Below are 288358 nucleotides of genomic sequence, written 5' to 3' on the forward strand. Positions count from 1 at the left end.
GCAACCCACAGGAGGCTGCAGGTTATCCGAAGTTATAAACCTGCCCTGGGACTGACACATGGTGGCTTCCATAAAACAATTGAACTTACTTCATGCATATCAAAATACCAGAGGAAATCCATCTGCTGAACTTCCCTGATTTATTGGTCAGCAATGTCTCCCCATTGCTGGCTTTTTTTAAACCACATTTTGCCATAGATCAAGGAGATTCAAAAAATTGGCAATTATAAAAATATATCACATATTTTCATACATTATATCATAATTAGTGACACATATATTGATTAGAAATGTTTATTGTATACAAAAATTGTATCTAAACACTTCAATACATTTTACAATATTTATTCTTCATCGGATACATCGAGTGAATATCAAATTTTCAAAAAACACAACCATTAAAAACTACCATTCATACACACATCCATACAATTTTAAAAAATCTGACAATTTTGCACTCCCTTTTTTTATAACACCATTTCCCCACAAATTTATGCTTCTTTTTACACTCCCTTTATACTCCCAACATGTTTCGCCACTCAATAGGCTTCTTCAGGGGAGCCTAATGTGAATCCTTGCTAATACCAATCTTCAACGATCTTCTCCAACAATTCACCCAAATGTATCCTCTCTATAAAAATAATATTCCAATAACGATTATTAATCATAATTGTACAACATTTATCAGAAGATTACTCCTTCAATCCAAAAAAATGCATCAAATATTCTATCAGTACTGCTATACAAACCTCTCTCTTCAATTCCTCTTAATTCTTCCACTCTGAGGATAAGCAAAGGTTCTACACAATTTCACCTTTGTTTTCTAAAAAACAATCACAAAAAAACATAGAAATGCCCCTACTTCTTCAGAATTCAATTCCACCCGTCCTCACAATAAACTTTAAAGGACTGAAAACAAAACTGAAAAAAACCTACTGCCAAAGTGCTGCACTCCCAATCTTTCAACGGGTCCAAGCTTGATGTCGGGTGATACTTTGGATCAAGCTGTTGGTGGTCATAGCCCATGTAATAAATGTGGGGTATGTAGGTTTTCCTTGACAATCAAGGATTTTGTGTGTCAGGCTACGGGACGGAAATTTGTTTAGAGATCAGTGACCACCTGTGAATCGGCATCCGTGGTTTATGCCAGAAAGTGTCCATGTGGTTTATTTTATGTAGGAAAGATAACCAGAAAGGTGAAAACCAGGATAATGGAACATTGCAGCCGGATTTGAAATAATGTTGAGACAGCCCCTTTGGTTGCCCATTGGCGTGAGCAAGAACACTTGACTGAGGATCTGATGTTTTTTGTACTCCAAACTATTACAAGTAGAAGGGGTGGGGATGTGAACAAAATGTTATTAAGGGCAGAACAAAGATGGATTTTTTTCTTTAAAAACTTTAATACCTATGGGTTTGAATGATCGGGTGAATTGGGCAGCTTGTCTCTGAATTGTAGCCTTTTTGATGGGCTGTAGCTTTATTTATAAGGTAGAGGGCCGGATTTTAAAAGGGTTACGCGGATAAGGTACGCGCGTAACCCTTTTAAAACCCCCCTGCGCATGCCGAGCCTATTTTGCATAGGCTCGGCGGCGCGCGCAAGCCCCGGGACACACGTAAGTCCCGGGGCTTGCCTGAGGGGGCGTGTCGGGGGCATGTCGAGAGTGACGTGTCGTTTTCGGGTGTGTCCTGGAGCATGTTTCTCGGCTCGGGGGCGTTTTCGGGGCGTGGCCGAGTGCCCCGACACAACGGCCTGTGTCGGGGCCTGCCGCGCCGGCGCGCGTAATCCAGCGTACTTTTTGTTCGCGCGCGCTTAGAATTATAAAATCTACCCCATAGTGAAGAGCCTTTTAAAGAACTTTGTTTTTTGAGAAACAGCTGAGAGAAGAGCCCTTTAAATGACTCTTCCTTTTAGAAACAGCTGAGTGAACGTAAGTATGTTCAGAAAATGCAGCTTTTTGATTGGCTGTGGCCAGATTTATGAAATAGGGAGCCCTTTAAACAATATTTCCTCTTAGAAACAGCTATGAGATGGGATGTAAGAAGGCTGAGAAGTTGGGAGTGTCTTTGTGCTCTTTTTGTCGGTAGTTTTCCTTGAATGGTGTTCTTTTTGGATAGGAGTTAAAATTAAAATTAGAATTGGCTGTAATGTCGCTTGTGGTCTTTTAGAAAGGGAGTAAGAAACGAAAGTAAAATTGTGGTGTGGACCCGTTGAAAGATTGGGAGTGCAGCACTTTGGCAGTAGGTTTTTTCAGTTTTTTTTCAGTCCTTTAAGGTTTATGTGAGGACGGGTGGAATTGAATTCTGAAGAAGTAGGGGCATTTTCTATGTTTTTTTGTGATTGCTTTTTAGAAAACAAAGTGAAATTGTGTAGAACTTTTGCTTATCCTCAGAGTGGAAGAATTAAGAGGAATTGAAGAGAGAGGGTTTGTATAGCAGTACTGATAGAATATTTGATGCATTTTTTTGGATTGAAGGAGTAATCTTCTGATAAATGTTGTACAATTATGATTAATAATCGTATTGGAATATTATTTTTATAGAGAAGATACATATGGGTGAACTGTTGGAGAAGATCGTTGAAGATTGGTATTAGCAAGGATTCACATTAGGCTCCCCTGAAGAAGCCTATTGAGTGGCGAAACATGTTGGGAGTATAAAGGGAGTGGAAAAAGAAGCATTAATTTGTGGGGAAATGGGTGCTATAAAAAAAAGGAGTGCAAAATTGTCAGATTTTCTTAAATTGTATGGATGTGTGTATGAATGGAAGTTTTTAATGATTGTGTTTTTTGAAAATTTGATATTCACTCGATGTATCCAATGAAGAATAAATATTGTAAAATGTATTGAAGTGTTAGATAAAGTTTTTGTATACAATAAAAATTTCAAATCAATATATATGCACTAATTATGATATATTAGATCAAGGAGAGGCAGTTAGACCATTTCACTGGAGGAATATTTCAAAGAGGAATATTTTTTGCTAGTCGCTGATATTTTGTTTACATTAGAAATTGTAGTAATTACTTTATAGTAAAAGGCTCCAACATACTTATCTATATGTTTCATTAAAGGTCGTAGTGCATAAAAATTTAGGCTGACAGAATTGCTTTTCAAACTTGCACCAGTAACATTTAAACAACAAGACAGCTAGAGGTCCTGTGTCAAAAACAAGGCTATTGTAAAAGAGATATACATAATTTCACATTTTCGACAACTTGAAGATGTTATTCAGTGAGAACAAAAACCTACTGCCGTGAAGGATGCTGTTAAAGTCAGTAGGTTTTAAACGATGGTTGTCCACTTTTCAGATGGACTTCATCCGGAATTTATTTTGAATTATTTATAGATAGGAAAAGTTGATATCAAATCTCTATTATAATAAAAAGGGAAAACTGAAAAAAAACCTTGATAGTCCAGGTAAGAGGACTATCAAGGCTAATGCAGAACCAAAGAGTGAAAAAGTGCAGTTCAGTCTGTCATACTGGCCGCAGCCTTAAGTCACCCATGCTGACCATGGGTTGAGTGGGAGAAGGGAGGACAGGGATGCAGAGAATCAGAGAGTGATCACGTGACTTTGTAAAAAGAATCAATAAAATGCATGCTTGTTTCCCGGTCTATAACCATGGGCTATCCTTCCTGAGTGTCTACTCCTGTCCACTGCATGCATGTTCAAGCTGTAGTATCACCAGTGAAACTGGCATGAGGTCTTCGTTGTATTTTTAGACATAAAATCTCATGTCTACTTATTCTTCTATGTAGTGTCTCTTCTTGCAGTCAAAACAGAGCCCATGAACAGCAGTGAAACAACAACAACAACTGGAGATGGATCGCTTGACACATTTACTGGGTCAGGTAAAACCATAACCTCACATATTATTACATACCCCACTATTACCATAGTACATTTTTATCAGGTTGCCTCGGGTGTTTCTAACTTTTTGCAACAGTTGTGGCTGAAATTGAGGTCAAAGATTTTTTACTCTATTTTTTTTTTTTTTTACTGGCTCTTTAAATAGAAAGGGTAGATTTTATAAATTTCCGCGCGCGCGTAACTTTTTGTTCGTGCACCAGGCGGAACAAAAGTACGCTGGATTTTATAAGATACACTCGTAGCCGCGCGTATCTTATAAAAATCCGGGGGTTGGCGCGCGCAAGGGGAGCGGCCTCGGAGGGAACTTTTTTTCCACTCCCCCCGCACCCTTCCCCTCCCTTCCCCTACCTAACCCCACCCCCCAGCCCTATCTAAAACCCCCCCCACACACACCTTTCTTGGCAGATTTACGCCTGCGGGAAAGCAGGCGTAAATCTGCGCGCGCCAGCAGGCTGCTGGCGTGCCATCGCCCGACCCGGGGGCTGGTCCAGAGGCCTCGGCCACGCCCCGGGCCGGCGCCACGCCCCCGGGCCCGCCCTCGAAAACGCCGCGTCACTCTCGGCACGCCCCCCCCCCCGACACGCCCCTCCATGCAAGCCCCGGGACTTACGCGCATCCTGGGGCTTGCGCGCGCCGCCGAGCCTATACAAAATAGGCTCGGCGCGTGCAGGGGGGGGGGGGTTTGGGGTAGGTTTTCGGGGGGTACGCGCGCACGATACGCGCGTACCCCTTTGAAAATCTACCCCAAAGTGTCTTCCTAGACAAAATGTTATCTTGTGAAGAAATAGTGTCTTCATTTGGGCCCTGGGTAGAGTGCAGCTCTATGTTTTTTAAACATTGAATTTTCCTTGCTATTTTCATTTAAGGGGTCCGTAAATAAGAGAGAGAATTATCCAGCCCTGGCTGGTGTATTAGCAGGCAAAGGCACTTTTATTTATTCAATAGTAGCTGGGACTCAAAGGGATAGGGGCATGCAATCCTATGACTTAGCCCTTGAGTGCCTGCCACCTCGGGGTAATCAAGCTTTGTTGCAAAGTGCTTGCATTACTTAATCTTTATTAACAAAGATTATGCACTATGGTGGATGTTTCTTCTAGCAGCGAGCTTGTGTTCAAGAGATGTGATGGAGTGAAAAGATGCTTTTTACAAGAAGTGTTCTTGGAATTAGGGGATTCTAACAAAGGGAATCCAGGATATTCCAGCCGTGCCAGTGCAAGAGCTGTGTGAGTGAAAGAAGATACAATAGTCCAGTTATTTTGATTGTTATTATTGTCACTTCCCTCTCAAACGCTGATAATCTGAATTATCAGCTGTATGTAACTTTTTTTCACCCGGGTGCTCAAGCTGTTTCAGACAGCCTTAGATTGCTTATTGGCGGGGCAACCTCCGTGCTTCTTGCTGCTGAGGTCAGTTAGGAGCCCTGAGTTTCTTAGCAGGCCTCTCCTCGCACCACAGAGCCATAGGTACAATCACCGCGATGCGCCGACGCCCGTGTGCCGGCTCTGTTATTGCGCAGGCTGACTTTGGAGGGGGACTCTGAATTCTGCCGCGCTGACTGCAGGAACTTGGAATCTGTAAGAGGTTGATTTGGAAGTAGAGGAAGCCAAGGGAGTAAAGGTCAGCAGTTGCACATGAAGTTTGTTTGTATAAACCCTCAAGTGCTCCTGACAGTTGTCGAGGGACTGGGAGAAGTTCTCTTTAGACCTGGATAAAGAAGCAGCTTTTTATGAACATGGGATAGAAAATACACAGTTACCCATGCTATTTCATTTATTGTAACTATAGTAATGTTAGCATCCTTTCTAATGTGCATAATATTGCACATAATATTTTCAATAATGTGCATAATATTGCATATTATTTTCACATTATTATGCACATTATTTTCAATAATGTGCATAATATTGCACATAATATTGCACACCTGCATGAGCAGGTGTGCCTAAAGTTACGCCCGTATTTTTATCAACTGTTCAGTGAGAGCCACACAGCATAAAAATCCATGTCACATGAAAGCACATCTGCATGTTTCTGTAGATGCACATTTTTTAATGTAGAGATCCACATAGTTTGTACAGACATAATATTAAAGTATGCACATATATTTTTATTTATTTATTTATTTTAAAATCTTTTCTATACCGTCATTAAGCGGTTGCCATCACAACGGTTCACAATAGGGCACATAACTATATGTTTTAAATAGTGTCTAGAATTCTAACAATTAAACAGGTGCCATCAAAATACTGTGACATAGTTTCTCACAGGACAAGCAGGATGGTAGTCCTCACATATGGGTGACATCATCAGGATGGAGCCCAATCACGGAAAACTTTTGTCAAAGTTTCTAGAACTTTGACTGGCCCCTACTGAGCATGCCCAGCATGGCACCAACCCTGCAGCCAGCAGGGGTCCCCCTTCAGTCTTCTTTTTCTGCGCAGCAGTAGCCTCGCGGATTAGGAGCTCTGAAGAGATTCCTGACAGGAATTTTCCTCACGGAATTTTCTAAAGTTAAATTGCCCCACAGGGGTCCCTCCTCTAACTTTTCTCAGGCCGGTAAGTTTTTTGACCGTCTGCCGTCGATTACCATCGAGTTTGGCCCTCGCGGCCTACTGGCCGTCGACCGTACCGCGGCTCGATTTTTTTCTATGGCCATGGCGTCGGGGTTCCGTCGGTGCCCGGACTGTACTCGCACGATGTCTATAACAGACCTCCATGGAGTCTGTGTAATGTGTTTAGGCCGTGAGCATGATGTCCTGACTTGCACCAAATGTGCCCTCATGACACCAAAAGGTCGCAAAGCCAGAATGGAGAAGATGGAACTCCTCTTCTGTGCTCAGACCCCGACGCCGTCCATCGCATCGACGTCATCGGAACCGGCACCGTCGACATCGTGCCAGCATCATCCACCGTCCGATGACCGTCCGCCATCGACGTCTTCATGGCCATCGACGCCCGCTACTCCCCATCAGGATCGAGGGGATCGCAGGGAAAAACATCGACATCGTAAGACTCGGACCGTCGAGGGAGCGAAATCATCAACCGCCACTGTCCGAGCCACCGTCGAAGAAGCCCCGTCCAGGAAAGGCACCGACCATTCCTGCGACCGGGTCACCGAGGCCACCCTCACCCGATCAGGGTTTGGGAGTCGCGATTCCGCCTGTAAAGGTGGTCCCTCTGACTGTGCCTCTGCCTCCCTCTTCTGTTCCGGAGCCGGGGCTGCTTGCTCCAGGTCTCCGAGAAGAACTGGACTGGCTGGTTCAGGAGGCCCTCGTCAAGGCGATGCAACGGCTCCAGGTTCCTCCGGCACCGACTGTGGAACCGGTCACCGAGCCGGTGGCAACAGCGTTGGTACCGCTGCTGTTCCGGATGGAGGCGCTCCTGACCGCCCTTCCACTAGTGGTTCCTGGGTCTCCGATGGCTCCGGTGCCCGCCCCGTTGACAACTTCATCGGGAGGAGAAACACCGTTCTGCATTCCTCCATTGGGAGTTCTGCCTCAGCCATCGATGCCGATTCATCCCTCGCCACCGATTCATCCATTGGTGCCGATACGTCCATCGGCACCATCGATGCCGGCACCGAGGCCCTGGGGGATTCCTCCGATTTTCTCGGAGCCTCAACCAGGACCTTCGGGTATCCAACCCCCTTCCCATCCTACAGGTCAGTCTGCTGATCCTTATGACACCTGGGACGATGATACTTCCACAGACACCGATGATTTACCTTCACCTCCTTCTCCTACTGAAAGTAGAAAGCGTTCTCCTCCAGAGGACCTTTCTTTCATTAATTTTGTGAAGGAAATGTCTGAGTTGGTCCCTTTTCAACTTCAGAAGGCACAGGATGATAGGCACCAGATGATGGAGTTGCTCCAGTTCCTGGATGCCCCTAAGGTGTTCACTTCTATTCCCATTCATCAAGTTCTTCTGGACCTCCTCAAAAAGAACTGGGAGTACCCTGGCTCCATTGCTCCAGTCCATAGGAAAGCTGACACTACCTATTTAGTGCAGTCAGCCCCTGGCTTTCAAAAATCTCAGCTCGACCACCACTCAGTTGTGGTAGAATCGGCTCAAAAGAAAGCAAAAAGGATGAAACCTCACTCATCTACTCCTCCTGTTAAGGAACAGAAGTTCCTGGACAATATTGGTTGATGAGTGTTCCAAGGAGCCATGCTCATCTCCAGAATTGCTGCTTATCAGATGTATATGACCCAATACAATAGGGTCATCTTCAAACAGATTCAGGACTTCTCTGAAACCCTGCCTGACCAATTCCAAGACCAGCTTCAAACCCTTGTAAACAAAGGATGTGAGGCAGGAAAGCATGAGATAAGGACAGCTTATGATATCTTCGACACCTCTACTAGAGTGTCTGCAGCTGCCATTTTGGCAAGACGATGGGCCTGGCTCAAATCTTCTGACCTTCGCCCAGAAGTACAAGACAGGCTATCTGACCTACCATGTGTAGGAGACAATCTGTTCAGTGAACAGATCCAGCAGATGTTGGCTGAATTAAAGGACCATCATGAGACCCTTAAACAGCTCTCATCGATACATTCTGACAAGACAGCCCTTCAGGAAGGACTCTAAGAAGTTTTTCTTCCGTCCAAGGAAGTCCTATCCTCCACCTGCAAGGTCCCAAACTATGAGACCTTATCAAAAGCCTCAGCCTCGCAGGCCCGAAAGCAAAGCCACAAGCAGCTCCCCAGCCGGGGCCTGCTTCAGGTTTTTGACTTTCACTTGGAGAGCAGCAGCCTGATTCCTCTGCCAAGCATACCAGTGGGAGGTCGATTGTGCCGCTTTCACAACATGTGGCACTCAATCACAACCAACCAATGGGTGCTAGCAATCATTGCTCAGGGTTACCACCTAAACTTTCTCGCTCTGCCACCAGACTCACCACCCCTGCAAGCGTGGAGACTATCCGACCACTCCGTCCTTCTGGAGCAGGAGGTTTCCCTCCTTCTCCAGTTAAGAGCAATAGAACCGGTCCCACTCTCTCAGCAAGGCCTAGGGTTCTAATCCCGGTACTTTCTGATCCCCAAAAAATCCGGGGGAGTTCGTCCAATTCTGGACCTACGTGCTCTCAACAAGTACCTCCAGCGGGAAAAGTTCAAGATGGTAACCTTGGGCTCGCTTCTACCGCTTCTGCAAAGAGGAGACTGGCTCTGCTCTCTGGACCTCCAGGACGCATACACACACATTGTGATCACTCCAGCTTATCGCAAGTACCTCATGTTTTTAATAGGCCCCAAGCACTATCAATACTGAGTGCTTCCATTCGGCCTAGCGTCTGCACCACGAGTCTTCACCAAATGCCTCGTAGTTGTCGCAGCTTTCCTCAGGAAAGAAGGTGTTCACATCTACCCCTATCTGGACGACTGGTTAATCAGGGCACCAACCCAGCAAGCTACTCGGTCGTCCCTCGATTTGACCCTACACACTCTAATTTCTTTAGGATTTCTCGTCAATTACGGAAAATCCTATTTAGTCCCATCTCAAAACTTGTCATTCATTGGGGCAGACTTGGACACTTTGCAGGCAAAAGCCTTTCTACCTCGACAACGAGCGCTAACACTCGTGGCCCTCGCTCACCAGTTGCAATCTCAACATACAGCAACAGATCGCCAATTCCTCATCCTGCTGGGACACATGGCATCCTCCATCCATGTTACACCAATGGCCCACCTGGCCATGAAACTCATGCATTGGACTCTGAGGTCACAATGGATTCAAGCTGTTCAGCCTCTGTCGACCATTGTCCACGTCACCAACTCTTTCCGTCTGTCTCTCGCCTGGTGGAAAGATCAGATCAATTTCCTCCAGGGACTGCCTTTTCAACTGCCAGATCCTTAACTCAATCTCACCACCGACGCCTCCAACCTCGGCTGGGGAGCTCACGTGGACAGTCTACAGACACAAAGATCTTGGTCTCCAGAGGAAGCCAAACATCAGATAAACTTCCTAGAACTTCGAGCAATGAGATATGCTCTCAGGGCTTTTCATGAACGCCTATCAAATCACGTCATCCTGATTCAGACGGACAACCAGGTGGCCATGTGGTACATCAACAAGCAGGGAGGCACAGGCTCCTTACTTCTGTGTCAGGAAGCTGCGCAGATTTGGGCGGAAGCACTCTCCCACTTGATGTACCTCAGAGCCACCTACTTGCTGGGAGTGGACAATGTCTTGGCAGACAAACTGAGTCACATCTTCCAGCAACACGAGTGGTCTCTCAACCCCTTGGTAGCGACCTCAATCTTTTGACAATGGGGATACCCCCAGACAGACCTCTTTGCGTCCCCTCAGAACCACAAAGTGGACAATTACTGCTCCCTCATTCGGAGCGAGCGCTCTCAGCCCAGAGATGCATTCTCCCTCTCGTGGGCAACTGGTCTGCTCTATGCATTCCCTCCACTTCCTCTTCTCTCGAAGACTCTCATGAAGCTACGTCAGGACAAGGGAACCATGATCCTGATAGCACCTCACTAGCCACACCAAGTGTGGTTTCCCATACTCCAGGATTTCTCCATCCGCAAGCACATTCCCTTGGGAATGGACCCGCATCTGATCACTCAAAACAATGGATGCCTACGCCATCCCAATCTTCAGGCCTTGTCTCTGACGGCATGGATGTTGAAAGGTTAATCCTTCAACCACTTAACCTTTCAGATTCGGTTTCTCGTGTCCTGATTGCTTCACGGAAGCCTTCCACAAGAAAATCTTATTCCTATAAATGGAAAAGGTACACATTATGGTGCACTTTGCAGTCCCTTGATCCCTTTTCCTGTCCAATACCAAGGTTTCTGGACTATTTCTGGCATTTGTCAGATTCAGGTCTAAAGACCTCTTCCATCAGAATGCATGTTGGTGCGGTAGCCGCCTTCCATAAAGGTGTCGGGGATGTCCCTATATCAGTACAACCCCTCATAACACGCTTTTTGAAGGGCTTGCTCCATATCAAGCCACCTTTACGTCCTCCGGCCCCTTCTTGGGACCTTAATCTGGTTCTCGGTCAGCTCATGAAACCACCATTTGAACCTCTTCACTCCTGTGACCTAAAATATCTCACATGGAAAGTGATTTTCCTTTTGGCTATCACTTCAGCTCGCAGGGTTAGTGAGTTACAGGCCCTAGTTACCTATCCGCCTTACACTAAACTGCAGGACCGGGCGGTACTCCGCACTCACCCTATATTCTTACCTAAGGTAGTCTCGGAGTTTCACATTAATCAATCCATCATACTGCCTACCTTCTTTCCCAGGCCCCATTCCAATCCAGGGGAACAGGCTCTGCATACCCTTGACTGTAAACTGGCTCTAGCTTTCTATCTAGACCGTACAGTTGCCCACAAGAAGAGCACTCAGTTATTCGTCTCTTTCCATCCCAACAAATTAGGGCAACCTGTGGGTAAGCAGACTCTCTCCTCCTGGTTGGCGGACAGCATATCTCTTTGCTACCAGCAAGCAGGCATTCCTTTTCAAGACCGTGTTAAAGCACACTCTGTGAGGGCCATGGCGACTTCAATAGCACACCTACGATTGGTGCCACTTCCTGACATTTGCAGGGCTGCTACCTGGAGCTGTCTCCATACTTTCGCAGCCCACTATTGCTTGGACAAAGCCGGATGACAAGATTCCATCTTCGGCCAGTCTGTCCTGTGTAATTTATTTCCAACGTGACGTACCCACACCCTTCTGCCTGCCCAGTGGGGTTCAGGATGCCCTCTACCAAATTTCACCCCAGTTGTTGTGCCTGTTGCACGCCATTGGGTGCATTTGGTGCATGTTCGGGCATCCTCAGCTCGGTACTCACCCATATGTGAGGACTACCATCCTGCTTGTCCTGTGGGAAAGCAAATGTTGCTTACCTGTAACAGGTGTTCTCACAGGACAGCAGGATGTTAGTCCTCATGAAACCCACCCGCTGCCCCGCGGTGTTGGATTCGTAATGTTTTATTGTTTTATTTTTTCGGCACTGCCTGTAGCTATCAAATAAGACTGAAGGGGGACCCCTGCTGGCTGCAGGGTTGGTGCCATGCTGGGCGTGCTCAGTAGGGGCCAGTCAAAGTTCTAGAAACTTTGACAAAAGTTTTCCGTGATTGGGCTCCATCCTGATGATGTCACCCATATGTGAGGACTAACATCCTGCTGTCCTGTGAGAACACCTGTTACAGGTAAGCAACAATTGCTTTCATTATAAATATTATTTGGTGGGTGTTATAAGTCGTGTCCAGTTTTCTCTGTCTCAGCTATAAGATAAAGTACTACTTAAAAATTACAAGAAAGAATTAGAATATATAAAAATGAGAAACACACGCATTAAGACGAACAAGTGTGTGTGGGGGGATTTAGCTGACCGCAACCAACACTTCCCTGGTTTCTCCTCTCAATTCTCTTTGTTGTATGCTTGCTTAAATAGCCATGTTTTTAGACTTTTTCTGAAGGTTTTGATGTTTCTTTGCAATCTGATTTCTAAAGGCAGATTATTCCATACTGGGGGTCAGGCTAGGGATAGGGCCCTAAAGCTTACTTGAGTTAGTCTGGCCGTCTTAACTGAGTGAATAGTTAGCAGTGCTTTTTTTGCTGATCTTGGGTTTCTGTGGGGGGGTATGTACGCGTAGGGCTGTGTTCATAATATTCCCCAGTTTATGCGCCGAAGCATTTCATAAGGTTAGCTGATGTAAGCGCTTATCTTGGTTGTAAAAATAATTACTTGTGTACTTAATTCTAAGCACCAGTTCGCCAAGACTTTCACCAGTTCACCCAAAATGAGCAATTCACCCACCCAGGTTTTTCTATGCTCTCCTGTGATTGGTTTTTCTCTCTAATTGATGGTTAGGGATGTTTTGATGCTCTGTGAAGAGAACAGTGTTGCATTTCTCATTTACAATTTTAGCATTCTGCCGGTCTAAACCAGGAGTGCAGTTATACTATTTTATTTCCCATGTTCAATTTATTACCTCCCTAGTCTTCATATGTACTGTAGTTTGCTTTTTTCTACCTTTTGTTTCGGGATATACAAGGAAAGTATTTGAAGTCAATACTTCTGTAGTGCAAGTCCTGTTTTTATGAAGATCATGCTGTTTGAAATACATCCCCACATAACATGTATGCATGAAGACTACGCTATTTGAGATATATAATATGTACTTTTGATAGTCTTGATTTCTTTTTGTGATCGGTTCAATTTTCTGTTTTTCCGATTGGTGGTTTGGGGTCATGTGACTGGTTTGATGCATTTTGAAACAGTATGTATACTTCTTACAGCATTGATTCTGTTTACATTGAAGCTGTATACGGTTATATATATGTTGACAAAAGCAGGTATATTTACTTATTTATCTATTCTCCTGGTGAATGTAGAGCTCATTTGTTTGAAAGGAGTCTTTGTTTCTTATACAATTTTTATGTTTTTTCGATTCCAGTGATTTGTCCCTTCCGATGCAGCATGTCCGCGAAACATGTATATGTCGGGGATCTCAGCTATTTCAACCACATTTGTGATAATTGATGGTCTAAAGTCTAAATAAACCATGTTTGGATATTTAAAATAGTATCTGCTACTTCATATATGATTATTATCACAACATTTACATTTGATGGATTCTTAATGTAAAATGTTAGGCCATTACCATATAAATGTAACAGACTTTAAAACATTGATGTCACCAGGTTGATGGCCAACATTAGTTTCAATCTATAGAATAACAAGAGATACATACAAATTGAAGCTACTCAGTTGTGGTTCATTGGGATCCAACTCTGCATCTCATCTCCAGCTCCTATCATTATAGTCCCTTCATTGATGGCTCAGCTGTCCTTCTCATGAGTTCTGATAAAGTCTGGATTATTCTAGCCTCCACATCTTAGATTCCCCCTATTCGATGGCTAGTTCTGTGTACCTGAGTGGCTGCCTTTTATTGGGAGGGTGAAAGCCTTTCTTCTGGTATTGCAATATGGATCTTGTTCCTTCAGTCCTGGAGGGGAAGTTGACATCTGATCCTCTATCCATCATCCTGCTTCCCCCCTCTTCTGTTCCTGCAGTTCTGTCCCATTTTAAGTCCCCTGGATTTCCAGCCCTCCTTGCTCAGAACGTTTCCCTAAAGTCCCTTCATGCCTCTGGAGTGAGGACTCTCTTCCTCCTCCTGTATCCTTCCATGTGGCTGCAATTAAACATTCTCTACATAATCTACATAATCCCTATATTCCACTCGTTATGCTTGTTCAACTACAGTTCTACTCTAGTACAATTTTGTTAATTATGTTCTTATTGTTTGCTGTACAAGGTTTAGTTAAATTATGTTTTTATTGTTTGATGTAATTTCCAACTGTTGGTTCACTGTAAACCGAACCGATATGTACTTGTACATGATCTTCGGTATAGAAAAGTATTTAAATAAATAAATAAATAATCTGCTCTTCTTTCTCATGCAAGGAACATATATTCTATCACAATGCACCAGTGCTGTTTCCTTTGCATATCTTTGCACCAGAGATAGAAAAGAAAGTAAAACAGAAGAGTCACTCATTGATGTAAAACAGCAGCTTTTTCATTCGGGATACGCACTCACATTTCATAAGGTTTGTAGAGAAATGTAATCATAATTGTTTGGCAAAGTTTCTACAACAAATGGATCTTTTTTTGTAAGCTGTTGTACGTTAATCTTTTGTGGTATATCAGCAAAGATATATAAACTGAAGCAATGTAGTTGATAATTATATATTTTAAAGTTACATTAATACTCTAAAACTTTAAGCAAATATTGACTGCTACAGTGTGGCACCAAGGGCAGTAATATTCAAAGCAGTGCGAAGGCGCACATTGACGCTTGTGCGTCAACCTACTCCCAGGGACATGGTGATTTAATAAATTGTGCACACATGTTATAAAATAGCCTTATCACGTTCACACGTGCAACCAACTTTAAGTAGATGCACCCAAGCACTTATATCCCGTTTCTGCCGTGTAAATCAGTGTATTTTAAAACTGGCACACATGACCAATTTTACCAGTTCATTCACCAGTTTGACCAGTGTTGAGCTAGGTCTACTAGTTTAATAGCCTGCATTCCCCAGTTACCCGAGACCCTTTAAACCCCTCCAAAACAGCTATTTTTTTTTTTTTTTACAACTTATACCTCCTCCAAGGCGGAATTAAAATTACGCAGAAGTTGACCTGGGTATGCACCATGGTGCATAAGTATTTGCACGCACATCTCTTGGCCATGCCCCAGAATGCCCACACCCCACCCAGATCAAGTTGCACTGGGTGTGGACCCTTGGCCTGGTGTAGGATTGGTACGGCCCTCCAGTCGGACCCGGAGAGCGCCTGCCACCAGGAGGCGGAGCACAGGAGGAGACAGAGGCTGGCTGGAGCTTCACCACTAGCAACCCGGGGTTCCCTCAGGTTGAACCCTTGGTTACCCAGGCCGCCTGGTCTTAGGTGGGCCTCGCATGGTCTCCTAGAGAGAAAGTTCAAGGGAGTGCCCACCACGGACAAGGGTGCGCGGTCGGGGTTCAGACAAGGAAGTCCAGAGGTCGCAGGAAGCCAAAATAGAGTGTCCGAGTGTATAGCAAGAATCAAGGCCAGAGTCTTGGTGAAGGATGGTCAGCCAGGCAGATTCGGTAGCAGAGGTCAGTTCAGACGTAGTCAGGTCAAGCAGGAGGTCGGATTCCAGGTGGCAGATGAGAGTAGTCGGAGTTCCAGGCAGGGGTCAGGGCAGGCAGCAATCAAGGAGTAGTGAAGAACAAGCAAAGGTCTGTACCATGTGATCAGTCCGAAGGGTACTACCAGGGATGGAGAGACGAAGGAGCAGGAGATGCTGGGACTGGAGACACAGGAGACACTGGAACGGGAGACACAGGAGATGCTGGAGCAGAGAGACTGGAACAGGAGACACAGGAAATGCAGGAAAGCAAACTTGCTATCAATAAGTGATTGACCCGATTGCCAAGGCAAGTAAGTGGTGTCTGACCACTTCCTTAAGTATATGCATCAATCAGGGCGCGCCGCGGAGCTGGGACCCGCCCTAGGCCCTACAAGAAGTTGGGCAGTCCACGCGTGCGCGCGCCTAGGGGCGGGGCCGATGCCACGGAGGACACCGAGCCCCGCCATGAGGCCTGGCTGGGGCTGGGAGGTGAAGCGACGGGCAACGCCGTGGCCAAGTGGAGCTGGCGGCAGACGCGAGGGAGGCTGACCCAAGACTGGCTGGTGTGGAAGAAGGGTAAGCAGACCCGGGAGCAGGACGCGCAACAGATCACACCCCGTTTTTAAATCAAGTGAGATGTGCATGTAGCAAGAGATAGGCACACATCTGGGCAGCTTTTAAAATTTGGTGGGCTCACCGAGCCCGACTTGTGCGCACATATCTTGATTTTAGTGTGCATTGGGCTTTTAAAATTCACCTTAAAGGCTATAATTCCTGAAAATTAATTTAATAACTAATGAAAAAAGCATAATTAGGTTATATTATGATTGTTCATTTGAAGACAGTTTTATTCTCACGATTTGTTCATGATGGAAGGAATATTTATAATTAATCTGTCGTTATGCTACTTGTTAATTATGGAATCGCTTCTCCCAGGTGCTCACGCATCCTCATGCCATCATGATATATTAGTCCAGTCCTTACTTTTTAACGCCCATCCTAATATATTCTGCAGGGAAAAAAAGACCTGACCTGCATTGGGATGTGAAACTGAAAACCAAGACTGGGTTCCTAACTCATAACACGTGTTTCTAGCTTAACTCCGTATTGGTTGGGATTTTAGCCCAGTCCTGATTTTTAATTTGACATCCAAATGCAGTCCAGGCCTTACTTTTCCTGCAAAATGTGAAAGTTGGTTGCCCTATGAACAAGCAGCCAAATGTCTGGAGAGAAATGCAAATAGATGATGCCATCTTCCACCTGTACCAGCCAACTTCCCCTTGGGTTGAGCCCTCGGGTGCTGAAAGCTGGTTAGGCATAGATTACGGGGGTAGCCCCCAATCCGAGGCACGGAGCTAGAAGCCAGGATCAGAGCAAGAGGCTGGAGCACACCAGGAACAAGAAAGGGGTCAAGCAGGGATATTGAAGGCGAGGCAGGAAGCAGCAAAGTTTTCTGAGGGCAGGTAGCTGGAGCAGAGCCGGAGTATGAGGACCACAAGGTAGGATCAAGTGCTGGCATTTTTACTGACAAAGAGCCTGAGTATAAATACACAATCAGGCTGGGGGGGGGGAGTGTTGGGTAGATAGTCCAATACCCCTACATGCAGGAGGCAAATTCAGCAATGGATCCTCATACAGATTTCATTAGGATGGGAGTTATAACGTAAGGGCTGTACTGTTGTCTCATGTTGGCATGTAGGTGGGTCAGCAACTCTGTTCTCTTCATATGTTAATTTCATAAATTAACTAATGATATAGGTTATCAGAAAACCAAAGATCTCATACTCAGATATTAAATAGTGTTAGCACCAGTTTTAATTTTTTATTCATTTTATAAGAAATATCTTTTAAAAAATCCTTTTTAATGTTCTTTTATAGATAAAACATATCTCACAATTGTTACTAAATCTCCAGAGATGTACAAAACTTTATTTAAAAATATCCTGTTGCTAAATTTTATGAAGCCAATATTTAGAAATACATCTAAAGGATGACTTGTCTGATTAGTTAGCCAGATGAGTTATCTTGGATATTTAGTGGGATAAACGCGCCACTGAAAAGCCCCAAATAAAGTTATCTGGCTATATTCATAGGAATGTAGCTGGTTAAATGGCAAACTGAGCTTAAAAAGAAAACAAAAAAAAATTAGCTGCCCCATCACCCACTCCCACTCATGTGTTGTAAATATAGGAGCTGCCTGCCTGATCCTTCATCCCCTCTCCCCCAAGGTCCCCAAGCACGGCATCACCGCAGCTCCCTGCCCCTTCCTCTCCCTAAAACAACCATGGCCAGCTTCTCTCCCCACCTCCCTGTCCTCCTCTGGCACCCCCTATCCCTAACCCATTCCACCCAGCGGCCTCGGAAACCTTCAGCCTACCTGGGATCACAACAAATCCCTCTTGTGGTCCCGGACACGTCGCTTTGCCAGCAGCACTGGGCAGTGTAAGCCTCCAGCATTTCCTATGGGAATAAACACGGACCACAATGCTGGCAGCGTCCAGAATCACATCAGGCATCTACCGTGATCCTGGATGGCCTGAGAGTTTTCAACGGTGCCAGCTAGGGTGGGAGGGAGGGGAAGGGGAAGGGGGTGGCTGGCCAGAAGTAAATATCTATTGCAGAAACAGGATGGGGAGTGGGATCTGCGGTGACCTGGCTTAAAAAAAAAAAAACTTTTGCCATTTTCATCAATTTCAGTTTCATCCAAACAACAACAATTGTCTGACCAGCTTACCGGGTAGCATACCACATGTGTGGTATGCTACCCGGTGGTATGCTACATGTGGTATGCTACATGTGGTATGCTACATGTGTGGTATGCTACCCGGTGGTATGCTACATGTGGTATGCTACATGTGTTGTATGCTACCCGGTAAGCTGGTCAGACAATTGTTGTTGTTTGGATGAAACTGAAATTGATGAGTTTCATCTTTGAATTTGCAGTGTTCCAGCTCCTGAGGCAGCGGCTGTTAAGCTGCGAAACTCGGCCTGAGTCGGGCGTTACGCGAACACGTCTCTGTTTTAATAAATATTGGAAAAAGATTGAGGCATCTATTCTTTTTTTTGTTATCCTGCCAATTAAAGTTATCCAGCTACCCTGCTCTAAGCCACAACATGAGTTAGCGGAATAATTTATCCACCTAACTCCAAATACTGGAGTTAATCAGATGAGTTATTTGGCTAATTTAACCCAGTCCTGGGAGTCCCCCAAAACGTCTCTTACTTATTCGGCTAAATTTTAGCCTAATAATGACTTATCTGACTAACTTTTAGCTGAATAAGTGCCATAGATATTCCAATCTAATAGCTAGATTCATCAAAGTATAGTAATTTTCATATGAATAATGCCCTCATTAAGGAAAATGGGCAATGCTATACTAATTTTAGGGGGAAGAGAGAGAGAGAGAAAGCAAGAGAGACTATTTATAAGGCTTTCATAGTAGTCAACTATTTATCAGTATAGGAGGGCCAGCTAGTAACTCGAGGTGAGGATTTGATGGTTGTCTAAGGTTTTGAGGCCAGTTCTACATGCACAGTGAGATGTACGAACAGCTCAGTACACATCAGTGAAGATTTGGAGTGAGGAAAGTCACACAAAGCTGAGATTTCTACAGTGTTCTCTCACCCTACCTTGATGGACTCTCCTCACTCCAAATCATGTCAAATGCCCCTCATTTTCACTGTTCCCACCCCAACCTCTTCCCAATCCCACCCCTTTGAATAAATTTGAAACATTTGCATTTGTGCCGCGCGATGTGATATATATCGCGTGCGTAATGCCATTATTGTGGGCATTAGGGCCCTAAAGCCCAGTAATAACGCCATAATGCATTTTGATGAAAGCAGTTAGCTGATAACTTATACATTATCAAGTTAAATGCCTTTAGAAAATTAGAGATACTTATCACAAACAATATCCAAAATGAACAGTTCTGTGCAAATATTTTGATATGCTGTTCTCACAAGCAGTATTTCATCTGTACAGTTCTCTTCCTCTTGTTAAACTCATGGACCCTTGGACCGAGGTGTTGGCACACCCTGCAGGGAAGAGCCCTGCAGGTACCCATCTTTGGCAGGAGGAGTTGGACGAGGCAGAGGCCCAACTTGAGCTTCACCTTTATCTGCTCATGTGCCCCTCAGGTTGAGCCTTTGGGTGTTGGGGCTGGCAGATGTTAGGTGGGGGCCTTTGCTGATGGTTGGAAGGTCCATTGAGGTCGCTGGGCCAGAGTAGATGTAGTACAGGTGAATCCAGAAGCAGGCTGGGTTCAGTAGCAGGTGGCATTCAGGAACGTCCAGAAGGCAGGCTAAGGTCAATACCTGGTATACATCCGAAGGGAAAGGTGGGGATAGATAGGCAGGGCAGGAAGGCAAGGAGCAAAACAGGTGAGAAGACAAGGAGACAAGGAGACATGGAGATCTGAAGACTGAGGGACTGAAGAACTAACCACAGGAGTTGGAGACAAAGACAAGTACCACTGAAGACAAAGGCAAGGACTGCTGGAACTGAAGATGAGGATAAGGAACTGGAACTGAAGACTAAAAATGCTGAAGCAATTTGCCCAACAAGTTAAATGTAAGACATTAATAAGACAGGCTAAGAGAGAATTTGAAAATAAGTTGGCTGTAGAGGCAAAAACTCACAGTAAAAACTGTTTTAAATATATCCGAAGCAGAAAGCCTGTGAGGGAGTCAGTTGGACCGTTAGATGATCGAGGGGTTAAAGGGGCACTTAGAGAAGATAAGGCCATCGCGGAGAGATTAAATGAATTCTTTGCTTCGGTGTTTTCTGAAGAGGATGTTGGAGAGGTACCCATAATGGAGAGGGTTTTCATGGGTAATGATTCAGATGGACTGAATCAAATCACGGTGAACCTAGAAGATGTGGTAGGCCTGATTGACAAACTGAAGAGTAGTAAATCACCCGGCCGGATGGTATACACCCCAGAGTTCTGAAGGAACTAAAAAATGAAATTTCAGACCTATTAGTAAAAATGTATAACTTATCATTAAAATCATCTATTGTACCTGATGACTGGAGGATAGCAAATGTAACCCCAACATTTAAAAAGGGCTCCAGGGGCGATCCAGGAAACTACAGATTGGATAGCCTGACTTCAGTGCCAGGAAAAATAGTGGAAAGTGTTCTAAACATCAAAATCACAGAACATATAGAAAGACATGGTTTAATGGAACAAAGTCAGCATGGCTTTACCCAGTGCAAGTCTTGCCTCACGCAGCGACTCGAGTCTCCGGGCTGATCGCCGGGATCAGAGCCGTCCCTGCTCCTCCCTCGCGGCCGCCACTGCTCTCCTCCGCGGCCCGGATCCAAGATGGCCACCGCCATCCTTAGGCCCGAGGCCACGCCTCTTCATTAGACTTAAAGGGACCTCGTCCCTCTAATTGGATACAGCTGATTTCTATCCACAGGGTCAGAGGAAATATAAAAGGAGACTTCCTCTGACCATTCCTTGACTTGGCATCGTATCCTGTGAGCATTGTCTGAGTCTGCTTGCTTCGGTGAGTTCCAGTGTCTTGATTCCTTGTTCCAGTTCGTCTTGGTTTCCTGGTTCCTGACTTCGGATCGGGACCGCGGACCTCCAGCGGTGAAGACACACCTCCATCCTCGACGCCACGACTCTTCTCCGCTCCCACCGTCATGCCTGTCTACAGTGTCGAGGGTCCACCGGTCACATCTTCGGTTCCTGCCTCGCCACCCGACGGGAGAACCTTCGGGCCTTCCCCCAAGGTATTCCATCCTCCAGTTGGCCCAAGGGTCCACAAGCCTGAGCATAACAGTTTATTTGAAATCCACTTTCTTTATTTCTTTGTTTTTCTTACAAATTATGTGGTATATAAATAAATATTTAATAATATGCCAGTTAAGTTGATACATTGAGAAAACCAAGTGTGTGCATTGAAAACAAGAACTGTTGAATATAAATATTATGTTTGTAATAGTAAAATGGAAGTAACCATGGTTGAATGTTGGATAAGAAAAATGGGATGCTATTGTTCTCACTGAGAGATTGGATTTCGGAATCTACATTATATAATTCCCATTCATTTACTCCTGTATTATATTTATTTATTTATTTATTTTTAATTTTTATATACCGAAGTTCTTGTGGGAATTACAAATCACTCCGGTTTACATAAAACGATGAACTGCCCAACAGCGGAAGGGAGCTTTACATAGAACTGTAGAACATAAGGAACAATAAACCGGATGTCAATTTAACATAGTAATAATAAATATAATATAATATGTACATACAATTTAACTATTTAACGTAGTAGTGATGACCTGTCATCACTACTATATTATATAAACTGTGTTTATATTATATAAACAGTTTATATTATATAAACTGTGGAGTTGGGAATTCATATTGTGAGAAACAGAGGCAATAAGACGTAAAGAGACGAAGAGACTTTGTCTGTGATAAGCATACTCTGTTTTGTTTTATTTTTAATTTAAGAATAATCAAGATAATTTTGCAGATGAGATAATGCTTGTGAGATAACAGCATACAAGTTCTATGCAGAGAACTGCATTTGGGCCATTGTTTTTGAAAGTATACTCTGATTTTCCCATACTGCATGAGAGAGATTCATAGAATTGTGCAGTTGTTACACATGTAGAGAACACCATATTATGAGATATGCAAAGGACTATACAATTGGAACTTTTTCAGTGATAAGCATACTCTGATTTTTTTTATATATAGTGAACTTAATGTGAGTTTGCATTATTTTGAAGTATACTCAGAAGTCGTCATATCAAGAAATATATAGGTTGGGACACCATCTATGATAAATTTGATTTTTTATATACTGAAGTTTAATGAAAGTTTAGTGCTATTACGTTTTCATAATGTTTTTGCACATACAAATCTGTGTAAAATGATTTCTTAAAGAAATGTTGTGCACATCTCTGGAGACTATTAATATCTGAGATAAAGTTTGTCCAAAAACAACAACAAAAAGTTTTGTATTTTTTTTCAAGGATTTTTCAGATAAAGTAGAGAGGTTAATGATTAAAATTGGTATCAGCACTATTTGAAATCTGAGTGTATGAGACTTGGTTTTATGATACTCTATATCATTAATTTATGAAACATTTGCTAGAGGCTTTTTACTGTGCCACTGCATGGTATGGTTTTGTGATCCTCCTGTGTGCTTTTATTTTGTTTTCCCACTAATGCTTGATTAATTAGAATAAGACAAATACTATATATCCATTTACTTCATCTTTTATCATTTAACAATAAGAATAACAAGCAAGAAATAGTACAGGGATAATAAGCTTAGAAGAGAGAAACAGATGTAATTTAATGGTTGGAATATGTATGGTGAAAAACGTACAATTTTCATTTTGATTATAAGTCCAAAAGTAGGTCATGTCTTTGTCATCAAGGTTAAGGTTGCTTCAGAAAGAAGTTTTTGATAATGGGAACTTCTATGCTGTGGGCATGCGAACAAGAGCATGTGAGTTTGGGAACTGGGAAACACAATGACTTATAACAATGGAGGGGAGAAGAAAGATATAGGAAAGCATAATCATGAATACATTTAAATGGGATGGAAAGAAATACATTCATGAAATTTGACTGAGAGCCAGTGGACAGAATTAATTGGAAGAGTAGCGTGGAATTTTAGGAGCTGCAGTACTTGAGATGCAGAATAAGATCAATTTGAAAAAAAATATTTAAGCAGGAAAAAAGGTAGTGTTAAGCAAAATGTGGCACATGGTGGAAGATCAGATTTTATTAATGCTGGTGTGGATGTGTGGCTGGAGAGAGAGGTGGAGAGCTGGACTGAGAGTTATTTCCAGGCCTTTGGAGGACAGCCATTATGTCTTCCTTATTGAGACAGTATGTGCTCAGAAACATATAAGACACTTTTTAGATGCGTTTCACAAAACGATAGAGCACCTATATGGGAGGCTATGTCTTTCTGCCCACCCATGCATACATAGAAACATAGAATACAACAGCAGATGAAGACCGTACAGCCCATCCAGTCTGCCCACAAGCATCTCCTGCTCAGCTTTATAGTCCCTTCCTCTTCCTCAGCAACCTTCTGTGCATCTTAAATTCTTGTATCTACAACTTCCACAGGAAGGCTATTCTATGCATGCACCACCTTTTCTGTAAAGAAATACTTCCTTAGATTAATCTAAATCTGAATCTACCTCCATTTTTCTTCATCTCATGACCCCTTGTTCCAGAGCCTTCTTTCTGATGAAAAAGTTCACCTCGTGCATTTATTCCTTGAATGTATATAAATGTCCCTGTCATATTTTCCCTTTCCCTGAGGACAATCCTCACACATCAAATAGATCATGGCACAAAATTTTGACTTCAGACATTCTAAAACCTTTGGGCATACCCTATTGAACATTAGTCACATGCAGCCTGTGTCCAAGTGTCCCACTGACCCTCTTATCCTCAAAGATATATATATATATTTACATCTTTAAATCTGTCTCCCTGTTCTGTATAATAAAGACCATTGACCATTTTAGTAGCTGTCCTCTGGACTGTCTCGGATCTGCTTTCTTACTTACTTACTTACTTCTAAGTAAGTACTGTCTTACTTCTAAGTAAGAAAGTCATTATTACATAGAAACAGAGAAATGACGGCAGAATAAGACCAACAGGCATATCCAGTTTGCCCAGCAAGCTCTCACACTTATTTTCCCATACCTTTCTGTTACCCTGACTGATGAGTTCAGGGCACTTATTGGTAACTTTTTTATTCCAATTTCCTTCCACCCCCGCCATTGATGCAGAGAGCAGTGTTGGAGCTGCATCAAAGTGAAGTATAAGGCTTAATGTTTGAGGGTAGGAACCTTCATAACGAGAAGTTACCCTGATGTTTGTATACTCATACTGCTCAGATCAATGCCTTGTTAAATGTTGTCTGGATGTAAATCCTCTTTTCCTCATTCCCCTCCTGCCGCTGAATCAGAGAGCCACGCTGGATATGCATTCAAGGTGAAGTATCAGGCTTGATTGGTTTAAGGTAGTAACCGCCTCAGCAAGCAAGCTACTCCCACATTTATTTGTTTAACCAGGCTGTTCAATTCAGACCGTGTTGGTTGTTGTCTGAATGTAAATCCTATTTCTTCATTCCCCCCTGCCGTTGAAACAGTGAGCTGTGCTGGATATGCATTCAAAGTGAAGTATCTGGTTTAATTGGTTAGGGGTAATAATCATTGCAATAAGCAAGCTACTCCCATGCTTATTTGTTTACCTAGACTGCAATTCAGTCCTTGTTGGTTGATGTCCTGATTTGAATCCTCTTTTCTTCATTTCCCCCTGCCGTTGAAACAGTGAGCTGCTCTGGATATGCATTCCAAGTGAAGTATCAGGCTTAATTGGTTTGGGGTAGTAACCGCCACAACAAGCAAACTACTCCCATGCTTATTTGTTTACCCAGACTGTGCAATTCAGTCCTTGTTGGTTGTTGTCTGAATGTAAATCCTCTTATCTTCATTCCCCCCTGCCGTTGAAGCAGAGATCAATGCTGGATATGCATTGAAGTGAAGTATCAGGCTTAATTGGTTTGGGGTAGTAACTGCTGCAACAAGCAAGCTACTTCCACACTTATTTGTTTACCCAGACTGTGCAGCCTTGTTGGCTGTTGCCTGAATGCAAGTCCTCTTTTACACATTTATTCTTGCTGTTGAAGTATAGAGCAAAGTTGGAGTCGCATTAACCATGTGAACGTTTATTGAATAAAGGTATTAATCACCAGGTTCTAGCCGTCATTCCCGCAAGCCACCCCCATGCTTCTTCTCTTCATTCCCATCCTCTAGACTTTATGATCCTCTAGGCTTTATGGATCTAAAGTGTTTATCCCTCGCCCCATTGAAATCCTTCTCAGTTTTGGTCTTCACCACTTCCTCCAGAAGGGCGTTCCAGGCATTCACCACCCTCTCCATGAAGAAATACTTTCTGTCATTGGTTTTTAGTCTTCCTCCCTGGAGTTTTAAATCGTAACCCCTGGTTCTGCTGATTTTTTTCCAACGGAAAAGGTTTGTCGTTGACTTTGGATCATTAAAACCTTTCAAATATCTGAACGGATTACGATTATGGATTTCCTTTAAAGCTTACTCTCTTTATCTTAGAATTCCATGTCACATAAAGTTAACATATCAGTGCTCCTTAGAGTTGATACATCATGTTGAGCTCGGTTAATTATTTATGAGATCACACCAGTCAATAACTCAGTAGAGATACATTCTTAAAAAAGAGTATGATTTTTATTTTACATGTGGAAAGTATTTAATTGATCAAGTCATATCATAGATACAGGAAAAAATCAAAATGGTTTCTTACCAAATACGAGTTAAGTCTGCCAGCGTCTTGGGCATGCCATACTCGGGAGAGCACAGCAGCCCTGAGCATCTGGATTTCACGGTATATATATACCCTTTCTCTTGCAGACCTTTATGGCTTATACTAATTCTATTTCAATATTAATTAAGTTAAACTATCTCAGAGACGTCTGGCCTCATGTGTACTGATTATTAAACAATTACATATATGTCAGGTTACATGTCCAGAAAAGTTTAGCTATAAAAATCCTTTAATCTTTACATCAGATGTGCTTTGTTGAACTACCTGTGTGCCTTGATCTTGCTTCATCAATCTATCTAATTGACAGAAGAGCACCTGATTACAGATTTCTAACTTTAATGCATAAGTAAAGAAATTTCAAAATAACATAGGCAAAAAGCATCTAAAGCTCCTAATGACTAAAATACTATTTGCAATAGGCATATGTCTATACTAATTGTAAAGGTCAAAAGACATCATCATTTTTCTAGACTTTGGTGTTATTTAAGACACAAACTCTAGAAACTTTGACAAGATAAAATACATCAGTTATGAAGGTCACTTTCTGTTTCTTATCTTAACAAAGTGCTAGTTTTTTCCCATTTCTAACAACTGCAGGTGTTCTGAGAAAGAAGAGAGAAAAAAGTATTCTTTTTAAGAATATAAAAAAAATTAAACAAGAAGCGACATCACACTAGAAACGGCAGTACAGCACTAGTCATTTCAATGGTCCAAAATGGTTCAGAGGTTACTGATTTTCACACTTCTGTGTTTTAGATGTACAGGGGACCTAGGGGACCATGTCATGACCAACTCTATTTGTTTTATATCCTTTTGAAGATGCAGGCTACAGAAATGTACATGCTACTCCAAATGAGGTCTTACCAGAGACTTAAATGGACAATATCACCTCCTTTTTCTTGCACCCAAATATCCTTCTGGCTATTACCATCACCTTTATCTCCCTTTTTGGCCACCTTAAAATCATAAGGTATGGTTTTCCCCAGATTCTGCTCCTGTTTTGCACATTTACTATTTATTTAAAAATTATTTGTATACCACTTTTACAATTAAAGTTGGTCAAAACAGTTCACAGGTAAAGTATACATAATAAAAACATAAAAATATAAAAGCATAACAATCAGTCATAAAGAACTTTATCCCATCAGGAGTGGGCAATTCTGGTCCTCGAGTGCCACAAACCAGTCGAGTTTTCAGGATATCCCTAATTTATTTATTTATTTAAAATGTTTGTATTGTGTAACTTCCAAATATAAACACTTGTCCATGGTGGATCCCTAATGAATATGCATGAAATAGATTTGTATACAACAGTAGCAGAAGGCATGTAAATCTCTTTCATGCATAATCATTAGATTTGTATACAGCACTAGCAGAATGCATGCAAATCTCTTTCATGCATATTCATTAGGGATATCATGAAAACCCAACTGGTTTGCGGTCCTTGAGGATTGGAATTGCCTACCTTTGCCCTATATTGTACTGCTCCCTTGGGTATTTACAACCTAAATGCATGACCCTGCATTTTTTAGCTTTAAATCTTAGCTTCCAGACCAATCCTCAAACTTTAATATTATTATTATTATTATTATTTAAGACTTTTATATACCGACATTAGTATGCAAACATCATACCGGTTTACATTGCAACTAAAAGACTGAAATTACAATCAACAGGGAGGGGAAGGGGGAGAGAGTAACTACAAAGTGCAGAAGGTATTGAATTAAAAAACATTAACTTTAAACGGTAACAGGCTAATTACAAAAGACTATATACAATTTAAGTACCACTTATATGAGGACTGTTCATGAAGTTAAAGGTGAGGCGGTAGATGGAGACAATTATTCTGGGTAGGCCTGTCGGAAGAGCCAAGTCTTTAGTTTCTTTAGTTTCTTTCTGAACTTAGAGTAGCATGGCTCAAGTCGGGAGGGAGTTCCATTGTTTGGGGCCTGCAATGGAGAGTGCGCGATCCCTTGTGGCGGAGAGGTGGGCTTTTTTGATAGGAGGTATTGATAGGGTACCTTTGTTGACAGACCGAATGGGTCGGTCAGAGCGTATGGGGCAAAAGGGTTCATCAAGCCAGTTCGAGTTGTAGGAGTAGATGGATTTGTGAATTATGGTTAAAATTTTAAAGAGAATGCGGGATGCTATCGACACCTTCCAGTTTATTTACCCTGTTACAGATTTTAGTATCATTCGCAAAAAGGCAATCCTGATGGCCCTTTCTCAAAGCACTTACAAAAATGTTAAACAGAATCAGACCAAGGACTGATCCCTGTGGCATACCAATGGTTACCCCCTTTCCTCAGAGTGAATTCTATTTATCACTATCCTTTGTTGCCGACCACTCACCCAATTTTTACTCCAGTCAAGTACTTTATGAGCTATACCTAGGATGCTCAGTTTGTTTTTAAGTCACCTATGCAGAGCCGTGTCATAGACCCTGCTGACATCTAAGTATATTGCATCTCGCACTCTCCTCTGATCTATCTCTCTGGGCAACAGACAAAGTAATTGATTTGATTCATCTGACAAGACCTACCTCTGATATAAACATAATGTCTCGGATCCTGTAATCCATTGATTCCAGAAACTGCACTGTCCTCTGTTTTAGCACCAATTCCTTTAATTTACTCACCATGGAGGTCAGGTTATTCTGCTTGTAGTTTTCAGACTCTTCCTTAATTCCACTTTTGTGAAGAAGAACCACCTCTGCCTGCCTCCAGGCCTTTGGAACCACTCATGACTCTAAAGTAGCATTGAAAAGGTCAGATGGTAGAGCTATGAGAACTTGCCTAAGTTCCCTTAATACCCTCAAATGTATCCCACCTGGCCCTATTACATCTATTTTTAGTTTTGCTAGCTGCCTGCTAGGCAGCCTCCCCACCAGCAGAGATCCTCATGGAGCCATGTTCTCACATGCGCTTTAGCCACCTTCTTGATGGTCCCATGACTCAGCAAAGCCAGTCTTATTAAGCAAAGCTGCTCCCAGAACTCAGTACATCTTCATTGAGTCACTTTGGCTCCTTGCATTGGCCATACTTGCTACTGAATTGCTTCTGTGACCTTCTTGATCCTGCCTTGCCTTGTGGCCTCCTCATCCTTCCAGCCCTGCCTTGTGTCCTCGGCCTTCCAGCCTTGCCTTGTGGCCTCCTCGGCCTTCCAACTCTGCCTTGTGGCCTCCTTGGCCTTTCAGCCCAGTTCTGCAGCCTTCTTGGCCTTCTGGCTCTGCCCTCTGGCATCCTCAGCCTTCTAGCCCTGTCCTCAGACCTTCTCAGCCTGCTAGCCCTGCCTTGCAACCTTTGGGCCTTCTAGACTTCTTTCCCTGCCTTGTGATCTGCTTAGGTCCTTTTCTGTTCTATCGTGTTTGTGTTAGGATACTTGCTGTACTTAGTTCCTTGTTACATGTGTATGTGTTCTTTGCTCTTGTTACATGTGTATGTGTTCTATGGTCCACTCCTAGTCATGTCTTTACAGTCCAGTCCTAGTCCTATCCTGTTTTGTCCTGCCCTTGTCGGCCTCCGACTTATTTCTAATCACAGCCCTGTCTTCAGATCCAGTCCTTGCATCCACTTCCGACCCTGGCCTGCAGTTCTGCCTTTCAAGACCCACCATGTCTCTAGCTCCAGGCCGTGCCTCCAGTACCAGCTGTGTTTCCTGTTCCAGCTAAGTCCTATTGACCACCAGAACCGGAGGGCTTAATCCAAGGGGGAGGTGGCTGGTTCAGGCATAAGATCCGGTCTGGCCTTGCCCCAGAGTGGCCCTGCTTGGGAAAATCTCAGACCCAGTCTACCTGACCGTAATACCTTGCAAAAACATTCTTCTGAAATTGTTTGTGATCTAACTCACTTCCATGTGTTTGCACATGCTAAGCTGGACAAACAGAGCAGGCAGACAAGAGCCAGAAGCCACTGTGGTAGCCAAGGCCCTACCACCTGAAGAAGAGGAAGACGTGGTGGCTGCCGCCACAGCCCTCTTTCTTGAATTTTGATGCTGTAACAAACTCACTCACCAAAGAAAAACATTGTGAATGGTGCATGGAATAGTAAAGTCGTGTATTCTAAAGAACAAGTTAGTTTTTTTTATATTCCAAACATTATACATAGCAGTGGTATTCACTTCTAGTCCACGAGGGCTGCAAATGGGTCAGATTTTCAGGATATCCCCAATGAACATGCATGAGATAGCTCTGCATACAATTAAGGAACTGTGCATGCAGATCTTCTTGATGCACATTCATTAGGTTTATCCTGAAAACCTGACCCATTTGCGGCCTTTGAAGACTGGAAGTGAACACCACTTGTATAGAATGTTATGAGTTATCACCCTATGCTTGTCACATTAATACCTTGGTATCATTGTCTGTAATCACCACTGCATCACTTTTTTGACTAGAAATTTCCTTTGCAAGGTTATGAAATCCAGGTCGTGTTGAGAAGAATGGTAGGTCTGCCAATGGGACATTGTGGATGTCCCCAAAAGGCCTGTTTTTTTTGTGCACTCTGAATGTATGTAAGAACTCATTGATCCCTCGTTGTTAGAGAAGATCTTAAATAGCTCCTGTACCTTAGTGTAAGAGCACCAGGTGCGGGAGGGTAAGGCTGTTCTTACTAGATTTTTCATTTAACCATCTGAAACATCCATCGGCTTGCTTGAATGGATGTTCCCATGCATTTCTGCATCTATTGCTGGGAACCTGAATTGAGATCATTTTGTCCAGATCAGTGCATCAGCAATGTTATGCAAACCTGAAATACGTTGAACCCTGTTCCGTTTCACGCTGTCAAAATAACACCATCTCCTTTAACAGACTGACCAACTGACACTTTTAGGTGTCAGTTAATGACCTCAATCACTCCCATGTTGTTCAATTGAAACATTACAATCCTGAAGCTGAAATCTCTACCCCTGATAACTAGTGACTCTAAAACTGGCAGTAATTCATGGAATGTGGTATTACTCATTACATGCTTCAGATGCTAATTTAAAGATAGTACTTCTGCGTACCAGAGAAGTTCCTGAAATGTAAACCCTGAAGCCATTACCTCCTAATGCATAAGTACATATGTGAAGACTGTAAGTGCTTGCCATAAGGCTATCCCAATGAAGCACTATAGAAATTTAGACCAAATCTCAAGTCCTGTTTTGTAATCTATTGAAATTGTGATGCTTGAGCCTGATGTTGTGGCCAACCTCCTGAGAAAGGCTCACCTCATTGGCATGATTTGAAAGGCAAAGTTTAGCTATCCTGTTAATGACTGTAGTTGCCTGAGGATTACATTTTTTGTCTGCCATGCCCTAGTGAGGTTGTCTGTTAACTTGGCTGTCTTATTTTCTGGGATGCGTAATAACATTTGGATGATCTGGCAGGGGCCTTGGGATTTCTCTTCAGCTAGTGAGCTTCTAAAATTGTGTGCCGCTCTTGTGAAGGTGCTAACTTATGTCCAAGCATACATGAGACCTGACAGAGCTAACAGATAAAAAGGCATCCAGGTAGTGCACTTTACTATTGTTTCTGGCCACTTGGGCCCTATTGAACCAAACAATTGAAGGTTTCAAAGTATTCATAGGCAATAATAAAGATCATGACATACATTTGCAAAATAATAGCCACCTAGGAATTTGAGTGAATAAAAAGAATCTGGTTGCATGGGCAGATGACAGAATGCCAACCCTATATCTGTCTTTGCCATCAGAACCCAGGTCCACATACTCTAATCGAACTGAAAGGTTGATTGAAGACTATGTCCTGTATAGAATACAGAGATGCATCAAAGAACTTGTTCTCACCATGCAACTGAATAGGATAAGTCAGGTCAGATGTAATTTACCTTCTTCTTTCTTAGAAACCCAGTGCAGGTAGTTTGAAAATATCCCCCATAATTAAACCTTATAGGAACTAAGCAAGAAATAGCATCAGGGAGTGACCATAGGCGTTAAACAAAGGCAGGTCAACATTAAAAATGCTCAGTGACATAATGACTTGATTCATAAAGCTTTTTTCTCATTCTTGGTCTATGGCATGACCAACCTGCTCTAAGCTCCTTTTGAGTATGTCATGGCGGGAACCTCGGGGACATCCCCACCACATGATGTCACTACCTCTGGGTATTTAGCTTCCGCTCTCCATTCCAGCTCGAGTTAGCAAGGAATCTCCCTCCTGATCTCTGCCTGTTACCAGATGCCTTCGCTCTGAGTAATTTTGCTCCGGAATGACTTAGCTACCCACTCCTCGGGGGCCTTGCCTCACTCCTTCCTAACCTCCGGGGATACCAACTTCTGAAGGACGCTTAAGGTACCCACTCCTCAGGGACCTTGCTCTGTCCTGGACCTCCATCCTCAAGGGTTCCTCTCTACAGCAGCTACCAGTCTCAGAGTGAACACCTCAGCTCTTGGTCTATCTCTGCCTTGTCTCACCTCTGCTATTGTAGATTCTCGGCCTACCCCGCATCGCGGACCACCTCCCCTGATGGCGTCGGCGTTTCTCCCTGACGCTGGCATCTCTTGCAGCGTTGTTCCGCGCGAATCGGGGCTTGGCCACGACCCCCTATGACGTCAGATGCCGACGGGATTTGGATTGTGCGGGAGATTTGCCTTTTTATTGAGAGTCTTCTCTCTTGTTTCCTGCTTCGGCCACAAGTGCGTTTAGGAGTCTCTCTGTTGGTTTATTTCCCTGCCGCTTGCTGCCTGCTTGACCTGGACTGTCTCTGGATTACTCTGCCTGCCGCCTGCCTTTGGATTATCGCTTTGGTTCCTGTTGTCTGCTGCCTGCCCTGACCTGGACTGTCTCTGGATTACCCTGCCTGCTGCCTGCCTTTGGATTATCGCTTTGGTTCCTGTTGTCTGCTGCCTGCCCTGACCTGGACTGTCTCTGGATTACCTGTCTGCCGCCTGCCTCCGTCACTGCTACGGGTTTTCTGGATAACCTGGCGTATCCTACCTGACGACCCGTTGTGAGTTTTCAGTTCCTTGTGCCTCATCTACTCAAGGTAAGCGGTCACCGACCTTGGTTCCACTCACCTAGTATAACACTACCTTCTCTGGCATATCATCTGTACCCAGGTTCTCGGCCTACCCCGCTCTGCAGACCACTACCGGACTCATCATCCTCTCAAGACCTGGTGAGACTCTTTATCTGCACTGCAGAGTACAGACTGGACTACGCCATCAGAGATTCTTCTCTTCTGGCTGGGCTCACAACCCGTTCCCCAGGCCACCAACTACATTGCTGTATAATAAAGCCTCTTGTTCCGCTGTGTGTATTACTGCTAAGAACCAGCCTATCACTACAAGTCCCCACAGGGTTCTGCCCTGTGGGAGGAGTCATCTCTTGTAGTGACCAGGGGTTCACAACTCAATGTCTCGAACAGATTGCTAACTTCATGGACCCAGCTCAGCTCTCAGTCTTACAAGCCATTCGTGGCCTGGCCCAGGGGACCACCGAGCAGCAAAAATCTTTGGAAAAACTATCTATCACCTTCAACCAGTTGAACGCCCGACTGAACGCACCAACGGCTCTGGAGAGAGAACTCTGTCCACAAGTGGTTTCTGTTCATACCACTATATCACTACCAGCTCCTACATGCTTCTCTGATGCCCTGGGGTGTAGGGGCTTTATTAATCAATGCTATATGCATTTCTTGTTGCAACTGAATTACTTTCCCACTGCTGTTTCCAAGACTACTTATATCCTATCGCTACTCAATGGAAGAGCCCTGGCCTGGACTTCATCTCTCTGGGAACGCAACGACCCTGTTTTAAATGACCTGCCTAGTTTCCTCAACTTATTCAAGTCTGTGTTTGATGACCCCGCTCATCAGACCATAGCAGGGTCTACTCTTCTCCAGCTTCAACAAGGAAGCAAGCCTTTACTGGATTATGTTATTAAATTTAAAACATTGTCATCTGAACTTCACTGGGACTTGGGATGTCTATGTTCTATATTCCTATAGGGCCTCAACTCCCGTATCAAAGAAAGATTCCAGGGTGTCTGGTAATTCACGAGAACTAGCGGCTCGTGAATTATCAGACACCCTGGAATCTCTCTTTGATTTAGCTGGGAGAGTAGATCACTGGATACATGACCAGACCCAGGAGACCAAGAGCCCCAAGAAGCACACCTCAGGAGGTAACCACCTCAGGATCATGCATACGGCCTCTACCCAACCTGCTGCACCCAGTGAAGAGGATGAACCCATGCAGTTAAGCCGCAGCCATTTAACCTCTAAGAAGAGACAGTTTCACAAATGCATGGGCCTCTGTATGTACTGCAGTCAATCCGGCCATGCTGTCCAGACTTGCCCTATCTGTCCGGAAAACTAGCAGACCTAGGATCCACTGGAGGACTCTTCCTTGGTCTGATTACACCCTCTCCTCCATTATCTCTCCCTGTCTCTCTCATCTCCAGAAGTCTTGAGTTTCAGACATTTGCACTTGTAGATTCAGACACCGGAGGAAATTTCATCTTCAAAAGGCTAGTAGAACATCTGTGAATTCCCACTACTCCGATGGCTACTCCACTTCTGCTGTCATCCAGTGCAAAGGCCCATATGCCTTCTCCTTCTTAGTCATCAAGAAAGCCATTCACCCCATGGTACTTGGTCTGCCTTGGCTGCAGGAACACACACCCCAGTTCAATTGGACTACTATGGAGCTTTCACAGTGGGGATCTGGCTGCCACGACAGATGTCTGTCAAGAGTTACACCTTTACAATGTATGTCAACTACTCCATTACTACCTGGCCTACCACCGCAGTATGCGTCTTTTCAGGACGTCTTCTTCAAGCAAGCAGCAGACATTTTACCTCCACATAGAACCTTTGATTGTGCGATAAATCTTAAGCCTTAATCTGAACCGCCCAAGGGAAGGGTTTACCTCCTCATTATCTGAGACTGAGGCCATGTCGGCCTATATCCAAGAAAATTTGCAAAAAGGCTTTATCGGGCCCTCTAAGTCCCCAGCAGGGTTTTTTTTTTTTGTTGGAAAGAAGGATGGTTCCCTTCGCCCTTGTATTGATTACAGAGCTCTCAATGAAATTACCATCAAGGTAATTTCTCTACCGCTGATAACCAAGTTGTTTGACAGACTTCAGGGCGTTAAAATCTTTACCAAACTGGATTTGACAATGGCCTACAACTTGGTCCGAATCCATCATGGGGATGAGTGGAAAACAGCCTTTAACACCCGTGACGGACACTTTGAGTACTTAGTCATGCCCTTCGACTTACACAATGCACCAGCGGTGTTTCAGAATATGATGAATGAAATCCTGCGAGACTTACTGTACCAGTGCATGGTGGTATACTTAGATGACATCCTGGTCTTCTCTCAAGACCTTCATACGCATCAGGCAGATGTGGTAAAAGTACTTCAAAGACAAACACAAAGCTTGAGAAATGTGCTTTTCATCAGGAATCTGTGCCCTTTTTAGGGTACATCATGTCCAAAGATGGTTTTCAGATGGATCCCCAAAAGATGAGAAGCATCCAAGAGTGGTCACAGCCTACAGGGTTAAAAGCCTTATGCCATTTTCTCGGCTTCACGAACTACTACCGTACATTCATCAAAAATTATTCCACCTTGACTGTACCACTCACGGCCATGACCAAAAAAGGGGCCAATCCATCCCGATAGTCCAAAGAAGCCAAAGCAGCCTTTCAAACTTTCAAAGAGGCCTTTCAAAGGAAGCCTTGTCTTCGCCACTTGGTCAGAGTCGCACTCTAGCCATGCTCCAATGTTTTTACTGGTGGCCTACTATGAAAACTGATGTTTAAGCCTACATGACCACTTGTGCCACCTGCGCAAGACAGAAGCCCCCTGCCAGACATTCCTGGGGTCTCCTTCAAACTCTGCCTGTATCAGAGGAACCATGGACACACATTGCAACTGACTTCGTGGTAGATTTAACTCATTCCCATGGGAACAACACAATATGAGTGACTGTTGATCGTTTCTCGAAAATGGCACATTTTGTGGCACTGCCAGGCCTACCATCCATGGCTGAACTAGCCAAGTTGTTTGTGAAGCACATCTTCTGCTTCCACGGCATGCCCAAACACATTTTGTCAGACAGAGGCATTCAGTTTACCACAAACCTTTGAAGAGCATTGTGTCGGAAGTTCGACATTTCGTTGAACCTATCCTCAGCCTATCACCTGCAATCCAACGGACAAACAGAGAGAAAGAATCGGATGCTTAAACAAATCTTGCGCTCATACGTGAACTCTAGACAAAGCAACTGGGCTGAACTACTCCCCTGGGCTGAGTTCGCTCTAAACTCGCATCCTGCTTGTGCTACAGGGTCAACACCATTTCAAGTGGTATATGGTCATCAACCATTACCTCCATTGCCTCTGCCACTATCCGTGACTTCCCCAGCAGCTCAAGCCACTGCAACTGAATTATAAAAACTGTGGAGACAAACCAAGGATTTGATTCTCAAGGCGGGCCAAAGGGCCAAGAAGTCGTATGGCGCTCATCACAGGAAGGCACCCCAGTTCCAACCAGGGGACAAGGTATGGCTCAGTACAAAGTTCCTTCACCTTAAACTACCTTCTGCACGCTTTGCACCACAATACATTGCACCCTTCTCCATCCTCCGATGTCTTGGGAATCTGACTTATAGTTTAAAACTACCTCCATCCATGAAGATTCACAATGCCTTTCATATGGCACTACTAAAACCACTCATCCTTTCCAAGCTCTCCATCAAGAATCCGGAGCCCACTCCGCTTGATGCTGAGGAGGATATCGCATATACAGTCGATGACATCCTGGATGTCCGCAAAAGAGATAAACGATGGGAGTATCTTATCTCCTGGAAAGGATACGGACCGGAGGAGAACTCTTGGGAGCCCGCTGTCAATATCTTCGACAAAGACATGATCCGAAGCTTCCATCAGTCGCATCCTCGGAAACCCCCTGCAAGGGGGCCTAGGAGGGACCCTAAGAAGGGGGGTACTGTTGCGTCTGTCAGTCACAGATGGCTGCGCCCTCTCTGCCTCACCTCTCTTTCTTCTTTTTCTGCTTCATTGGGCAAGATGGCTGCCTCCGCCACTCCTTGCCGACCTCTCCGGCATTCCCCAGTCCAGCATTGGCGATTGCGTTCACCATTTTTCCTCTGAGGTCACCTAGGCACGCGCGCATCGGCCTTCCTTTTGAGTATGCCATGGCGGGAACCTCGGGGGCATTCCCACCGCATGACATCACTATCTCCAGGTATTTAGCCTTCTGGACATTCCGTCAGTTTGTTTGGCCAGGTCCATCTCTCTAGAATTCCATACCTAACTTTCTTTGCCAAATATCCAATAGACTACAATTTAAGAAATCTCTGAAAACATATCTTTTTCAGATTGTTTCAAAATTCCGATAACTGAACACTCATAAATACTCATTTTTTCCTTTACAAAAATTCCCTCCCTGCCCTTTTTCACCCCCCCATCCCCCCTCTCTCCACCCTCCCCTGATACAACAATACTTCATACGGTCTCTCTGGCACTTGATCATGTTGTGGGTTTTTTTTTTTTATTTATATTAGCATACCTCTGTTTCTATTATTATTTTAAGCCTATTTTATTGAATTAATTTTTGTAATTTTTCTAGTCCTTATTTTATTTTATTACTGTTTTTTAATTTATTATTGTAAACCGTTTTGATTAAACCAAATTTGTAAAAGTGGTATATAAACACTTTTAAATAAATAAAATAAATAAATAAGTGAGGGGATAGATTGAAGACATAACTATCAAGAGGTGGAGCCTTCCTTGAGCAGCCATGAGTGAGATATGGATACAAGTGATATTCTGGTACCTACCATTATGCTATTATATTGAATATTTATACTAATGAATGATTAACAGAAAATGTGAATTAATTGTCCAATATATCAATCCCCTGATCTGAAAATCTGTAGCTCTTTTTTTCTGACAGCTAACTCAATGCTTATGTAGGGAGAAAAAATCTTTACCTCTGGCTCTTATCACCTACCCAGTTGGCCTACAGATTGATTAACAGGTAAAAAAGACAAAGCAGCAAATCTGAATTCTGAAAACCTGTCCTATCAAGAAATAAGCAAGCAATATTGAACTCCCAATTTTTCTAAGCATGGGGAAGGCCGTTTTCAAAGCCTTTCGCATGGCTAAAAGATGTTTTACCCATGCAGATCAGCCATCTGAAAACTGCCCTCCCTTAATGCACTTAAAGGTGCACATAATCTTCCACACTGTTTGTACTTTTAGTCCCATTAAAATAAAGCATTGCTGGGGGACATATCTTGGTTGAGGGAGTCACGTCAATTTCCCCTCAAAAGGCACCCACACAAAAGCAGGTGCTAGTGTCCATGGCATGTTTCAACACAAAAGTGCATGTGCATTTTCTGTATGAAACTTGGGGCAACGTCCATGGGTTAACAAGCGCCAGTGGCCTTTATCCCAAAATGTATAGTTTGAAAATTCCACACACACACACAGCCCCCTTCCAAAAAATGTTTTCCTTCTTGTACAACAAGCACGAACATTATCTGTTGAACAGCATATCTGGGCAAGAGGCAGATATCTATTTTTTTTTTCTTACAGCCTTTTCACATCTGAGAAACATGTTTGTGTTGAATGGCTGGAGGGTGACTCAGCCGTGGGTCAGTGCAAAAACATTTTTTGAATGCCTGGGAAGCTTTCAAAAATGATGTGCAAAATGGCTACGCTGTCTCTAGATGCATTTTCATACTGTGTTTGTCCATTTAGTGCTAAAGAGAAAGAAAGCTTTCTTACTGATAAAAAACCAAACCAAACCAAACAGGGCAGTGTGGTCAGTTGGGGAAGCAGAAGATATTTGGGATTTAAAGAGCTTTGCTGATTTGTCTGGTCTGCTTTTCAGTCAGGGCACAGAATGGGGTGGGATTAGTTTGTTTGCAGGATGAGAAATGTGGCAAAGTTCTTATAAATGCTATTGTAACCTTTGCACTGTAGGCGTAAATGTTTGAATTTTGCACTGTTGCTATTAATGCATAGTTGACCTTTGCATGGTTGGTATAAATATGGAGTCCACATTAATACCAACAGGAGAGCAGCCGGCAGAGTGTGTAATGAGATCATCTGTGTAAATGTATGTCCACGCCTTATATTATATAAAGAAATGTTTAGGATTTTTTTTAGCTAGGACCCTTGCTTTCAGTCCTTGATCACTACAGAATAAATATAATTGAATTACTCCAAAATAAATATACATCTCAGAAATGGCCATTCATACTGACTGAGCTAAGATGTCCACATCTCCTTGCTACGATGCCGTTTCTTGAGTGGGTTCCCTGCATAGGTGAGAGGATTTGTACACAGGCCTGTATTAAATAGCTTGAGGAAATAGTTTGATGGCTATACAGAGCTTGATAGGATAGATTGGATTTCTTTTATCATGAATTTATGACATTACTTAAATTTACATATTGTAAAATATTCGGATTCTGTGAAGTCCCCTGAACTTTTCCAGCAACAAATCACAGTCCCGACTTCTGGTTAAGTTATTTTAGATCTAATTTGGCAAATTATTACAGAGCTTAAACCAGTTTTACATCCTAAAGTCATTTCTTTGGAAGGGGCTGCTATGGATTTGAATAACCAGATGAGTTTCAGAACAGCACAAAGAATTTATTATTTTTTTTTAAAAAGAGACTGGATCTGTTAAGAAGACTAATGTTAAACTGGGTTAAACTAATGGAAGTTAATCTAGGTATAAAAAGAAGACTGGAGGAGAATTCTTTTAATTATCGCAATATTAATTTTCTGTGCATTAAGAATGCTTTATTTGTTGAGTTATCTAAAACATATTTGGATGAATGTCTACAAATTCCTATGGAAGCATTTCCTCCTATATTGAAGGCTTACAGCCTTCCAGTCAGGCAGACACAATGAATGATTTGATTATCTCGACTCTTACATGCTTTTTCACAGCACTGTGTAAGCTGATTAATGCCATAGAAGTGATAGGTGTAGGTAGTAGTAGTAGTAGTAGCAGCAGTAATATCACTTGACTCTGAATCGGTTTTAGATTTCAGCCAAGAATTAGTAGTAAATAACTCTATCAGCTACATTCCTTGTCCACTCAAGGACTGTATTTTGGAAGCCCTTTTTTTTTTTTTTTTTTTTTTTTTTTTTTTTTTAAAGGAATTGAGTTATTTGTGTTTTTGGCTCTAAGGTCATCTTGCATGAGGATATTTGTCAAGAAGGAAAAAGATCCTGTGAAGCATGAAGTTATATCTTTGGGGAATAATTATTCTGATAGATGTAAAATTAAAATCCAGAGGTTTCATGTGTATATTCTGGAACTCTAACCTGTTGACTGCTTTTACCTTAGGAAGAAAAGAAAAATAAGCTCTAATGTTCATGTAGTGATACTGTTTCTTGGCTCTTCTTTACTCTTCAGTGGCTTCCTTGTTTCAGAGTCTACTAGTGGAAGTAATATTACATTTTTTTTATTTATTTATAAGCATTGGATAATCTGCCTTTTTCCAAGAATGGGCTTTAAGGTAGATTACAACACATTTAGATCACCAGACACATTCGAACAGCTTTCAGTCAGAATCAGAATTTGCAGTCCAGTTTGAGCGTTCAGGAAATTAGGTTGGGTGCTGGAGGATCTCTGGTTGAAGAGCCATGCCTTGGCTTTTTTTTTTTCCCTGAACTTAAGGTAGCGTGGTATTTTGTTCCAAATTTTCGGAGTGGAACAGGTGAGAGCTCTTCATGTGTAACTTAGAAGTACCAGAAATGTGACTATATTAACAGCAGAGGAAACCTATTTCAATAGGAATTGGAGGGGGATAGGGTGTCCTGCTGGCACGGGGCCTGGCTGCTTCCTGCTGTAAGGGAAACAGGTGTGCCGACGAAGCGTCCATCAGATTGTTTATTTGCCTTTTCATTTCTGTAAAACTTAAGGTCCTGCTTCATTAAGGTGCTGCTTTCACTCTGTTGTTTATGGGGAAAGAACTTGAATCAGGCCATGAGTTAAAGCTCTGAAAGCCTAGGGAACTCTTTATTTCCTCCACTGACTTTAAGGGTGCAGCTTTCAGGGACACAAAAAAAACATGCGTACTTTGTACTTACGGATTTGCGCCAATGCTCAAAGCGAGAGTGCCCGTATGCTTTCGTTCAGAAGCTGGCCAAGGGGGTAAAGCATGCGCGAAGACCTGCGCCTGCTTTTTCTGCGGTAAAAATGTGGCTGGAAAATGGTGGGCTGGGGTTGACAATGTCATCCGCCGGCGTTCATTTCCTCCCCTACCTTAAGCCTGACTCCAAGCACGCCTCATCTCATTGCAGCCGAAAGCACGCGTGTTGCAGGCTCTGAGCTGCATTAACGGCCTCATTTTAAAAGGCCTACGTGCGCCAGTACCTGGAGATACGCAAGTGGCCGGGCCGCACATAGTTTCAAAGGGCCGCGGCAGCTCGCATATCTCCCGGTGCGCGTGGGAAAAAACCCGGATGAGAAAAAAAGGGGCAGGCTGGGCGAGGCCGAGGTCTGGGCGTGGGCAGGCCGGGACAGTGCCCTTAAGCCACTGTCCCATTGCCATGCGTGCCAGGGACGCCGGACCCACACAACTCGCTCCTGCCCTGGACCCGCGGGTAAGTTGTAAAACAAAAAAAAAAGAATGATTGATATCCGGGGTTTAGGGGTCGAAGCGGATAGGGGAAAAGGGAGGCAGGTTAGCTAGGGGGTTAAGGGAGTTCCCTCCCAGTCCGCACCCTTATTGGAGCAGACTGGGAGGGGAGTGGGGAAAGGCCCTATCGCGTCGGCGTGCGCGTCTTAGAATCTTCACACCCCCCCCCCCCCATACACGTGCAAGTCACCACTGGGGCATGCATGTGCGAGCAGGAAGCGGATTTTTTAATGCACGCATGTTATAAAAAATCGGCGCATCCATGTGCACGTGCCGGGAACTGCGCACGCATGGACGCCTGTGCGTGGGTTTAAAAATGTACCTTTCAGGGAGGGCAGCTTTCAGGCAGTCGAGTCACACGGGCAAACATTTTTACCCACATAAATTGCTTTCAGAATTGCTTTCATCATCATCATCATCATCATTTATTTTTTATGTGCTTTTCCAATACCAGAGCACTGCTTCGTCAGCTTTATATGAATTAATTTGCTGATTTATGTCTGTTATTTATTTGTAGTGGTAGTAGGGAAAGATGGTTCACTCATATATTACGTGTTATTTAAACAGGAAACTAAGAAAACTGGAGTAGTATTGCTGCCAAAAATGGCAGTGCCTCAATGAATTATTTATTCTAGTGGGCTGAATTTTCAAAAGTAATTTACACGCATAAAACCGCAATTGCATTTATACCGGCTTCGGAGCAGGAGTAAATATATGCATGTACGTTTGCGCACATGCTTCTGAAATTTGAAAATACATGAGTAAACGATTTCCTGCCTGCAAGCAAATTATGCACATACTCTATACGCAGAACAATCTCCCCCGGGCAGTTTTCAAAACTCCATTTACATGTGTAAAACCTCAGGAAAATCTGGCCCTGTACTCATAAAAGGCAGTTTGAAAGTAGCCCGGGGCTCGCTGAACATAAAAATGCTCACGTAGCTCGGTTTGGAAGAGTCGGAACTTGCGCAATGAACCCTACGATTTACAGAAGTACATACGAAGGTGAATCAGCACAAGTTACACTCTCCTCTAAGGCGGCGTGACTTTGTGTGAGTTATTCTGTGCGTATACCAGGCCAATTACCCATGAATTTTCAAAGCCAGCTTAATGCCCATGTTAGCTTTGAAAATTTGGGGTAACGCCTGGAATGTGAAAGATATGCACGGATTTTACCTGTGTGCACAGAGTTATGAAATTATCCCCTATAAGGGAAATGATCAAATGGAACTATAACCATCTGAAGGAGGAGGTAGAAATTGTCCCCCTAGAGTGATTAGATATAGTCACCCAGTTTCAATCCATAGGTATAATTCAAAAAAATGGGCAGTCTGGGAGAGGGGGAATGTGCACATATAGGAATGGTAACTTTGAAACAGCCACGCGGGCACTCATGTATGCTCATTCACTGGCTCGCGTCCAGAGGCGCATATACACACGTATATGTGTGCATGTTATAAAATAGGCCGAACGCGCATACATGTGCACACAATTTTACATGGACATGCGCGCAACTGCCTTGTCTACCATGTAAGTGGGGGAATTTTATAAGGGACGTGCCCTGACGCCATACATAGTTTTCTCAGCTCATTCCTAGTTCACCCAGTTTAGGGATAGGACTTTCAAATAGAGGTGTGAATTGTGTGATCGATTGTCTTAACAATCGATTTTGGCTGGGGGGGAGGGAAATCTTATCGTCGTGGTTTGTTTTTTTTTTAAAATCGTTAAAAATCGTAAATCGGGGGAGGGCAGGAAAACCGGCACACCAAAAAAACCCTAAAACCCACCCCGAACCTTTAAAACAAATCCCCCACCCTCCCGAACCCCCCCAAAATGTTTTACATTACCTGGGGTCCAGTGGGGGGGTCCCGACGCGATCTCCCTCTCTCTCTAGCCACGGCTGCGTTAAGAGAAATGGCGCCAGTGGCCCTTTGCCCTTATCATGTGACAGGGCAAAGGTAGCACCGGCGCCATTTTGGTTCCTGGCTCCCGACGTCACGCGTGCAGGAGATCGCCCCCGGACCCCCGCTGGACCCCCAGGGACTTTTGGCCAGCTTGGGGGGGGGGGCCTCCTGACCCACCACAAGACTTGCCAAAAGTCCAGCAGGGGTCCGGGAGCGACCTCCTGCACGCGGGCCGTATTGCCAGTATTCAAAATGGCGCCGGCGCTACCTTTGCCCTCACTTTGTCATACGGGCGACGGTCACCCATATGACGACCCTGCTGACCGGCTCAGATTTGTTTTTTTGAAAGTTACATGGCAGGGGACCCCCAGCGCGTGCCTGTGCCCGTAAATATTTCCACGCGCATTTCTTGGCCTTCTCCCGACACACCCGTGCCCCTTTTTCTGAATTTTTGATTTATGCATGTAGCGGGAAATGCGATTGTACACGGCAGCTTTTAAAATCCACGTGGCGAGCGCCAGGCCAACGTGTGCGCAGATCTCCCGGCTTGGGCACCCGTGGATGCTTTTACATTTTGACTGCAGATTTTTAAATGCAGGTACCCCCTCAGTTTTGATCTAATTAAGAGGTCCTTTTCTATTGTATTTGCTATTTTTTTTTCTTCCTAGTATTATTATCTGTTAACATAATGAAACCTTCCTTATTGTCAGGTATTCTTGATTTAATTTACTAAATAAAGAAAATATTAATTCTAAACAAAAAAAAAAAGTAAACCAACAAAGTAAACAAAAAGTAAAAAAAGACTGAGAGGTACTTCTTGTACCTGTGTAACGTTTAGTGAATTTTCAAAGATAAACTACCCAAGTAGTTACAGTATACAGGTAGAAAAGTATCCAAGTGTATCGCCACTAAGTGACTTCATGAAACCTGCCCCCAGTAAAATAAAATAAAACTGTTACCAAAGGTCTGCGCAGTGTATCAGCATTTGCAAGTTTAGTTAATTAACCTGTTAGTCACTTTTAAACACATTCAATATTATAAGTGCTTGGTTTGGTGCTTTACAACAAATCCTCCCGTGGCCAGCTCTGCATTCCAGTTCTAAAGATGGCAAATCTGCCTATCCCCTGTAGAATGGCAGCTCGCCTCTTCTGCAACGTAGGAGTCAAATTCAGTAAATGGTGATTTCATTGATTCATAGATAATAATGAACAGTCGTGTATTAGAAAGTCCTGATTCCCTTGTAAATAGCTGCTGCTGCGTGATTCCTAAAGTTAGATTTGTGTACTTATTTTGATTATGCTGTATGTAGTTAGCTATTACTCATCAGTGTACTACTATTTATGGGATTTTGTAGTGACACTATTGTAATTTTATGATCCTGTGTGATTAGTGTATGGGGCGCATATTCAAAAGCCATTTAGATGGATAATGGAAACGTTATCTATCTGAATGGCTTAGCCACATTTTTTTAAATGCTTATCCGGCTAAATGAATTACCGTATTTCCACGCACATAACCCGCGGGTAATGTGCGTTTTTACCTACCCCGCATGCCCCCCGCGGGGTATAAACGTGGGCGGGTTATCCAGAAAAAATTTTACAGCAGCGGAGTCCGTCCTATCCCTGCGCCGGAGGCGTCGCAACTTTTGAAGCCGGTGGGGGAGTCGCTGAGGGCTGCTGGGAGCTTTCGCCGGGTTGGTCAGCACGGCAGCGGGAGGCGGAGCGCTGCGGCGAGGAGGCGGCGGCGTCGGGATCGCTGCGGAGGGAGCCTCGTGGTCGGCTGAGTGGACCCGCTGGGGTGAGTGTAAAAGTTTTGGGCCTTACCCCGGTGGGTTCCTCGCGCCGATCGCGCAGGCCTGCACCCTTTCGTGGTCAGCGGTCGAAGAGGAAGCGGAGCCGGAGGCGTCGCAACTTTTGAAGCCGGTGGGGGAGTCGCTGAGGGCTGCTGGGAGCTTTCGCCGGGTTGGTCAGCACGGCAGCGGGAGGCGGAGCGCTGCGGCGAGGAGGCGGCGGCGTTGGGATCGCTGCGGAGGGAGCCTCGTGGTCGGCTGAGTGGACCCGCGGGTTATATGAGGAGGCGGGGTATATTAAAACTTTTTTTCATAAATCTTGAAAACCTGCGGGTTATGTGTGTGGGCGGGTTATATACGTGGGCGGGTTATTGTCGTGGAAATACGGTAACTGTCTAGAATTAGCCGGGTAAGTCAGGGGCATTCCTGAGGCGGGAGGTAGGCGTTCTGGGGAGGAGCTGAGTTAGCTAACTCTAGATGTGCCATAGGCCATTGTCCCAAGAGAGATATTAGTATTATGTATGGATTTCATTAAAATAGATCACTAGTATATTTAAGATCAACCACAGGTGTGATTAAGCAGGCTTTACGCACTAATGTTGAACCTCGGTGCATACAGCTATTTTGGAAGAAACATATAGGAGTGAATTGTTACGTTTGTCTTCGGTGCTCCTTGCCTCTTGTCCTTCTCCTTGCCTAACCTCCCTGCCTATCCATCACCTTCTTCCCTTCAGATGGATATCTGAATGGACCATGGCCTATTCTTGAATCCCCTTTATCCCACTACCTGCCACTGACCTCTGTCCGCTTTATGACATGCCTGGCCACCGCCTGCCTTCGACCTCTGCCTGCTTCCCAACACATCAATCACCATCTGCCTATGACCCAGCCTTCTAAGGGCCTCCTGTCCATCTCACGCCAGAGACCCTACCTAAGACTGCCAGCCCCAGCACCCAAAGGCTCAACCCGAGAGGAACAAGGATTGGTATACGTGAGGTTCCATCTGGGTCTCTGATTTGCCCAGGTCTTCCTGCTGATGGTGAGATCCTACAGGGCTTCTCCCCGCAGGTAGTGCCAGTCCTGCCTCAGCCTAAGGGTCCACGAACGCAACCTGAATTTTCAGTTATGCACATAAAAATGTGCATATCTGCGCATAAGTGGCATCTACTCATGCACATGCCATTTTATAAATATCAAACATACACATGTATTTTTGGTTTAGCGTGCACATGTCCATGTGTAATAAGGAGCAGTTTAGGGGTGTTCTGGGATGGGGCCAACATTTGCACGCACATAGATCTGCCACCTGACTTGCACAAGTATTCACCTGCTAATTATCTTGCATAAAGGATATACAACATGTTTATTGTATATTATTGGCCGGTGGCGGGTCTGGGTGAACTGTAGGGAGTTGAGGCTAAAGAACCAGGAGGTTCTCAATGACCTGCAGAAGGAATGGGCGAACTGGTGGAGTGATTGCTGAAACTGGCAATTTCAATTGCGCGCGTATGTTTCCAAATATACCTACCTATGTGCATAAATCGTTTTACCCGAATAAGGCCTACTTTATTTGCATGCATAAAATAGACGTGTGCTCATGTTTACAACGGGTAGGAAAAGTCAGGGCATTAAATGAACTGAAATGCTGACTTCTAATGCATTGCATGTATTTGCGCGTAAGCATGGGTATGTTGCTGGGTAGAGATGTGCATATTTTATAATACGCACATATGTGATGTGCACGGGTTATAAAACACTATCATAAATCTCCACCGGCCATATACGCGCATCTATGCTACTGCACGTAGTCGTTTGAAAGTTATTCTTGCGGTGTTGTAGAATCAAGTAATAATAAAACAAGAAAAGAAATCAAGTCATGCAATCTGCTGATCATCAAGCTGATTCACTTCCAAGCCATCGAGGAAATCTTGAGTTTCTGAAGTTTTAGCTTCCCAAAAGAGGGGTAGAGTAGCCCAGAACTCTGACAACAAAGGCAAGGCTAGCCGTGCAGAGAATTTCCCTTTCAACTTGTAGCCTAAAAGAAATGAATGAAATTGCCCTTTTTTTTTTTGTCTAGGCTTTATGAGTTCCATCCCCAAGCATTCTGAATTATGTGGCTTTCTTGTATCATTGGCAAAAGCCGGATTACAAACCCCAAAATGCTATAGGATAAAAGCAGGAAGAGTTCAAAGCATTCTGGGATTCGTCTGGTGTGCTCCTGTAACCTTTGATGTTGTGGGCTTTTGTATGAACAGACATAGTACAGGCTGCTTGTCAGATACTGATAGGTTTAGAGCCTGGGTTTTTCTTCCAGCTCTCTATATGTGAAGTTCTTTAGTATCTAGAGGAGAAAAGTACATTTCAGCACTTCTGTAAGCTGAATGTGTCCAGAGTGCACTTAGTGATTCTAGCACATAAACAGTATCATCCTAAAAAAAAAAAAAGGATGTATATAGGCTTAAATCTGTTTGCCTCGTTTAAAAAAATAATCTGTTAATCTCTGCAGCACTGTGGATGTATTGCAGGAACTGTACTTTTAAGTGCAATTATGATTGATTAGCCTAAAATAATCCCAGTACTGTGCAGTACTACTTTAATCTTTTTCAAAAGTGAATGAGGAGCAGATGGCCTAATAAAGATGCTCGCTCTGTGTTTGCCTGGTATAAAGTTGCTCTGAAGAGATTGGTTCAGCACTAGAGAAACATATATTTGGAGTACATCTGTCTTAGTCAAGACAGATGGTTAGAGGAAAGGGAAACTTCCATCCTCTTGGAATAAGTCCAGTTAGGGCAGTGCACCGAGGTAAAATGTAATTAGGTGAGCACTGCCCAACTCTAAGCTTTTCTTATAGACCCAATAGCACAGGGAGCGGTAGAGAACTGTTGCCATCATGCTGAATTTATCTGCCTCATGACTGGAGTAACGTTTGGTTAATCAGATTTTTAACAGTGAAACAAGCATGTTTCTGACATTGAGGCTTGTGATCTGTGTGTATGTTCTTTTTAAAATATTTCAAATTGACCTTCTGTTGGTCGTTCGACATCCAAGGTTGCTTTAATTGCAGCACGATGCTGAAGTGTGGCATGTGTGTGCAACTTTCTGTGAGAGTTTTTTGCCTGTGCATTCAAGATAATTACAGCAGTAAAGTACCTGCGCATTTAATCCTTTTAAGCAAAATCTTATATCCGTCCTTCCTTTGCATATTTTACATCTGTACTAAGCATGCATCATTATGCATGATGAGCCAGTGGCACTACAGTAGGATTTATAATGTATTCATCTATATTATATGTATGTATTTTTGTTTATATATGCAGAGGCTTTGCTCACCAACCCCATTGCAGGAAAGGACTGCTCTGTTTTCTATTTGTGCTTACTGGGAAAATGCAAGACATGTCTGAGTGGGGCAGTTAACGAGTTAGGTTGCATGGCAGGGTTGTGTGTATATAGGGTGTGTGATTCTGTGCTGTGTGTATATAGGGTGTGTGATTCTGTGCTGTGAGTGGCTGTGGGTTATAGGGTGGAGGTGCTAAGGAGGTTGTGTGTGTGTGTGTGTGTGTGTGAGTCTGTGTTTTTCCTCTTGCATTCTGCTCTTTGTCTTCCTTCCCACTCCTCCCCCTGTACTGCTGTTCCCCCCTCCTTTGTCATCCCAGCTTTCTCACCCTCTCTACGCCTTTATTTCTCCCTCCCTCTTTCTCCCACTCCTCTGGCTTCTCCCACTGTGTAGGTGGAGGGGTAGTGGGGTATATGGGTGGGGGTGGTGGTGGTGTACGCGGCATATTTGTGTGAATGTTATGTGGGAGGAGTGGTTGTAAGGGCACTGTTTGGAGGAGAGGGCAGTATGAGTTATTGGGTATGTGGGGGATGTAGATGGTATCAGGAGAGTGTGAGGGGAGAGATAGACTGTGTGTAGGGGGGTAGGGGTACTCATTTTCCTTTTCACCCAGTACTTTCTCACTCTCCCTGTTTTCCCTCTATGTTCTCACCCTCCCAATCTTTCCTTCCATCCCCCACTCTTCTCTTCTTCCCCTCCCCTCCCCCCCCCTAACCCCTTGGCCATGCTTACTCGGCTGGCATTTCATTTATTCAGGTTCTGGGTCATCTTCATCCACCGAGACCTATTTTCCCCCCATGTCCTTTACTTCTGTGTCAAATTTTCTTCAGCTTCTGGGGCTTGATCTCCCCGATGCCTACATGGCTCCTTATCAGGGGCGCCGAATCTTCTTCGGTTGCTCGGGCATGGCTTGTTCAGGAGCCTGGTCCCTTTCTGGTGATGTTGCCATGGGCTCAAAAAACGTACCCGGAGCATTAACATTTTTACGATACATATATATACCCACACACAAAAAGAGAGAAAGAAATATAGATGCATATAGTATATAGATAGATATGTTAATATTAATTATACTATCAATTTAATGCATGTATATATTTTCCATTAAATATCCTGTATTATTATATGAGTCCCTATGAAAATGGTTCTACTTCAGTGGAAAATGAGGCTATGCAGTGATACATTTTGATTTTTGTAAATAGTTGCAAGCTTGTCAAAGTCATATATTTAGAGTACTCAGTTTTGTAAATGTGCTTTATGTTTTTTAGTAATAACAAGCAGCGGCTACAGTCCAAGATCAGCACATCAATACTCACCCCAGCTTTATCCCTCCAAGTAAGTGGCTTAACTTTGAGCGAGTTACCAGAAATGTAAAAACCCCAAGGAGTTTTATTCTTTTATGTTGCTTTTTAGTTTTGTTCTACAATAATGACCATATGGAAAATTTACATAAATAGATGTCTGTAAAATAAACTCCTCCAAGGTCTTATTTTTCTCTGTCTGGGTAAACAATGCTGACCACGGTCCACAGGCCCCAGGTTACTTTTTTTTAATAGCAAAAGCAGAAGATCTCAAGAATGGTTTCGCACACATCATTGTCTCTTTTTGAAAACTGCCTCATAACACACCAGCACAACCCTTTTCCGACTCGCAATATGGCAGTGAGATATATCCCAAGCTAACACATAGGGTCTGATTTTAAAAAGCATTTACATGGGTAAATCTGGGTTTTACGCATGTAAATGCACTTTACTCGAATAAGTGGGCTTTTGAAAATTGCTACAATATATGCCATTGAATCGTCCATAGGATTTATTCGCATAAGTGCACTTTTCGTGAGTAAATGGCTTTTGAAAATTGCTACAATAGTAGTTACATTTATGCGCGTAACTCCTTTGAAAATTACCCCCTTAGAATATAGGGAAGCTTTGAAAAAGCTGAGTAAATTCAATTTAAAAAAAATTCATAGCCTCCTTCAGACCTTTTTTCCCTTTTCTTTTAACGTAAAAGGGATCTGAGCAGAGAAGTGTGACATAGTGCCCCTATTTTCCCCCTTAAACCTGTGCAGGACCAGGCTAGACTCCTGGTCCACCTTAATTCCCTTTGAAAGAGAGCGAGATCTCTGTGGCAGGGCCCCCAGCAAGGAAGGAATAAGATCTGGGACCAAGGTGGGGACAGTCAGACCAGGCCCAGGTCTCCAGGAGGAAGGCAACTCCCGTAGAATATTGCTGTCCAAACACTGAACTGTGTCGCAGCTATGAATATTGTGTGAAGCTGCAAGAAGTTGTAAGTATGAAGAATGCACTCTACTGAAATCTAGCAGTCTACCATTGTTTTGTTGTAAAATAAAGATAGAAGTGGGTTTAACAGGCTGGAGTCAGACTTGATTTGTGTCTCCAGGCCTGAATGATCACCGCTCGGTCTCACAAGAAGGGCATGCTTTAAAATAAGATAACATTTCTCAAGTAATGCAGTAACATTGAGGGTTTGAATGAGATATTCAGTCACCTTTTTTTTTTTCCAGTTTTACTAAATTAGATACTGTCAGCAAAACTGTATAATTACGTATTTAGTACAAGTTAAATAAATCACAGGATCGGTAATTACCCATTCAACCGCAGTGGTACACTGGTGCTTTCTTTTTAAGCAGCAGTTCAACCTAGCCTGAAACATTTCAGCTATAATATGTGCTGGGGCTATAATAATATATTGTAATTACCGAATGGCAGAGCTTTGAATCCTTCACAGAATAATATTATTGAACATTTGGATATGTGCTGGGTATGTGATCACTGGTTTTCTCCCCACCTTAGCTCTAAAACTTCTGTAAGCCCATTCCCTGACAGTACTGTGTTTTCAGACGACAGTTCGGTGCTAAGGGGAAATGTATTCGTAGCATATGATTCTTCTTGAAATGAGATGTTGCACTAACTAAAGGAAAACTTGTGCATTATTAGAAGAGGCCAAGCTTTCTGATTGAAGCGTGACTGCATCTTCCGCCCAAGGCTTTTTTGTTTTCTGTGCATTTGGTAGTGGATGTTATCATTATTTACCCCTTTATTTTTTGCACATAATAGGAATCAGTAATGGCAAAATAAAGGCAAATAACCTTTAGCCTTTAGGTTATTTTTTATTTATATTCATCCCTCAAGAGGTGTATAACTCTGCTTAATATCTCTGTACACATCATGAGTTCATTAACAGCATGACTGTAGATGAAAGGCCAGATATGTAGAGAGGTCAATAGTCAAAAGGTTTGTTTGGGCAACTTTTCCAGTTACCCAGATAAAATCCCAAATGAAATATTCCCTCTCTCTCCAGGTTCTCTGGCTAAATTGTTGTCCAGGTAACTCGTTACAAGATTTAGCAGTTACAAAGAAGCAGTACTGGGGTGTTCTGGAGGTGAGCTAAACTTAGCCAGTGGGCACGGATATTTAGCACTACCAGCCAGGTAAAGTTAGCTGGATAAGCGTTGCCTGTAGTTACCTGGCTAACTTTAGCTCAGTATATTCAGTGGAACACTCATCCAGGTACGTTCCGCTCAATATCTGGGTAAAGTTCCCGGCTCATTTTCCTGCTCACCAGCCCATTGAATATCTATTTCTTACTTAGCCAGTGGGCACTGATATTTAGCACTACTAGCCAGGTAAAGGTAGCTGGATAAGCGTTGCCTGTAGTTACCTGGCTAACTTTAGCTCAGTATATTCAACAGAACACTCATCCAGGTACGTTCCGCTGAATATCTGGGTAAAGTTCCCGGCTCATTTTCCTGTTCACCAGCCCATTGAATATCTATTACTAAGTGTCTTCTCCCCATCAGGTGACTAGGGGGGAGGGAATATTCAGTACATATGGCCCTGAGTGTATGCTATCTTTCTTTAGTATAATACGGAATACAATTATGGTAGTGGTTCAGTCTTCACCTTTTGTCTATGTGACTATACAACCTGAGGTCTTAGATCCATTTTAGATTTGGTTAAAGAGATTCAAAGACTATGTCCACTATTACGTCAGCACAGAAGGATCCTATTCTCCAAAAACATAAAATAGGAGAAATTCTTTTCAAAACCTGAACTATTTATTTATTTATTTATTTAGAATTCTTATATACCGACATTCTTGTACAATTGACAAATCATATCGGTTTACAATCTAACAGAACAATCGTGGTTAAGGCGTTACATTAAAACAAAGCTTCTAATAGAGTAAATAGAACAACATAACAGTGGCAGCTAAGGCGTTACATTAAAACATAGGGTCTAGTATAAATATGAGAATAAATATGAGAGTAAAAATGAGAACAAGTATAAATATGAGAACGTGAACAAATCAAATGGAGCGTAAAGGGGACCCTGAGGGACAATTATATTCTGTTATGTCCTTTGACCTGTGTCAAAATGGTCTTGGGAATCCGGGAAGGCTTGTCTGAAAAGCCATGTTTTGAGGTGTTTCTTAAATGTTTGATGACAAGGTTCTTGACGAAGCTCTGGAGGCAGAGAGTTCCAAAGGGTGGGTCCAGCTGTCGAGATTGCACGCTTTCTTAGTGAGGTTTTGACCGGTGGAGCATATAATGAACCTTTATATACATTTCTGATTGGTCTGTCTGATGTATGCAGACGGAGTTGAGAGCTTAGATTGAGATGGGCGATGTCGTGAATGTCCTTGTGGATCATCATCAACGCTTTGAAGGTAATCTTAGATTTTATGGGAAGCCAGTGAAGGAAATGAAGGATGGGTGTGATATGGGCTCTTTTATTAGAGTTTGTGAGTAACCTTGCCGCGGCATTCTGGACCATCTGAAGGGGTTTGGTAGTTGTCGCTGGGAGACCTAGCAGTAGAGAATTGCAGTAGTCTAGCTTTGTGAGGATAATTGACTGAACTACTAAACGGAAGTCATTGAAATGCAGGAGAGGTTTCAGATTTTTGAGTACTTGTAGTTTAAAGAAACATTCTTTGGTTGTGTTGAGGACGAAAGATTTTAAGTTGAAGTGGTTATCGAACCGAACCCCTAGGTCTCTGACGGAAGGGGAGTGGTTGATGAATGCTTTGGCGAATTGGGATGTGCTTTGAGAGTTGAGGAGAACGTGGTTTTCGTCTGGTGAAATGATGAGGATCTCAGTCTTGTTAGAGTTGAGGATAAGGTTAAGGCTGGTAAGCAGACTATTGATGGATTGTAGACAACTGTTCCAGTGTGCCCACGTTTTTTGCAGGGATTCTGTGATTGGTAGGAGGATCTGTACGTCGTCGGTGAATATGTAATGCTTTAGTTTGAGGTTGGAAAGTAATTGGCAAAGTGGCAGCAGATAAATATTAAAGAGTGTGGGGGAGAGGGATGATCCTTGTGGGACTCCCCAGTTCGATTTGATTGGGTGTGATTCCTTGTTATTAATCCTGACTTTGTAGAATCTGTTCTCAAGGAATGATTTGAACCAACTAAATGCCTCTCCTTGGATACCGATATCTGATAAGCGCTCCAGTAGGATGGAGTGATTAACCTTATCGAAAGCGGCCGATAAGTCGAGAAGTGCGAGAAGGTAGGGTTGTTTTCCAGATTAAGAAGGATGGTGTCAGATAGTGAGGATAAAAGGGCTTCAGTATTTTGCGATTTTCTGAATCCGAACTGGAATGGAGAGAGAATGTTGTTTTCCTCGAGGTAGTCAGACAGCTGTTTGTTTACAATTCTTTCCATGACTCTGGAGATCAAGGGTAGGTTTGCTATTGGTCGGAAATTAGCAGGGTCAGACGTCGGAAGGTTAGGTTTTTTTAGTAAAGGTTTTAGAATGGCTAGTTTTAGATGGTCTGGAACCTTTCCTTGTGAGAAGGAGCAGTTAACGATGTCTGCTAACGATTTTGAGATGGTGTTTGGGATGGAGAGAAGATTAGAAGGTATTGCGTCCAATGGGTGAGAAGAAGGTTTTAGCTTCTTGAGGATGGTTTCGATTTCCAGTGAGGATGGCGTCTCGAAGGATAATAATTTGATGTTCCGAGTAGTTGTTGAAGTGCTGGAGAGGAGGGTGGTCTGTTGGAAGGTGGAGAGAGGCTTGAGGAGGTTGGTTATCTTCGTATCAAAGTAGATAGCTAGTTCTGTGGCTTTCATAGATGCTTGCTCATCGGGAATGATGGGGGGTGAGGGTTTTGTGAGCGATGCAACGAAAGAGAATAAGGCTTTAGGGTCGAAAGAGAAGTTATGGATTTTAATTTAAACTGATAAGGCTCTAACAGTGCCAGACTGCCACAGGTATCATAACTGTAGCTTTCCTTTGGACTCCTGATGAAGGCAGCAGGAAGTAATCTAAACTCATTACTGTAAAAGTATTGTGTTATGTACGAGGTACATTAAGCAAGGTGGCCCATCAAATGGAACAGTAAAATGTGGGATGAGGGACGGGTGTGTCTTTTGTGACCTGGTTTGCATCCCACCAGGCTGTTGCTAACCTGGCCCCTGTAACCTTAGACGATAACTTTGAAACAGCCGCATAGGCGCACCGCTACGCGCGTTTGCTAGCTGTCGTCCAGAGTCGCGTCCGTTTTATAATGTATGCGCGTATATGCGCGCATGGTATAAAATAGGCTGAGCGCGTGCACATGTACGCGCGATTTTAAGTGGGCACGCCCATGTACACACAAATCCTGCTTCCATCTCATAGGTGGGGGGGGGGGGGGGATTTTAAAAGGGGCGCGCGTCCATGCCATTGCCAGTTTCCCCAGTTCATTCCCAGTTCATTCAGGCATAGGACTTCCCAACCCCTCTGATTTATTAGCTTCCCTTTCTCACTGTTCTCCCCAACCCTTAAAACCCCACTGACTAGCCTAGGCTTTGTTTTTCTACTCACGTGCCATCCATAGGAGTAGTAAAGATGAGTGGCAGGAGAGTCCGGTGCCCGCCTGCGCGCGTAGCTGTTCACGCACACGTCTCTTGGCCTTCTCCAGATCACTCACGCCCCGCCCCTTTTACAAAACCTTAGCCTTGTGCACAGAGTGGGAGGTGCACACGTTTATGGGCGGCTTATAAAATCTGCAGGGCGTGCATCGGCCCGACTCGTGCGCGTATCTACCGCCTTTTAAAATTGGGGTATAAAGTAAAGTGAATCTAATAGTTTTAGTTGGGAAAAGAGAGGCCGTCCGTCCATTGCTCCTACCATGTGACAGGGGCCAGCCAATGGCACGGGTACCCTGTCACATGCTAAGGGCAAAGGGCCATCGGCGCCATTTTGTTTACGGGCAGCCAACGGCCCAAGAGCGGGAGAATGCTCCAGGGACCCTCACTGGACCACCAGGTACTTAGAAAGTTTTGGGGGGGTGTTGGAGGGGTCCGGAGGGTGGGGGGATACTAAAGAACTAATTTTAAAGGGTTGGGCTGTGTTTTTTTTATCGGCTCAGTGCAGCCGATAAAAAAAAACAAACGATTGGACCGTGGGAAAAATAATTTCCCGATGGTCCACGAATCCGAAACCAGAACCAATTCCGGTTCTGATTCACATCTCTAGACTAGACGCCCAAAATTTAATTCAATAATTACATTAAAAACTTTCAACAGAGTTTCTAATAAATAGGCATATACAAATATATAAAATGTAATACGAATCAAAAGCGTAAATCACAATTACAGTGAAAACCCAGTAACAATCTAGACACATCACACTTCATAAAATTAAAGGTAGTGATAATATGTGGCAAAAGATCTAAAAACAAAATCCTTAAAAAGGGAAAGTGGTTGGAAAATAGACTTATGGCCAATACAAGGGGATGACAAGGAGAAATGTATGTAGTTTAGGGAAAATGTAAATGATAGGGATAAATGGATGTTTAGCTTCCAAAAAATCTCTCTGCTTCTCAGAAATCCACCAGTATCTTTAACTTTTAGGAATTCTTTAATCTCATCCCTAATGTCTGGGTTGGAATTCTCTTTTAAAGGTAGATAGCAAGAATACTTCTTATGTATAATCTGACCTATTCAAAATCACAGTCACCCCATCCTTGTCTGCTGATTTTATGCTATATCCTGTTTATCTTTTAATATTTCTAAAGGCAACATTATCAATATTAGTCAGTTTAGAATGGATCCTATTCTTTTTCTTCTGTTCAAGTTTTTCAATATCTTCCAGAACAAAGTATTGAAAGCTAGGAATTAAAGGATCCAGTTGGCACAGATATCTCACCATGTCTGTAGGAAAGAAATGTTGTACATGTAACTTTATAACAAATTTGAATATCAACTCTTGTCTGAAAAGCATTGTATTTTATTGTAGGGACATGTAAGAAGATTCTTCTCTGATAGTACCGTATTGGAAAGATGAATAATCCTGTTAACAGTGGTCTCCATCATCCCCTCCCTCCTAGGAGTCTGCGTAGATTGCCCAAGCACATTTATCTATCTAGATCTCAGGGTCGTAGCCAGAACTGAATTTTACGGGAGTCCAAGGTTAACATGGGTGGACGGTGTGGCCAGTTCTGTCACAACCAGTTCACCCATCCCTAGTGTAAAACAAGATATTTGTTTTTTTAATATGTTTTCAAAGTCATTTCCCTGGGTAAAACAGTGCTTTACTTGCACAAACGGACATTTAATAAACCTGCCAGCAGCTCTCCCCCTCCTGGTGCCACTGTACCTGAAGGATGGGGGGGGGGGGGGCTTTCCAGAGGCATGCCGGGAAGGGGCTTGCACTTATGCATAGGCAGTTTTTCCAGGTGAAGGCACACGCACACTTTCACTTTGAAAAGTGGCACCAAATCTTCAGGTAAATTGGATTTGAAGCAATACGGGCAGTTGCCAAATTATCCTTAATTTGTTTTGCTACCAAATCTGAGATATTGTAGCAGCTTGCTGGAAATTTTTTACATACAATGGATAAGTGAGATAGTGAATAATTTACAGAATTGTAGTGAACTAACGACAGAAACATATTTCATACATTGCAAATGCATTAGCCTTCTTAATTGGACCAGAGGCTGCAATGAGGGTCCCATGCTCCTTATCCATGCATTACAAATGTTATGTGCCTCAAATGAAGCTGTGATTTTTTTGAGGGGTGGGGGTGAGTCATTTCATTTCATTTCATTTTTCATTTATTTCATTTCATTTATTAAAATTTATTGATCGCCTACCACAGAGAGGCCCAGGCGATTTACAACATTAACATACATAATGAAAACATAAAAATAATAAATACAATATCACACAAATTACATGTATTTCACAAAAACAAAAATAACCAATCTCATATAAACAACATAAATAATCAATCATCCAAAATATGTAACAGAATCCTCACATCTGTAAGAGTATTTATTCTGCTGGCAGCACTCTAGAATATGTTGTATGCATGATGAAGAAGGTGCTCTCTCTCAATAACTGAACTTTTTTGCATCATCCAAAGACCTGAGCTCAAATGGAATAAGATTCCATTGTGTTGGCGCAGCAATGGAAAAAGAGGTCTCACGAGTACTACCGTGTTTCCCCAAAAATAAGACCTACCGTGTTTCCCCGATAGTAAGACACCCCTGATAGTAAGACGTAGTGGGAATTTTAGGGGGGTCGGCTAATGTAAGACATCCCCCGAAAGTAAGACGTAGTGTTCAAAAAAAAATTATTTTTAAATACCTGTCGGAGGGCCGCGTGGGTCCAGGCGGCTGGCGGCGGGAGCCGGGTGGTCGCGTGTTAAATCTAGGCCGCGGGCGGATGGGCGCTTGTTCCCGGGGGGGGGGGGGGGCGGGTGGACGCGCGTTAGTTCGAGACGGCCGGCGGGCGGCGAGCGGCCGCGTGTTACATCTAGGCCGGGTCGCACAGGCGCGCATTCATTCACTGCCGGTGGGGGCTGCTTTCGGCGCTCAAGGCAGTCACATGCTGTGACGTCACGGCATGTGACTGCCTTGAGCGCCGAAAGCAGCCCCCACCGGCAGCCCCCAGCGCCGAATCGCAGGGGTCGCACAGGCGCTGTGGGCCTGTGCACGCATTCATTCACTGCCGGTGGGGGCTGCCGAGGCAGCCCCCACCGGCAGTGAATGAATGCGCGCCTGTGCGACCCGGCCTAGATGTAACACGAGGCCGCCCGCCGGCCGTCTCGAACTAACGCGCGCCCACCCGCCCGCGGCCTAGATTAACACGCGACCACCCGGCTCCCGCCGGCCGCCTGGACCCACGCGGCCCTCCGACAGGTATTTAAAAAAAATTATTTTTTTTTGAACACTACGTCTTACTTTCGGGGGATGTCTTACAGGTTTTTTCCAATATAAGACATACCCTGAAAGTAAGACATAGTGGGACTTTTTGGGGTAAAAAGAAAGTAAGACGCTGTCTTACTTTCGGGGAAACACGGTAGTAGAGATTTTGCCAAATTCTTAAATATAAGACCTCCCCCGAAAGTAAGCCATCCCTTGTAAACAGGGGCGGATTGTCCTATCGGGGGATCGGGCTTCCCCCGGTGGGCCGGTCAATCCTGTGACGTCATTTTTTTATTTTTTTTTTTAATAAAGTTTCCAAAGTATTAGGGGCAGACGCGAGCAGTGGTATCCCGAGGGGAGCCAATGCCCCCGGGCGCAAGGAGGCTCATGCGGCTGCTGAGCCTCCTTGCCCGAAGAAAAAGATCGCGTTCAAACGCGCTGATGCTCTTCCTCCTTCCTGCCTGTGCGGCCCCGGAAGTAAACGTTGCCGGAGCCGCGTGGGCAGGAAGGAGAAAGAGCATCAGCGCGTGCAAAGGAGGAGCCGCCGTGGGAAATAAGAAGTAATTCTGTACTGAAACCACGACGAAAGCCGAATTGATGCGGACTCAAAATCTCATTAGTGTCCATAAAGTCAGTCAGTTGTTTAAGAACAATACCTTCAATCACTTTCGCTAATATAGGAAGAGAAGAGATAGGCCTATAATTAATCAAATTGCCACTATCTAAATTTGCCTTTTTTAATAAAGGTTTCACCACTGCCGATTTTAAAGCCTTAGGTAAAGTACCCACTGACAATGAAGCATTCACAATATGTGTGATAGAAACTTTCAAAAGAACAAAGATTTCTCTGAAAGTAACTGTAGAGATATTCAACATAGGACAAGTGGTATTATTCAATTGTGAAATTATATTCAGAATTTCTATAGAGGAAACTAAATCAGACTCTGTCCAAGTAGCAGCATTACCACTCATAGTGACTAAAAGAAATATTCACATCTTTAAAATTTAGTAAAAGATTTTCTAGCTTAACTGCAAAATATTTTGCAAACATATCAGCTGAGAGAGAAGCAGAGTCAAAGCTAACTGGTTTTGGTACATCTGATAACTTACGAACTAAATTAAATAAAGCTTTCGGGGAATTACCTAATTCATGTATTTTTTTGGAATAATATTCCTTTTTAGCAGTTAAGGTATCCAATTGATATTTGGCTAAAGCCTCACGAAAAGCTAACACAGTATCATGAGAAGGGTGATTAGACCATTTATGTTCCAATTTCCGTAAATATTGACGAGATGACATTAAGACCGAATTGTACCACGGCCTAGACCTATTACTCTTTTGATTGGAGAGTGAACAAACTTTCAACGGAGCAATCAAATTCAAAGCGGTCATTAAAAAAGCAACCCAATCATCAAAAAAAGCATTGAGATCACTGGCTTCAGAAACGTCAGGAACTGAAACACAATGATCTTTTAATTTGTTAGTGTCAACAAAAGATCTTTTCAAAAAATTACTAGATGAAGACACAACATTCTCATCACTAATTATACCATTTACTGAAAAACTAATCAAAGAATGGTCGGACCATGGGACCACTATAACTTCAGGATCCTTCAATAAATGAAAAGTAGCACCATTATTAATAAACACCAAATCAAGCATATTTCCGTGACAATGAGTGGGTGCTAAAACAACTTGAGACCAACCTAACGATCGTAAAATATCATTAAACAATGAAATCTGAGAGTCCTCTGACATACGATTAAAAGGTAAATTAAAATCTCCTAGTAAAATCAAGTTGTTTAAATTTATTGAAGCAGACAATTTTGCTAACCTTTCCGAGGTTTTTCATGTACATTCTGTTTTTTTTCTGCAATTTGCTGTCAGTTCAAACTGAAAATTACAGGAAATAGTATAGCAGATAAGGAGAAAGATGGTTCAGGAATATATACATATAGATATATAGACAGAGAGAGAGACACAGATACACACACAATATAATATACCGTTATATATAATAATAACAAAGGGAAAGATGGTTCAGGGATATAGACATATATTTACATATAATAGAAAGAGAGAGATAGATACACACAATATAATATATATATATATATTTAATAATGAGAAACATGGTTCAGGGATATACATATATAGATATATAGACAGAGTGAGACACAGATACACATACAATATAATATTTATAATAATAAAGGGAAAGATGGATCAGGGATATAGACATATAGTTACATATAGATAGAGAGATACACACCTTATAATATATATAATAATGAGAAAAATGGTTCAGGGATATAGACATATAGTTACATATAGATAGAAAGAGAGAGATACACACACAATATAATATATATAATAATGAGAAAGATGGTTCAGGGATATAGACATATAGTTATATATATTTATTTATTTTATTTGTATTTTTCTATACCGGCATTCACGGAGTTCGTATCATGTCGGTTTACATAAAACAAGGGGTGAGAAATACATTATAACGTAAATAACTAATAACATAAGAGTATACATTAAAAGGTAAAACAAGTGCATGGAAGAAAAAAGTTACAATAAAACGGGGTCATTCTAACTGGGATTAGAGTTAGAGGAAAGATAAACAGTTTAACGAGAAGTAAAACATTGTAATGATTGGTAGATAGAGACTGTTTCAGTTTAATAGGAAATGATCAGTAATGCTGCATTTGATGGTAGAGAATCTTTAAGGGTCCGGAAATGCTTTCATGAACAGCCATGTTTTCAGTCTTTTCCTGAAGGTTTGAAGACATGGTTCCTGTCTTAGTTCTAGGGGGATGGAGTTCCACAGTGGGGGACCTGCTGTGGAGAAGGCCCGATCTCTCAATGTTATATGTTGGGTGGTATTGTTGTGTGGTACCTGTAGATATTCTCTATATGCTTCCCTGATGGGTCTGTTGGAGGAGTGTTTTTTAAGAGCTATTTGTAAATGGAGTGGAGCCAGTCCATGAATATTCTTGTAGATTGTGGTGAGGGATTTATGAATTATTCTGTAGTGGATTGGTAACCAGTGTAGGTCTTTAAGGACTGGTGTAATGTGATCTCTTCTTCTTTTGTTTGTTAGAATTCTTGCTGCGGTGTTCTGTATCATTTGGAGCGGTTTAGTATGAGATGATGGGATGCCTAGTAGGATGGAGTTGCAGTAATCAATTTTCGCAAATATTATTGCTTGGAGCACTGTTCTATAATCATGGAAGTGAAATAGGGGTTTTATTCTTTTTAATACGTGCAGTTTGTGGAAGCAGTCTTTGGTTGTTTGGTTGATAAACGATTTCAAATTTAGTCTGTTGTCTATGGAGACTCCTAAATCTCTTACTTTTGAGGTTTGCAAGTTGGCTGGCGGATTTGTAGTGATTTTGCAGTTATCTGGAGAGATTAGAATGAATTCACTTTTTGATTGGTTTAGGATTAGATTTAAGCTGGATAAGAGCTCGTTAATTTCTTGAAAGCAATTTTCCCAAAGTTCTAGCGCTTTAGTGATGGATTCTTTGATAGGGATCACAATCTGGACGTCGTCGGCAAATATGAAGTGTTTTAGGTTCAATTTGTTTAGCAGTTGGCAAAGCGGGAGAAGGTATAAGTTGAAAAGTGTTGGTGAGAGAGAGGAACCCTGAGGAACTCCTTGTGATGATGGGTATCTGGGGGATTCTTTGTTGTGAATTTTAACTTTGAAACCTCTGTTTTCTAGGAATGTTTTGAACCATGTTAGTGCTGATCCTGCAATACCGATGTTCGCTAGTTGATTTAGTAATATGGCATGGTTCACAGTATCGAACGCTGCCGATAGATCCAATAAGATCAGTAGGAAGGCCTGTCCTTTATCGAGGCCCAAAATAATGTAGTCAGTCAGTGAGATGAGAAGGGATTCGGTGCTTGAGGCTTTTCTAAAACCGAATTGAGTGGGGAAGAGAATTTTGTGTTCTTCTATGTAATCTGCTAGTTGTGTGTTAACTAGTTTCTCCATCACCTTGGCAATGAAAGGCAGATTTGAGATTGGACGGAAGTTGTTAGGATCTTTGGGGTCCAAGTTAGGCTTCTTAAGTAGCGGTTTGATGGATGCTATTTTGAGGTCGTCTGGGTAGAAACCCTGGATGAATGAGCAGTTTATAATGTCTGCTAGGGTTTTGGTTATGGTGTCCGGGATTAGCAGTAGTAATTTAGACGGAATCTGGTCTAGTGGATGCGATGAGGGTTTCATTTTCTTAAGAAGTGTTTGGATCTCTGAGGAAGAGGTGAGTTCAAGAGATTGGAGGGAGATGTCAAGAGATTGGAGGGAGATGTCTTTATTATGCAGAATGTAATTGCTGGTTGGTGTGCCGGTATTATGCTTTATTTGTGTTAGTAGGTTGGTGATTTTATTACTGAAGAAGAGTGCCAGCTCATCAGCTTTTGTTTGAGCTTGGTTAGGTGGTATGTCAGGAGGGTTTGCCTGAGTTAGATTGGAGACAAATGTGAATAGCGCTTTGGAGACAAATGTGAATAGCACTATATAGATAGAAAGAGAGAGATACACACACACAATATAATATATATAATAATGAGAAAGATGGTTCAGGGATATAGACATATAGTTATTATAATCATAGAGAGAGACACAAATACACACACAATATAATATTTATTAGAGATGTGCTTCGGATAAAAATTTCATGTTGGGCTTTGTTTTCGGGGGGGCCCCCGCGGGAATTTCATTTTTCCCATAGTTCGGGGCTTTGTTTTTTCGGGAGCCCCGATTTTCGGGTTAGTGCGCACTATCGGGAGTTAGTGCACACTATCGGGAGTTAATGCGCACTAACTCCCGTTAGCATGCACTAACTCAAAAATGAATTTTTTTCTGAAATTTTGGAAAAAATTAAATACTTTTTCGGTTCTCCCGAACCATTCCGAATTAGGCAATGTCATTGACATTGCCTAATTCAGGAAAAATGATTTCACATCCCTAATATTTATAATAATAATAATAAAGGGAAAGATGGTTCCAGGGATATATACATATAGTTACATATAGATAGAGAGAGATAGATACACACAATATAGTAATATATATACATTTCATAATGAGAAAGATGACTCAGGGATGTATATACATATAGTTACATATAGATAGAGAGAGAGATACACAGAATATAATATATATAATAATGAGAAAGATGGTTCAGGGATATAGGCATATAGTAGATCGAGAGAGTTATATATACACACAATATAATATATATAGTATTAATAACAATAAGAAGAAAGATTGTTCAGGGATATATACACATAGTTATGTACATATATATAGAGAGAGAATGGCCCACACACACTGTTTCCTTTAGATTCCCAGCAGATAATGTTTATTTCTTAATTGTCTAAAAATGATAGATGTGAAAGGTCTTTAAGCGATTAATGTTTGTTTTTCCTACTATTTAGGCCCTATCCACACATTCTTTCCACACCGGCAGCTCAGTCCATGTCTGCCTATGCCGGACAGACCCAGTATTCGGGAATGCAGCAGCCGGCCGTGTACACCGCCTACTCTCAGACAGGACAGCCTTACAGTTTACCCACTTACGGTATTGCATCTTCTGATTGCTCGCTTTTTTTTTACATAAAAGTAAAATGCAGTGATTCATTGTTGTGTGATGCAGTTACTTTAGTTTAGGTATCTAATGTAATCTCTCTAAAAAAAAAAAAAAAAAAAAACAAAATCAGTTGAAAATTAATTTCTTACACAGACTTGGGTGTAATGTTGCCAGGCATCAAAACAGAAAGTGGACTCTCCCAAGCACAATCTCCACTGCAAAGCGGATGTCTCAGTTACAGCCCAGGGTTTTCCACGCCACAACCAGGCCAAGCACCTTATTCCTACCAAATGCCAGGTTAGTAACCCATGTCAGCGAGCGTTGGTGGCTCGGATGGTAAGTGCTGTGTTCCGGCAGGCAGAAAGTCCCCGGTTTGATCGCTGGGTCAGGTCTTCTGTGTCCCATGGGATTCTGGGAACACAAAGTTCAGAGCTCCTGGTGGCCAGACCCCGGGCTTCTGATTCCTGAGCTCCGGGAGCCTCACGGCTCCCAGGCCAGGACTGGACTGAATGTAAGCAGGGAGAGGATATGAACAGCGGGGAATCTCCTCCCCCTTCCACCCCACCCCAAGCAGTTGCAAATGAAGGCTCATGGCGCCAGGTCCCATCCCTGTTTTTCACCTGAACTGAAGGTACAAATGAGCAGGAGGAAACTGCCGGCTGGAGAAAATAAAATACGTACAGGGAAGCAATCGCGGTGCCTGAGTAAGCAGAATGCCGGAATTCAGTTCTGGGTAGGGTCCACTGGATCTGAGGTGACCTCCGCATAACTCCGCTGGTGTCGCAGACTGGCGAGTCTGAAAACGTGGTGGTTCCACCCAAAGTTGCTGAAAGTATATTTTAGCAGGTGTTTTATATGTTACTGATGTTTCAATCTCAGAATAGGATCTTCATTAACGCAAACAGTCACCAGGATGAGTCCAGTAGAAATATACACACACAGTATATAGGGCTTCAACATATAGGGGGCAATTTTCCAACCACAGGCCCGTTTAGCCTCGGACTCTGTACCACTTTCCTTTTGAAACTTTCCGCAGTACAAAGCACCTGTGGCCTTTTGCACCAGGTCCCTGTGCGGGTGAATTTCCTATGGGAAATAATGTAGGTAGACTTGAAAATACGATCTACCCGTTTTATTTTCCACCCTCGGCCCTGGAACCCTTCCACAGCGCGCATCATTTTATCATCATTGTCAGTCTGCCAGTGTGTGCTTACAAATTGCTATTCAGCCACAGGAATGGCTTTGAACCTTGTCCCTTTTGGAGTTTTGACTGACGTTCTCCTGCCAAAGTTCTGCATTCCAGAGCTGACCGTCAGGCATAGTCACTGCTGGAAACCCTGCGTTATTTGCACAATTATTTAAAATGTATAAATCAACTGTGAATTAAACTTTTATATAGAAACATAATGGCAGAAAAAGATGATTTGGCCCATCCAGTCTGCCCATCTGCCCAATTAATTTAGCTTTATAATTTCCCTCACTCCCTTTGAGATCGTCTGTATTTATCCCATGCTTTCTTGAATTCAGATACTGGTTTTGTTTCTACCACCTTCACTGGGAGGCCATTCCATGCATCTACTAATCTCTCTTTAAATAAATATTTACTAAGATTACTCCTGAGTCTACCCCCTTTCACCCTCATCCCTAGACCCCTCATTCTAGAGCCTTCCTTGCATTGAAAGAGACTCATCTCCTGAGAATGGAAACCTTCGAGGTATTTAAATATCTCTATCATATCTCCCCTATCTCACCTTTCTTCTAGGGTGTAAATGTTTACATCTTTTAAGTCTGTCTTCATATGCTTTGTAACAAAGATTGCTGACCATTTTAGTAGCCATTTCTGGATTGACTCCAACCTGTTTATGTCCGTTTGACGGTGCAGTCTCCAGCATTGTACTCAGTATTCCAAGTGAGGTCTCAGCAGGGACCTGTACAGGGGCAATATCAGCACCTTTTTCTGCTATCCATTCCCCCCCCCCCCCCCCCATGTAGGCAAGCCTATTTCTGGGTTTTGCCATCAATTTCTCCACCTGTTTGGCCACCTTAAGATCATCAGATACAATCACACCCAGATCCCGGTCTTCCTTCGTGCTTAGAAGAATTTCACCTCCAATATTGTACCTCTCCCTTGGGTGTTTGCATACTAAATTCATTGCTTTGCATTTTTACCATTAGATCTTAACTACCAGACCCTAGACCATTCTTTGAGCTTTGCTAGATCCCTCCTCATGTTTTCCACACCTTCCTGGCTGTCCATCCTGTTACGGATTTTGGTATCATCATCAAAAAGACAAACTTTTCCCAACAATTCTTCCATTATGTTGTTCACAAAAATGTTGAAAAGAACCAACCCAAGGACGATCCCTGAGGCACATCACTAGTAACACCTCCCCCCCCCCTCAGAGAAAACACGTTGACCACTACACTTTGTCACTTCCCACTCAGCCAGTTTCTAACCCAGTCAGTCACTCTGGGTCCTATATCAACGGCATTCAATTTATTTATAAGTCTCCTATGTGGAACCATGTCAAAGGCCTTACTGAAATCCAAGTGATCAAGCACTCTCCCTTGATCCAACTCTAGTCATACAATCAAAGAAATGATCAGATTCATCTAACAAGATTTACCTCTGGTAAAACCATGCTGCCTCGGATCTTGCAACCCGTTGGATTCCAGAAACTGCCCTATCCTCTGTTTTAGTGTCACTTCCATTAATTTGCTCACTATAGAGGTCCGACTAACTGGTCTGTAGTTCCCAGCCTCCTTCTTACTTCCGCTTTTGTGAATAAGAATCACATTCATCCTTTCTCAGTCCTCTGGAACTACTCCCACCTCTAAAGAAGCATTGAGAAGGTCAACCAGTGGAGCTGCTGGGACATTTCTGAGTTCCCTTACTACCCTCGGATGTATCCCATCTGGCCCATCACCTTATCTCCTTTAAGTTCAATTAGCACCTCACAAACACAGTGCTCTGAAAATCGATTGAGGTTTACCTCACTTCCAGTCTTATTTGCATTTGTTTTATGTGGCCCTGCTCCAGGCCCTTCCATAATAAGCAGTGAAAGCAGTTTTCCTCCTCAGTCTCTGCATATTCCGCTCCTCCCCTCTGACTCTCACAATGCCACTTTTGAACTTCCTTTTATCATTGACATGTCTTTCAAGAAGTCTTGTGCATCGTATTACTGTATTTGCTATTTTTCTTCTATTTGAATTTTTGCACCTCTGACTTCACTCCCATCTTCTCTTAATTTTCCAGCTATTGTTGCCCATCTTCCTCTTTCTGCAGTCTATTGTAGTTTTCAACCTGATTCATGATGAAAAGAAAATTCAGCTTTGTCACACCCACCATCTGTCAGGTGCAACACCACAGCCTTCCATAATGATTTATTTAAAAAAAAACAAAGTATAGCATGTGCTGTTTGTGTAAAGACTTGCAATGTTGTCATGGGTGGGAAGGAAAAGGGAACACATGCCCGGGCCTGGGACCAATCACGTTTTGTGGAATTCTCACAGCTAATGAATAATTATTGAGTAACTTGGCAGTGAAATTTCCGACAAGGGGCTCGCTTGACAGACAAATGAATATGTTTCCTCGGAATGATTCATATGCAATAAGCTAAAAAAAAAACCCATCTGCAGATGACAAGTTTCCATTTCCTGGTTTTGCATATACATTGTAAATAATATGGCAACCTGGGCCCCTCGTTTTCTTTCTTTCCGGTATTTTGGCAGGTTGTGCAAGTTACGAATACTGCAATCCCCATTCATTAAAAAAAAAAAATCACATTTCATTAGATATTTTGTCAGGTTTACATCCTCCCTCCTACCATTCCGCACCCCCTTCTCTTCTCATCCACAATTACTGCATTGTTGCAGTTTCGTACGTGGTCTTCCTTCAGGTTTGAAAGGGGTAGTGCTCTCAAACCGATTTCTCCTCCTCCTCTTTTCCTATCTGCTGTCCCTTCTCCCTCTTGTCGTTGTCTCTAAAATTCAGAATTTTTTACAAGGCTCTCAGAACTTATTTATTTATGCAACAGTTTGTATAATCTGCTTCTTACAAAATACGTCCGGTGAAGAGTACAATAAAACTTGTAAAATTCTGTTCCAGGTATGTAATTTTGCCACCATTTGAGTGAACCCCATGTCCTTTCTAGAACATTCTAATGAACTCTGTGCTTCCTGCTGCTGTACAGGTGGAGCTGGGAAATTCAAAAAGCTTCTGATTTAAAGGTGGCTTGGAAGTGAGCATCGCTTTTTCTGAAGTGAACAGCTTTTGAATTATTCTAGCACTCTGTATTTCCTGTCAAACGTGTGTAGCCTTAGGTAGTTCCGAGTACAACGAAACATCGCAGATACTGCACAGGTCGCAAGTCGCAAATGCACTTTTTATAGCAGGAAATACAAAGAGTTCTAGGAAAAGTAAAAAGTCATGGGATAGGTGGCGATGTCCTTTCGTAGATTGCAAACTGGCTAAAAGACAGGAAACAGAGAGAAGGATTACATGGACAATTTTCTCAGTGGAAGGGAGTGGACAGTGGAGTGCCTCAGGGATCTGTATTGGGACCCTTACTTTTCAATATATTTATAAATGATCTGGAAAGCAATACGACGAGTGAGATAATCAAATTTGCAGATGACACAAAATTGTTCAGAGTAGTTAAATCACAAGCAGATTGTGATAAATTGCAGGAAGACCTTGTGAGACTGGAAAATTGGGCATCCAAATGGCAGATGAAATTTAATGTGGATAAGTGCAAGGTGATGCATATAGGGAAAAATAACCCATGCTATAATTACACAATGTTGGGTTCCATATTAGGTGCTACAACCCAAGAAAGAGATCTAGGTGTCATAGTGGATAACACATTGAAATCGTCGGTTCAGTGGGCTGCGGCAGTCAAAAAAGAAAACAGAATGTTGGGAATTATTAGAAAGGGAATGGTGAATAAAACGGAAAATGTCATAATGCCTCTGTATCGCTCCATGGTGAGGCCGCAACTTGAATACTGTGTACAATTCTGGTCGCCGCATCTCAAAAAAGATATAATTGCGATGGAGAAGGTACAGAGAAGGGCTACCAAAATGATAAGGGGAATGGAACAGCTCCCCTATGAGGAAAGACTAAAGAGGTTAGGACTTTTCAGCTTGGAGAAGAGACGACTGAGGGGGGATATGATAGAGATGTTTAAAATCATGAGAGGTCTAGAACGAGTAGATGTGAATCGGTTATTTACTCTTTCGGATAATAGAAAGACTAGGGGGCACTCCATGAAGTTAGCATGGGGCACATTTAAAACTAATCAGAGAAAGTTCTTTTTCACTCAAGGCACAATTAAACTCTGGAATTTGTTACCAGGGGATGTGGTTAGTGCAGTTAGTATAGCTGTGTTTAAAAAAGGATTGGATAAGTTCTTGGAGGAGAAGTCCATTACCTGCTATTAAGTTCACTTAGAGAATAGCCACTGCCATTAGCAATGGTTACATGGAATAGACTTAGTTTTTGGGTACTTGCCAGGTTCTTATGGCCTGGATTGGCCACTGTTGGAAACAGGATGCTGGGCTTGATGGACCCTTGGTCTGACCCAGTATGGCATGTTCTTATGTTCTTATGTTAATTCAGTAACTAAGATCAAAATCCACACCAACTAACACCTCCCACTCTCAAATCATCATCTGTGTTTGTCTCATGCCTTCTTGTATGCAGATACTGTCCTCGTCTCCACCACCAACAGGGGGAGGCTGTTCCAAGTATTGGCTACCCTCCCTGTAAAGAAATATTGCCTTAGATTGCTCCTGAGTCTGTCCCCTTCCACCCTCATCCCATGACCTCCTTGATTTACAGCCTCCTTTCTGTTGAAAGAGTTTTGCCTCCTATGCATGAAAACCGTGGAGGTATTTAAATGTCTCTATCATATCTCCCCTATCCTTCCTTTCCTCATACGCAGATCTTTAAGTCTTTCCCCCATGTGCTCTAGAATGAAGCTCACTGACCATTTTAGCACCCACCCTCTGGACCAGCTCCAGCCGAATGTGCAGTCTCCAGAATTGTACAGAGTATTCCAAGTGAGGTCTCGTCAGGAACCTATACAGGGACAATTTCACCTCTTCTGCTGACCATTCCTCTCCTTATGCAGCCCAAGCATCTTTCTGGCTTTTGTCATCATCTTATCCACTTCTTTGACTACCTTAAAATCATCAGATTCGATCGCCCCCAAATTCCGCTCATCTATCATCCTTAGGGGAATTTGTCCCCCATACTGTACGTCTCGCGTAGTCTTTTGCATCCTAAATGCAAAATGATGCCTTTATTAGCATTAAATCTTTGCTGCTAGACCCTAGAGCATTCCTCAAGCTTTGCTAGATCTATTTATTTATTTATTTGTTTGTTTGTTTGTTTATTTATAAACGTTTAATATTTTGCCTTAACCAAGCTGGTGTCAAGGCAGATTACAATTTATAGACGAATTCTTTACACATTAGCAGTTATACTAAGCACAGGGAAATTCCAGGAGAGAGGTAGAGATTTATAGAGGTTTGGAGAGGTTAAAGTCGACACAAGGTGAAGTTGTAGGTGGGACTACTGGGTGCCCTGGAAGCAGGAAGATGGACCTAGAAAGGGTGCAAGCAGAGAAGGGAAGCACCTGGTGCAGGGGAAGGAGCGTTAGAAAGGGGGCGGAGGCCACAGCGAGAGGACCAGTTCAGTATACAAGGCACTGCCATAGTCACAGGTTTTCTTTGCAAGGTAGGACGTCTCAAGATGGAGAGTTACCAGTATCTTATTCCCGAATCTGCAGAAACCGAGGGGAGGGCAGGAAAAGAGAGCTAATTGTGAACAATGCAGTTCTCTTGAGGAGGTGTAAGGATACAGGAGTTGGGTGAAGCAGTCTAGGGCTGTATAGTTTACACATCTGCAGGCAAATCTTCCTGGCTGTCTGCCTTATTGCCAGAATTTCTCTCTTAATAGTCTTGGAATATATATCTCACCTTGTCCTATTGCCGCCTTCACTTTTTCGGTTAGCTCCTCACAAGCACACTTTTCAGAAAATCGATAGAGGTTTTCCTCCCTTCCAGTCCTAGTTGCGTTCACTTTATGTGGTTCTGCTCCTGGCCCCTCCCACAGTGAATACGGATCAGAATTAATGGTTAAGTAATTTTGCTTTTCCCTCATCCGTTTCTACTTATTCATTCCCTTCACCTCAGAGTCTCAAAATGCCACTTTTGCACTTCCTCTTATCAGTCACATATCTAAAAGAAGTCTTGTTCCCTTCCCCCATTTTATCATACTTGCTATTTTTCCTTCTGTTTAGATTGTTGATATTGTCGCCTGTCTTTCTCGTTCCCTGATCTCTTGTACTTATGAACACCATCCTATTTTTCCTTACCTTTTCAGCCACTTCTTTAGAAAACCATAGCATCCTCTTTTTTCCTTTATTTACTTTCCTCACAAAAAGCTTAGTTTTTCTTCTAATATCCCTTTTAGCTATGTCCCACTGCTCTTCTGCCTCCCTCCATCCTTCCATCCAGCTAACGACTCCTTGAGGTACTTCCCCATTTTAACCAAGTTTCCCTGAAGTCTAGGGCCCTCGTCTTTGAATGAACATTGTTTTCCTTGGCTTTAATACTGAAGCACGCCATCCGGTTATTACTGGATCCCCAGATGATCGCCCGCTACAAAACCCGAACTACCGTTCCCAGTATCGCGTCCTCCCATTTGGGTTCGGTTTCCCTTTGCTGGAGCAGTGCTCCCTGCAGTGAATCCAGCATCTCCTTGCTTCTAGAAGACACTGTAGACAGAATGTCCTAATCAACATCTGGCAGATTGAAATCCCCCTTTCATGGTACTTTTGTTAATATCCTCCATTAAATCTCTATCCATTTCTTCTGTCTGTGATGGAGGTCTGTATATTATACCAGTTTAAATAAATGTTCCATTCTCTCTTTACAGATTAAATCATAGTGCTTCTTCCTTACCTCAAAGGCCCTGAAATTATGTTGCTTTAATATTATTTTTTATATATAGTGCTACACCTCCTCCTTTTCTTCCTACCCAGTCCTTCCTGAATAGATTGCAGCCTGGTATAACTATATCCTAGTCATGGTTTTCTGTGTACCACGTCTCCATGACAGACACTACATCCAAGTCAGCCTCTTCCATGGCTGCTTCTAGACCCAGGACTTTATTTCCCATAGTATGAAACACGAGTGCACATAGTTTTCCAGATGTGGCCCTTTTCCCTCCGGTTCACCTATCCCTGATGATCCCAGTTTAAAACCCTGCTCGGCAGGTTGGCTATTCTCTTCTGGAGATAAGGGATTTTTAAATTGCAGAACAGAATAGTGGACTAAGGGCAAGGTGGTTCACAGCACGCATCGAAAAAAACCCCCCAGCAAAACAGAGTAATGCAGATTCTGTAGCACAGATCTGGAAGCAGTTCTGTTTTTTGGGTGTGACGTGCTGATGTCAGAAGCCCTGTTTACAGAAAGGCATAATAAGGTGCACAGCTGATCCACTGGAAACTGTGTAAGCACTATAAACATAACTGTACCTTAGAAATATTGGGATAACAGCCCTGCAGAGCATGAGGAGGTTTGTGATCATCTGAAACATTCCCACTCCAGCCAATAAAAAGCTTGACGAAAGAAAATCAGGCATTGTGGTAAAGGAGAAAAGCACAAGAATGGATTTGCTAATAGAAGTGCTGAGCTGAGTGACCATTCTGTACCCTGGTATGCAGAAACAGAAGATCATAAAGTATCAGAAGATACAATCAGAGACCAAGTAAATGTAACAGAAAGAAAGAAAATAAAATCCCAAATTGTATTGGGCACCAGTGGCTTGATGAAAGAGAACTTCCAAGCACACCTTGTCTGTAATATATAATATTACTCCAATTAAGACCAGAAGGAATCTCTTTGACATAGTGCAAGATTTACATACAGCAGCACTAGCAGTACATTTGAGAGATTGATATTGTACCTAACCTACCCTGGCTTACGTGTGAGGTTCATGCCTTTCATGGTGTGCACCAAACAAACCTATTGCAAGACATTACCCGGGTCTCTCCTGGGACTCTGCTGGCCTGTCTACGTTTTCAGAAACAACACTTGAATCAGAAGCAAAGTTAACTGCAAAAGAACCACAGGAAGATGTTAAAATGTGAACAGAAAGGCAAGTGGGCTAAGTATATGTGGAGTGGGAGAATAATCATAAGATTTGCCATACTGGGTCAGACCAAAGGACCATCAGGCACAGTACCCTGTTTCCAGCAGTGGCCAATCCAAGTCACATGTATCTGGCCAGCTCCAAAAGGGTTAATAGATTCCATGCCGCTTATCCCAGGGATAATGGTTTATGGACTTTTTTTCCCAGGAACATGTCCAAACCTTGTTTTAAGCTCAGCTACACTAACAGCTTTCACCACATCCTCCAGCAACAAACTCCAGAGTTTGATTATGGGTTGATTAAAAAAATATTTTCTCCAATTTATCTTAAATGAGGGTACCTTCCCCTTTCATGGTGTAAGAACTGCAGCTTCAATGTGTGGTTCTTGCATCCAGACAGCTAATGAGCCAATGTCTCCTACAACCTCACTAGCTCAACACTGCGTTGTTTTTTTTAATCCGTATTATCAGGTGATCTCTCTCCATTTATGTAATGACAAATTGTAATTATCTTTTCCCATGTGTTCAAAAGCTTCATCCCACCATGGTTTTTTTTTTTCTTTAAATGTAGGTTCCAGTTTTACCCCGTCATCCAGTATTTATGCAAATAATTCAGTCTCCAATTCAACAAACTTCAGTAGTTCTCAGCAGGTATGATACACATATTGCTCTTTGTATCCAGAAAAGCAGAAATTCTTCTGATGATAATTATTATCTCATCGTACAGATATGGATGTCCGTAAAAATGTATTTAGCCCGGTTATCATGAAATATGTGTGAGGACCAGCCTGGGGGTGCAGAGGGTGCATTCACAGCTCATGGGGGGAGGGGGGGAGGGGCGGTTAGGAGTCCCAGTCGCCGTGCAGCAGTGGTATCCACCGTCCCGATTTAGTAACATAGTAAATGACGGCAGATACAGACCAAACAGGTCCATCCATTCTGCCAGCAGCGATTTTATGCACATTTACCTAAAGAAGATCAAATTCCCACATGGAACCCAGACCCCGGTTCTGTTGTGTCCCCTTTAGGGTTGCAACCGCTATCCCATGCTAGTTTTCCCCCCATGCCTTCCAGGAAGCAGACTTGGGATCAGCGATCGCAGGGATCCAGAAGGAGCCTATGGTGCGGGGCCCTCGTTCAAGGACTGTCCCTGGCATGACCGGGCTGAACTTTGAAAGTACAGCCGATTTATATTTCTTCTACAGTCCATGCAGGCCATGGCTAGTCAAGCCAGGACAGAGTGCATGTATCTTTCATCCATTTTTAAATTCCACCCTACGACTCAGTCCCTCAAATATCAAAACTTCAGAAACATTTTTAAAGACAGGTCACAGAATCTGTCTCATCACCATAACAAAATCTGGAAACTTCCCTGATCAGGTAAATTCTGGTTTTCTTCTTTGGATTTTGGGCTTTTTTTCTCATTTTGTTTTTTAAATATTTCCTCCCTGCTCCCCAGAACAAGTGCCTGGGTGAGTTGGTTGAAGACTGTGAGGTAAATCTCCAAAACTGAATCCCGCTGTACCACTGTCATACCAGCAAGGGTCATCATTCAAGGGGCAGACAATCTCCAGCATAACCTCATCACCTCTGTGATATGCCCTGGTTCTGCTGTTAAAGGCACTGATCTGGTGCAGGTCAAATCCTTCCTGAGCTGAATTTTCCACCTGGCAAGGTTCAGCAGGCCGAGGCAGCCGGGAATTGAGAGAGACCCAAGGTAGGATCTGAGCCAGATCACAACTAACCTGGCCATTTCTAATGAAGGCTTTTGTCTGCACCGTTTCTGCACTCAAATTACTGACGGTGGCAGTTAACATAGTCAGAGAGAGCCTGCACACGCCTTTTCAAGCAGTATGTGCGACTCCTTCAGCTTTTTATATGTCCCTCAAATAAAGTTGGCAAGTATATACTTGCATGCTTACATTACCTGTAAGATCAAACCGTATCAATAGTATTGCTTTCTGTCCATAAGGCATTTTGGTTTCACTTGTCATAACCAGGCAGACTTTGAACGCTGTGTGATGGAGGCCGTACAGTACGTGCCAAGCCCCCCGGTCTATGGTTAAGGTGGAATCCCCTACCCCTGCGAAGTGAGGGAGAAGGGGAGATGGGATAGACTTGTACACAGTTGTTCACAACAGCTAGCAGGTTATCTTTTTCAGTAGGGTTTTGAGTTAATGGAATAGTGAACCACAAAATAAGTACGTATACAAAACCTGCAGTTATACATTTATGGGACTTTTCAGGAAAGGCACTCTACAAAAAATATATGCCAACTGAACTATGCCATTTCTTTCATTTTTTTTTGTATTTGTAGGTTGGCTTTAAAGGATTTACTTTTTTTTTGGTTCAGTTGCCTTGTTTACTTCGACAGTAACTGGATACCGAATCCTACAGTAACCTGATATTAGCCTCTTTTCAGTGCCCAGTAGTGCCTAATCCTTTTGTAAACCAGAACTTAAGAAAGGACTCCTTTTTCTACCCTGACTTCATAAATTGTTCTCACTGTTCCAGGATTATCCTTCTTACACAGCTTTTGGCCAAAACCAGTATGCACAGTATTACTCAACATCAACATATGGCGCGTACATGAACTCCAATAACACGGTGGATGGAACCTCCTCCTCATCAACTTATCAGTTACAGGAATCTCTCCCGGGCCTAACCAGTCAACCAGGTACAGATCTTCATCCAGGTAAAGCAAATTCTACATCTCCTGGAGCTGCTAATATTTGCACTAATAGTTTTATTTTCACTTTTTCTCTCCATGTTTCTGGTCACTAGAGAGAAAGTGTTGTGCACTAGGGTATTATCCAATTTGATTGCTGCCCTGTGAGTCATGCTGTAAGTTATACTTAAGCTTAAAACTATTTTGGTTTCGCAGTCCTTAAACAAACAGAGAGCTGATAACTGACTAACCGCACAAATGTTTTGAAAGCAGGCAAAAATAGAAAAGTACTGCATTACTAAAACCACACATCAGCTCTATGTAAAACACATTAGCATGTGGCAAACAAACGGACTTCTCCCAGTCCTAGTTCCAAGGTGCCTGGCAGGAAACCCTGGCTCCCAGCAGCAAGAGACTGCATTGTATAAATACTGACCTGCCCTTGGCCACGTTCATCATCCAAGATATGTTTCCTGTTATCACAAGAGATAATGAAACCAGGGGATAGCTTGTAGCATCTACGGAACCTTTGATTTCCTGGGTTCAAAATTCGATTCACTAGATCCATTAGTGGGAAAATATTTTTACTATCACTCAGAGGTTAATATTTGAAATCATTTAGACAGATAACTCACAAGTTAATAAAAGTCAGGACCAGTGCCAGTCTCGGCCCCTCCTCCCTATCCCAAACCTTATCCTCATACCTTCCCAATACCGTAATTTTAGCAGAATCTTCAGGAGGATAGTGTAAGCTTGACCACGCAGGGCCAAACCTTTGGAACTAAGGAGGGAGGAAGGAGGGGCTGTGTTCGAGCATGTAGGTTGGAAATCTCTTTTTTTTTTTTTTTTTTTTTTAAATACCTAGCACTTTGCCACATAACCAGCTATATTTTTTTTTAATATTGACAGTTAATTCTAAAGTAATGAAAGACAAGTATCTTTACATCTAAAATATAATGTCTGGTTATATTTAAATGTATCCAGCTATGGTTAGCTGGATAAGTTTAATCGGGGATATTCAGTGGGACACTTATCCCACTGAATATGCAGGACATATTATCTGGCAAATTGTAGCTGGATAACTTACCTGCTTGTTGGCTTACTGAATATTATGCTCTTCATGAACAAGTATATACAGCTGTTTCTTAGAACAATCTATAAGTTACTGCAGATTTTATAATGTCAGCCTTTACTGCATGCACTTAGGTAGTTTTTTCTTGAAAAACTAACAATGTAGTTTTTAGCATGCATATTTTATGCTAATTATCAGGGTTTTTTCTTGGAAAATTAGTGCAAAATATGTATGCTAAAAACACCACTTTACAGATACATGGATTATTTGAAAATAGCCTCCTATTTGATTCGCATCTGATGCATTGGGATTGCCTGTAGAGTAGGTGAAGCAGGTTCATCAGGATCTAGCCTACATTTTTAGAACTCATTTCAAAACAAAGTGGGCATTTTGTAATGACAATTACTGTAAACTGATCAGAGTTGCAGTGCTAACTCATTAAGAGTCAACAGTTAGACGTAATGTCATGGACATTTATCATTATGATTTGTTTATTTATATTTTGCTTTATCCCTTTCCAGGGGTCAAAGTGGATTGCAGCCATAAAAATATGCATACAATGAAACATATTAATCCAGAACAATAAAATGACATAATTACAGCAAAAAATACAATCTGCACAAATCTGCACAAATCACAAATAAGTAGACTAGAAACTAGCAAACATATAATCCAGTTATTAACATCCAGCAGACAATACACAAACAACAAAATAAAATCCATAAAAGCAGACTGAAAAGCTCCAAAGGTCATGTACTCTGTAAAAAACCTCACATCCAACCATCATATTTATGGCCATAACAAACAAGCATTTAACAGAAAGGCACCACCCAGCATCAGCTCAATCAGGCAAATGTCAGCTGAAAAAGCAAAGTCTCCGCATCTTTCCTAAAAGGCAAAAGGGGAGTATGTAAATGTATAACATTAGAGATCTGGTTCCAAAGGCTTGGGGAAATGACTTAGAAAGCCTTTTTTATTTTGTCTTGTGATGACCAACTTGAAAATCTTGAGAGAAGAGACCTCTAACAAAAAAAAAGTCATAAAAGGAGCAAAGATAGCACGTAGGAATGTAGTGAATAAGACATGTTCTCAAATAATGTGGTCCCGTATGATGTAGAATTTTCAAAGTTAAGACCAGAAATTTAAACATGCAATGATATTCCACAGGAAGCCAATGTAGACTCTTTGAAACCAGGCCGATCCTTTGAAATGGGGAGGTATTAATCAACAACCACACTGCTGCGTTTTTCAGCTAATTGCAACTTAAACAAGGTTTTCCTTGGTAAACCCACATAAAAGGAGGTACAGTAATCTATTTAGAGAAAACTTAGCAATACATCACAGACACAAACGCATCATTGTCTAAAAAAAATGGCTCGGTTGCTTCAGCTAATATTAAGTTGAAAAAGGCAGACTTAGTAACATCCTGCACCTGGAATTTCATGGATAGCTTGGAATTTAAAAGCAGGCCCAAGCCATGAGCCTGGGAGCAGAATATACAAGGAATCCCATCAAGACTTTTCATCCTTCATGTCCTCCACCTTTTTGTGTCCCACCCACAGTATTTCTGTGTAGGCAGCATTTAGTTTAAGTCTATGGAACTTCAGCTGTGCCACAATTTTCTCCAAACAGGTATTAAGCTGCCTAAAATTTGCCAGTGGATCAGGTTCCATCTTCATGTAAAGTTGCAGACCATGGGTGTACATAAAATAGGAAACGCCACAGTGTGAGATGAGTTTCCTCAGGGGTCTCGTGTAGACGTAAAAAGCAACGGAGACAGTATAGATCAGGGGTGGGCCGTTCCGGTCCTCGAGGGCCACAAACCAGTCTGGTTTTCAGGATCTCCCTAATGAATATGCATGAGAGAGATTTGCATGCACTCTGCCTCAGTTGTATGCAAATCTATGTCATGCATATTCATTAGGATATCCTAAAACCTCGACAGGTTTGTGGCCCTCGAGGACTGGAATTGCCCACCCCTGGTATAGATGCTGGGAAACTGCATAATCCAAACGCTGAGGATTGGAGCAAAAGTCTTTTAGGTTATGTTGGAAAGATAAGACTGGAGCCACTTAAGAGCTAGGCTTCTGACACACTGAACACGTAGCTGCTGCTGCTGCTGCAAGATTCCACGATCCAGGGTGTCAAAGGCTACAGTCAAATCACGCAGGACTAGCATGGTGAGGAATTCATCAAATGTCTGCCTAAATTGTCAAGAAGAGCCAGCAAGCTCGCCTTGGAAATCATGTGAATCAAATAAGCCGATTAGCTAGTTGGCAACAACCTTCTCAATAATCTCCCCAATAAAGTGAAGATTTTAATCTGGTCTAAAGTTGCCAGCTTTTTAAAGACAAAATGAATGATTGCATACTTAGAATTTTTTTTTTTTTTTTTATAAATGGTAATTTTTATTGACTCACAATGTTAAACACCAAAGACTTTACAAGCATTCAGATTTCAAAGTAAAGCCAAGCACTGTAGAAAGTTTTCCAATAAAGATGGTTATAACTTTACCAGATATTCTCATGTTGTGCATCGTTATCAAATATTCCCTTTTCTTCCTCCCCACTTAACCCTCCCCTCCCCTCGTACCATCTTGTTCCACATCAGTAATAATAAGTCACTCACTTTGGTGACCACATTGGTCGTTCATCTGACAAGATACATAAAGTATACCACAAGATATAAACTGATTAACACGTTATGCTTCTAAACAACTGTTATATTATAATGGGCCTAAGGCTAATTTTTTATCCTTAATCCAGGGTGTCCAAATATTACAATACTTTGTTAAGGTTTTATTCTTTATGGCAGTCAATTTGGCTAAAAGGCAAATCTTATTTAGCCTCTATTTCACCTCGTCAATCGTAGGAGTTCTCGCAGACATCCAGCTATACGCAAGGGCACAACATGTTGCCAGCGTTAATTGTTGGAGCAGAGAATTCTCTGAATCAGGCCTATCAAGTGGGACCCTTAATAACACTTGCTCTGAATTGGGATCTACCGTCAACCCAACTAAGTCTGAGGCCAATGTAAATATACTTTTCCACAGGTCGCCACCACATATGTAAATAACTCCCACACCCTTTCCAGCATCTGTTTGAATGCGATGGCACAAACCTAGCAATACTTTCTGGGGTAATATACCATCTCATCATGGTCTTGTAACTATTTTCTTGTGCGAGAGCTGAAATAAAGCACCTTCTGACTATTAAATATTTAAGCCCCGCCCCCTGGGAACACTCACACCCCAGGGACGCTAACCTGGCTTTCTTATGTAAGGGGTGTTTGTTAGCAGTGGGGCTAAAGGTTTATAAGAATAGAAACCAAAAGTTGAAATTTATCATTAGGTAAAATGCATACTGTCTTAATGTACTTAGGGAGAAAACACTCAGACTCGAACTGGTAGATTTAGAGCAAATAACTTTTTTATCCTTTTTTCTTTTTTTTAGTTTGTTACATAACATTCTGAAAATATCCCAAGTCCAACAGAGTCAACAGCATATGTCAGATAAATATAAATACAAAATTTGCTTTCTCTGTCCTTTAACTTATGTATCCTTCCTTTTTATTATAATTTTATTTCTAAAAATAGGATCTTTAAATTCCTTGTACATTCAGTGAAAACATCAGGTAAGTAAACTTTTTCTTGTTCAGACTCTATTTTTTTTTTATCTCTCTTTCTTCCCTTTCATAAATTTCTCAGTCTTTATACATAGGGCCAGATTTTATAACAAGCCGGCGCGCACAAATCTGCGCCCAATTTTATAACATGCGCGCGCAGCCGCGCATGTTATAAAATCGGGGGTCGGCGCGTGAAAGGGGGTACACACTGGTGCACCTTGCGCGCGCCGAGCCCTAGGGGAGCCCCGATGGCTTTCTCCATTCCCTCCGAGGCCACTCTTCCTTCCGCCCTCCCCCACCTTCCTGTCCCTTCCCCTAGCTAACCCATCCCCCATCCCTACCTAAATTCCCCCCTACCTTTATTTTATGATTTACGCCTGCCTCTGAGCAGGCGTAGGTTGCACGCGCCGGCCGAGACCTGGAGGCCTCGGTCCCGCCCCAGCCATTTTTTCAAGCCCTGGGACATACGCACGTCCAGGGGTTTGCGCGCGTTGCCGAGCCTATGCAAAATAGGCTTGGCACGTGCAGGGGCACTTTCTTGGGGTTATGCGCGCAACCCTTTGAAAATCTGCCCCATAACCTCTAACACTTTCAGGTCTGTTCTCCTTTTCCTTTTCCTACAAAAAATTCTTTTATTGTCTTTGTTTTAGTGAGCTCACAATTGAACACCGGTGGGGCCCTTTCTTTCAGATTTCGCTTCTTCTTTTCAAAGACTCCAGTTTTCTCCACTGCAGGTCTTCCTCAGACGCCTACTTCCTACCTAAAAAAAACAAATTAAATGAAACTATCTATGCTATTTTTATTTTTACTTAAACCCTACCCAACTAATACAAATAAATAAATAATTGTAAGCCCTCTAACTAAACCCTTAACCAGACAGTCTCTAAAAACTGTAAATAGATTATAGGGGGTCTTTATGCATCAGCATAGTTCACTTGTGCACATGTACTGAACCTCTTTAGAAGGTAATAATTCAAAGCTTTAGTTATAGGCACTTAGGCAATAAATATGGCCCTCGGTCTACAGCTCAGAACTGGCCAATTTTTAACCTGTGCCTCAGCTTTTACAATATTTCTTAAAGCTTAAGAAATTCCCTTGAAATCAGTATAGGATCCTCAGACTCCTAAATGGTTCCTCTAAATTCAGGCGGTAACAGCAGCTTAACAGTGGCTCTGTCTTCCTATCAGCCAGGTTTAAGTTCAACCATCTCAGATTCCAGCCACGCCCATTGCTTCTCAGTCTTTATTTTGTACCAGTCTACAGTGGCTCTAATCTGCGCTGCTGCACAGTACCAGGAGATATTCGGCACATTCAGTCCCCTTTGTAGTTTATGTTTATATAAGATAGATCTCGTGATCCTCGGGGGTTTGCACTTCCAAATAAAAGCAAAGATTCTACTCTGAAGGCTTTTCAACTTATCTGTGGATAAGTATATCGGAAGAGATTGGAAGAGGTAGTTAAGCCGTGGGATTAAGTTCATTTTAACCGAAGCTAGTATGCCAAACCAAGAAAGGGTATAACCTGACCATGTATCTATGTCCTGGGAAATAGATTTTATAAGGGGTAAGAAATTTAAGTCATACATCTCATCTAATGAATTCTTTATTCGAATACCTAAATATTTAATAGATTTAGATGCCCATTTAAAGGAGAACCTTTGCTTCAATGAAAGGATTTGTTCTTTGGGGACAGAGATGTTGAGGATTTCTGACTTTTCTAGATTTAACCTAAATCCTGAGACCGCACTGAAGTCACCTAACTCTGCAATTACTTTCTCTAAAGATCTTTTGGGGTCTTTGGAGGGTAAATAATACGTCGTCAGCGAACAGCGAGAGCTTAAACTCACGCTCGCCCACCCGTACACCTGAAATTTGCTCCGCTTGCCTGATGCGAATCGCCAGGGGTTCCAAGAACAGCGCAAACAACAAGGGCGACACAGGACAGCCCTGTCTTGTCCCCCGTTGTATCGGGAAGGTAGATGAATAAGACCCATTAACTTTTAACCGAGCCTCTGGGTTAGAATATAATTGGCGCAACCAGTTTAGAAAATATGACTCAAATTTCATTTTTTCCAGCACTTTAAATAGAAATGGCCAATGGACCAAGTCGAATGCCTTCTTTATTTATTTATTTTTATTTAACTTTTTTATATACCAACATTCAAGACGGTGGTCCCATCATGCTGGTTCACAAGAAACAGGGGTGTAATTATAATAATAATAGATGCCTTCTTGGCATCTATCGCGAGAAGAACGGTTGGGAGTTGTTCACACACCCACCAGATTAGATCTAAAATTTTCCTCACATTGTCTGATGTCATTCGCCCTGGGATAAACCCAGATTGGTCCGGATGTTATCACCCTCGCAATGAATCGAGACATGCGATTGGCCAGGATCTTTGCTAAAATTTTAAGATCAGTATTTTTTAGGGATATGGGGTGGTATGATCCGCACTGAGTGGGATCTCTCCCAGGTTTTGCAATTACTGTAATACCCAATGTGTTAGATCCTGGGAATAAATGATGGTCCAATCATAAGTAGTTAAACCATTTCAGGAGTAAGGGCATTAAATCAGAAGAAAGCCTTTTGTAAAAGGCCACTGTATACCCATCTAAACCTGGCGATTTGTTTACCTTAAGGTCCTTAATTACCATTTCAATCTCTAACCCCATGATTTCACATCAATAAATTGCTGCTCATCATCCTAGGGTTGGTAGCTCAACATCCTGTAGATATTTGGTAATACTTTCTTCCGTGATTGTCTTATTTGCCTTATAAAGTGTACCATAAAACTCTATGAATTGGTCAGTCCACATATAGCACAACTACACATGTGCAATTGTCATCTCCTCATAAACTTTTGTTTTGCTTTTGGGCCAAACCAAACTTTAATGATATGTCAGTGGATCAAGGAAGATTATAAAGGGGTATTTTTGGAAGATCCATATATTCTTTGAATATGTATGCATAATTACACCATCTAATAATTTTTTGGCAATTATAGCTATTGACTTTGGTTTTGCATTTGATGCTCCTCAAATGTTTTGGACCTCAGGGGGTCTATTAGAATTATGAGCAGAAGGTTTTGGGGGGAATCCATGAATTTCACAGATATGCACATGCAGTTTTCACCTCTAACTTTTTAGTTTTGCATTCGATCCACCAAGTTTTCAGGAGATTTTAAGGGGGAGGCAAGAAGCATCAATTAAAATTTTCCCATGCCTATGTAAACATGCACATTCTGGAAAGTAGAATGGTCTGTGTGGAACTTCTAGTTTAATATTGTAACCTGGAATAATAATAATAATAAGTCCTTCAATTGTAATTAGGGATGTGAAATCTTCAACATTTTCCTAAATATCTATTTTTTTTTTAATGTTGACCTTTGGGAAAATTGAGGGGAAGAGATGGGAGACTAGACATTCACATCACAAATTACAATCAAGTAAATTATCCCAATCATTAGCAGTCTGACACAGATCTCACTTGACCAAGATGTCAAAAAACCCACTAATACAGTATGTCAATTGACTGTTTACTATGGCAGCCATATGTATTGCACCATTCTTACTGGTATAAGATGTTTTAGGATTAGGAAATGTAGTTAAGAATGTTACTTATCCATGCTATTCATCATTATCATATTGTAGATTCGTCATCACAAATAAATATCGTTAAATGATAGGAATCAGAGTGTAAGACTAAATGGTCATTTTTCTCAGGGGAGAAAGATAAACAGTGAAGTGTCTCAGGGACCTGTACTGGGACCGGAGCTTTAAAATATATTTATAAATGGTTTGGAAAGGAGAATAACGAGTGAGGTGATCAAATATGCAGATGATACAAAATTATTCCGAGTTGTTAAATCACAAGCAGGTTGTGAAAATCTGCAGGAAGGCCTTGTGAGCCTGGGAGATTGGGCATCCAAATGGCAGATGAAATTTTATGTGGACAAGTGATACACATAGAGAAAAGTAATCTGCAGTGAAGTTATGATTATTTCAAAAGATTTTAAACGCTTAAAATGGGCTTTTGAAAATTGATGCAATATATGCTGCTTACGCATATAGGGCCGGATTTTAAAAGGGTTACGCGCATAAGTTATGTGCGTAACCCTTAAAAAAGCCCCTTGCGCGCGCCCTGGGACGCGCGTAAGTCCCGGGGCTTTGCAAAGGGGGCGTGTCGGGTGGGCGGCGCGAATGTCAGGGCGGGGCGGGAGGTGTGTCGGGGGCGTGACACCAGCCTGGGGGGCATGGTCGAGGCCTCCGGACCAGCCCCCGGGTTGGGTGATGGCGCGCCAGCAGTCCGCTGGCGCACGCAGATTTACGCCTGCCTCTGGCAGGTGTAAATAAGAGGCAGGCGTAAATCTGCTGACAATGGTAGGGGGGGGTTTAGATAGAGCCAGGGGGGTGGGTTAGGTAGGGGAAGGTGAGGGGAGGTGGAAAGAAAGTTCCCTCCGAGGCCGCTCCGAAATCGGAGGGAATAGGCAGCGTGCGCCGAGGTTGCACAAATGTGCACCCCCTTCCGCGCGCCGACCCCGGATTTTATAAGATACGCGCGGCTAAGCGCGTATCTTATAAAATCCAGCGTACTTTTGTTTGCGCGTGCGCTGTTTTTTAAAATGTACCCCCATATTGCATATATTTCCTATGAAAATTGACTCCTTAGTGTGCATACTAGTTTGGCATAGAGTATAGAAAGGTAAATGCAGTTCATAAAAAAATCAAGATGTTGAACTTACAGTTGTTCAGAGACCATGTAGTGCTGACTTGAATATTTCTAAAATAGAAACATACGTTACATTCAGCAAGACAGCTGCTCATTCCAGTTTAGAGATTAATTTAAGGAAATAGACTTGGAGCTAACTATCCACAACATACAAGATGCATTTAGCAGTACACTAAAAAACTGATTCATCCTTGAAGGCAATTAGCAGTCAATTATTTGAGTTTGTTGAATGTATAGAATCATAAATGGGGATATTTATCCAGTATCCGGTGTTTTGAACAACTCCAAAAATGGTTTGCAAAGACTTGATAAAGATATTCAGAATATGCAGGTAGGGCTACCTCCCAGTGGTATTTGGCTGGCCTGGTTGGTTTTTTTTTTTAAATGAGACTGGCATATCAGAAAACCGGCCTATTTAAGCGCGAGATTTCTGTCCATAGCCATCCCCAAGATCGGCCAGGACTCCCATTTTTTAAATATTTTAATCTGGAGCCCATTTGGCCCTAAGAGGAGGAAGACGGTGGCAGCATTAGTCAGCGCAATGGTGCAAGTGCAATAGGAGGAAGATAGTGGCCTGGAGCCTTCAAGGCCAGAAGGAGAAAGTGGCATCAGGGCCTGGCAGGTTCAAGAAGAGGAAGGCAGTGGCATGGGCCCCTTGTAGCTGGAAAAGGAGGGAGGCAGTGGCATCAGGCCATGCAAGGGAAGGGAGGCAGTGACGTCAGACCAGTGAGACTGGAGGCATCAGTGTCAGCCCAAACGTGAGCTGCTGTTGCCTTGTACCATGAGAATGGTAGGGGTTGAGCCTGGGAGAATGATGTAGAGACAGCAGTAGGGGGAGTCTAAGGAAAGAGAGAGAGAACTGGGAAGAAAGAGGTAGCAGAGGGGGGTCCTTTCCCCTAACCAGACCTGCTCCCAAGGAAGCTCATGTAGAAGATGGAGGCAGAGCTGCTGAAGGTCCTGGAAAGTGCAGAGATTTGCAGGCCCTACGCCTACTTTCTGTTTTGTTGCTGCTGCTACCACTATAGAGCCAGCATCATGGATCTGCCAGATGATGGAGGAGGACCTAGGCTAGGAAGGGATACTGGGCAGGAGGATGTGGAGGAGAGAAATGGTCAGAAATGCTGGGAGGGGGAGAGAAAGGAGAGCGATGCTGAAAAGTGGGAGTGGAGGAGACTGAGGAGAGAAATGTTCTGAAGTGAGGGAGAGAGAGAGGGGAATATGCAACAGGGGAGTTGCTGAGAGGAGAGAGGCTAGGGATAGGAGGGTGAAGATGTTAGAAGGAAAGAGAGGAGAAGAGACTGAGAGGGGAAGATGCAGGAGGAAAGATTTGGCAGGGAGGAGAGAAAGGGGTGATATGCTGGGGAAAGTGAGGGGGAGACATACTGAGAGGGGAGAGAGGGGAAATATGCTGGATGAGGGGAGAGAAAGGAGATGCTGGACAGGGATTGGTGGTGTTGGGAAAAAGAGAGGGGAGATTGATGGGTGAACAACCCAATGGGGGGTGTGTGTGCAAATGGAGGGATGAGAAGGGCAATGGAGGGAAGAAATGGAGATTGAAAGAGAGGGAAGAGGGGTTAAATCTATGAGTGGATAGAGAAGAAAAGACAGAGGCAGAGAAGAGAAGAATGGAACAAAATGAGATAAAAAGTGAAAGATCAATGTCAGAGACAGGTGTAGGAAAGTAATTGATGAAGACAGGACGATAGAAGAATCAGAAACTGGACAGAAGACCCTGGAAAAGGAGTAAGAATAAGATCATAAAAAGGAATGCAGAAAAGGAGATCAGGACCAATGTGCTAAAAATAATTTTATTTTAAGGCATATATTATGCAAGATTAAATATTACTTTTTGATTGTATTTCTCTCCAGCTTTTATTTATTTATTATTTTTAGGCTAATTAGTTAGTTACTTATGTAAATCTTACAATTATGATTATGATTTTGTTGCTTTATTTTATTTTTATTATCAATTGTAAACCGTTTTGGTTAATCTATATTGTTATGACGGTATATAAATACTTTAAAATAAATAAATTAAATAAATAAATAAAATAAAATGACCATACAACATTCGGGCCGATTCAGTAAAATGCGCAGGAGAGCCGGTGCTCCAAGGCGAGCACCCGCTCTCCCGACGCGTGCCTAGGCCGCTCTCCTGGGCGTGCGATTCTGTATGCAAATGAGGGCCTGTGGTAAAAAGGAGGCGCTAGGGACACTAGCGCGTCCCTAGCGCCTCCTTATTGGCAGAAGGGGTAACAGCACATGGAAAACGCTTGGCCTGAGCGCACCGTACTGAATCAGCCGGATAGGTAGAAGAAAGCATTTTATTTTTCCTTTAGTGACTGGAATAAGTCAGCTTTGGATATGTTTTCTTTTGACCTTCCGTTGCCTCTGACACAAACTAAAAGCTGGATGCATCAGGCCACAATGTTTTTTTCACAGGAGGGGGGTCCCACTATCGCGGCGGGGGTGGGGGTGTCGCTGTGATAGTCTGCCCCTCCCTGAAATGACATCGTGGCCGTATCATCGCTTTATTTTGTATTGCAGCAAAACACCATGGGGCAAAGCAAAGCAGCATCAGTCCTTTACGTGCGATGGCGGTCCCAGCCTCATGCGGATGCCATCGCCTTAACAGGTCAAAATAAACAGAAAAATGGTGTGTGTGTGGGGGGGGGGGGGTATCCCCTTCTCACCCTGGGGCCGCCACTCAAGGCAGCTGTGAAATCCCAAGTTGAAAACAGAGCTCATCTCTTCACGTGAGAACCTCAAAAGTCATCATAGGATCCATCAGTGGGGCAGAGGGAGCCATTTTCCAAACGGCACTGACCTGACCATACCCCAGTCACATGTGGGTCGAGGGGTGTCCTCCACTAGAACCCAATATGGTTTTCCAGGACTTGGGGGATCCCGGAGACGGAGGCGGACCCTATACCCCAACGATTAATTTTTATGGTTGGGGGGAGGAAGGGGGAGGAAACCTGCCAGAGCAGAATAGTATTGAAAGGGGGACACTTGTCTTCTGCTTTGACATGGTTGGGGGGTGGGGTGCGTTGTCGCACAAACAGATAAGCTCTATTTTCAACCTGAAATACAAGGGCCGCCTCGAGTGGCGGCCCCGGGGTGAGAAAGGGATCAGGTTTGACCCACAGAACATTTTTTTCTGTTTTTTGCCGGGTTTTTATTTTTCACACGGCCCCTTTAAATCTAACGCGGGACTGCTAATTGGGGAAAACGGGGTTGTCCCTCGTGCGGACATGTTTTAAAATCCGTCTATAAATGCGCGTTAAAGCTGACCAAGTCCTCTGGAAGCCACGGGTGCTAACCTCTAAAGATTAGGAGCGCGCTTACATAGTTTGTGCATGGGCACATGTGCCTTCATTTTAAAATGAGCCTGTCTGAGTTTTGATGAAATCTTGTATGAGCTCAAGCCAGGCCATTAGGCACCTATGGCCAAATAAAAAAAAAAAAGTGCGCCCTTATCCTGAGCGCAGCAAACAACACCATGAGCCGGGAGACTCTGTTGCATGCAGGGGGCTTTAATTTTCACATTTATTTTGACCAACTAGTTTCTTCCTGCTCCTTCCAGTGTGGATAGGAATAACAGGAGTAAACAGTTACGTGGCAGCCAGTATCTGAATCCTTCGGTGTGGACCTCAGGCCTGTAAGGGGCGGCCCGATGATGTCAGAGTGGGTGGGGGTTTTAAGCTTCCTCGGAGCAGAGAGTAAGTTAGTGCACAAAGCACAGCTCACAGCAAACAGATGACAGCTGTATATTATTAAATACTCGATTTTATGTTTACGTATTCTATTTTTTTATGCACCTAAAATATATGCGCCAGTGTTTATAAAATAGGTAGGAAACGTACGCGCTTTCATTAAAGTGGAAATAATATGCGCGTTCTGAAACATAGATGAGTACTTTGGGAGCATAAGTACCAGCATTTTGTAAACCACTTAGTTCCCGCTGTGCAGTTTATGAAATTACCAGTGTAACTCTCTATGTGTACACATACGCATACACATGCAATGGCGCGAATAGAACATAAGAACATAAGAAAGTGCCATGCTGGGTCAGACCAAGGGTCCATCAAGCCCAGCATCCTGTTTCCAACAGAGACCAAACCAGGTCACAACAATTACCCAAACACCAAGAAGATCCCATGTCACTGATGCAATTAATAGTAGTAGCTATTCCCTAAGTAAACTTGATTAATAGCCGTTAATGGACTTCTCCTCCAAGAACTTATCCAAACCTTTTTTGAACCCAGCTACACTAACTGCACTAACCACATCCTCTGGCAACAAATTCCAGAGCTTTATTGTGCATTGAGTGACAAAGAATTTTCTCCGATTAGTCTTAAGTGTGCTATTTGCTAACTTCATGGAGTGCCCCCTGGTCCTTCTATTATCTGAAAGTGTAAATAAGTTATCCTCTATCTATATATGTAGAGCTGAAAATGTCATCTATCTGCATATTTTTTCTCCCCTGACCTAGATATGCCCCTGGGCACATCTTCTCTCAATGTGGCTAAAATTACACAAGGACTTTTATCCATAGCAAGGGAAGGCAATTCTCAAGACAGCTGATTAACACAGGTAAATGCTTTTTACCTGTCTAAATCACTTGGAAAATAGTTCTTCCGCATCATCTTTAAGACATAAATTTATTTTTAAATACTATTTTGATTTATTAGCTTTCCTATCTTTTCTTGGCATTAGTTCCCAAGATTTCATCCGGTTAGGAGATTCATAGCCTCTGCCCACTTATCATGCTGGTAGGTCTTCCTTGCATCTTCAGTGTATAGAGATTCTTTCACTTTATGATGCACGCTGTTGTAATAAGGTATTAGTCTATAACGGGGGAGCAATCTACGTGCTAAATTATGTAGTTCCTGCTTGTCTGGTTATTTGTGTTTCAGTTCTGATGAGATTTCATTATGCATTTCTGCCCTATATTATGGAAGCGCATGTGATGACTCTGTCTTATTATATCGATTGACTTTTTACCATCACTTCTCATTCTTTTATCCATATGATAATGTCCAATTTTCTCTTCATTTGGGAAATAAGTGTCATGACCATATTTCTTCAAAAGGTCAACTTCATTTTCTAGCATTTCAGCTCCTTTTCTTCACGCAAGAAACACTGGCTCTCTGTTTTTCAGAACGGTTTTTTTTCAGAAGCAGTGCTACTTACTGTTTTAGCCCAGAGCTTGACTGATAGCCCAGATCTTTTCGGCATTGGTCTTGCTGATCCTAACAGTATTCGCTTAGAACATTGCATAATTCCATTTTGGGATGGCAGCCGTCTTCTCGTGATGAATGCCATACTTTCAGGAAATTCTCAGTTTTACCTGGGATAAACTCACTTCCATTGTTGGTTCAGACTCGCTTCGGCTTCTTTCCTGTTTAGCATTCTGAGTTCTATACATAGTCAATGAAAATACTTTAAACGTTGTCATTGTGCTTAAGGAGAAATTCATTCATCTTCCAGCTGCAGTCGTTTATGATGACATAAATCCATCTGTATTAGCTCCAATGGGATTTTGCTTGTTTTCATAAAAATTGCCTTAAATGTTTAGCTTTGATACAGTCTTCACAAATATCTAGAACTGCTATCTTCAAGTAAATACCTTTTGATTTTCCTACTTTTGTGCTTAGCTTTTAGAGTGTCATAGTTCAAATGTGCTTGTTTGTTATTTGCATGATCACTCATTGGCTGTTATGACCGTCGGTCGCAGATGGCTGCGACCGATTCAATGCACGTCATGTGCTACCCCGCTCTCCTCTTCAGGCCTACTCGCGGCCTACGCTGCCGCCGTATTCCTCCGGGTTCTCAGGACTCTCCATGGCGGCTGGGATGCCATCACCACCCACGCCGACTCCGGGCCTTCCTAGGCACGCACACGCGCCACCGGCCCTGCCTTTGAAGGCCCAATGGCGGGAACCTCAGGGGTGTCCCCGACTGATGACATCACAAGGTTGGAATTCTTAAGCACTGCCTTCACCTCTTGCTAGCTGACTTGGAAACGAGTTCCTTCACTTCTGGTTTTTGTTCCTTTCTCCTCGGACCCGTGGTTCCTGTACCGGATCTTTCTGCTACTCTGGACTCTGGCTCGGGTACCCGCTCCTTGAGGGCCTGCTTGCGCTCCTGTTGGAGACTTTGTCTCTGGGCTTTCCCCGCTCCTCGGGCTAGCCCTGCACCTTCCAGAGCTCCTGCTTGCCGGCCTCCCTGCTCCTCAGGGTTGTCCCTCGGAACTGCCTTTACTGCTTTGGAGACCTGACTCCGCGCTCCCTGCTCCTCGGGGCAGCGCCTACGTTCTACACCAGGTGACTGCACTCTGCACCTCCCCGTTCCTCGGGGTAGTGCTTTCGTTTCTCTACCAGAGATTCCATCGTGCGCAGCCCCACTCCTCAGGGTTGCTTATGTCACCACTTCAGAGATTCGACTTGGGCTTCCCCGCTGTGTGGGACAGCCTACATCATCACACCAGAACCTCTCTTGCTATGCAGCCCCGCCCCTCGGGAACGTCTCTGCTGCGGACCTCCAGGAGTTTCTGTCTCATGCTCCACACTCCTCAGGGTCTGCCCAGTGCTTCTCTCTCTCGGAAGTTCCTGCTCTGGTGCCTGCATCTCCAGTGCTGCCTGTATACTGTGGGTTCTCTCTCTGAACTGTGTCTCTTACCCCGCTCCTCGGGATCTCCCACAGTACCCTCTCTACCTGCTCCTGTGATCACGTGGCAGTGACGCGGGACGCTCTGTTCCTCTACACACTACTGTATTTCCTGCTGCAGCTGATCTCGCCTCCCGACGGTGAGGACCTGTGGGCCAAGGGTCCACGAAACCCACAAATCCTAACACTGGCACAGCCTTGGTATTCATCTGTTAAATGCCAAAGTGAACAAAAGTTCTTCCAAATGTTTGACTTTCTGAAAAATCACTTTCAGTTCAGCATCTGCTCAAGATGAGATTGTCAGATAACTTGGGTACTTACTGCACATCTTCAGTTATCAGACTTTCACAGTTATTGTCTCCATCAAGCTTGACCTGATTACTTCTTTCTTCCACAGTTTTCCATGAAACTTGCCATATGTGATTGTTACAAATCAGTCCTGTACTGTAGTGTAGTTCTCTAGTAATTAACGGTGTTAATTAAATTACTTGAGGCACCAGGATCTACTGAAAATGGCTCTTTGTAGTCAGTCGTGTCTTGAACCATGAGGTTTGGTTTTATATGGAATACATATTGCTCTGTAGTGGATCCGGTGATTTTCTTGTCATGACTCTGTAGCTGTTTTCGCTGTCTGATTATTTTTCCTTTGGGTAATTTTCATTGCTTGAAAAATATTTAGTCTTCTTTGCATTTTGAAGATTTGTATTTTCCCCTGGGTGCAAAATAGCAGTTCCTTGCAAAATGTCCACATTTCTTGCAGTGATTGCATTTTATGGTCTGTCTGAACTTTCTCTGAAGTTTCTCCAAACTCTGCCTGCACAAGATGCTGATTCAGTAGCTGGAGAATCATTTTCTGGCATTTTTTTCTCGTGCATGATGAACTTTTTCTGAAGTCATTTCAGACATGCTGCACACATGGAAACTCTGCTCCGCGCTATGCTCGAGGGAGGCCTTGACTCACGAGCGATGCAACTTCTGCCTTCTCAGTTGGATTTCCTAGGGTTTGAACTTGTTCCACTAATGATTGCAAACCTTGCTTTTATATAGTAGCAGATTCTTCTTTCTCCCACTCAATCTCATGCCTACGTTTCAGGTTTATTCAAGAAGCTTTCTCTATTTGTCTGTTCCAAATCTTGCCAGATGTCTTTTGTCATAGTCTAGTTAATAACATAACTTGTTTGTAAAGTTCGGACAGGTGGATTTTAAAAGCGTTGTTCGCGCAAAAACCAGCCCCATGCACGTGTACGTGGGCCGCGCACATACATGTGCTCGCATCAAGAACAAGGAGGAAGAAAAGGGGCGGGGAATGGGGGTTCCAGGGCGGGGCCAAGACCTACGCGCGTAACCCCCGAATTTTGCGAGGCTGACCACGGCAACGCACGCCATGTTACCTGAGTAACTTTACTTCTGGTCCTGATGAGGCACAAGTCTGGAGAACCAGGCGGATCCCAAACACGAGATAGAGTAAAAAAGGGACAATCTGACTTTCTATATATCTCCCACGGTGGTCTGCCTAGGGTGCAAGGGTCTGTAGACCCTTATAACATCCCCCCAAAAATAAACCCCACCCTGAGTAAAAGTGCCCCTCTTACAGTGGGGGAGATATAGAGTCTCTCTCTCCCTCTCCCTCTCCCTCTCTTCGCCAGTCTCTTGTGAGTATGTGTGTAAGGGCTCCACACACATGCGCAGTATGGATACTTTAAATGATAACGCACGGTACTTCTACGCACGATATAAAATTAAGCATATTTTTGCTCGCGTCCCTTAGTTTTTAGAAGAATCATCATCTTCAATCTCCAGGTTGGATAGTTGCTGGAATTCAGCATTTCAATATGATGTGTAGCATTTTCAGATATTGCTTAGTTACTTTCACTTTCCGTTTGTTCATAGAAAATCTTCTGTGCAGGCTATGGGCCAGATTCATTCTGTGTCTATGGGAAAAACCCGTAGTGAATCAGGTCCTGTCTTTGCAGTTTGCTTATTTGGCCTCGTTTACGTTTTGTTTCCTTGCTTATCTCACTCCGCTTCAGCTGTGGAACATCTTTCTCTGTTCCTGCTTTCTCTTTATATTCATTGCATTGCACCTTTCCCAGCTATTTAAAATTCACATAGCTCCGATGCAGCCCACTTACACACACATATTTGGCCATTTTTGCACACGCAAGCCTCTTAAAATCTGCCTCTTAGCCCGTCCAAAACACGCTTCCAAACTCATGCCTAGCTAATAGCACTCATCACATGTAAATGCCATGTAGATGAGGATAATATGCAAAAAATTGCCATGCGTCCGACTCACACTTTTTAACACAACAAATTTAATGCAGGCCCCGGAGATTGCATTAAGTCTTGCCAGGTGTCAAGGGCTCGCTAATAAAAAAAGAAATCCTGTGGTTCCTCCTACTTTTAGTATTGCCGTGATACTAAACAGGAGAAACCAGAGAAAGCAGCAGCATGAAAAAAAAAAAAGTCTTGACGGGAGCCAGCTTAGGAAAACAGACGCTCAATTTACCAGCGTCCATTTTCTTAACCTATGGTTGTGCGCACAGCCATGTTTCCTGGGTGTCCGATGCAAAGGACGCACTACTGCTGCACAATTGATCCCTAGCGCATCCTTTTTAGCGCGACACCTCGTTTCCATATTGCATTGGGCGCCCAGGAGACTTGGCTGTGCGTACATTAAAAAAAATGGACGCCCAGTTTGCAAATACGTTTTTAGACGTGGCTTATTGCATGGACCCCAAAGAGTATGACTAAATGCTCAGTATTCCCACTTGAGAGAGCTGTATAGTGGAGGGCGCAGGGACCTGTACAGCAGCCAGCGTTGTTTAACATAGTGTTCCAGAAAAAGGAACAATGACTGAAGTGATCAAACTTACAGATGACAAAATTATTCAAAGTAGTTAAAAACATGAGCTGATTATATGGAATTGCGGGAGGACATTGAAAGACTGGGGAGCTGGGCACTCAAATGGCAGATGAAATATAATGTAGGCAAGTGCAAAGTGATGTACATAGAAAAAAAAATAATCCCAGCTATGTTTATACAATACCAGTCTATATATTTATATAATACCAGTCTCCCTATTAGGAGTTATAACTTAGGAAAAGGATTTTGGAGACATTCTGGACAATACACCGAAATCCTCATCTCAGTGTGCAGCTGCAGCAGCTTAAAAAAGCAAAAAAAAAAAAAAAAGTTAGGGATTATTTGGAAAGGAATAGAAAACAAAATTGGGAATATACTACCCCCTCTGTATCAGTCCATAGTGTGACCACATCTTCAGTATTGTATATAGCGCTGGTCACCACATCTCAGAAAATCTAGAGGAGAAATAGAAAAGGTAAGCGAAGGGAAGCAAAAAGGATAAACGAGATGGAATGACTCCCTTATGAATAAAGGTTAAACAGATTAGAGCTCGTCATCTTGGGGAAGAGATGACGTGAATGAGGGATGTGGATCAAGATAATAGAGAACAGTTGTTTATTCTTTCAAACAGCACTAAGACTAACTGGTAGCAGATTTAAAACGGAAGAAAATAGTCTTTCAGTCAATGCAAAATTAAGTTATGGAATGTGTTGTGAAAGAATGTGCTCAAGTCTAGTAATATGGCTGCATTTAAAAAAAAAAAAATAAAGGTTTGAACAAGTTTCTGGAGAGGAGGTTTACTGACAATTATTACTAGCCTGCTCGACTTAAGGATCATAACAGGGAAATGATCCCCCCCCTTTTGGACCTGCCGGATATTTCCAAGGGACCCAGATTAGCCACTCTCAGATCCAGCTCGGAACTTCTTATGTTCCCATGCTGTGGGATGCCAGACCCCTGAAAATGGATCATTCTGAATGAGGGAGCAGATAGCCGTCTTGTTATCAGTACCAGCTCGATGCTTCGCCTAGGTCATGATCTTAAACTGCAAACGAGTTGGAAACCAAAAGATGTGGTGTGCAGGGGGGTAAAAAATGTTTTGTTTTTTGTTTCATTTTGGGGGGGGGGGGTTCACCCACAAATTTTGTTTTGTTTAATGTTTAATTTGTTTCTTTCACTTTAAAAAAAAATCAAATATTTTAAAAAAAATGGAAAAAAAAAGAGCCTCCTAAGACCTCCTGACCCCAGCCTCATCCCTCTCACCCAGAAAAATGCCAGGGCCAAGATCTCCCCAGCCTCCACTTAACACATTGTGCTGTACTGGCTCCCTCTGCTGAGGAAGATACCAGGAGTTAATTTACTTCAGGGCATCCCCAGTGCACGGGGTCATTTGAAGAAGAAAGAAGATTCCAGAGGCTTGGGCTCTGGCCTTCAGGCCTGGACCAAGGCCCTGACGTCAGGTCCCAGCCTCTGGACTCAGGCCCAGGCATCAGAACCCAGCCTTCAGACTGGGCCCCAGGCATCGGGACCAGGACATGCCCTCTGGACAAGGCCCTGGTCTTTGGCCTGAGTTTGGGTAAAGGCCCAGGTATCAGGAGCCAGTCTCCAGACCTGGCTTTGCTGTCAGGCTTGGGTTCTGGCCTATGCCGAGGCCCATGTTTTGGGACCAGGGCCTTCCAACCAGGCCCAGGTGTCTGGATCAGGTTAAGTGGGGATCGGAAAGTTTCCTGACCTTGGCAAAATGTTTCAGGAGGTCCTGAGCCTTTGCTCGAGTTTCAGCCGAGGCCTCAGCATTGGACCCAGGCCAAGACTGAGACCCCGTAATCGTGCTAGGGCAGAGGCCACATCCCAGTGTGCTCACAGCCTATGCTTAGGCAAGGCCCCAGCCTAAGCCTGGGCCGAGGCACCGGTGTCAAGTCTGTGCATAGGCCGCAGCCCCTGCTTTGGGCCTTGGCCTATTCCTTAGGTGAGGCCCAGGCCTTGGGCTTATATGTAGGCCCAATGGGAGATTTTGTAACCAAATTAAACAAATAGAATTTTTAATTTAGGGGGGGCCCTCAATTCATTTCGGGGTCTTATGATTGAAACAAATTGACCCTTATTCGTGGTGTTTTTCAGATTAAGTTAAAATAAATGCACATCCCTAGTAAGAGGATGCCATGCTGAGTCAGATCAAGATCTACTGAGCCCAGTATCCTATTTCTGACTGTGATCAGTTTAGGTAACAAATACCTTAGCATATCCCAAAAAGAAGATCTATTTGTCATTGCTCATTCCCAGGGATAAGTGATGGCTAATAAATTTCAGAGGACTTTTCCTCCAGGAACCGGTCCAAACCTCTTTTAAATCCAGCTATGTTAGTCCCCTTGACTGCATCCCCTGGTAACAGATTCCACAGTTTGATTGTGTACTGAGTAAACAAAAAAATACTTTCTCTGGTTTTTTGTAAATCTTCTGGTTTTTAGGTTCATGGAGTGTTTCCTTGTTTTAGTAGTACTTGAAAGAGTAAATAATCAGGTTTATATACCTGTTCCACCCCACTCATGATTTTATAAACTTCTACCATATCCTTTCTCAGTTGCCTCTTTTTCAAGCTGAAAGGCCCTAACCTGTTTAGCCTTCCTTAATAAGGCAGCGATTCCATCGCCTTTATCATTTTGATTTCACTTCTCTGTACCTTTTCTAGTTCTATTATGTCATATTTTGAGATGGGGTAACCAGAATTGCACACAATAATCAAGGCATGGTTGCACCATGGATCAATATAAATGCATTATGATATTCTCCTTTTTATTCTCTATTCCTTTCTAAATAATTTCTAACGTTTTATTTGCTTTTTTTGACGGCGATCTATACACTGTGCTGAGGATTTTAACGTATTATCCACAAGCACTCTGAGCACCCCTTTGACCCCTCAGTCATCTAGCAATCCAAGACTCCCTTACGAATGTACTTAAGAAATGTATTATTATATGTTTTTACCTCTATGGTAAGTTTCTTTTCAAATTCTTTCTCAGCCTGCTTTATTTTTGTTTACATGTGACTTACCAGTGCTTATGTTGTTCCCTGTTTTCCTCAGCGGGATCTGCCTTCCCTTTTTTGAATGATGCCCTTTTGGCTATAATTGCGTCTTCCACTTTTTCGTTAAATCATGCCGGCAGTTGTTAGTCATTTGGTCAGGCTGCATGGACTGTTCCCGTTCCTTGTCATCTCCCTCCCTGCTGCATACTGCCTGCTGATCCTTTCGCCTCTTCTCCCGTGGATCTGTGGGGGTGCTCTCCCCCCCCTGCCTGCCTGGTCTCATCACTACCACCACCCCATCCAGCGACTGCTGTGATGGTGCCTCTCCCCTTCCTGCCGTAACTCACCGTGGTGAGACTCCTGCCTCAGTCCCACCGCTGTGGCTCTGCAAAGTCACACCGTTACTGCCACTGGCTCCCTCCCGCGACCTTCACACCACCATGGGCCGGTGATACTGCCGTTTCCTATGGTCCTGCTGGTTGCTGCAGCCCGGAGCCAGGTACGAAGCCTTGTACAAAAGACAAACAGCAATGGCAAATATTTGGTGATGGTTTTTGATATGGTAGGTTCAATTGATTTGAGGGTTGTTATTGGGATATTGTCTAATGGATGGCTGGCGGGGTTCATTTTATTTATTATAGATTGAATTTCAATGGTGGAGGCAGTGTCAAAGTTTGACCATGATGAGCTTATCTTGTTGTTAAGTTTAGTGTTCTGGTTGTTGTTGGTTATGTTGGATTGGATTAGATGAGATATTTTGTTGTTGAAGAAATCAGCAAAGTCATCACTTCCATGTTTGGTGCATGAAGACTCTTGGGTGGTTTTGGGAAGTTTCTGAACTATTGTGAATAGCATTCTGGGGTTATGATGAAATTTGGAGATTTTGTTGGAGAAGAATTCCTTTTTCGCATTGTTGATGATATTTTTATATTGAGCTAAGTTGTTCTGATAATTATTTAGTGTGATAGTATTTTTGTTTTTTCTCCATTCTCTTTCTTTTTTTCGGAGTATGCGTTTGGCAGTTCTGATATTTTCGTTATACCATTGGTTGTTGTGTTTGGGTTGTTGTTTAGTCTTTGTAATAATGGGATTGATGTTGTCTGCAACTTGTTTTGTGATGTTTAGACATGATGAGGTAGCGTTCTCGGAGCTAGATAGATTGATGTTGTTTAATTCAGATTGAAGAGCTTTTTGTAAAAGTTCTAAGTTGAATGGTGGATGGTAGGATATTTTGTTTGGGGTGATTTGAGGAGGTTTAAGGTTGATGTTGGTATGTAAGTTAGCTTGGATTAGATGGTGGTCAGACCAGAGTATCTCTGTGGTGTGGGTAGAGAATGATTTCCAGATTTCAGTGTTGACAAAAATGAGGTCAATTGTGTGGCCTGCTTTATGAGTTGGAGATTGGATTATTTGTTCTAGATATAGAGTTGATAGTGCATCAATGATAGTTTGGCAGGTTTTTGAGTGAGTTGGTAAGTTGAAATGTATGTTGAAGACAACAAGTATGATTATGGGTTTGTTTAGGGAGATGTTGTTCATAATATATTCAATTAGAGGTGAGCAGTTTTTATTGAGTGCTCCTGGAGGACAGTAAATGAGGCATATTTGCAGTTTTGGTGAGTCATATAAAGCAATTTCCAATGGTGGAGAAATGTTAGATGGGCGAAGTGTTAGTTGCAGGTTTTTTTTAGATATAAGCATTAAGCCACCTCCTTTTTTATTTTTTCTGGGGATTGAAGAGGTGTTGTAATCTTGGTTGGATAGTTGGTTTATTAGAATGGAATCCGTGTTTTTGAGCCGGGTTTCTGTAATTGCAATGAAATATGGTTTGTGCTCACTGAGTAGGTCATTGACTAGAGGGATTTTTTTTTTATTATAGAACGAGCATTGATGAGTATGAATGAGAGAAGCATATGTGAACTTTTAAGGTGCTCTGTATCATCCACAAAATTCTATATGGAGATACAACTGACTGGTTTAATACGTCAATAAGATTGCATGTCCCGCAACGAGATTTGAGATCATCCAACAAGGGTCTCCTTACAATTCCTAATATTAAATCGGCCCACTTATGTGAAGTCAGGGAACGAACCATATCAATTGCGGGTCCAAAGTTTTGGAACAAATTACCACCAGATTTGAGAGTGCAACATGATGAAAAACAATTTCGGAAGGATTTAAAGACCTGGTTAATCCGGCAAGCATATACAGAATAGAGGACACAAAAGCATATACACAGTAGAGGACACAAAATAGCATATACAGAATAGAGGACACAAAAGAATCCATAGGCAATGAGAGATTTTGAGAGACTGTAAATATTTCTACTTTTATTTCCTCACAGTTTTTAAGCTTTTTAAAGGTAGCATTTTATTCCTATTGATGGTAATTCTATATTTTTAGATTATAGTTTTATTTATTTATAATATTATAATATGTATTGTTTCTTTCTTTTAACTATTCTTTTGTTATTATTAAATTTGAATTTTGTGAACCGTTGAGACGGATTTCTCCATTCAACGGTATATAAAACTGCTTAAATAAATAAATGTTTCTTAGAGGATGTAGGTTGATTATTTGGAGATGAGATCTTGTTTTGTTTTTTTTAGTGTTTGGGAGGAGCGGGTTGAGAAGGCAAGGTTTAGGAAGGGGGTGTCTTTGGGGGCTGCGATGAATGGGCTACGCGATAGCTTTGGCTATCACCTCAGCTCGCATGGTTAGTGAGTTAAGAACATAAGAAAATAAGAACATGCCATTCTGGGTCAGACCAAGGGTCCATCAAGCCCAGCATCCTGTTTCCAACAGTGGCCAATCCAGGCCATAAGAACCTGGCAAGGTTACAGGCCCTAGTTACCTATCCGCCTTACACTAAACTCCTGCAGGACCGGGCGTACTCCGCAATCACCCTAAATTTTTACCTAAGGTAGTTTCAGAATTTCACATTAATCGATCCATCATACTACCTATCTTCTTTCCCAGGCCCCATTCCAATCCAGAGGACAGGCTCTGCATACCCTTGACTGTAAACGGGCTCTAGCTTTTTATCTAGACCATACACTTGTCCACAGGAAGAGCACTCAGTTATTCGTCTCTTTCCACCCCAACAAATTAGGGCAACCTGTGGGTAAGCAGACTCTCTCCTCCTGGTTGGCGGACTACATATCTTTTTGCTATCAGCAAGCAGGCATTCCTTTTCAAGACCGTGTTAAAGCACACTCTGTGAGGGCCATGGCGACTTCAGTAGCACATCTACGATCGGTGCCACTTCCTGACATTTGCAGGGCTGCTACCTGGAGTTCTCTCCATACTTTCGCAGCCCATTATTGCTTAGACAAAGCCGGAAGACAAGATTCCATCTTCGGCCAGTCTGTCTTGCGTAACCTATTTCAAACGTGACGTACCAACAGCCTTCCGCCTGCCCGGTGGGGTTCAGGATGCCCTCTACCAAATTCCACCCCAGTTGTTGTGCTTGTTGCACGCCTTTGGGTACATTTGGTGCCTGTTCGGACATCCTCAGCTTGGTACTCACCCATATGTGAGGACTACCATCCTGCTTGTCCTGTGAGAAAGCAAATGTTGCTTACCTGTAACAGGTGTTCTCACAGGACAGCAGGATGTTAGTCCTCATGAAACCCGCCTGCCACCCCGCGGTGTTGGGTTCATAACGTTTTGTTATTTTATTTTTTCGGCACTGCCTGTAGCTTTCAAATAAGACTGAAGGGGGACCCCTGCTGGCTGCAGGGTTGGTGCCTTGCTGGGCATGCCCAGTAGGGGCAGTCAAAGTTCTGGAAACTTTGACAGAAGTTTTACTTTATTGGGCTCCATCCTGATGATGTCATCCATATGTGAGGACTAACATCCTGCTGTCCTGTGAGAACACCTGTTACAGGTAAGCAACATTTGCTATCTACTATGATGCCTAGATCTCTTTCCTGGGTGGTAACTCCTAAGACAGAGGTAACGGTGGTGGGGCCGCTTGGCAATAGTGATCATAATATGATCAAATTTGATTTAATGACTGGAAGAGGAACAGTGTGCAAATCCAAGGCTCTCGTGCTAAACTTTCAAAAGGGAAACTTTGATAAAATGAGAAAAATTGTTTGAAAAAAACTGAAAGGAGCAGCTACAAAAGTAAAAAATGTCCAAGAGGCATGGTCATTGTTAAAAAATACCATTCTAGAAGCACAGTCCAGGTTTATTCCACACATTGAGAAAGGTAGAAAGAAGGCAAAACGATTACCGGCATGGTTAAAAGGGGAGGTGAAAGAAGCTATTTTAGCCAAAAGATCTTCATTCAAAAATTGGAAGAAGGATCCAACAGAAGAAAATAGGATAAAGCATAAACATTGGCAAGTTAAATGTAAGACACTGATAAGACAGGCTAAGAGGGAATTTGAAAAGAAGTTGGCTGTAGAGGCAAAAACTCACAGTAAAAACGTTTTTAAATATATCCGAAGCAGAAAGCCTGTGAGGGAGTCAGTTGGACCGTTAGATGATCGAGGGGTTAAAGGGGCACTTAGAGAAGACAAGGCCATCGCGGAAAGATTAAATGATTTCTTTGCTTCGGTGTTTACTGAAGAGGATGTTGGGGAGGTACATGTAATGGAGAAGGTTTTTATAGGTAATGATTCAGATGGACTGAATCAAATCACAGTGAACCTAGAAGATGTGGTAGGCCTGATTGACAAACTGAAGAGTAGTAAATCACCTGGACCGGATGGTATACACCCCAGAGTTCTGAAGGAACTAAAAAATGAAATTTCAGACCTATTAGTAAAAATTTGTAACCTATCATTAAAATCATCCATTTCCTGTCGTGTAGCCAGATGGACTCAGAACAAGTGGGTATAGTGTGCTCGTGCTAGCAGTTGGAGACAGATCTGACGTCAGCACGGGTACATATACCCCCACAGGAAGTGAAGTTCTTCAGTAATTTCCGTCTCCAAAGCAGTTTGGAGAGCCTGCACTCTCGCTGAGCGTGTTTCCAATCTACTTTCTATTTTCTACTTACTTAACTTCTACAGAACATCGAGCCCCACACTCCTGCGGTGATACCATTCGGTCCCTCCCCCAGTTGAGTTTCCCGAGGTGATTTCCGTGGTCCCTCGGAGGTTTAGGCCTCGGTCCGGTGGCCGAATCGCGGCAGGGACCAAGCCCCCGAGCAGGAAAGGCTTGGGTTGAGCTAAGAGGCGCCTCGGTCCCGGCGTGGACTTGGGAGGCAGCGGGTGCATTCCTCAAGCGCGGCGGTGAAGGTATTTGCCCTCTCCCCTCGCAGCCGGAGACCGCCTGGGTTCCAGCCGGGAAGCGCCGAGGATCAGGTAAGGCGCACAACTTTTACTTTGGTCTCCGAAGTTCGAGGATCGGCAGCGTTGCCTGTAGGCGGCACGCCGCGGAGGTCGCCATTTTGTTGGCCCTGTTCAGGTATTGAGCGCCCATGATAGGCGCCTGTGTTGAGCGCATATTGTGTTTAGCGAATATTGCTGACCGCATATTATTGAGCGCATATTGTGTTTCGCGTTTGTTGCTGACCGCATATTATTGAGCGCTTATTGTATTTAGCGTATATAGCTGCTGCTTATTATTGAGCGCATATTGTATTAAGCGTATATAGCTGCCGCTTATTATTGAGCGCATATTGTTGAGCGCATATTATATTGAGCGCATATTATATTAAGCACTTGTTGAATTAAGCGCATATTGCTGCCGCATATTATTCAGCGCATATTCTTCAGAGCGCAATGGAACAATCAAATGCCCCAGTGTCCCCGGCGGCGGCGCCTCCTGATTCCGGCGTGAAAGCTCTCGGCCTCTGCTCAGCATGCCAGCGAGGAGCCACTCACAGCGAGGAGCCACACTCCCTTTGTGCCCAATGTGAGGAGGCAGTGGGAGCCTCGGGCCAGGACCAGTCTCAACCGAGGTTTGTTGACAGTTTCCCAGGGGCCACTCCGGATCTCGCAGGCAGTCTCGAACAACCTGGAATCCCGGGGGACCTGGTACCCCGTCGGCTTGAGACCGCCTCCATTTCCTGGGTGGATCTCTTTAAGGGGATCCATGCCTTTGTGCAGATGCAATCAGCTTCCCGTCCAGACCCTACTGTTACTGTGGCTGCTGCTCCTGTTGCTGCTCCAGAGGACCCTGCCCCTGGACCTTCGCGCCCTTATCGTGGGCGAGCGCACCCGCCTCCAGGCAGTCCGGTTCAGGCAGACCCTGATGTCTCAGAGACTGAATCAGAACCCTCCGAGGAGGGGGAACTTCCCTCGGGGATGGAGCCATATCGAACCATGAGGCGGTTCTTTCCCAAGGAAGATATCTCCGACCTAATATCTCAGTGCCTGGCGGAGTTGGATATTACAGGCCCCAGCACTACGGTGCCATCTACACAGAACCCTCTGCTCGAAGGTCTTCGTCCTACAGCCCGCCATTTTCCCTTCTTGCAAGCCGCACAGCAACTGATAGATCTGGAATGGGCTGCACCAGCTGCCTCATTCAAAGGGGGTCGGGGCCTGATAGGCATGTACCCCCTGGATACAGCAATCAAGGAGATGTTGGCGTGCCCTCAGGTGGACGCCTTGGTTAGCGCTGTGGTCAAGCGCACTACCATTCCAGTTGAGGGGGGGGGGGCGGCCCTCAAGGAACCTCATGACCTGCGACTGGACGCCATCCTGAAACAGACATTTGAGGTGGCAGCTCTGTCTTTGGGAATTGCAACCTGCTGCACAGTGGTGACGCGTTCCTGTCTGTCACAGGTCAGGAACAATGCTCCGGCGGCAGACATGGAGTCTGCTCTCTCGTTCCTCACGGATGCTGCATCCGACCTCATCCGTACAACAGCCAAGGGGATCTCATCTTCTTTAGCTGCCAGGAGTCAGCTCTGGATACTGAATTGGTCAGCGGATGCTCCTTCAAAGACACGCCTCACCAGAATGCCCTTTAGGGGGTCTTTTCTGTTCGGCAGCGACCTTGATAAATTGGTCAGCACATGGGGTGCCTCTCCTATACCTCGACTGCCGGAAGACAGGTTCAAAAGGAACCAGCGCGCCTTTCCAAGGCCTTCCAGAGGCAGAAGCTCCCAACGCTTCCTTCCCTATAGAGGTCACTACCAGGCACCTCGTCCTCACGCCAGGAACCAGTCCTTTCGGCCCAAGCAGCAGAAGAGGGGAGCCGGCTCGGGGTCAGGCCACGGCCGTGCCTCCCAATGAGAATCAGCCGATCCATCTGGGGGATGGGGCCATAGGGGGCAGGTTAACCCTCTTCTACCCCAGATGGGTCGAGATTACATCGGACCAGTGGGTCCTCGCCATCATAAGAACATAAGAAGAACATAAGAAAATGCCATACTGGGTCAGACCAAGGGTCCATCAAGCCCAGCATCCTGTTTCCAACAGTGGCCAATCCAGGCCATAAGAACCTGGCAAGTACCCAAAAACTAAGTCTATTCCATGTAACCATTGCTAATGGCAGTGGCTATTCTCTAAGTGAACCTAATAGCAGGTAATGGACTTCTCCTCCAAGAACTTATCCAATCCTTTTTTAAACACAGCTATACTACCTGCACGAACCACATTCTCTGGCAACAAATTCCAGAGTTTAATTGTGCGTTGAGTAAAAAAGAACTTTCTCCGATTAGTTTTAAATGTGCCCCATGCTAACTTCATGGAGTGTCCCCTAGTCCTTCTACTATCTGAAAGAGTAAATAACCGATTCACATCTACCCGTTCTAGACCTCTCATGATTTTAAACACCTCTATCATATCCCCCCTCAGTCGTCTCTTCTCCAAGCTGAAAAGTCCTAATCTCTTTAGTCTTTCCTCATAGGGGAGTTGTTCCATTCCCCTTATCATTTTGGTAGCCCTTCTCTGTACCTTCTCCATCGCAATTATATCTTTTTTGAGATGCGGCGACCAGAATTGTACACAGTATTCAAGGTGCGGTCTCACCATGGAGCGATACAGAGGCATTATGACATTTTCCGTTTTATTCATCATTCCTTTCTAATAATTCCCAACATTCTGTTTGCTTTTTTGACTGCCGCAGCACACTGAACCGACGATTTCAATGTGTTATCCACTATGACACCTAGATCTCTTTCTTGGGTTGTAGCACCTAATATGGAACCCAACATCGTGTAATTATAGCATGGGTTATTTTTCCCTATATGCATCACCTTGCACTTTTCCACATTAAAGAGGGTTACTTTTTGGACTTCCATCATCTTCCTCCAGACAGGTTTGTGGAATCTCCGTGTCCAATCCACAAGAAGGCAGCATTGGAAGCTACCTTGGCGAGGCTCCTGTCCTTGAGAGCCATAATCCCGGTACCTGCACGGGAAATGAATTCTGGGCATTATTCCATTTATTTCATGGTACCCAAGAAAGAGGGCACTTTCTGGCCCGTATTGGACCTCAAGTCAGTCAGTCGATACTTACGGGTCCCGAGGTTTCGCATGGAAACTCTGCGCTCAGTCAAGAACGCAGTACAGCCAGGAGAATTCCTCACAGCCTTGGATTTATCAGAAGCCTACCTGCATATCCCGATTCACCAGGATCATCAGCGCTACCTACGCTTCAAGGTGCTGGGATACCACTTCCAGTTCCGGGCGTTGCCCTTCGGGCTGGCCACGTCGCCACGGACCTTCACCAAGGTGATCGTAGTGGTAGCAGCGGCGCTCAGACGGAAAGGAATCCTTGTCCATCCCTACCTAGACGATTGGCTGATCAGGGCGAAATCGCGAGAGGAGAGCCATTGGGCAACCAACAGAGTGATCGCCCTACTGGAAAGCCTGGGATGGGTAGTCAACCTAAACAAGAGTTGCCTACAGCCTTCCCAATCTCTGGAATATCTGGGAGTCCAGTTCGACACGCAGACACAGTCAGTCTCACCACCAAGAGAAGATTAAAACTTCAGACGCGTCTTCCGTCCTTGATGGGAACCAGTCGGCCCATGGCTTGGGATTACCTGCAGGTTCTCGGTCTCATGGCATCCACCCTGGAAGTGGTACCCTAGGCAAGGGCCCATATGAGACCACTACAACGCTCCCTGCTCTCTCGATGGAGCCCCCGCTTCCGGCATTACTCCATGCGTCTACCTCTACCGGCCAGAGTGCAGACTCAGCTACGGTGGTGATTGCAGTCCAACCACACGAGCAGGGGGTCAAGGATGTCCTCCCCCACGTGGACTCTGCTCACCACAGATGCCAGCCTGAGCGGATGGGGAGCGCATTGCGAAGAACTCACCGCCCAAGGACGGTGGAGCATGGAAGAGTCAGGGTGGAACATCAACCGACTAGAGGCACGGGCAGTCCGGTTAGCCTGCCTGCGATTTGCTCACAGACTAAGGAACAGAGCTGTCAGAGTGATGTCAGACAATGCCACCACGGTGGCATACATCCACCGACAGGGCGGAACCAGAAGCCAACAGGTGTCCCTCGAGATAGCCCCGCTGATGGCTTGGGCAGAGGCGAATCTTCAGGACATCTCCGCCGTCCACATTGCCGGAAGGGACAACACCATGGCAGACTTCCTCAGCAGAGAAAGCCTAAGTCCGGGGGAATGGCAGCTGTCCCCCAAAGCCTTCCAGATGATTGTGGATCACTGGGGGATTCCGGACATGGACTTGCTAGCGGACAGGTCCAATGCTCAAGTTCCCAGATACTTCAGCCGCAAGCGAGATCCGTTCTCTCAAGGGATCGACGCCCTGGTTCAGCCATGGCCTCCAGGGGCCCTACTATACGCCTTTCCTCCGTGGCCCCTGCTGGGAACCCTTATCCACAAGATTCAGAGGCACAGGGGCCTAGTTCTTCTAGTGGCACCAGACTGGCCAAGAAGACCATGGTACGTGGACATGCGAAGACTACTGACAGGGGAGCCCCTTCCCCTGCCTCCTCTCAGGGACCAGCTACGTCAGGGTCCCATCGTCCACGAGGATCCGGCTCGGTTCTCTCTTACGGTCTGGCCATTGAGAGGGCTGGGCTGAAGAAAAGAGGTTACTCGGAGCCAGTGATAGATACACTCCTCTGAGCTCGCAAGTTTTCCACATCCCTCACCTACGTAAGGATCTGGAGAATGTTTGAAGCCTGGTGTGACACTCATGGCACCAATCCACATGCGACTACTATCCCTATTGTTCTGGATTTCCTGCAGGATGGACTTCAGAAGGGTCTCTCCCTCAGCTCCATCAAGGTTCAGGTGGCTGCGCTGTCTTGCTATGGTCCCAGGAGGGATCGCAAGGCCATTGCCACGCATCCAGATGTTTCTCGCTTCCTGAAAGGAGTCAAGCACATTCGTCCGCCACTGAAGTGGCCAGTGCCTTTGTGGAACCTCAACATAGTTTTGGATTTCCTCGCGGGATCCACCTTCAGACCCCTTCGGGGCCTGTCTCTCCGTTCTCTCACTTTGAAGATGGTGTTCTTGCTGGCTGTATGTTCAGCACGCCGCATCTCGGAGCTACAAGCACTGTCTTGCCGTGATCCTTTTCTCAGAATCACTCCTGAGGCTATCCATCTTCGCACGGTTCCATCCTTCTTGCCTAAGGTAGTCTCACAATTTCACCTCAACCAGACCATATCCTTGCCAACTACGGCAGGTCTGAAGAAATTAGAAGAAGGGCGTTTGCTACGCCATCTCGACACTGGCAGATTGCTGCCCAGATATCTGGAAATGACAGAAACAGTACGAAAGACTGACCATCTGTTCGTCCTTCACAACAGGAAGAAACAAGGTGAAGCGGCCTCTCGGCCCACCATCACCCGCTGGATTAAAGAAGTCATCAGAGCGGCCTACGTAGAGGCTGGGAAGTCACCGCCTCTACAAGTCAAGGCCCATTCTACCAGAGCCCAAGCGACATCTTGGGCGGAATCTAGGATGCTGTCGCCTGCAGAAATATGTAAAGCGGAGACATGGTCCTCCCTCCATACCTTCTCCAGGTTTTACCGTCTGGATGTCCAGGCCAGGGAGGATACAGCATTTGCGAGGGCGGTCTTACACGGTCCTCAGGCAGCCTCCCGCCCAGTCCGGGAGTAAAGCTTTTGTACATCCCACTTGTTCTGAGTCCATCTGGCTACACGACAGGAAATGTGGAGATTACTTACCTGATAATCTCGTTTTCCTTAGTGTAGACAGATGGACTCAGCATCCCGCCCAGCTGCCTGTAGTCATTGGTTTCATCGATTCAAGGTAAGCCTTCTCACTTCTTACATGAGTGCGTCCACTCTGCCAGGTGTCGACGCCTTCCGGTTGGGAATGCTGGCGGTCTCCAGCTACTATCAATCGGTCAGGGGAATCCTGTTTTCACTATTTTTCTTGATCGTCAGTACACATATATCCATAACAGCTTTTGCAAGGAAGATTACTGAAGAGCTTCACTTCCTGTGGGGGTATATGTACCTGTGCTGACGTCAGATCCATCTCCAACTGCTAGCACGAGCACACTATACCCACTTGTTCTGAGTCCATCTGTCTACACTAAGGAAAACGAGATTATCAGGTAAGTAATCTCCACATTGTACCTGAAGACTGGAGGATAGCAAATGTAACCCCAATATTTAAAAAGGGCTCCAGGGGCGATCCGGGAAACTACAGACCGGTTAGCCTGACTTCAGTGCCAGGAAAAATAGTGGAAAGTGTTCTAAATATCAAAATCACAGAACATATAGAAAGACAAGGTTTAATGGAACAAAGTCAGCATGGCTTTACCCAGGGCAAGTCTTGCCTCACAAATCTGCTTCACTTTTTTGAAGGAGTTAATAAACATGTGGATAAAGGTGAACCAGTAGATATAGTATACTTGGATTTTCAGAAGGCGTTTGACAAAGTCCCTCATGAGAGGCTTCTAGGAAAAATAAAAAGTCATGGGATAGGTGGCGATGTCCTTTCGTGGATTGCAAACTGGCTAAAAGATAGGAAACAGAGAGTAAGATTAAATGGACAATTTTCTCAGTGGAAGGGAGTGGGCAGTGGAGTGCCTCAGGGATCTGTATTGGGACCCTTACTTTTCAATATATTTATAAATGATCTGGAAAGAAATACGACGAGTGAGATAATCAAATTTGCAGATGACACAAAATTGTTCAGAGTAGTTAAATACCTAACAGCCAGTAATCTATTATATGAACACCAGAAACTCTCTCTCTCACCCCCTCCTCTGTCATCTATACTTCCCCTTTTTATTTTTCCCACATTCAACCCTCTCTATACCTTGTAATATTGTTTCCGGTATTTTGTATCTTGTATTGCAAGTACTCTATCTTGATACCTCTGTAATTTATAATTCCTCATTTTAACATTTAGTTTTTTCTACTTGTACTGCCCTAAGATACCCAGTTTTATATTGCTCCTCTTATTCGCCTTATAGATGGTTTGTTTATTATTCACACAATTGCTATTGTTCCATGTAAGGGCCTCGCCCAAATGTTCTTAGTTGTATGTAAACCGATACGATGTGCAAATTGCTATCGGTATAGAAGAAATTCGAAATAAATAAAATAAATAAAATAAGCAGATTGTGATAAATTGCAGGAAGACCTTGTGAGACTGGAAAATTGGGCATCCAAATGGAAGATGAAATTTAATGTGGATAAGTGCAAGGTGATGCATATAGGGAAAAATAACCCATGCTATAATTACACAATGTTGGGTTCCATATTAGGTGCTACAACCCAAGAAAGAGATCTAGGTGTCATAGTGGATAACACATTGAAATCGTCGGTACAGTGTGCTGCGGCAGTCAAAAAAGCAAACAGAATGGGGCGGATTTTCAGAGCCCTGTTCGCCTAAATCCGCCCAAATCCGGGCGGATTTAGGCGAGCAGGGCCCTGCGCGCCGGTGAGCCTATTTTACATAGGCTCACCGGCGCGCGCAGAGCCCCGGGACTCACGTAAGTCCCGGGGTTCTCCGAGGGGGGCGTGTCGGGGGCGTGTCGGGGGCGGGCCCGGTCGTCGAGGCGTTTAGGGGGCGTGTCGGCAGCGTTTTGGGGGCGGGTACGGGGACATGGTTACGGCCCGGGGCGGTCCGGGGGAGTGGCCGCGCCCTCCGTACCCGCCCCCAGGTCGCGTCCCGGCGCGCTAGCGGCCCGCTGGTGCGCGGGGATTTACTTCTCCCTCCGGGAGGCGTAAATCCCCCGACAAAGGTAAGGATGGGGTTTAGACAGGGCGGGGCGGGTGGGTTAGGTAGAGGAAGGGAGGGGAAGGTGAGGGGAGGGCGTTAGAGGATTCCCTCCGAGGCCGCTCCGATTTCGGAGCGGCCTCGGAGAGAACAGGGGTAGGCTGCGCTGCTCGGCGCGCGCCGGCTATACAGAATTGATAGCCTTGCGCGCGCCGATCCCGGATTTTAGCGGATACGCGCGGCTACGCGCGTATCCGCTAAAATCCCGCGTACTTTTGCTTGCGCCTGATGCGCCAGCAAAAGTACGCCTATTCGCGCTGTTTGTAAATGTACCCCAATGTTGGGAATTATTAGAAAGGGAATGGTGAATAAAACGGAAAATGTCATAATGCCTCTGTATCGCTCCATGGTGAGACCACACCTTGAATACTGTGTACAGTTCTGGTCGCCGCATCTCAAAAAAGATATAATTGTGATGGAGAAGGTACAGAGAAGGGCTACCAAAATGATAAGGGGAATGGAGCAGCTCCCCTATGAGGAGGTTAGGACTTTTCAGCTTGGAGAAGAGACGACTGAGGGGGGGATATGATAGAGATGTTTAAAATCATGAGAGGTCTAGAACGGGTAGAGGTGAATCGGTTATTTACTCTTTCGGATAGTAGAAAGACTAAGGGGCACTCCATGAAGTTAGCATGGGGCACATTTAAAACTAATCGGAGAAAGTTCTTTTTTACTCAATGCACAATTAAACTTTGGAATTTGTTGCCAGAGGATGTGGTTAGTGCAGTTAGTATAGCTGGGTTTAAAAAAGGATTGGATAAGTTCTTGGAGGAGAAATCTATTACCTGCTATTAAGTTCACTTAGAGAATAGCCACTGCCATTAGCAATGGTAACATGGAATAGACTTAGTTTTTGGGTACTTGCCAGGTTCTTATGGCCTGGATTGGCCACTGTTGGAAACAGGATGCTGGGCTTGATGGACCCTTGGTCTGACCCAGTATGGCATTTTCTTATGTTCTTAACTACAGCAAGGGTTATTTTTCCCTATATGCATCACTTTCCACTTGTCCTCGTTAAATTTCATCTGCCATTTGGAAGCCCAATCTTCCAGTCTCACCAGGTCTTCCTGCAATTTATCACAATCCGCTTGAGATTTAACTAGTTTGCATAATTTTGTGTCATCCGCAAATCTGATCACCTCATTTGTCATACCCCTTTCCAGATCATTTATAAATATACTAAAAAGCTCTGGTCCAAGTAAAGATCCCTGAGGCACTCCACTGTTTACCCTTTTCCACTGTATAAACAGACCATTTAATTCTACTCTTTTTCCTGTCTTTTAACCAGTTTGCAATTCACAAAAGGACATCTCCTCCTATCCCATACCTTTTTAAGTTATCTTAGAAACCTCTCATGTGGGACTTTGTCAGACGCCTTCTGAAAATCCAAATACACTACATCTACCGGTTCACCTTTATCCACATGTTTATTAACCCCTTCAAAAAAATGTAGGAGATTTGTGAGGCAGGACTTCTCTTGGGGAAATCCATGCTCGTTTGTCCCATTAACCCATGACTATCTATAAATGTTTTGCGATTTTATTCTTTATAACATTTTCCATGGTTTTTCTCGGCACCGAAGTCAGGCCTACCGGTCTATAGTTTCCCGGATTACCATTGAAGCCCTTTTTAAATATCAGGGTTGCATTGGCCCAAAGAAGCCTTGACATTTTATTTTTTATGCACTAATATCACGATTGTAAATGAATGCACCTTTTCCATTGAAAATATCTTTGTATCAGAGGGTTCCTTTCCTGTCAGCCTGCTGGTGATGTATCTCATGCCATTCTTCATTGCTCAGATCATGTGCCGCCTCATCTTCATCCAGATGAAGATGGAAGAGGCAGGCATCGGGTTTTGGCCAGGTTACGTAGCATGCAGGAGGCTCAAAACATCTCACAGACCTTAGTGGAGTTGTAGAGAAGGCACCCCCCAGATCTGCCCAGGCAGTGGAAATGTGTTTTGAGTAGATCCAGGCTGTCTCAGTGACTGCCCTGTTCTGCCGGTGGGCTCCGTTGCTGCAAGCTTCTGCTGCAGTTTGTGGGTCAGCTAGCAGGATCTTGAGCCAGGTTTTGAGTGGTTGTCCTCGGTTACCTTAAGGGGAAATGGCAAAGCGGAGCAGAGTAAGATATCCCTTAGTGTTAGGCAGCCGGGCAGTTCCCTGGTTAAGGTAGGGGCAGGCCTCTGGGCCAGTTCTGTAATTCTACCTAGATGTGAGGGAACGGAACGAGAAGAGGTTGGTTGCTCTGTGGTGATAGTGAGAACTGCATTCCTATCTAGAAAGCAGCCCCTAGAGCTGTGCCCTTCCTGAAACTAATCATGAATTCCTAACAATGAGAGGGGGAGGCATCGTGACAGGATGTCAGAAACCTGGACTCAAAAGTCCATGATGATCTCTTTGGCATCTCTTAACACCGGCATGTTTAGGGAGTGGAAGCCCTTGTGGTTGCAGTAGGTGACCTAATTGGCCCCCGGTACCCTTATAGGGATGAGAGTGCAAGCAATAGTCCCCAAGGCAGAGGGGAAACCTGCAGTTTGGTAGAAATCAGGCATATGTTTTTGTTATTGCTCTCTACTCCAAGGATAAAATATGTAGTGATGTGCTTTCCTGAGAAACACAGCCAGGAACTGATCAATACATACAGAGGTGGCAGACTGGCTTATTCCAGCTTGATCCCTAGAGGCGTATGGAAGGTGCCGGTGGCCAAAAACGCCAGGGTGGTAATGACTTGCAGTGCGTGGACCCTGCAGGTGGAAGGGCACAGGTCCTGCTCTAACTGATGGCACAGGTACACTATGGTTTCCTTGTTGGACCTGAACCTGCACAAGACTTGCTCCTCTGACAGATCACAAAACTGTGCCCTGGTCCTGTGTACTCTCTGTAAGGGGTATCTCCTTCTCCTCTGTTCTCTCTTCCTCCTCAACCATTGTACCATGAGCATCATAAGTTTATTGGAGTTATTTTGATTCTTCACCACTCACTCCCCTCCCAGTGTGGCCCAGTCTGTCCCGTTGACACTCACTCTTCCTTTCCCAGAATGGCCCAGTCTGTCCCAGTGACACTCCCCTTCCCTCCCAGTATGGCCCAATCTGTCCCAGTGACACTCCCCTCCCTCCCAGTCTGTCCCACTCACACCACTCTCAGAAATGCTGTGCCATGCAAAGAAAGGTTCCCCCAAAGCTCTGCATGAAACTCCTGGACACATTTTTCATTATAACATACACTGTTCTGGGCAAGGGTTTGCCACTTAGCCCCTCCCCATCCCCTCTGCCTCTCTTCCTAGCCTGCTGCCATATCTATTCTTTCTAAGAAGCCAGCCTGCCAAACATCTGGTCGAAAAAGACTATTCAAGTTTGAACCTGGCGCGTAACATAGATGCACTAAATTTATTTGCATGCCGCCGATTATGTTCGTGTTTACGTGGTTTCTGAAATAGTAACATACGTGCACAGCTGCAAACACATCCCAAACACGCTCACCTTTCTCGCTCATGCATTTGCTGGCGAAGGCTTCACCTACACATTGTATATGCCATTTCCGTGCACGTAACTCTTAGAAAAATGCACACCTTAGTTTTTAGCCCGTACCCAGGCTATATGGAAAACTGGTCCATAAATTAAATTCAACTGCACATTAAGGGGTAGATTTTCAAAGGGGTACGTGCGTACCCCCCGAAAACCTACCCCAAACCCCCCCTGCGCGCGCTGAGCCTATTTTGCATAGGCTCGGCAGCACACGCAAGCCCCAGGATGCGTCGGGGGGCGTGACGCGAGTGACGCGGTGTTTCGAGGGCAGGCCCGGGGGCGTGGCACCGGCCCGGGGGCGTGGTCGAGGCCTCCGGACCAGCCCCCGGGTCGGGTGATGGCGCACCAGCAGCCCGCTGGCGCGCGCAGATTTACACCTGCTTTCCGCAGGTGTAAATCTGCCAACAAAGGTAGGGGGGGTTTAGATAGGGCCGGGGGGTGGGTTAGGTAGGGGAAGGGAGGGGAAGGTGAGGGGAGGGAACAGGCAGCGCGCACTGGGCTCGGCGCGCGCAGGTTGCACAAATGTGCACCCCCTTGCGCCCGCCAACCCCGGATTTTATAAGATACGCGCGTATCTTATAAAATCCAGCGTACTTTTGTTCGCGCCTGGTGCACGAACAAAAGTACGCCCGCGCGTACATTTATAAAATCTACCCCTAAATTAAATTCAACTGCACATTATCAGGCCTATCCTGTAAAGTGCGGCCGCGTTTACCCTGCTCCTAAGCCACTTTTTACTCACGTTCCGGCCGCGTTAGCCCTTCCTGCGATCCCGAATCCCCTTTAACCTACTCCTACCGCATCCTAAATTCCCCGGGCAACCCCTTCCGCCCGCGGCATGTATATTGCATGCAAACGAGCGAATTAGCTCGATATTGCATGCAAACGAGCGAATTAGCTATTCCCTAGCATCCCGTAACCCGCGCCCCGACTATCGCTAGCTTTCCCTGCCGTTTTGTCACGCGTTTAACCTGCAAACTTACCGCCTACCCTGACCCAGGCGGTAGAGGCAGGGGTAAGGGTAGATGGCAAGCTTTCCCCCAGCCCCCGCTCACCTGCCCCGGCCGCGATCATGGGTGCCGGTCTCCGTGGCAGCCCCAGTCCTCTCCCCTGCTCCCGAAGCCAAAAAAAAAAGCGAAAAAAACGTTGCAGCCCCCCTCCGATGTCCGGAGGGGGGCTGCAACGTTTTTTCGCTTTTTTTTTTGGCTTCGGGAGGAGGGGAGAGGACTGGGGCTGCCACGGAGACCGCTTTCCCCCGTGCAAGTAAGTTGCTTCGCCGCTTCAGTTCTTCCCTCCTCCCGGAGCTGCTTTTTCAGCCTTGCTCCGGGAGGAGGGGGGACACTGACAGCGGCGAAGCGAAAAAAAAACCAAAAGCAATTTTGGTTTTTTTTCAAAAAGCTAAAAGTAAGTTGCTTCGCTGTCCGTGTCTCTTCTTCCCTCCTCCCGGAGCAAGGCTGCTTTTCGCGCCCTGCTCCGGGAGGAGGGAAGAGTGAAGCGGTGAAGCGACTTACTTTTTGCTTTTTTCGCTTCCTGGTATCTGTCATTTCAAATGACATTTGAAATGACAGATACCAGCGTGGCGTGAAGCCTTAGGCCCGCGCACCCAGGATACTGTATATGCTCTCTATCCAGTAAAATGGGTTGCGCGGGCCTAAGGCTTTTCGGACGCGGTTTACATTTAAATAAAATTAGTGTTCAGGATCGAGCGGTAGGTGAGCTGCACTGTGCGGGCGGTAACCGCGGGTGCCGTAGGCACTAACGCAGCTCTTCTTACCGCTCGATACTGGATAGACCTGTATGTTCTTATGTTCTTATTTTAAAGGAATTTTTCTGGAATCTAGCACAAATACTGGAACTTTAAGAATCAAATTATTCTCATGTTCTGTTATTGTAAATGCTAAGAAAAATTAAGAGAAAACCTATTGAGTAGCCAAGAATAGTTTGGGATACCCCAAATGTGTTTATAGCCTCACATTTTTTATATTCATTTAAACAAATGTTTTTTCCTGAGTATTTCTGAATGTTCCTCACCTCAAGCACTGGTTTGTTATGGTCCATTGTACATTTTACAGATACATAATAAATGTTACCACTTCAGCGGTTAGAAAACCAAAAGAAAAGTTGTAATTATTATTACTGTTCTTCTCCATAATTTCATCCTGCATCTTTGTATATTTTTGTCAAAAACATGTATTTCTTGCTCCATGCTCATTTAATCTTTTTAGATGGATAACTGAAACGTTATCCGTGCAAATGGCTAATACGGCAATTCCAGCCAGTTATCCAGCTAAATTATAGCGGGATATAAAAGGGGCGTTCTAGGCAGGAGTTCCAGGGATATCCAGGTAAGTAGCACACGTTTATTTAAAAAAAAAAAAAGAAGAGCACCGAGTCACGGGCCTCCTAACCCGAGCCCCACATTTCTACCCCCACCCTATCCCCCGCTGACAAAACAATCTGCTGCAATGTCCAAAAGCCAATGTAAATTGAAAAAAGCCAAGCGCTGCCGGCGTGGGCCTCCAGCCCCGCCCCCTCCCCGTGAAAATATGTGTACTTTACCTCTTCTGCCCCCCCCCCACCCCACACACAATCAGCCACACACCCCCCACACACACTTGCAGGCAGACTCCCTTCCACCCACTCGTTACCTTCTACATCTGCCCCCTCATCCTACCGGGATCGCTCTGCAATGCGATCCCAGCCGCTTCCAGCGTTACTTAGGGAATAATGCTGGAAACGGACAGTACGTTACGTTACTTAGGGAAAAACGTCGGAAGCAGACAGTATGCTACGTTACTTAGGTAATACTGCTGGAGGCGTACAGTAGAGTATGTTAGGGAATAACGCTGGAAGTGTACAGTACATTACGTTAGGTAATACTGCTGAAGCGTACAGTAGAGTATGTTAGGGAATAACGCTGGAAGTGTACAGTACATTACGTTAGGTAATACTGCTGGAAGCGTACAGTAGAGTATGTTAGGGAATAACGCTGGAAGTGCACAGTACATTACGTTAGGTAATACTGCTGAAGCGTACAGTAGAGTATGTTAGGGAATAACGCTGGAAGTGTACAGTACATTACGTTAGGTAATACTGCTGAAGCGTACAGTAGAGTATGTTAGGGAATAACGCTGGAAGTGTACAGTACATTACGTTAGGTAATACTGCTGGAAGCGTACAGTAGAGTATGTTAGGGAATAACGCTGGAAGTGTACAGTACATTACGTTAGGTAATACTGCTGGAGGCGTACAGTAGAGTATGTTAGGGAATAACGCTGGAAGTGTACAGTACATTACGTTAGGTAATACTGCTGAAGCGTACAGTAGAGTATGTTAGGGAATAACGCTGGAAGTGTACAGTACATTACGTTAGGTAATACTGCTGAAGCGTACAGTAGAGTATGTTAGGGAATAACGCTGGAAGTGTACAGTACATTACGTTAGGTAATACTGCTGGAAGCGTACAGTAGAGTATGTTAGGGAATAACGCTGGAAGCGTACAGTACATTACGTTAGGTAATACTGCTGGAAGCACATAGTACGTTACTTAGGGAATAACGCTGGAAGCGTACAGTACATTACGTTAGGTAATACTGCGGAAGCGTACAGTAGAGTATGTTAGGGAATAACGCTGGAAGTGTACAGTACATTACGTTAGGTAATACTGCTGGAAGCGTACAGTAGAGTATGTTAGGGAATAACGCTGGAAGTGTACAGTACATTACGTTAGGTAATACTGCTGGAAGCGTACAGTAGAGTATGTTAGGGAATAACGCTGGAAGTGTACAGTACATTACGTTAGGTAATACTGCTGGAAGCGTACAGTAGAGTATGTTAGGGAATAACGCTGGAAGTGTACAGTACATTACGTTAGGTAATACTGCTGAAGCGTACAGTAGAGTATGTTAGGGATTAACGCTGGAAGTGTACAGTACATTACGTTAGGTAATACTGCTGAAGCGTACAGTAGAGTATGTTAGGGAATAACGCTGGAAGTGTACAGTACATTACGTTAGGTAATACTGCTGAAGCGTACAGTAGAGTATGTTAGGGAATAACGCTGGAAGTGTACAGTACATTACGTTAGGTAATACTGCTGGAAGCGTACAGTAGAGTATGTTAGGGAATAACGCTGGAAGTGTACAGTACATTACGTTAGGTAATACTGCTGGAAGCGTACAGTAGAGTATGTTAGGGAATAACGCTGGAAGTGTACAGTACATTACGTTAGGTAATACTGCTGAAGCGTACAGTAGAGTATGTTAGGGAATAACGCTGGAAGTGTACAGTACATTACGTTAGGTAATACTGCTGAAGCGTACAGTAGAGTATGTTAGGGAATAACGCTGGAAGTGTACAGTACATTACGTTAGGTAATACTGCTGGAAGCGTACAGTAGAGTATGTTAGGGAATAACGCTGGAAGTGTACAGTACATTACGTTAGGTAATACTGCTGGAAGCGTACAGTAGAGTATGTTAGGGAATAACGCTGGAAGTGTACAGTACATTACGTTAGGTAATACTGCTGGAAGCGTACAGTAGAGTATGTTAGGGAATAACGCTGGAAGCATACAGTACATTACGTTAGGTAATACTGCTGGAAGCACATAGTACGTTACTTAGGGAATAATGCTGGAAGTGTACAGTACATTACGTTAGGTAATACTGCTGGAAGCACATAGTACGTTACTTAGGGAATAACGCTGGAAGCGTACAGTATGTTACGTTCAGCCTTATTCCCTAGGTAAAGCTGGAAGCGGCCGGACGAGGGGGCAGATGTAGAAGGTATCGGGTGGGTGGAAGGGTTTCTGCTTGGGAAGGGGGGTTGTGGCTGATTGTAAAGGGGGGGCAGAAGGGTAAAGTACCCATTTTTTGTTGGGGGGCGGAGCTGAAGGCCCAGGACAGCGGCGCTCGTATTTTTTCACTTTACATTGGACTTTTGGACATTGCGGCACATTTCTTTTGGCAGCGGGGAAGAGGATGGGGGTAGAAATATGTGGTGGGGGGGGATCAGGCCACGAGCCCATGACTTGGTGCTTTTTTTTTTTTTTTTTTTAAATAAAGGTGTGCTACGTACTCGGATATCTCTGAAGATATCTCTGAAGATATCCAGGTAAGTAGCTAGTTATCTTGCCACATGAGGTTGCATAACTTTAAGCCTAACCGGTCATATTCAACCAATGGCCATTTAGGGTCGAAGTTATCCATCTATTAGCCGGATAACTTTAAATAAGTATATATGTTTATCCCGCTGAATATACTGGACAAGTTATCCGGCAATTTTTAGCCAGATAACTAATCCACTAAATGACCAACTGAATATGGGCCCCCATATAATCTGGCCTGAGTAAATGATAGGACAAAAATATTTCACCATACATGAGACCCCCTTCTATTATAGATCCTCCATTTGACTGGGTCGTAGCAGAACAACCCACTCATTTTCCTTAAGAAGAAAGGAAATAGCTGTCAGTTAGGGAGGATTAAGGAAGTCCTTCTGAAAATGGATAAAAGATAAGAAAGAATGTGTTTTTCAGTTATGCCCTTGGTAAATGAATAAACTTTCTTTTTTAATAGAATTCCATGACAAGGAAGATATTTTTCAAATGAGCGTCACTAAGCAGTTACTCTGACAAAATGGGGGCCTGAAACTTCCCCTCCCTCTGGATGGTGGAGCCCACCAGTAATGCACCAGGGTTTTCATTTTAAAATCCCCACGCATCCTTTAAGCGTCACAACTTTGTCCTGGCTGCAAAGCAGGTGCAAAGTGCACAGATCCGTTAGTACCGCGGCCCGGCCAGCCCCCTCTATTTTCAAAGGGAAACTTTGCCGGGCATTTCCCATTGAAAATGTGCTTGCAGGCCCTCGGGGACGATATCCCCACGAGCCTGCAAGCCCCTCTCAGGGTTTCAAAATTACCCCCACCGGATACTTATTACATTTGCAGTGTTATTTGCATGTCCTGTCTTTTGCTGTCTGTACAATGCAATCAGACTGTTCCATTTTTAAAGAGCACTTTGTGCCTCTGATTTTATTTGCAGGAGAATTTGAGACAGTGCAGAGCCCCTCAACACCAATTAAGGACCTTGATGAGAGGACGTGTAGGAGTTCTGGGTCTAAGACCCGGGGAAGGGGTAGGAAGAATAATCCATCACCCCCGCCTGACAGTGACTTGGAGGTATGCCCTGCTTTAATTAATGATTATTGCACTGTACTTCTTGCTCTGATGAAAAGTGGTTTCCTGTAGCCACAACTAAGGAAATAATTAAAAGGTGCCCAGGATTTTTTTAAAGCCATTAATCAGTTTGCGTATAGCGTGTGTAGCATTCCCCTAGTACTTCAGATAGCGGTGTATTTCAAAATTAAGCGATGTTCCCTTTATCTCAGATTGTAGTTCAGTCCATTTCATGCTGTGGTTCTCCCATGTTTGCCGCTTCCCATTTAATCTATCAAGACTATTGAAAACACTAAATTTAAAGTGAATTTAAGGTTCTCTTTGCTTTTTCCTGAGTATTTGTCTGTTTACATTGAATCTGGTTTACCAACGTAAATTGCCATGTTTTACTTTTTTTGGTGCCATCCTATGCCGGCTAGGGATGTGCTCTCGTTTCTTTCAGTTACTGTGCCCCCAATTTTTTTGGACTGTGCACTAAACCAAATATGTGCATATTGATTTTATTTTATTTATTTAACCTTTTTATATACCGACATTCGTTGGGAACATCACATCGGTTTCCAGAGAACAAATAATGCAGCGTAACAGAGCAGCGCATTAAAACTAAAACTAAATGGAGAGAACTATAACAGGCAAACGTCAAGTCTGTGGAATGAGCGTATGCCGTTGAATATGTGCCTGCTAAACTAATGTGCGAATACTTAATCTAGTGCGCACTAAAAAATGTAATGAGAAATTTTTTGTTGCCTCCATTATTTTTCTCTGTCTCTCTTTGTCAGTGTTGCTGGGGAGGAGAAGGGGATGGGGAGAGAAGGCTTTTGAAAAGGATCATTATTCAACTTTCCACAGCTCGAACGGTTTCCCATAGAAAGCAATGGGGATTTTTTTTTGGGAGGCTCAGTTCTTTGACCATACTGATCCAGTGTTTCTGGTTTTCAAATTCCTCGAAAGTATTCACATTTTCTTCCTGCATGCCAAATTTGATTCATTTCTCTCCCATTTTTGGAGACTTATTGTGCCTATGAATAGTCGGCTGGACATCGATTTTTTTATATAATTTTTTTCCAATATTACATATGTCGGAAAGCTTAAAAGTGTGACTTTTATATGGTTAAGAAAGTCATTTTTAAGGCAAACGTTTTACCCAGACCAAGAGACTTCTCCAACTAGCACCAAAATAACAAAATCACAGAGGGAATCAGAAAATCCAGAAAATTTGCAAAATTCATGGTGTCAGAGAAAATGTTAAGATTCACGGCTCACGAGTCGGCTCCGTGAGCTGCTGCACCTACCCCAGACACTGCCATATCTGTGCCAGCCCCAGTCCTCCATACAACTCTGATGCTGCTCCTTCGTGGCTAGGATGCTGCCCCGGAGACAAGACGGTACAGGAATACCACCATTACCCCAGCCTCATTAGGCGCTGCACAGCTTCCTAGGTGAATTCACATGTCCTTCCTTTAAAGGCCCCACGGTGGGAATTGGCCTTTGGCACCTCTCAGTGATGTCAGGACTTTCTCAATATATAAGCCGGTCAAGCCTATACATCCTTACCTCCTGCCTTATAGTTCGTGTTGCCTAGAGTTCGGTTCCTGGGTTCCGGATTGCCTTCCAGCCTTGTAATCTAGCCTTGCCGCATACAGAATTGCCTTTCATCCTTCCCTCATCCAGTCTTGCTTTGTCCAGTCTTCTCTATCCAGCCTTGCCTTGCCCTTTCCGTCTTGTCCAGTGTCTTCATCTACCCTTGGCCTGACTCTCTGGATCTTTACCTCTTGCTTGGACCTGACCACAATTGCTTGCTGCCCCCTGGACCTGACCCCTTGCCTGGACCTGAGCACTCTTGCTAGCTGCCTGCCCAGACCATGGCCTGTCTCTGACTCCATTAGTCTGCTACCTGCCCTAACCCCAGTGTGCCTTTGGACTCTAGTTCTCTTCACAGCCCTAGGGAACTGCCTAAATCCTGTCAGCTGCCAAAACCCAAGGGCTCAATCTGTGGGGGAGACGGCTGATATAGGTGAAGCTCCAGACTGTCCCACTACAGGGCATATTCACCATATTCACTTATGGGTTCGTACTCGAGACTGCATCAACTAGACTGCAGCACAAAGGGCTCACACCACCACCACTGCCCTTCACAGTTTGCTGAGGCCATGAGGTCAGAGGACTTACCTGAAGACTCCTCTATCATCAGTTTAGCACACCAGCTCAGCAACAGCAGGATCAGCTTAACACTATGGCCAGATATCTTTAGTGCATTATTGCCCGGCCTGCTCTGGCTTTGGCTCCCGCACCCATCACGTGACCTGCTACTCCCACGCTCCACCTGCCTCTGCCTCTCAAGTTACGATGGAGATCCACTAAAATGTAGAGGCTTTCTCAACCAATGTCGGATGCAGTTCAAATTGTAGGCACTCTTGTTTCTGTCAGACCGAGTTAAGATGACTTGTATTCTTTCCTTCTTGAGCGGCACTGCTGTGGTTTCGGCCTTACCCATTTTGGAAAGGGATAATCTGCTCTTGGGGGACCTGATGTGCTTCGATGAGCCCGGTTGCACCGCTTCCAAGGAGTTGAAATCCTACAGATTAGGCAAGGCTCCTGGTCTGTGGGAAAGTACACAGTGCACTTACGCACTCTGGCCTCTGAACTTCAGTGGGGCAGTGACAGCCTGATTGTGATTTTCAGACAAGGACTCAGAGCGCATTAAAGATGAGCTGGCTATCTGGAAGTTGCCAGATACCTTGGAAGGCCTGATTAGCCTAGCCGTATGTTTCAGGAATGGACCAGAGAAAGAGGCTCAGCTCGCCACCCCAAATTTACAGCATTTTATAATCTCCTGCTCTCCCCCAGAGCTGAGACTTACACCAGTAGAAGCTATGCAGGTGGATCACTTCAAGCTATCAGCAGAGGAGAAGCAGAAGCACCGTAACCATAACCTGTGCTTATACTATTCTGCATCTGGGCATTTTGCAAGTCGCTGCCCGAAAACGCCGAGAAATTCAAGGACCTAGGCCTGGTGGGAGAGGTCACCCAGGTCATCCATGCACAACTGCTAGTACCAATATGCCTATTGGAAGCATGTTTGTTGACACTCTTGCCTTTCTAAATACTGGTGCTGGAGACAGCTTTATCCATGATGCTCTAGTTCAATACTACTGCATTTCAACTGTTCCCTTGGACACCCTGCTCTCGATTTCCTCCATTTCTGGAGAACCCTTGCCCAGACATGTTACAAAAGCCACAGTAACCCTGACCATGCAAACAGGGATCCTGCATGGAGATCAAATCAATCTCTACGTATTGCCCAAGGCAGTCAATGTACCTACCGTGGTTCATGCTACATTAGTCTCACTTCGGTTAGACCTTGTTGCAAATCACCAGATTGGGTCCTAGCTGCCATGAGCAATGCCTTGCTAAAGTGTCATCTCTGGTGCCTTGGCTCGGACAGTAATCTCAGAGCTCTCGGGTGTGCTCCTACAATATACCAAATTTACAAATGTTTTCAGAAACAGCAGGCGGAGGTCCTGCTGCTTCATTGCTCTTACGATTGTGCCATAGACTTGGTCCCTGGCAAGGTTCGACCAGAGGCAAAGTATGCCCTCTCTCTACCCCTGAAACAGAGGCTATGACCAAATATATTAAAGAGAACTTGGACAGAGACTTCATTCACTCCACTTCCTCACCTGCAGGGGCTGGGTTCTTTTTCGTAGGGAAGAAAGACAGATTGTTACATTCCTGCATTTATTATCGTGATCTTAACTCTATTACTAAGAAGAATTGCTATCCTCTTCCCATCTCTGAGCTCTTTGACTGCCTTTGGGTCATGCAAATATTTACCAAGCTGGATTTTCGGAGGGGCGTACAACATGATCAGAATTTGAGAGGACGACAAGTGGAAGACTGCCTTTAACACCCGTGATGCCCTTCGGGTTGTTCAACATTCTCGCAGTCTTCCAATTTATGGTAAATTAGATCTTCCAGGACTTTCTCTTCTCCCATGTGATAGTTTATCTAAATGATATTCTAGTATTCTCAAAGTCGTTGGAGCATCAATATTATGTGAAACAGGTCCTCCAGAGACTCCATGGTATCGGAAATGGAAATTAAGTCTATGCTAAGAAAACTAAACCCTGCCCCCATCCATGCGACTCAATACCAACCACTGAAATAAAAAAAATAGCCAATACAGTATCCCCTACAGTAACAAAGATAGTGAATCTCTCGTTAGAGGAAGGAATCATCCCAGATAATCTAAAAGGGGCAATCGTTAAACCAATTTTAAAGAAAAAGAACAGCGACCCGCTTAATCTGAGCAATTACAGACCTGTATCAAACCTTCCCCTAATTGCCAAATTAATCGAAAAAACTATACAAAAGCAACTAGTGGAGCACTTAGAGAATAATAACATCTTTTATCCATCACAACATGGCTTTAGAAAACACTATAGTACAGAAACACTACTGATTGCACTAACAGACAACATCATGAGAGGTTTTGACAATGGCAAACACTACATTTTAGTGATGCTGGACCTATCAGCAGCATTCGACACCTTAAATCATGACATACTTTTAAATAGACTAGAGGAAATAGGATTGAGTAACATAACCATCAAATGGTTCAGATCATATCTAAGTAACAGATATTTCCAAGTTCAAATCAAAGATGTAATGTCAGAAAAAATTCACTTACAAACAGGAGTACCACAAGGGTCAGCTCTATCTGCTACACTCTTTAACATTACCTGTTACCTTTATGCCACCTACTAGCCGGACTGGGCATAACACACTATATATACCAACTGAATCTTAAAAGCTTTATTAGCAACACAGTGAAAGAATGCTTCTTCAAGCTCCAAGTCCTAAAAAGACTCAGACCATTACTCCACCCCCAGGATTTCAGATCAGTTTTGCAAGCAATCATATTCTCACCTTCTCTAACTTTTAAGGATATATGTTGTTTTAAGCTTAGTTCGGAGTCAATTATAATTCCTAGGTTCCGTACTTTCTCCGCTAGTTCAATCTTTTGGTTGTTTTTGAGTGTGATAGTGTTTTGAATGATCTCTGTCTTTTTGCGTTCTAGATGTAGGAATTCTGTTTTCTCTGTGTTGATTACTAGCTCCATTTGGTTTAGTAATTGCTTTATGATGTCGAGGTACATGTTAGCGATATTTAATGTTTTTTCAATGGTTTCATCTATGGGAAGAATTAGCTGTATATCATTTAACATTTTTTATATACCGAGGTTCTGGTAACAAAGTTACCAATCACTCCGGTTTACATATAACTTTGGGATGACATAACACATGTGTCTTACATATAACAAGGAAATGAAGAACTGGGTGAATAATTAAATAAATTAAATTAAATTAAATTGCTTAAAACATTAAGAGAAACAACATTTTAACTTAATGAAATCTAACATACTAGCATACTAGCGATTCGGATCGGTAAAGTTAACAAGTAGTCTGTCAGTCTTAGGCAGGAGGAGATTGAATTTGTTTCTGGGGATATTAAGTGTTGGGGCACATGATGTATTGCCCAAGACGGGAGAGTGATAGTGCAGTCGAAATCAATCGTATGCTTGGGTGAAAAACCAAGTCTTAAGTCTTTTTTTGAAGTTTATTGGGCATTGTTCGAGCCTAAGGTCTGAAGGGAGAGAGTTCCATTGTTTGGGGCCTGCTGTGGAGAAGGCTCTATTGTTTGAGCATATTTTGATTGAAGGGGCTTTTAGCGAGCCTTTTTGTGCCGATCTCAATGGGCGGGATGATGAGTGTAGCTGCAGTGGGATCCTGAGATCGAGGTGTGAGTTTTTGTAGATAGATTTGTGTATAGTTGAAAGAGAATTGTAGAGTATTCTGTGTTTTATAGGAAGCCAATGGAGATTCTTTAAGATTGGAGTGATGTGGACCCTTTTTTTTGCTTTAGTTAGGATCCTAGCAGTGGCATTTTGTAGCATTTGTAGAGGTCTTAGGGATATTGCTGGGAGACCAAGTAAGAGAGAATTGCAGTAATCAATTCTTACGCTAAACTCATGGTACTCAGAAGACTCAAACCACTGCTAACACCAAAGAACTTTCGTTCAGTCCTACAATCATTGATTTTTGCAAGCACCGACTACTGTAGTGCGCTATTACTAGGCTTACCATACACCTCACTCAGACCACTACAAATCTTACAAAACACTGCTGCAAGAATTTTGACCGGTAAAAGTAAAAGAGACCACATCACCGAAACCCTAGCAGAGTTACACTGGTTACCTGTGGAACAGAGAATACAATACAAAACATTTTGCATCTTACACAAATTAATACATAATGAAAAAGCGGAATGGCTTAACACAGCCCTCCGTGTACACGTACCAAACAGAAACCTAAGGTCAGTGAATAAAGCACTCCTTACTATCCCATCAATTAAGACAGCAAGACTAACTCAAGTAAGAGAGAGAGCACTATCCTTGGCAGGACCCACACTCTGGCACACCATGCCACTAGAGTTAAGGTTGCAAAAAGACAACAAAATCTTCAGAAAAGGCTTAAAAACTTGGCTATTCAAGCTAGCCTACCAAATAGAGAAGGAGAAACAGTGAGGCAGGCAAAGTATGAGATATGAACAAATAAAGTGTGTAGCTGTATTTTGATTTGTTTTTTACTCTACCTTCTCGTTCTTCACAAGATGAGAAGTTGACACTTATAAAAATAGATTTGTTTTTAAACTGATAGTTCCTGGACAGTATTGTATCACACCCCAATTATATCATTGAGAAAACTATGTACCGAATCATTATGGCACGCGTGTAAATTAATATATCTCAGCATCCTTATTTTATGTGCCTTATTGTAAACTGTTGTGACGGATCCTTCCTAACGACGGTATAGAAAAGATTTAAATACATAAATAAATAAATAAATACCTCTATATCAAGTTAGAGAAGTGTACCTTCAAACAGGAAGAGCTTCCCTTCTTGGGATATATTATCTCTTGCCAAGTCCTCCGTATGGACCCAGATAAATAAAAAGCCTTACTGGATTGGCCCTGACCCATGGGCCTAAAAACACTTCAGTGCTTTCTGGGATTCGCAAATTACTATAGCCAATTTATCCATGAATACTCCTCCCTGGGAGCCCCACTCACAGCTCTAACTAAAAACTGGAATAGAAATGCTATCCAAGCTTTTGAGCTTCTCAAAGAGGAGTTCACCCTTGATCCATACCTATACCACCCAGATCCGTCTAAGCAATGCATCCTAAGGTAGATGTGTCTATCCTCAGGGTAGGCGCTAGCCTCCTACAGTATAACCATAATGGTTCACTCATGAACTGCTTCTACTTTTCAAAGAAATTCTCAACAGCAGAGAAGAATTATATCATTGGAGATAATGAGTTACTAGCAATCAAGCGAGCCTTGGAAGAATGGTGACACCTGCTGGAAGGAGCCAAGCACCCAGTAACTATCTATATGAATCACAAAAACCTAGAGCATCTAGCACATGTTCAGCAAATGAACCCCGGCAAGCACACTGGTCATTGATTCTTAATCTGTTTGACTTTGAGTTGCGGCACAATCCCGCTGAGAAGAACCAACAAACTGATGTCTTCTCACATTCCTTTGATACTGAGAGCTTTCTGGAATCCCCATGGCATATCATTGACCATGTGAAGATTGTGGTTGATGCCACATTTACTGTTCCTCCTGGGAAAGCTCTGGTGTCTTGGCACCTACAACAGAAGATTCTTCAATGGGCTCATGATTCCTGCTTGGCAGGGAACCTTGGAATTAATCATCTGACACTATTGGTGGCCTCAGATGAAGACCGACAAGAAACATTATGTAGAGCCTTGCCCCACGTGTGCCATGAAAAAGTGTGCGAGCATGATCCTGGGGGTTGTTGCAGCCACTGCCAACTACTTGGCCACTGACTTCGTCACTGACCTTCCCCTCTCTGGCAGCAACAGCACCATTTGGGTAGAGGTGGATAGATTTTCTGAGATGGCTCATTTCACACCCCTTCTGGGCCTCCCATCTGCACCTGAACTAGCTAAAGATTTTGTCTAACATATCTTCCATCTGCAAGGGCTCCCCCTTCACATTCTCTCAGAAAGGGGAGTTCCATTCACAACCTCCTACTAGAAAGGCTTGTGCAGGAATTACGTTGGATTTCACCTCCATTTAACATCCACAGAGCAATGGACAAACCGAGCGAGTAAATCAGAGTCTCAAGGCTTTTCTACGAGCCTACATGAACCAATGGCAGGAAAATTGGGACTCTTTCCTCCCATGGGCTGAATTTTCCATGATAACCAGATGAATAGTTCCACAGGGTCATCATCCTTCTACATCATGTTCGGTTGCCATTCCCATACACCCAGACTTGTTCCGATCTCTGATCCTTGCCCAGCAGCTAACCTGATGGGACAGGAACTCCAGGAACTGTGACAAAAGACACACCATCTCCTAGGGAAAGAGTGGAGCATTTAAAACATACACAGACAAGAAACATTGCCCAGCACCTCAACTTCGCCCAGGATGCTTAGTTTGGCTCAGCACTAAAAATCTACATTTGAAGATGCCATCTCTTAAATTTGCACCACAATTTATGAATCCATTCCTCATTGAACGACAACTGAGCCCTGTGACTTACAAACTCAAACTACTGGCATCTTTACAAATTTATGTTGTTTTTCATGTCTCATTATTGAAGCCTGCAATTCTCTCCTGGCCGGGCATACCACCCCTCCAGAGCTCAGAAGTCTTTACAGAGGAAAAGACTCAATTTGAGGTCCAGGAGATTTTAGATTCCCAAAGAATCTGGAACAAGTTGCAGTATCTTATCTGCTGGGAAAACTATGGAATCAAAGAGAATTCTTGGGAGCCATCTTCCATCCTGCAAGCCAACACATATCGGAGTTCACAGGAGATTCCCCGAGAAGCCCAAGTCCTGAAAACTGGGACACAGAGTGGGGGGAGTACTGTTAAGATTTGTGGCTTGGCCATGCAAGCTGCTGCACTCACCCCGATGCTGCCATGTCCATACCGGCCCCAGTCCTCCTAATGACTCCGATACTGCTCCTTCATGGCTAGGATGCCACCAACCTGCCCCGATGTCGCCTGGAGACACAGTGGTATAGGAACGCCGCCATTACCTCAGACTCCGTAGGCACCATGCTGCTTCCTCGCATGCACGCATACCCTTTCTTTCAAGGCCTCATGGCAGGAATCAGCCTTTGGCACCTCTCAATGACATCAGGACTCTCAGTATATAAGCCACTCAAGCCTCTGCATCCTCGCCTCAGCAACGGGTCTCCTGCCTTGCAATGTGTGTTGCCTAGCGTTCTGGTTCCTGTTTGCCTTCCAGCCTTACCTCGTCCAGCCTTGCTCGTCCAGCCATGCCTCTTCCAACCTTGTCTTCTTCAGTCTTCTTTGTCAAGCCTTGCCATGTTCTTTCAGCCTTGTCCAGTGTCTTCAGTGTGTCTTTGTACAGCCTTGGCTTGACTCTCCAGATCTTGACCTCTTGCATGCACCTTAACACGATTGCCTGCTGCCTGGAGCTGCCCCCTTGCCTGGACCTGACCACTCTTTACTGACTGCCTTCCCCAACCTTGCCCTGTCTCTGACTCCGTTAGTCTGCTGCCTGCCCTGGCCTTGGTGTGTCTTTGGACTCTATTTCTATTTACCGCCCTAGGGAACAGCCCAAGTCCTGCCAGCTGCCAGAACTCAAAGGTAGGAGAGGCAGCTGGTATAATTGATGCTCCAGACTGTTCCACTACTGGGCGCATTCACCAGCTGCTGGGGTAGGCTTTGTGGGTTCACCCTCGAGTCTGCATCAACTATGCCGCAACACAACGGGCTCACACCCCTGTTACCCTGCACAAAATGGCTCAAATGCATGATTGTAACATTATCCAAAAAATGAGTCCTAATAATTATGACATGCACCAATGTACAAATTAACCAAATAGCATTCACCATTCTTATTATTGTTTTAATATTAATCATATTATTTATTCATAAATATTGAGCCATCTTAACTTATTAATGCAAGAGCCTCCATACCACCCGTGTACCTGCATTGACTTAGTAATACTATGGCTCACATATAATCATAGGCCTTGCTGGTCCATGTTGTTTTTTATACTTTTTCAGTTTTTGACTTGCACGTAAAACTAAACATCTTGAAGAAAGAAAAAGGGAAGAGTACTTCCCTTTAATTCTTGTTTCCTGCAGATGAAGAACACTTGATTAAATGAATTGTTTGACGTCTCCTCTCTGTGTTATTAGCAGGAAGTATTACACTGTGAACCGATGTGATATCCTGGATGAACGTCGGTATATAAAAAATTTTAAATAAATAAATAAATAAATGTATTCATAGCATGATATCCTGTTTCTTCGGTTGCAACTTCAGATGTGTTTGGCTCAAACTGCCACGGTTATTCAAGTACAATTTACTTAAAATAAAAAAGAACAAATTAGCAGATGGGAGAAAAAGACACTAGTTATTGCTCTTATAAATGACATTCTCCACAATTTCCAAAAGGATTTGCTTGTTTGTTTGTAAAAAAAAAAAATACAATGAGGCTCATGAGCTGTATTCTTTGACATGAACGCCATCAAGTATTTAAGTCTACATGGCCTCTTTAAATGATTCCAATTTTAAATACATACCTGACAAGCAAAATAAAAAAAATCATTATATACCATGACAAGTGGAATGAACAAACATATCAAAATATATGACACTGAGTTTCTGAATTTAACGCTCCAGGGTGTGTTGAGTGTAATCGATAAATCCACTGTTTTCTTTGACTCAACATTTTCACCCTGTTCCCGTCCCGCCAAGCTCTTGCATTAATAAGTTACGATGGCTCAATATAGCCAAATCCATGATTTCCAAAGTAACTGCAAGCTGGTGATAATGCTTGAGTTCAGTTTAAATATTTTAATTATTCAGCTTAAAGGTAATTTTAAAATGAGTTCTACATGTAAATGTAACAAACTATCTTAGCAATTTTAATAAGCCATTTACGTGCATAAAGAGTACTTGCACGTGCATATCCTATGGACAATTTAATGGCATATTCTGTAGCAATTTTCAAAAGCCCACTTACATGGGTAAAGTGTATTTACACGTGTAAAACTCAATTTTAAGCATGTAAATGCTTTTTAAAATTACCCTCTTAAGGCCTGATTTTAAAAAGCATTTACATGCTTAAAATTGGGTTTTACATGTAATTCGGCTTTTGAAAATTGTGTCAATATATACCATTGAATTGTCCATAGGTTATATGTATAGGTGCACTTTACATGCGTAAATGGCTTTTTAAAATTGGTATGATATTATGTAACATTTATGCTTGTAAATCCTTTTAAAATTACCTCCTTAGTGTGAATGTGCACATACTGATAATTACATAAATCGAGGCTTTCTGAAGAACTGTAATTAATAACTCGAACAGTGAGGAACAATATTTGATCCAGTGTATTTAATGAAATCATTCAGAAGTCATCTTAATAAATTCTGTGTGACCTATTGAAAAATGTGAGCAAATACTGCATAATGTTGACTTGAAAAGACTAGAAAAGTGTAGTGCTCTACTATCCTGGAAAACAAATCATTGCTTTATTTGTTGTATAGTTCAGTAACAGATAGCAAAATCAAGGTTCAAGGACAAAGTATGAAAATGTTCCTTGCCAATCCAATTAAATAAAATTCTTTTGGATAAAATTATTGACATTTTAAAGGACTGCTTTCAGCACAGACTACATTCATGTGGCCTGGGGAAGGCAGTAATAACATAACTAACCACTGACATTAAAAAAGTTTATCATTTTCAAGGTTTTAATTACCGTAATACTTCAACAAATAATCCAGCCACAACATGAAAGCCATTTTACATGCTTGTGATTTCAACAAAGATATCTGTTACGTCTCACTTTGATGGCAATCACGGGAATACAAAAAAATAAAGCCTGAACACTCGTATTTGTAAAAGGCTTATTGTCTAATTACATGCCAAAAAAGCAACATTCTGGTCCACACCTCAGACTGTTATTGGGGTCACTTTAATAATGCTTTCCATTCTTACTTATATTGCTCCCTTTGAATTGTAAATATACATTAGTTACTAAGGTAATGGGCCCAATATTCATAATTAAACATTTATTTAAAATAATCGGATAAGACTTGAATGGGATATTCAGCAGCATGGTTATACTGCTGGATATCCGTGCTTAAGTCTCTGCTTAGCCGGATAAATTAGACCTGCTCTATATCAGGTCTAACTTAACTGGATAAGTCTGAATATCGGCAGCTCTTCAGTTAGGTTAATCGGATAAGTAGTGCCACCCCGCTCCCCCTCCACCATTACCCATCCCCTGACTTCTCCAGCTAAGTGGTAGCTGCTGAACGTAGCCGGATATTCAGTGGCCACCAAGTAGCTGGATAACTCTTTCTTATCCAGCTAAGTGGCATTTCAGTATTGGCCTCAATGTTTTGTTCTTTTAGGCAGCTTGCATTGGACTGATGATGTCATTGGTGACATCATTACTAAACAAAATGGCTTTCTCCATATAATTTTACCTGTTAAAGTATTACAGAAATTATTGGAAACTGAAAAAGAATTATAATAATGTTTATTTGATTTCCTAGTTATGTTGCTATTGCTGACTACAGAGTTCTCAGTCTGTCCTTTAAAGTCGGTTCAAGGTTGTCTGATTATTGCTAATTGCACTTAGAAATGCTGTATTATTTATTTTAAGAATGATTTTCATGCACTGATTTCTTAATGACTTTCGTTTTCAGCGGGTATTTGTTTGGGATTTAGACGAAACAATCATAGTTTTTCATTCGCTGCTCACAGGATCTTATGCACAGAAATATGGCAAGGTAGGAAAAGAATTACCTTGAACTGAATTACATTGAGAATGTGAATTGTGCTTTTTGCGAGAATTGGTAGCATTTTCCTGATGTTCAATCAAAAGACTTTATGGTCCTTTTTGCTGTCAGTTTAGTGTTTTTCCTGGTAAAACATCTGCTTTTCTACTGCACAAAACCACTGGATACAGAGACAAGGCTCACAATTTCAACCATTAAGAATTTGCACAAAGTATGTCCAATACAATGGTATTTGTTAGTGGAAGCTATTACTGGGTTAAACTCTTCTGGCCTCCTTTTACCTTGGTCTCATGGGGATCAATTTTCAGCTAGGTTGCAGACGGCAAGTTACCTACTGTAAATCCAGCTGCCTTAGACCAGCTGTGCCTGTGCTCAGAGATGAATGACTAAAGTTAGGGCTAGATTCATTAAACTACCGCATGCGATAGGAAGAGGGGCATGTTTTATGGTAATAGCTTTTCGCACTTTGCAGTAAGTGCCACAATTGTTGTAATTCTTACCTATAACGAGAGAGAGAGAGAGACTCTACCCATCAGGCCCTTGTAAGGGTTAGGTATGGAGGCCCACCAGGTTACTCAAGGTGAGGGTATCATCAAGCTAGGTTAAAATTCTGCGGAACCAGCCTACTTTGCCAGAAACCCCGCCACAAACTCCATCCCCTTTCTAAATTAGCATCGCATCACGTGTCATGGTGCTTTTCGCATGCGAAAAATGGCTTACCGCATGCGAAAAGCCCATAACGCAGCTTGGAAAATAACACCCTTAGACGGCTAGCGATAAAAATAAAAATTCATTCTAGCCAGCTAAGTTTCAGCCCCACTCAAACCATACTTTTCAAATGACAAACCTAGCAGGCTAGTGAAAGAGGAAGCTATAGATAGCTGCTCTGCAGCAGAAAATGTTCCAAATGTTGGCTCTAGCTGCTTAACTCTTCTAGAAGCAAGAAACTTAGATTCTTTGGAAAATCAACCCGATAGTCTAGATTTTATGCATGCAATGTACGTGTTCTTGTCATTAAGTTACTATACCCAGAAAGTTATCTCAAAGGCGAATACTTCCTCTTGAGAGGAGTTTTTTAATGTTATGTTTTACTCTAGTATCATTATTTTGTTTTTACAAATAATGAATGTAATGTTGTGTACTCACTGCATATATTTATATGGCTAGAATTTATAATCAGTTACACCGTTATGTTTGGCAATGTTTAAAAAGTGTCCACCCGTTAAATGCCGCCCATCTTTCATTGGTTTCCCGGGATGCTTTCTGCGATGCATCGCTATCACTTGTACTCCATAAAGGTAGAGAAACTTTAACAGCACAGCAGAAGAGCTCATAGGCCAGGATTTTTGGTGCAGTTTAGATGAAAGGAGTTTAGAATCCATGAAGTTAATTTTCAAAACTTTTAGGTGCTTAACTTTGGGAGATAAGTCCCTAAATTGGCCCTTTTCAAAATTCACTAGAGCCAAGATCCTCTATTTAAGACCCTAAAAAGTGGGTGATGTCTACAGGGATGGAGTGAGGGCAGGAGAAAAAAGTTAAGTCCTTAGCACTGATTTTCAGCACAAGACAACTAACTGAGGCTTAGATGCATCAAACCACAATTTTTTTATCATGGGAGGGTGTTGCTGTGATACTGGGACTCTTCCTTCGAAAAAATATCCCGGCTCCAGGGCGCGTCCTTTTGTCTCGCAGCCGAACACCGCGGGATAAAAGAATGCAGTGAGTGGCCCTTTAACGCAGTGGCGACCCCCAACCTCAAGGTACAGCCATCGCTTTAATGGGTCTCTCGCTGAAAAATAGACCACCCAAAAAACGTACGTTGATGGGGAGTCAGGGCGGACCCCCAGCTCAACCCGGGGCTGCCACTCAGAGTGGCCCCAACTGCCCAAAGCTAAAAATATAGACAAATGTAGCCGCGGGGCAATGGCCCTGGCCCACCCACCCCTCATCACCCAAAGGTACAATAAAAATCAAAGCCCCCCTCTCCCTCCCTTTGGGGAAAGGGGGAGAGTGGTTTGGAGGCCACTGAACCCCAAAATGGTGTCTAACCTTTAGGGGGGAGGGGGAGGGGGACTTTGTTTTTAATTGTACCTTGATTGGGAAGCGGGGTGGAGGGGCCTGGGTTGTCACTGCACGACTACATTTGTCGGGTTTTTTTTTTTACTTTTGGGCAGTGGGGCCACTTCAAGTAGCAGCCCCAGGTTGAGCCAGGGGTCAGCCCTCACCCCCGTATAACCTTTTCTCACTCCATTTGATTTTTTTGGGGTGGGGTAGCACTTTATACATGAGTAGTGAGCCTCAGGACCTGTCTTAGGAGCTTGAGGCTCCCGCCTCACATTTCTTGCATTTCAAAGAGGTGGTATTATTTCATCGTGGCCGACTACTTTCTCGGTCAGCTGCGATAGCATATTTGCCTCAGATTGCCTAGTAATGACCTTCTTTACATGCATTTGCATTATTCGTGCTTGCAAATCGCATACAAAGGTGGTCTTTGTGATAGGGGAGAGTCCCAGGGTGGGGACATGCTGTATACCATGTTACTCATTTACCTTAATTAGTCAAGTTTGCACTCAGTTTCTCCCTTATCTTAGACAACCCCCCTCGTTATACTCTTGATTACAACCTTGTTCTTTGTAAAGCCTATTCATTGTAAAGCATATTCGCTGTTATTATGCTCTGTGTAAACCGATATGATGTTCCCAGTGAATGTCGGTCTAGAAAAACTTTAAATAAATAAATATCACCTATATCACGCGATATTACCACGGGAGTATTCTATTGTGTTTAATGCACGTTAGAGCACTATCGCGGCTGAGAAGCCTAAATCATGCCAAATGAATAGCATGCCTAAATTTAGCCCCCTAAGTTTTATGGTCCTAAAAGTAAGGGAATTTACAGCTGAAAACTTAGACTGCTAAGTTTAGCTGAAAATTGGTCTAAATTTAGGGGCTCAGCTTTTTTGGAATATCAGCCTCTGTGCAAACAGTTTGTCTTCACAAGAGGGTTTTCCTAGCCATATCTGCCATAGCATGATTCTGCATGAAATCCCTTATATAGGAGGTGCCACCTTTACCAGTGCTTCTTGGAATGATACACAGCAGCAGAGAAAGGCTTTAGGACATGGTCACTGTATCCTCTTTTATGGCAGCGCCGTTTTCTGGAAAGAAAGGGCATGTCCTTAGGACTCTGTTGGGCTAGCATTGTGACACTGGCTCGTCCTTGCACATGTTGCTTTCTAAGGTGATACATTTCTAGGAATAATATGTCCTGGGTAATGGTTGGTCGATGCAGTAATTGGGATCTTATTTCTGATCATGCTTTCTTATTATTCTTTAGTAGTTAATTCCAAGAATGAAATAAAATAATGGATGTATCTAAGGAGGCCAACTTACGTGCATATAGGAGTCCACAATGAATTGCTCTAGTATTTTAGGACCTGTGTGGCCCCCATCTGTACAGGTTTTAAAATACTCATATTGCACTTCCCAAAATTCACATTTACTTTTTAATACTCTCAAATGTTTGTGCATACTCCAGGTCTTTAGAACTCGAGTACTTTTTTACACGCATGTGCACGCTTCCGGTTTTGCTGAGGCATGCTCGTTCCAAAACGGTCCCCTCCAGTAAGACAGCTGAATTTCATCACCAAGGATGTGGCTAGGTTGGCCTCCCTAGTGATGGCAAACGAGAATGCATTGTTTTCAGTCCAGAGGGAAAGGGGGGTCAGAAGGAATGTGCCTGCACCATGAGGCAGGCCTTGAAGGGTCTGTGGAGAGTGTTCGACCACAGAGCCTTCTCCCCTTGGGATGTAAGTGCCTCAAAGGAACTAAGGGATCAAAAAAAAAATGCTGACCAATCGGTGGATGTACAAAACCAAATGAACTCAGAACATGCTTTAGCACTCTGCATACAGATTTGGGTGGGCTCAAAAGCAGAACTGCACATACAGATGTCAGACAGGACAGTGAAGGTTTGCTGGCATGATGGAAACATGCCATTGAGGAGGCCACAGAACCTGCATCACACAGCTATTAGCATTTTGTTCCAGCTTCTCATTCATTTAGATTGAGGCCCTCAAGAAGAAGGCCCAGGAGCTGTGCTGCCTGGAGGGGTCTGGTTTCAGCAGTTTGGGGAACTTAACTCCAGCCTCCTCTTGCCTGCAGGGGATGCCAATATTGCCTGTTCATTTGCTACTTCCTTCCCAGGCCCTGCCACTCAACAATACTGTGGAAGTATTCCTCATGTACATAAGGGTTCTTCCTTCTAGAGGCCATAGGCATCTATCCAGCAGTATGGTGGGCACAGTGCAATGCCTGGTCATAGCCTGCCTTGTCATGAGGAACAACTTTTATTGCACTCACAAGCCAATTGTAGAAGTAAGTAGGGTGTTAAACCCTACTTGGATCTCTGTGCCTCCCTTCTAACAAAGACCTTTGCCTTGTGGCAGCGTTATGGCTGCTGATGGGTTGGAATCCAAGGCATACTCTGAGCACATACCTCCCTGCCAGTGGGCCTATCCGAGAGCCGTTATCACTAGGTCAACAGGACTACTGTACAGAAGCCTACGTTTTGGAGGGAACCTATATATATGGTCTTGCAAGCTCCTATAGCAGATGGGTATTCCATAGGAAAGATCACATTCCGTTGCCTTCATCCCTCCCACAAATGAAACGCACACTCACAGTTTGTATGGTGCTGCACATCACACCCCTGGGCACATCAGCTGCTGGCTTGCCACATACTTTCTCTTTCTACAGTCACCACCAGCTTCTCCTTGGATGAGGAGGAGGAAGAAGAGGATCAACACCTGGCCCCTCCTGCTGATGCAGCAGCTCTGTTGACTGCAGGGGGCTAGCAGATGCCACTACAGCTGAAACCCCCCATCTGGGGACCCCAGGCCTGGGGGCAAATCAGGCTCCCCTTCTTCTCTCCAACCCTGTAAAGACGCCTTCCCTTTCTTTTCCCTAGGACCTCAGGGCACAGGTCCTGATGGTACCCGGCCATTGCTGAGCAGGTAAGGTAAGCAGCTTGCAGAGCAGCAGCTTCCCCCTGATTCTGGCCTGTACCCCATGGCTGCAGAGGCAAACTTTGAGGCTGGAGCCACCTGCTCCAAAGCAAGAGGTCCGGGCTGTAACAGCTATGGGGTCCACAGCTCAGAGGATGGGGGGAAAAGGTTTGGCGAGATACTCATCAACCTCAGGAGGCTATGGTGGAGCATCTTGTGCAGGCTCAAAAGAGATTCACTGCTGCTTTTGAGCTGGTGGACATGAAGCAGCCTCCTAAGCCTATTTACAATCTCATATATACTGCTACTTCCAAGTATCAGTCCAAAGCAGATTACAAGAAAACATTCATCAAACACATTTTCTTTACAAAACATCATATGACAAAATAAAACAGTTAAATACTGAAACAACATAGCTGTGTAATACCTTGCGGGTAAATTTTAAAAGGGCCGTGCGTGTGCCCATAGATACACAGTATTTTATAAACTATATGCGTAGGTCTGATATTCTATATATGGACCATTGTAAGGGGGCACTTTGATTCGGGGTGAGTTTCGGGAAATGGGTTGGGTTGGGGGGGGGGGGGGGGGTTACAGATGCATTCAGAGGTATCCATTGTAAAATTGACATCCTAAAAGAATTTTAGACCTTATAAGTGATGAAAATTTTAACCAGAGGAGTTGATTTGTACACTGCAGTCTCTGCTTGCTTCAGTGTACAAATCAACTCCTTTTAATAACATAAGGTTTAAAATTATTTTAGGATGCCAATTTTACAGTGTATCAGAGTATCAGACTGAGCCTTATAGTCTCTCTCTCGAGCTGTAGCAAAGCAGCACACATAATATACACATGCTGGCTGAGGAAAATTAGGGGTTATGTGTTCGACTGGGGAAGAACACCAGCAAGTCCGGGGATTCGCTGGGCCTACTCTGCCCTCTGCGGTACTGTGACTCCGCCCCCTTAGGCACGCGCACACGCGCACAGAGGGAACCCTTTTAAAGGGCCTCTGGCGCGAAATCACGGCCCGCCCACTTTCGTGACGTCAGACGCCGGCAGGGATTTAAATTCAGCGTCTGACCGAAGATCCCTGCCTTGCAACATGGTCGACTCCTTGTGAGTGGTGAGTTGCTTGTTCATGCTGGTTCCTCTGTTCCTGCTTCGTATCCTGCTCCGATCCTCTCTGCGTTCCTGCTTCCAGCCCTGTGGGCTTCCCGGTCCTGGAATCCTCCTTGCTGCTGCTCCGCTGCTGCTTCAGTCTTCAGTTCCAGGTGCCAGTATACCCTTCTTACGGATTGTCTCTCGGTTTGACCCCGGCTCGTCTACTCGTGTGCTGATCACCGCCTGTCCAGATCCTGGTCCGACTTCTCGCCTCTTCGACCTCCTAGGTCCACCTAAGTCCCAGCGGTCGGGATCCTCACGGGCTCCTCCCGGGGGATCTCGGACTTCCAGGGTGAAGCCGCCTAAGTCCCAGCGGTCCGGATCCTCACGGGCGCCTCCTGGAGGCATCTCGGGCTTCCAGGGTGAAGTATCCATCAGCCTTCTGCCTCTGATCCGCCAACCGGCCTGCTCCTCTCAGCGGAGATCTCTTCCACTCTTTCTCCGCACGGCCGACCCAAGGGTCCAACTGTCTGGTCACAACATTACGTGCGTCAGTGCTGGAACACCATGCACTACCCTTTTTCTGGGCGCACATACATTCATATGTGCGCACCCTTCCCAGCTATTTAAAATTTGCGTAGCTCCCACTTTTGCGTGTATATGGTCATTTTTGAGCACACAAGGCTTTTGAAATATACCTCTAACTGAGAAAATAATGTTATCTTACCCCTATGCTTCAGTAAAAGCAGGGCTTTTATGCTCTTTCTAAAAACTTCATCTCCTGCTACTCTCACATTTTCTCTTGCAATTCATTCCAGCAAATGAGAAAGCTCTGGACCTGGTTTGCATAAATTTGTAACTGCTAGCTGGAGGGATTTCAAGCAGTCGAGCACCTTCTGATCGCAAAGATCTAACCGGGGTGCACCCTTCAGTTGTGTTTCTCAAAATAAATGGCTGTGTAGCTGTAAGAAGTTTAAAAGCAATTACCTCTACCAGTAGCCTAACCTGTATCCTCCACTTCACATGCAGCCAGTGAATAGCTCTCAATACTGGCATGATATGCTCTCTTCTAGGGAGACCTGTCGGTACCCGTACAGTGGTATGTTGAACTAGTTGCAACACATGAATTAACTTATCTGGCAGGCCTACATACAAAGACTAGAGTAGTCCAAATCAGACAACAAACGGGACAGAGTACGAGACAGTTTTCTCAGAATAAGAGAAACCCTTCAGCCCTGCTGATAAAGAATGTAAATAGCGCAATTGACAACGAACAGGACAAGAGAAAGAGATAGTATTCACAGAACAAGGAATATGATCTCTTTCCAACAGAAGCTGTCTGCATCAAATTCTAATCTTCCACCTCCATCATCCTTAAACTTGTAATGTCAATGAAAATACTAGGACACCAAGTCAGTCTTACCCCAAGGTGGTGATGGCCTGCCTGGAGTTCAGCTGGTGACAGATGTAACTAGAGGCCAAATCCTCACCTTCTCTCTGCATACATTGGTTCTCCTTCCGGGAAAAGGCCAGCTATCCATCATATGGGTCTCTGCTTCCCGCTAGAAATCCCTTCACCGTCTTGCCAACACTGACGTCTCTGGAAGTCTCTCATGCAATTGAAGTCATCCTGTCAGTACACTAATTCTTCTATCAAACATAGGCAAAAGGAATATTTGAAGGCTTTCTTATTAAAGTTCCCAGTTGCGAGCTATCAGACACTCCTAGACGTTACCATTACTTTGTCCTTTCACCACCTGCACAGCTTATGTTGGAGAAGGACCTACACAAAGCATGAGGTAAATCACCTGAAGCAAAGGCAAAACTGTCAGTTTCCTCAGAGACATAATTAATATTAAATGGAATACGTCGGTTACAAACACCAAAGGAGACCCTCTGGAAACAAGCAGCTTGAAGACTTCTGTTACACGGGGGACATGCACTGATGAGTGTATTGTAGTGACTGAAGGGCCACATCCTCTCTGATTAAATGCTAGATAAAGAGCTGAAGAGTTAAGGCCACTAAAAGATAGGAAAAGACTTCAATAATGAATTAATCATCCGCACATGCCTTGGATTCCTTATACCTAGTTTTTTGCTTTCTGGTCAACCCTACACAAATATATAAGAAAAAAATACACACATACCACAATATAAAAAAAAGTCACTGTATGTGCATACATTACTTAAATGTATACATATATAGTTTCCGCACAAAAATTACAGTGTATTTTATAAAACTAAACATTCAGTTTTTTTATGCGTAACACCTGCTTTTGTATACGTGTAATTGTGTTGCCTTTTTGCGCGAATTAATGTATATAAGTGCAAGTCTCAGCCTTTCTCCCCAACTGCACCAACTGCACTATGCCTGGAGAAAAGGGATTCCTGCTTAGGAAACCTTAACTTCCAGTCACGGGAGGTGAACCTTCTTGTCAGGGAGGTCATGAAGGTCCAGAACATCCTGAATGAGAAAAATTCCAGAAAAGTGGGTTCCTACAGAATGGAGCAGACCTGGGAGAAGATCTGCCATTAACTGAATGCTGTCTTCCTCAACAGCAGAAGTGTGCAAGATCTTAGTCACAAGTGGTGAGACCTTAGATTCAAGGTCCAGGAGAAACGAGCAAGAATAAGTGCAAAGGGGCCTGCTAGCCAGATAACCTTCATCCAAGCAGATTGGATGTTCCAGAGTACCATATCACAGACCACACTGTGAGCGTTTGGTGAGCAGAACACCTCACATTCTGTTTATAGTTATATTAAAGTTTATAAATATATGCATATGTTTATAGTTATAAATATATGCATATGTTTATAGTTATATTAAAGTTTATAAATATATGCATATTTACAAATAGTATATAATCCAAAAGGCAGATAAGGCCTGCCATCATGGGAATCACCTTGCTGCCAGCCTTCTCTCTGTTCAGGTTTGTAGGTTCATTTAAAAAAGTGCATAATGATTGCATTGACACCCTAGGGAGTGCTAGAATAGAAGGTTGTTCATTAGCTGGAGGCTGTACAGTGGGGTCCATTTAGCTGTTCTCCATGCCTATAAGGAAAGTCCATTGGGTGAGAATAGAGAAGACCAAATAGTCCCCTTCTTGCAGGAGATGATGCAAAACATGACTATGTTGGCCAAGGGCCCAATGGGCTGGGAAAACCTAGGCAGCATCCACCAACACTGCTATTCTGTCCAAAGGTACACAGTAAGTCAGAAGAGGAAGGGTTTATTGACTCTGTAGCAGCTTCAGAGGAGCATGAGAGAGATGTGGCAAGAGATGAGAAAAACATTCAGGCTTTGTAGGAGGATGAGCCCTTGCCCACCTATAGCGAACTACATATTCCTAATGTCTTGGGACAAGCTATTAATGAGGGGAAGGCAGAGAAATGGAAGAGGCCAGCTTACCTCCAAGAGATGATGAAGAGGTTTCCTTCACTCCAACCGAGGGTCACATGCTGGTCTAAAATAATAGAAGGGCAGACCTGCTTGTAGGCATATGGCAAGAGATATAGGGACTTAAGAAATTGCTGCTTGAAGAGCTGCAGGACATAACACAAGAAATGCAGGGTGTTGGCCAGGTGCTGCAGGAAGAATTGCAGTCTATTAATTTTGTCTTGAGGTAGATACTTCAGGATGCCATCTCTACAACCAGCCACAGCCAGCATGGTATGCTCCATGACATCCTCAGGGCCTCTGGATGATGCCTCCCCCTGCATTTGCATCGCTACCACCATGGTTTGTTCCTCCACCAGCTGTAGTTGTAGCAGACTGGTGGGGGATGACTCCAGCATTTCCAGTACCACTTATGATGCCTCTTTCTCCTCCTATGGCTCCAACACCTCAGAGGAAGGCTCTCCCCCCTGATGACACAGATGGAAACATCTCTCTCTTCTGACATGGGGATGGCCTCATCTTGTACATCATCTAAAGAAGAAAGGCACATCAGTGCAGCCAGGCCTTTATCCTCTGGTCCCTCAGCTTTCAGAAGCCTTTCTTGCCTCCGGAGCCTTCCTACAGCTATCAACCATTGGCACTGCCTTCTGTGTCCATGGCCTCCAAAGGCACTGTCAATAGTGAGTGCACACCTGTGCATAGAAGCACCACGCTTGTGAAGTCTCTGAAGGTATCAGATCCACCTCCCCCCTCTCAAAAGGAGAGGCATCCTAGGAAAAAATTAATTTTTTTGTAAAGCATAAATATCACCTATATGTTGTAAATAAATGCACCTTCACCTTTGAAAAAGTCTTTGTATCAGAGTGTTCCTTTTTTCTACAGGCTTCTGGTGAGTTTGGTGATATACTGCAATTCCTCCTCCCTCAAGTCATTTGCTCCTCCTCCTTCTCCTCCTCATCTTCATCATTGGGCATTTTAAGATAAACATCTTGTCCCTCTGGAGGAGGTAGGCCTTGGCCTTTGGCCTAGATATGAAGTATGTAGCAGGCCTAAGTTGGGTTGTAGAGATGGCCTTCTCCTGACTTGCCCAGGCAGTGGAAATATGTTTTGAGTAGGCTAAATGTTTTCTCAATGTCTGCCCTGGGTCTGCTGGTGGGCCCTGTTGAAGCCGACATCTTCAATAGTGCATGGTTATGCCAGTAGGATCAGAGGCTGGTTTTGAGTGGATATCCTCTATCGTCTTTAGGGAAGGAGGCAGAGAAGAAGAGTGTGATATATCCCAAGCATGGAGAGGCTGGATTGGCCTTCCTGGAGCTAAGCGTTAAGATCACCTAGAGACAGAGAAGAGGTTAGTTGTTATTTCATTGTTGTGAGAGCAGCATATCTACCAGAAGCCAGCCCCAAGTGATGCAACCGTCCTGGAAGTGGTCATGAATTCCTCACTATGAGAGAATGTAGGCATCATGACAGGACCCTAGAAACCTGGGCAGTACATCCATGCTGATCCTCTCTTGGCATTGCAGGCCACCTGCATGATGATGGAGTGGAAGCCCTTGCAGTTGCAGAAGGTGGTGTCATTGTCTTCGGGTGGCCTCATAGGGATGTGAGTGAAATCGATAGCCCTCAGAACAGACAGGAAATGTGCAATTTGTTAGAAATCAATCATTATTTCTTGTTGTTGTCTGTACCAAGGGAAACCTATATACTGATGTGTTTTTCTGAGAAATGCTGCCAGAAACTGATTTATATATATGGAGGTGACTGATGGACTTATTTCAGCTGTGAGACCTAGAGGTGTCTGGAAGGTGGCAGTGGCAAAGCAAAAAAACAGGCCAGGACCATAGTGACCATGGTGTAGCCTCTCCAAGTGAAAAGGTACAGGTTCTGCTCTGATTGGTTTTCATATTGAGCCTGAACCTGTGCATGACTTGCTCCTCAGATGGATCCAGAAACTATGCCCTGGTTTTATTTACTCTCTCTAAAAGGCACCTGCTCCTCCTGTCTCCCTCTTCAAACATTATGCCCCGAGTATCCATACGTTTGTAGTACTCACGTTGAAGGTCACTTCACAACTACTCAAAAGCCCCCTCGCCCCCCGTCAGCCTCTGTGATGCATACACACACACATAGGTCTTTAAGATCATGAGAGGTCTTGAACAAGTAGATGTGACTCGGTTATTTACACTTTTGAATAATAGAAGGACTAGGGGGCATTCCATGAAGTTAGCAAGTAGCACATTTAAGACTAATCAGAGAAAATTCTTTTTCACTCAACGCACAATTAAACTCTGGAATTTGCTGCCAGAGGATGTGGTTAGTGCAGTTAGTGTAGCTGGGTTCAAAAAAGGTTTGGATAAGTTCTTGGAGGAGAAGTCCATTAATGGCTATTAATCAATTATACTTAGGGAATAGCCACTGCTATTAATTGCATCAGTAGCATGGGACCTTCTTAGTTTTTTGGGTAATTGCCAGGTTCTTGTGGCCTGGTTTTGGCCACTGTTGGAAACAGGATGCTGGGCTTGATGGACCCAGCATGGCAATTTCTTATGTTCTTACACACACTCACACGCAGTTAGCTCCAATCACTCTGTGATACACACATATTATGTTACTTAACCCCATTCAGCCTCTGTGACACAACTGCACAAGTGGCATAAACACACACTCCCAGTTATCCCCAGCCAGCACCTCTGACACCCACACATACATCCCCAGTCAGCCTCTGTGACGCACATGTACACACAGTTAACCTTATTCAGTCCCTGTGACCCACGTACACTCCCAGTTAACCTCAGTCAGCTCCTGTGACTCCAGCTAGACCCAGTGGCCCTTGCCCCCACTACTTCCACCATCAGAAATGCAGTACCATCCACTGAAAGGTTCCCCCAAAGAATGGAGGCAGACCTTGAATGAAACAGGCGGATAGACCTGCAAAATAAAAGTTAAGAGATGGCAAACGTATGGGCAAAGGCATCAATTCCCCAGTTAGCCCCCCACACCCTCTGCTGCTTCTCCTAACAAGCTGCCCTGTCCACTCACCAGGAGAAATCAGCTCACCAAACGCCGGTTGAAAAAGACAATGAAAGTTTGAATTTGGCATGTTAAATAGCAGGTTAAAAAGCACTCACGCGTTCTACAACTATCACTATAGCACTGTACAAACAACATGTAAGAGACAATCCCTGCTCAATAGAGCTTACAAGCTGATCACGACAAACGTACAGAGTAAAAGAGACTTGGGGAGTTTCATACGGTAAGGCAATGGTTAAAATTAGTTAATGAGGCTGAAAGTGGACAATCAGGCTTCAGATTTAAAAGAAGCCTCAAAAAGGTGAGATTTTAGATGGGATTTAAACAAGGCGAGAGAGAGAGAGAAAGCATGATCCATCAGCTCAGAAAGTCTATTCCAAGCACTTGGTGCAGCCAAGTGGAAAGCATAGAGTCAGGAATTAGCAGTAGAGGAGATGAGCATGGATAGGAGGGACTTGTCTAGTGAGCGGAGTGCTTGAGGAGGGGTGTAGAAAGGGTCAAGAGAGGAGAGGTAGTGAGGAGCTGCAGAGTGAGTAAGAGGAGCTTGAACCTTGTATGGGAACAGATAGGGAGCCAATGCAGTGACTTTAGAAGATGAGTAATATGGGTGTAGAGAGAAAGCTCGCTGGGAGACCTGTGAGGAGCAGACTGCAATAGTCTAAGCAGGAGGAGATGAAAGGAAGGGATGGATTTTTGTGATGTTATAGAGAAAGAAGCCGCATATTTTAGCAGAGTTTTGGATGTATGTAGAGAAGGCGAGAAGAGTGATGATGACTCCTAGGTTACAGGCTGAGGGGATGGGGAGGATGACCATGTTATCCACAGAAATAAAGATGCCGGGTACACATACATTCATAAAATAACAAAGTATGCATGCGCATCCAAATCATACCGCAAACACACCCACTTTGTTCATACTTTCCTGCACAACTGCGCGTGCACTCTGCCTGTTTTTAAAATCGCTTATGTACTCAAAAGTCAAACGTACGTGGATGCCAGGCATTTTAATGTGTGAAATCTCCTTGAACATGTACTCCATAGGTTTGATGAGCTCATAGATACATGTAAAATAATATAGAGGCAGATATACGATTTATGGGGTAATTCTGTAAGAACCCTCATAAATTAGAAGGCAAATACGGGCCTAGGTTACACTGATTTTTAACGGGAAAGCACTTTTCCCTTTTAAAATGTATTCCACCAAAACTACAATACCTGCACACAATCTCACCTGCTAAATTGTTCACAGGCTCAGCGCCACCAGGTGTGCAAATCATGCAATTGCACAGGGCGTCACACCCAGAGGGGAAGTGTCGGGAGCAGGGACTCTGGTGGACTCCATCCCACCGGCGGTGGAAGAAATGGAGGCCCATGATGCCGCTGGTGGACCTGATCCCCACTGGCAGCAGAAAAAGCAAGAGGCCACAGCAGAAGAAATCCGTCCGGCAACTCCTCCTCACGTGCTGGCCCCTCGGTAGTCAACACTCACGGTGCTAGCACTTCCTGTGTTCTCATCTGGGATGCATGAGATGAGAATACAGGAAGTGCTAGCACCATCAGTGTTCAATTACCTCGGGGCCAGCACATGACGAGGAACTGCAGAATGACTCCTCTCCACAAAGAAAAAGGTACAGGCTGGCAGGACCTGACTGCCTGGTCTGCATGTCTGTGTGAGTGAAAAGGTGTGTATGTGTGTGTGAATGGGAAGCTGCCTGGGATGAGTGGATGTGTGAATAAGAGCCTGCCTGGGATGTGTGTGTGTGTGTGTGTGTGAATGGGAGACTGGGATGAGTGGGTGTGTGAATAGGAGCCTGCCTGGGATGTGTGTGTGTGTGTCTGAAGGGGAGGCTGTCTGGGATGAGTGGGTGTGTGAATAGGAGCCTGCCTGGGATGAGCGGGTGTGTGAATAGGAGCCTGCCTGGGATGAGCGGGTGTGTGAATGGGAGGCTATCTGTGATAGGTGTGTGTGTGTCTGTGTGTGAATGAGAGGCTGCCTCAGATGAGTGGGTATGAATGGGAGGCTGCCTGGGATATGTGAGTGTGAGTGTGTGTGTGTGTGTGTGTGTGTATGAATGGGAGCCTGCCTGGAATGAGTGGGTGTGTGAATGGGAGCCTGCCTGGGTTGCATATGTGTGTATGTGTCTTACCCATCCCACACCCATCCCATTCTGCCTGGGATGGGTGTGGGATGGGTAAGTGTATGAATGGGAGCCTGCCTGGGTTGCATATGTGTGTGAATAGGAGCCTGCCTGGGTTGCATATGTGTGTATGTGTGTGAATGGGAGCCTGCCTGGGATGGTTGGGTTTATGAATGGGAGCCTGCCTGGGTTACATATGAGTGTTTGTGAATGGGAGCCTGCAGGGAATGGGTGTGTGTGTGTGAATGGGAGCCTGCCTAGGATGGGTAGGGGTGTGCGTGTGTGTGTGTGTGGTGTATCTCTACATGCATGCATGGCAGCCTTCCTGGGATGGACAGAGAGCATGTGTGTGTGAGAATGAGAGCCTGCCTGGGGTGTGTGGGTATAAATGGGAGCTTGTCTGGGGTGTGTATGTGTGTGTATGTGAGAGAGAATAGGAGCTGCCTGGGTTGTATGTGTGAGAGAGAGAATGGTGCTGCCAGCAGCTGAAATGAAGATGAGGGCCTGACACTGCTGGTAGATCCCAACCAAAGAAGAGCTGGAGACACCTGTGGGTTTGTCTGAGAGGGAGTGTATGTGTGTTTGAGCTTGTGTGCGTATGTATATAAGAAAGTTAGTGCATCCCACTCCCTCTTGTCCACAACAATCTCAGGGTGACTGGAAATCAAAGTTTCCGGTATGGAGAGTGTGAATTTTTAAAATGCTTTTCAGTTTTATTTTTCAGGTGTTATTTGCTGTGTCTGCTGTTTTGAAATATTTTACTGGTGTTTGGAACATTTAAAAAAAAACTTGTATATGAGTTTTTAATTATTTGATCTTTTATTCATCTGCTTTCTTGAAATAATATTATTAGTATATTTTTGGTATTATGATTATGTATTTATTTTATTTCTTGATTTTATTGTTTGATGTTTGAGGAATGGCAATGGTTCTGTTTTTTCATTGTTGCACTGCATAGAGAGTATGGCGAGAGTTTTTGTCTGCGCGTTTGTATTTCTACTTTATGGTTGCTCTATTCTGTATTTGATGAGGTGTATGCTCTGCATGTGTGACTCAGGTGAGGCATTTTCCTAACAGGAAGTGTAATAGTGTATTTGGGCTTTCAGAGGGTGAAGCCCACACCCAGACCACATCACAATAGGCCTAATACCACATGGATTCCACGTGCCTTTTTTGCAAGGATTTCTGGTTTGCATCACAGCAGTGCATGTAGATATAATGTAAGGGATATTTTTATCTCAGAATACTGTACTTTGATATTATTTCATGTAAAATATAAATGCATAACTCTTAACTGTGTATATGGAATGTTGTGGGGGACGTTGTGCAAGGCTATAAGATCCATCTGGGGCACATAATACCCTTGCACCAGCCATGGGTTCGGGGGGGGTGGGAAGGGGTAATGGTGTCAGGTTAAGTTTTTATGGCTGAAGGGAGCTGGGTGTTTTTTTGGTGAGCCTGCAACAGAGAATGAATGACCGGGGGAGGAGGGGGCAGCACAATAATTGTTTGCACAGGGCAGCAAAAAAGCTACCGCCGGCCCGTGATGGTTCACAGACATTTTTTTTTACATTTCTAAAATGCAAATGTATGCGCATAAGTGTAAACCCCTCCTCAGTCTCACCTCTGGGAATGCCTGAGCTCAGTCCAAGTAAATTTATGTGTGAACATGACATGCGCACGTAAGCTTACCCGCCTATCAGGCGGGCAATTTTGTAAAAAGTCATTTTTGAGCATAAAACACTGTTTATAACCACTGAAGTCCCTTTAATAATTACCCTCCCTAAGAAGCAGTAGATACTACCTTTAACGGAACATATAGGGGTGACCACAGCACAGCAGCTACTACTCTTAACAAATATATTATTACCCATATACTGTAGAGTGAATGGCATAGATCTATTTCTACTATGAGGTCCCTATTCAGCCATTGCATAGCTCTGCTAGTTGAGCTGGTTATACATAACTAGTGCTGTATATTCAGCGGCACAGCCGGATAACTCAAGCCCCTGAACACCCCTTTAGCTGGATAAGGTGCTGAATATGCTGATTTTGACATTTAGAGTGACAACTTCTGAGTTGTCCATCTAAATGGCTTTTGATTATGGACCTCATAGAGTACAAAAGCACTATAGCAGTGATTCAGTCTGTTCAGAGACACGATAACTTCTGTTGTACAGAAGCAGTTGGCTCAGACGCGAAGGGGGAAGGTCCACCATAGTGCCACAAGTTACCCTGTTGAAAATGACTGGAAGTTGATGAGGTAGCATTTCCAGTAGAGTAAGGCCGAAATCGCTAGCAAGTCTATAGAAAATCATGGGGTTTGCTTCATCCCCTGTTGTTGCTATTGTTGGATTTTTAACCTATCATCTCACAATAACCAACTTATAATTACATTCTGTGCTTTGCTTTTTATTGGAGCTTATGCAATCTGAACAGGGAGAGAATTTAAACGGGTTGGCCTTTGTAAGTTCTGTTTTCTGATGTGACATGACCAGACAAAACAGAGGCCGGAAAGCAACTGTGCGCTGTTAGGAGGAGGATCCGGTCAATTGAATGTGAACTTGGAGAGAAACTCACTTAGCACTTCTGGTCATGCCTGCTTGAACAGAATTAATGTGGCGTGGTAAAATTAATGGCAGTTTATTGGAGCAATTGTGTCAGCGACAAATGAGCTGCCTGAACAAGTAAATTATAGTTTTCATTAAATGCAGCCAATAGAGTGAGTTTTCATTTGGCTTATTGTTAAAAGTAATTGGTTCAGAGGTAAAGGTTACTCTAAATCATCATTAAAAACTATGTAATGGAAATTATGTAAACTATATGGAAAATAAGTGATGCACTAACTTGACATTCATTTTTAAGTATATAATTTAATAATTGATAAAATTGTCATTTTTGTTTTTCTTCGAAATATACCAGATCAACTATATTTCAAGCCAAAAGCAGTGGGAGAAAAAGAGACATTGCAAAATCAGCTTAACATTCTTGTTGGCCTAGAATAAACTATAAACTAAAGGAGGCAAGCCTCACAAGTTTAAATCAAGAAAAAGAGTTCTACAGTCATGATAAGATGGGACGTAAAGTGTGAAGAAAAAATGTGTAATATAAATTCATCCTGGGGGGTTAGTAGAGTTGGTCTGAATAAAAGGAGTAAACAGGGCTGGATTTAAGATTATGGTGCCCACGGAGAGTGGGGTTTGCCCCCCAAAACTGGAGTGCAGCAGGAAGAGTCCTAGTTTTTGGCTGCCTTTAGATCTTGGCACCTTTATTTAGGTTTTTATATTCTGCTTTTTGGCACATAAAAGCAGATTATGTGCAGGTACTATGGATATTTCCCTCTCCTCACAGGGTCTGTAATCTAATTTTGTACTTGTGGCGATGGAGGGTAAAGTGACTTGCTCAAGGTCATAAGGAGTGGGATTTGAACCCTGGTTTCCCCGGGTTGTAGCCCACTGCTCTAACCACTAGCCTGCTACTCCTATGTTGCCCGTCCCTAACTCCAGGCCTGGGTGTGAGCTGGTCTGGATCCCGAAACAAATCTCATTTCTAAATTTGTAATGGCCTGATAGCGCCTCCTCTGCTGCTCTTACTTTCGGTGACTGGCCAGAATAAGATGTTTTCCCAAGAAAAAGTTAAAGTTGTCTAGATGTGTATTGTGATCCAAACTAGATTAAAGTAAATAACAAAAATCCGAATTCCCCCCCCCCCCCCCCTGCCTTTTATTAGACAAATAAAATAAATGCACTGTTTGAACTTTTTGGGGGGAGGTCAGAGAGATCCTAGACGGGCACTAACACGGAGCTCCAAGCCACGCGCAGAGGCTGTGTTTTTATATTTTCTCCGATTATATTTACCTGCAAAATAATGAAACAAAGGAGAAGTGAGGGAGCCCCCTAGCTCGCTTATTGTCAGCGCAGACCTCTGTGGGCCGTCTCGTGCACCGTAGGGGCTAGCAGTGAGGTTTGTGGCAGGAGCAGCCTCTCTCGGTTGCAACAGGAAACATCTCTAAGCCCTGGTGCTTGTGCCTCCTGCACCAGACTGCGGGCAGATCGCAGTTTCGTCTGATATGCTGGTACATAATGGTGTTGTGCATGGCAGCACATAATCCATTGTGAGTAATGGGAGAGCCATCAGCAGGGTTGCATGAAGAGAGTGGAGTGTATCTTGGGGAACCAGTCAGCGAGTTAAGCTTTGCCAGTTACTCCCTTATTTATTTATTTAAAAAGGTACTCATAGGAACAGCAGATAAAGACCAATACGGTCCATCTGGTCTGCCCAGCAAGCTGGGGTAGTAGCAACTGCCACTGCGTGCAGGCTGTCCTCAGTACTGCTTTATCCAGTATCCTGTCCATAGTGGATTACAGTTTATTTATTTAAAAAATGTAATAAAATATACGTAAGTTTAAACGACAAACAGCTTAAAAAAATAAAGGAAAACCAATAATGACATTCTTCCTAAAACAATCAACAGAAAAATCCTACAAACGAGCAAAGAATAAAATTAAGGTTCTTGCTCAAAGGCCTAGAAAAACAATAACCCTTTGATCTTCTTTCTAAAACTCAAATATCAATATTAGTTCCCTCAAGGGTCCTCCTACCTTTCCCATGCCTAAGCACAAAGCTCTGTCATAAGCTAAATGGTCAGCAATCCTAGTATGGTCGTTGCCTCCTAGGTCCCCTGTGTAGCCTCAGACAGACTGGACAATGTGAGCACCTGCATTTCCACTAGGTTTTCTAGTCACTTCTGTATTTGCAGCCTGCCAGACAGCTGGAGATACTCAGGAGTGGAAGACTGTAGTCATAAAACCACCATTCAACAGTGGAGTTCTATCACTTTAACCTACTTACAGTGGTCCATATCTAAATGTTCCCAAGATATTGTAGGATCATCAGCAGGTATTTTTGGAAGAGTATACTGGCAAGTTAGTGAGAGGGACCCTCAAATCTGCCCCTTATTAGTGTAAGAGCCCTGTAGTTTGGATCTGTTATGAAGGTCAGTGTAAGTAAGGAGGTGTGACACCCCAGTTGGATAGAACTCCTGCACCTATATGATGCAGCGGGGAGTATCTGAGGAGCCCCAAGAGATTGTAGTTGGAGTGGGAGCCAATCTGCAAACCAGAGACTGAGGGTGCCCACTCTCCACAAAGAGGTGCCATTGGGTTTTTCCTTTCACAGGGAAAGTACCAGGAGTTGGACCTTCTCACCACTGAGGAGTGTCTGGAAAAGAATTCCTATCCAGAAAAGGGGATTTGGGTCCAAGGTTGGGGTTACCAGTACTTCCAGGAAGGAGAAATTCATGGGTTTTAACAGAGAGGATCCTGAGAAATCTGAAGAGCAGAAGTAGTCAGGAAGCTGAGGTGTATGAAATTCCTCAATGGACTTGGGAGAGGTTCTTTAGTGAAGTGTTCACTAAGGCGGGATTTTGGTGGTGGGAGTCCTAAGGAGATTCTGGTTGAAAGAGGAGTCTGCCAGAAGCTCATTAGAGTGGGAGAAGCTGCTGAGAGATAACAGAATAGAGTTGTCTTCAAAGCAGGAGTTGGGAAGATCTGAGGCTTAATCCCAAGAGCTGACTTGTTTAGGAAGGCAGGTGAATTGCTGCTGAAAGTGACATTTAAATTTTGTGCAGTTTTGGACTTTTTTTTCACTTCTTTTGGACTTTGCATTACCTGCCATCTATGCCAGTAAAGAGTTTTATTGTTGAGCAATAGTCCCAGTGTGTGAATGGTGTTTTGTTTTTTTACTTAGGCTGGGCCGATGAGCAGAGAAAGGGCCTTGAAAGAGGCTTCTTTCCCTCTTGTGCAGTAAGCCCAGGAGGTCATGGAGCCTGCTCTTGCCATGAGCCTCCCCGTGATCCCCTGTTCCCAGGACTGGACTGATACAATGGTTACATTAGCCTAGAGCATCAGTCTGGGCAATTACAGGCTTCTAATGCAATCAAGATTGATTTATGTATTCATATTAAAATGTTTATATTCTGCCTATATCGACAGACATTGATCTACAGTAAGAACCCAAAGCACTGAAAAAGAGGCAAAACATAATAAGCTCATTAAAACAAACTAGATGGAACAAATCCATATGAATGAACTCATTATTTCTAATAGAATAACATCATCAAACTCAGTAAGTTAAAATCAGGTGTTGAATAGGTTAGGCCCTCGCGGAGCGAGTACCTGGTTCCAGGGAAAGCTTTGAGCGAGAGAAGATAACTCACTGGTATAGAAGGCAGCGATGACTTCAGGCAGAATGAGTATTCAGCAACCAGTCCAGGAACATGGGCCCTCGAGGAGCGCGTGCCGGTTTCTGACTGTGACCTGAAAAACAAAGAGAGAGCGAGGCCCCCGAGGAGCAGGTACCCCTGGTAAGTCCGAGGAGGCAGAGTAGCTTAGGTAGTGTAATCCTTGCTAACTCGATTAGTTAGCGATTTCTAAGACCTTATATATCTGGCACTGATCACGTCATATCAGGGGAACGCCCCTGAGGTTCGCGCCACTGCTGCTCGTACATCAGTCGGGGCCGCACGCACGCCCTTAGGCCCTTGTGAATCATGGCAGATCGCAGCGTCGAGCCGCTCCAGGGACACCGGTGGAAGACGGCAGAGAGACGCCGCGGCAGCCAACCTTCCATTTGAGCAAGAGGGAGTCACCAAAGAGTTGAGGAGGGCGGAGTGGGAGATGTCAAGCAGCGACAGTTGCAACATTACCCCCCTTCAAAGATTGATTTCCTCTTCGGGAACCAGGCTTGGGTTTTGAAGGATGCGCGAGGTGGAACTAACGAAGCATCTCTTTGTCCAGGATATTGGCTGAGGCTCCCAAGAGTTTTCTTCGGGACCAAAATCTTCCCACTTCAGAAGGTATTCAAAAGTATTGCCTCTCTTACGAACATCTAGGACCTCTTTGACTTTGAATTCTAAGTCGTCTTCTGCATTGTTGACAGGTAGATTTGAGGTTTGGAAGAAAATTTGCTGAGTATGAGTAGTTTCAGATGAAACATGGAAGGCGTTATGAATATCAGCAGCAGTGGATGAGCTGTCGGGACGTCACTGAGCTTCAGTGGAAGTAGCGATGTTGGGGAATGTCCATAGACCACTTCAAAAGATGATAATCCAGTAGTGGATCTTCCAGCTTGATGGAGGGACTCCTCACGTCTTCCACTAGATGTCTGAGATTGAAGTTGCCTTCTGCCTCTGGGTACATTGGGGCAAGAGTCTGAACCGTGACCAGTCCGTGAGTCCAAGAAACTGGAAGAGAAGGCCTCTTTTTCAGTGCTTTGTGTTCTTACTGTAGATGAATGTCTTTCGATATAGGCAGAATATAAACATTTTAAAATGAAAACATAAATCAATCTTGGTTGCATTAGAAGCCTGTAATTGCCCAGACTGATGTTCTAGGCTAATGTAACCATTGTATCAGTCCAGTCCTGGGAACAGGGGATCACGGGGAGGGCGGTATGGCCTAAGAACAGTCCTCCTGCAGGACTTAGGCCCATCCGTTCTCTGGATGAATGGAGCATGTAGATACATTATGGCCGGGCTGACCACAGTACGTGCAAAGACCGCGCTTCTTCCGAAGTCTTCTCTCTTTGGAAGTTAAATGTCCATGACCAAGTTGCATCGGTTCATCCTTCTCAGCAGCAAGAATTACTGGAACCATCCGAGGTGCAGAAATGGCACTAGCCTGTTTCAACCCAGGTAGCACCTTAGGCCGGAGTTCCTTCACCTTGTCCCGGAGCCAGTGATCAATCCGAGTGGCTAAGGCTACTAATTCGTCCAGCGAGTCAGATGTTTCGCAAGCAGCCAGCTCGTGAATTAAACGGGTATCCAGGCCTCTGCAAAAGAGTGTCTTGAGACATTTGGGGTCCCAGAGAAGTTCTGCCGCAAGAGTTTTGAACTCGATAGCAAATTCAGCCAATGATCTGCTGCCTTGCTTCAATTCCACCAAAGCAGAACCAGCTACAGCAGTACGAGCAGGGTCGTTGAAAACAGATTTAAACAAGTCCATAAATCCTTCTATGTCCTGCAAAATGGGGTCCTTGTGCTCCCACAAGGTAGATGCCCAAGACAAAGCCCTATCATCCAGGTATGAAAGGATGTAGGTGGTCTTGGAAAGAGCCATTGGAAATAAAGATGGCTGTAAGGTAAAGTGCATGCAGCACTGGTTTAAGAAGCCCCGGGCCATCTGAATTTCACCGGAAAAGCGGATAGGAGCCGCTAATGGTACAGCAGTTTTAAAGTTACCTCCTGTAACTGACCTTCTTGGTTGGAAGCTGTGCCTTGAATGTTCTGTGTGTGTAGCTGATGAAACGCTGAAGTAAGTTTCTCCAAGGCGTCTTGCTGCTCCACAATGCGCTGGGCCAGGCCTAGTATGGCCTGCAGAGCACTGAGTTATGCCGGATCCATGGAGTTAGCAATCTATTGGTGTTTGAGGTAGTTGTTGGTGGATCCTTGGGCCGGTGGCAGATGATGTCATCTCAGGGGAACGCCCCTGAGGTTTGCGCCACTGCTGGTACATCAGTCGGGACCGTGCCGCGTGCGCGCCCTTAGGCCCTTGTGAATCATGGCGGATTACAGCGTCAAGCCGCTCCAGGGACACCAGAGGAAGACGGCAGAGAGACGCCGCGGCAGCCAACCTTCCACTTGAGCAAGAGGGAGTCGCTAAAGAGGTGAGGAGGGCGGAGTGGAGACGTCGAGCAGCGACGGTCGCAATAATTTTCATACTGCAGGTGGGCATCTTTTATCATCAGCTGAGTAGAATGTGCACATTGGGATGTAGTGAATTAACAAATCAGTAAACTACTAAGGTGTTTCAAGCCTGAGAACTTTGAAAGTTAACATAATTGTCTTACAATTTACTCTCTACATTATCGGTAACCAATGTAGCTGCAGTAATTTCGGAGAGATATGCTCTCTTGAGATAGAGTAAGAGTCTATCCGATCTGTGGCATTTTGTTATATCTGTGGCATTTTGTTATATCTGCAGTATCTACAGCTGATATTTAGGAAGCCCAACAAAAAGGTTGTTACAATAATCAGTAAAAATCAAAATAAAAGTTTGAACTAAGACGCGAAAGCCTTCTGTAGATAAAATATATTTAAGTTGCTGGATCAGTCTAAACTTATCAAAAACAGCTTTCAAAGTGATTCTAATAGGAGATTTTAAAATCAGATGAGTGTCTATTACAACTCCTAAGCCTCAAACTTCAGTGGAAAATAAAATAGGGATGCCGATTACTTGCATGGTAGACAAGGTTTGCAACAGTTCTGCCCAACTAAGCCAGAGACCTTCTGTTTCTAAAATGTTTAGGACAAGTTTGTTCTGTTGCAACCAGTTATTTACTTCCTGAGTACAGGAAGAAGCAAGCACATCATGGGGCGGATTTCAGAGCCCTGCTCGCGTAAATCCGCCCAAAACCGGGCGGATTTATGCGAGCAGGGCCCTGCGCGCCGGGAAGCCTATTTTACATAGGCCTCCCGGCGCGCGCAGAGCCCCGGGACTCGCGTAAGTCCCGGGGTTCTCCGAGGGGGGCGTGTCGGGGGCGGGCCCGGTCGTCGCAGCGTTTCGGGGGCGTGGCTGCGGTCCGGGGGCGTGGCCGCGCCCTCCGTACCCGCCCCCAGGTCGCGGCCCGGCGCGCAGGAGGCCCGCTGGCGCGCGGGGATTTACGCCTCCCTCCGGGAGGCGTAAATCCCCCAACAAAGGTAAGGGGGGGGTGTAGACAGGGCCGGGCGGGTGGGTTAGGTAGAGAAAGGGAGGGGAAGGTGAGGGGAGGGTGTTAGAGGATTCCCTCCGAGGCCGCTCCGATTTCGGAGCGGCCTCGGAGGGAACGGGGGTAGGCTGCGCGGCTCGGTGCGCGCCGGCTATACAAAATGATAGCCTTGCGCACGCCGATCCAGGTTTTTTAGTAGATACGCGCGGCTCCGCGCTTATCTACTAAAATCCAGCGTACTTTTGTTTGCGCCTGGAGCGCAAACAAAAGTAGGCTATTCGCGCGCCTTTTAAAATCCGCCCCCATGAGCAGAAGCCATAAAGCCTCCAACTGGGAAAAGCAGTTGAATGTCATCTGCATGGATTCTAAGTTGTACACCAGAGGATTTCACAAGGATTCACAACCGTTATAGATAAATATTAAAAAGGACAAATGATTCCAGCTGCTAAAAATGTCCATAAAGCTTTTCACTCACCAGCTCTAATTTGAGATTTTGCAAAAAAGGTTCTAATTAATGCAAAACACCAGCACCTGTTCCAAAGTTGCACGGTCAATCTAACAAAATGGAGTAATTGATCGTATTGAAGGCAGTTCATATATCTAAAAGTCTCAAAACAGCAGCCCCTCCGCCATGTAAATTGCAAAGCAGAGTCTGTAAAAGATATGAAGCGTTTCCATGCTGTTCCCCTTCTAGAATCCATATTGTTATGTATTTAAAATATTGTTCTCTTCCAAAAAGTTATCTAGTCTTAACAAGACTTTTTCATTATTCACCTTAAACTGGAACTGCTGGAAAATCAAGTGAGGCATTTGAATTTGCAAGTTTTATACCTACAAGTCCTGACACCTTGCCTCTGCTGAATATGTTTAACAAGTATTTCACAGAGATCCTTAAAATTCCAAAAGATGTGATTCCTCCTACCAGCAGAGTCGACCATCTGCCTTCTCATAGGAAATTGTGCAAGGGGAAAAACCATGTGGTTTAGACCTTATTGGGTTATTAGAAAGATGTGCTGTGGAGGAAATTAGTAGATCTATTTTCTTGGTGACTTTTCCTTTTGAGCAGGTCCGTAGTTCAATTCTGTGCCCTTTCTCATTGTTATAAACAGGTTCTTTTCTATGCATATAGAATCTGAGTATTTAAAGATGAAAGAAATGTCTGTCTATGTATGCCATTGGGTTGTTTTTCTTGGTGCTTGAAATATGCCCTCCTTTTTCTTGCACGTATTTAATTGTTTGACAATACTAGATATATTTTCTGTGAACCCTCGGATTTGAGAATTCTAAAGTATTGTCTGATATGGGCATGAGGATTTTTGGACTTTGCATTGTATAACTAGGATAGGCAACATATTGAGTTTACACTAAATATTATGGTATGGTCACTCTCCACACAACTTAGCTTGAGCTCGATAAATGGATGCAGGAGGATCTTGCAAGTCTGGAAGACTGGGCTTCCAAATAGCAGATGAAATTTAACGTGGACAAGGGCAAGGTGATGCATACAGGGAAAAATAACCCTTGCTGAAGTTATACAATGTTAGGTTCTATCTTAGGAGTTACCACCCAGGAAAGAGATCTAGGCGTCAAAGTGGATAAATCATTGAAATCGTCGGCCCAGTATGCTGTGGTGATCAAAAAAGCAAACAATGTTAGGAATTATTAGGAAGGGAATGGGAAATAAAACAGAGAATATCATAATGCCTCTGTATCTCTCCATGGTAAGACCGCACCTTGAATTCTGTGTGCAGTTCTGGTCGCCACATCTCAAAAAGGATATAGCTGCACTGAAGAAAGTGCAGAGAAAGGTGACCAAAATGATAAGGGGCATGGAATGGTTTCCCTATGAGGAAAGGCTGAAGAAGTTAGGGCTGTTCAGTTTGAAGAAGACTGAGGGGGATATGATAGAAGTCTACAAAATCATGAAAGGACTTGAACAAGTTAATGTAAATCGGTTATTTATGCTCTCAGATTATAAAAGGACCAGGGGGGCACTCCATGAAGTTAGCAAGTAGCTCATTTAAAACAAATCAAAGAAAATTATTTTTCACTCAGCACATAGTTAAGCTCAAATTCATCGCCTGAGGAAATGGTTACAGCAGTTAGTGTAATTGGGTTTAAAAAAGGTTTGGATAATTTCCTATAGGATAAATCCATAAACTGATATGATGGTAATTAATAAGTAATAGTAGCTTGTGATCTATCTAATGTTTGGGATCTTGCCAGGTACTAATGTTTGGTATCTAATGTTTGGGATCTTGCCAGGTACTTGCCAGGTACATCAAGCCCAGTATCCTGTTGGAAACAGGATACTGGGCTTGATGAACCCCATGGTCTGACCCAGTATGGCATATCTTACGTTCTTATGTAATGCCTGCTAGGACTTGGTGTTAACATGAGACTTTTTTATTTCCAGAGCTGAAGCTAAATAGCTTGACCATGCTAAACTGAGCACGCTCTGTTTTGTTTTCCACCTAATTACTCCTGCAGGCTTCTAAGGAGTATACAGCTAAACATAGGGGTTACCCCCATGTTTCCCTTAAGGGTAGTAACTGCCACTCCGTGCAGGTTACCCCCATGTTTCTCTTAAAGGTAGTAACTGCTGCTTTGTGCCGGTTTAGCTTTTGTATTTATTCCCATCCTCTAGCCTTTAGGGATCCACAGTGTTTATCCCACGCCCCTTTGAAATCCTTCACAGTTTTAGTCTTCACCACTTCCTCTGGAAGGGCATTCCAGGCATCCACCACCCTCTCGGTGAAGAAATACCTCCTGACATTGGTTCTAAGTCTTCCTCCCTGGAGTTTCAAATCGTGACCCATAGTTCTACTAAATTGTTTCCAATGGAAAAGGTTTGTTGACGACCATGGATCATTAAAACCTTTCAAGTATCTGAAGGTCTGTATCTTATTTATTTATTTATTTAAATTCTTTTATATACCGAAGAATAGCAATCTGCCTTCTCTCCGGTTTACAGTATAACAACTTGATACAGGTAAAGAACTTGATACAGACAACGAACAATAAAAAGGGTATCATGTTAACTAGATATAACGGAAACATTGTAGAAAGATTTGAGGGAAACCAATCTAACAATCTAACTATCTAACTATCACCCCTGCTCCTCCTCTCCTCCAGGGTGTACATATTTAGGTTCTTCAACCTCTCCTCATAAGGCATTCAATGGAGACCAGCCACCATTTTGGTCGCCCTTCTCTGGACGGCCTCCATCCTGTCTCTGTCTCCTTTGAGATACAGCCTTACTAGTTTCATGGAGTGCCCCCTAGTCCTAGTGTTGTTTGAAAGAGTAAGAACATAAGAACATACCATACTGGGTCAGACCAAGGGTCCATCAAGGCCAGCATCCTGTTCCCTGTTTACCTGTTCCACCCCACTCATGATTTTATAAATTTCAGTCATTTCCCTTCTCACTTATCTCTCTTCCAAGCTAAAGAGCCCTAATCTGTTTAGCTTTTCTCCATAAGGAAGCTTTTCCATCCCCTTTATTTATTTATGTATTTATTTATTTTTAAAAAGCCAATTACCCCCGAGCCTTACGTTAAGGGTAATAATAATTACAATCAAAATAAAGCAACTGTCAAACCCATAACAAAATTACTGCTAGTAATATTTTTATGTGGTGAGCAGCCTTCCTGATCATTCAGACAAATCTGCTTGAATGTACTTTGCTCTTGGCCTTGTCCGTAGAAGCAGTTATTTATTTATTTATTTATTTATTTCGGATTTTTATATACCGACATTCTGCCCTTTTTCCCTAATTTCTGTATCAGTACTGCAGACCATAAAAGTCGGGGCCCAGCATTGGTTGTATCTGAATCCAATTCCCCTTTTACGCGGTTTTAGTCGTGCTTACTAATATTTGTTCCAAGAGACGTGGTCTAACTGTTGCAAGGAGGTATGCAAACGTTTAATATGATTATCTGTATCTGGATATGACTATGGTGTTTCTTGTATTATGATGTTTATATCTCTTATAGTTCTATGCAGTGTTAATATTTTGCTGGTGTGTTTGTATTTTGTATTACGCCATGGTGTTTGATTTTAGAGAATAATTTTTACCCACAGATTTTAGCCAGATTTATGTACATAAAAACGCTTTGGCATAGACCCACCAAGGGCAGGAGTAACTTTGTGCATGTGGATTTATACGTTTTGAAAATTAACAGAAGAAAGTTCTTTTTTACTCAACGCACAATTAAACTCTGGAATTTGTTGCCAGAGGATGTGGTTAGTGCAGTTAGTGTAGCTGGGTTTAAAAAAGGATTGGATAAGTTCTTGGAGGAAAAGTCCATTAACTGCTATTAAGTTCACTTAGAGAATAGCCACTGACATTAGCAATGGTTACATGGAATAGACTTAGTGTTTGGGTACTTGCCAGGTTCTTGTGGCCTGGATTGGCCACTGTTGGAAACAGGATGCTGCGTCAGTATGGCATGTTCTTATGAGTAGATGTGAATCGGTTATTTACACTTTCAGATAATAGTAGGACTAGGGGGCACTCCATGAAGTTAGCATGGGGCACATTTAAGACTAATCGGAGAAAATTCTTTTTCACTCAATGCACAATAAAGCTCTGGAATTTGTTGCCAGAGGATGTGGTTAGTGCAATTAGTGTAGCTGGGTTTGAAAAAGGTTTGGATAAGTTCTTGGAGGAGAAGTCCATTAACAGCTATTAATCAAGTTGACTTAGGGAATTTATTTATTTATTTAATTCTTTTCTATACCGATATTCATGACACATGTCATAGCACGTCGGTTTACATCAAACATGGGGAATTAACATTAACAGTGATCATAGCTAGAGAGCTACTGATAAGAGTTAAGGGAAGAGGTAAGTTACAATGAACGGGGTTACTGGAACTTGGAGGTTAAAGAGAGTTTGGAGAGAAGAACAGTTAAGTGACGGTATAAATATATGGAAACACAACAGTAAGAGGAACAGATTAATGATATATGTTATCATAATAGAATATACAAAATAAATATGTGGAACACAATATATAGAATGAAGAATATAACGTTACAGTTTAAATGGTTATGGATAGGCTTGTTTGAAAAACCATGTCTTTAGTTTTTTTTTAATCAGGGTTATTAGGTGGACATGTGATTTATTTTTACACGCCTAAAATACAGATGCATATACTTTCATAAAATAGGTAGAGAAAGTAAGCATTTTCTGACATTGCAAAATATGCATTTACTATAACATATGTGCATACTTTTAGGGCAGAAATACACAGTATTTTATAAACTGTGCAGCACTTGTGATACAGTTGAAAAAATAATTTCCTAAATCTCTCCACGTCTGCTTACACATGCAAATTGTGTACTGCAGACAACTTTGAAAGTTAAGCTCCTGATGCTTATTTCTGGGCAGGATGACTGGAAAGGTGATGAGGATGTGAGCAAGCACATGGAGAAGGGAGATTCAGCTAATAATTCTATATGTGGATTTTTTAAATAAGATCCCTTCATCAGGATGCACTGTCCAGTCCTCACTGCCCCTGGGAATGCATGTTGGGTGTTTTTGGCTGGGAGAACAGTTATGGTGGATATTATCATGGCACCCTGAACCCAGAAGGTCCCATTGATCAAGGAACTGAAGAAGGAAGAGTGTGCGCTTTAGAAAAGCAACTTTTAAAGACCAAAAAATAGAAAAATCTGGAAATAAATCAGGAAATGGCTCTGGAAAAGATCATGAGTTTTCGGGAAAAGGGTTGAAAATGGAGACAAAGAACTTTGGGGAATTTTTTGTGCTGAGTAAATTAAAAAGAAATTAAAAATTGAAACGATTTGATGGAGCTGGTACAAAGGAGCACAACATATGTTCAGAGAGGGTATGAATGAGCAGAATATTAAGAAGCCCAGACTCCACCCCTCACAAGCCATCTGTAAAAAGCAGCCTTCCATGAGAAGGGAGAAGACATTGTGGAGCAAATTGCTGCCTGGAGGAGAGGAACTTGCCACCATAGTCATCTGCCTGCAGATGGTAGCCTTCATGCGCCTCTAGACACTGCCAGGCTGAGCTGATGCCAGGGACTCACTCTACCCCTCCCACTGATGTAATCTCAGGCCATCCATAAAAGGCAGACTTCTGCAGCGACAGGACACCTCTGAGGGGGTGACCCAAAGAGGAGTCATTCCTTGGGGAGCTTCTTAGGAAGCTAATTAGGAGCTCCTGGGGTATGTTTTATGGCGCTATGTGGAATGTGTTTTAGCCTGATACGGTTTATAAGGGGATTGAAAGGCTTAAATAGCATGTGATTGTGTTATCGTTTAGGAATTGTAGGGAGCATTTGCGCCAAGCAAATTCTGAGTGAAGAGACTTGGGAGGACGGGTGCATTATAAATTTGGGATGTACTGTATATTTTTAATTGATAGTTTTATGTGTATCGTACATTTAAATATTTTTATGCTGATGTTATTTATTTATTATGTATTTTAATTGATTTATTGATATATTTGTGTATTGATGAACTTCATGATTTATTGATGTATTATGATTTATGATGTATTATGTTTTGTTATAATCTGTATACCAACAAGCTAAGGTAAAGTCCAAATAGGAAAAGAATATTGCGAACCTGAAACTCACGCACTTTAAAATATAATAAACTGCTAGTCTAGAATCAATCCCACCACTTCTAAAATGCTTAGTTATGTTAGACTTCTTCAAGATCTAATAAGGACCATCATAGATAAAAACCCAGCTTATTGGCTCGATGCTCACAGCTTGGGCACACAAATTATAATCATAAAATGTATTTAGCTGATGCATAGTCAGTTACGAGACCCGTAATCTGACTAAGTACTTTTTTATATGCTCATTTAAAAAAACACATAAACAGTCAAATTTAGAACCTATGACTATAATCTATGGACCCAAGCTGTGAGCACTGAGCCAATAAGATGGGTTTTTATCTGTGATGGTCCTCATTACTTCTTGCAAAAGGCTAATATAACTAAGCATTTTAGAGGTGGTGGGACTGATTCCAGACTAGCAGTTTATTATATTCTAACATGTATTGAGTTCCAAGATTTTGGCTGTAGAAAGGCATACCCCTAACCAATAATAAAATATACTTAAGGATCTTATCGCATCTAAGTTATCATGGGATAAAAAGGAAAATATTTTCATGGATCAGGAATTGGTTGAAAGATGGAAAATAAAGGATAAAACCAGAAGGTTACATTTCACAGCAGAGGAATGTAGGCAGTGGTATCCCACAAGAATCAGTGCTGGAACAGCACAGATGAATTTATAAATAAAGAATCTGGAAAAGGGAGTAAACAGTGATGCGGAAATGTTTGCAGATAATACAATATTCCTGCAGATAATCAAACCTCAGACTGATAGCGAAGAGCTACTAATGGATCTCAGAAAGTTGAGTGGATGGGTGTTAAAGTGACAAATAAGCTTCAGCACAGATAAGGGCAGATTAATGCACATGAGAATAAAACATCCTAACATCTCATGCACATTAATGGTTGTTACTACTCAAAAAGTAGATATTACATTGTGGATAGTGCTCTACAAATATTCAATTATGCAGGAACAGTAAAAAAAAAAAATATAAGGTTAATAAAAAATCAGTTTCTAAAAAGAGCTATTATAATGTTAAAATACTACGAAGGATAGTGGCACCTCACAGATAGACTAAGGCAAAAGCTTTCAAGTCCATTTCATCGAATGCCCCTCAGGAAGTAGACTGTTGTCCTTGAATGTTTATGCTCAATTACTGCCTGATCCACTACGACTTTTCTTCCATTCGGTATCTATGAGAAAATGTCTTGATGCATCAGGCCCTTAGTCTGTTAGACTATGTGTCATTTTTTGCAACTTCAGACTAATACGGCTACCTCTCTGGAAATTAAATATTAGACAATAAAGGACAATCAGAAAACAGTATGGAGGCAACTTTTAAAAGGATTTAGGCATGTAAATCAGCTTTTGAAAATTACTGTGTTTATGCATGAAATTTCACAGAATTTTCAAAAGGTTTTACGCATGTAAATAGGCTTTTGAAAATTGGTACAATATATATAATACTTTTATGCAAATTCACTCCAAAGCCATTATAAAAAATCCATTGCATGCCCACCTCTGGACTACTGTGTGCAGTTCTAGTCATCCCATTTCAAAGGACATACTATTGTACTCGTAGTAAAGGTTGAAACAGGGGCTGTCTTTCTGGGGTTCTAAAGAGAAACACTGCAATATCATTTAATAACAAAGTGATAACCCCAAATTATTTTGAAATCGGACATAAGATCCAAATTTTTCCAGACGTTGCCCGGACCACACAGGCAAGGAGGAAGTATTTACTCTCATTGAAAAATCGAGTGGTGGGAATTGGTGCAACATTTTTTCTTAAATTCCCTTGTGTGTGTAATATAACATACCAAGGGAAGAAATTCCGTTTTGTGGATCCTGTCCATTTAGAGACTTTTTTGTTAAATAAATCACAAAGTTAGGTTTTGAGATGGAAGGACAAAAATAGCAAATTGTTTCTTCCTCCTGATATATGAATGGTTAGTGATTTCCATTATGATAAGGATAATGGAATTATTAATCAATATTTATGTATAATAGTTACCTTATTCCCCCGATTATGTAAATTGTAAACAAATATGATTGAATATGGTTATACTGATTATTTAATTTGTGATTATTGTTGTTTTACATATTTCTTAATTCTTTATATGATATTGTCATTGAAGAAAATTAATAAAGTATAAATTAAAAAATATATATATTTTGAAATTGTTTTGAAGGATCCACCAATGGCAGTAACCCTTGGACTTCGAATGGAAGAAATGATTTTTAACCTTGCTGATACGCATTTATTTTTCAATGATTTAGAGGTAAGACTGTTGACCACATTAATCTGTTATGTAACAGTTATTTATTGTGAATTAGCGAGGATCCTAAAATATACTAATAAGTATTAAAAGGGAATGTTAATTGTTTCAGAAAATATTAATTTGCAGTGAGATCTTTCAAAACAAGCGCCTGTTATGAAAATGAAAATAAGTGATTTGCCATTATGTGCAAGTCTCCTGGAACTAGACATCCGTGCATTTTGTTAAACTGATGTTTGTGTCTGGTATGTAGATATTAATGTGTTGAAATCCGAGCCTGTGTGATGTATTAGGGGTAAAAATGTATCTGGTGGACTCCATGTTTTTGCCCATTTAATGTTTGCATTTTTATGAAAATGGAAGACCTAATGTTCTACTATCTCTCTCATTACTGGAGTGAAAACATATTCTGCCTTCATTTTGCATATTTCTAGGAGCGGTTTTCCCCTGATCCTTCAGGCCTTTGTGCCCATGAGGACCCTCTACAAGTTCTCAGGGCGATAGGGTGCCGCAGTCTGACACAAGGAACTGATACCACATGCGCTGGGGGGGGGGGGGTCAATCTGGAAAAACATCACAAGCAAGAAAACACTATTTGTGAACCGAGTCAAACAAACCCAAATCAAAGTATTAGTCTAGAGAAAAGAATGTCACTCCAGCAGCACACACTGGACCCATCAGTGATTTGTGGACCCTACCCTTTTCACTCAGAGAAAGAAGGGGTTCACAGGAGGGTAATCCCCCCTGGTTCCCTTACTGCTCCTCGGGAATGCCGAGAGGTAGTGGATGGGGGGTCGCATCTCCACCACTCTCTGGTCAATTCATCTATCAGCCACTTAATGTGGGGCAGTATCGAAAGCTTTGTTTGAAATTCAAATACACCACAACCAGTGTCTGCCCCGATCTGATCCTCTGGTCACACTCAATCAAAGAAATGGAAGAGATTTCTCTGTCCCAGTTTTCCTCTGGTAGAAACTTGCTGCCTGGGATTCCAGAAGGTGCTGGACTCCCATGCTACACTTTTATCTCATTCAGAAGAATCTCCATTAGCTTTCCCACCATCAAAGTCAAACTGACTCGTCTGTCATTTTCCGCCTCCTTCCTGTTAGTACCTTTTTAAGGAGGGATAATGTCGACTTTTCTCCAGTCCTGCCAACAACACTGCCATCTCCAAAGATCTATTGGACGGCAGACCCTGTAGAATCTCTCTGATATATCCTGATATCGCAGAGGCGGATGTACCCAATTGCAGACAGATTCATTTAAGTTTCGATTTATATTCTGCTTTTTGTGACTGGTCAGTCACTTCTAAACAGATATTTCCCTATCCTCAGAGGTCTTATAATCTAAGGAAGTCATTTACCGAGGCCGTATTAGGTCTTTAACGCATGATAAATGCCTTAATGGAGATAATGTGCGGTTTTTCAAAAACAGTGTGCTATCTCGCTCCCAAAAAACTGGCTCAGCATGGGAATGGGAGTGAGCGGATTTGCATGCCTCAAAATTCACAGGCCACATTATTTGATATAAAGTTAGCTATAGTTCAAGAGCTGTAACTAATACACATCCCAGTTCTGTCATTTAAAGGGCCTGAGTGGTACGAATAATCCCCCTCAAGTATTCCAAAAGCACCAGGGGTCTCGAGAGAGCCCTTGGCCCACCCAACCCCTGCTGCCCCTTGAGATGGACAAAGTTAAAAAAAAATGTTTTTAAAGTCTGAGGTCCCCGGTGCGGGCTCTGTCACCTCCCCTGGTCCTCTAACCCTCCCACACACATACACAACCTAACCCAAACTCCCCCAGCCCTTTCCTAACTAGCACTGGTGGTCCAGTGGAGCCTGGAGCACGGTCCAAGGCTCTGGACCCGGTACCACCATTTTCAAAATGGAGCTAGCTGGCAGATGTCATACCATTGCCCCTATCAGTGATCAGTGGTGTATTTGAATTTGTTTGGGTGCATGATGGCAGCCCTGGGATGTGAGAGTGCCATCATGAGCTAATCCTGAGAGTATTTTTGCTGCTGTATTGTTGCAGATGGTATTTTACAACTGTGGAACGATTGCTGCTGCTTTGTGAATTCAGCAGTGTTTTCCCCTTTTCACAGCTTAGGAAGTAGACCCTTCAGTTTGTACCTGAAGCAGTGGAGCGTGAAATGTTACAAGGACTATCAGCAGGATTTGAACCCTGGCTTTCCTGGTTCATAGCCAGCTGCTCTCACTGCTAAGCTAATCTTCCATTTGCAAATGCAACTAGGGTGCTCTATGCCCTTTTTGAGCATGCTGTTTTCCTCTTGCAAACTCCTTTGCAAAACGTATGTAAAATCACTAATAAGCTGAGAAACCAGGCAATTCAGCCCTTTAGTGATACTGCACCTCAGGAAGTTTCTGTTTTCTTGAGATAAAAGTCCAAGATTTTCACAGGGACTTTATCCCAAGAAAAATGCTGCAAATCTAACCCACAATAAAAAGCTTGCAGTGTACAGCTCATTTTGGTGAAATTCTTCAGCATTTAGTACATAGGTTGGAGAGAGAGAGACTGAATGTAGCAAAGTCCGGTCACCTTCCTAGTTATAGATCTATAATAGTGTGGCCTTAAAACTCGGGGTGAGGAATCGAGGGTAGGGAAGGCTTGGGGGCCAGTTTTAGATACACTGTCATAGGTACAAACAGCACAGTAGATACCTGTGAAGACTGGGTATCATTTAGAGCACTGAGCATTGAAAGAAAAGTAGATTTTTACACTGTGCTCTCTATCTAGCCTCTCTTTCTCTCTCTCTCATGACAAAATGCAATAAAAACTTTTTCAGCCAGTACAGCAAATTGAGATAATAGTAAAATAATATGCATTGAAATAACTATGCATTGAAATAAATGGAAAATTTGCCTAGCCACGCCCCGGGCATTAGGCTTGCTTATAACTATAGCAAAATGATAAATCTAGGCCTCAGTTTTATGCATGTAAATAGTGGTTATAAAATCAACAGGAGTTCAGTGCATGTAAAAATATCTGAATTACGTGCATACTTTTACATAAATTTCAGTTGGCTGAACTGGTGTGTCCCCTGTTTGTTGCAATCTTGCAAAACTGCTAATATCGCACTTTGCTAGCAAGAATAAATTCTACACGTGGATTTATGTTATAAAGAAGTTCTGTTAGTTGACGTGCTGCTTCTAACCCGCATCAGATTGCAAAATCTCTCCAAGATTGTAAAATGCAAGAAGAACTGGAGCTTGAGATGGACGTAATTTATGCAGCCTTATTCCTCATCCTCAGACAGAATGGGAAAGCCTTCAGAAGGTCACACCAAAGGAGCAAGTAATGCAACACTCCTATGTTGACCCCTAGCTACTTCTTCCCAGGGCTGACCTTAGGAAAGTGCAGGGCCTAGGGCAAATCAACTGCAGTGGGGCCCCGTAATGCAGAAATGATAGTGCTGGAGATGGAGCTATCCATGGCAGCACAGGGCCTAGGACAATCACCTCTATTGCCCCCCCAAGGACACAGCCCTGCTTTTTTTGCCTTACGTTTGTAAGAGTCTGAGTGTAGAAAGAAAACAGAAATAGGAACAGTTACGGTAGCTATTACTCTGAATCTAGGGAGACACTGCCATCTTCTGGTTCACTGATTAAACAGAGAAGCCTACATTCTTGCCTCGGAAAACACTCATGTTCAAGCTAGAACACCATTTTCAAAAGTCTTTTGCTACCCTGTTCATGTCAGAGAGATAAGAAGGCGGTAACAGTTTTCAAAACTTGATGTCTTTTCACAGGAATGTGATCAGGTTCACATAGACGATGTTTCCTCAGATGATAACGGGCAGGACTTGAGGTAAGGGCAGCTTATGTACTCTATGAACTGGACCGTTCAGCTCAGCATTAAGCCTTCATTTGCTCATTTGTGTCTGCCTCTGTCTCTCAAGTACGTACAGTTTTGCAACTGACGGATTCCATGCAGCGGCAAGCAGTGCCAACCTCTGCTTGCCAACCGGGGTAAGAGGAGGGGTTGACTGGATGAGGAAGCTGGCTTTCCGCTACCGACGAGTAAAAGAGCTGTACAATACTTACAAGAACAATGTGGGAGGTATGTGTGGAGTTTCCCGTACTTCAAAGAAAAACGGAATTATGAATGTGAACGATGTTATGGCAGGGCTTTGCGTTTGAGTATAGAATTAGTGCTCGAGAATCTAGAGCGATGACACCAGAAAGTGAATGGTAGGGGTGTGCATTCATTTTAAACGAATTTGCAATACTGAGTGCATAAAGGGCAGTTTGTTTCACTCAGGGAGCTACAAATGAATTCAAGCCCCCCCCCCCCCCCCAAATTACACAAATCTTATTCGCATCGCTGGTACCTCAGCCTCCGCTTAGGCTCAAAGCGGAGGCCTCACCTAGGGCATAGGCTGAGGCCCAAAGCAAGGGCCGCAGCTTAGACTCAAGCATGACACCAGGGTCCCATCCTAGGCCTGGGCCCACACCAGAGCCTCGGCCTGGACCTCAGCAAAGGCCCAGATCATCCAGAAAAATTACTTAACCTGATCCATTGGGTATCCAAAGCGAGGTCTGGCCAGGTCCCGACACTTGGGCCTCACCCTATGCCACAGCCCAGTTCGGAGGCTAGGGCCCGATGCCGGGGCCCCACCTGGAAGCCAGGTCCCGGCGCCTGGCCTGGGTCTGAGCCAAGGCCCAGCCGCCAGGACGCAGCCTCTGGGTCAGACGTCAGTGTCAAACCTACGTCCTCCAGGCTGAGGCTCAGCATTGGGACCCGGCCTCCAGGCCAGACCACTGTGTCAGGCCTGGGCTCAGACCCCAGCCCAGGCATTTGGACCCGGCGTTGGGCCTGGGTCCAAGCAAGAGGACCCAGCCTTCGGTGGATCGAGCCCCAGCATTGGACCTGGAATCTTGCCTGGGCAGAGGGCCCCAGCTCCGGTTTAGGCTCCGAATTCAGGCCTAGGCCGAGGCATCGGCCTTGCGTAAAGCGGTGACCTACCTTTGGCTCGGGCCTTGCCCTCACCGGCAGATCCCCACCAGACCAGGGCAGATCCTGGCTGGGGCATTTTTCTGGGTAGGAGGATTGGATGGTGGGATTGGGAGGCCTCCTTTCCTTTCCTTTTTATTTTTATTTTTTTTTATATTTGATTCTTTTTTTTTTAAACGAGAGAAACAAATCAAACTTTCCATGACTCGAAATTCATAGGTAAAAAAAACCTCTGGAAAATGAACTGAAAAAAAAATGTTTTTTAATCCTGCACATCCTTAGTGAGTGGCTGCTTGTTTTGAAATGACAGCGCATGGTTGTCGGTGTGAGAAATTCAGGTCAGCAAGTGAACTATAGAATTTCTAAGTTAAGCTTGGAAGAGGAAAGAAAAACCTGGCCTGCAGTGTTGTCTGGGATAACACAGCCTATGCTTGTAATGTCCGAGCCAGACCCCAGGGCTCACTGTGAAAATCTAACCACCTTTCCTATCTGTTAGAAGAAGCATGAAAAGGGAAAGAATGGGGAAATTCCTAAAATGGACATTAACCCGCCTCTAGAGGCTATGTTTGCTGCAGTACTGTCAGCGGATGCAGACATTTGGAGCAGTTATGTATTTTCAAAAGCGTTATTAAAAGAAACATTAGATAAGGCCCATTGTGTGGACGCGGGTTGAATAGGCGCTGATCAATCCCCTAATGCAGTAAGGGGATTAGCGCGTATTCAACGTGCGTCCAACGCGGAGTGAGTCTAATAGCGCTCATCATGTGCAAATGCCTGTGAATGAGGCTATTTGGCATTCACTCCCGATGCAATGAAATAAATGTGCCTGCGGCAGGCATTAATAGCTGAGCGCATTTAAAACAAGTACAGAAAAGCAGAAAAAAAAACTGTTTTTCTGTCCTTCCTCCTACTTAATAGCGTAGCGATATTAAGTAAGTAGGAGGAAAAACAGAAACAAGTTTTTTAAAAAAAAAAATCACTTGACAGTCGGATGCAGGAAATAGACGCTCAACTGACAAGCGTCCGTTTCCTGAACCCCCGGTGCCAGATTTTCTAACCGGCGGACGGCCGAGTTAGGAAAACCGATCGGGTTTTCATTAGCAAGGAGGCGCTAGGGTCGCTTGCACGCCCCTCGCGCCTCCTTGCTGACACGACCCCCTAATTTAAATATTTCATGGGCCCCCCCCCCCTTGCGGGCGCCTGGGGCATATTAAGAAAGCGGGCGCTGACTATTCAGCGCCCGCTTTCTACGCACATTTATTGCTTCGGTTCCTATGTTGCGGACCGATACAGTACAGTGCGCTCCGATGGAGCGCACTGTTAACCCACCATTGGATGCGCGTTTCCCCTTACCCCTTATTCAGTAAGGGGCCGAAAACGCGCGTCCAACCCGCCAAACCTAATAGCGCCCTATTAGGTATTCCCGCGCGATTCAGAAAACAAAATGTGCAGCCAAGCCGCACATTTTGCTTTCAGAAAAATTTCTTCGGACACCGGGAAAGTGCACAGAAAAGCAGTAAAACCTGCTTTTCTGTGCACCCTCCGACTTAATATCATGGCGATATTAAGTCGGAGGTCCCGAAGGGTAAAAAAAGTAAAAGAAAAAAAAAAATTTGAAGTCTGCCTGCGGCTGTGGGGTCAAAAACCGGATGCTCAATTTTGCCGGCGTCCGGTTTCCGAGTCCATGGCTGTCAGCGGGCTCGAGAACCGACGCCAGCAAAATTGAGCGTCGGCTGTCAAACCCGCTGACAGCCGCCGCTCCTGTCAAAAAGGAGGCGCTAGGGACGCGCTAGTGTTCCTAGCACCTCCTTTTGCCTGTTTCTACCGCCGGGCCTCATTTAAATACAGAATCGCTCACACAGGCGAGTGGCTCTCCCGCGGACTTTACTGAATCGGCCCGTTAGTGAGCATGCAAAATAATATTGTAATGCAGGTGGTTAATATTAGAATAGCACCTTATTTCTTTTTTTCTTCTGGTTAGCATGGTACTACAGGAAATGTATGCAGTCATCCAGTTTGTTATAATTTCCTTTTTATATCACTGTACATAAAGGGCCGGATTTTAAAAGCTCTATGCAAGTAAATCGCCTTACGTGCACCAGGCCTAGTTTCAAAAGGCCCGGGACACGTGTAAGTCCCGGGGCTTTACTAAAGGGGCGGGGGAAGGGCCAGAGGCCTCACACACAGCGGGCATTTGCCGCTGTGTCGGAGGATCGCATGCCGGCAGGCTGCCGGTGTACACAACCTGCGCCTGCCTCCAGGCGCAAAAGGTATGATAAGAATTTGGGGGAGGGTTAGATTAAGGCTGGGTGGGAAAGGTTAGGGGAAGGGGTGGGAAGCTTAGATTAGGGGGAACGGGGGAAGGCAGCGCGGCTCGGCGCAAACAAGGCGCACAATTGTGCACCCCCTTGCGTGTGCCGACCCCTGATTTTATAACATGCGCGCGCCTGCACGCGCGTGTCCATGTGCATGCGCACAGGGTAGCGCACGCACATGGACGTGCTCGCGCAAGTTTAAAAATCTACCCCAGATTAGTTATCTGTAAGGAACCAAGGATGCAGGATTTGGAAACCATTGCTCCAGTTTCATCCCCCAGTGCAACAATGCTTTGCATGAAAATAGCCCAGGTGGGGAGGCACCTGAGGCAGAAACTGATAAGAATGCCTTGAAGTCTGGCTGCATATTGGTGGATTAAGGAGGTAGAATGAGCTCATGGACAAATCAGATTCCAAGCAAATTTGAAGGTTGAGCATTGGTATTCCTACTTGTTTTTAACGTAGCATAGATCTTTGTGCATTTGCTGCAACAAGATTAATTACTGGCACAGGCAGTGGATATCTCACCCACTCTTGTCAGTCTCCACTGGCTGCCTATAAATGGAAAATCATTTACAGAGTTGCCATGTTGACCCACAAGCTCTTAACTTCAAAAACGCTGCCATGGGCAAATACAATACTCCGGGCATATGAGCCAATAAGAACTCTGAGGTCTTCGCAAAGGGCACCCATTCAACAAGCAAGGCTTCATGACACTCGAGCGTGCTTTCTCCATTGTAGCACCCAGCCGTTGGAATTCCCTTCCTTTGGAAGTCAGGGTAATCGGATGCCCAAAGTTGTTTAATCTGGATTATTTATTTATTTATTTAACATTTTTTTTTTATATACCGGGATTCATGTAAGAAATTACATATCATCTCGGTTTACAATATAACGGAAAAACAACGCATGTAAGAATGCGATTGCATAGAACAGGGCGTTAGCCTTGTTCTATGCAATCTGTTAGCCTGCAGCTTTATGGCTTTTGTTTTAACTTTTTAATCTTTTGAGTAACTTGTAATCTAGTTTACAGGTTTTATATTTATTTATTATAATGCTTTTGTTTTATTGTTTTGTCGTTGCTGTATTTTATGTTGGATGTTGTGTATGTTGAGTTGTGATCCGCTTTGGACGAAGGCGATAGCGGCCTATAAATTTGAAAGATAAACAAGTATTCAAAGAGGACTTCTGGGGAAAGTTTTAAACCTGGGACTGAGTTCTAATTAAATGCTGGGACCACATACTTTCTAACTCCCTTTAGTGGGGAAGGTTGGAAGGCAAGTGGCAGAGTTCCTGTCGGCTTCCTAGAAATATCATTAGTGCTCTGTCTCCTTTGGGAATCCTGAACCCACGTCCTGCCTTCCTTAGCATTTCAAATAGCCAAAAGGACCAGATGCCAAGGGGGGATCCCACCCCTCTTTTTTTTTTTTTTTGCTTTCTCGCTGATTTGAAATAGGCCGGTGTGTGTGGGGGGGTGCTATCTCTTTCCTTGCCTCAGGCAGCAGATTTCTTTTGAGCCACCCCTGGTAAACATTTTCTATAAATATTGTACATGAGCTTTTTAAACCAAATAGTTCCCTCTCACATGTCAGGAGAGAGACGTTATTCACATCTAAGAAACCACCTCTGAGGTCTGGTTAGCTAATCAACAGTATTTTGGGATAAAACTTACATCGACCCAATAAAACGTATCACAGCCTGAAGAGAGTCCAGTTGACTCCGGGAGCTACTAGATCCCTGCTTTATATAGTTCGGTTAGTGAACTGAAAATAAAGAGGCCCTGTATTCAGCGCCACTTAAGTTAAAACGTATCCGGCTAAGTGGCGCATTTTAAGTATTTGAGCACAGTCGGCGGCCACCACTTAAGCCAGATAAAAACTTACCTGGCTATGTATTTATCCAGCTAAGTGGCAGGAGGGGAATGGGCATAATGGGGAAGAGTTGGGTCAGCCAGATAAGTTATCCACCTACACCCAATATTCAGAATTAATGAGATAACGTATGCAACTAGCTCTGGTTACCCCATAGACCTGTCCTAAAGTTAACTGGATAAACTTATCTGGCCATTTGTAGAATAGCCGGATATATTCAGTAGCATGGCCACACTTCTGAATATATAGCCTAACTTAGCTGCATGAGTTTATCCAGCTAACTTGCCAAGCCACACTGTGGCTGAATATGGACTTCAAAATGCTTTAATTAACCTTTGTTTCTTAGCGTGTAGACAGATGGACTCAGGACCAGTGGGTTTATGCTCCCTTGCCAGCAGATGGAGACAGAACAAGCTGATGTCCCAGTATACATAACCCTACAATGACCCCAGCCTGCCAGTATTCCCCGTCTCCAGCAGATGGTGGACGTGTATCTCCCTATTTATTTAAAGATTTTATATACCGACATCCGTTTGCACATCGTATCGATTTACATATAACTTAGAACAATGATAACTTGTGTATCATTTAGGCATGGCCTTTACAAAGAACAAAAAACAATAAAAATAAGAAATACATGAAAAACGGTTAAATCTTAAACAAGATTCCAAAATCCTATGGGATTCCAAAATCCGATGGGGATTGCTTCAGATTTTTGGAAGGAGAATTTAACATAGAAAAAGAAGCCCCGTTCTCCTGCAATGATACCAAATGGTCCCTCCCCCAGTTGAGAATTCCTGAGGTGATTTCCATACTCCCTCAGATGTGTGCCTTAGTCCGGTAGCTGAGTTTCCCGGTATGGACTTAGCTGATTGTATAGCTTAAAGGTAGTGGGTGCAGGAGGCCAAGCATAGCAGTGGCAGCACATGCCCTCAACCCCTCCCCCCCCCCCCTCGCAGCTGGAGACGTCTCTGTACTCAGCCAGTAAGGGCTGAGGTCGGGTAAGTTTAAAAAAATAAAAAAGAGTTTGTAAAGACAGAGACAATATAGAAGGGTTTGCAGGACTTCCTCCAGTATCCATGCTTAGCATGCCATTCCCATGAGGTGTTAGGGAAACTGGGCAGCCTGGCTGAACGGCCCCAGTGGGCTAGGCCCCGCAGTTAGGCTTTTTGCCTGCGTGCCACGTGGTAGGCCGCCGCAGTATTTTCGTGTACTTCTCTGCATGCCTTACTGCCCTCTACATTATGTTGATGTGCACAGTGCGTCGGTTCTGTGCATGCTTTGTGTGCTCAGTTTTAGGCGTGCCTTTTGCTCGCACAAATTTCTAAGCATTTGTGTGAGCATACTGGTACACCCGTATTTGGTCAACTGGCTGATTTGAGCCAAGGTGATCTCCTTGTTGCAGGAGCTTGGTTGGTTGGTGAACCTGGCCAAGAGAAGTCTTCAGCCATCTCAGTCATTGGAATATATGGGTGTTCAGTTAGACATGAGGCAGGACAAGGTTTTCCTGCCAGAAGGTTGGATTCAGAAATTAATGTTACAAGTGCGACAGTTGGTGAGCCCGACAGTGTGGTCCTATCTACAGGTGCTCAGTTTGATTGCGGCAAACCTGGAAGTGGTACCGTGGGTGAGGGTACATATACGTCCTCTTCAGTGCTCACTGCTGTCTTGTTGGAACCCGCAGTCTCAGGACTATTCGGTTCGGCTCCACTTACTGATGGAAATCTGCTCTCACCTCCAGTGGTGGTTGCAGGAGGCTCATCTGAGAAAGGGTGTTTTCTTGACCTCCCCAACCTGGATGATACTCCCGACAGATGTGAGTCTCCAGGGTCGAGGAGCTCACTGTCAGGAGCTGACGGCCCAAGTGCTTTGGAATGCCAGAATCCCTCTGGAATGTCAATTGCCTGGAAGCCCGGGCAGTCCGGTTAGCATGCTTGCAGTTCAGCCACAAACTGCAGGGGCAAGCAGTCAGAGTGATGTCAGACAACACAATGATGGTAGCCTACATCAATCGACAGGGAGGAACCAAGAGCCGGCAAGTGTCGCAGGAAATAGACCAACTTATAGAATGTGCGGAAGGACATCTACAGATGATCTTGGCCTCTCACATTGCAGGAAAAGACAATATAAGAGCAGATTTTCTCAGCAGGGAGAATCTGGACCCAGGAGAATGGGTGTTATTGGATGAGGCATTTCAGCTGATAGTAAATTGCTGGGGCCTTACGTTCTTAGAACTGCTGGCGATTCTTCAATCACAGTAGAGATCCGTGGTCCCTGGGCATAGATGCTTTTGTACAGGTCTAGCTGAAAAACAAGTTGCTTTCTGCCTTTTCTCCTTGGCCCTTGTTGGGCAGGATTGAGGACCACAGGGAGATGGTACTCCTGGTGGCACCAGATTAGCGACGACTACTAGTGGAGACCCCTCTTTGTCTTCTGCCACACAAGAATCTGTTGCAGCAAGGACCTATCTTTCACGAAGATCCGACTCTGTTTTTTTCTTACAGTTTGGCTCTACAGAAGGCTCGTTTGTTGAAGCAGGGAAATTCTTCTGCAGTGATTGCTACCTTGTTCCTTGGCCTATGTACGGGTTTGGAGAGTGTTTGAAGCCTGGTGTGAGGATCGGGATGTTCTTCCTCGTTTGGTCAAGATCCCTCTCATTCTGAAATTTTTGCAGGATAGATTAAACAAAGGATTGGCAGTTAATTCCTTTAAGGTACAGCTTGCAGCTCTTGCCTGTTTCTGAGGCCCGGTAAATGATGATTCCTTATCGTCTCATCCTGATGTGGCCCATTTTTTTAAAGGGAGTGAAGCATCTTCGGCCTCCCTTGTGGAGTCTTAATTTGGTGTTGGAAATCTTGGCGGGCCCTACATTCCGACCGCTATGTAGCCTTTCCTTGCGGTTATTGACCTTGAAGACAGTATTCCTGGTAGCTGTCCGTTCTGCATGTCGAGTTTCTGAGCTGCAGGCTTTATCTTGCCAGGAGCCGTTCCTTCGGGTGTCTCCAGGGCATTACAACTGCATACTGTTCCAACCTTCTTGCCCAAAGTGGTATCGGAATTTCATTTGAATCAGTCAATGTCCTTGCTGTCCTTGGTTAAGGTCAGGGATGCAGAGGAGTATCATCTCCTGCATCCCTTGGATGTCAAGAGACTTGTTGTGCGGTATCTGGAGGTTTCTGAACCTTTCCAAAAGATGGATCGCCTGTTTGTCCTTCATGATGGAAGGAAGCAGGGCGAACCAGTTTCGCGGGCTACTTTAGCTCACTGGATTTAGGAGGTAGTCACGGTCGCATATGTGGGTGCTGAAAAGCCATTGCCTACTCAGGTTAAGGCTCATTCCATAAGGGCTCAGGCAGTGTCATGGGCGGAGATTGTTGTCTCCCGTCGACATTTGCTGAACTGCGACGTGGTCCTTCTTACATACGTTTTCCAGGTTTTATCGTCCGGATATGCGGGCCCAGGAGGATGCGGCCTTTGTGCGTGTGGTGTTGACTGGATCGCGGGAAGCCTCCTGCCCTACTCGGGATTAGCTTTGATACATCCCACTGGTCCTGAGTCCATCTGTCTACATGCTAGGAAATGGAGAAATTACTACTTGATAATTTTGTTTTCCTTAGTGTAGACAGGTGGACTCAGCTTCCCGCCCTCAGCTGCTGAATGATTGTGTCAATGGTCCTCCTGTGGGGCTTCGTGTTCCAGGAGATTACTTGTAAGTGTTCATCCAGTCTCTAGATTGGGGTACACAAGTTCCTTGCTTGAGTTCAGTGTTTCTTGTTGGTTGAGTACAGTAATGGTTGACTGTTTTTAATCGTTTTTTGCTAGTCTGTCCACAGTTGCTTTTGTTTTATTTATTTATTTTATTTATTTTAAGTTTTTCTATACTGGCATTCGCGATGAATATCGCATCATGCCGGTTTACAATTAACAAGAGGTGAAAGGAACAAAGTAATAATAATAAATAATAATAATAAACATTAGCCGGTGCTGACAGAAGGTTGCAGTTACAATAAAACAAGGGAATTACACAATTTGGAGCAGTGAAAAGGAGCTAGGAATTAAACATAGAGAACAAATTTGCCAATTAATGAAGAGAATTTTGAAATCCCAGCCTGCCAGTATTCTCTTTTGAAGAGAATACTGGCAGGCTGGGATCTCTGCAGGAGATTATATATATATACTGTGACATCAGCTTGCTCCGTCTCCATCTGCCGGTAAGGGAGCATAGCCGACTGGTCCTGAGTCCATTTGTCTACACTAAGGAAAACAAAATTATCAGGTAAGTAGTAATTTCTCCACTATATGGCTTGGGGTTTTTTTTCTAATCAAGTTTGTACCAGTTACTTTTTTCTGCTGTTGTGTCTCCTCCAGCACCCCTCACCCCCCCTTGTCCCCAGGCAAAAGATGAAGGGGGAGGGGAAAGGGTGTGGCAGTGACAGGAGGGAAGGGAGTGGATTAAGGAGCTGAGGCTCCAAGGAGGAAGACTAAGAACCAATGTCAGGAAGAATTTCTTCACGGAGAGAGTGGTGGATGCCTGGAATGCCCTTCCGGAGGAAGTGGTGAAGTCCAAAACTGTGAAGCACTTCAAAGGGGCATGGGATAAATATTGTGGATCCATCAGGTCCAGAGGACGCATATAAAGAGCAGGTAGTAAAATACTGCACGGAGCGGCAGTAGCCACAGAGGCATTCACGGAGCGGGATGCCAGTGGCCAGTGGTAGGTGTCCACCTTCATGGAGCGGAAGGATGTAGGGCTGTCATCTCCCAATTAAATAAAAAACAAAAACAAAAAACAAAACAGGGATGGGATCCATCAGGTCTAGAGGACACATATAAAGAGCAGGTAGTAAAATACTGCACGGAGCGGCAGTAGCCACAGAGGCATTCACGGAGCGGGATGCCAGTGGCCAGTGGTAGGTGTCCATATAAAGAGCAGGTAGTAAAATACTGCACAGAGCGGCAGTAGCCACAGAGGCATTCACGGAGCGGGATGCCAGTGGCCAGTGGTAGGTGTCCACCTTCACGGAGCGGAAGGATGGAGGGCTGTCATCTCCCAATTAAATAAATAATAAAAAAACCCAGGGATGGGATCCATCAGTTCTAGAGGACGCATATAAAGAGCAGGTAGTAAAACACTGCATGGAGCGGCAGTAGCCACAGAGGCATTAACGGAGCGGGATGCCAGTGGCCGGTGGTAGGTGTCCACCTTCACAGAGTAGAAGGATGAAGGGCATCCATCTCCCAATTAAAAAAAGAAAAGAAAAAAAGAAAAAAAAACAGGGATGGGTTCATGGGCTTATAGGTATTACCAATTATTAGGCTTTTCAATATTTGATGATAGTTAATGTGACTTTCAAGGCATTCTTCACTTTCGGTGCATGTCCGGCATGACTCCTTGCTTCAATGACAGGGGAAAAGAAAAACTGATACTTCACACATTTCCAGCATTGCCCTCTGCTTCATGGCAGAGAGCTATGCTGCCGCTTACCCAACTAATCAAACTTAATATTTCACTTGGAAGCAGCTCCAGCACTGCTCTCTACATTAATGGTGGGGGTGAAAAGGGAATTAGAACATAAGGTTACTAAGAGCCAAGAGAAACAGTTAAGTATGAGAACAAATGTGTGAAGCTTGCTGGGCAGACTGGATGGACCGGTTGGTCTTCTTCTGCCGTCATTTCTATGTTTCTATGTTTCTATGTAAGTAGCTTTTCTATGCTGTGCTCTGTATTATTTATTTATTTATTTAAAGTCTCTTTTATACCGATATCCGTTCGCACATCGCATCGGTTTACAAAAAACAGGAACTGTTGGACGGAGCCCTTACATATAACAGAAAAAATACAAATTACAAATTCATTTTTGGGCAGAGCCCTTACAAGTAACTGAAAAGAGAGAGGCTAAAACAGGGAGAGAGGATAAAACTGACTAGGCAGTGCAGAGTCAATAAGACAATAAATAGATGCAACAGAACTCTGTACTCATTCATTCCAGTTTACTGCCTCCTTATCTGTCCCTGCAGGCTGCGGCCTGGGAGCAGAGGATTAGGAAGTGGCTCTTTTATGCTTTGTCTGCAGCAGATTTACCTCCTGCCCTCATCTTCCCTGTATGACAGGAAGGGAGGGAGGAAACAACAGGCGAAGAGGGACTGGATTAAAGAGCCAAGTAGTTCTTTCTCTGTCTGTTCCAGCCTTACCTCCGCCTCACCTGTTAAGAGCAAGACTGGAATTGTGATGGCCTGAGGCCTAAGTTGAGGTGCCCAGACCAGCTGGTTGCTCTACCATGGGTGCTGTCATATGGCAGATCCAGGTTCAAATTCCAAGCCCAAATTCTGTTTCTCAGATGAACTGGAGATTGCTGTGATGGCACCCCAGAGGTGGAGAGAATCTCGGCCATCTCACCTACTGACCAGACTGAGATTCCAGAGAGATCTGTGGCCTATGGTGCCTAATTGAGCATTCTCATTAATTACAGTGGCTGGGCAAGACAGGAGGATGAGTAAAAATGGGGCAAAATCCCAGGAAAGTTGTGAATGTAGACTCATGGCATCATACCTCTATTGATGAAGCTGAAACACCCCAGATGAGCAGGAAGAAACTGCCAGACCAAAGAGTAAACAAACAAAAAACACTGTAATTCATATGCATTTGTACACATTCATTATCAGGTTACCTCAGGGAGAAAACCCAGAATTCAAGTGAAGTAAACGATGTATCAGAGGTTAAAAACGAAGGCAAAATTTCACTCGTGCTTCTGTTTCCTCTTTTGTGTGCATGCCAGGCCTCCTGGGCCCTGCGAAGCGAGACGTATGGCTTCAGTTAAGAGCAGAGATTGAAGCCCTGACAGACTCCTGGTTGACAAATGCACTTAAATCATTATCAATTATTAGCACAAGGTGGGTATTGCACTACGGTTTCAGTAACAAAGCTGTGTTCAATGCTATCAGAAAGATCAGTTCAGTTTATTTCCTTAGAATGCAATTGAGTTGATAAATGCTAAACCTGCATTGATTTCTCAGATGTAAATTGCATATTTACTTACATGTGTAGATCCAAATTCTCCATCCACAAGCAAGCAGGACGAGAACTCATTACCTTAGCTCAGGAATGTGACAAAGACTTGGATCTCAAACAGTATTTCAGATGTAAGAATGACTCATTTTATGCTCAGAAAGTCCAGCTATTTCTTGATGTGGCTGGAGTGACACAGCTGAGAAGGAAATGTTTTCTCCAGCTGAAACAATGGGTGCTGGTGTTGGGAGCTGCTTTCATCCTAAAGTTCCCTTGTTAAATGCATTATAGTCTGTCAGGAGAATAAGTTTTTCTTTTCTGACTCTACTCATTTAGAACATTTTCTTTTCTTCAAGTGACCTTTCAGGAATTGGTTCGAGAGCGACAGCCTAATTATTCGTGCATGTTGAATTCCCTAAGTTCCCTCTATGTCCCTCCACCATTTTCCTTTTAATGTGGGCTTGTAAGGAGCTATATTTTTGAGATTTCTTTCTTTTTAGTATTCTTGTCTTGTGGAAAGTTTGTATTGTTCAGTAATTATTTATTTATTTATTTTATTTATTTAATTTCTTTTCCTATACCGATGCTCAAGACTAGGTCTTATCGTACCGGTTTACAATGTAACTGAGGGGAAACCAATTAACATCAAGGTAGAAAGTAAAGTTACATTAAACAGGGAGCGTAAAACCTGGGCAATGGAAGACAGTACAGAATTTAAACTAAGAAACAATTAGAGAGAGATAAATATATAATCAACAAAAACTATAAGATACGTAAACATAGATTTATCCTAGGCAGTTATTAGCATGGTATGTCCAGTGGGAGAAGGAAAGGGTGAGGTTGGGTGGGGGGGAAGGGGAGAGGGAAAAGAGGGGGGGTAGGGATTAAGGAGGGGTGGGAGAATGAGAGACAGTGATGGTTGAGGAGATCCTTCAGCGGTAGGCTTCTGCGAACAGCCAGGTTTTCAATTTCTTTCTGAATGTTGATTTGAATTAATGTCTATGATAAAAATGTTGATTTGAATTAATGTCTATGATAAAAATAAAAAAAAAAAAGAATTAATCTTACCGAGTTAGTGATGTCATCCAGTGGCACCGATATGGACCAAGCTCTCAGAGTTCAGCTAAGATTTTATTAAGCATGTGCTGGAGTTCTTCTTTGTGAGTCCCTTAGTCTTTATTTATTATTTTTATATACCAACATTTGATCTCAATTGAGATATCACACGGTTTACATTCAGGTACTGTAGGTATTTTTCTGTCCCCACAGGGCTTACAATCTAAGTTTGTACCTGAGGCAAAGGGTAAAGTGACTCGCCCAAGGTCACAAGGAGCGACAGCAGGACTCAAACCCTGGTCTCCTGGTTTATAGTCCACTGCTCTAACCACTAGGCTATTCCTCCTCCCTCTTTTGTTCTCAATCTTTCTCTTAAAGTTTTTTTGTTCTTTGCCTTTCAGTGGGCCTTATCTGCCTCTTTGCTTCTTTTAATTTTTTACCAGTGCTTCAGCAGCAACTCAGATCTTTTCAATTATACAAAATAAAATAGAGCATGTAAAAACCTAAGGCCAAGACCATGGTCAGCAGATTCTAGCCCTGATTTGTAGTTGCTGGAAGTTCATCACAAATCATTACTCTGCTACCTCTACCTTAGCCCCAGACCTTGACTCTTCCAATTGCTACCGCTGTGGTTGAATCTTGTACTGTGCTACATCTCAAAAAATATATAGTTGTAGTGGAGAAAAGTTCAGAAAAGGATGACCAAAATGATAAAGGGGATGGAACGGCTCCCTTTTGAGGAAAGGCTAAAGAGGTTAGGGCTGTTCAGCTTGGAGAAGAGACGGCTGAGGGAGGATACGATAGAGATTTACAAAATTATGAAAGGTCTTGAACGGTCAAATGTGAAATGGTTATTTACTCTTTTGGATAATACAAGGATTAGTGGGCACTCCATGAAATTAGCAAGTAGCACATTTAAAACAAACTGGAGAAAATTATTTTTCACTCAACGCACAGTTAAGCTCTAGAATTCATTGCCAGAGGATGTGGTTAAGGCAGTTAGGGGCGGATTTTAAAACGAGCGCGAATAGCCTACTTTTGTTTGCGCTCCAGGCGCAAACAAAAGTACGCTGGATTTTAGTAGATACGCGCGGAGCCGCGCGGAGCCGCTAAAATCCTGGATCGACGCGCACAAGGCTATCGATTTCGTATAGCCGGCGCGCGCCGAGCCGCGCAGCCTACCCCCGTTCCCTCCAAGGCCGCTCCGAAATCGGAGCAGCCTCGGAGGGAACTTTCCTTTGCCCTCCCCTCACCTTCCCCTCCCTTCCCCTACCTAACCCACCCGCCCGGCCCTGTCTAAACCCCCCCCTTACCTTTGTCGGGGGATTTACGCCTCCCAGAGGGAGGCGTAAATCCCCGCGCGTCAGCGGGCCTCCTGCGCGCCGGGACGCGACCTGGGGGCGGGTCCGGAGGGCGCGGCCACGCCCCCGGGCCGTAGCCACGCCCCCGGAACGCTCCCGACACGCCCCGAAAACGCCGCGCGGTTCGGGCCCGCCCCCCGACACGCCCCCTTCGAAAACCCCGGGACTTACGCGAGTCCCGGGGCTCTGCGCGCGCCGGTAGGCCTATGTAAAATAGGCTTCCCGGCGAGCAGGGCTCTGAAAATCCGCCCCTTAGGGTAGCTGGGTTTAAAAAAGCTAAGTTCCTGGAAGAAAAGTCTTTAAATTACTATTAATCAATAGGGAATACTCTCTGCTTGTTGCCAGCATTAGTAGCATGGGATCTATTATAGTTTAGACACTTGCCAGGTACTTGTGACTTGGACAAGCCACTGTTAGAGACAAGATACATGGCTTGGTCAGACCCAGTATGGCATATCTTATGTTCTATGTAAGATGGAGGCCCTGAAGAAGATGCCAGTGGGCAAGATCCCAAAGCCCTAGCATGAGGCTGATCAGCAGAGCTGCTCCTCTTCCTAGAGCGAGGTGTTATTACTCAGCGCAAGAAATCAAGGCCTATATTGGACTTGTGGAGACTGAACAAGATGCTCATTTGAAAAAGGTTTGAGATGATCTCCCTGCAGATGATTCTTCCTTTCATTCCATGGAGGGACTGGATGTGTGCTCTGGATCTGAAAGACATGTATATACACCATCCTATTCACCCTACTTATTGGAAGTTCCTTAGGTTTGTGGTGAAAGATGTGCACTACCAATGCAAGATGCTCTCCTTTGGCCTCTCAACAGCCCCAAGTCTGTTCACAGAATGCCATGCAATATTGGCCACATGTCTTCTTCAGTCCCTGTGCTTTCTGGTCAACTTTGCCAAGTCAAATCTTGTTCCATCTCAAATAATTCAGTTCATAGGATTCACATGCTTCAGGAAAAAGTGTTTCTCCCCATTGAAAGAGCCACATTGATGACGAGCCTATAAAGGTCTTTCTTCAGCAGAACCAAGTGTCAGCAAGTTCAATCCTGGTTCTTCTCGGTAACATTATTGATGCAGTGCATGTAATTCTTCTAATTTGTGTGTATATTCATGGCCTTCACTAGGGTCTCCGAAGTCAGTGGGATCAGATCTAGCAACTATTATCCTACCAAATCTCCATGACCCCTGAGATTAGGGCATCCCTTCGGTGATGGATGAATCCTGTGGTTCTTAAAGGTGGTCTCTCACTTCGCATCCCATTGCATCAAGTAACTCTTTCTACCAATGTCTCCACCAAGGTGTGGACAGTGCACACCAGAGTGGCATGGACCCAGGGATCATGGTCCCTAGTGGAGAGTTATCAGCAAATCAGCCTCTTGGAGCCACGAGCCATCCACTGTGCTGTAAGGGCTTTCACCTTCTTTTCAGAAACAGAAGCTTGATCCAGATGGACAACCAAGTAGCCATGCCCTAGATAAACAAGCAGAGAAATACAAGCTCTTATGCCGTCTGCCATGAGGCCCTTCAAATCTGGTCATGGTCAGGACAGCACAAAACCCATCTCCACAGGAATCCAGAATTTATTAAGAGACTGATACAAATGCACAAGTGGCCTGTGGATCAACAGGTCAAGGGCAACTTGTCCAGTCACTGGGGAACATCAGTGATTGACCTGTTCTCCTCACAAGACAATAGAAAAGTTGAGAAGTTCTACTTCTCACATCTGAACAGCTACATATCAGCTCCCAACAGTTTTGTGCTATATAGGAGCATCAGTCTGCTCAATGCCTACCTGCTAATGCTTCTCATCACCAGGACTTTCAGGAAAAAGCAACAGTAATCTTAATAGCGCTGGCCTGGCCATGGCAAGTGTGGAATCCTTATCTCATCTATTGCTCAGTTCAGTCTCTAATTCCATTGGCAATGTCTTCAACTTCCATCATGCAGGAAGACAGCAGACTTTGCCATCTGAATCTGCCATTGCTGGCCCTCTTAGCATGGATGTTGAATGCACAGTAGACTTCTTACTCCTTCCCAAGGAGGTGGTGTAACCATCAATCAGAAAATCCTACAGTTTCAAATGGAAGAAATTCTCAGTGTATTGTGGAACCAGTCAGCTAGATTCCCTTCTCCTGTGGCCTGAGGGACTTCCTGGTCTGGTAGCAGTGATCTTTTAGGCTGGCGTTGCAGAGATCAGAAAGAGAATCTTCACGGGGCCTGTGAGACATATGAACTCATAAGCTTTGTGGCGACCCAGTCCCATTCTCCTGGCACAGGTATCCTGTTATCTAGGAAACACAAGCAGGAAGAGGGGGCAAAGTTGGCGCAGGTCCTATGAGCATGCATGTCTCAGAGGCCCTGCAAAGATTATCTTTCTGCTTTCCACTATGCAGGCCTGCAAATTGCGACTGCCTGAATCATATTCCCTTCAGCTTCACCTTTGGTGGACTGTGGAGCTCTCTGCGACTTGGGGACTCAGGGCAATTCCCCAGCTTGCACCTTCCCTCCCCACCCCCACACTAATGCCATTGCTAGCCATTGGAGTGGCAAAGGGGTGGGAAGCCATATTTTGGAGTGGGGCGTGTGCCACTTCCTTGCTTCCTCATAGTGTCTCCATTAACTGCAGCACTTTAGTCATGGGGAACATTTGCCCCTCCCACCTCACCACAGGTAACCAAAATATGCAAATTAGTGTGGTTATTAGAAAAATTGCATATAAGCAGATCCCATGGAAATGTATTGTGGATATTCAGAAAGCCAGGAGTTCTCAAGGAATAGATTAGGGAACCACTGCACTGGAGGCCAGTTTAAAAGCAAATCAAAAATCCACAAACTTGTTCCCAAGGGATGTTTCACTGTTTGTTTTGACATGAATAAGAACATAAGAAAATGCCATACTGGGTCAGACCAAGGGTCCATCAAGCCCAGCATCCTGTTTCCAACAGTGGCCAATCCAGGCCATAAGAACCTGGCAAGTACCCAAAACCTAAGTCTATTCCATGTAACCATTGCTAATGGCAGTGGCTATTCTCTAAGTGAACTTAATAGCAGGTAATGGACTTCTCCTCCAAGAACTTATCCAATCCTTTTTTAAACACAGCTATACTAACTGCACGAACCACATTCTCTGGCAACAAATTCCAGAGTTTAATTGTGCGTTGAGTAAAAAAGAACTTTCTCCGATTAGTTTTAAATGTGCCCCATGCTAACTTCATGGAGTGTCCCCTAGTCCTTCTACTATCCGAAAGAGTAAATAACCGATTCACATCTACCCGTTCTAGACCTCTCATGATTTTAAACACCTCTATCATATCCCCCCTCAGTCGTCTCTTCTCCAAGCTGAAAAGTCCTAACCTCTTTAGTCTTTCCTCATAGGGGAGTTGTTCCATTCCCCTTATCATTTTGGTAGCCCTTCTCTGTACCTTCTCCATCGCAATTATATCTTTTTTGAGATGCGGCGACCAGAATTGTACACAGTATTCAAGGTGCGGTCTCACCATGGAGCGATACAGAGGCATTATGACCTTTTCCGTTTTATTCATCATTCCTTTTCTAATAATTCCCAACATTCTGTTTGCTTTTTTGACTGCCGCAGCACACTGAACCGACGATTTCAATGTGTTATCCACTATGACACCTAGATCTCTTTCTTGGGTTGTAGCACCTAATATGGAACCCAACATCGTGTAATTATAGCATGGGTTATTTTTCCCTATATGCATCACCTTGCACTTATCCACATTAAATTTCATCTGCCATTTGGATGCCCAATTTTCCAGTCTCACAAGGTCTTCCTGCAATTTATCACAATCTGCTTGTGATTTAACTACTCTGCACAATTTTGTGTCATCTGCAAATTTGATTATCTCACTCGTCGTATTTCTTTCCAGATCATTTATAAATATATTGAACAGTAAGGGTCCCAATACAGATCCCTGAGGCACTCCACTGTCCACTCCCTTCCACTGAGAAAATTGCCCATTTAATCCTACTCTCTGTTTCCTGTCTTTTAGCCAGTTTGCAATCCACGAAAGGACATCGCCACCTATCCCATGACTTTTTACTTTTCCTAGAAGCCTCTCATGAGGAACTTTGTCAAACGCCTTCTGAAAATCCAAGTATACTATATCTACCGGTTCACCTTTATCCACATGTTTATTAACTCCTTCAAAAAAGTGAAGCAGATTTGTGAGGCAAGACTTGCCCTGGGTAAAGCCATGCTGACTTTGTTCCATTAAACCATGTCTTTCTATATGTTCTGTGATTTTGATGTTTAGAACACTTTCCACTATTTTTCCTGGCACTGAAGTCAGGCTAACCGGTCTGTAGTTTCCTGGATTGCCCCTGGAGCCCTTTTTAAATATTGGGGTTACATTTGCTATCCTCCAGTCTTCAGGTACAATGGATGATTTTAATGATAAGTTACAAATTTTTACTAATAGGTCTGAAATTTCATTTTTTAGTTCCTTCAGAACTCTGGGGTGTATACCATCCGGTCCAGGTGATTTACTACTCTTCAGTTTGTCAATCAGGCCTACCACATCTTCTAGGTTCACCATGATTTGATTCAGTCCATCTGAATCATTACCCATGAAAACCTTCTCCATTACGTGTACCTCCCCAACATCCTCTTCAGTAAACACCGAAGCAAATAAATCATTTAATCTTTCCGCGATGGCCTTATCTTCTCTAAGTGCCCCTTTAATCCCTCGATCATCTAACGGTCCAACTGACTCCCTCACAGGCTTTCTGCTTCGGATATATTTAAAAAAGTTTTTACTGTGAGTTTTTGCCTCTACAGCCAACTTCTTTTCAAATTCTCTCTTAGCCTGTCTTATCAATGTCTTACATTTAACTTGCCAATGTTTATGCTTTATCCTATTTTCTTCTGTTGGATCCTTCTTCCAATTTTTGAATGAAGATCTTTTGGCTTAAATAGCTTCTTTCACCTCCCCTTTTAACCATGCCGGTAATCGTTTTGCCTTCTTTCCACCTTTCTTAATGTGTGGAATACATCTGGACTGTGCTTCTAGAATGGTATTTTTTAACAATGACCACGCCTCTTGGACATTTTTTACTTTTGTAGCTGCTCCTTTCAGTTTTTTTCTAACAATTTTTCTCATTTTATCAAAGTTTCCCTTTTGAAAGTTTAGCACGAGAGCCTTGGATTTGCACACTGTTCCTTTTCCAGTCATTAAATCAAATTTGATCATATTATGATCACTATTGCCAAGTGGCCCCACCACCGTTACCTCTCTCACCAAGTCCTGTGCTCCACTGAGAATTAGATCTAAAATTGCTCCCTCTCTCGTCGGTTCCTGAACCAATTGCTCCATAAAGCTATCATTTATTCCATCCAGGAACGTAATCTCTCTAGCGTGACCCGATGATACATTTACCCAGTCTATATTGGGGTAATTGAAGTCTCCCATTATTACTGCACTACCAATTTGGTTAGCTTCCCTAATTTCTGTTAGCATTTCACTGTCCATCTCACCATCTTGACCAGGTGGACGGTAGTATACCCCTATCACTGTAGTCTTCCCTGATACACAAGGGATTTCTACCCATAAAGATTCAATTTTGTATTTAGTCTCATGCAGGATGTTTATCCTGTTGGACTCTATGCCATCCCGGACATAAAGCGCCACACTTCCTCCCGACTGCTCCTCTCTGTCATTGCGATATAATTTGTACCCCGGTATAGCACTGTCCCATTGGTTATCCTCTTTCCACCATGTCTCTGAGATGCCAATTAAGTCTATGTCATCATTTACTGCTATACATTCTAATTCTCCCATCTTACTTCTTAGACTTCTGGCATTAGCATACAAACATTTCAAAGTTTGTTTTTTGATTGTATTTTTATTCTGCTTTTTAATTGATAGGGATAAGTTAGAATTTTTTAGCTCAGGTGAGTTTTTAGTTACAGGCACTTGGACTACTTTTCTTATTATTGGAACCTCACTGTCGGGATGCCCTAATTCTAATGCATCATTAGTATCCTTTAAAGATACATCTCTCCGAACCATGCGCTGCTGAGCGACTGTCGGCTTTCCCCTTTGTTCTAGTTTAAAAGCTGCTCTATCTCCTTTTTAAAGGTTAGCGCCAGCAGTCTGGTTCCACCCTGGTTAAGGTGGAGCCCATCCCTTCGGAAGAGACTCCCCCTTCCCCAAAAGGTTCCCCAGTTCCTAACAAAACTGAATCCCTCTTCCTTGCACCATCGTCTCATCCACGCATTGAGACTCCGGAGCTCTGCCTGCCTCTGGTGACCTGCGCGTGGAACAGGGAGCATTTCAGAGAATGCTACCCTGGAGGTTCTGGATTTAATCTTTCTACCTAAGAGCCTAAATTTGGCTTCCAGAACCTCCCTCCCACATTTTCCTATGTCGTTGGTGCCCACGTGTACCACGACAGCCGGCTCCTCCCCAGCACTGTCTAAAATCCTATCTAGGTGACGCGTGAGGTCCGCCACCTTCGCACCAGGTAGGCATGTTACCAGGCGATCCTCACGCCCACCCGCCACCCAGCTATCTACATTCCTAATAATCGAATCACCAACTATGACGGCCGACCTAACCCTTCCCTCCTGGGCAGTAGGCCTTGGGGAGATATCCTCAGTGCGAAAGGACAATGCATCACCTAGAGAGCAGGTCCTTGCTACAGGATCCTTTCCTGCTACACCTGGTTGGTGCTCTCCCATTATGAGACCTTCTTCCTCCAAGGCAGCACCAGGGCTGCCAGTCTGAAGTTGGGACTAGACTACTATGTCCCTGAAGGTCTCATCTATATACCTCTCTGTCTCCCTCAGCTCCTCCAGGTCTGCCACTCTAGCCTCCAGAGATCGGACTCGTTCTCTGAGAGCCAGGAGCTCTTTGCATCGCATGCACATGTACAACTTCTCACCGGTGGGTAAAAAATCATACATGTGACACTCAATGCAAAAGACTGGGAAGCCCCCCTCTTGCTGCTGGACTGCTGCCTTCATCTCAATTTTGATCAGTTCCTAGTTAAGTTTTAGGTTGCTATGGGAGTAGGAATGTGTCTAAGTTCCTTTAAATGTATTAGTGAATTCACTATATGTCTGGTAGTGGCCTACTGGGGTCTGATCGAATTCTCAATAAAGTTTTTGTTGTTGGGGTTTTTTTTTTGGTTTTTTTTTTGTGCAAGTGGCACCTGCCTATAAATTAAGGGATGAGCTTGGGGTGGGTGGGTTGGGAATTACAAACAGTCTAACTTTAGTTAGTCAGCCTGAGTGACTCACAGCTCCCTTGATTAACAAATGTTGTTCCCTATTCAAACCTAATCACACTACCTCAACACCTTTCCAAGGTGAGTAACGGAGCTGAACTATTCAACTTTTTTACTTTGGTATATACTGCTCCTAGCTTATTTCTAGCTTCTGGCTACTTTTTTGTGGGGTTTTTTTTTTGTGGGGTTTTTTTTTGTTTTTCAATACAATGCACTCAGTTATTATTAAATAAAACACTTAGCTCTTTAAAAGTCTGGAGGACACTTTAATAGTCAGGCAGACTTTTAAAAAATAAACACACTACCTACTGCTACCTTATTGACTGACTAAATACAAACAGTCTAACTTGTTTATTTATTCACTGCCAACCTACTGCTACCTTATTGACTGACTAAAAATACAAACAGTCTAACTTGTGTATTCACTGCCTACCTACTGCTACCTTATTGACTGACTAAATACAAACAGTCTAACTTGTTTATTTATTCACTGCCAACCTACTGCTACCTTATTGACTGACTAAAAATACAAACAGTCTAACTTGTGTATTTACTGCCTACCTACTGCTACCTTATTGACTGACTATTTAAAAATGCAAACAGTCTAACTTGTTTTATTCACTGACTGACTATTAAAGGCACAAACACACAAACACACTAAATAATATTCCCAAATAGTTAACTTTGCCCCAATACTTTTAAAAAAGTCAGTGTCAATGTCCCAAGCAAAGACTTACTGATTCCTTTCAGCCACCAGCAAGGTGATCCTCTCCTCTCAGTGTTTCCACTGGAATAGGAGGGAGGTTGTTTGTTTGGCTATGGAGGCTTCAGGCAGATCTTAGCAGCACGCTAACACCTTTTTAAAAATATTTTTTCTTCCTTAGGAGTAACTGTGTAAATGTCTTGGTAACGACGACGCAGCTTATCCCAGCACTTGCAAAAGTCCTGCTGTATAGTTTAGGCGGTGCTTTTCCTATTGAAAATATTTATAGCGCAACTAAAATAGGTAAGAAAATATTTTCTTTTTTCTTTATTTGGGCGGAATGGGACGTGGAAGCTTGTTTTATATTTTAAAAAGTGCACTTAACCAGTTCAGAAGTGCATTGCAAATAAACATTTCTATTTTGCTGCATCTGGGGTGACCTCGAGTACCAGTTCTCTTGTCATGAAATAGAAAAACATGGGATAGATGAAAGCGATGAATGCACTGGAAGAGCTATCGTTAGTAATATTTGTGTCCTGTTGCTGTTCTTTCGGTGGGCTGAGATTGTACAGGAGCATGCAAGCTTTTCTTTTCGAGTGATTCTGCTGCTGCCTCTAGTCTGCTACAGTCTAGTGGAGATACATTTAATGAACCTGAGATTTCAGATTTAAGGGAGAAGCTGTTGGAAGTGTGCTTTTGAATTCTATAAGTGAAAATGGGGGAAATGCTACAGAAAGTGATAGTGAAGGGATCATAGTTTGTGTCAGCTCTCACAGAGTGATTCTCTGATCTGATGTCACTGACCTGGTTGGATGGACTTTGCAGCCTTTTAGTCTGAAGGTCTGGGGAAACACTGCCTCCCCCTCCCCCATCAATTTTGCCATTATTGATTTTAAATGGGGTTTAGTGCTTCCCAGGGGACGTTATTTCTTCTTGCATGGGCTATATATATATAGCCCATATATAAAACCAAAATGACTATAGTGATTGGAATAACGGCTTTTGTTCTAATAGAAACCAGGAAGCACACTAAATAGGGCTTAGCTTTGAGATTACAATGGTGGCAAGAGCAACCTGCCTTTAGAGCCGGAAAAAAAAAAGGATACTCTAGCAGCTTTTCTATCTGGATGTTTGGAATAGGAATAACCCGAGCCAAATCAGCCGCAGGTAGCAAGAAACTCAGCTGTGCCATGCGCGCGAGGCTGGGAATGACCCGTGGTGCTTGATTCAAGCAGGTTCTTATCGCCCCCGTTTCAATCTGCAGGCTAATTCACACACGCACGATGCCTGTGCATTGTTTTTCAGGCAAAGAAAGCTGTTTTGAGCGTATAGTGTCCAGGTTTGGCACTAACATAACTTATGTTGTGGTTGGAGATGCCCGAGATGAGGAGCATGCCGCTAACCAGGTAACTTCACGCTGAACTCTTTTATCTCATTTATCTTCCAGGAAAAGAAAGTTGCTTTGAGCGAATAATGCAAAGGTTTGGCAGAAAAGTAGTATATGTTGTAATTGGGGATGGTGTAGAAGAAGAACAGGCAGCAAAAAAGGTAAAATGCCGCACAGAAACTACTGGTGTGATATGTAGATACTAACGCAAGCCTTTTTATTTTTTTTGTTTGTTTGTTTATTTGCATTTCCATGGCTTTTGCAGAATGGCACACTTTAGGGATTTGCTTTGAACAATGAGTGTGGCTCCCTGCAAGGCACGGTGGCTTTCCAGCAGAACATTCCAGCCTTTTCCGTACCAGTGTTTCTGACCTGGAACAATTTCTCATGCTTGAGTGAAAGAGAGAGAATTACGTGACTGATGGAACTGAATAAGCTTTCATCAAATGTGCTGCTGATAAAACCACCCGACAGGAAGGGAAAGAGACAGTATATCAATTTAAAACTTGAGTGTAGAAGGGAATTGCTAGTGAAAGGGACCGGAAAGATATGAGGCATGATGACAGGGATGGTATAAACCCAAGCATACTGAATAAAATGTACTGAGCATTGTTAACATAAATGCATTTTCCATGAACATAATTATTTAGTAATAAGAAAAACCCCAATATGCGACGTGCATAATCTGGATTTGGCTGTTGTGTGCAGTTGATTTACTTGGTTTTGAGCTGTCATTCCGAATGAAGCTGTATTTTTTCAGCAGTGATGGCAGACATATGAAAAACTGAATTTGTATTCATTATGTAGGGAATTTCTTCAAAACATGAGTTCGCAAGAAGTACAAAAGTAAGCAATGGAGAGGAAAATGGTCAGAAAAGGCTGTAGGACTGTACTTTTACTGGGTTAAGAAGACTAGTGACAGGAAAGATAAGTAAGGATGCGTGGGAGGTTCACGACAGCCGTTGTGTTAAGGGAGCGAGACCCGGGGATAAGAAACACTTTGCCAAAGAATTTGAGTTTAGAGCTGGGATTTGATGGTGTATATAGAGGGGGCTAAGCAGATAAAGAGGAGAGAGCATTATGTAAGGAGTATTTTGGCTTTCTTATCAAGCATTTTGACTAGAGTTTATAGAAACCTTGAAGCCTGGTGCTCATATAAATGAGGGGAGAATGGGCAAGATGTGCCTCAGTATTTTTATAGCAGACCCATCAGGCATTAAATGCTGGTTCCAGATTGTTCCTTATATTCTACCTAAAGCATCTCTGCAATGCCACTTCCTCCGGGATGTGTAAGTGTCTGACTTATAGATAATAATTTGATACTAGCCCTTACCTATATTCAGCGCTAGGTGAAAATGTCTTGCAAAAGGTCTGTCTTCTTTTTCCGTAATCATGTCATTTTAGACACTTACCAACAGACTGCCCAGTTCCTAGTTTTCACAAAGTAACTAGTTTCACTCTCTGGACATTTAGAGGTGCAGTAGCAGTGATGGTATTGGGTTATATTTTGCTGAATTGAGAGGTGACTGTTTCATTCAGTTCTTGTTTTGCATGAATCTTGTACCTTGCCAACCTCACATGCATGTACAAAGAAAGACTGTATCTTTGCAAAGCACCTTTAATTGCATTCATTTCATAATCTGCAGTATATTTTTCCCAAAGGGCACTCTTGAACTTTTTTCCCCTTGACCTAATTTTTTCTTTTTCACACAGCACAACATGCCCTTCTGGAGGATATCAAGCCATTCGGACCTCTTAGCCCTACATCAAGCACTGGAACTAGAGTATTTGTAACTGCGCTATATAGCTGGAAATCCTTTTTTAAAAAAAATATTTCAAGTACACTGAAGTTTTATGTGTGATTCAGTGCCTCTGGCTTTACACATGTGGATTGTCTTAAGAAGGGACGAGATCATACTTGGTGTGAAAATTCCAGAAGGAAGACTAACAGATTGTGGGAAAGGAGTGTGAGCAGTAGTGCAACGTGTAAAGGATACTCTATGGTCTTACATACGCAGCGTTTTATCGAATAAAACCAAGGAGGTCGCTGGTAAAAACCAAGCGAGCTCCTAACCAGTGAGCAGCCGTTGTCCAGGATCCTCTTGATGGCGACGTATCAGCACACATTTTCTGACTGACATGGTGGCGTTCAACATTCCTCATTATGGGATATATTCTCAGCACTGAGGTTTGAGTCAGACATTAGCCCTACCTAACCCAGAAAATCTGAATTAGAATGCACTCAGACTATCTAATGATGACAATCATGTCTAGACTTGTAATTTGTGTAAATTATTGATGGAAATAATTTACTGTGATTTTATTAGCAGCTGACTTTGGAAGTGGATGCAATTTTATTTTTTTTTTTGTTTTGTTTTCTTTCTCTTTTTGGGTGGGCAGGGAATATAATATTGTCTCTTTTATAAGTTTGGTGGTCAGAATGTGCATAATGATGTGTTTGCGCCTTAAAGACAAGACAGTGTTTGTGTGTTACAATGTAACTTTGCTTAAAGAAAAATATGTAGATAAAAATAATAATTTTTTTGTGATAATTTTCCACATGACCAAATTTCAAGTTCAAGTTATCAAAGGGAAAAGAGCTGCATCATAAGCAGTTAATTATCTGTTGCTCTATGACAAAATAAAGGAGAGTTTGTGTTTTTATTTGGAATCTGAAATAATTCTAATACCTGCTCTGCAGACCATCCTAACTGCATCAAAACATGAGGGAAAGTCATACATAAATGAATTTGCGCATGTTACCATCTGGGCATTTGTCAGTCAGTCAGTCTCACATAAATGTGTTTCATTTCTGTATGACCTACACTGAAAAATGATAAAGAGTGGGCATTGCTCACATAAGTCACACAGAAGCCGGCATGAATCGGGATGGATTTCTCACTGTGCAGGAACTCGTCAGGCAGGGCGAAGGATCCACAGACATGAGAAAAATGGAACTGACAGACGTCATGGGAAACTTCAAAGATAACCTAAAAATAATAATATGTAACATTTCATCCCATTTGACGGGTTTGCCCTTTTCCTATTTTCTGTCCTGTGGGTTTGTTGGGAAGCATGTCTGACCTTAAATATCTACCCAGTTTGCCAAGTTGGCTAGTGGACCTTACCTTTCTTCACAGAAAGATAGAAAACAAGACATGCCAGACACTGGAAGCCGACTGGAAGACTTACAAAAGTTGTCCTTGTTCCAATAGCAGCCCCAAGGGCCTGTAAGAGGAAGGCTAGTGGGTGGTAGTTGGGGTTGATTGAGTTGCTAACTGGGCTTCAGGCTATTTTAGGCTCTCTATCAAGTAAGGAATATGGACACATGATGCCTGTGTCCAATGCCATTGGTAGAGTGGTGCATTACCCACATTCAAAGGGACTGTATCCGTTTTTCCTGGCAAGACGGAGCTAACAGCTATCCTGTGATATTTGGTGTTTATACACAGCAGCCTTTAGAAAAGGAACAAGAATTGTAAGTGGGAACAGTCGCTGTTTGGTTTCCAGATGTGTCTATTTGTGCTTGCATGGTATAGTTACCAGCATGTGCATGCATCCCAGTTCAGGGCAGTGATGGAAGATGGGGTGCATTACCTAGGTGGTAATGTCTGTGGTGCAGAAGGTGGTGCAGAAGGTGACAGGGCAAGCAATAGTTGGCTGAATGTAAGCAGAACCACCTTTATTATGAAATGACTAAGGATACAGGGTAGATAAAGCTTCAGCGCCCCTTCACTTAGCATTCTGTGTCGATCTGTGGAAGGGGACTGGGGTGTAGTGATGACACCATGATATCGATGTAGGGGTTGAAGATGACATTGTGTATGTATGGGAAATGTGTGCTTAACCTTTCATGGACAGGACAGTTGTCAGATAGTAAGAGAGTAAATAACAGCAGATAAGGACACACACACATACTCTCTCTCTCACATTTAAACTGCTCTAGTGAAGAATATACCCAAGCAGTTAGTCATTCAAATTGTACTGCCTGCAGAATGTTGTAGAGGGACCTTGCATGAATGGACAACTGGGCATGTAAATATCAGATGAAATGTAATGTCAATAAGTGCAAAATGGTGCACCTAGGTAAAAAAATTAATCCTAATCACGGGAGCAATTTTCAGACTCTCCTCACTGGGACAAAATCCATGGCTTTTTTTATCTGCAGACTTTGCGCCAATTCCAAGGAGAAGGAGCACACGTACATTCATTTTTATTTGTTTAACGAGTTTTATATATCGTCATTCGGAATCGTCAAAATAACGCCGTCATAACGGTTTACAAAATATAAGGTTACAGGGATAAGGGGGGTTAAACAAGGGTTACAAGGTACAAACTGTTATTAGGCAAAGGGGATAACGTATAAGGTTATAGTTCAGTTTTATGTATCACTTCTTATTTATAAAAAACATAGATGTGATGAATTTCGTTTATTCTTGAGGGTAGATTGGAGGGTGATGTAGTTATGTTGTTTATTGGGTGAGTTGGTATGCTTTTTTGAACAACCATGTTTTGCAACTTTCCTTGGGTACATGTGCACCTATTTTTTGTACAGGCGCCTATCCCATGTAAAATAATGTGGGTAGAGGTAAAAATGTGCTCTGTGAGCTATTTTCCTCCCCAGACTTAAACATGCCACTGGGAATGCCTCTTTTAAATGTGCCTAAAAGATATATACATTGTGGGACAGCATGTGTACTTCTAACTGCATTGAGGAAAGGCGATTTTCCGATGGAGGTTACACAGGCACATGGCTTTGAAAATGTCCCTCTAAATACAGTATAATCCATACTCAGAGTTACTCAGGAAAGGACTCCAGTTACTGTGGACAATACACTGAAATCCCCTGTTCAGTGTGCTGCAGCAGCCAAAACAAAACAAAAAAAAGTCAAATCTAATGTTAGGAATTAATAGAAAAAAAAGAGAACCGAGAATAACGTAATGCCTCTGTATGAATGCATAGTAAATGTCAGTAGAAAAAGACCCAAATGCTTCATCCAGTCTGCTCAGCAATTTTTATAAAATGAGGAAAATAGTTAAAAAAAACTGAAAGGTGCAGCTGCAAAGGTTAAAAGTGTTCAACAGGCATGAACATTGTTTAAAAATACAATCCTAGACATGCAGTCCAGTTGTATTCCATGCATTAAAAAAGGTGGAAGGAAGGCAAAAGGAGAGGTGAAAGAGGCTATTTTAGCAAAAAAAACATCCTTCAAAAATTGGAAGAAGGATCCATCTGAAGAAAATAGGATAAAGCATAAGCATTGTCAAGTTAAGTGTAAACATTGATAAGACAGGCGAAGAGAGAATTTGAAATTAAGTTGGCCATACAGACAAAAACTCATAATAAAAACTTTTAAAAATATATCCAAAGCAAGAAACCTGTGAACGAGTCTTTGGACCATTAGATGACCAAGGGGTTAAAGGGGCTCACAGGGAAGATATTAACATAAGGCCTTGCAGAAAGACTAAATGAATTATTTGCTTCCATGTTTACTAATGAGGATGTTGGGGACATACCAGTTCCGGAGATGGTTTTCAAGGGTGATGAGTCAGACGAACTAAACCAAATCACTGTGAACCTGGAAGATATAGTAGGCCAGATTGACAAACTAAAGAGTAGCAAATCACCTGGAGCAGATGGTATGCATCCTAGGGTACTAAAGGAACTAAAAAATGAAATTTCTGATCTATTAGTTAAAACAAGCCGTTAAGCCCGTTAAAACGGGCTACATCCCTCTGTCTCTCACCTCCCCCTCTTCACCACCCCCTACCTCCCTCCCACCCACTCAGTCCCTCCCTCCCACTCAGTCTCACTCCCTCCCTCTCAGTCTCACTCCCTCCCTCCCCTCTCCCTCAGTCCCACTCCCTCTCTCCCTCCCTCTCCCTCAGTCCCACTCCCTCCCTTTTTTTTCTGGCTCAGACCGACGTGCTCGCCCGCACATGCGCGGTAGAGCTGGTCTCTACCGCGCATTTGCGGCACGTCGGTCATCCTTCGTTTATTAGGTAGGATTTGTAACCTATCATTTAAATCATCTAATGTACCTGAAGACTGGAGGGTGGCCAATGTAACCTCAGTATTTAAAAAAGGCTCCGGGGCGATCCAGGAAACTATAGACCAGTGAGCCTGACTTCAGTGCTGGGAAAAATAGTGGAATCTATTCTAAAGATCAAAATCGTAGAGCATATAGAAAGACATGGTTTAATGGAACTCAGTCAACATAGATTTACTCAAGGGAAGTCTTGCCTAACAAATCTGCTTCATTTTTTGAAGGGGTTAATAAGCATGTGGATAAAGGTGAACTGGTAGATGTAGTGGAAAGAAATATGATGAGTGAGGTTATCAAATTTGCAGATGATACAAAATTATTCAGATTGTGATAAATTGCAGGAAGATCTTGTGAGACTGGAAAATTGGGCATCCAAATGGCAGATGAAATTGAATTTCGCTAAGTGCAAGGTGATGCATATAGGGAAAAATAATCCATGCTATATTTATACAATGTTAGGTTCTATATTAGGAGCTACTATCCCAGAAAGAGATCTAGGCATAGTGGATAACATATTTAAATCATCGGTTCAGTGTGCTGTGGCAGTCAAAAAAGCAAACAGAATGTTGGGAATTATTAGAAAGGGAAAGATGAATAAAATGGAAAATGTCATAATGCCTCTGTATTGCTCCATGGTGAGACTGCACCTTGAATACTGTGTACAATTCTGGTTGTCACATCTCAAAAAAGATATAGTTGTGATGAAGAAGGTACAGAGAAGGGCAACCAAAATGATAAAGGGGATGGAACAGCTCCCCTATGAGGAAAGGCTGAAGATGTTAGGGCTGTTCAGCTTGGAGAAGAGATGGTTGAGGGGGGGTATGATAGAGGTTTTTAAGATCATGAGAGGTCTTGAACAAGTAGGTGTGAAGCGGTTATTTACACTTTCGGATAATAGAAAGACTAGAGGGTATTCCATGAAGTTAGCAAGTAGCACATTTAAGACTAATCGGAGAAAATTCTTTTTCACTCAACGCACAATAAAGCTCTGGAATTTGTTGCCAGAGGATGTGGTTAGTGCAGTTAGTGTAGCTGGGTTCAAAAAAGGTTTGGATAAGATCTTGGAGGCAACGTCCATTAATTGCTATTAATCAAGTTTACTTAGGGAATAGCCACTGCTATTAACTGCATCAGTAGCATGGGATCTTCTTGGCATTTGGATACTGGCCTGGTTTGGCTTCTGTTGGAAACAGGATGCTGGGCTTGATGGACCCTTGGTCTGACCCAGCATGGCAAGTTCTTATGTTCTTATGTAGGTGGCCCTTCCCGGAACAGTAAAGGCAAAGGCCCAGCGTGCGTCTCTGCTGACTCTCCTCAGACATAAGCCGAGCTCATCCCAATTGCATGGGATCTTCAGGTTGAGTGGGACCAGTCTCCATTGGAGGGCTAGGGGCCAAGGGATGTGAGAAGGAAGGCGCAAGGACTACTGGTCAGCAAGGTATCCTGGTCTCCCAAAGCCGTTGTTGCAGGCGGCGATCAATCCTGCCCGCTAGGTCAATCAAGGTGTCCAAACCCTCAGGGAGCTCCCGTGCTGCCAACTCATCCTTGATTCTTGGGGAGAGGCCCTCCAGAAAAATGCTTCGGAGGCTGTCCTCCCACCAGCCCAGTTCGGTTGCGAGGGTTCGAAATTGATGTTACAAGTCCATCAAGCTAGGTTGAGAGAACATTGTACAAATCTCATCTTTGTGTGAGTTTCCTCACTCCGAAGGACATCAAATCTTCACAAGAGTGTACTGTTCTGTTCGTACATCTCACTCTGCATGTCAAAGTGGCCCCTAACCCCTATACTTCTACCTAAACCTCACCTCGAATTACTAGGTGGGCCTCCTATAGAGATATAAATAGCTAACTACAAAGGCCTTATATAGACTCTCTCTCTCTCTCTCTACCACTTTACTGTGCAATATGGCTTCATAAAGCCAACCTATTTTTCAAAATTCCCAACCCCTTTTAAAAATTAGCTTCGCACAATGCATAACGCGAGTTGGCAAACAACCCCCTTAGTTTTGATATACATTTTTTTGACTCCAATTTTTTTTTTCCTCTATGATCACAGTATAAATTCTGGGTCTTATGCTTAGGATAGTTCTTCTTTTTTGGCTTTTTGACTGAGAATGAGAAAACAGGGGGAATTAAAGCTCCTCCACCAGACTCCTATAAGCACCATTACCAAAACAAGAGGCTAAACTTTCCTTTTAAAAAATAAAAGTTGGTAGGTTCCCTTACCTTCTTTTTGGCTTATATCAGCTGTGGTGTATGAGTCAAGAGCAGTGGGGGTCCCTTCTTGGTATTTTGGCTGCAAAAGAACGCCCTGACACTTAAACCAACTGGAAATACCCAGCTGTTTGGACCCTACCAGAACTGGGAGGATCAAGCCTCCAATTAAAATATAAAAGAAAATGTGTAACATTCCATTCCATGCTTTTCCTTTCTTCTGCAGATTTAAAGATGAATTTTCTAAATGATAAACGCGTAAAAATGAGCATCTCCACGTGTAAGTAGTCCCTACTTGTGCAATCCATATTTTATACAAGTAAAAAATAAGCCTGCATTTTCACTTTCGTGTGCACATATTTGTGTGCACAAAAGGGGCGGGCTCAGGGCGTTCCAGGGCGGGGCCAACACATGCCCGTAAGTTGTTATTTTAAAAGACACGTGCTTTGGGCTGGATTTTAATACCTATGTGCGGGCGTAGATTTGTGCGCGCAGCCCTGCCAGCCACGCGCATGTTAAAAAATCCGGGGTCGGCGCACGTAAGGGGGTGCACACTTGTGCAGCTTGCTCACGCCGAGCCCTAGGGGAGCCCCGATGGCTTTCCCTGTTCCCTCCGAGGCCGCTCCGAAATTGAGCGGCCTCTGAGGGAACTTTCCTTCTGCCCCCCCCCCCCACCTTCCCCTGTCTTCCCCTACCTAACCCACCCCCCAGCCCTACCTAAACCCCCCTGACCTTTATTTTTCAAGTTGTGCACCCCGGCTGAGTGCCGGTGCATGATCCCCCCAACCTAGAGGCCCTACCGAGGCCTCTGGCCATGCCCCCCGCCCCGGACCGCTCATGACCTGCCCCTTTTTTCAAGCCCCGCCCCTTTTTTCAAGCCCCGGGACATACGCATGTTCTGGGGTTTGCGCATATCGCCGGGCCTATGCAAAATAGGCTCGGCGTGCGTAACTTCCCCCTGCGCACGTAAATCCAGCTGGATTTATTTGCGTAGAGCTTTTAAAATCTGCCCCATTGATTTCCTAACTTCCTCCTGTATGTTTACACCTGCTGATTACCTGGTGTAAGTGATATTAAACGTGTTCACTGAGCGGGAGATCTGGGGAGTTCAGGCCGAAGAACCAGGAATCTCCATGTCCTGGAGAAGGCCTGGGGGAAATGGTGCACTGATTGCTAAGCTGGTTAATTTCATGTACGCATTTGGCCAAGTTAGACGCATAAATCAAGGCTTGCGTGAGTACTTTACTTTCACACATAAAATATTTGCATTATATTTTAAAAATAGGTAAGAAAAGTGCAGGAGTTTAGTGCATTGATATGTGTGGTTTCAATGCATTGCATGTATTTGTGCATAAGCCTGCACTTGCGCGTATGTTGCTGGGTAGAGATGCGCATATTTTTGTAAAATGCACAAATATCATACATGTAGGTTAAAAACAATACCATGGTAAAATTATGTGCGGCCATAAATAAATGTATATGCCACTGTGCGCAGTTGTTTGAAAGCTATCCTCCCAGGGGTAGATTTTAAGAGGCGCGCGAACAGCCTACTTTTGCTTGCGCATCAGACTCAAGCAAAAGTACGCTGGATTTTAGTAGATACGCGCGGAGCCGCGCGTATCCACTAAAATCCTGGATCGGCGCGCGCAAGGCTATCGATTTTGTATAGCCTGCGCGCGCCGAGCCGCGCTGCCTCCCCCCGTTCCCTCCAAGGCCGCTCCGAAATCGGAGCGGCCTCGGAGGGAACTTTCCTTTGCCCTCCCCTCACCTTACCCTCCCTTCCCCTACCTAACCCACCCACCCGGCCCTGTCTACACCCCCCCCTTACCGTTGTCGGGGGATTTACGCCTCCCGGAGGGAGACGTAAATCCCCGCGCGCCAGCGGGCCTGCTGCGCGCCGGGCCGTGACCTGGGGGCGGGTACGGAGGGCGCGGCCACGCCCCCGGGCCGTAGCCACGCCCCGTACCCGCCCCCAAACCGCGGCCGACACGCCCCCGAAACGCCGCGTCGACCGGGCCCGCCCCCCGACACGCCCCCCTCCGAAAACCCCGGGACGTACGCGAGTCCCGGGGTCTGCGCGCGCCGGTAGGCCTATGTAAAATAGGCTTACCGGCGCGCAGGGCCCTGCTCGCCTAAATCCGCCCGGTTTTGGGCGGATTTAGGCGAGCAGGGCGCTGAAAATCCGCCCCCCAGTGTCTCATAAAAGCCGTGTGAGCCCGATATTTTTTATATAACCATTGTGCCATCTTCTTATTAGGCTTCTGAGTGCTATGCTCAAAGGGGCGGATTTTCAGAGCCCTGCTCGCCTAAATCCGCCCAAAACCGGGCGGATTTAGGCGAGCAGGGCCCTGCGCGCCGGGAAGCCTATTTTACATAGGCCTCCCGGCGCGCGCAGAGCCCCGGGACTCGCGTAAGTCCCGGGGTTCTCGGAGGGGGGCGTGTCGGGGGCGTGTCGGGGGGCGGGCCCGGTCGTCGCGGCGTTCCGGGGGCGTGTCGGCAGCGTTTTGGGGGCGGGTACGGGGCGTGGCTACGGCCCGGGGGCGTGGCCGCGCCCTCCGTACCCGCCCCCAGGGCGCGGCCCGGCGCGCAGCAGGCCCGCTGGCGCGCGGGGATTTACGTCTCCCTCCGGGAGGCGTAAATCCCCCGACAAAGGTAAGGGGGGGGTGTAGACAGGGCCGGGTGGGTGGGTTAGGTAGGGGAAGGGAGGGTAAGGTGAGGGGAGGGCAAAGGAAAGTTCCCTCCGAGGCCGCTCCGATTTCGGAGCGGCCTTGGAGGGAACGGGGGGAGGCAGCGCGGCTCGGCGCGCGCAGGCTATACAAAATCGATAGCCTTGCGCGCGCCGATCCAGGATTTTAGTGGATACGCGCGGCTCCGCGCGTATCTACTAAAATCCAGCGTACTTTTGTTTGCGCCTGGAGCGCAAGCAAAAGTAGGCTGTTCGCGCGCCTCTTAAAATCTACCCCAAAGTCTTTAAGCAAGCAGGAATTTACTAGAATTCAGTTTTACCTTCAGCATTTAATTTCACACTGCACGACTATTTCAGAAATTATTTTTAGAATGTACAAAGAGAAACTGAGAAACAATGTTTGGGAAAAGATGAGGGGTAAAAAATAACATCTAGATTAAAGCAAAGGGAAAAGGATGGAATTCCCTTTATTTAGTACAGCGAGCAAGCTGTCCACGTACCCAGTGTTTCACTGTTAGCCCTTTATCTCTGCTCCCTAACACTAGAATTCAGTTTCCACCATGAAATCTGTATGGGTGGTAGCTAATTATGCACTGCGTATCTTTCATCATTACTTGTTAGTGGAAATATCAGTGTCTTTTATTCTCTCTCTCTTTAAGGGTCCTTTTGAAGATTAAGATCACCTTGCCAGAAGTGCAGGGAATGTTGATATTAGTGTCCTGGTTACTTGAAGAGCCAGTGTTGGGTGTTAGTTCAATGTATCTAAAACCTTAGCTTGTTGAGTATCACTCACTAATGAGTGCTCATTAAGACTTTGTATATTTTTGTGCCCAGCGACGGGCAGGATGTGGTTTGGAGAAATGTCATTGTCTGTCAAACCATTATTGAATTAAGTACTTTCTACCACAATGGTTTATTTTTTTCTCTGTTACACACTGGTTGAGCGTCTCGTAATGCAACATTTTACATCTCCTTAAAGATGGAGATCTGAAATATTTAGTTACTTGGAAGGCAGCGGAACAAACGCTGACTCACGAATGACCACTTTTAGGGCCTCGTCCACTAGGTCTTTGCTCTCATTCTGTATTTATGAGGAAAAAGCTTGGTAAATTAAGCCCTTGGCGTGATCATTGATTGCTTGATCATTTATATTCATTTAGGAGCTGTATTGTGGCACTGCATATTTCTTTTTTTAGTTTTTACCTGTTGCTTTTGTCCTGTTCCTTGGCTTCCAGCTCAGTTAGAACTGGCCTCCACTGAGGCTACACTAGTCTGAGCTCTGGTTCACAGCTTCACAGAGATTTTCCCCATCTTCTAAAAGTCTCTCTCCCGTCTGGCCCAGCTATTGCAGAGACAGTCATTGGCCAGGGGGCCACAGACTGTGACCTCCTTGAGAACCTAGTGTACCCCACGTCTGACCACTAAGTGTTGCCAAAATGTGATGGTTAGGGCTCTCTCCTTCCCTTCCAGGGGCTTTAAAAACTGCCTTTGCAGCATCCTCAGCCTTGGTTGGCTCAAAGAGCATAGGCAAGGTTCAGGAATCTAATCCAGATCTCCCATGGGACAGCACACAGCACATCACTTCTATTATTTTGCTTGTTGTTTCAAACATTTTAAATGTTATCATACTACTGTCCAGAGCAATTTTCTTTATTATTAACTAATAATACTGCTGATTCATATAAAGGGACTTATGGTCCTTCTCTAAATCTATGCACCTCTCAGCAGAGGACACACAGAGATTGGTAGAGAACTGAGTGGACTAAATATTTACTATGGCACTCCCCTCTAGGAGTGGCCACAATGGGGCAGTCCAGAATGTGGAGTGAGAAGCCCGAAGACAACCTAGTCAGAAAGTTACGAGTAAGGAGATGGAGAGGAGGCAAGCCTCTTGTCTCCAAGAATAATTAGTAGCAGAGAGGAGTCCAAACTGAGTCCAGAGGAGAGAAAGAGGAAAGGGTGCAGGAGAAAGATTCCAGCATTGAACAATTGGGTACCAACATGGGTTCTTGGGAGTCCAGGAGCCCAGCTTCTGTCCAAGGAAGCTTAAACTTCAGGAAAATGAGTGAGAAGATCCCAGGAGGCTGTAACGACAAGGATCAGTAACCTCCCATTGTTACGCATGTCAGTCGCAGACAGCTGCGACCTCTCATGCTCACCTTTTTCCCTGCTCCATCAAGTCTGGGAAGAATGGCGGTCTCTGCTATTCTCCGCCGACCTCTCCGGCATGCCCGGGACAGCGTGGGCGCTGCCGACCGCCATCTTGGAACTGGAATTACCTAGGCACGCGTGCGCAAGGGCCTCCTTTGAACACGTCACGGCGGGAACCTCGGGGGTGTCCCCTCCCAATGATGTCAACCCGCAAATGTATTTAATCTGACCAGCCCTTGCCTTCTTGGAGTTAGCAAGGAGTTCCGTCTTGCTGAATCCACCACATTCAAGGACTTCCTGTTCCTGACTTTAGTCTTGGCATCTAACGCTCTGAGTACCTGCTCCTCGGGGGGCCTACCTGCCTGACTGCTACTAGACCTGTCTCTCTCTCCAGGAACCATCTATTGTGAGTACCTCTACTGACTTCTACTATACGAACTGTATTGAGGATTTCAAACGGTGTACCCCAAGCCTCAGGCCACTACCTCCATTCTTCAGTAGAAGCAATTCAGCTTTCCTGCATGACATAATATCAACAGACCAACTACGGGAGCCACTTCTGGGTTCCGGCATCTCTATCAGTTCTTCAGCATCTACTGTACAGACATTCTTGTCATACCCTGCTCCGCGGGCCACTACCGGATCTGTATTCCTGAGGTGCCTACACTCGTCAGAGGGAATCCCTGGCTAACCCTGCTCTGCGGGACACTACTGGATCTTCTCATCTGTGGTCTCACTCTGGGAATTCCCCATTGCTCAGGACTGTACTACTACATCTCCAATTCTGTGAACAGTACTTTTTCCTTTCTTCATAATAAAGTCTCTACTTCTAGCTGTGTCCCACACCACTGAGACTGTGCCTGCTGATGGTGAGGCTCACAGGGCTCCTCCCTGTGGGCGGAGACACCTCTCATCTCAGCCCAGGGTTCATATCCTTACAAAAACATAACACCCATGATAGGTCTCAGTACCTGATTGTGTATTCTAAATACTTAAAAGACTACTATTTGCAGCATTTTGTTTTGAAGTGTTTCAGTAAAGACTTTTTAATTTTTCAATAATATGAGGTCCATATTCAGAGGCATTTAGCCGGAAAACTCAGAAGTTATCATCTATCTACCTTTAAAGATTGGACTTTTTTAATCTGATTATTTAGATTTCCCTGTGAGAGCCCACTCCCCCTTGTTGCAATGGATTGGGACGTCCCTGTATTCGAGGCTGAATGTGGGGTAAGGAAGACCTGCCTGTCTATGTCTCCTAGCGAGCACACACAGCAACAGTGACCTGCTGCAGAGGAAGAATAGTTTTGCGTAAACTGTTTGAGCTCTCTCTTATGCTGGAGTCACAGAAATTTTATTCCACCCTTCCTGCTTCTTGCTTAAGTTTTCCACGTTTGGGTTAAACTAATATTTTTCCGCTTGGAGCTGAAAATTGGTACCTGGGAGTCAGCATGCCAAACCTTTGGAAGAGGTAAGTCTGTCATCCAGAAAGATACATAAGAACATAAGAAATTGCCATGCTGGGTCAGACCAAGGGTGCATCAAGCCCAGCATCCTGTTTCCAACAGAGGCCAAACCAAGTCACAAGAACCTGGCAATTACCCAAACACCAAGAAGATCCCAAGCTACTGATGCAATTAATAGCAGTGGCTATTCCCTAAGTAAACTTGATTAATAGCAGTTAATGGACTTCTCCTCCAATAACTTATCCAAACCTTTTTTGAACCCAGCTACACTAACTGCACTAACCACATCCTCTGGCAACAAATTCCAGAGCTTTATTGTGCATTGAGTGAAAAAGAATTTTCTCCGATTAGTCTTAAATGTGCTACTTGCTAACTTCATGGAATGCCCCCTAGTCCTTCTATTATTCGAAAGTGAAAATAACCGATTCACATCTACTCGTTCAAGAACTCTCATGATCTTAAAGACCTCGATCATATCCCCCTCAGCCGTCTCTTTTCCAAGCTGAACAGTCCTAACCTCTTCAGCCTAGTGGAATAGCCTAGTGGAGGGAGGAGGAATAGCCTAGTGGTTAAAGCAGTGGACTATGAACCAGAAGACCAAGGTTCAAGTCCTGCTGTTGCTCCTTGTGACCTTGGGCAAGTCACTTTACCCTACATTGCCTCAGGTACAAAAACTTAGATTGTAAGCCCTCTGGGGGTAGGGAAATACCTACAGTACCTGAATGTAAACCAGTGTGATATTTCAATTGAGATGAATGTTGGTATAAAATAAATAGGGGAGCTGTTCCATCCCCTTTATCATTTTGGTTGCCCTTCTCTGTACCTTCTCCATCGCAACTATATCTTTTTTGAGATGTGGCGACCAGAATTGTACACAGTATTCAAGGTGCAGTCTCACCATGGAGCGATACAGAGGCATTATGACATTTTCCATTTTATTAACCATTCCCTTCCTAATAATTCCTAACATTCTGTTTGCTTTTTTGACTGCTACAGCACACTGAGCTGACGATTTTAAAGTATATCCACTATGTTGCCTAGATCTTTTTCCTGGGTAGTAGTCCCTAATATGGAACCTAACCATACCTGACTTAGGTCACTGACGTCAGATCTCGGGTGAATTTAAAGAGACGTGAACCTCGGTTTCAGTTCCTCCAATCCTCTTTTTGACAAGATGGTCGAGATGTTTGTTCCAGTTTGAATGGTTAGCCTTGCTCTCATCAGATAAGTACTATTTTTATCTCTTTTGCTATCTGATACGCAAATTAATTATTATATGGTTATTTTAGGTAACTGATTCTTGCTAAAACATTTTTTTGATGTGCCCCTGATGAAGCTGAGTTAGCGAAACACCGGCCTGTGTAGGGCGATAAGAATGTTTTGTTTGATAAAGAGTCTGCTTCATCTTGAATTCCACGGATGGAGGACTGTTTTAATTAAAAAGAAAAAAAAGTTCTATAAAAAATTTCTTTGCAGTATTAAAGAATTAAAAAATGATGAAGGTGGATGATTGAGTAGACCGGTTAGTGTCTGTCATAAAGACATATAACGTCAGGCTTGCTGACACCTTCTTAGGCTAATATTTATAATATTGCGATTTCCACAATTTGTTGTGATTAGATTTCAATTACCCCAATACAGACTGGGTAAATGTAACATCAGGACTTGCTAGAGACATAATGTTCCTAGATGTAATAAATGATTTCTTCATGGAGCAATTGGTCCAGGAACCAACAAGAGAGGGAGCTATTTTAGATTTAATTCTTAGTGGAACGCAGGATTTGGTGAGAGAGGTAATGGTGGTGGGGCCACTTGGCAATAGTGATCATAACATGATCAAATTTAAACTAATAACTGGAAGGGGGACAATAAGTAAATCTGCAGCTCTAACACTAAACTTTCAAAAAGGAAACTTTGATAAAATGACGAAAATAGAAAAAACTGAAAGGTGCAGCTGCAAAGGTTAAAAGTGTTCAACAAGCATGGACATTGTTTTAAAATGGTTGAGATATCATAGATTAATCAATGAGAAATCAGTGAAAAAGGTAATCACCCCAGGAATTCATTATTTAACCCAAACGGATGAACAGTATTGAGTGTATATCCAGCGTTGTTCAGCCTGCAATAAAAGATTATGTCGATCTCCCCCTCGCCAATGCGGTAATATATGATCTATAGCACAAAAAAATAAATCAGCAAAGGTATGTTTGTATTCCTGACAATGCAATACCAACGGTTCATCCTCTCGATTATTTTTAATATTAGAGCGATATTCTATCATTCTAGTCTTCAGGAGACGCTTAGTCTTCCCGATATAAAGCAATGAGCACGGACATTGAATCAAGTAGACCACCATCGAAGAATCACAAGTAGTATGATGCTTAAGAAATATTTTGTAACCCGAAGGTAAAATCAGATGATCTTGAATGGACATAGATGATTGACAAACAGAGCAGGTGTGACACGGATAATGAGATCCTGAAATATGATTAGGTGAAGCTGACGTCACAGAGCTGTCAGATTTAACTAACAAGTTTCTCAAATTTGCAGCGCAGGAGAAAGTGATGCGTGGAGGTAATTGAGAAATCTCATGTACTTGCAAAACATGCCAATATTTTAGAATTGACTCTCGAATCTTAGACGCAGCAGTGGAATAGGGTAGAATACGTGCAGAGTCATCTATTGTCCGCGGAAGGAACAGATATTCACGGTGAGAGTATTTAGCCTGGAGGTATGCCTTCCTAATACATGAACGGGGATAACCTCTCGCAGCAAAACGTTCATTTAGTACTTTAGATTGTATTTCAAAGTCTACTGCAGATGTACATAGGCGTCTGAGACGAATATATTGGCTTACCGGCAAGTTTCTCTTTAAATTCCTCGGGTGAGCACTAGAGTAGTGAAGGTAAATATTTGAGCTGACAGGTTTGCGATACAATGAAGTAACAAATTTTCTGTCAATCAAAGTGATGCGAATGTCCAAAAAGGTGATTGTATGTGAATCAATTGAAGCTGTGAATTTCAAATGAGAATTACAGGAATTTAGCCAAATCAAAAACACTTGAAAAGTCTCTTCATTTCCCCTCCATAGCACAACAACATCATCGATGTAACGCTTCCAGGTAACTAATTGTTGCATGAAAGGATGATTAATAAGCCAACTGTTCTCAAAGTGGTGCATATAGAGGTTTGCCAGATCTGGGGCCATGGATGCCCCCATGACCATGCCACATACCTGCAAGTAAAATTCTTGATTAAAGGCAAAGAAATTTTTCTTTAAAGCAATCTGTAGAAGTTGTGACAAAAAGTCACCAGGAATACGATGAGGTCTTGGACGTTGATCAAAGAAATTATTTGCCTGTGTAGGGCGATAAGAATGTTTTGTTTGATAAGAGTCTGCTTCATCTTGAATTCCACGGATGGAGGACTGTTTTAATTAAAAAGAAAAAAAAAAGTTCTATAAAAAATGTCTTTGCAGTATTAAAGAATTAAAAAATGATGAAGGTGGATGATTGAGTAGACCGGTTAGTGTCTGTCATAAAGACATATAACGTCAGGCTTGCTGACACCTTCTTAGGCTAATATTTATAATATTGCGATTTCCACAATTTGTTGTGATTAGATTATTGTTGTGGTTATCCACCGACTCCTTCTTTGTGTGTGGTAATTGAAATCTCCCATTATTATTGCACTGCCAAATTGGTTTGCTTCCCTGATTTCTCTTAGCATTTCATCATCTGTCTGACCATTTTGTCCAGGTGGATGGTAGTATACTCCTATCACTATTCTCTTACCCAACACACATGGGATTTCTATCCATATAGACTGCACTGAGCATTTAGTTTCTTGTATGATCTTTATCCTGTTGGACTCTATACCTCCCGGACATAAAGTACCATATCCCCACCAAGTTGATCCTCCCTATCATTGCAATATAATTTGTACCCTGATATAGCACTGTCCCATTGGTTATCCTCCTTCCATCAAGTCTCTGTGATGCCAATTACGTCAATCTCATCATTTACTGCTATACACTCTCTCTCATCTTACTTCTTAGGCTTCTGGCATTGGCATACAGACATTTCAAAGTGTGTTTTTTGTTTGTATTAGTAACCTGCTTTTCAGTTGTTTGGGATAATTCGGAAATCTCATTAGCTTCGGTGATTTTTTACATATAGGCATATGAATTATGTTTGCTTTTAATGGACCCTCTCTGTTGGGATGCCCTAATTCTCCTGTTTCATTAGTATCCTTCAAGGATACATTTCTCCGAACCATGCACTGCTGAGTGACTGCCGGCTTTCCCTCTTGTTCTAGTTTAAAAGCTGCTCTATCCCCTTTTTGAAAGTTAGTGCCGGCAGCTTGGTTCCACTCTGGTTAAGGTGGAGCCCATCCTTTTGGAAAAGTCTCCCCTTGCCCAAAAGTTTCCCCAGTTCCTTACAAAACTGAATCCCCTGCACCATCATCTCATCCATGCATTGAAACTCTGGAGCTCCGCCTGCCTCTGGAAACCTGCACGTGGAAAAGGAAGCATTTCAGAGAATGCCACCCTGGAGGTTCTGGATTTCAGCTTCCTACCTAAAATCCTAAATTTAGCTTCCAGAATTTCCATCTACAGCAAGGGTTCCCATTAAAGTGCACTGATAGGAGAAACAAAGAAGATACAACATAAAGGTAACAAGAACTTTTTATTATTGGGGAAGGTGTGAGTCCTGCCTACCCAGTGCTTCCTAAGGAGTGGAAAGAATTCAGAAAAATAGAAAGGAAAGTGCCATTCAGGTGTTGCATTAGAAGTTAAAGGTGTTGAAAGAGGATTTCTGGAAGAATATTAAATCTGGGACTGAATTCTACTTAAACATTTGTACAAAGGCAGGAAAGGCTCTTTCTGTCTCTCACAGCATGGCACATCCTCTCTTTGTTCTCAACTGCGTGAATGATTTCAAAGCGAAGACTACGCTAACAAAACCCTAAGGTAAGTAAAACATTAAAGGGCCGATGCAGTATCGACACGTAGAAAGTGAGCGCTCAACACTGAGCGCCCGCTTTCTTAAAGTGCGCCCAACCACCTCTCCTGGGGAACCGATGTCATATTTAAATGACCTGATGCACTAAAAAGGACGCGCTAGGAAAAATCGTGTGCCCCTAGAGTGTCCTTGACATCGCGTGCCTAGGATACATGGCTGAGCACCCATGTCTGACCTGCTCTTAGCTCCCTCCCCAAAGGTCTGGCCTGATGGGCCAAGTGGTCTGGATCAGATCTGGGAGGGTTCAGTGCTTGAATGGAGGTCCTTAGGAAAGCCGTTTGAAAACGTCAAATCTTCTCCCTCCCGTTGTTTCCGATTTGTCCTTTTCACTAACATTTGTCACTGGAAAGGACCAGTCCCCTTTAAGGACAGCTTTCTGAAAGGTGATTGGCTCTTTCACTGACATGTGACAGTGAATGGACCAATCGTCAATAAGTGAAGGAGTGAATAAATTAATATTAAGTGCCCTGAAAGGGGATTGGTCCTTTCCACTGACAAATGTCAGTGAAAGGGACCAAATTGGGAACAGTCCTGCTGGAGGAGGTTCTCCAGCGGTGGTTCCTGGCCCGCCGGAGGGAGAAGATTTGAAGTTTTCAAAGGGCTTTGCTAAGGACCTCCGTTCAGGTACTGAACCCCCCGGATCTGACCCAGACCACTTGGCCCATAGGGCCAGACCTTGGAGGTGGTCAGACCATTAAAAATAATGTGTTTTAATCTAACTCCTTTGTTTCTCAGATTGCCACAATATTATGTCAGAGGAAGTACAGAAAAGAAGTATTTTCTGCTTTTCTGTACAACCTTTTGGGGTGCTCAGAAATTAACGTTTGCTCTGGGCAGGCGCTAATTTCTGAGCACAAAAATGTGTGTATTGGATGCACATTTTTTTTACTGCATGTGGAGTGAATAACTAATAGCCTCATCGACATGCATTTACATGTGATGAGCGCTGTTAATTGCCGGCACGTTGGACACGCGTTGTGGAGGCGATAATCTCCTACTAGCATAAGGGGCTGTGGATGCGCCTACACAACCTGCTTCTAACTGTGGGTTTAACAGGGAGCTGGGCTGAGCGCACTGTATTGCATCAGACCCTAAACACTTGTATAGAAATAGGAGAAATGGGAAAAAAGGCTATATCTGAAAAGCTATATGCACCATTTATATATTTATTTTAAATATTTATTTTCTGCCTATAACAAATCATCAAGCTAAGTGGATTAGAAAATAATGCTCATAGTATGGGATGTAAGCTCCTGGAACTAGACTGTAACAGAGACGTGAGAGAATGGCACAGCTCCCCTATGAGGAAAGACTAAAGAGGTTAGGGATTTTCAGCTTGGAGAAGAGATGGCTGAGGGGGGATATGATAGTGGTGTTTAAAACCATGAGAGGTCTAGAATGGGTAGATGTGAATCGGTTATTTACTCTTCCGGCCGGATTAACGCGCGCAGGGCCCTCGCGCGCCGGCGCGCCTACAGCCCCGGGACGCGCGTAAGTCCCAGAGCTTCGTAAAAGGGGCGGGGGTGGGGGAAAGTCCGGGGCGGGAACGGGGTCAGGGGGCGGTTCGGGGTGGGACCGGGGGCGTGGCGCCAGCCCGGGGGCGTGGTCGAGGCCTCAGGACCAGCCCCCGGGTCGGATGATGGCGCGCCAGTGGGCTGGGGGTTTAGATAGGGCCATGGGGGGGTGGGGAAGGGAGGGGAAGGTGGGGGGAGGTCGAAGGAAAGTTCCCTCCGAGGCCGCTCTGATTTCGGAGCGGCCTCGGAGGGAACAGGCAACGCGCTGGGCTCGGCACGCGCAGGTTGCACAAATGTGCACCCCCTTGTGCGCGCCGACCCCGGATTTTATAAGATACGCGCGGCTACGTGCATATCTTATAAAATCCAGCGTACTTTTGTTCGCGCCTGGTGCACGAACAAAAGTACGCCCTCGCACAAATTTATAAAATCTACCCCTATGGTTTTATATCACAAATAGGATACGGAGAAGTCACACGAAGACCCGAGTTTTGCAGTTCAAAAACATGGACTTTGTTGAAATGGGGAAGTACCTGGAGGAAGAACTAGAAGGCTGGGAGAAAATGAGAGAAGTGGAACAGCAGTGGGCCAAGCTAAAAGGAGCAATTACCAAGGCAACTAATCTATATGTTAGAAAAGTAAAGAAAAGCAAGAGAAAAATGAAACCTATCTGGTTCTCAAAGGAGGTGGCTGATAAAATAAAAGTTAAAAGAACAGTGTTTAAGAAATATAAAGGAACCCAAAGGGAGGATCACAAGGAAGCATATCTGGTGGAAATGAGGGAGACGAAGAAAGTAATCAAGACAGCAAAAAGTCAAGCAGAAGAAATGATTGCCAAAGAGGTAAAGCAAGGTGACAAAACATTTTTCAGATACATCAAAGAAAGGAGAAAAGTCTAAAGTGGTAGAGTGAAAATGAAAGGTAAAAAGGATCAATGTGTGGAGAGAGACAAAGAAATGGCAGAAATATTAAACGAATACTTCAGTTTGGTGTTCACTAAAGAGGACCCCGGAGAAGGACCGTCGCTAGTTAACAAGAAACTGGAGGGGAGTGGAGTAGATGTAACTCCATTTACAGAAGAGAATGTATGGGAAGAGCTGGAGAAACTGAAAGTGGACAAAGCCATGGGGCCTGATGAGGTTCATCCCAGGATACTGAGGGAGCTCAGAGATGTGCTGGCGGCTCCGCTGTGTGACCTGTTCAATAGATCCCTGGAAACGGGAGTGGTGTCGAGTGATTGGAGAAGAGCGGTGGTGGTCCCGCTTCACAAGAGTGGGAACAGAGAAGAGGTTGGTTACTACAGACCGGTTAGCCTCACCTCGGTGGTGGGAAAAGTAATGGAGTCGCTGCTTAAAGAAAGAATAGTGAACTCTCTACAGTCAGAAGGATTGCTGAACCAGAGGCAGCATGGATTCACCAGGGGAAGGTCCTGTCAGACAAATCTGATTGACTTTTTTGATTGGGTGACTAGGGAATTGGATCGAGGAAGAGCACTCGATGTCATCTACTTCAATTTCAGCAAAACTTTTGATACGGTCCCGCACAGGAGGCTTGTGAATAAAATGAGAAGCTAAGGAATGAGTGCCGAGGTGGTCGCCTGGATTGCAAACTGGTTGACGGACAGAAGACAATGTGTGATGGTAAATGGAACTTACTTTGAAGAGAGAGCGCTGTTAAGCGGAGTGCTGCAATGATCGGTTTTGGGACCGGTCCTGTTCAATATCTTTGTGAGCGACATTGCAGATGGGATAGAAGGTAAGGTTTGTCTTTCTGCAGATGACACTAAGATCTGCAACAGAGTGGACACACCGGAAGGATGGAGAGAATGAGACGGGATTTAAGGAAGCTGGAAGAGGGGTCGAAGATATGGCAGCTGAGATTCAATGCCAAGAAGTACAGTCATGCATCTGGAGTGTGGATATCCGAAAGAACTGTATTTGATGGGGGGTGAAGGGCTGATGTGTACGGAGCAGGAGAGAGACCTTGGGGTGATAGTGTCTAACGATTTGAAGTCGACGAAACAATGTGACAAGGCGATAGCTAAAGCCAGAAGAATGCTGGGCTGCATAGAGAGTGGAATATCTAGTAAGAGAAAGGAAGTGGTGATCCCCTTGTACAGGGCCTTGGTGAGGCCTCACCTGGAGTATTATGTTCAGTTCTGGATACAGTATCTCCAAAGGGACAGAGACAAGATGGAGGCAGTCCAGAGAACGGCAACCAAAAAGTTGGATGGTCTTCATAAAATGACTTATGAGGAGAAATTGAAGAACCTAAATATGTATACCCTGGAGGAGAGGAGGAGCAGGGGTGATATGATACAGACTTTCAGATACTTGAAAGGTTTTAATGAGCCACGGACAACAATAAACGCCTCTCCTGAGCTGCTGCAATCGGGGAAGGCCTGCACGATCGGCGCCGAGCCCCGCCGGGGGAAGGTCAGTATACCTCACTCCCCACCCAGGCAGCCTCAGCGCCGACAGCGCGGCTAAGATCGCAAAAAGAAAAAGCCTAAAGAAAACTAAAAACCGCGCCGAGAACGCCGAGAACGGGAGCCCCACCCACCGAACCAAGCCTCCAATAGGAGCCAGCCCTGAGGGGCTTTAAATCAGTCTTCAGCTCGGCGCCATCTCCTCTTCTGAGCTGCTGCAATCGGGGAAGGCCTGCGCGATCGGCGCCGAGCCTCGCCGGGGGAAGGTCAATATACCTCACTCCCCACCCAGGTAGCCTGAGCGCCGACAGCGCGGCTAAGATCGCAAAAAGAAAAAGCCTAAAGAAAACTAAAAACTGCGCCGAGAACGCCGAGAACGGGAGCCCCGCCCACCGAACCAAGCCTCCAATAGGAGCCAGCCCTGAGGGGCTTTAAATCAGTCTTCAGCTCGGCGCCGTGCGCCGAAGGAGCGCAACAAAGGGGCAGGCCCCTTTGTTTGCCCCTTTGTGCAGCCCCGAGGGAGCTCCGTGCCATCCCCACGGTCTTCAGTCCGGTTCTACAGCTCTACACCTCCACAGTTGCCTAACTTTCAGCTCCTTCAACATAACAGTGACACCAACAACTCTTAGAAGCCTCAGAGCGCAACCATCAACCTCAAAACCCAAACTACCCGCAACAGAACTCATCTCCACCAAACCACCTCGAGACAGCTACGCCCACGACTCTAATTCCAGACCTGCGCAAACTACGCCAGCATCGCACCGGGAGCCCATGGAACTGCCAGAGTTGCCGGCAGATTCCACAGAGGAACTTCATTGATCCTATAAAGGGGGATGAAGTAACTAAAGCCATTATCTGTGGCTGCCAGCAAAGGTCCGGGGCCAAACGTATTCTGTTGCTTGGATTAAAGACAGCACACAGATAGCCCCTCCAGCATTCACCCAGCCTCTCCAGCACCCATCCAGCATCAATTCAGCCTCTCCAGTATTCATCCTTCCACCCTCTCCAGCATTCACCCAGCCTCTTTAGCATCCATCCAGCCTCTCCAGCTTTCACCCTTCCACCCTCTCCAGCATTCACCCAGCCTCTTCAGCATTCATCCTGCCTCTCCAGCATCTCCAGCATCCATCCAGCAACCACCCAACCTCTCCAGTATTCATTCAGCCTCTCCAACATTTATTCATCCAGCCACTACAGCATTCATCCAGCCTCTCCAGTAACCCTGTGCAACCCTGTCCAGCCAGACCAGCTTCTATCACCATCCTCCAACTCCCCCCCCTCACCTCCCTCTATTCACCATCCGGGTAGGTAATATGCAATACTACCCCATTCCTATCATTTATCATCCCCTCTCACACCACTCCAAACTTTCACAACGGACCTTGAATCTGTCAACGAGATCACTCATCCCAATCATGCTCTCACCCTTGACCCAACTACTAGGTCTCACGATATTCTCTCTAACCTTCTTCAACACTCAGTCCCTCACAAAGAAAACGCACATTCTTCACGACTACCTGCTTGACTCCAATCCAGATGTATGTGCTATCACAGAAACCTGGTTAAAAAGCACCGACACTGTACTGATAAACCAGCTACCTATTCACCTCTATGACGTCTTCTCAATTACCAGACCCAAAAAAAGAGGGGGTGGTCTGCTTCTAGCAACCAAGAAAGAACTGAATCTTAGACAGCAACCTGTCAAGACCTCTTCCAAAAAATTAGAACTCGGATTGTTCAAATCAAAACATATTCAAATTCTTCTTGTCTACGCTCCACCAGGATCACTAGACTCTGATGCCTCACCCCTTATAGAAACCATTGCTAAATACATTAACATGGACTCACCTGCCATGATTCTGGGGGACTTCAATCTACATGTTGACGCCTCCCCGATCTCCCCCAACTGTGAAACCTTCTTATCCACACTTCAGGCAATGGGCTTTGAACAAATCGTCAACAAACCCACCCATAAAGCTGATCACACATTAGACCTCATCTTCCTAAACTCACACTTAACATACACTAACACACCAGACTGCACCCCAGTCCCTTGGTCTGACCATTCACTTATATCAGCTACTCTCAAGACTCAAGGAAACCCCTCTTAACCACAACCTCACTCCACCATCCATCTCAGAAGAAAATGTACCTCCGATATGCTCAGTGAACATCTTTCCAAGGAACTCCCCAATCTAGACATCTCCAACCCCAACTCAGCCCTTCTATCCTGGCGCAATATCACGGAGTCTATAGCCAACAAACTCTACCCCAAAGAGACCAAAACCATCAATTGGACTCAAAAAAGGAAGCAACCATGGTACTCACCGGAACTTAAATGAATGAAGCAAGACCTCCGTCACAAGGAAGGCACTTGGCGGAAGTCCCCCAACTCTACAACATTGTCAGATTACAAACGAAACATGCATCTTTACAGGATTTCTCTCCTACAAGCAAAAAAAGACTATTACGCCAGCAGAATACATGATATTCAGTATGACGCTAGGGCCCTGTTCTCCTATGTAGCTCAACTCACTAAACCCTCTGCCCCTACCATTCCCGACGATCAGGCTCAATCGAAAGCCAATGAACTCGCACTCTTCTTTCAGGATAAAATTGCAAACACGCTAGCGCTGCTCCCTACTAACCCAATACCACCAGTTCTAAACTTCACCACCACATACTCCCCCAGAGCTACCCTAGAGTCCTTCAAGCCCACCACCCCTCTGGAGATAGAATCAACACTCAAGAAGCTGAAACCATCCAACCACCCGATGGACCACATCCCAACAAAACTTCTGCTCCTTATCCCAGGCACCATCTCCATATCTCTGGCCGACATCATTAACTGCTCCCTTGCCCAAGGAATATACCCAGATGACCTTAAAACAGCATCTATTAAACCTCTTCTGAAGAAACCCAACTTGGATACTAATGTGCTTTCCAACTTCCGACCCATATCCAATCTCCCGCTGCTAGCAAAACTCACCGAGAAGGTGGTGAACACACAGCTTTCGGACTACTTGGAGGAACACAAAATCCTATACCCCTCCCAGTATGGCTTCCGCAAGTCTTCCAGTACTGAAACCCTCCTCATCTCGCTAACAGACCACATCCTCATGGGCCTAGATAAAGGGATTTCATTCCTGCTATTTCTCTTAGACATCTCAGCGGCGTTTGATACCGTGAACCACAGCATCCTTCTCAATTGTCTCTCAGACATTGGATTATCTGGATACGCTTTCCAATGGTTCAGCTCATTCCTCAATAATAGAAGCTCCAAGATCACTATCAACAATAAAGAATCTCCAAACTTCAAATCTACTCTAGGTGTTCCCCAAGACTCTTCTCTATCCCCTACCCTCTTTAATATCTACCTACTGCCTCTCTGCCAGCTCCTCACAAACCTTAACCTAATTCACTACTTATATGCTGACGACGTTCAGATCCTGATCCCTATAAAAGAATCCCTTCTGAAAACGCTTTCCTTCTGGGAGAACTGTCTTAAATCCATCAACCACTTACTCACCAGCCTGAACCTGGTCTTCAATGCAGCCAAAACAGAAATCCTTCTCATCTCCACCGACCATTCTACCAGCCATGATCAGACATCCTCTATTCCTCAGACCACTCAAGTTAGAGATTTAGGAGTCACCATTGACAACCATTTGAACCTAAAAAAATCAATCAACAATATTACGAAGGATTGTTTCTTTAAGCTACAAGTTATGAAAAGACTCAAACCCCTCCTCCATCTCCAGGACTTCAGAACTGTCCTTCAGTCAACAATATTCTCCAAAACCGACTACTGTAACACTCTCCTCTTAGGACTCCCGATCTCTTCCACTAAACCACTACAGATGCTCCAGAACTCAGCAGCCAGGATATTAACCAACACTAACCGGAGAACTCATATCACTCCTATACTTAGAAACCTACACTGGCTACCTATTAAATACAGAATTTTGCACAAAGCACTCACCATTATCCACAAATCCATATACAACCAACTACCTTTAGACCTTCAATTCCCACTCAAACTATACACATCTGCAAGACCCATCAGAGCGGCACACAAAGGAACCCTTCAAGTTCCCCCAACTAAATCCACTCGTCTAACCTCCACGAAAGAACGGGCATTCTCCACAGCTGGCCCCATCATATGGAACAACCTCCCGACTGATCTAAGACTGGAACCCTGCCTGATCACCTTCCGAATAAAACTCAAGACTTGGCTTTTCGTCCAAGCCTTCCTTCAAGCCTAATATCACAACAGTTCTTTCATTTAGCCCAATAGTCTAAATGACCGACACAGCCACTGTATAGTCATACGTTTCCTTTCTCCAGTTTCTTCTGTCCTCTATTTCCTGGCTACCCTAGCCCCCAAGTTCATTCTCCCTGTTATTTGTACCTGCGCTTCGGCCTTCCAGTTATATATGGTTTTTTTGTTAAGTTAACCCCTAAGTTTGATGTAAACCGGCCTGATATGAAGCTTGTCATGAAGTTCGGTATAGAAAAATGTTAAATAAATAAAATAAATAAACAAACCTTTTCCGTTGGAAAAAAATCGGTAGAACTAGGGGGTCACGATTTGAAGCTCCAGGGAGGAAGACTCAGAACCAATGTCAGGAAGTATTTCTTCATGGAGAGGGTGGTGGAAGCCTGGAATGCCCTTCCGGAGGAAATGGTGAAGCCTAAAACTGTGAAGGAATTCAAAGGGGGATGGGATAAACACTGTGGATCTTTACAAGCTAGAGGATGTACATGAGAAAAGTGTGCAGGGGGTACCTTTCTGGTACAGTGGTTACTACCCTTAGCAGAAGGCATGGAGATTACTACCCTTAACCAATATGCTTTGATACTTTTAATACAACTGCAAATTTGCTCCCCACTTAGACAGCAGGAGAAAAAGAGGAATTGGTTCAGATGACAACAGAAGGCCCTGACTTCCATGGTCTGGGATACTGATATGCAGACATAAGGGAAAAAGCACAGGACTGCTTCTATGGCCAAGTCCTATAGGAAACGAAGAAGGCATGCATGGGGGTACCTTGCTGGTGCGGCGATTACCAACCTTAATCAATAAGCCTTCATATTTTTTATGCAACGCCAACATTGCTCTCTGTTTCAATGGCAGGGGAAAATGGGTATTGGATTCAGACTTCAACCAGTGAGGGACCTGACTTTTACAGTCTGGGGGACTAATATGCATGGGGGTAACCTGCACAGAGCAACAGGGGAGGAGCCCCACGAGGAGCCACAGTACTAGGCCTGACTCAGACGCACAAACACAGTAGTTCTTTCTTAAAAAGCTTTGAAGAGTGCCACCAGAGGTGGCAGTAGTGAGGCAGTCTGGTAGTTACAGTCTCAGGGACCTAGGCAGAGGGAACCCTTCTCACCCCGTTGGTATTGGAAGGTTCCAAAGCAGGCTTAGGAGATGGTCCCACAAAGCAAATAGAAAGATAGTGCCAAGTTCAAGCTGAAATTAGGGCAGGCAGCAATCAGGCAATCTCCAGGTTCAGGCCAAGAGTCAGGGAGGGCGGCAAGCAAGGCATAGTCCAGGTTCGAAGCAATGGTCAGTGGCAGGTGGCAGGCAAGAGAGTAGTCCAGGTCCAAAGCAAGAGTCAAATTCCAAATAAGCAAGCCACGGCAAGGTAGGAGTCGCGGCAAGGAAGGGAGGAGTGGAGAAGGCAGGGCGATCAAGGCAGGACAAGGCAGCACAGGCTGGTCGAGGCATTGCAATGCCTTGAGTCCCATGGGTTGCAGCCAGTCCAGTATGGCCTTCACCTTTGCAGGGATCATCCAAAACCCATACCGAGAAATGATGTAACCAAAGAATGGGAGCTCTTCCTGCTCAAATATGCACTTTTCTATCTTTGCATACAGGTAGTGTTCCCGCAGAATCTGTAACACTTGCTTGACATGCTCTTGATGTTGAGTCAATGATCATGAGAAGATGAGGATGTCATCTAAATACACCACCACTTAGAAGTACAGAAGATCCCAAGAGATCTCATTGACCATGTGTTGAAAGATGGCAGGGGTGTTACATAGTCCAAACAGCATAACAGGATACTCATAATGACCGTCATCTTTCATTTGTCACCTTATCTTATGAGTATGAAATTATACGCCCCTTGGAGATCAAACTTAGTAAAGATATGTGCTCCTCAAAGTTGATTAAATAGCTTTGTGCTAAGGAGTAAGGGAGAGTGGGTTTTCTTTGTGATTTCAATAAGATCCCTTTAAACTATACAGGGCCTAAGGGATCCGTACTTCTTTCCATCAAAGAAGAAGCCTGCCCCTACAGGAGACAAAGAAAGCCTGATGAAGCCCCTTTCTATGTTTTCTTAGATTTATTGTGACATAGCAGCAGTTTCAGGCACCGATAAGGGAAAAACCTGACTTCCTGGTGGCATCTTCGCTATAGGAGGACTATGGGGCAATCATATGATCTGTGCAGAAGCAAGGTTTTTGACTGTTGCTTGTTGAATATGTCAGCATGTGCAGCATACTGTGGAAGTAGGCCTGGCATAGCATGGCTAGAAAGATGGTAACAGGTGGCTGAACTGGAGATAGTAGAGATGTGAATCGTTTTTTGACGATTTAAAATATCGTCCGATGTTTTTTAAATCGTCAAAAATCGTTAAAGAGTGCGATACAATAGAATTTCCCCCGATTTATCGTGAAAAAATCGTTAATCGGGTTAGTGTCCACTAAAGGGAGTTATTTGGGGGGAGGGTGGGAAAACCGGCACACCAAAACAACCCCTAAACCCACCCCGACCCTTTAAAACTAATCCCTTACCTTCCCCACCCTCCCAAACCCCCCCAAAACTTTTTACATGTACCTGGTGGTCCAGTGGAAGCCCCGGGACCAATCGCCCGCTCTAGGGCCGTCGGCTGCCACTCATAAAAATGGCGCCGATGGCCCGATAAAAAAAAAAACCCACCTGACCCTTTAAAAGCGCCCCCTTACCTTCCCCCACCCTCCCGATCCCCCCCAAACATTTTAAAATTACCTGGTGGTCCAGTGGTGGTCTCGAGAGTGATCTCCTGTTCTCGGGCCGTCGGCTGCCACTAATAAAATGGCGCCGATATCCCTTTGCCCTTACCATGTGACAGGGTATCCGTGCCATTTGCCGGCCCCTGTCACATGGTAGGAGCACTGGATGGCCGGCGCCATTTTTAAAGATGGCGCCAGCCATGGCCCGCGCCATTTTTATGTCTCAGCACACGATAATGGGGTTCACTACCTTGGGTAGTAAATAGAAGGTTGGGGTTTCCAAGTGCAGAAGACTCATCTGCATGATTAGAAACAAGGACACCTTGGTTAGCCAACCCAAGAAAGACTGAAGAGGTGATAATAATGTTCTCCAAGGTAGTTGTGGGCAGGCCATGCCAACACACTAGCGACTCCTCAAAGTTACCACCTACCCAGAGTTCAGGAAAACTTCTCCATGGCAAGGCAAACAGTTACCAGCATCTGTGGAGAGGATGGCATCCGACTAGGGTTGCCTCTCTCACCAACCCTAAGTACAGGCATTTCCCAACTTCTCAGAGCAGTGACTGGCAAAGTGTCCCTGACAGTGCAATACAGACAGAGCCTGAGTTGTTTCCATCTCAGATTTTTCTCTTCAGAGAGCCTCAAGAGATCCAATTATATGGGTTCTTTTCTGGGAAGCAGTGGGTCTGGGTTAGGTGAGGGCATCAGAGGATCTTGGAACTAGGGAGCCAGATGGATAGGCCACCGGGAAGTTTTGCACTCCTGAGCCCATTCTGAAACCTTAAGTCTACCCTAATGGCCAGGGCAATCAGACCATCTAAGGTAGGAGGGATATCAGGGCTGGCCAGCTCATCCTTAATCCAACCAGATAACCTTTGCCATAAGATGGCTGTCTGCCTCTCTTTGCCCCATCAGAGCTCCAAAGCCAGGGTATGAAACTGTATTACATATTCTGCATGCATCTTGATGGATTTGTAGGTAGTTCTGCAGCTGTGGAGGAAGCATGGCTAGGCTCATCAAAAACCAAGCAAAACTGTTGGGGAAAGCTATTTAGATTCTGCAGGATCGGGTCATCACATTCCAGTTATGAAGAAGCCCAAGTGAGCGCAGTGGAGCCCCATCAAGGAGAGCATATACGTCACTTCAGCACAATCAGTAGGAAACAGGACCAACTGGAACTCAAAGTGCATCTGGCACTGATTTATAATGTCCATGCATTCCTTGGTTTTCCAAAGTACCCGGGAGGCGATGGCAGGAGTGGCATGGATCCTGGGAGACAGACTGGCTCAGGTGGAGATAGAGCCGCAGGCACCAAGGCCAATGCTGGGAGCTGAATCTGCATGGCATCCATCCTTACAGCTAATCCTTCGAGCAGCCTGGTCACTTGGTCCAGGATCCTTTGTTACTGCTGAATGTGCTTGGCCAACCCTGGAATGGTATGAAGAGCGGCTGAGTCTGCCGAGTCCATGGCCTCAGCAAACTTGTAAGGGGAGTGCTATGGCATGGTTGGTGCAGCCTAGTAGGTGAACCTACTAGGCTCATGCTGACACTTGGCAAACACACTTTAGGCTGGGATAGAGCTTCACCTGTACCAATGCCATTCCCTACAGGTTGAGCCCTTGGGTTCTGGGGGCTAGCAGGGCTTAGGAGATGGTCCCACAAAGCAAATAGAAAGATAGTGCCAAGTTCAAGCTGAAATTAGGGCAGGCAGCAATCAGGCAATCTCCAGGTTCAGGCCAAGGGTCAGGGAGAGCGGCAAGCAAGGCATAGTCCAGGTTCGAAGCAATGGTCAGTGGCAGGTGGCAGGCAAGAGAGTAGTCCAGATCCAAAGCAAGAGTCAAATTCCAAATAAGCAAGCCACGGCAAGGTAGGAGTCGCGGCAAGGAAGGGAGGAGTGGAGAAGGCAGGGCGATCAAGGCAGGACAGGCTGGTCGAGGCATGGCAAGACAAAGTTCAGGGACACAGCAACACACAACTGCAAGACACGCAGGAGGACCTGTTGCTGAAGCAGCGATGGAACAGATTAGCCCTTATGTAGGGGAAGCCATCATTCGTGCGGAAACAGTAAACGTCGTGGGAGAGCGGGCAAATGCCCGCTCTCCCAGCATGCTCACAGGCCACTCTCCTGTGCGCGCGATTCACTAAATTAATTTATTTAAATTAGGGCCCACGGCAAAAAGAGGCGCTAGGGACACTAGCGCGTCCTTAGCGCCTCTTTTTTGGACAGGAGCGTCGGCTGTCAGCGGGTTTGACAGCCGATGCTCAATTTTGCCGGCGTCGGTTCTCGAGCCCGCTGACAGCCACGGGTTCGGAAACCGGACGCCAGCAAAATTGAGCGTCTGGTTTTCAACTCGCAAGCCGTGGGCCGATTTCAAATTTTATTTTTAATTTTTAACTTTTTTTTAACTTTGGGGGCCTCAATATCGCCATGATATTAAGTCGGAGGGTACACAGAAAAGCAGTTTTTACTGCTTTTCTGTGCACTTCCCCAGCGCCGGCAGAAATTATCGTCTACCTTTGGGTAGGCGCTAATTTCTTAAGGTAAAATGTGAGGCTTGGCTGCACATTTTGTTTTCTGAATCGCGCAGGAATACCTAATAGGGCCATCAGCATGCATTTGCATGTTGCAGGCGCTATTAGGTTCGGGGGGTTGGACGCGCATTTTCGATGCGTTATTACCCCTTACTGAATAAGGGGTAAAGCTAGCGCATCGAAAACGCCCGCCCAATCGCGGGTTAACAGTGCGCTCCGGAGCACACTCTACTGTATCGGCCTGATAGAGAGCTTTTTTCAAGCTGCAAAGCCCCCATAGGCTGGTGCGCTGCTGAATATCCCTATAGCTCTATCCAGATAACCTATCTAACTGCTGCACAGCTTAATATCGGCCCCTATGTTGTGGGGATTAGGGTGAATGTTCCCCAGGACAGAAAGCGTGTTGGGCAAATAGCACATGTGAATTTGTTTTTTAAATCTACATGCCTTTTAAAGATGTTTTTTTTATATGTGTATTACCCCTTAAAGTCTAGACACTAGTCTGACGAAATACATTTCTATTATCCTATCTGTTTCTCTGCCAGTTAAATAAAAAGTATTGAAAGAAAAAAAATCCACAAGCATTTTGCCCACATAAAAAGCAAGTGCAAAGACCATGGGTAATTTTGACCTACAGATCTTGTAGGCAATTTTCAGAGAAACTATCCCTAAGCTTTGCAGTTACATGAGTTGTTATACAAGGCATATTCTTAATGAAGTGAATAGTTGATGATATGTCTGAAGCTGGCATTACCTTCTGTGAACGTTAGAGGGCAGTCTCCCCTTTATTTCTGCACGGCTGATTCCTAGGAATCCCCATTTAGAATGTTCTGCTTGATCGGTGCAGACAATGCTGAATTATGAAACAGATGTAGAAAATGGTTAATACTCTTTTTATAGCTTGGATATAGAATTCATTATTTAATATTTATGGCTCTGGAAGTTGTTACCGTTCACAAATACTGATGCTGTGTTATTTGAAGAGAAGGTCATGTGGTGGGAGTATAACCTTCTATTATAAAAAGGTTTGGGTTTTGTCTCATGACTGCTAGAGGATTGCAATCGCCACGCCGGTGATGAAAATTAGACGGGGCAGGCTGGTGCTCTTGTCCCTCGACGTGCTTACAACGGAAGGAATATGTTTTATTTTGAAAAGTAAGCTGCCTAAGGGTCACGCAGTAGCCAGAGAAAATGTTCTAATTACCTGGTTATGCTCAAGAGCTACATCCTGCGGACCTCTGGTGTGTCGGCTTGTTTGAAATTTGCACGTGTACACGCTCACTCGCTGTATTAGGCTGGAAACGTTGATTGGCTTGTTGCCTCTACCCACTAGAGAAACTGTACTTTAAATAAATTGGAAGAAAAGTATACAATGAAATCAACACGCACATGCATATACAAGGCAGCTGCTTATATAGTACTCTCTATCTTTTTAACGTTTTTTTATTGCAACCCAGGCCACATGTGCAATGAACTTTCCATTCCACTCATTTTTAGACGCATACAGCAAAGGGTCAGGGAAGTTTATTTCCGAAGAGAAAAGATTCAGACATTCAAAACAAGTTTCCGCAACAAACATAAAACAAATCTGAGCTATTCACACAAAGATGACTTTTTTTTGTTTTTATTTTTAAATAATTTCAGAATAGGTGCAAATGTCACTGTACACCAAACGAAAGAAGAGATTCTTCTAGGATTTAACTCTGCATTAATGACATTTTCTAAAATTCTTTTCTTTCCTAAAACGCTCTTTTGCGATCCCAGGCTGATATGGATAGACTTTGAAGAATCCAATGTAGAATCTAGATTTTGACCAAACTGAGTCTGCTGAAGTGGCAACATTTAAGGTCTTTAAGATCATGAGAGGTCTTTAATGAGTAGATGTGAATCGGTTATTTACACTTTCAAATAATAGAAGGACTAGGGGGCATTCTATGAAGTTAGCAAATAGCACATTTAAGACTAATCAAAGAAAATTCTTTTTCACTCAGCGCACAATAAAGCTCTGGAATTTGTTGCCAGAGGATGTGGTTAGTGCAGTTAGTGTAGCTGGGTTCAAAAAAGGTTTGGATAAGTTCTTGGAGGAGAAGTCCATTAACGACTATTAATCAAGTTTACTTAGGGAATAGCCACTGCTATTAATTGCATCAGTAGCGTGGGATCTTCTTAGTGTTTGGGTAATTGCCAGGTTCTTGTGGCCTGGTTTTGGCCTCTGTTGGAAACAGGATGCTGGGCTTGATGGACCCTTGGTCTGTCCCAGCATGGCATGTTCTTATGTTCTTATGTTCTTATTAAACCTTCCAGGTGCATTTTCACCAGGTCCAAATACCGTAAGCAGCATGGTCTGTCTGGTACTCTTATGAATTGTCAGGCTTTTGCTTTACTTGAGACCTGGTGATTGGAGGCCATGGAAAAAAAGCTTAGGTTATACTGGACTGCCATTTTTGTTACCAAGCGCCATAGGATATAAATAAGTTAGGGATCCTCAAATCTCCAACCGTATCTACTGGCACTTCTTAGAATGTACTATCGTGCACATTTACCAGTTTTAATTTATGTGCCTGTATGTAAACCGTTGTGATGGTATATAACTTAACCAGGGTATAGAAAAGATTTTAAATAAATAAATATGTATAATTTGGAGGGGTATTGCACTGCTTTTCACATTGTTTTTGTTTCAGTTGTTTGTTTTGTTTCACTTCGTTTATTTTAAATGAAATAAAATGCAGAAAAGGAAAAACTACATGAAACAAAAAATTGTGCTGGATCAGGCTCTGCCTCCTCCAAAGTTAATAAAGCCTGTAGGCCCTCTTCCCATCCCCTCCAGTCCTGCACCTCCCCTCTCCCCCCCCCCCATCTTAGCCACAATCATAGGCTGCTGGTGCTTTTTTTTTTTTCCCCCCAAAATGAAATGAAACAAAAAGTAACAAAATCTAGTTTGGTTTTTCTTTCATTTTGTTTTCAAAACAAAACACAGAAACAGAAATGACGGCAGAAGAAGACCAAACGGCCCATCCAGTCTGCCCAGCAAGCGTCACACTTTTTTTTTTTTATCTCTCATACTTATCTGTTACTCTTGGCTCTTAGTAACCTTCTGGTTCTATTTCCCTTCCACCCCCACCATTAATGTAGAGAGCAGTGCATGTTATAAAATTGGGCGTAGATTTTAAAATCTGCCCCTTAGTGTAGCTGGGTTTAAAAAAGGTTTGGATAAGTTCTTGGAGGACTTAGAAAATAACTTGGAGTTGACTTAGAAAATAACCACTGCTATTACTTGCATCAGTAGCATGGGATATACATTTTTGGGTACTTGCCAGGTAATTGTAGCCTGGATTGGCCACTGTTGGAAACAGGATGCTGGGCTTGATGGGCAACAAATTCCAGAGTTTAATTGGGCATTGAGTGAAAAAGAACTTTCTCCGATTAGTTTTAAATGTGCCCCATGCTAACTTCATGGAGTGCCCCCTGGTCTTACTACTATCCGAAAGTGTAAATAACCGATTCACATCTACCCGTTCTAGACCTCTCATGATCTTAAAGACCTCTATCATATCCCCCTCAGTCGTCTCTTCTCCAAGCTGAACAGCCCTAACCTCTTCAGCCTTTCCTCATAGAGGAGCTGTTCCACCCCTTTATCATTTTGGTCGCCCTTCTCTGTACCTTCTCCATCACAATTATATCTTTTTTGAGATGCGGTGACCAGAATTGTACACAGTATTCAAGGTTCAGTCTCACCATGGAGCGATACAGAGGCATTATGACATTTTCCATTTTATTCACCATTCCCTTCCTAATAATTCCTAACATTCTGTTGCTTTTTTGACTGCCGCAGCACACTGAGCCGACGATTTCAATGTGTTATCTATTATGACTTGCACGCGCAAGTTATAAAATCCGGGATCGGTGCGCGCCGAGCCGCGCTGCCTTCCCCCGTTTCCTCCCCCTAACCTGACCTTCCCACCCCTTCCCCTAACCTTTCCCCTCCTAGCCCTACTCTAACACCCCCCCCCCCCAAAATTGTTGTTTTACCTTTTGCGCCTGCATTCGGCCGGCACGCGATCTCTGACACAGTGGCCACCCCACCCTGCCCCACCCCGGAATGTCCATGCCCCGCCCCCTTCCCGCCCCTTTTTGCAAGCCCTGGGGCTTACACGTATCCCGGGGCTTTCTGTGTGCCACCGGGCCTTTTGAAAATAGGCCAGGTGTGCGTAAGGCCGGTTACACGCTTAAATCCTCCGGATTTACGAGCGTAACCTTTTGAAAATCCGGCCCTTTGTGAGCATGGTTTAAAATGCAAGACTATGCATTGACCAATTATTATAACTTGTTGATTCAAAGTTTTCCACAGTGGAGGTTTTTTTCTGTTTATTGTTTTGTCTCTTTTACTAAAATGCCATGTGCTTCTGTTTCCTACAGAGTATAAGAATACAAATTTGTTATATAAATGTGCATGTACTGATTTTGTTTGCATTACTTGTAATAGCATTTATTTATTAATATTTATTTTAAAATCTTTTGTATACTGCCATTCAAAGAAATAGCATAGCGGTTTACATGAAAACCATACATAATAATAAAAATACGAATAATAAAATTGCAAGTAAATAAAAAGGTAAAAGTGACATCAAATGAAAAGATAAATATACCCAGCTGTCCCACTCATTTCTACCACTCCTATAATTAATCACTCACCATATGTACGTGATCTAGGCGTCATGATAGATAATCAGCTTAACTTCAAAAAATTTATAAGCACCACCACTAAAGACTGCTTCTATAAACTTCTTGTCCTGAGAAAATTGAAACCACTTCTCCACTTCAATGATTTTCGGATGGTTCTACAAGCCATTATTCTAACAAAAATCGATTATTGCAACTCGCTCCTTTTTGGTCTCCCTACCTCATCCATCAAACCCCTCCAGATGATTCAAAACTCTGCAGCTAGAATCCTTACCAATACAAATAAAAGAGACCATATAACCCCCATACTAAAACTCCTCCACTGGCTGCCTATTAAGCAAAGGATTCTCTATAAAATATACACAGCAATTCATAAATCTATTTACAACATATCCCCACTCCACTTAAGTACCCAACTTCGTTTTCACTCTTCATCTAGACCTATCAGAGGAGCTTATAAAGGCACACTCTATGTTCCTTCAACAATATCCTTACATCAGAAACGTACCATCTCTTTAGCAGGACCCGTCCAATGGAACATGCTCCCGCCAGACATCCGCCTTGAGATCTGCTTCGCTTCCTTCAAAAAGAAAATTAAAACCTGGCTCTTTAGCCAAGCTTTTCCAGAACTTTGATTATTTTTTACCTCCAGCTATCAAGATTTTCTCACCATCGCAATCCCTTCTGCAGATCACATTTATCTTAGGCAATTACGCCTTATTTTATGATTTGGTTTCTCAAAGAGACTATACAATTTTCTCAATGTTATTTTTCGAACCTGTTTTCCATGTTTTCCAAGTTCTATAACCTTGTTATATGTACCGCCTCTTGGCGTAATTTTTATGTTTCAATGTAAACCGATGTGATCTGTATTTTAATACAGGAACACCGGTATATAAAAATCTAAAAATAAAGAAATAAAATAAATAAAAAAACAGAAAAAGAATAAAAAATAAAGAAATAACTGAAAAATAAAAAGGATTAGAATTCAAAATATCACATTACAGAGGTGCTAGTTTACAAACTCCTCTGTATACAGCCAGCTCTTGAGCCCTTTTTAAAAAAGTTTTGTATCGTTTAGTGTTCTGAAATATTCAGGTAACGTGTTGCAAAGTACTGGGCCTTTATCTCTTACCTCACCAATATGAGCTAATTGTACTGAAGGAATATTGAACAGCTCTCGATAGTAATACAATTGTAAGGTGTAAAAATTAGTATATACACGCGGACGTAGCCTCTATTCACGTATTCCATATTTTATAAAAGTCCTAAGTATTTGCAGGTTTTTACTTTGGAGTGCACATGTAAAAAGGGGGCGATCTAGGGGTGCTCTTGGTTGGGACCAGCAGTTACGCACATAAGTTGGCGCACGCATGTTATAAAATACGGGCCCTGCGTGCGGATTTTCAGGTGGCCTGCTCCGTGAGCGGGGGGGGGGGTTTAGAAAAATACGCGCGGCAACGCAATCGGTCCTTCACCAGGTTCCTCCCAGTCCGCTCCAATTAAGGAGTGGACTGGGAGGGAAATTTCCTACCCCTAACCCTATCCTTCCTCTCTCTTCCCCTCTCCTCCCCATCCCCTAAATCTACTAGGGATGTGAATCGTTTTTTGATGATTTAAAATATCGTCCGATATATTTTAAATCGTCAAAAATCGTTAGAAGCGCGATACAATAGGAATTCCCCCGATTTATCGTCAAAAATCGTAAATTGGGGGAAGGGGAGGGCGGAAAAACCGGCACACTAAAACAACCCTAAAACCCACCCCGACCCTTTAAAATAAATCCCCCACCCTCCCGAACCCCCCCAAAATGCCTTAAATTACCTGTGGTCCAGAGCGGGGGTCCCGGTGTGATCTTTTACTCTCGGGCCTGCGGTGCGTTGTAGAAATGGCGCCGGCGCTCCCTTTGCCCTGACAGGACAAAGGTAGCGCCGGCACCATTTTGTTTTTTGTCCCCCGACGTCAGGAGCATAGGAGATCGCTCCCGGACCCCCGCTGGACCCCCAGGGACTTTTGGCCAGCTTGGGGGGGCCTCCTGACCCCCACAAGACTTGCCAAAAGTCCAGCGGGGGTTCGGGCGCGACCTCTTGCACTCGAATCATTTTGTACGGCAAAACGACATCAGGAGCGTAGGAGATCGCTCCCGGACCCCCGCTGGACCCCTAGGGACTTTGGGCCAGCTTGGGGGGGCCTCCTGACCCCCACAAGACTTGCCAAAAGTCCAGCGCGGGGGGGTCCAGGAACGACCTCCTGCAGTCGAATCGTTTTGCCGGCTGTATGGCAACATGATTCAACTGCAGGAGGTCGGGTGGAGGGTCGGGGTGGGTTTTAGGGATGTTTTAGTGTGCCGGTTTTCCCGCCCTCCCCCGATTTACACGATATTTATAAAAACAAAACCGCGACGATCCGATTCCCTCCCCCCCAGCCGAAATCGATCGTTAAGATGATCGATCACATGATTCACATCTCTAAAACCTACCCTTATCCCCAAATTTTTTTATTTTGCTACTTACTGCTCCTTCAGAGCAGAAGTAATCTCCGCGCGCCGGCCGACTGCCGGCGCGCTCTTCCCCAGGGCAGCATCAAATAGCCCTGTCCCGGCCCGCCTCCTGCCCCACCTCTCCCAGACTCCGCCCCAGACCCGCCCCTTTTGAGAGGCCTGGCACTTTGGTGTGTAACAAGGGTTACGCGCGTGGCCAGGCTCTTCGGAAAATGTGCACGGTGCGCGCAAGGTCCAGCCATGTGCGTAATCTCCGAAATTTACATCTGTGGGCCTTTTAAAATTTGGACGATAATGCCTTTCCTAGAAATCGTTTTCTTCTTGCTGACACGGGACTCTATATTTAATAAACTGGCATCGTCTTTTTTGGTGCCAGTTTCCCAGGACTGTCTTTCTGTGAAGATATAACAACATCACAATACATCTATTTTCACAGCAAGTTTTAAGAACTAAAGTTGTTCCATGGCAAGTCATTAAATTATGTCAGATAAGTAGCTGACAGAATGCGTAACAGAAAAGAGCAATCCCTGCAGAAGAATATTTTTTTGACTGAAGTCCACAAGAATAAGCACAGTGGTGAGCAGGATTGAATCAAATGCTACATTTTATGCAGGCCTAAGAATATTCCACTTGTATTTAAAAACATTTCCATGGCTCTGAACAGCCTGGAGGTAAAAATAAAAACAATATACTTTGCAAATACTTAAAATTCCCTAGCATTAATCCACAGAAATAAAGATTTCTAAATTAAAACTAAAAAGATAAACATATAAGATGTTGCCTTTTTATAGGCCTTACAATACATTTTTGGACTAGATTTTGAGAGCTAATACTTTTATTAGGTTAGTTCAATTTAAAAGTATCACTAATGTGTACATACATATCATTTTTTATTTTGTTTTGTTTTTATTCATTTTTATTTCTCTCCATTCAAGTGGATTAACACAGCAACCATACTGTGTTATCTAAAATTAATCCAGTCATTCAAATAATACATTCGATTATGGGCTCAATTCTATGAAAAAATTAAATCATGTAAATCTCTCTATAATTATTTATTTATTTATTTATTTATTTAACTTCTTTTAATATACCGATGCTCAAGACAAGTCTTATCGTACCGGTTTACAATCAACTGGGGGAAAAGAACAAACCAATTAACACGGAAAGAGAAAGACAAAGTTACAATAAACAGGGAGTGTAAAAACGTGGTCATTAGAGAAGAAGTAATTTAGGCGAGAGCAATAACTCAGATAGCAAAAACGCAGCAAAAAACATATTTGGTTAACATGGAGATGTTGAACTTAGCAGGTAATTAAATAAACATATATATAAAAACATTAAATAATTAAATAATTATTTATTATTATTGTTTATTATTATTATTATTTTATTTTATTTTATATATATGTTTATTTAATTAGGTAATTAAATAAACATATATATAAAAGGCCACATATATATATGTTTATTTAATTAGGTAATTAAATAAACATATATATAAAAGGCTTGTGTCAGTCATACTGCTGTGTCTGTCCGTGGCCAAACTGGCACCTTGAGCAGTGGAACTGTTGCACGTCCCGGCCGCGTCCGCTCCGCGGCCGGCCCTGCTCACCTTCCTCTCCCGTCCACGAGCTCCAGGCTCTCCTCCTCCGCAGCCGCAGCCTGTTCACGGCCTCCCCGGCTCCTCTGCTCTCCGTCTCCCGTACGGGCCTCACAGCGGAGCCTCCCGTCAGGGCTCCGCGTCCTCTGCGTCCTCGGCCCCGGCCCCAGGTGCGCGCGCGGACAACCTGCAGCCTTTTAAAGCAGTGGTCCCCAACCCTGTCCTGGGGACCCCCCCAGCCAGTCGGGTTTTAGTATAATTTTTTACAACACTTTTACAGTATGGAGCACTTTTCAAAGGCTTAGACAGATTGCATGCAAGTACAATAGGGGTTATGGTGCATAACTGTATTCAGTCTAGCTATTACAGATTTTCAGTTATACAAATAGCCTGTATACTTCTGTTTGCTGGCCAAATCCATGCACATACAAAAAGGATGTTTTAAGATTGTGTTGGAAAACATGATGTGCATATCACATCTTCAATATGTAGCATGCAGATACGTTATCTCACGTTTGTGGGAACATTTATGCCAGCTATTTAACAGGCTGGAGTCTGGACGCTAAGATTTGATGCTGAAAAATGCTGTGGGTTGCACGATCTCAATAGAGGCTATGGAGCAGAACAGTCTAGGCGGTTCTCAACCAGTGTGTCGCCAAGCACACGCAGGTGTGTCGCCACACTTCCCCGTCCCCCGCTGGCCCAGCTGCTCCTCCTGCTCCAGCCAAATGGAAACTCTTCCTCCACTCGGGCTTTATCGCCCGGGTAGAACGCGGCAAGAGAGCTGGAGTCGGTAGCACCAGTACGGTTTCTTCTTCCCACCCCCGCGGCCCGGAAGAGGAAGTGGGGGGCAGCGGTTGGCGCGCACGGGAAGAAGAGATCCTGTTAGGTAAAGCCTCTGCAGCGCCGGCCCAAAGAAGAGCAGCAGCAGCAGCGCCGGCCCGAAGAAGAGCATTGTCATCCCGGAGCAAAACGAGGAGCTACGTCTGTCGATGGGACTCCTTTCTCGAAGCAGTGAGGGCTGGAAGAGGAAGAGGCTGTTGCTGCCGCTAGTTCGGTGGGGAGAGCAAGCGAGTGAGCGAGCATATGTGTTTGAGATTGCGTGTGTGCGTGTGTGTGACAGCATGTATGTAAGTGTGTGATTGAGAGCCTGTTTGTGTGAAAACATGTGTATGTATGATTACGAGCATGTGTGTGATTGATAGTGATGTAAGTGAGAAAGAGAGCACGTGTGTGACTGAGAGAAAGGAGAAATTTACAAACTACCCCCCCCCCCCCCCTCCTACTTCACAACAATCTCAGGGTACCTGGAAATCGAGCATTTTCTGGTATGGAGAACAGAGCATTTTTTAATCCTTATTTTTAATTATTGGGTCTTTGTGTCTGCTATTCTGAAATATTTTATTGGTGTCTAGAAATTTTTGATATGAGTTTTTAATTATTGGATATTCCATTCATCAGCTGTTTTGAAATCTGTTCTTTTTATTATTTTGGCTTTACTGCTATTGATTTTATATTTTTTGCTTTATTTTATGAGGACTGGTGCTTTCCATTTTTCCTTTGTTGCACTGCATACAGACTCTGGCTTGTTGCGGATTCCAGTTTAGGTTTTGACTGCATGTTTATGTTTATGATTTATGGTCTCTTTATTCTGTTAGGTGAGGGTCTGCACATGTGATTCAGGTGAGGTATTCTGCTGCATGTAGTTTCTGGATAGGGCTCTATAGCAGCCTGGCTTGTTCCATTTTCCTAACAGAAGTATTGGAGTTTTAAGGTCCAGTGTAATATTTTTAGTGTTGTCTTTTCTTAGGTAAGGTGGTTACTGTTTGAGTGCTGGAAGTTGATGCTGTTCTGGTATGGGTGGTTTACATTTATATAATTTACGTTCAGAGAGAGTACTCTTATTTTTCCTTATGTTATTCTTAATAATTAAGGTAATATTGTAATGAACAGTGTGTCACGCATGTGAGAACCATCTGTCAGTTGTGTCCCGATCGAGAAAAGGTTGAGAACCACTGGTCTAGGGTGTTAAATTCTTCTATGCTTGAAACAGCACAGTCTGGGGGTGTTCATCTCTGATGATCAGGGTGCACAATCAGGTAGTTAAGTTGATGGCAAAAGACAGAAGAATGCTTGTGTACATGGGGGGGGGGGGGGGGAATGATGATAATGCCACTGTATAAGTCCCCTGGTGAGACCTCATTTGGAATAGTTCTGGAGAGCACACTTTCAAGAGGATAAAAACAGAATGGAGTTGGTGGAGAAGAGGATGTATCTGAATTCATGAAAGCATGGAACTATCTGAGGGAATAGTAGGGATTGTGCCATCATATTTCTATTTTTCTAATATGGGGACAATGTTCAAACTCTCCAAGCCAGGACACAGTCGACAGTTACTTGCTGAACCTCAAAGAATTTGTCAAGAACACAACGAAAGAATGCTATTATAAACTACATATTCTGAAAAAGCTGAAACCTCTCCTGCATTTTCAGGACTTCAGAACAGTCCTCCAAACAATACTATTTTCCAAGATCGATTACTGCAACTCTCTGCTTATAGACCTTCCAACCATAACCACAAAACCTCTACAAATGTTGCAGAACTCCGCCGCAAGGATTCTTACTAACACCAGCAGAAGTGAACACATAACACCCATACTAAAACACTTACACTGGCTCCCCATCAGATCCAGAATCATTTTCAAAGTGCTAACTATAACACACAAGAACATCCATTCACAAACGTCGCTAGATCTAAGCCTTCCACTTCGCCTACACGAGTCTTCAAGACCAATCAGAAACAGATACTTAGGCACCTTACACGTACCTTCAGCCAAGTCCTCACTCAAGAAACGTGCATTCTCGACTGCCAGCCCCCTTCATTGGAATGCCCTCCCCACGGACATTCGCCTCGAAACGTGTACTCGAACATTCAAAAAGAAACTCAAGACCTGGCTCTTTACAAAAGCCTACACTTAAAGGTCTAGCTCAGAACCACATCCCAGAACTTGAATCATTCTCGCTTTTATAATCATATCAAACAACTCCTAATTTTATCCTTGGTCTCACAATTCCAAATCATTAAATATTTGAGCATGCTACACCAATACCTCTTAATCCAGATGTAACCTCAGTTTTTGAAGTCTTCACTCCTATAGAAATAACCGCCAGTTCTTATTTACTTAACCCTATTCTGTAGACGTAAACTTTTCATGAAGACTGTAATCTGTAAACACCTGTATTTATTATAAGAATTTGTATTTACTATTTATATTTATTATTTAGCCATTAACATTGTTCTGTTACCACTTGGTACTATTTCTCTCCTTTACCTCAAACTCTAAGTTCCTACTAAGTTAGCCATGTTATTTATACCCAATTGTTGGATGTAATTGTATATTTGTTTAATTGTTCAATCTGTTTGATGTAATTTTCTGTTCCTTGTTCTGTGTAAACCGAAGTGGTATGCACAAGTGCATGAACTCCGGTATATAAAAGCCTTTAAATAAATAAATAAATAAATAAAGCAAAATTATGTCTGAATGTTGTCTAAATTTCACTCTGAATCTTGCTGCAGGTACTTGTAAGTTTGTACCTGCTTTTATGCAGTTACTTTGATCAAGGAAAATAACTTGCATAGATTTGAAAACCTGACCTATGCTTATTATTTTCCACTCCCCTGGAAACACCTCCTCCAAATGTGGCTAAAAGTAGACAGGTTCCGGATCAACCTGCCTACTTTTAGCCGAATAGAAGAAAGTTTTCAACCAGCCAATTTATATATCTTTAAATCACTATTAACATAGGGAAATGACTTTGAAAATTGCCCTCTGTTTCTTTCTTTCCCTTCAGAAGCACAGCATCAAAAGCAAACTGTGAGAGACTTTAATGGCACAGTTAATTTCTCTTCAATCTTAAGGGCAATTTATTGCAGTTACATTGTAATCAGGTCATCGATTGCTATCAAGATGAGCTACCAGAAGAGGAAATCCTTCCAGTCTCTGAAAAGGCAGATGATAGGCAGTGCCAGAGACTGAGTTAGCAGAATGGCAGACAAGTGCCCCACTGCATCCCACAGTTCCTGTGTTACCTCATAGCTGGTTATTTAAGGACAGCTAGATTAGGGATCGAGGACTTCTAGTGCATACCTTCAACTCACTAGCTTGCAGTGCTCATAGCTTTTGCCATCTGATTGAGGTGCATAGTCTATTCATTAGCCTAATTACTCCCATTGTGTCTCCATTGCCTTGCTGATGTGAGAGCCCCTATCTCCTCTCCCTGGCACTTAACTAGGTGTTTCCTCCTCTCCCCCCCCCCACCCCCTCCAGACCTGACTTCCTTCTCCGATCCTCAGATTCCTGCAGATGCCCATTAGGATGAAGCCAGGAAGCTCACCAGATCAGGTCTAGTGGCACCCACACACTGCATAATCCTGCAAAAAGGTCCGTAAGATTTTCCTTGCATGCTCTGCTTCTCCGCATTTTGGCAAAGGGATGTGGAATATGGGCACCTGAGAGGGCGATCCCAGAGCCAAACACTAACAGTGCTGAATCTGAAGAAGAGCTGAAGAGGACCCAGCAGCACGCGCCGAATGAAATAGACGGATCCTGCTGCATTTGGGGAGGACAATTTTCAAAGTCATTTAGATGGATAAATAGGGATTTGCCTGAGTATGCTGGATGTCTGTAAAAAAAAAAAATGTCCTTATTACGCAATCCTGCTAAAAGTATTCACAGGGTCCTATGAGCAGGATTGAGGGAAAGCATTCCAGGGTGGGAGAAGGGAGGTGGGACTGGAGAATAACATGTATACATTAGATTTTCAAATCTAAAGGCACTGTTTTTCAGCAAAATCTGAAAAGCAGGTGCGTATTGCATGGATCCTTTATACCCATAAGCAGCTTTCAAAAGCGAGGTATGAGCATACTTTTCCTTTGAAAATTAGGTTCAAGGTTTGTACCACAAAATTTGATATCTAAACAGACTGTTTCAAAACTTCCCCATTAATATCAAAATATTCCATTTATTTTTAACACCTCTATACAATTTATTTACATTTTTGCAGTTGGACTTTTTGTCCACCACCATCACCTTCTGTCCTGCTCCCTCTCTCTCTCGTCCCGTCCTAGCACTTCCTCTGCAGGAAAGCTGGTTCAGACGTCACGCTGCCTTCTAAGAGCTCCATGGGATCCTGATGCCATTCTAAATGAGGGTACGCCATGCGGGAGCTGGTGGAGAGGGGGGATCCCAGGACATTAGCCAAAATGGGATTGCTACACGATTATTCCTGCCGAGCTGTTATTCAGCACCTCTAGCTGCTGCCGGATTTCATCATTTTGATTCATGATCTTTTTTTCTCCTCTCTGTTCAGATCCACAGGGGGCCCTGACTTCCTCAGAACGCTCTTCACCTCTGCCACCAGCCCCCTGTCTCCATCTGAGCATCTTCTGCCCGCATTGTGAATGCAAATTGATGGTCACAAAAAATACTCTTGAGATTCCCTCATCCTCAAGATCCATGAATGAACCTCACTCATAAGCCATGGTATGTCGGCTACAATCTCAATCTCTGAAATGTATTAGTTAGTGATCTTCCTATTACTTGCAGTGATCTTCTGGTAGCCTATCAACTATAGGTGCCAGCTTCATGGGAGCTTGAGCACCCTTAATATCAGACCTGCCTCTTACATTACCTCTTCAATCTTCTGAACCCACAGCAGTTTATAGGAGAGGAGAGCATGAAGAGGGAAGAAGATCAAACAGCAGTTTGCTACTGGAGAAACACAAGCAAGGTAAACTGGGAAGAAAAATAATATAAAAAGCAAAACTAAACAGAACAGAGCAAAACAAATCAACACCATTGTAGGGAAGAAGATCAAACAGCAGTTTGCTACTGGAGAAACACAAGCAAGGTAAACTGGGAAGAAAAATAAATAAAAAGCAAAACAAATCAAAACCATTGTACATCTCTAGCCAATTCTGCAATAATGAAAAAAATATGTTTCTGATTCCAAGTATGGGGACTGACCTAAAATTCCTCAGTATTTTTTCTTAGCGAGTAGCTAGATCTTCAATATCTTTTTTCTCTAAAAATGATGGAGCATTTTACTAGCAAAGGCATTAGTAAATCAATTTAAAAGCAATTTACTTTTGAACTGATTTAGTGTTGTCTTATCTAGCCAAATTCTCTATAATTTTACCGCTATCTGAGTGAAAACTCCCTCCCTCTGAAGGTAGTGAAAACATTTTTATTCAGTCCTTTTCCTTGCACGTCTTACGTTGGCTCAAGTTGAGCTGCAAGAGGATTAGATAACATATATAAACAGAAGAATTTACATTGCATTCCTAAACACGTTAGCCCAAGAACTCATGTAAAATAGCATATAAAAGCCATAAGCGTAATAATCACCTGCAATAGACAGTAAAGTTTCCTATAGAAATGGATGCCATTTCCCCTGGATTGTAAAGGTTGCCTAATATGTGGAGTTAAATCTCCCTTAAACATAGTTTTCTAATGTACTAAATACCCCCCTGTGACCCATTTATTAACTCCGTGGCTGTTCTTTCTACCTTTTATATGGATCTCCTTTTTGAAGATAGATGCCCAAGCTAAACCTTGTAGTCCTCAAGTGACCTGATGAATGCCTTATCATGTTGTCTCCTTCACTTCGGTTCTGTCTGGTCCTCTCTTCTTCTCCTTTCCCTCCTAGACTTCCCTCTTTTTCTTTCAGTGATCGCATGGCTTACATATTTATAGAATTAAACAGGTACAGAAAGCATAGAGAGGTTTAGCTTTCTGAAAGAGGGCCATCTCCTGTTCATTTATTCTTCAGGGGTATTGAAATCTCTTTTTCTCCAAGGGTTAGATCTTTACATCTTTCCCCATGTGATTTATGATGAAGACCAGTATTAACCACTTTAGTAGCCGCCCTCTGGTCCGAGTCTATTTGGTGTACATCCTTTTGAATGGGCGACCTCCAGAACTGTACACAGTGATCTATATGAGATCTCACCATAGACTTATTTAGAGGCATTATCCTTAAATCCCAGGTCACAGTTCTTGTACACTGGAGTGATGAGAACAGCACTAATGAATATTAGAGTCAATAGGCAGTAAAAATCACACTGACTTTTACTGAGATGTTGTGAAATGGTAAAGACAGGTTAATCAACAGCTGTAAAGACTATCAATGTTCCAAGTTCTGTATCTCTTAATTTAACTTCCTAGAATTTAAACTTCAAGACGGCAAAGTAAATTGTTTCTCCCATCTCATTGACTTAGGGCAAATGTAGATAAAATGTAAGGGATGAAATCCAATCTTACAGTCCTTTATCTCCTACCTCTCCATGATGTTTTCTCACTCTTGTTAGTCTCCTCACAGTACTGAAAGGTACCAGTTATTCTCTCTCCTCTTCTCCCATTTTAGTATCAAAGCAATACTGCTATTACTCCTCTTCTCCAAAATCTCCAGAAAATATTTATGAGCCCTATAAAGGGTCCATCCCAACTCCTTTCTCCTTCTTTTCCTCTGGATGGCTGTAAGATCTCGCTTTTTTTTGGATACATACGACCCTCAGGCTCCTTCTCAGTGAAGCAACCTCTCCCATTGATGTTAGAACAGGAAAACAGAAAGTAGCTGAGTCTCTGGTTGGTTAATGGATACTCAGAACTGAAATACATCAGCATAAACATATAAAAGGGACAGGGAGGGTAGAAAGATACTCCCATCCAAAATGAGAGGCTCCATGGAGCCATTAAGGCATGCTCATTGAAAAATCAGGGGACAGCCATGACATGGTGCCCCTGGGAGGGAAACAGAAAATCCCCAATGTAAGAGAAACTCACCATGTACACTCCCCCACAGGGGAACGATCTACCCACAGGCTTACTATGTTTCCTCCCCCCACAAATGGAATATTCTGAATGGTTCTTGGTAGGGATTTTTATTTATTTAAAAACTTTTCTATACCGTCATTCAGTAAATTAACCATCACAACAAGATTTGTACAGAAGTATAAAGACAGATATTTATTAAGAGAACTGTAAAGAGTAAGAACTTGCAACTAAACAATTTCATAAATTTCCATCCTTAATCAGTAAAAGTTGATGCCTGTGTGATTATTACTACTGTTTACAAGAGACTTTGCTGAATTATCAATTGAACAATCCTCAGGGCCTAGGACGTGATCTTTCCCCTGCCTCCCAACCCCACCCCACAACAGGGAAACTTGGACTTCAGAGGGGCTTCAGTACCATAAAAATAGTTTGACCCGAGAAAAACCTTAAAATTAAAGGTGACCCTGGGACTACTTGGGGAGGGTCATAGCCTAGGGATTACACACACCTGCTCTCTCTCATATAAACATGCACATAGGATCTCACAAGCATTCTGTCATTTATATACCCCCCACACACAATTTTCTCATATATTCTCTTGATCCCACACACACTTTCTCTCTCTCTCTCTTTTATACACTCACACACATGCTCTCACATTTTGTTTCATATATACACACATATAATGCTCTCACATACACTTTCTCTCACATTCACATTCAACCTTACATATTTTCTCTCTCACACAAACACACTATCTGTCTCTCTCGCTCACACACACACACTCGCACACACACACACACACCCTCTCACTAGGGGCTTCTCCTTTTCTACCAGGCCCCTCTTTTTCCTGGCCTCTCCTTCAGGTGTGTCCACTCTGTTGCAGATCTTAGTATCATCCGCACATAATCAAATTTTACCTTCTATCCCTTCCACAATGTCACTCACAAAGATATTGGACAGAACCGGTTTCAACACCGATCCCTGTGTCACTCCAATAAACACGATTCTCTCTTCAGAGTAGGTTTTATTTACCATTACACTCTGTCTCCTATCAGTCAACCAGTTTGTATTCCATGCCACCACCTTGGTGCTCATTCCCAAACTTCTCATTTTTATTCACAATCCTCCTATGTGAGACAGTATCAAAAGCCTTGCTGAAATCCAAGTAGATCACATCTAGTGCTCTTCCTTGAGCCAATTCTCTAGTCACGCAATCAAAAAAATCAATCAAATTTGTCTGACAGGACCTTCCTTTGTAATCCACTCTGCCTTGGGTTCAGCAACCCATTGGATTGTAGGTAGTTCACTATCCTTTCCTTCAGCAGAGTCTCCATTAATTTTCCCACCACTGAGATGAAGCTAACCAGCCTATAGTTTCCGGCCTCCTCTCTGCTACTGCTCTTGTGAAGCAGGACCACCACCACCACTCTTTTCCAATCCCGCGGCACCATTCCCATTTCCAGAGATCTTTTGAACAGCACATCTCTCAGCTCTCTCAGTATTCTGGGGTGTACCTCTTCCAGCCCCATGGCCTTTTCCACTCAGTTTGCCTAGCTCCTCTCATACATTCTCTTTTGTAAACGGAGTTTTGTCTACTCCATCCGCATCTATGGTCTTATTAATCAGCAGTGGGCCTTCTCCAGGGTCTTCTTTTGTGAACACCAAACTGAAGTATTTCTTTAATATTTCTGCCATTTCTTTGTTACTTTCCACAGATTGCTCCTTGTCACTTTTCAATTTCACTGTACCCCTTCTGACCTCCCTTTCACTGATATATCTGAAAAATGTTTTGTCTCCTCACTTTACCTCTTTGGCCATCCTTTCTTCCCCTTGACCTTTTGCTTTTCTTAATTCTTTCATTGTCTCCCTCAGTTTTAACAGATATTCTTCTCTGTGTTCCTTTTTTGGGATCATTTATACTAATTGAATGCTGTTCTTTTTCCTTTTATTTTTTCAGCCACTTCCTTAGGCAAACAGATTGGTTTCTTATTCCTCTTACTCTTGTTTACTTTTCTAACGTCTAGATTTGTTGCCTTTGTAATTGCTCCTTTTAACGTGGCCCACTGTTGTTCCACCTCACCCATTTTCTCCCAGACTTCTTCCAACAGGTACTTCCCCATTTCAACAAAGTCTGTATTTTTCAAATTCAAGACTCGTGTCTTCGTGTGTCTTCTCTGTATCTTATTTGCAAAATTGAACCATACCGTCTGATGATCAGGTGAGCTCCTACCTGAACATTAGAGCCATTATAACCATTAGTGAGCACTAAATCAAGTATCACACCCTCTCTTGTTGGTTCCATTACCATTTGCTTGAGCAGAGCCTCTTGAAGGGCATCCACTATCTTGCTACTTCTCATAGATTTAGCAAAAGGGATGCTCCAATCCACATCCGGTAGATGAAAATCTCCAATGAACAACACATCACCCTTCTTTTCCACCTTTTGTATGTCTTCTATGAGTTCTGTCCAGTTCTGTTTGAGTCGGTGGCCTGTAGATCCCACCAGTAAAAATGGAAGGACCATCCTCTTTTTTTAGGATGGTCCACAAAGCTTCGTTTCTACCCCTTGTCCCTTGCAATTCAGTTGCTTGGCTATTGTTTTTGACATAAAAAGATACTCTCCCCCTTTTCTGTCCTCTCTGTCCTTTCTTATTAAGTTTTAGCTGGGATGGCTGCATCCCAGTCATGGAAATCAGTGAACCAGGTTTCTGTAACAACAACAATGTCCAGGTCTGCCTCCACCATTACGGCCTGCAGGTCTGGAATTTTGTTGCCAGACTACGAGCATTTGTAGTCATAGCTTTCCTGCTGCTCTTCCTAGTCAACTTTTCTGCATTTTTGAACTGATTGAATTGATTACTTTCTCTTCCCTCTTCCTGTTTTGCTTGGGGGTGACATGCCAAGCTCCCTGACCATCTCCTGCCACTCCCGTTCCTTAGTTTAAAAACCTGATAATGTATAATCTGAATTTTTCACTTAGCATCCTCTTTCCTGCCATTGACAAATGTAGGCCATCATTACCATATAATCTTTTATTGCTTCTTACACGGCCCCAGCCACCAATGTATCCAATGTATTGTGTGTGTGCCTGTGAAAGAGAGAGTAAAAGCCATGAGTAAACTAAATTACAATTACAATATCATAAACTTCCCATATCAAAACAGCACTAACTGTCAGCAGTCAAACAGCAGAAACCCTATCTAAGAAAAAGCAACACTGCAAATATTACACCAGGCCCGAAAACATCAGTACACCTCCTATTAGGAAAACAGAACCAGCCAAACTGCTATAGATCCCTACACAGAAACTATACCCTACCTTACCTTCGTCTGGCACAGGCAGAATACAGACAGAGCCTCACCAAACTCAGAATAAAGAGAACAAAATATAACAATAAAGATACCAACAAAAATGTAACTGGAAACTGCAACAAGCACTTGCATAAGAAAAACAGAAACATTACCATTCTTTAAAAACAAACAACAAAGCCAAGAAATATAAAATATAATAAAACCATACTAAACAATGAACAAATATTTTAAAACAGCTAATGAATGGCATATCCAATAATTGAAACTATAGAGCCCAATATCCAAAATATTACTTATCCGGCTAAGTGGCACCACTGAATATCTAGCTACTATCAATGGGCACCAGGTTGCCGGATAAGTGACTTATCTGGCCAAGAGTTTAGCCAGATAACTTAGGTAGGGAATGGGCAGATCGGAAATGAATCAAGTTAGCCAGATAAGTTATCAGGCCAACTTCAGTATTCAGAGTTAGCTGGATAACTTATCTGGCTATCTCTTTTTGGGCCACAGGCCTGTCCTAAAGTCCGTGGGATACATTTAAGCTAGCGAGGTATATTCAGCAGTGCAGGATACGTTTGTCCAGCAGGCTCCCAATCTCTCTCTTTCACAGGCTGAATATGGACTCACGTAATTTTTTTTTTTTAATTTACTGCTTTCAAATATTATTATTGGTGTTTGGGAGACACAATAATTAAAACTAAGGATAAAAAGCTAATTCACTGCTCTCCATACCTGGGAACATTTGATTTCCAGTCATCCTAATATTGTCAGATTATTAGCAGGAGAGAGGGAGGTGCGCAAACTTTCTCCTTCCTCCCTCTTTCACACAAACACACACATGCCTACATTCAAGCACACTCCCAATCATTCTCAGGCACACACACATACACACATACACACACACACACAGAGGCAGGATCCCAATTTCTTTCTCTCTTTCACACACACACACACACACACACGCATAGAGGCAGGATCCCAATTTCTTTCTCTCTTTCACACACACACACACACACACACGCATAGAGGCAGGATCCCAATTTCTTTCTCTCTTTCACACACACACACACACACACAGAGGCAGGATCCCAATTTCTTTCTCTCTTTCACACACACACACACACACGCACAGAGGCAGGATCCCAATTTCTTTCTCTCTTTCACACACACACACACACACACACACACGCACAGAGGCAGGATCCCAATTTCTTTCTCTCTTTCACACACACACACACACACACAGAGGCAGGATCCCAATTTCTTTCTCTCTTTCACACACACACACACACACGCACAGAGGCAGGATCCCAATTTCTTTCTCTCTTTCACACACACACACGCACAGAGGCAGGATCCCAATTTCTTTCTCTCTTTCACACACACACACACACACGCACAGAGGCAGGATCCCAATTTCTTTCTCTCTTTCACACACACACACACAAGCAGATGCCCAATCTCTCATTCTGTCTTTCACAGGCACATACTGTTATGATATTGAGGTGTTTGGTGGATTCTCAGGGGCAACAGTGATGTTATCTCCTATGGAGAGGAGCCCCGTAGGGAGACTGATGCACTGGGCTACACTCAATAGCACAAACACAGAGAGAGTTTCTTTTATTGTAAGGTTAGGATGACCACCAGAGGTGGCAGTAGAGAGCAGGTTAGCTGGTAGCAGTCTGTAATTCTTGGCGAGGGAAACCCGTCCCACAATGGTGGTGTAAGGTCCCGATGCAGATGTCCAATAAGGCACTGTAGGAGAGACAGACTGGAAGATGTTAAACACACTCCCGTAGCTGAGTAGAAAGAATCCCAATGAGCAGTAGAGAGGATAGGTGTTAGCAGTCCATGGTCCTCGGCAGAAGAGACCCGTTCCACAATGGTGGTGTAGGGCCCGGCCTGGTGCAGAGAGGTAGCGAGGAACTGATGAGAGAGAGACTGGTAGAAGTTGTACTCACTCTCTGTAGCTGATAAATGGATTTCCAGCAGGTTGAAGAATGGAGCAGGCACCAGGACAGACACACAGACCCTCGGGGAGCGAGTACCTGTAAGAGGATAGGCACCTGTAAATAAGCAGAGGGCCCCCAAGGAGTGGGTACCCAGGTTAGAGAACCCCGAAGGGTGAAGATAGCTTCCAGTGGATAGAAGCGGCAGAGTAGCTTCAGACCGGGACATACCGATCCTTGCTAACTCGGCAACTTTAAATATGCGGAAGCAGTGACGTCACTCGAGGGGGACGCCCCTGAGGTTCACGACATCACTGCTACAAAGGTAGGGATGAGCACGCGCGCGCACCCTAGGAGACCTCGGGTCAAGATGGCCGAACGCCGTGCCAGAGCCGCTCCGGGGAAGCCGAAGAGTGCGGCACGGAGATGCTGAGAGAAAGGTGAGGCATGTCGGGTGAAGTCGTCAGAGCCTGACGGACGCAACACATACACACTAGCGCATCCCTAGCACCTCCTTATTAGCGAAGCGGCAGCTGTCAGCGGGTCTGACAACCGACGCTTAATTTTACCGGCGTCGGTTGTCGAAACCGCTGATAGCCACGGGTTCGGAAAACGGACGCCGGCAAAATTGAGCGTCCGTCTTCCAACCCGAGGGCAGACATTAATTTCTGAGAGGAAAATGTGTAGCTTGTCTTAGTTTCGGTGGGGGGTTGGCCGCACATTTTCCACGCGCTATTACCTCTTACATTATAAGGGGTAATAATAGCGCGTGTAAAACGTGCAGTCAAATGGGGCTAAACCGAGTGCACCAGTCTGTAACGGCCTGTGAATGAGCACAAGAGAAGCAGCACAACAACGTGTGTGTGTGTGTGTGTGTGTGTATGTGTGTGTGTGTGTGTGTGTCACTGGCTGGCAATGCAGTTGTCTCATTATTTAGCAACTGTATCAAAAGCTGATTGATTGGCAAGAGACTTTAACATCAGACTAGGAATCCAGGATATATGACAGATGAAATCGAACTTGTGGGGAACCCAACCGATTGCATGGATGGAAGGGGATTGCAGCTCCGTTTCCTCACCCCTGCTTTAGGATGTGCTCTGCTTAGTGTTTTAGGAAAAAGGTGAAACTTTATGTAGATGAATTTTTGTCTCAATTCTGTCAGGCTCCAGGTCACGTGATGTACTTCTCAGTGATTAACTAAATTTGGGAGGTGTTGAAGCAACTGCCACACAAAAATTACATGAATGAGTCACAGATACCCTGGATAATGAAGAAATCCAAATAACAAAAAATGCATTATATAAGGGAACCAGAGCCCACTGTAATCCATTTATTTCTGGAATTCTGAATCCTGGATGTCAGGCTTCTCTGTGGGAGTGGGGGTGGATAATCAGGATGCTTCAAAGTAGGGGAAACTGGGTGACTCAGAGTCACAGGTCTTGTTTTATCAGAGTCCACTGTAAACCATTTGTACCTGGATTTCTGAATCCTCTGTGAGAGTTGAGAGAGATATACAGGATCCTGCAAAGAAGAGGAAGTTATTTGAATCTTGCATAATATCTCCTTCAGGTGCATTAGCTCCTTATTTATGGCAGATAGCTGAAGGCAAATTAGATAACCCTTAATTCTCCAAAAGATAGGCCTTGGAATATAAGCACCACAATGGTTGCACTGAATAAAGGACATTTTGCTAAGAGAGACTATTAAGCTAGTTAAGAGACTGGTACTTCAGGTCTATATTATTCAATTATCCTAGGTACTTGGAAGAAATATTTAAGAAGAAACAGCAGAGAGAAAGCAAATTATATTGGGGGAAATGCAGAATAAAGTTAGATTAAATTAGACTTTTCAAAATTAGCCAAAAGCAGGAACCAGTAAGCTGTGCTGGAACCAGGTACACTGTGCTAGAATATTATCGGGCGGATTTTCAAAGCCCTGCTCGCGTAAATCTGCCCGGATTTACGCGAGCAGGGCCTTGCGCGCCGGCGCGCCTATTTTCCATAGGCCGCCGGCGCGCGCAGAACCCCGGGACACACGTAGGTCCCGGGGTTTTCGGAAGGGGGCTTGTCGGGGGCGGGACCCGATGACGTGGCGTTTCGGGGGCGGGGGCGTGGCGCGCGTAGATTTACGTCTGCTTCTCGCAGGCGTAAATCTACGGACAAAGGTAAGGGGGGGTTTAGATAGGGCCGGGGGGTGGGTAAGGGAGGGGAAGGTGAGGGGAGGGCGAAAGAGAGTTCCCTCCGAGGCCGCTCCGATTTCGGAGCGGCCTCGGAGGGAACGGAGACAGGCTGTGCGGCTCGGTGCGCACCGGCTGCCCAAAATCAGCAGCCTTGCGCGCGCCGATCCAGGATTTTAGAAGATACGCGCGGCTACGCGCGTATCTTATAAAATCCAGCGTACTTTTGTTTGCGCCTGGTGCGCAAACAAAAGTACGCGAACGCGCTTTTTTTTTTTTTAAATCTACCCCTATGTGTAACTGGCCTTAGTAATGCTTGTCTTGATTACCATTTGCTGAGCAACTAATTATACCACACTCAGAGAGTCTGGTGGGTAAAGTCCTGTGTCCCTCTTTAAAAAAAACAAACAAAAAACCCACACAGGGATTTCAAAAATAATAACTAGCAAAATAATACCATAACACCCCAGAAAGAGTCACAAACAGCAGAAATAAGATTACTATCTACTGGAGAATTTTGTTTTTGTAAGATTATTCAGCCTCACACAGAAACAGAACAGGAGAATTCAAAAATGTATGTTGGAAAACAATATTCCTGCCTACCACAAGAACAGATTGTAAGCAGCAGAGAGAAAGCAAATTATACTGGGAAAATGCAGAATAAAGTTAGATTAAATTTAGGTCTTTTCAAACTTAGCCAAAAGCAGGAACCAGGAACGCGGTGCTGGAGTCAGGTACACTGTGCTAGAATATTAAGTGGCCAATCTTTCTTAAGGCATAATTCATAGAAGAAAACCAAAAGACATACTAACTTGCAATAACACTCCCTGCAAATGCTGGTTATGCTACTCTGTCCATCAGGGCAAGCTGTCAGCTGTTTCAGAAGTGTGCTGCACCGAATAAGAATAAAAAGTAACTAAAATACGTGAAGCACTGCCTGCGGGTGGTACACCGGCCTTGACTTCCAGTGTGTGTTCCTGTTCACGTGTAACTTAATCCATTTCTGAGGGTAAAATGCTACTCAGCCATTCCATGGCACCAGCACTGTTTCTTGTGCTGCACTTGGGTGAGGCTGGTTCGGCCTTGTTCACACTGAGGAGGAGAGGGATTCAGAGGTTGTCATGCAGACCAGCAGATGCCTCGTTTTACTGTCCATTACCAAGAGTTAAACAAAATGTTTGAATGGAAAGTTTAACAACAAAAGACATTTATGATGTTTACACGAATTTTCTGGCCTATTAAGTCTAAATGGTAAGACTTATTGGATGTAATATCTGGCCAATAATCTCGCTGGCCAATCAAAGTTTTACTGCTCTCTGAGCTGCCAGCATCTCTGTCCGAGAAATCTGTAGTGGATTCCGAGTTTCCTTAGATGATTTTGGACTGAAAAATGCCCGGCCTTGCCAGAAAGTACCTTTTGAAGTTTACATTAACATGGATATTTATTTATTTTTCTCCCGTAACAATGACAGTGGTTGAGATAAACTGTACAACTCTAAACAGAAAACACATCTGCTGTTTCTGCCTTGCTTGTGGTTGCTGGAGTGGGGACAATTTAAACCCAAGTAGCACACATGACGTTTTTTTCGGGAGATGTTGTATGAGAATTTGCAGCTGGCTCCCTTGTCTTCCTTTTGCGTCAGGGAGATGGTTGCCTTTCAGGCCTGATCAGCACTTCTTTGGGGTCGCGAAGGCCTACACGGAGCTAGCAAATCGATTTTGGTTTCCAGAATAACTGCCTTCCCTTCCTTAAGACAATGCAAAATGTTTTCCTCAATCTGACTCCGGGCCTGCGGGGTTCCTGCCGTTCCACGGCTGTGGGGGAAAATGCTTTATCAGTCAAGCGCTCTGTTGGATATGATTTGGAGTTGCACATTTTTCTTCTGGCTGTGTCGTTATTTGGATTCAATTAACAGGAGACCGTGATTCAGCATTTGAACTGAGGACACCCAAAACCTCTGCTCGTTCTGCCAAGCATTTTTGATCTGGCAGTTCTGATTTTGCTGCAGCAGCGTTTCACACACAGTTATTCCATCACAAGCAGACTGCCATGTTCATGACACCACGGGGAGAATTCTGGTCCCTCGCTTCCCATTTCTTTTTAACCGTCGATTGCAGAGGAGAGAAAAAACCCCCTCGGAGAGTAAAAGGCGTTCACTTTCCTGCACCGTTGGGCTAGCTTCATTATTTCTTCACGGAAAGGGTGGTGGATGCCTGGAATGCCCTTCCGGAGGAGGTGGTGAAGTCTAAAACTGTGAACGACTTCAAAGGGGCGTGGGATAAACACTGTGGATCCATCAAGTCTAGAGGGCGTGAATAAAGAGGAGGCAGCAAACACTGCACGGAGCGGCAGTAGCCACAGAGGCATTCACGGAGCGGGATGCCAGTGGCCAGTAGTTGGTGTTCCACCTTCACGGAGCGGAAGGATGGAGGGCTGCTATCTCCAAAAAAATAAAATAAAAACAGGGGTGGGTAAGAGTATGGGGTAAGGGTGTGGCCTGCTTGTTACAGTGGTTGCTACCCCTAATTGATTAGGGCTGGAGGGTACTGGAAGCCAATAGTAACAGGTGGGAGAGAAAAAAAGGGGAAAAAAATGGATAAAGTGTGAAGCTTGTTGGGCAGACTGGATGGGCCATTTGGTCTTCTTCTGCTGTCATTTCTATGTTTCTATGTTAAAGCAAGTGGGGTTGGGTTTCAAAAGATTTATGCCGTCGAAATAGGCTTTTAAGCACATAAATCTAACCGGTTTAAGATTCTGTCACCTCATCCCTCTCCCCGTCCAGCCAAAACTCTGCTCACACAAAATCACGGGGTGCACAGATTTAGCTGTACATAAAAGGGCGGGGGTGCGTCACCTGTAGCCCAATGAGCGAGGTAATAATCCTGCTAAGGATGTCACAAGAAATGACGGCCTTCACACTACCTGCAGGAGGTTTGTGCGCTGAGGTTTAGCTGGATTTTTCAGCCGCACCCATGACATCACTTGGGTTGAAATGAAAGGGTGAACATCATGGTTTCGCAGCCCTTTGGGGATCTACACAGCTGACTTTACCTTTCATCCCATTCAAGAGCCGGTTAAAATTGGGGGAGGGGCTGTTTTCAACCCGTTTGCCTTTGTCCATTCCCCGGGTAACTTTCACTTGCAGACTTTGTGCCGAATTTCAATAGGAACCTGGGCAAACAGTTTCCCTTTGAAATTTGCTGTGGATAGAAAGCACCTGTGGACTTTTGCACCTGCTTTTTTTTTTTTCTATAAGTATATTTTTCATGAAAAAAAAAGACTAAGTAGATTTGAAAATACAATGTGAGCTTTATTTTCCAATCCCTCCCAACACACATGTAATGATCAGGCTTGTAAACCCTTGGACCGACGGGAGGATGGAATACCTTAGGAGGTGGATCCTGAGGTTCCCCCATCGGGAGGCGAGGCAAAACAGAAGATTTGACCGTTCTATTAACCATTCCCTTCCTAATAATTCCCAACGTTCTGTTTGCTTTTTTGACTGCCGCAGCACACTGAACCGACGATTTCAATGTGTTATCCACTATGATGCCTAGATCTCTTTCTTGGGTGGTAGCTCCTAATATGGAACCTAACATCGTGTAACTACAGCAAGGGTTATTTTTCCCTATATGCATCACCTTGCACTTATCCACATTAAATTTCATCTGCCACTTGGATGCCCAATTTTCCCCGAAAATAAGACCTAGTAGAGGTTTTGCTGAATTGCTAAATATAAGACCTCCCCTGAAAGTAAGACCTAGCAAAGTTTTTATTTGGGAGCATGCCCGTCGCACAGAACACCAGAGCATGCAGCTGTGATTTTTTTACCCTGCAGGATTCACAGTTAGTTGTCATCACAAACCAGCATAACCAGACAACTATTCAGAATATGATAAATGTTCATTTTTTTGTTCAACAATATATGTGAATTCTTCTTCATGGAAAAATAAGACATCCCCTGAAAATAAGGCCTAGTGCATCTTTGGAAGCAAAAATTAATATAAGACACTGTCTTATTTTCGGGGAAACAGGGTATGAGAATGTTATATGCCTCTGTATCGCTCCATGGTGAGACCGAACCTTGAATATTGTGTAGAATTCTGGTCGCCGCATCTCAAAAAAGATATAATTGCGATGGAGAAGGTTCAGAGAAGGGCAACCAAAATGATAAAAGGGATGGAACAGCTCCCCTATGAGGAAAGGCTGAAGGGGTTAGGGCTGTTCAGCTTGGAGAAGAGACGGCTGAGGGGGGGGGGGGGATATGATAGAGGTCTTTAAGATCATGAGAGGTCTAGAACGAGTAGATGTGAATCAGTTATTTACACTTTTGAATAATAGAAGGACTAGGGGGCACTCCATGAAGTTAGCAAGTAGCACATTTAAGACTAATCAGAGAAAATTCTTTTTCACTCAACGCACAAAAAAGCTCTGGAATTTGTTGCTAGAGGATGTGGTTAGTGCAGTTAGTGTAGCTGGGTTCAAAAAGGGTTTGGATAAGTTCTTGGAGGAGAAGTCCATTAATGGCTATTAATCAATTATACTTAGGGAATAACCACTGCTATTAATTGCATCAGTAGCATGGGATCTTCTTGGTGTTTGGGTAATTGCCAGGTTCTTGTGACCTGGATTGGCCTCTGTTGGAAACAGGATGCTGGGCTTGATGGATCATTGGTCTGACCCAGCATGGCAATTTCTTATGTTCCAACAAACGTACTCTCTCCTATAAATGAAATACTTATAAACTAATTTACTTGTGCAAAAAAATTATTATTAATAATTTAATCATGAAAAATTATTGGAGAAAAAGAGGTAAGTTTCATATTCTGGGTGCTCACCTCCGCGGCGTAGCGACCTTCTTATAGTCTAATCATCAACTAACCTCCGTCCTCCTTTATGTGTTTATTTAATAATTCAAAAAACAATTTTTTGTTGATTTTCAATGTATAAATTTTCTTAAAAATCAAATATATTCTCCACCTTACATAATCGGATCATTAAATTTGCTTGTCAAACAGTTTTTAAATACTGCTGTTTAATGTCCCATTTCCTTTGTCCTATGTTCGGGGGAAATTATTTGAATTAGTTTCAGACTTCTACTCATTGCAAATGCTCTATAAATAATCTATAAATAGAAACGCCAATCTCTAAATTTGTGGACGCTCGACTCTTATACTTTAAATTGCCACTACCATCAATGAAACAATGTTTTAACTTATCTCCCGACACAGCTGCGTTTCGAAAATTTATTCTTCCTTCATCAGGGGAGCATGTCCTTTCATATTCAATCTGGCATTCAGCAAATCGCGGCTTTCCCATTCAATTTTTGAAAACGCTGCTTAGCTCTCTAAGTCCTTCCTCTCGGTCTCACAAGCTCCGAGTCAACGGCGTTATTTAATCAGCGTTTGGTCTCTGCTTTAAAAGCTGATCAGCAGATCCAAAAACAACCAATGGGATGGACTACGTCTTGCGTACTACGTCGTTACATCAAATCTTCGTCTATTGGTGGATATAAATCAAAGACGCTGTCAACTTCAAATCAGACTCGCCCACTCTACTTCCTCATTCAAACCCTGCGGTGTCACTGTGTGCAATCTAAATATCCACTGTTGTTCAATATAATTCAATCTCTCTTTATCGTTGCCTCTTATGTTCAACATTTGACAGTTTTTAAGGGAGAAAAGACATAGTTATCCTAACCTCTTATTGGACTGCATTTTTCAGATACTCATTTTCGAAATTTGGGGGGGGGGGGGGGGTTGTCAAGAGAGTGCTCCACCCAGAGGGAAGCTGTCTATGCTGTGAAATTCTGAGGATGGTAGACAAAATGTATGTATAATAGTACATCTTGAAGGGAAAGCATCACACAGCCCCCAGAGCCAGCCCAACTATTAAGTTTGGAGAATGGAGATATTCATGACCATTTATGCAGTTCAGGACTTTGGCGGAATAGAAGACTGAAAGTTTACACTTCTCACTACCAAAAATAAAAAAAAATCATAAAAATATTTGCCATCACATCCTTTTATTATAATATTGATAGGGACCTTCATTTTTGTTTAATTTTACCCAGGAATTTATCCACATTTATTATAAGAACAAAAGCAGGAGAAATCAGTGGGAAAAAATGACTTGTTATTTTATATATATTATTTTAAATATAATTTTTGTTCTTGGTGTAATTAACACTGATAAACTCCTGGGGGGGAGGGGGGAAACTGAAAATGATGGTCCATAAATATTGATTTATAAATATCTCTTGCTAATATTTGTTACATAGAATTGATCAAATGAAAATTAGAAATAATGTTGCTTGTTATAAGCATAACAAGGACGGGTGACCCCCGCTGTATCCCAAGGATGCAGCATCTAGTTGATGCGTCAGCTGAAAGGTCAGATTTAAAGGGCCAGAAAACAATTGCTAAAGTAATGCCTCTACAGTCACAGATAATTGTGAGAACAATTATTCTTTCATCCAGTTCAAATCTACTGACTGATTCCCCCAAATCCTGCAAGTCAGCAACACTTTTCAGTATAAACAGTAAAGGAAGCAATGCTGTGGGTTTGTAACGCAGACCCCTAGACTGCAGGGATATATCATTTCGGCATGGATTTTGCAAGCCTTCATTTGTACATTGGAATGAAAGATCTTACGCAAGCACCTCTCATGGCTTCTGTCCTGATTGCTTCCCGGGTGGTGGTTTATACCTGAAGCTAGCATGCTGGTTATAAATTTGGAATCTGCAATATATTTTCACGAGTAATATTAGGGAACGAATTAGGCAGGCGATTCTCAAAAGTCATTTCCCGGGTACAGGGCTATTTTCCCAGGAAAAAGAACTATTTGAAAATTGCCCACCTTAAAACATGGATTGATGTAGGCATCTTGTTCCACCACCCACCACCTTTTGCCTGCATTTTCATGGAGGGGTTTGCAGGGCGGGGTTAGGCCAGGGTTGGCAGTACCGTGAGCGTGTTTGCATTTTCAAAGTCACGTGCACTGTTTTGGCCAGAAAACAGTGCCCCTAGAAAAGCAGGTGCAAATCTTTGTGGGTACTGGTTCCCTGGACGGTTTTCAAAGGGAACGTATGTGCATGCTTTTCATTTCAGAAGTGATGCAAAATCCGGGGGGTAAAGTACAAACATCCATGGTCTTTGCATCTACCTGCACAGTTTTGAAAACTGTTGCCTATTAGTTCAGTTGCCATTACAAAACAAAATAAAACAACAAACCTGATTCTTCTATCATTCTAAAGAAGACACTAATGTTTACATGCTTACTAATCTCCTCCTAGTAGATGATGCTAGTAGATGAATAAACATATGGACAAAGGTGAACCGGTAGATGTAATGTAGTTGGATTTTCAGAAGGCGTTTGACAAAGTCCCTCATGAGAGGCTTCTAAGAAAAGTAAAAAGTCATGGGATAGGAGAAGATGCCTCTTGTGGATTGCAAACTGGTTAAAAGACAGGAAACAGAGAGTAGGATTAAATGGTCAATTTTCTCAGTGGAAAAGGGTAAACAGAGGAGTGCCTCAGGGATCTGTACTTGGACCGGTGCTTTATAATATATTTATAAATGATCTGGCAAGGGGCATGACGCTTAAATTTGTGGCTGACACAAATTTATGCAGAGTAATTAAATCTCAAGTGGATTGTAATAAATTGCAGGAGGACCTTGTGAGACTGGAAGATTGGGCATCTAAATGGCAGATGAAATTTAACGTGGATAAGAGCAAGGTTATGCATGTAAGGTAAAATCACCCATGCTGTAGTTACACAATCGGGCCGATAGAGAAAAAAGTGCAGGAGAGCCGGCGAGCGCCTGCTCTCCCAACTCACGCACAGGCCATTCTCCTGTGCGGGTGATTTAGTATCAACCCACATGCAAATGAGTGCCCACTGTAAAAAGAGGCACTAGGGACACTAGTGTATACCTAGTGCCTCCTTTCTGGCAGGAACGGCGGCTGTCAGCGGGTTTGACAGCCGATGCTCAATTTTGCCAGCGTCAGTTCTCAAACCTGCTCACAGCTATGGGTTCGAAAAAAGAAGCCGGCATAATTGAGCATCCGTCTTCCGACTCGCAGGCCACCAGCCGATTTAAAATTTATTTTTTTTTAAATTTTAAATATTTTTTAAGTTTTGGAGCCTCCGACTTAATATTGCTAAGAAATTAAGTCGGAGGGTGTACAGAAAAGCAGTTTTTTTCTGCTTTTCTGTGCACTTCCCTGGCGCCTGCAGAAATTAACGCCAGCCTTTGGGCAGGCATTAATTTCTGAAAGTAAAATGTGCAACTTCGCACCGTACTGTACTGTATCGGCCCGTACTTTAGATTCCACATTAGGAGTTACCACCCAGGAAAGAGATCTGGCCGTCATAGTGGATAATATATTGAAATCGTCATCTCAGTGTGCTGTGGCAGTCAAAACAAACAGAATGTTAGGAATTATTAGGAAGAGAATGGAAACAGGATGCTGGGCTTGATGGACCCTTGGTCTGTCCCAGCATGGCAATTTCTTATGTTCTTATGTTCTTAAATAAAACGGTGGATGTCACAATGCTTCTGTATCGCTCCATGGTGAGACCGCACTTTGAATACTATGTGCAATTCTGGTCACCGCATCTCAAAAAAGATATAACTGCACTGGAGAAAGTGCAGAGAAGGGCTACCAAAACGATAAGGGGCATGGAACGGCTGCCCTATGAGGAAAGACTAAAGAGGTTAAGGCTGTTCAGATTAGAGAAGAGACAGCTGAGGGGGGATATGATAGAGTCTACAAAATCATGAAAGGACTTGAATGGATAAATATGAATCGGTTATTTACTCTCTCGGATAATACAAGGACTAGGTGGCACTCCATGAAGTTAGCAAGTAGTTCATTTAAAATAAATCAGAGAACATTCTTTTCACTCAATGCATAGCTAAGCTCTGGAATTCATTGCCAGAGGATGTGGTTACAGTATTTAGCGTAACTGGGTTTAAAAAAGATTTGGATAAGTTCCTAAAGCATAATTCCATAAATTGCTATAAATCAATAAGGACTAGTAGCTTTGGTTTTATTTATTTAATGTTTGGGTACTTGCCAAGTACTTGTGACGGATGGCCGCTGTTGGAAACAGGATACTGGGCTTGAAGGACCCTTGATCTGACCCAGTATGGTATATCTTATGTTCTTATGTTTTCTATGTTATGGTACAGAAAGATCAGTTGACCCATCCAGTCTACCCAGTTATTCCTGCCCACACTGCCAAGGATATATCCCAGCTGCAGCCATAGAGGATGACTCATTGTAGGATATCGCTCTTTATAACAGATGGTTTTTATCCTTTCCTCCTTTGTAAACCACCCTCTTGGGTAGCTGGACATGCAAAATCCCATATTTAGTGTGCACCCAGCTCCCCTCAATTCCCAGGTCTAACCACAAATCTTTGTTGTTATGTTAATACCTACCAGTGCTAGCATGATCATTGCCTCATTGCCTGAACAGCCAGACCACCTTGATTCACATGGCCTTTCCCAATGGTACTGTTGCGTTCATGCCTGTTCTCGCCCTCGCTCCACCCTCTACCTTTGTGGCGACTCCCTTCGGGTCTGACGGACAGATGCTGCCGCGGCTTCTCCTCGCTGCTTCTTCCCGGAATCCCCGGGCTGGCCTGATGCTGCGGATCCACAATGTTCCTGATGACTTAAGGGTGCGCGCACGCTCCAGAGTTTGTACAGGCAAGGGCGCGAACCTCGGGGATGTCCCCCCGTAGTGATGTCATCCGCTTCCAACTTAAAAGGTCTTTGCTTGCAACTACGAATTAAGTTAGCAAGGGAAGGAGAACATCTCTCTCTGCTGCTCTGCCTCCACAAACTTACCTAGGGGTACCCGCTCCTCGGGGGTCCCGCTCTCTCTTCTTGATTTCAGATTGCTAAGACGGGATCCGGTACTCGCTCCTTGAGGGCCTACATCCCTGAATGCTCAGAAGACTCCTTACTGCCTGGAAGCCATCGCAGATGTGAACACTGTGAGTTCTATTATAGATAGGAACCGGTACTCGCTCCACGAGGGCCTATGTTCCTAAAACCCTCCAATGTCTCTCTTCTATGCCATATGCCATCTCATACACAGATTTTGTGAGTTCTTATTCCAGACTGCATATAGGAATCAGTACTTGCCTATGGCTCCTGTTCCTGAATATACTGAAGACTCTCTGTTGCTTAGAGAAGCCATTACAGATATCTACAATTGTGAGTTTATCATCTACTACTGGTTATGTATCCAGCATACCCTGTCTACTCACTACCTATAGTCTCTCTCTCAGCTCAGTAACCCAGAGATCACAGTTCCAGTATCTGAAGGACTTCAGCCCTGCCAGGCACCTCAGCTCACTACTGCCACCTCTGGTGGTTCTACTTCCTGTCTAATAAAGAACTATCTGTGTTTGTGTCCATACTCCAGCCTAGCCGGTGGCCCCTCTCAGGATATCCTCCTGGGGGCGCTGTCATCTGCCATTGGCCCAAGGATTCACCAATTTCCATAAGTGTTATTCTTTACACTACTAGAGCGATATCATACAGACTGCCACTCTGTGGGAGCCAACCCACACCAGATCATTAACTCTGTCTACAGAGTATTACATATTGTTAGCTCCTCCTTTGGGGGAACAGCATTGCACAGATTGCTAACTCCTAGCATCAGATTGCTAACAGATTGCTAACTCCGCTTCCCTGGCGGGGTGCTCCATAACAGATTGCTAACTCCTCCCCTTTGGCGGGGTAATTCATAACAGATTGCTAACTCCGCCCCTCTGGGGAGCAGATTTATAACAGGTTGCTAACTCCTCCTTCAACGGGAATATCCAGCAGCCAGATCTATAACAGGTACCAACCCAGATGACAAAAGGAAAGCATAGCCTGTCAGATAGACCCGGCTCTATGAGCAACTGTGTTTCTGCTAGGACTTCTACTTATTAACACCTTGCCAGACAGACCCAACATGTTGATTCTGTCATTACAATTAATTCCATCATGGCAGAATGATTATAGCATACATCACTAGTCAGTCTTCTTTCTTCTGAGGTGTTTTTACCTTGAAAACAGTACAAAACTATTAGAAATACATGAATTTGCTTCTTCAGCTGTTGGGTTGTCCATCTTTTAAAACATGCAACAAAGAAGTGAGATCCAGGATGTTTATGTAAGAGAAAATGAAAATGTGTAAACTGTCACATATGTTACTGTAGGGCTACAAATTATATACTGTCTCTATAAGGGTTGATAGAAATGCTGCAGGATTACAAAACGACACAGGACATGTGCAGGCAGAATATTAACTCCCTGCTGTACTGCATATAATTATTATTATTTGTGTGCAATCAAGGATCTGTGTTTGTGGGGAATCTGTAGTGACTGGTCCTTTTGCAAAAGGCTTGCAGCAGGATTCAAGCAGCTTGTCAGCCTGAGGAGATGCAATGGCTCTTCCCCCCATCCAAATATTAAAATCAGCTACACAGTAGGACATTTGAGCTGGGACCTTGTTGACTGTAGGGCAAGGACATGAAAAAAGCTTACAGACAGGCACTCTAGTTTGATTGTTTTGCTAATCTGTTTGCAGAAACCTGTAAAGCATTTATGTGTTTGTTAAGAACAAATAACCAGGTTTAGCTTAGTTCTGCAGTAAAATTCCATGGTGTTATATGTTAATAAAGTGTCCAGTTACATTACTGATGCTGGGTTAACAATCTGAACCTTGCTTAACCAGAGGCAGCATTATATGAAAGCGGAATTTGTACCATGTAAATATTGCAAGGTTACATTTACCCCTTTGTTCAAACTTTAAATCTCTTTAAACTGTTTGCTTTGGAAAAATTGTATCAAATGCACCCTCATTTTTAATCAGCATACTGCTTAGCATGGGTCCTCCTTAAAATTGGTAGCCACTAGGAGGGAGCAGAAACAGATTTCCTGACTCTTATTTGTTACAGTATTGTCCTGTGGGTCTTGTTTACTTTCTTGCCGAATCTGGATAAGGGTAAAAGAACTTGTTTTGGTGACAAAATACCTCCAGGATGGTACTTGAGGACAACTTCTTAGCGGACTCCATGAAAACCAGGTTATTCAGCTGTAGAGAAGGGGACGTGTGTGTGTGTGAGAGAGAGAGTGTGTGTATGTGTGTGTAAAATAGTTCTCCCAGAAACTAATGCAGCTCTTTGTTAAGAGGATGCCATTAATGAGAGACTGCCTCTTTGAAATTATTTTTGGGGAGTCAGCTATTGTTCAGACAAAGGGGGCAGGGTGTTCTTAAACAAATTAAAAATTTTCTTTACCACCAAGGAAGACTCAACAGTGATAGGGACATTTCTTGATGTGCATGACAGTGAGAATGTGCACGAGGAGCTTCATTCTATAAACTATGGATGAGAAGGACCTGTTTAGTGATGATGGTTTATGCACTGCTTCACTCTCACTACTACTGCTTGTTGAAATGGCACTGGTGCTCTATCATCTTCTGGCCATGTTTTTTATTTTGAGGGGAGACGGGAAAGGAGGAGAGTGCTAAGGACAAGTATCTCTGTGAGTTAGTGGCGCCAGAGCATTGGAAGCTCTGCTGCAAGTCTTGCCTTAAAAACAGGATATTGCTCAACAGAGTTTCTTCGAGACAGTGATAAAAAGTCCCCAGCACTCAAAGGAAATCAATAAGATTTTATTATGTGGGGTGTTCTAGATGTGGCTCGTAAATGCTGAATCTGGTATCAGTGCCAGCTGGATTAGCTGTTCTCACCACCACCACTATTATCATTTATCATGAATATTCCTGTCTACAGAAAAAAAAAAGAAGTCAGTTTATCATTGCCATTTTCACATTCCCATAAGCTTTTCCCCAGCTGCACCTGCTGCTACAACAGGATCCTGCTGCCTCTCTAGCAAACCCTGAGAACTCAATGCACTGACTGTCAGATTTATGAAAACTGATTCTAGAAGGATCTACAGGCTGATCTACAGAAGGACAAGAGGAGGTGAAAGAAATACCTTGGCTACAAAGGTTAAAACTGTATTCTTCCCTCTGCGAGTACTGAAAAACTATGAGGCTGATATTCAGAATAGTACTACTTCGCCGGAAAAGTACTACTTGCCAGGTTCTTATGGCCTGGATTGGCCACTGTTGGAAACAGGATGCTGGGCTTGATGGACCCTTGGTCTGACCCAGCAAGGCATGTTCTTATGACTAAGTGGTGCCGCTGAATATCTGGCTTGAGTCAGCAGTCACCACAGAGCTGGATAAGTCACTTATCTGGTTCAGTATTTTTTTTAAACTATTGATTTATAACAGGAACAGGCAGAGTGATGAATAACAAGCACATACAAATCAATGTGAACAGCCAGATAAGTCCATGGCAGAAAATGGGAGTAATGGGGAGGAGCTGAGCTAGCTGAATAAGTTACCTGGCTGACTCCGATATTCAGAGTTAGCCAGTTAATTTATCCGGCTAACTCTGGTTGGGCCAGAAGGCTGACCTAATGTTGGCAGGTTAACATTAAGATGGCCGGTTCATTCAGCGGTGCGGCCATGCTGCTGAATATACAGCACCAGCTAGCCAGATAAATGTATCCGTCTAACTAGCAGAGCCTGACGTGGACGCCATTGGGGTGTTTTGTTTTGTTTTTTAGAGCATGCTGAGTGCTTTCAGTGTGACTGCGTGCCACCTTACGTCCTGTGAGTGTGTGCTCTGCTTCACTTGCTGATTTTATTTCCTGTTGCTGTTGCTACTACTATGGGTGGTGCCTGAAGATCTCTGGGAGATGAGAGGGATTGGCTTGGAAGGAGGGATAATTTTCAAAGTGGATTTAGGCATGCAAGTCTGCTCTGAAGATTTGTGTAATTTATGCAAGGATCTGTCGGCTGATTTGTACGCAACGTTACAAAATGACACACTACAGGGCTGAAAGGCTTCAGAGAATACAGTGACAGCAGTAAAACGTTTGCATTCCTGCTGCCAGTATCGCACCCGTGTTTCAGGTTGCAGCGATGTCAGCCTGAGACCCTGGGGAACCAAGGAAGGTCTTCAGTGGCCTGACCAACTCCCAAGGTAAATAAAAAGGGCCTGAGGTGGCCTCAACTCCCTGCATTGCAGCCCACTCTAGTTGGTGCCACCCCAAGAGCTAAGAAGGGGCTTCATACCTTAATGCCTCCCCCCCCCAAAAAAAGTTGAAAAGAGAATACATGCCCCAATGTCCCCCTCCCCTATATCCTCCCAAGAACTGAGAAGGGGCTCCGTGTCTCATTGTCTCCCTCCTAGTCCCACCAAAAGCTGAGAAGGGACTCCAAGTCCTGTTCCCACACCACCTCCTCCCTCTATCCAAGGTCTGCCCCATGAAGTTCCCCTTCCAATAGTGAAGAAAGCGTTTGAGAGGCAGGACAGATCCCCACTCCCTCCTTCCACGCTGCCTCTGAAGGTAATATTTATTTATTTATTTATTTATTTATTTTGTTTTATATACCGGCAACCGTTTGCACATCGTGCCGGTTTACAGATAACTTACAACCAAGGATATATAGGCAAAACCTTTACATGGAACATTGTGTAACATAAACGAAGTAACATAGTAAATAATTAAAAGGTAATATACAATAAATAAGTAAATAAGGAGGGGGAGGGGTGGGGGTATACGAGACAAAGGAAAAAAGGGGGGGGGGAATGGTGGGTGGATACATAAGGAGAAGTTATGTACAGGGGTACAAGGAACAATTGATGTGTACACAGGTTATATACAGGGGTAAAAAGGAACAATTAGTGTGTACGCAGGTTATATACAAAATTGTGTAAGCGCAGGATGACAATGGAAGAGGTGGGAAAATGTATATGGTTGTGCTGAGTGGCAATTTCTTAGGTTTGTAGTTCCTTAGGGGGGGTGGGTGTAGGGTGTAGGTCCTGGGGTGGGGTGTTGGCGAGGGATGGTGTTTGGGTTAGAGTGTTAGTGGGAAATGATGATGATTGGGGGTAAGCTTGGAGGAAGAGCCAGGTTTTGAGTTTCTTTTTGAAGGTGGGTGTGGAGGTTTCTGTGCGTAGGTCAAGGGGCATGGAGTTCCACAGGGAGGGGCCTGCGAGGGAGAGGGCCCTGTTAGTGGTGGAGATGAGTCTTGTGGATTTTATGGAGGGGGGAATAAGGGTTCCACGGAGAGAGGAGCGAGTGGGTCTGGTGGAGGTGCGAGGGGAGAAAGGTGGGTTTAGCCAGTTGTAATGTTCGTTAGTAATACTTTTGTGGATGAGGGTAAGGGTTTTGTAAATAATTCGTGAGTGGATGGGAAGCCAGTGGAGGTTGAAGAGGGTGGGAGTGATGTGGTCTTTCTTATTGGCATTAGTAAGGATGCGTGCAGTAGCGTTTTGAAGGAGTTGTAGAGGTTTGATGTGGGTAGCAGGGAGACCAAGTGGGAGTGCATTACAGTAATCAATCTTTGAGAAAATTATAGATTGAAGTACTGTACGGAAATCAGAGAAATAGAGAAGGGGTTTGAGTTTTTTGAGGGTTTGTAGTTTGAAGTAGCAGCTGCTAAGAATAGATTTGATATATGGTTTGAATGTTAGTTGGTTGTCAAGTATGACCCCCAGGTTTCTTTTGTCAGAGAGACAGTTAGGGGGGTGGAGGGTGGAGGGAAAGGGTATGGAAGCATGTTTGGAGGAGATGAGGAGGAGTTCAGTTTTTTGCGGGTTGAGGGCTAGGTGCATGTCGGTGAGGAGTTGGTTTATGGAGGTGAGGATGGTGTTCCATTTTTGGAGAGCAGTGAGTACAGAATTAGTGAAGGGTATGAGTATTTGCACATCATCTGCGTAGATGAAGTGTGTAATACCAAGGTTGGAGAGGAGGTTTGTGAGGGGGAGCATATAAATGTTGAATAGGGTGGATGAGAGAGAGGATCCTTGGGGGACGCCACAGTCGAGATTAACAGGGGGGGATGAGAAGTTGTCAGTGAGGACTGTGTATGTACGGTTTTGGAGAAAGGACTTTATCCAAGAGAGGGCGGTACCTGTGATTCCTATGCTGATGAGAGTGTTGATGAGGATGTTATGATTTACTGTATCGAAAGCAGCGGAGATATCTAGCATGGCAATGAGGTAGGAGTTGCCGGCATCCATGCCTTTGATGATTGTGTCTGTAAGGGAGAGGAGTAGGGATTCCGTACTGAGGTGTTTTCGGAAACCATATTGTGTTGGTAGGAGTATGTTAGATTGTTCAAGATGGTCAGAGAGGCGGGAGTTAACTAATTTTTCAATGATTTTGGAGAGGAAAGGGAGATTGGAAATGGGGCGGAGGTTAGATAGGTTGGAGGGATCGAGGGAGGGTTTTTTTAGGATGGGTTTGACCACAGCTTGTTTCAGGGAGATAGGGACCATGCCGTGTTCCAGGGAACAGTTCACGATTTTGGAGAGTGAGGTGGCTATTGTTTTTGGAATAGCGAGTAGGAGTTTAGTGGGGATAGTTTCTGAGGGGTGGGACGAGGGTCTCATCTTTTTTAAAATGTTTTCTATTTCTAGGGTAGAGGAGGGATCGAATGAAGATAGATAGGTGGGAGTGCGTGGGGTGGGGGGGTTATACTATTGGTGTTGAGGGAATTTTTGGAGTTAGGGTTAAACTTGGCAGTGATGTTGGATATTTTGTTCTTGAAGAAGAGGGCAATTTCATTGCATCGTGTCTGTGAGGGGGGGGATTTGGGGTGAAGGCACGTTGGGTTTGGTGAGATTAGAGACTAGGGTAAATAGTGCCTTTGGGTTGAATTGGAGGTGGTGAATTTTTTTGGCATAGTATTCTTTTTTAGTTTTTTGAATGGCATTTCTGTAAGCATGCATGAGTTGGTAATAGATGGTTTTCGAGGCAGGAGTGGGATGTTTGCGCCAGTGTCTTTCTGCAGCTCTGAGCTGGGTTTTTTGGGTTTTCAGTGTCTGGGTGTACCAGGGTTTTTTGGATGCTTTGGTTTGTGTGATTGTTTTCCGAATGACTGGGCATAACTTGGTAGCGATTTTTTGGGTAGTTTCTGTCCAGGAGGATATGGCACTATCAGCTGTCTCCAGGTCAATGTGATTTGGAATATTGGAGCAAGCCGTGGCAAGTGTGTCTAGGGGGCAGGCTTTACGAAATTGGAAGGATTTAGGCTGAGAGGGAGCGGATGTGGATGGGGTTTGTAGAGCAAGGGTTGTGTTGATAATGGAGTGGTCGGACCAGGGGACAGGGAGGCATGAAGGGGATTGGATGACATTGATGAGAGAGTTGGTGAAGATGAGGTCGAGGGTATGACCAGCTCTGTGGGTTGGGGAGTGGATGATTTGGGTGAGGCCCATAGCGTCTAAAGAGGAGATGAAGGCTTCGCAAGCTGGGGATTGTGGAACGGAATCAACATGAAGGTTAAAGTCACCAAGGAGTATAGTGGGGATGTCGGGAGAGAGGGAGATGGTGAGGAATTCGATGAGGGGAGAGGGGTCTTTGTCTAGTAGACCAGGGGGGGTATAGATAAGGCAGATTTGTAGAGATTGCGATTTGAAAAGGCCTACTTCGTATTGATTAGGAATATTACAGGTTTGTGAGGTAAGCTTGAGTTCTTTTTTAGCTATGAGGAGTAGGCCCCCTCCTCTTTTCTTTTTGCGGGGGATCGAGAAAATGTCATAGGTTTCAGAGGGTAGTTGGTTAATGAGGGGGGTGTCGCAGGGTTTGAACCAGGTTTCAGTTACAGCGAAGATTTCTGGTTTGGAGTCAGTTAAAATATCATGGAGGAGGTGTTTTTTTGTTTTAGGGATTGGGCGTTGAAGAGTAGAAGGGAAATGAGGGAGATGGTGAGGGCAGGCGAGGGGGGAGATATGGGGATGGAAGTAAGACGCCTTTTTTGAGTGTTGTGGTGGATGAATGGGGGGAGGGATAGTTTTGAGGGGTGTCGGAATAGATAGTTAGGGGGACAGCAGTGAGTGTGTGGGGGCATTGTTGGGTGGAGGGCTAGTGGTGGTATATCGGGGAGAAGGACAGATTGTGGGAGGCAGACACAATAATGCAGAATAATGCAGAATAATACAGAATAATGCAGTTGTAACAGCTTAATGCATGTGAAGAGCGTGATGGAGGTGAACAGATAAATGCAATTTAATGCAATTTAACAGTATTGGTGAACTTGACTGGAGTAATACAAATGGCAGCGGAGCAAAACAATTAACCAGTGTAAGGCAGTCAATAAGATTAATGCACTTGATCAGAGTGGGTGTGCATTTGGATGAGGTGATATATGAAATGCATATACTGTTGGGTAATTTAAACCAGGGAAGTCATGTGAAGGTCGTGTGAATGAGACACACTTACGTCTGATGCACTTGAAGTGAGGTCCAGGGTGTTGGATGAATTTATCTGAGGGAGGGCAGATATTTGTCGACAGTCTGTAGCTTGTCTTTCGTGGGTGTGGTTCTCTAGGTGAGGGTTCCTGTCTTCTAGGGATGTGAATCGTTTTAGGACGATTAAAATTATCGTCCGATAATTTTAATATCGTCTTAAACCGTTATGGAACACAATACAATACAGATTCTAACGATTTATCGTTATAAATCGTTAGAATCGTGAGCCGGCACACTAAAATCCCCTAAAACCCACCCCCGACCCTTTAAATTAAATCCCCCACCCTCCCGAACCCCCCCCCAAATAACTTAAATAACCTGCGGGTCCAGCGGCGGTCCGGAACGGCAGCGGTCCAGAACGGGCTCCTGCTCCTGCATCTTGTCGTCTTCGGCCGGCGCCATTTTCCAAAATGGCGCCGAAAAATGGCGGCGGCCATAGACGAAAAAGATTGGACGGCAGGAGGTCCTTCCGGACCCCCGCTGGACTTTTGGCAAGTCTCGTGGGGGTCAGGAGGCCCCCCACAAGCTGGCCAAAAGTTCCTGGAGGTCCAGCGGGGGTCAGGGAGCGATTTCCCGCCGCGAATCGTTTTCGTACGGAAAATGGTGCCGGCCATACGCGTATGGCCGGCGCCATTTTCCGTACGGAAAATGGCGCCGGCAGGAGATCGACTGCAGGAGGTCGTTCAGCGAGGGTTCCGGCGCCTCGCTGAACGACCTCCTGCAGTCGATCTCCTGCCGGCGCCATTTTCCGTACGGAAAATGGCGCCGGCCATACGCGTATGGCCGGCGCCATTTTCCGTACGAAAACGATTCGCGGCGGGAAATCGCTCCCTGACCCCCGCTGGACCTCCAGGAACTTTTGGCCAGCTTGTGGGGGGCCTCCTGACCCCCACGAGACTTGCCAAAAGTCCAGCGGGGGTCCGGAAGGACCTCCTGCCGTCCAATCTTTTTCGTCTATGGCCGCCGCCATTTTTCGGCACCATTTTGGAAAATGGCGCCGGCCGAAGACGACAAGATGCAGGAGCAGGAGCCCGTTCCGGACCGCTGCCGTTCCGGACCGCCGCTGGACCCGCAGGTTATTTAAGTTATTTGGGGGTGGGGGATTTAATTTAAAGGGTCGGGGGTGGGTTTTAGGGGGTTTTAATGTGCCGGTTTTTTCGATTTTTCGATTTTTTCGATTTTTTAAAACGATTTTTTCACGATTTTTCACGATATTTTACCCCCCCAAACGGCAACAATACGATTCCCTCCCCCTCCCAGCCGAAATCGATCGTTAAGACGATCGAGGACACGATTCACATCCCTACTGTCTTCCAGTTACTGGCGGTGTCTTCTGGTAAGTTGTTCTTGTCTTTAGTGCGATTGCTTGATGTAGTTTAGGGAGAAACTGGGGGTGTTGCTCGGGTGAGCGAAGTGGCGAACCGAAGGGGCGAAACAAAGGGGCAGGCCCCTTTGTCGCGCTCCTTCGACGTGCGACGTACGGCGCGCGGCGCCGGATCTGCTGTAGGATTTAAAGGGCCTCTGTGCCCTTTCCTATTGGCTGCCGTAAGTATGGGTAGGCGGGCCTTCTCTCGCGTGTCTATCCGGTCGGGGTGTCGGCAGGACGGAGCGGCAGGCTGCGTGGTCGGCCTCGGACCCAGCGGGGGCAAGGGAGAAATTCAATGGCCTTACCCCGATGGGTCTGTGGCGCCGATCGCGCAGGCCCTCCCTCGCTCCGGGTGCTGCGGTGAAGAGATGGTCCTCGCTGGAGCTGCTTGCTGCGCCGAAAGAGGGAGATCGCCGGAGCGGCTGTAGGATTTAAAGGGCCTCTGTGCCCTTTCCTATTGGCTGCCGTAAGTATGGGTAGGCGGGCCTTCTCTCGCGTGTCTATCTGGTCGGGGCGTCGGCAGGACGGAGCGGCAGGCTGCGTGGTCGGCCTCGGACCCAGCGGGGGCAAGGGAGAAATTCAATGGCCTTACCCCGATGGGTCTGTGGCGCCGATCGCGCAGGCCCTCCCTCGCTCCGGGTGCTGCGGTGAAGAGATGGTCCTCGCTGGAGCTGCTTGCTGCGCCGAAAGAGGGAGATCGCCGGAGCGGCTGTAGGATTTAAAGGGCCTCTGTGCCCTTTCCTATTGGCTGCCGTAAGTATGGGTAGGCGGGCCTTCTCTCGCGTGTCTATCCGGTCGGGGCGTCGGCAGGACGGAGCGGCAGGCTGCGTGGTCGGCCTCGGACCCAGCGGGGGCAAGGGAGAAATTCAATGGCCTTACCCCGATGGGTCTGTGGCACCGATCGCGCAGGCCCTCCCTCGCTCCGGGTGCTGCGGTGAAGAGATGGTCCTCGCTGGAGCTAGCTGCCCTAATGCTGTCATTTGCTCCGTGCATGAGCTCCGTAACAAAGTGTTAAGCTGGTCCCATGATTCCCACATGGCAGGCCACCCTGGACGAGCCCGGACCCTTGCATTGCTCCAACAATTTTACTGGTAGCCTGACATGCAGAAGGCTGTCCGGGCGTATTTGGAATCTTGTCCCATCTGCACGCAGCAGAACACACTACAGGGATGACCTTGGGGGCCGTTACAGCCGTTGCCAGCCCCCAAGGAACCTTGGACACATCTCCACTGACATTATTGTGGATTCACCCCAGTGCTTACAGATATATCTCATGCATATGCATCATGGATCTCCTGAAAGCCAGGCCTGCCTGTGGCTCTCGAGGACCGGAGATGGCCACCCCTGCAGTGCAGCAAAGCCTATGAACAAATACAAACTGTATATCAGGGGTGACCAACTCCGGTCCACGAGGGCCACAAACAGGCCTGGTTTTCAGGATATCCACAATGAATATGCATGAGATAGATCTGCATACAATGGATGCAATGCATGCAAATCTATCTCAGGCATATTCATTGTGGATCTGCTTAAAACCTGGCTTGTTTGTGGCTCTCAAGGATTAGAGTTGGCCACCCCTGGTACATAGCATAGCTGCCCAGGAAATGACCACCAAAAACCTTCAAACAACATCCATTAAAAAGAATTCAACAGATACATCAACAATCATAACCCATATGGTAACAAATTAATCATCTTCTTATTGATGACCATTTGAATAAACATTCTCCATAGCGAGTCATTAAAAATACAACTTTTAATTATTTAAAAGCATCTATGCTTTGATAAGCTTCTTGAAGGTTAAATAATCCTTCATGTTTCTCACTTCCCTGAGGAGAGAATTTCACAAGGATGGGCCAGCACAGGATCTTGCTCTTTTATATCCCTTACAAGTGAATCATCAAACAAACCCAATGAAGTGACCACATGTCGCTTACCCACATATCCCAGGGTTCAACTAGGGGAAGGAGTGATCCTCAATCCCTCCTGCCTCTCTGGTTGACTTGAGGACAGCATCAGTTTAGAGCATGTCCACACTACAAAATGGCACTGGTCACGGGTCATCGAATGCCATTTTGAAATCTAGACTGGTGGGTCAAGAGAGCTTGGGGATAGCTCCTGCCTCTCTTTGGATCCTGGGATATGCAGGTAAGCTGGGGAAGGGGGATATGGGTATGTCTGGGGGAGAAATATTGGAGGGGGATTTAATGTGTGCTATTGTAAAATAAATGTGCTAAAACCAAACCACACGAAACCAGAATAAAAACCCCCTATACTCCCAAAACCCCATCCTCCCCCATCTCCCAGTGCCCACTTCTACCAGAACCATTTCATCAAAAGAACATGAAAGGCAAAAGAAAATGAGGCTCTCCTTACCTGCCCCCCCCCCGTATTAACAATGAAATGAGATAGGTGAGGTGCAAGGGGCCTGGGGTGTCCTGAAAAGGAAGGGAGGGTATCAGAGTTTGGATTCTCATCTTAGCTCTTGGGGTGAGATCTGGGGGGGAGACAGACATTAAGGAATGAAACCCCTTCTCGGGAGGATATCATCTGGGGATGTCACTGGGCCACAGTTGGACCTTTAGTCACAGGGGGGAAGGGAACAAGTGGCAAAATGGTCAACAGGTGACCATTTATAAACATTGAGGGTGGAGGATGATCAGGATTTTGGCGGGCACATAAACCTGTCAATACTCTTGTTAAAAATGACTCTTGCTCTTGAGATATAGTTAATTATTCGAATTTCTGCAACTTGCATGGTTTAGCTCAATTTGTGAAAAGCCATTTTGATATTAGTGAGCTGCCTTGAATGCATTTGCATACAACACAGCTCATTAAAGTTTTTGTCATTATGATCATTTTTGTTTTAATGAAACACAAGCATTTTCATTACCATTAATGCATGCTAAATTTGTGTTTAATGCATTTTAATACACTCTTGCAGTTGCTTAACTTTCTTTAGGATATACAATAATAAAATAATATTATTAAATATATATTTCCTATTTTATTTAGGAGCACTTAAACGCCTTACATATTAGGTAAATCTCTCAAAGCGATGTACAATAAACAGAAACACTGGACATAGAATATCGAACCAGAACTATTAAACCGAAAAAAGAGCGGTCAAAAAGTAATGGCCAGACAACAGTGACTGTGATGGAGTGGAAGGCACCTAAATTCTGAAGCCTTTTATATACAGTATATTTTACGTTGATAATTGATATTACATCCACCTGAGAAAGGCTGGTACAGGGGAATAGGGTAGTTGAGGTGGCAACAACAGAACAATCATGGGGCAAGATGCCTTCCCAGTGAATAGAGTTGCTGGTAGTGATGAGGGTTATAGCTAAATAAGATTGGTTAATCTATGATAGGATTGGGGAAGGTTAGAACTGGTAGATTGGTCTTACTGTGAGTCAGACTGAAGATAGATATGTTTGGGCAACCATGTCTTAGCTCTCTACTGGAAGGTGAGGTAGTGGGATTCAAGGTGAATGGGCTGTGCAACCTCATTCCAGATATTTAAAAACATTTAGCCCGATAACTGAGATGTTATCTGGCTAAATGAAAATTTAGGGACTTAACTTATTATTCAGTCAGAATTTAGCAGGGTATCTTGCTAGAATCTAGTAGGGGTGTTCCGGGTGTGTTACTAGGAGGAGTTGAGTTAGTTGAATAAGTTATCTGGCTAACTCCGATATTCAGAGGTAGCCGGATGACTTAAGAGATTAACTCTGGTTGGCCTCTAGACATGCCCTAAAGTTAGCTTGATAAACTTATCCAGATAACTTACGTTTATCTGGCTAACTAGCCGAGTCACACAGAGGCTGAATTTGGCCCTCCATATTTTTTTATTCCACCTCTCATGACACTTCAAAGTGGATTACATTCAGGTACTGTAGGTATTTCTTTGTCCCAGAGACCTTACAGTCTAAGGGCCTGATTTACTAAGTCTTTTCTCCCATTCTGTGTCTATGGGAAAAATGCTTAAGCAAATGATGCCCATAGTTTGTACTTGAGGCAATGGAGGGGGGAGTGACTTGATCAAGGTCACAAGGAATGCCAGTGAGATTTGAACCCTGATTTGCAGCTCTAATCACTAGGCTGCTTCTCCACTCCAAATTTTTGTTATTTATTACATTTATTATATGTTATTTATTTTCATTTATTACATTTGATAAACTGCTTATAGAAGATACAATTGTAGCCCCTGTTCAAGTCACCTTTTGGGCCTGGGGTCACAGGGAGAGGGCTACAGAGCATGCAAGGACCCATAACCATCTCAGATTCCAACATAAGGTGGGAAAAGCTCAGCGTTTTCAAGGCCTTTAGGCTTTTCCCCCTCTGGGGCTCTTCTGCACCCAGCTCCAAGCACACAACCCCCCCCCCCACACACACACACACACACACACACACACACACTCTCCACTCCTGGTCTGCTGTTAAAGAAATGAAGGCTTTCTATAAACTGGAGGCAGATAAACAATAACCAGGACTGTACACCCAAAGCAACAAATTCTGAAAAGCACAAAACAAAGCTCTGTCTCTTTCTCCTCTTTGCACAATCTCGTAGGGGGAGGTACCCTTTCACCCTGGATCCTCTAAGTAACTTCTGGGTAACTGAAATTCCTTCTCCTCTCTGTTCCTCTCTTACTGGAGTCAATGTTTGACCCCGTGGACTTTCCCAGGCAGGATGCCTCTCCTTTGGCACCTCCCAAGTACACTCACACGGTTCTGTGACAGATCCCCTTCTCTCCTGGTTCTCCACAGATGTTGATTCTCTTCAGGAACATTCCTTCCTTCTTTCCTTCCACGCTATCTGGACTCCCAGAAATGTCCCCTCCTATTGTCCTCCCTCTGAGATGAGGCCAGGCCTAACCTCTCCCCTATGTCCCAGCCACCTCCTCCCCATAGCCTTCCCTGTGGAGGGATAGGCCCACTGGTTTCTCTCCGTGAAGAGAATTCCTCAACACTCAACAGAACGCCAGATTGTAGAATCCCTCGCCTTCTGCCTCCTGCATCACATGGTCACAGGAGTTTTGTACACTCACAATACCCCTTCCGTTGGGGAGTGATATATCTTCTTATCTTCTTATATATCTTCTTATCTTACTAACACCACACTGACATCACACAAGGGCAAGGTCTAGCGAGATGTCTGAGGGGATTGTAGACCAGCAGAAGCCACAGGGAAAACTACTTACAGGGACAGAATCTGACACCCTGTTACACAATTAAGCAGTTCCCTTGGTAGTGAAATAGGGAATGGCAGAGAAGAAACCCCATGAATTTCGGGGGTCAAAAAAATTCCCTTTTCATCCAAAATGTCCTTATTTATCTTTGCAAATATTTGATATTATATACCTGTGATCCACTGGATCAATTTTATTTAATCTCAAGTTAATGAAATCTCACTGTCTTTGTCCTATACAATTATCCTTATATCACATGAGTTCTATTTCATTTATTATCATTGAAACATACTTTGGTCTATGTTCTCAAGGTTTAGGATTTTAAAAGTCTCTAGTAGTGTTTGCAAATACACCTTAACAAAATAATCTCTGCCTATCCCTTTTGATTATAAACCATTCTGAGACTTCCTGTTTTTTTGAGTTTGCCTTTTTCATACACAAGAACCAGGAAATATTGTGAAATACACGGGTTGTAGGAAATGTTCTGCCGCTGCAAGTAGCAAGAGTGCAATTGACTACCAAGGCTTCAGAGAACTTCTTATCATTTCCAAATAGCACATCATGCATGGGCATGAGGGATCACAGAAACCAATAAAGGAAAAAAAAGGAGTAGAATCAAAAGTTGCAAGCATTTGCTCTTTGAGAAGCAGCCAGATAAAGACGTGTGACCCTCTATCATCTTCCTTATTACTGCTAAGATATTCACTATGGTAGGGTTCTTGTCCATCACCTGGGGGTGCAGCGCAGCGCACTTGTACCCGGCTGCTCTGCCCCTGCCTCAGCCAGCTGGCACCAGTGTGCCATTAGGGAAACAGGGATGTGTAGTGTCGGCTGGTCCAGACGTTGCTAGTGAAGAGGACTCTTCCCCTCTCCATCTTGTGAGCACAGCACCGAGCATACAAACCTGGGATAAACAGCCTGGTAAATGTTGTCCAGGAGGGGCTAACCGCTGCAACAGCCGCTTTAAATCTCACATTCTCTACCATCGGAGGGCTGGTCATCCAGAACCATCATTTCCCTTTTATGTTGCCTGCCTCTCCTACTATGGGACAATGGGGTGGTTTCATGGGATTGAAAGCTGCTTGCCTGTCACCTCATTGGAGGAGGAGGCTGACTTCCCCTGCTCCCATGCTGCTTTCCTGCCGTTGCTGCTTCTTTGACGGGCAGACAGGGACTGCAGGTTAGTGCTGGTGCTCTCCTCTGAAGAGCATGTTAATGGGTGTTCTCTTTTGCACGATGCAGCTCACCACTGCGAGTAAGATGTCCCACTCCTTTTCCCCTACTGATGCACTTACAACCACGCACGCTGCAAAACATGGGTCCTCCTTTCCTCTGAAGTGCCCCCCCCCTACCCACCCCTCAGATTTCTCCCGAAACTCCCTCTCCCTCGGTCTGGGTGCTATGGCTCAGGCCAGGGAGAGCCAAGAGCCAAAGGGCCAGGGGCATTACTCAAGCCCTCCACTACCTCCTCTTCCTGGGAGGTTCTCCTTAAGCACTGTGTTTTCTGCCTCTTCTACCTACTCAGTGGAAGTCAGCCCACTAGTAACTAGACCCATCGACTTCTCCAAGGCTACTAGCTCTTCTATCTCCTCTGATCCTGGGAGGCCGTGACGTGAGTCTTCTGAATCAATAGGTTCTCGCAGGACCTGCTGCAAACATTTCTCAGGAGGCACAAGGGAAGAGAGCTGTGCTGCTTTTGGCTGCTCCGCTCTTAGTTCTGCCCCTTGCCTCTCCACTGCTAATGCCACCCTACACTGTCTCTGCCTTGTCCTGCCCCTGCCCCTTAGGAATAGAGCCAACAGTGGCCTTCTTCCAGATATTAATTCCTTTAACTTAACAACCTCCCTTATTCCATCCTTAGTCTCTCTGTTGATATGTACTGTAGCTTTCTTAACATTATTTGTTGCATTGTCAAAGTTTGTTGCCTCTGTAAAATCCAGCATCATACAGCCTTCTTTCCCATGCCTTTTCAAATCTAGAAATGAAATACAGCTGGCAAAAAGAAGCACTATTCCTAGCTGCAGATTAAAAACACGATATAGCCTTTATTTCAAGCAACTGTTGCATGTGTAAAATCTATCACTGCAGTGTATACAGAGTACAAAATTTGTTAAGAATGATTACGCATATCTGCTAAATATTTATAGCATGTTCAATATTGTTTTATTATTATAAGCTATGGTAAACGTTTCAAAGCTTTCAAAAATTTCAGTCTTCAAGTACTGTAAATACAAAAAGGGGAATTTAAGCTCTCAAAAATAGGAGCTACGGTGGGGTAGGGGGAATGAAGAAGCTCACATGAAGCTTTGCTGGTGTAGGAGCTTGCCCTGAGTCTATATTAAGTTGCTTCAAATTTTGTTTCTTCCAAATAATGTCTCCAAAGAGGAAAGGGAAAATACAAGTTTAACCTCTGAACTGCCTCATCCCATGCCTACTTTCTTACCAGCATTCCTGGATGTTATGAGGGCAAGGTCCCTGTTGAGGAACCCGGCAGATTCCCTGGGATGCGAGGTTTCGCTAAGCCCTCTGGACCACTGAGACAGAGACGTCTGCTCAAGTCTTCTGAGGAACCCTTGGCACTGAGTGATGACATCATCAAGAGGCCAAAGAAGGGAGCTGAAATTTGGGTTGTTTCTTCCCTGCCCCTTTGCGGTGGTGAAGACAAGCGTGTTTAGGTTTCATTAAGGAAGTAAGGAATGAGGAGGAAGTTATATCAGCTTTGCTGCAACATGAAGGAGGAGCACTGAGATACTACTGGAATTAGAAGTTCAAGCACCAGCTTTCTCAGCGACTCCCAGAGTCACCTCTCAACTGGGTAAGCCTCCTGTGGTCCTTCCCAATGACTACTGGTGAGAATGGATACGTCTTTGTCTGATTGTTCTACTCAAATTCAATCTCTGAGAATCTGAAGTTTTCAATTGCTAATCAACAAGGCATCAATAAGGACTTTACAGATAGGCTGGAGAATCTAGAAAAGGATGTCAACCAAATTAAAATGGTTAATGTGATGTCTGGCCAGGATAAAAATAGTCTCTCCACAGGAAGCTGGAGCAGATGGAGAATCGGGCAAGATCTTTAAACCTTTGTGTGATAAATGTTCCCAAGATTTCTGGTTTAAGTCCATGGGAGACGTGGAAAGAAATATTTTACAGATGTTTGTGGTCTCTCTGTGGAGATGGTTCCCCCTTGCCTAAAATATACAATCTTCTAGTGGAGAAAGTCTCAAGGCCAGGCCTTTGACCAAAGACAAGCTCAAATATCAATGCATGCATGACATTTAACAACCATTTTTGAACAACGTTGTTGGTTTCTTTTGGTTTTCTAGTAGATTTTACAATGAAAATGCAACCGAATTTTTAAAATTCTTCTAAGTTAGTTATGGGCCAAAGATACACAAGAAAGGAGGAAGCATTTCCTAGCTTTATGCCAGGGAATGCAAGCTCATGGAGCTACTTTTCTTTTGGCATCTGTGCAAATGTTTGATTAAATATTCTGGGCTAAATTACATTTTTTTTTTGACCCAGAGCAGTTGAGATATTTGTCTTGAAGCTAAGACTATTGCTAGTTCTACACTGGTAGCGGTGTGGAGATTTTAAGAACATTGTCTCTAATTTTCTAAAGGCCCTGGTGATTCTCTCCACAATTTTAAAATAGATAAAAATGAATATATTACAGTACAAATCTACCAAGTCTAATTGACATGTAATATTCACATAGGAAAATATCACATGGGAGAAAAGCACATTATGAACAGGCTATCGGTGGGCAGTCTCAAAACCCAGTAATTACAATCAATCTTATATAATGATTCCAAATACAAGGTCAGCAAGATAAAATTCTTTTAATGTTTTGCTTTATCTCAACTTGACCAATCACAGTTACATTTCTGCATTTTATTCAAGAACTATAGGTTTCAGATCCTGACTAATCAACTGGTCAGCCTGACCTAGCTTCTATTTGCAATTACCTACAAGCACAACACATTTTATTACTGATAGGAAAAGGTCACACATTATTATATCTATTGTCTACCAATTATAATTATCTTTTATCTTGCCCATGGAGCCAAAATGTCAACTGATGTGCAACCTTGTACAAATTTGTTTACATATCTTTCATTCTTATTATAATCTAAATAGTAGCTTCTATCTTTGTTTATAGCAAACATAGCATAAATCAGGTAAAGAACATTCAGGCCTATCCAGTACCGAGCAGTAGGAAGAGCTGTGTTAGTGCCTACGGCACCCGCGGTTACCGCCCGCACAGTGCAGCTCACCTACCGCTCGATCCTGAACCCTAATTATATGTAAATGTAAACCGCGTCCGAAAAGCCTTAGGCCCGCGCAACCCAGGATACTGGATAGAGCGCCTATACAGTATCCTGGGTGCGCGGGCCTAAGGCTTCACGCCACGCTGGTATCTGTCATTTCAAATGTCATTTGAAATGACAGATACCAGGAAGTTGCTTCGCCGATGTCAGTGTCTGTTCTCCCCTCCTCCCGGAGCAGGGCGCGAAAGGTCGCCTTGCTCCGGGAGGAGGGGGGACACTGACAGCGGCGAAGACAGCGCAGAAGCAACGGCGAAACGACTTTTCAGTGTCCCCCCTCCTCTCGGAGCAGGGCGCGAAAAACCGCCTTGCTCCGGGAGGAGGGGGGACACTGACAGCGGCGAAGACAGCGCAGAAGCAACGGCGAAACGACTTTTCAGTGTCCCCCCTCCTCTCGGAGCAGGGCGCGAAAAGCCGCCTTGCTCCGGGAGGAGGGGGGACACTGACAGCGGCGAAGACAGCGCAGAAGCAACGGCGAAATGACTTTTCAGTGTCCCCCCTCCTCTCGGAGCAGGGCACGAAAAGCCGCCTTGCTCCGGGAGGAGGGGGGACACTAGCAACGGTGAAGCAACGATGAAGCAACTTACTTTTCTGAAGCCATCATCAGGAACACATGCGATCGTAGCTCCTCCCGACCAAGATGGCCGCCTGCACGGGGGAAGCGTGCAATTGGCCGTCTTCAGCGGCCAATTGCACGCTTCCCCCGTGCAGGCGGCCATCTTGGTCGGGAGGAGCTACGATCGCATGTGTTCCTGATGATGGCTTCAGAAAAGTAAGTTGCTTCATCGTTGCTTCACCGTTGCTAGTGTCCCCCCTCCTCCCGGAGCAAGGCGGCTTTTCGCGCCCTGCTCCGAGAGGAGGGGGGACACTGAAAAGTCGCTTCGCCGCTGTCTTCGCCATTGCTTCACCGTTGCTAGTGTCCCCCGTCCTCCTGGAGCAAGGCGGCTTTTCGTGCCCTGCTCCGAGAGGAGGGGGGACACTGAAAAGTCGTTTCGCCGTTGCTTCTGCGCTGTCTTCGCCGTTGCTTCACCGTTGCTAGTGTCCCCCCTCCTCCCGGAGCAAGGCGGCTTTTCGCGCCCTGCTCCGAGAGGAGGGGGGACACTGAAAAGTCACTTCGCCGCTGTCTTCGCCATTGCTTCACCGTTGCTAGTGTCCCCCCTCCTCCTGGAGCAAGGCGGCTTTTCGCGCCCTGCTCCGAGAGGAGGGGGGACACTGAAAAGTCGCTTTGCCGTTGCAGTCTCCGTGGCAACCCCAGTCCGGACATCGGAGGGGGGCTGCAATGTTTTTTTCGCTTTTTTTTTTTGGCTTCGGGAGTAGGGGAGAGGACTGGGGCTGCCACGGAGACCGGCACCCATGATCGCGGCCGGGGCAGGTGAGCGGGGGCTGGGGGAAAGCTTGCCATCTACCCTTACCCCTGCCTCTACCGCAGGGGTCAGGGTAGGCGGTAAGTTTGCAGGTTAAACGCGTGACAAAACGGCAGGGAAAGCTAGCGATAGTTGGGGCGCGGGTTACGGGATGCTAGGGAATAGCTAATTCGCTCGTTTGCATGCAATATCGAGCTAATTCGCTCATTTGCATGCAATATGCATGCCGCGGGCGGAAGGGGTTGCCCGGGGAATTTAGGACGCGGTAGGAGTAGGTTAAAGGGGATTCGGGATCGCAGGAAGGGCTAACGCGGCCGGAACGTGAGTTAAAAGCGGCTTAGGAGCAGGGTAAACGCGGCCGCACTTTACAGGATAGGCCTGATTAATAGCTAAATTGAACTATATTGCACTACATTCAACAGAGAGATACAGTAAAGCTTTTTGACTTCCTCAACAGATCGAAGCATTTGTTCATTCCAGGGTTGCTCCTGCTTGGTTTCTTATTTCTTGTTTTATTAATATCTCCTATGTTTTGATGTTTCCTTCAATTGAGGTCTAATAGGTCTATAAAAAGAATTTGAGTATCTATGTTATATTTTAAATGCTTTATGTTTCTTTCTTTCTTTTGTAAGGACCATGTTGCTTTTGAAATTGTTTTGAGATGTTGAACCTGGGACAAGCTGGGTAGAGTAGGACACTTTCTGGAACTTTATTAGTCCTTTAGCTATTAAATGATCCCTCAGCACTTCTGTGCCAATATTAACCAGATTATTAAAGAACAGCTATACAATAATAGAAATGCAGGTATACTGGATCTTAAAAATAACAGTTTGCAAGGAACAATTACAATTATTATATAATAACAGACCTAGAGAAAGGTATAAAACACAGCAGTTCTACTGCACAGAGAGCCCAGATATTAGTGGAGCACAGAGCAATTAATTAGAAGGAATAGTGAAAGAAAACCAGCAGGTTTTTTTTTTGTTTTGTTTTTTTTTCCCCCCAGAAGAGCACCACAGAAAATTAAGAGTCAGAGCGCTTGAAAGAAGGGAAATTGAGAGACTTTCCTATTTCACAGAGTTCAGAGGCTAAGATTCAAAGCTCTAGTAGAGGAATATTAGAAATACAGAGATCTTTTATGCACAGATTCTCTACTATATAGTAATTCCAATTTAGACTGTCTTATCTGCACAGGAACAGAAGAAGAATCCTCTCTGGGGCTGCCTCAAGCAGTCTGCAATGCCCAGCCAGTTCACTATTTAGCTTCTCTGCCACACCCAATCTGGCTTTAACTGGACACCTTAGGATCCATACGGCCCATCCGGTTCATCCGTATGAATCCTTACGGCCGGATGAATCCATACGGTTCATCCGGCCCTCTCGCTCATCGGCAGGAGCCGGCTTCTTTTTCGTGGCCAAGAAGGACGGGACTCTCCGGCCATGCATTGATTATCGGGGCTTGAATGCGATTACCAAGTGGGATCGTTACCCTCTCCCCTTGATCCCGGAACTGCTGGACCGCCTCCAAGGTGCTCGGGTGTTTACTAAATTGGACCTCAGGGGGGCTTACAACCTGGTGCGCATCCGTCCTGGGGACGAGTGGAAGACGGCGTTCAACACCCAGGATGGGCATTACGAGTACCTTGTAATGCCCTTCGGACTGTAACGCCCCAGTCGTCTTCCAACATCTAATGAATGAGGTTCTGCGAGACTTCCTGAACTCCTTTGTGATAGTATACCTGGATGACGTTCTCATTTTCTCTACGGATTTGGAGTCTCATCGCCAGCACGTGAAACAAGTCCTCCAGGTTCTCCGAGAGAATCACCTGTACGCCAAGATGGAAAAATGTACCTTCGAGGTAGAATCCCTGCCTTTCTTAGGTTATATTATCTCCTCTACCGGGTTCCGTATGGATCCAGAGAAAGTAGCAGCCATCACCCAGTGGCCCCAGCCCAAGAGGCTTAAGGCCCTCCAGCGATTTTTGGGCTTCGCGAATTTCTACAGGCACTTCATTCCAGGCTACTCCCACCGGGTGGCACCACTCACAGCTCTGACCCGCAAAGGCGCTGACGCCAAGAACTGGCCGGAGGCCGCTGTCTCTGCGTTTGCCGATCTCAAGAAGGCCTTCCTTTCGGATGTCTGCCTCCGGCACCCGGACCCCTCCAGACCCTTCATAGTGGAGGTCGATGCCTCCAGTGTCGCCGTGGGAGCTGTATTGAGTCAACACTCGGACTCGGGGAAACTCCTACCCTGCTCCTACTTCTCGAGGAGGTTTTCCCCAGCTGAAAACAACTACTCTATTGGGGACAAGGAGTTGCTGGCTATTAAGCTCGCCCTGGAGGAATGGAGGCAGTGGCTTGAGGGGGCTTTGCATACCACCACGGTTTTTACTGACCATAAAAACCTTGAGTTTTTGTCGCAGGCCCAACGTTTGAACCCCCGCCAGGCCCGCTGGGCCTTGTTTTTTAGCCGATTCAATTTCGTCCTGCAATATCGACCAGCGGCCAAGAACGTCCGGGCGGATGCCCTCTCCCGGACCTCATGTAACAAGGGGGATCCAGAGCCACCTCAATTTATCTTGGATCCAAGTAGGGTCCGCCTTTCAGCCCTGACGGTCCTCACCCAGGATAGAACCGTAGTCCCTCGCAAGGATCGCCTCACGGCACTTCTATGGGCTCACGACTCCCTCATCGGAGGGCACGCTGGACGTGAGAGAACATTAGAACTCCTCAACCGGTATTATTGGTGGCCCAATCTCCGGCGGGATGTCGCCACTTACGTGCAATCCTGCCCTACCTGTGCTCGCCAGAAACCCAGCCCGGGGCCTCCTTGTGGTCTCCTCCAACCACTACCTATACCCACGGAACCCTGGACACATTTAGCCACGGATTTTGTGGTGGACTTGCCACCCTCCAGCGGCCATACTGTAATCTGGGTGACGGTAGACCACTTTTCAAAGATGGTGCATTTGGTTCCCCTTCCGAAGCTCCCATTAGCTCCCGAACTGGCTCTCCTTTTTGCTCTGCACATTTTTCGCCTGCACGGCCTTCCCCAGGAGGTCGTCTCGGACCGAGGACCCCAGTTCGTGGCCCGTTACTGGAGAGCTCTCTGTAAATGTTTTAAGGTAAAACTCAATTTCTCCACGGCCTTCCATCCGCAGAGCAATGGACAAACAGAGTGGATGAATCGTACCCTGAAATCCTATCTCCGCTCTTTCATAAATGAGAAACAGGATAATTGGTCCAAACTACTGCCCTGGGCTGAGTTCGCCTACAATAATCAGGTCCACACGGCTACTGGTATGTCTCCTTTCCAACTGGTATACGGGAAGCCCCTAAGACCGCCACTCCCTCTCGACACTTCTAGTGCCTCGCCAGCTGCCCAAGCCACAGCCCGGCAGTTTCAAGTTCTATGGCATGGAACCCAACGCAAATTACGCCAGGCTGCTGCCTCCGCCAAGCAAGTGGCCGACCGCCACCGACGGCCAGCACCAGCCTACCAGCCCGGAGATCGGGTGTGGCTCAATACCAGGAATATTCATCTCCGCCTTCCTTCCCGGAAATTTGCCCCCCGGTTCTGCGGCCCGTTTCGAGTGGCCGAGAGAGTGGGCCTAGTATCCTACCGACTAAGACTGCCATCCACATTTCGGATCCATGACGTTTTTCATGTGTCCCTACTCAAACCCGTGGTTTTTTCCCGATTCCACCGCACATCTCCGGATCCCGTGGCTGCACCCATAGATGATGATCCGACATATCAAGTACGGGAAGTTGTGGACATCTGCTTCCATAACCGCAGGTGGGAATACCTCCTAGCCTGGGAGGGTTGTAGCGACGAGAATAATACGTGGGAACCCAGCCGCAACATCCTTGACAAGAGCCTTTTGCAGCAGTTTCATCAGGACCATCCAGGAAAACCAGGTCCTCTCAAGAGGGGCTGTAAAGGGGGAGGTACTGTTGCGGTCTCCACCGCTTCCCCTTCCCTTACCCTGAACAGGGCTCACCTCCACGACTGGAAACGCCGTGTTCCGCACGCCCGGGACCCCTGCAGCTCCGCCGGCTCCTCATGGCGTCCGCCATTGCTTGCCCGTCTCCCCGCTGCCTCGCGCGCGCGTGAGGACGCACACTATGTGTGCACAGCTCCCGGAAGTCTGGCCCCGCCTATGCTAACTACGCCACGCCCTAAGACTGATTTAACCGGACGCCTTCTCCTTGCCTTGCAACGAGGTTCACTACTGCCTAGTAGTTCTGAGTTGCGCTTTCGTCTGTTCCTCGCTCCTGACCTAACCGTTGGATTGCCTTGACTCTGCTTCAGCTTGCCGCCTGCCTCTGACCTCGGACCGTCCCTGACTCTGCTTCAGCTTGCCGCCTGCCTCTGACCTCAGACCGTCCCTGACTTTGCTTCAGCTTGCCGCCTGCCTCAGACCCTGGTCCGTTCCTGGCTCCGCTTCAGCCTGCTCCGGTTCACAACCAGCTGCAGGCCCCGTTCCAGTCTTCAGCCTGCTCCGGTTCACAGACAGCTACAAACTCCGTTCCAGTCTTCAGCCTGCTCCGGTTCACAGCCAGCTACAAACTCCGTTCCAGTCTTCAGCCTGCTCCGGTTCACAGCCAGCTACAAACTCCATTCCAGTCTTCAGCCTGCTCCGGTTTTCAGCCAGCTGCTGCTGCTCAAGTCCCAAGGTGCCAGAACCCTATGGCCTCCTCCTGGGGGGTTCGGGGTACCCGGGTGAAGCTCTTGCGCTGGACTCTATCCTCTCTGGTTTGCTTGGTTCTCTGTTGCTGGACTCTCTCGCTGGTTCTCAAGTCCCAAGGTGCCAGAACCCTATGGGCTCCTCCTGGGGGGTCCTGGGTACCCGGGTGAAGACCTTGTACCATACTCTATTACTATTGGACTTCCTAGCTTTCTGAGTCTTGGCTCCGCCTCCCAACCTACCTCGCCTCTCCTAGTAGGTTGGCCCAAGGGTCCACTATTCTACCGCAGAACCTGGCTGCAACACCCTAGTCTGTCTTGGCCCGCTGCCTTCCCCACCTTCAACCCCTGTATCGCGGCGTATACTTCACTATCACTGATAGGCATGTTCAGTGCTGCTAACTGATCTGCAGCTCCTGAAAGAACTGCTCTGTGGCGGCCGGGTCAAGGATTTTTTTTAGCATACAGCAATTTTAAAAATATTCCAGGAACCTAGCTGATATGTCTTCTGCTGTCGTTCTGTGTCCTCCATCCCGCCCCCGTATACCGGTGATGACCGTCCGCTGATTTCGTACCAAGTTAGCTAGCATTCTACTCGCTTTATTGCCATACTTACGTAGCTGAAACTGATAATACCTCCGAGATTTAGAAGCTCTCTGGTGTAGTAAAGAATTGAGTGTGGCACGCGCTTGATCCATCAGGTCTTTATCAGTTAGCGACAAGGTGTGCCTGTGTTGATGCTGCGCCTTTTTTTAGCATGCCAGTGAGGCGCAGAATTTCCGCATTGCATTGTCTGTTTACTTTGGCAACATAGGCTATAATATGACCGCGCATCACTGTCTTCCCAGCCTCCCAAAGGACTCCT

General features: G+C 44.1%; 1 protein-coding gene across 4 annotated transcripts; it reads left to right on the top strand.

Moving 5' to 3' along the window:
- Nucleotides 1-3757: 3757 nt before the first annotated feature.
- Nucleotides 3758-197741, top strand: LOC115088384 (eyes absent homolog 4). 4 transcript variants are annotated; one of them, XM_029596600.1, is made up of 15 exons: nucleotides 3758-3855; nucleotides 49825-49891; nucleotides 64176-64318; nucleotides 64481-64624; nucleotides 74061-74140; nucleotides 76004-76184; nucleotides 120865-121001; nucleotides 133798-133881; nucleotides 167061-167150; nucleotides 170916-170974; nucleotides 171066-171226; nucleotides 183083-183197; nucleotides 193872-193993; nucleotides 194996-195096; nucleotides 196791-197741. In XM_029596600.1, the coding sequence occupies exons 1-15, from the start codon at nucleotides 3792-3794 to the stop codon at nucleotides 196869-196871; spliced, it is 1629 nt and encodes a 542-aa protein (XP_029452460.1). In that variant the 5' UTR covers nucleotides 3758-3791; the 3' UTR covers nucleotides 196872-197741. The 4 variants fall into 4 exon arrangements, with proteins under 4 accessions (XP_029452460.1, XP_029452459.1, XP_029452461.1 ...); XM_029596599.1 differs by lacking the exon at nucleotides 194996-195096 and adding an exon at nucleotides 195138-195238; XM_029596601.1 differs by having other exon boundaries at nucleotides 76004-76166.
- The last annotated feature ends 90617 nt before the right edge of the window (nucleotides 197742-288358 follow it).

This window comes from Rhinatrema bivittatum, chromosome 3, assembly GCF_901001135.1.
Source record: "Rhinatrema bivittatum chromosome 3, aRhiBiv1.1, whole genome shotgun sequence".
Classification (NCBI taxonomy): Eukaryota; Metazoa; Chordata; class Amphibia; order Gymnophiona; family Rhinatrematidae; genus Rhinatrema; species Rhinatrema bivittatum.

Coding starts and splice junctions, on each gene's coding strand:
- LOC115088384 (XM_029596600.1), top strand. CDS start 3,792: ATGAACAGCAGTGAAACAACAACAACAACTGGAGATGGATCGCTTGAC. Junction 121,002..133,797: donor CGCCTGACAGTGACTTGGAG/GTATGCCCTGCT, acceptor TTTCGTTTTCAG/CGGGTATTTGTTTGGGATTT. Junction 167,151..170,915: donor TATTTTTCAATGATTTAGAG/GTAAGACTGTTG, acceptor GTCTTTTCACAG/GAATGTGATCAGGTTCACAT.